Raw genomic sequence first — 277,318 nt, 5'->3', positions numbered from 1 at the left:
ATTAAAACAGCTATTACCCCAGCCAACTGACCTATTGAATTTTTCACACATGAAGGCTTTCTTGGGGCTGCATTTGACTTAATTTTGTTGTGTATGTGAACTGTTGAAACATAAATGTCCTTCCTCCATTCTGTGGTAATTGGTTCCACATTTAGCTAGTGGTCATTTATTTACAGCAGCAAAACCATTAAGTTGGTTCTCCCAGATTTCAATCACATCTCAAAGACCTACAAACTTATTCATGTGCTGTCATGAGTTCCCTTTATGTCAATTCATGCCTCTTTTTAGTTTCCAAAGTTATTAAGACACCCTGGACTTGCCCTAGGCAAAAGAATGTTATGGGAGATTCAAAATACCCTTCCTTGTCAGTGTCCGATATTTGACTACCTATAGGTCAATAGGACCCAAGAGAAATACTGTAGTAACTAATAAGAGTTTCTCAGAGAAAAAAACTGTTCTCAAAGGCCCTGAACTGTCTTTGAAAAGGCCTGAATATCACATAGCAGGATACTTTTACTAGTTCAAAAAACTGCAGGGATACCTGGGTGGCTCAGTGGTTGAGAGTCTGCCTTTGGCTCAGGTCATGATCCTGGGGTCCCGGGATCAGAGTCCCACACTGGGATCCCTGCAGCAAGCCTGCTTCTCCCTCTGTCTCTGCCTCTCATGAATAAATAAATAAAATCTTAAAAAAAAAAAAAAAAAACCTGCAAAAACATCCTTTCAAAATCAGATGAAAATCAGTAACATAAGACACTTGTTCTTTAGAAAAGAAAATCTCAATTCACCTGCTAAAATGACAATCATAGCAGACAATATGGCCTATGCTTAGGGCACATTTCTTGTGCCAGCTAAACCAAGAAACCTTAGGAACCCCCATTCCCAACCCTTCCCAAACAAAAATTCTAGAAGTGAAAATAGGGTGTCGCAAGATCTCATTTAGAAACAGAAATCCTACTTTATTCCATCACAGAGAGTAAAAGATCATTTGCCATCTTTCCACAACCCTGCAGAAAATACTTTTCCTAAAGTTTTTCTCCTAACACTTGTACTGTAACTTCATTATGATTAGGTTCCTTTGCATTCCTATATACTCCCTTTAGTTTATTCCCCCATGGTCTATGGCAGGGTAGATTTCAAAGCAGCTGCAAAGTTTTTAGAAAACACCTACTTTGACCTGCTTGCAATAGATCAAAATAACTTGCAAGGATAATTAAGTCATTTCTCCAGCTACAGATGCAATCTTCAAATCAATTCAATTTTCCTCTAAAAACCTGCAGTTATTTTTAAAGTCTAATAACTCTTAAGTAGCAAGACTGATGATCCTGAAAAAAAGGGGAACATCCACAGCCTCCTGTAACTGGGAGGTGCTTGTTACTTCAGTTCTTCAATCAATAATATATTGGCAATTTTCTCTTAATAAATCTTGCCCATTTTCTCCTGAAGAGAATGTCTTCTCAGATTATTTCACTTGGCATTACACAGCATCCAAAGCCCTTCTCTACTTCAGTCAACACGACTTCCAGAGTTCTACCCAAGATGTGTTGGGAGCAGGGGGGAAGAGGGTGACATGTCAGTCTAATTGTTAAAAACTTCAATTTACTGGATTTTCTTAATACAGTAACTAAATACCACTCAATCTTCAAGGGATACCATTATGAATAAAATATACCTGCTAGTTATGCTTATTTCCTTCCTAGTGACCAATAAACAGGTCCATTCTTCTCATTCACTCTTCAGCTCTTTAGACTCTAGCACTTAAATGAAATCTTGGTAACTATGTACATAAAATCATGCTGAAACAAAATTATCTGTAGTTTTTGGAAAACTTCTTCCTTTACTGGAACAAAGTGTGGAAGCTTCACTGGAAATTCAAGATTTCCAGGGAAAAGACAAACCATCTCTCTCTAAACAGAAAGGTACCTGTGTTTAGTTCAATTCACCAATCACCAAAGCCTAAAAAATGGAAGAGGAGGTACGGTACATGCGTGGGTGGCAAGAACTACCATCTTCTTTGATGTATTTAGTCATCAATTTCCACAACCACCTTTGGTAGTCTGAGCAGTTTGACAGTGTGGTTGCCAAACAAAGCAACATTTCCCTATGGAAATTACATTACACCCAACATGTGAAACAAGGAATTCAAGTTCCCAAAACATTTTGACATTATTCATCAGCTAATAAATTTTAGGCCCAAGGTTACAAAACTCTATGCAGTCAAATGTCAAAAGCCACATTCAGGTGGACCACCTCATACAGAAATCTTCATGATAGGTAGATAAACACCAGTGCCATTTCTTCAAATTAAGACAACTCTTTAATTCCTAAAATCTTTAAGAGAAATAATCAGCTACAACTGCAATTGAGATAATATAATCAATACTGCCCATTTTCCCCCATTCAATTTGAGTATCAAAATCCTGAATATTGACTAGCCCTTTACTCTCCTCTCCACATTTCCATACCAGTAACACTTTAAGAAATAAAAGCCCTATCAAGATCAGGTCAGAGGAACTCTCTCAACACCTGGTATCGGTTATCCAAAATAGGTTTTAAAAATCCATTAATTAATCAGAATTATCACATATTAGTTATCACCAGATATTTTTTGTGTCTTCCAAGCACAAAGCTTAGCATACACATAAGCACACTAGGAACTACTACATCCTACCCAAGCAGGCAGAAAAAGGGACATTGTTACTAGTGTAAAACATGTAAGTACTTACATAATTGACACCTCAAAAGTGTAATTTGGTAATTTCCTAACTTGTATGGTCATTTTTCATCCTTTCTTTCCCTCCATTTAAAATGAACAATTGACTCCTAATTATTTATGAGGTAAACAATGGCACAAAAATCTAAATTCTGCCCAAATGAATATTCTAAGCTGAGAAATGCAGTCAGGAAGCCAGTATTTCACACCCCAGCTCAACCTATGGAGTTTAATTAAAAGACATTTGTTTTCTCACCCATACAAAATGTTCACAACTCTCACCTCATGGGAAAAAAACAATTAGAACAGACTTTAGCACTGACAAAAACTAGTACTAAACATAAAACAGTAAACTAATTGTGGCATTAAGCTTACTCTTAGAGCAAATTTATACTTAAAGTTTTCAGAATATATTTAAGTTACAAGCTATGTAATCTTTTAAAAAATAACAAGACCATCTTTGAGGCTACCAGATTTCATGCCCTTATTCTGAATGTAGAAGAGGTAACTTGCTTTAACATACTTCTAACTTCACAACTTCTCATAGGGTAGGAGGATTTAATTTGTACCTAGAACTAAATTTTCATTTAAAAGAACTTTTATGTTGACCTGGGAATGATAGCTTAGATCAGGAGTCAGCAAATATTTTCTGTAAAGGGACAGATTAGTTTTAAGCTTTGTGGGCTACATGCATCTTTGTATAGTAATAGTTTTTAACCCTTTTAAAATGCAAAAGTATTCTTAGCTCATCAACTGTTCAAGAGCAGGCCATAAGCTGAAGTTTGGGGATCTAGAACTTAAACACTCATTTCCAGTGTTCCCTTCCTGAGGCCAGAATCTCCATACCTTTATTTTTATACTCTAATCATTTTCTGAAATTAAGCTTTTCCTCCTTTGTTACAATTTTTCTTTCCTTATATTGATTTCATGAATTCCTCTCACCCTGAAACAGGCTCACTTCAATCAGTCCTCATACCTCTATTTATCTAACCTAAAAATCAAGTAGGATTTTCAAGGTGAAGAGAACACCTCTCCAAGGTAACCTAGGCTGAGCAAAAAGAAACCACCCAAATTCCTAAAAGCTGTCACTTAATATAATCTTAATGATACAGCTTTGACAACTTTGCAAATCAGGTTGATAAATTAGTACACTATAATTACTAGGTCTGAAAATTTGGTAAGAGATCATTTTACAGCTTGTTACTAGATACCCTGTAAAGTGTACTAGTAATCATTCTGGGCTTTCTCCAATTAATTTGGAGATGTGGCTTCTGTTTAGACTCGCTAAACACAGGTTAATTTCAGAATTACGGATGTATGGGTTGGAAGCTAAGTATTAATTTACTTTCTTTAGGAAGTATAATTTACATGTACCTGAGAAACCTAGAATTTGCATACCAGTTACTTCAAAGTTGGGAAAGATGGACATTAATATACCTGACTTAATCTTACCTTGAAGTCACAATCATTCAGGTTCCAGAAGCTTCACACTTCTGTTTTAACCTTTTAACAGCTGTTGGTTCCTTCCACATGTTAGTGCTCTTAGAGATAGGTTTTAAATAAGCAATACATTATAGACTTTGTATGCAACTACCTAATGGCACAATTTTTCAGTGCAATGACCTCTAGCAACAATTAGAAAAATAATAAAATCAGAGTACTTAATATGCCCCCTCCAAACCCATACCCAGAAATAAGCCCCAAATATATTTACAACCATGGAGATGATGTGTCATGCTTCCAGTTTAAAATACAGTAAAATAACTAGATATATAATACCTACGGCACATTTAAAAATCTTTCCTGATTCCACACAGGTCTCCAAAGACAACTAAATGAGAAACTAGATCCCAATCATTTCAATGCAAGCTGAAAATGTCTTAATGAATATGAACTCTGGCATTATTCCTATGTAAAAGCATCAAAGATAAGTGTTCACTAAAACATTATATCAGCTACCATTATTTAGAGATGTGTATTAAGGGATTTTAGTATTATATTATTTTAAAAAAGAGTGGCATTCAGTATGATTAACCTTAACACTTACGTGAATTACTAAGAAATGCCAATTGCCATGTCAGTCCTTGAAATTCATTTTACAAGTTAAAAATTCAACTTTCTAATTGTAGTAGGTATCATCCCTTCCAAATGTGATCTGATGGCCTGGTTTAACAAAAACCCCACACAGACAAACGCTAAATATAAGGGGCGGGGGGGGGGGGATGAAATATGATTACCTTGGAGTGCACACACAGGTCAGAAAACATGTGACGATATATGGGTTCCTATTTGATTGTTTTCATGATTTTTAAGAAGTGAGCATGAAAATAAAATCTTTATTTTCAGTTATTACCCACCAAATAAGAGAAAGTTAGGTTCACAGTTTTAGCTCTTGACACAAAGTGAACTAGGAGGCAAATTTACATCCATCAGAAACAACTAATGGACCAACTTTTTAAAGTTGAGGCTATCTTGAAAGCTTGCAACATACCAGATATTGCTGTATTCTCTAGTGACAGAATGCCAGCAATGGCTGACACTAAGTAGAACTTGTGAAGTGTTTTTAATAGGTGTTTTCTATATGTTGCTAAAAATCAAGAGGCTTATAAACGCGTTACATGTCCAGAAACAAGTTAAGATACTTGCAAGTCTAACCACAATGATTTAGGAGTGTATGTTGCAATCTCAAGAGGGGTCAATAGTCCATATGGACTAAATTAATACTTGCCTCTGGGTAGCAGGTATGTTTGTAAATATAAAATTATATTAGACATTAGCACCAGTGCAGAACATGCTCAGCATAAGATCCAAAACACCAGCACAAAAGTTTATCCATCATTAAAAACCAATTACCTCCTTCCTAAGATGTCCAACCAGCAGGTAACTAGATTAATAAATCTAATCCAAATGAATTAACTCTTGTACTGTACAATTTCTTTTAGGAGTATATGGGAGAATGAATCAGCTAAATAGCAGACATTTTATGATTTAAGATCTTCAATATTTTAAAACTGGACATTACCATACACAGGTAGAAAATACTGAGTGACAAAAGATCTTTAAAACTGTACATGAAAATTCCTTTCCTGTTTACTAATAAATGTGGCATAAGAGTAAAAAAAAAGATCCTAAAAAATCTGTTGATAATTCTCTCCATGTATGCTTTAGTAAGTGGTGATGCTCCCATTTAAGGAATCCATTAATCTAATTTTCTAATGGAGGAAGAGGTCAAAGATACTTATCACTTTCTGTGGAACAGTCTTCTATCAACTTAAAACCAAAATTAAAAGCAATATAGGAAATTCAGAAACAGTAAAATTTTTGGTATATTTCATGGATGGTGCTGCTGTTCCAACCGTATAAAGTAAAGCTGTCTGCTTTCCAAATTCTAAAAATTAACATACTCCCCCATCTTACCATACAAACCAGTGCCCTTTGGTTTCTTTAGAAAAAGGAAAGGTTTAAGGGTTATTGATTATGGAAGAACAATTTTGATTTGGGACCTTCCACACACACAAATCATACTGAGTGGCCAGACACTTATTTTACACAAGTTTAAATATTATGCAGTAGCCAAATCAACTTGTTCCACCCACCCTTTGGAGGAAAAAAAATCCCAACACCCATAAAACTACTTCACTTGATAGGATGTGTATCAACAATAAGTAGCTTAAATTTTCAACAATAAGGTGTCTAGTCTGGTTTTTAAAATGGGAAAGTCACACATTTTAAAAGTAAATATAGTTGAAATTGTGAGTCAATTATAAATTTGAATCTAATGAACCATGCAAGAGCAAGGGTTAATAAACCAATGTGCTTTGAATTTGTTCAAGTACTGATATTTCTGTATATAAAGATTTAGCATATATAACAGCTATCATGAGAAGTGAAAAAAAGATTTTCCCCAGAAATGAAAATATTAAAACTAAGTTAAAATACATATAGTATTAGTATTCCACACAGCATAAAATTTGACAAATCAAAGTTTACATGACCCAGCTGACCATGTGTGAAAATGCAAAGCAGGTATTAAAACTGATATTATGTCCAATATTTAAAACCAGTTTGTAATTGGGAGAACATCTAAATCCTTAATTAAAAAACACAAATGAAGTGAAAGCTTTAAACTGGTACACACTGTTCACACCTATATTTCAAGTTTGGAAATGCATATTTGCAAGCAGCAATACAAAAGTATTCATGAAGAATGCATAATCTCTGAAAATTATGAAAACATCCCTGCTACCAATACATTTCTAAATACAAAACTAACTACCATATTGTTACTTCTGTGTAGCGAGAGAAGTTCATTTTCAAAACAGATAAAATTCAGTCTTTAGGTGTGAATGGTATGAATGACAGTCTTTTTTTTTTTTTTTTTTTTTTAAATTCTTAAGTCGTTTGGGATCCTTAAGCATGCAAAACCTCAGATGGGATGGGTCCACAAAGGAACCAGGGTTGTCTTATGGCATCCAGTTAAGCCAGAGCTGGGAATGCCTCAGGGTCATCTACATCAGGAGCAGAAGCACTTGACTGAAAAAGAAACAAATCAAAATTAACAATTCTCAAATCTTGGATTACTAGTGTCTACATTTAGGCATATAACTCTAAAAAATCTTGACATTAAGTACTATGTAAAAATGTGTCAAAGCTTTATTGTTAGGGATCAGGACCATAAATATTTGCAATGAGTCTTGTCCTGAATGTCTATCAAAACCTAGGACGGGATGCCTGGGTGGCTCAGCGGTGTAGAGCCTGCTTTCGGCCCAGGGCATGATCCTGGAGTCCCGGGATGGAGTCCCACCTTGGGCTCCCTACATGGAGCCTGCTTCTTCCTCTGCCTAGGTCTCTGCCTCTCTCGAATAAATAAGTAAAATCTTTAAAAAAAAAGGGGGGGGGGGGAACCCCCTGGATGGCTCAGCAGTTTAGCACTGCCTTTGGCTTAGGGCATGGTCCTGGAGTCCCAGGATCAAGTCCCATGGCAGGCTCCCTGCATGGAGCCTGCTTCTCCCTCTGCCTGTGTCTCTGCCTCTATCTCTCTCATGAATAAATAAATAAAATCTTAAAAAAATAAAAAATAGGAAAATTCTTTAATAACATCGTGGGTTTAATTTTCTAATAAATCACACAGGTAGATTCACATGACGGATGTATGTGGATTCTTTTTTAGTATTTTATTCTCCTCACTTGCTAAATAAGAATGGCATCAATTTGAAAGCAGCATAAGAAACCTATTATATATAATGATTCATTCATCAATGTTAGGAAGGGACCCAACTGCTATTTACAATCAAAGAACAAGTAACAACAAAAATGTATTAAAAGATCCATACACACAACACAGACCCTTTAAAAAGCCTAATGTTCAGATGAAGAAAAAGAAATCACTCCATTATTACCGGTGACCATTCTATGATATTAAGCTACCACTATAATACACTGACAGATTCAATCAGGTCCCCAATTTGCATATCATGGGTTGAGAATTCAGGAGGACGTCACTGGTTTCCTAGCCAGACAGAGACCATGAATTAACCTAACGCAAAGGTTACTGCTAATACTTTAATTTCAGTCATTAACAGCATATACTTTGGCATCAAATGATCAGAGTAAAAATTTATCAATCACTAGGTCTTCTATAAAAATATTTAAGAACCTGTCATATACACTGTATGAGGCATTAAATTATAAAGGGAGGACAAAAATGAATCCCAGCTCTCAACACTGCAGTCTAGTTTTTTCTAGATTATTGAAAAAGTGTCAATAATCATCCGGTTAGTGTCACACAATTATGCACACAAATGCTACACTGATACTCAAAAATGTAGCCAAGAGTCAAGGCAAAGGAGATAGTTGGCATTTCAAGTAGACTTTAGCTAAAGCTCAAGTTAACTTGGTTCCCTGTACCTAAATTTCCTCTTCTGTAAAATGGGGATATCAATATAGTAACAAGAATGAAATGCCATAGTACATAAAATACCTAGCACACCACCATGACCAGCACCAAATACTCAAAAAAGTGAAAATTTAACTTTACTAGCAAGCACTCTTCAGTCAATTTAAGTGCTTTTAAGCAAAAATACAGCCTAAAATGTAATTTCTTGAAGGTATATCTAACTACTTCTTCCTTCTAATCCTAGCCCCAAAAGGACCCAGGGCACTGATTTACCAAAAGAGGTCCTCAAATTACTTTAAAAAGAATTCTTAAAATTACCTTGTCAGTTCTGCTGCCACGGTTTGGACGTCCACCACGCCCACGGCCACCTCGTCCTCCCCTGCCACCACGTCCTGGGCGGCCAAGGTCTCCAAAATTGATCTCCAGCTGAGACGTTATATCATTTGCTGGCTTCCGGAAATGATGGTCCATAACCGAATCTTCAGCATGAGCCTAAAAATTTAAGAGTAGGTCATGGGGTGATTAACAGGAAAGCAACACTGCAAATTTCTAATTATTGAGCTTTCTCTTAAAAAGACCAAGAATCGGGATTTCCTGGGTGGCTCAGCGGTTTAGTGTCTGCCTTTGGCCCAGGGAGTGATCCTGGGGTCCTGGGATCGAGTCCCACATCAGGCTCCCTGCAAAGAGCTTGCTTCTCCCTCTGCCTGTGTCTCTGCCTCTCTCTGGGTCTCTCATGGATAAATAAAAGCTTAAAAAAAAAAAAAAAGAGGGATCCCTGGGTGGCGCAGCGGTTTAGCGCCTGCCTTTGGCCCAGAGCGTGATCCTGGAGACCCGGGATCGAATCCCACGTTAGGCTCCCGGTGCATGGAGCCTGCTTCTCCCTCTGCCTGTGTCTCTGCCTCTCCTTCTGCCTGTGTCTCTGCCTCTCTCTCTCTGTGTGACTATCATAAATAAATAAAAATTAAAAAAAAAAAAACATTAAAAAAAAAAAAACCAAAAATCCAATCTGTACTTCGTGAACAAATACAACAAATGATAATTTAAAAATATCAATACCACTAAGGTAATATGTAAACTTGGAGATCAGCTGTGATCTTAAAGGAAGAGTTCCTTTCACTTTTAACTTTATAAACTACATGTGATATTGGCAAGTCTTGATCAGAGGTATGTAATCACAACCACTCAAGTCTCTAGGGCCCATTTGAAACCTACCAAATCATAATCTTTAGTGAAGTTTGGGTAAGTACATTTTAAATATGTCCTTCAGATTAGATTCCAATGTGAACCCCTGATGAAGACTTTTGGATAGATTGCACGGGAGGTCTGTATCAGGGATTAATACTAAATCACTTTGTGAGTTTTAAAGAAAATTCTGGGTCTGCACTCTTCTAAGTCTGACTTGGGAAAATTGCAGAATTACAGACTCAAAAGTGAAATCAGGGAACCTTGAAAAGCTATAAGCACAAATAAATCCAAGCCTTAAATACAGCCAGGTAACCTTAATGTCAACATATTTGTGAAATCCAGGTCCTCCTTTGTATTTATATATAAGGTATACCACCCACTCTGTAAAAAAAACAAAACAAAAGCCGGACAATTTTACACTGCTTAATTCCTAATTTTTTCCTGTATGTTTGGAATGAATAAATTTTCACCTTCTAGTTCCAAACCTTTCTTATAGTACTTTGGAGTGTGTTTTAGTTTTTCTAAATGCAGGTACAATCCTTTTCTGAAGGAATAATGAACATTTTGTTCTTTTTAAATCCTGTAACACCACAACTGTTAATAACTTACCACTCACTCTAAGTACCAATGAATTTTATATCTGCGTCTTCGCCCCTTTGTCTAATATCCAAATTAATTGTCATTCCTTAGTGCTAAGCCAATCTAAAGGCAGTAGACGGTTCTTCTTAAAATATCAACTTTAGGGCAGCCTGGGTGGCTCAGCAGTTTAGCACCGCATTCAGCTCAGGGCCTGATCCTGGAGACCCGGGATTGAGTCCCACATCGGGCTTCCTGCATGGGGCCTGCTTCTCCCTTTGCCTGTGTCTCTGCCTCGCCCTGTGTCTCATGAATAAATAAGCTCTTTATATATATATATATATACACACACACACACACACACACACACACACATATAAAGTCAATTTAAATTAATGTTTAAATGTAAATCCAGAAAACCTGCAAAGTCAATTATACATACTAATTGTTTGCTATTGCAAAACAGTATTATCAATTCATTAATTAGAAGCATTTAAGTTTCTAGGAAACAGAAGCAAAAAAGCCTAATTGATATACTACTGAAACACCTCAAAGGTTTTATTACAATAATATAGAGGAAGTTTAAATGTTGGTGAACATCCCTTTAAGACAGCTAGTAGGATAAATCTGCAAAGTTTTTTTTCTAGAGCAGTGAATGATAATCAGGAAATAAGAGCTTTGGCTTCAGCTCTGTCAATTAATACCCTAATTCAGTTATTCATAATCAATTTCACATTTTAATTTTAAAACTTTCTAATTATATATAACGGTTATTTCTGAGAAGCTCAATGTAAAAATATGATACCTAACCTGATGTCTACAAAATGCATGAAGAGACTTCAGAGTAATTAATGAATCAAGAAAAATGTATCAGTATTTTGTGTATGTGTCTTGTTTTGGAGAAGACCTCAAAAAAGTTACAAATTATGCCAAAGGTACCTTAAGTAAATCTTTTCCATATTAACCTAAGCAGTTTAATCATTTCTACAAATTAACAATCTCCCCAAGATGAATTTTCATTGTTTCTTTAATCAAGAATACTTTAACCCAGATACACAACTCTATCTGCAAGAATTATAAAAAAAATTTTTTTAAATAAGCAAAAGCATTCAAATGAAGCAAAACGTCTTTTCCGACACGACTTCGCACTTTACAACATATCCCTGTTTATATTATTTTATGGAGTCAATGTTGTTAAAAAATAATTTCTAAACCATAAGTGTCTCAACCTTTATTTTACAATGTTCCAAGTTTGTTTCACAGCTATTTGTTTAGAAAATGAAGACGCAATATCTCATTGAATCTTTTAATTACACTGCCTTAGTAACATTTCAATTTAACTTTATGATTAGCATCTCCTACTTGCATAAGCCTTAAATGATGTAGCAGTGGGACTTTCCTCTAATAACGTGCTCCAGGGATTGTTACCCAATCAAAAACCACGAACATACCTTTCTCAAGTATTTTCATTAGTAAATTACTTTGCTGGTTCTTATTAAGACATCAGTCCTCAATAAGTACAGCATCATTTATTAAAGAGTCTTGATCATTATAAATGACAGGCAGAGAGTTTGAAAAACTGAAAACTGAATACTGATGAAGCTACGGTCTTAGGTTAAACCATAAGAAAATGCAAACCTTTCAACAATTCAGTTAGGCAAGATTTTTAAAAATATTATCACAACTTTGAAAAGACCTACCTTATTTCTAAAACACTAGTAACTGTATGATAAACACCTGATTGCTTTCTAGAAAAAAACAACAAAACCACCACATTAAATACATTATTGACTGAAGGACTACCTTTCTTGAAATATATGGTAATGCAGTTTATTTCCTTTTTGAGCATCTTATCTACCCCAAATGATCCTATGTAAAGTTTTTATTCTTTATAAACAGATTAGCTATGTTTTGAAAAAGTATAAATACCATTCAATAAACATCTGCACATTTTCAGACATCACAAAATTTAATTTTTTACCTCTTCACTCTTTGATTTATGAAGAACAAATCCCTTCTTCCACTGCCCATCAGCACCTTCATTTGGTTTTCGGATATTAAATTCTACTTTTGCCCGATCCTTATTTTGAATAGCTTTCCACTCATCCAAAGTCATTTCTTTTGGACCCTCTTCCTTTACTTCTTCAACTTCGTTCTCCCTGCGAAAAAACATGTTTTATAGCGGTAATGGGCTGATAAAATCTTAACTTATGATCAAAAGGAAGAAGTTAATCTTGGCTTGATAATCTTTAAAAGATTATCCAAGAACAAGAGGATACCAGTCTTGTCACCCAATGGTTAACACATAACTTGGTGGAGGCTAGAAATTCAGTGCTTGTTGAATTGTGAAAGCATGGATTACTGAGGAATATACAATTCAACTTCATAAACTATGAAATGATCAACTATCAGTAATAAACAATCTTTGTCTTTATCCAAAATATACATTTCTTAAAATCACACTACTTTAAAACTGTATCCTTATGTGATAACAGATGACCTAACTTCTCCTAAAACACATGTAACAAAAATAAAGGCAATCATCTAGGACACTTGTGAACAACCAAAATCCGTATTTTAGAGTATGAAAGAACTGTTCCTCTAGCTTTTATCAACATTTAACAGCAAACAATTTTAAAAGCCAGGTCCCCACAAATCCAAAATCCTATGTTCTCCAAACTTTCAACCAACCTGTATATGGACAGGAGAGGCTGTGGTTTCACTGGTTTTGGAACCTTCCACAAAACACAGCAGTTTCAGTACTGAATACTAAATTAGTTATTTCCAAATACAAGTCCCAGGATATAACTATTATACACTATCCTTTTCCCTATTTATAAAAACAAAGCATGGGCCTAGGAATTCATTATTTTAGTCTAATCTCAACTTGCAATTGTCACCAAACAAGTTGTTTGCTATTTTGGGAGCTCTGATTCCTTCCAAAGATAGCAGGTGATTCAGTTAGCCTTAGAGCTCAAATATCTGCCTTCCACTCTACTCTTCACCATTTGACAAATTCTATCTTAAAACTTCCTATACCAAGTTTACATTTTACTAATGATATCTTGGGACTCCTGGGTGGCTCAGAGGTTTAGCATCTGCATTTGGCCCAGGGCATGATCCCGGGGTTCCAGGATCAAGTCCCGCATTGGGTTCCCCACAGGGAGCCTGCTTCTCCCTCTGCCTGTGTCTCTGTGTGTGTGTGTGTGTGGGTGTGTGTCTCTCATGAATAAATAAATAAAATCTTAAAAAAAAAAAGATCTTGGCTATCAACATCAAGTCCAACTCTGTCACTTTACAAATGAGAAAACTAAAGATCAAGAAAAGGTCCTACTTACTCCCAAGTCATGACACAGCCAAGAATAGAACTTGGCATACCTTTACCACATCATGAAACCACAACACCTACCTTCAGAGGTTGTAAGGATCAAATGAAATAAAACAGAAGTCCTGGAAACTATATATAAGGGAGTTAATCAAAGTCATTCTGTGCTTCTTAAATCTATGTGCTCACATGCAAGATGCAACTCTATATTTGCATTCTCCCCTACCCTGGAGTAAGACTAGAGACTGCTCTAATATCACCTTGGTCTTTAGCTTAAAAACCCCTATTTCATTCCTGAAATGAATGAAGGATTTGTTTGTAATACACTGTCAATATATATCATTTCTTCTGATAAACAGTTATAATCTTTGCAAATCACTCTTAAGGCCATTAAACATGGGCTTTGTTAAAGGAACAGTTGTGTTGGGCATTGTTAAGTACTTATATTAAGGTTCATTTCAGTCACCTATCACAATTTCATTACCACTAAAAATTATGATTTCATACTGTTTTATATAAATGAATTTATATTACCCCAAGTTCAACATATACTTAATACCATATATTTTTATCTACTCTAATAGTAAATCAACTACTATTCCTTCTTCAACAAACTAACTGAATGGAATATGGAATGGAATATGATACTATTACCAGTAATGGTTCACTGTAGGAGTAATTCTTGGAGAAAAAGCAAAGAATCCCCTAATTTAAATATCCTCCAGTTAAGAGTTACAGGCCCTCAATAACTGGTAATTCAATACTTTAAACCATAATACTGTAAGAAATGACTGGCATAGAATTTCTGCCTGGGTTGATGGAAACTAGAGGAAGGCATTAAATCACTTCTACCAGAATAACTTGTATCATTACAATTCTTCCACCCTTGAATAGAAACTTCAAAACCAAATCTTATACCTAAAAACTCAGAAAATGAAAAGGATTGAGAAAAGAAAAGCCAGTGAATCGATAACATATTCTGGCCTTTTGCTCTCCCCATACATTTTAAAACAAGCCAATAATGCTATGTTCCAAATTCTATGTTGATGGAAAGAAAAAAAATTCCAGAGAAATTTTAAAAAGGTCACATCTTCTGGATTAAACTGTCTCAGAATAGAATTTATATAAAGTTCAAAGGACTTTGAACTATGTGTTCTAAATACTGTAATTTCTCTGGACGCCTGGCTCGTTAAGGGGATGCCTGGGTGGCTCAGCGGTTCGTGTCTGTCTTTGGCTCAGGGTGTGATCCTGGGGTCCTGGGAAAGAGCACTGCATTGGGCTCCAGTGCTGCACTGCATTGGGCTCCCCTGCGGGGAGCCTGCATCTCCCTCTGCCTATGTCTCTGCCCCCCCCCCACTCTCTCACATAAATACATACATACATACATAAATACATAAATAAATAAAACCTTAAAATAAATAAATACTATAATTTCTCTTATGTCAACCATTTGGTCACATTTTTAGAAATCCCTAACTTCAGCTTCTAGTTCCCACTTATTCAGAGTCTGGACAGCCATGGTCACCAGGATTATTCATTACAACTTCTCAACCAAGTAAAGTATATAGCTAAATAAAATGCAGGACAACTTATTCTTACTCCCAATTCTCAGGTTAAATAGTTAATTTTTGTTCTTATGGCAAACAGGTATCACACTTAAATATGTATTCCTTATCTTTTCAGAGATAACAATGGTATTTTCAAATAGAAATAACCATTCTATTTTTCAAACCGTTATATAGCCCAATAAATTGAATATGTAAAGCACTCCTCTAAATAGATACTATTTGAGGAATAGGGGTACAAGTCTCCTGTTAAAAGACAGCAAATAATAGCATTAAATCTATGTTATTTTCTTGGTAAAAACCCAAACTACTTCCAGTGCTATGGAGTAAAACCATACATAAAACCACTACCCATAAAACCACTTACTTATTTTCAGTGTCTGCAACTGGATGTTCTTCACCTTCAGGTGTTTCCTCAGTCACATTTGATTGATCCAAGTCACTGCAATTATAAGATATTTGTTTCTGAATGTATTTTGGGGACTCTCTAAGGAAAAAAGAGAGAGAAAAGCAGCTAGGTCCATTTACATGTAGCTTAAGGATTCTTTTTACATATTTAAAATCCTCACATTCCCTAAGACCCTTTTCTTACTAAACTTACTTCCCAGTAGACCTCTAAGAAAAAATAATTTAAAAATACATTCTGATCCAAACTATAGTTCAAGTATTTGATTTAGAAAGTAGCAGGACAGAGTAGCTTCCTCTAAAACAAAACTTCCCCAGCCTATCAAATTCTTCTAATGACCATAGGGCCAATTGCTACAATAGGAACTACTAAAAGCACACAGAGAATCAGAATACCCAAATAACTTAAATTGTAAGGTTTCAGGAAAAGCTATATAGCCATATGAAAAGAAAAATTCATGTGTATCATAATGTAGAAAAACTTGTCATATGATATATTGTACTCAAACATATCCAACAAGATATTATAAGGAAGTAGCTCTGAGATGAGAGCATTTGTTCTTGTCCCGGGGACAAGTAAAATATAAGAGTTATGGTTAAACTCTAATAAAGCATAGAATCAATCTTATTTAAGTTATTTATTCAGAAAAATCAGAATACCAACGTTAATTCGTCTTTGACAGTTCCCCAGTTGTGAGATCCGCTACCTCCACGTTTGTCCTCATGCTTCAGGCCACTGTAATGTGAAAAAGAACTAACAAAACTGAGTTAACATAATACTCTTTAATTCTAGAAACTCAAATTTTGTTTTATTAAAGAAGTAAATTCCAATGTAAAAACAATAAAAACCAATATAAGACTTACGATCTATCACTTCCACTATGCCTATCAAATTCACGTTTGCCACGAGAATCAAATCCATCTCCTCGGCCCATTCCACGTCCGCGGCCTCCTCGACCTCTTCCAAGACCACCACGGCCTCGAATAGGCCGGTCAATAATTGGTCTATAACAAATAAAAAATATATTTTTTTTATTTGGAAGGAAGGGTGGGGGGGAGAGCAAATGCATCCAAAGGCTCAAATGTAAAAACATATTTACTGGCTAATAATTAATAGTTAAACACATGTTTTAGAAAATTTAAAACAGGGGAGCCTGGGCGGTTCAGTCGGTTGAGCATCTGCCTTCAGCTCATGATCCCTTCAGCTCATGATCCCATGTCCTGGGATGGAACCCTGTGTTGGGTGGGCTCCCTGCTCAGCAGGAATCTGCTTCTCCTTCTCCCTGTGCCTCTCCCCTTGCTCATCTCTCTCAAAAAAGTAAAACTTAAAAGAAAAAGAAAACTCAAAACAATCTACTTCTAAACACATAAAAGAAATCAGGACCAGGAAGCTCCCCCCAAACAAGAACATTTTTGCTTTCTCTGAAACTTCACTACTAGTGCCCATAACTTTCCCATGATTATTCATGTTATAATCCAGTAAAACCACTACACCTCACTAATACACTTCAAAATTAAAATAAACACAACTAACATGCATAATATGAGTAATGTTTTGCTGTAAATAGATCCCCAACAGGAAGGGCTCTCCTGCTAGCATCTGGGGATGACAAGGAAAAGAAATTGTCCATTCATTCAACTGAAGTGTTTCATTACAAGAAATCCAAGACTGAACACAAAAAATCGATACTAAAACGTTCTTAGTAGAACAATGCATCCACTCAGATTATTTCTCTGAAAAACTGATAAATGTAACCAGCCACACTGCTACCTTGCTAATCATGCCCAATTTATAGCTTTGCGTTAAGGTATGACTCTATAAACTGACAAAACATGAAGAGATTAAAAAGATCTTGCCTATCAACTGAAAATTCTCCTCCTTCACCCTTTTCTTCAAGTGGCTTTTCAAATCGTCGTTCACGAGGTGGTCGCCTTTCTGGTCTCCTATCAATTATTTTCCCTTCACTCTGCAGCTGTTGATCAGGTCTTCTTCCAACACGTCTTATTCCTGAAATGATAAATAACCTGCATAAGCAAATTATTTTTGCAAAACAAAAAAACTAGGCAGACTACTAAAAGATGAAAAAACAAAAGCCATTCTTTTAATCCAGTAACGAGCACTTGCTGCTGAAAAAGGCAAAAACTGGGCATCTCTATAAAATATAACAAAGTACCTAAGAAATTCCTATTAAAGACAACAAACTTGTTTCAGACTTGTTTAGTTTGCCAAATCATGCCTCCCCTACCTGTAACTGACTTGAAAGTCATCAGGGTAGCCACTATTCCCCATCACAAGATGCCAGTGTCTTAATTTAAAATTCTGACTTTTAAGGAATTTTAGGTATATGATACATTTTGGCTTTAAAGATATTAAAAAAGATTAACACCACTGGCCATTCATTAGTAATACCCAAGGAAATCAACATACTCATCAGATAAGGACTCTCAGAAAAAGTGAAGGCCACACTATTTACAGGATTTGAAGGAAATAAACTACAGTAAAAAGTGCTAATTCTATGAAATTACAAAACTGAAAGGAAAACAAATAGCACTGAAGGTTAGATCTCCATAGTTTCAAATAACTAATGAACCAGAAACAAGTATTGTTTTCCTCTATTAGTTTTTATATATGTATTCACATGTTTCTACCCATATTCATACACACGCACTAAATAAAACATAATGCTATGCAACCACTAGAAAATAGTTCAGTTGTTTATTAGAGAGCTCTCTCTTTTTTTGCCCTAACAGGTAGGTTTCAAAAGAATCTTTAAAAGCCACACACACATATACACACACACGGACCCCCTTTAAAAACAGTATTTAAGCAATAGAAACTTGTGGCACTAAGTGATAGCTGATGCGTTTACTGATTTCCCCCTGTATCATTTTTTCCTGTTGGTATCTGAGGCCCACAAAGGCAACCAACATGCATTATCGTTGGCCTGAAGTAAATAAGTTCATGACTGTAAAATTTCAGGTATGTTCTAACTCCCAAACCATAATTTCTTACACAGTCAAAAAGCAGCTGAGGAATTGATTTTATAGCAAGATCTTAAGTTGACTCACTCTGATTCCTTCAAAGAAAGTAACCCATCATCAGTATATATCCCATCATACAGTTGCTTGTAACTAAAGTCAAATGGTAAATATCAAACTGTTAAATGAAATTTTAAGGTCCATTCCACATAAACTCTCAGGATAAACCATAAATATTAGATCTTAAGGCATCTTAAACAAATGTTGTCATAGGTATAGTGTATTGGGGTGGAGCTATGGAACCAGTCCTTACAATGATATCCAAGCCAAACACACCCAAATGAACAATGGCTTCCTTCCTCACCCAATTTCACTATTATGCTTACAGAACCTAAAAAATTTACTAAATAATTTCACCCTATGACTGACATTTAAAAATTCAAGCTTCTCTTAACCTACTTGTATGTACTTGCAAACTCACTGGATTTTCAGTCGATTCCAGGCTTCGGAAAAAAAAAAAAAAAAATTTAAAAACGCCTTGGTCTACATTTTTAGCGATGACATTCTGTGGTGTCAGTTCTCAAATTCTTCAAATGGACAAAAGACAAGTGACAAAACTCCTATCATGTTAGATACTGTATCTAAGGTATGTCTAGCATTTGCCAGGACCTATATTCAAAGGCAAAGATCACATAATCAGGTAGCAATTTTTCCCACTGCACGAAGTGGACTTTTTACAAGTCTATCCTTCTCCAATGCCCCTGAACATCAACTGACAGGTAGTAGGGTCTGAAAAAAAATCTTTTTCATTCAACATTTCCCTTTTATTTTTAAGACTATGTTTTATGCAATTTAAGAGCAAGACTGCTATGTATTGCTGATCTAAGGAAGACGTTGATAGCTAATATGGAAGTTTTCCCAAGGAAAGAGTACTAAATGGTGAACTCCATTCTGGTTATAAACTCATATAATAATTCTCCACCTCTGTAATTTAAAATACTAGGTCCCAGGTTAAGCGCTTACCTCCTCCAAGATGGGCTTTATGATCAAAACAACTGAGGGGTTTAAACCAGGTTTCATGCTTTAAACATTCAAAATGGGTGAAACACATCTACCTGGTACACTTAAGATTTAAACATTAGGCTCAACGTTTTCAGGCACTTTTTTGGATTAATGAGATCAAGGAGGTAAACTTGAGCAAAAATAATAATTAACACAGGCCTGTGTCCCTTAACGCAGAAATTAAATAATTATTTAGCTGTGCTACAGGTTGCTTTAAAACTTAAGATGACTGAATAGATATTTGGTCTAAACGAAGTATACCCAGCTTTCCAACACTCCAAATTCTGCTTCTCCCCAACCTGTAATTTTGATACAAGAATTATTTTGTTTTATTCATCATAGGTTCTTCATTCCAAGCATCACAGGAGTTCTGTATTAAAAAAAAAAAAAAAAAAAAAAACCTTGAGCCAAAACCTAACACAATTGGTGATTCTGAAAATTAGTTGTATGCTACAAAATTCAAAACTAATGAGAAACAACTTCTTTCAGGAGCACGTGGCAGTAAAAGGTAATTTCAACTTTTAACATAAAAAGGCAACTTTTAAAGTTCCGGAGCTGATCGGGTACACGTTTTATCCTCCAACTGTTTTTGCTTTATTGTCCACACAGAAGGCAAACCAGCAATAAGAGAATGCAGAAATCAACCTCAAGACAACCCTGTGAAGTTTACAGTGACCTCTGGAAACAACTATTACCCGCCAATGAATCCCGACCATGCTTCACGCACACGTGGAGAAAAAAGCTACAGATTCAAAAGCGCTCTGCTGGGGCTAACGTTGTGACAGCCTCTGCACTCAATTCACCACGAGGCCCCGGCCGGGCCACCACACGAAATATTGAGTGAGGGGGTGGGATGGGGTGTCGGGGAGAGAGGACGAGCTCAGGATTTCCTGCAATAACCAGTCTTCGTTCAGAATTCCCGCCTCTGCTTACCACAGTGTAAGCACATTTGTCTTCTCAAAAGCTTAATTCGCTCCAGCAAGTTAGTTGTTCTTACGAGTTGAAGGGAGGAGAGGGGACTACACGGCACATGGGGCACCTGAAGCCGTAGCTCACTCCACGGAACCCAGAAGTAGGTCAGGTGCACTCGGACCCCCGGCGTCTCGCTGGGGGGTACTCCGCGCCCTCGTGGGACAAGATGGCAGGAGAGGAGCCAAGCGCACCTCAAAGCAGCACGCCGAGGGCGAGCTCCGAGTGGGAAGGGGCCGTGGACCCCACGCCTGCCCGTAACTGCAAATGCTTCAGTCAGTGGCCAGCTCGCCCAGACCTCAGACCTCGGTCGCCGCGCCTGCCCGCCAAGGAATCCGGCGGGAAGGCAACAGCCTCCCAGGACAGCAGCGCGCTCGAGCAGCAGCAGCTTATCTCCGGGGCACGCTCCTCCGCTCAGAAACTGAGGCGGGAAGGGGGTGACTCCAGGAGCCTCGCAGGTGGCTTCAACTTGGGGCTACCACGCTCCCGGCACCTTCGCGGGACCTGGCTTTTGTAGCGCGAGGAGAAACGGGAGGCAATCGGCGGCCAAGCCTCCCGCGGGCCCTCGGAACTCCGAAAGCAAGTGGTAGCCGCAAGTCCCCCTCGCTCCTTCCCTCCATCCCGGTCTCCCCCACCTTCCACCACAGCTTTACCTTCTTTCTTAAGCGCCACGGGCGGCTGCGTCTCCTCTTTCTTGTCAACCACGCCAACGCTGGGGGGCAGCGGGTTCTTGCGGTCTTTCTGGGACTCTTTACGCAGCTGTTTGCCTGCCGCGCTGGAGTTGGTCTGGGCTGCGGCCTGAGCTGCGCTCTTGGCCCCAGGGCCCCCAACGCCGCCCCCGCCGGCTTCTTTTTTCTTGTTCTCTGCTGCCTTCAACACCTCAAAGGGGTCCGATTCGTCGTCAAATAACTGGTCGAATCGGTTGGTGACCACGCAGCCGAAGCCTTCCTGTAAGTGCCCAGGCATGATGGTGGCTCGGCGGCGCGTTCCTCCACGGATTGCAGCGGGCCGCGCCGAGCCAAGAGCGCCTGCTTCAGCTCTTCCCACAAGATGGCCGGGCCGAGAGAGGGGGGCCGGCTTCTCTTCCGGCGCCAGGCACACATCCGGGAGCGGCCAGCGCCGCACGGCACTATGGGGTATGTAGGCCAGAGTCGCTTCTCCTGAGGCGGCCCCCGGCGCCAAGACTACAATTCCCAGGATGCGTGGCGTGACAATTCTTCGCGCGCGCCTAAGAGGCGGGACCTCACGGAGGGAGTGGAGCGTGCTAGCAGAGGGAGTGGAAGCGCGGTGGTGGGCGGAGTCCTGCCACCTGCTCCAGCCACCCTTAAACTCTCTGGGTCTTGAGCTACACCGAAAACAGGAAAACGTGACGGCGTTTTTCGCTCGCGAAAGTTCTCTGTCTCTGGTTTTACTCACCCCGTCTCCAGTCCAGGACTAACTTTCCTCACCTCCGGGGGTGGGTCAAGGTGACTCCAGATTTTACAAACTTCTAGTGCTAGGGTGTTGCTGAGGTACCCCGCGGGCCTCGCGGAGGCAGGTCCCGATCCGTTCCAAGTCCCTAGCTGCCCAGGTGCTGGAGTCGCCCTCTTGCACCGCCAATAATGAATCGAGACTCTTCTGTTCAATGTGAGGAGGAATACGGTTTCTCTCGCGGGGACACGAACTGGGTTAGCGCAATTAATCAGAGACGAGTTGAACTGTCTCACAGGGCGGTGTTGCGCGCCTTTCCTGAGTGTTGCGATGGGTGCATTCATCGCAGCTAACTCCTAACAGTGCGGCACTAACTAGACAGAGGGCAAGCCTCGAAAAGCACTGTTTGTAGGAACACTTTCTGAAGTCAATCCAGTTGTCCATTAGCGTCCGGGAAGCCAAGGATTAGGTGTTAGTAAAATGTGCTCAAGAAACGTTTTAAAGCATCCGAGTGTGTAAGGGTGCCGAGGGATGCGATGAGGGTAGGGAAAATATGTCAGCAAATTAATTGCCATTACTAAAAGTATTGATATTAGTTGGGAATATTAAGGTCCAGTAAGGCAATAGATGATGTCAGTGCATATTCAAACATATTTGGTAAAACTCTTACTAACTTACCCATGTTACCACAAGCTAGGGAGTGGGGTAGGACTATCCTTAGCAATTTTTATCTTATGTATAGATCCCTGGTTTCCTCAAACAGATCTTTATGACTATCAAGTGTTATTACAATAAGAATACTTACAGATAAGCCCCATTTAGAGGAATTGTGTGGCTATGAGTTTCTGAGGTTTACTTGTGCTCCTCAGAGAATTTTACCTATTAATATAAAAATAAGAATGAGTTTTGGGGGAAAAGGGGAGAAATTTCTAAGTATTTTCAACTTCCTTCTCTCCCTTTCTTATCTCCTGGAATTTCGGTTAATCTGGGAAAGTTTTAAAGCCCACTTTTTTTTTTTTTAAGCCCACTTTTAAAGTATACAAATAAAGCTCAAAATGGCAATTCTTTCACATTCACAGTTATTATTTTATAAGTAATTATTTTCACTCATGTTTCCTTCTTCTAAGAAGTTAAAATAGTCCTTAAAAAAAGAAGTTCCTGCTACTCTCCATAGCGAAAAATACCGACTGAGTAAACCTCAAGGGAGGAGGAAAGGAGACTTCTTGGGAGATTTGTTACTCAAAGGCTTGAGTTGTAAAGTGACAAGTGATAAGATACCACTGATTAGAAATGTAGCCTAAAATATCAGGTCTCTGTAGCAAATGCTTGAATCACATATTGTTCTCTGAAAAATATTCATGCAGCTTCACAGCTTTATCTTTAGCAAGCTCTCCAAAGAATTTTCTAGCAGTAAATGTTTAAAACTATTCAAAATCTTGATTAATGTTGAATAGTTACTAATTTTAACAAAACTGAGAGTAAGAATATTATACGTCCTTCCAGTCCTCATTTTTAGAATTGTAATACTCAATTCTCAACCGCATTACAACTTTTTACCCATTTCTTAATAATCTCAATCCCTTTTTGCTATTGCTAAATTAAAAATAATTGCTAACAATTCCTGCAATTTGAGCATTTACTATGTTCTTGACATCTTGTGCTAAGTTCCACATATGCGTTATTTCCTTTAATTCTCAGAACAACATTTTGAAGTAAATAGTATCATTTACAGATAGAGAAACTGAGGTTTGTGCCTCTCCCAAGTTCACCTTGTCTGAAACAATTCAAGCAGTCTGATCTCACAGTCTGAGCATCCAACTGTTATACTTGTGAGGGAAATGGCAGAGGGAACAAAGTCTTTCATCTTTATATTGCTATTACCTTTTAGCAAGGTAAAACTATTATTATAATACTTTGGGGACACTAGATATAGGCACCACATAAGTGTAAATAAAAGACTCTAATATTTAGTGTACTCTAAATACATTATGCATCTTTAAAACAAAAGCAATAGAGGTGATACTTGTGAAGAAAAGGGCAAGTCCTCTGTATCTGAGAATGCAATGCTAAGTATAAAATTGCAAGTCTACGCTCTTGCTAAAGTTAGAATATCAAAGCTAAAAATAGAAATATTACACTATTTTGCCAACTCAAACTTACTTTGAAGTTTGATCCTCTTAATTTTAAACTTCCTTTCCTTTTATTCTCCTGCACTGTACTCTTAAAAAGAGATTTATTGAGATATTATTCATATACCCTATATAACTCATCTATCTAAAGGGTACTATTCAAAGGTTTTTGGTATACTCACTGAGTTATGCAACTATCACCACTCGCTGATTTTAGGACATTTTTATCACCCCCAAAAGAAACCAATACCAATTAACAGTCATTCCCCATTCCCTCCACCCACAGCTCTAGGGAACCACTAATCCACTTTCTGTTTCATAGGTTTAACCTATTCTGGACATCTCATAAATAGAATTATATAACATGGTTTTTTGTGAGTGGCTTCTTTTACTTAGCATGTTTTCTGGATTCACTTATAGTAGTATCAGTACTTTATTTTGAATGAATAATATTCCATTACACAGATAGACTACATTTTAATTATCCATTTGCCAGTTGACAGACATTTGAGCTGTTTCTGCTTCTTGGCTATTATGAGTAATGCTGTTGAGAATATTTGTTTACAGGGCTTGTGTGGGCATGTTTTCATTTCTTTTGTATGTATATCTAGGAACGGAATTGCTGGGTTATATGGTAGCTCTACATTTAACATTTTGAAATTTTGAAGAGCCAAACTGTTTTCCAAAGAGGCTGTACCATGTTACAATCCCACCAACAATTATGAGGGTTCTAATTTATCCACATCCTCACTACTGCTTGCTTTGTCTGTCTTTTTTATTATAGCCATCCTAGTGACTGAAGTGCTATCTACTGGAGCTTTGATTTGTATTTCCCTAATGGCTAGTGATATTGACCATCTTTTTATGTATTCATTGACCATTTTTGTATCTTTTTTGGAGAAAATCTATTCAGGTTCTAATTGGTATATTTATCTTTTTATAATCAAGTTGTAAGAATTCTCCAGATTTCAAGTGCCTTATCAGTTATTTGATTTGTAAATGTTTTATCCTATTTGTGGGCTGACTTTTCACTTTCTTAATAGTAACCTTTACAGCAGAAAAGCTTTTAATTTGTGATGAAGTCCAATTTTTCCATTCTTCTTTTGTCACTTGTATTTTTATTGTCATATCTAACAAGACTTTGCCTAAACCAAGATCACAAAGATTTACATCTATGCCTTCTTTTATCTATTTATTTAATGTCATCCATGCCTTCTTTTTTTTTAAGATTTTATTTATTTATTCATGAGACACACAGAGAGAGAGAGAGAGAGAGAGAGAGGCAGAGACACAGGCAGAGGGAGAAGCAGGCTCCATGCAGGGAACCCGACATGGGACTCGATCCTGGGTCCCCAGGATCAGGCCCTGGGCTGATGGCAGGGCTAAACCACTGAGCCACTCGGGCTGCCCTAATGTCATCTATGTCTTCTTCCAAAACTTTTATATATATTTTTTTTATAATTTTAGCTTTTACACTTAGGCCTATCATCCATGTATTTATTTTTTTAAAAGATTTTATTTATTTATTCATGAGAGACACAGGCAGAGAAAGAAGCAGGATCCCCGTAGGGAGTGTGACAGGGGACACACACGATCCCAGGTCTCCAGGATCACACCCTGGGCTGAAGGCAGGCGCCAAACCGCTGAGCCACCCAGGTGTTCCCTTATCATCCATTTAAAAATTATTTTTGTTTCATATATTTCCTACTTTTTTAATTCTTTTACTTTTCAATTTTTATGTAGGCTCCACACCCACCATGGAGCCCAATGTGGGGCTTTGAACTCACCACTCTAAGATCAAGACCTGAGTCAAGATCAAAAGTTGGACTCTTAACTGACTGAAACACCCAGGCGCCTCCTCCCTTCTTTTTAATTTAAATTAGTTTTGAATATGTCAAACCAAAATAAAGAACTTGAGAAGAAAAAAAAAGATACTGTTATTATTCATATTATTTAAAAATTTTTTTTATTTTGGACATTACAATAAATAGCAAGTTTTTAGGTTTAAACACATCCAATGAAGATCCAAATACATCTGTCTAAACCCCTTTGAAAATAGAAAACATGGTTTACACTTAATACTATCTAGTCATTCTAAGAATAGACATTTAATTCAACAATTATTTATTAAACATCCACCTGTGTGTCGGCACTATTCTGAGCCCTGAGGATTCTCTGGTGAACAAAACAGGCAAGGCTTCCATTTTCATGGGGTTTACACACTGGTGGAAAGAAATAAATTAAAAATAAGTAAATAGGGATGCCTGGGTGGCTCAGCGGTTGGGTATCTGCCTTCAGCTCAGGGCGTGATCCTGGAGTTTCGGGATTGAGTCCCTTATTGGCTTCCCTGCATAGAGCCTGCTTCTCCCTCTGCCTGTGTCTCTGTATCTCTCTTCTGTGTATCTCTCATGAATAATTAATAACATATATTTTTAAAACCAAGTAAATAGATACATCACTAAGATTATTTTCAGAGTGATAAGTCCTGTGCAAGTGTAAGGTGAAGAAGGGACAACTTTCTTGGATTACATGATCAGAAAGCCTTCTGAGCTGAGGTCTGAATCATGAGAAGAAACCAGCTTTGCAATGATTTGGGAAAAAACGAAAAGCAGAAAGAACAGCAAGCAAGAGACCGAGAGATAGGAAGGAGCTTATAGAATCCAAGATGAAAAAAGCAAAACCAAATATCTGAGTGTCTGTAGACAAATGAGCACAAGATTGGGATGGCGATCTGGAAGACAGTTCCTGAAGTGAATACAAACATAATTAAGACTGTGCGTGTTTCCAGTTTCCTATTTAAAGAGGAATCCTCAACTAACATGGTAATACAGTTTAAAATTTAAATGAGGAAAATAGTCTATAATCAAAATTAGCATTTGTTAATCTAAAGAGGCCAGATCAACACATTCTTGAGGAAGTTCTAACCTGATACCTTTGGCATTAAGAGGGCAAAGTCATTCCTACTTGATCCAATGGGAACTTAAGCATTGCTTTTTTTTTTTTCTAAGAGAAAAGTCACCCCCTCCCCATACTCCAATTGTTGTTGGCTTCTGTGAAGTGGATTAGAGGCAACAACACCAAAGATTGTTGGCAGAAGCCTTCTTAGTGATATCATATTATTTATCAGGAGTTACCAAGAGCTGAGACAGAATATGTCCAGGTGTTCTCCCTAAAACTGAAAAATTAGGAGAGATAATTAATTATAAGCACAATGCTCAACCATAATAAGCACATAATAAATGGTAGCTATTATCTCAGTAGCTTTGGCTGATCTTCAATGATACTACTCTTGATTGCTGACAAATCTCTTAGGTTTCTGCTGCTCCCAAAGGAAACAAATGCTAAGGGTGAAGGAGATGGAGCCTCCATGGTTAACATTTCCAGGAGGAGATTATGTGTAGAAACTTTGGAGCAGATTTAGTGTGCAGAGATTTCAGATTAGGTACAGATACAGGTGTGAAAACTACGAGCTCTTGCTGCCCACCACCACCACCACCTCTGGGAGTTTCTTCTTTCTTCCAGTGCCAACTTTGTAGAAATTCTGTTTGAGTTTAGTATGAGTATTCCTTTAAAATTTTAATCTGGAGTCTCTGATTGCCAAGAAATTGCATGCAAAATTTTGCATATTCCCAGGGTAGAAGTTACTTTCATCAGCTCTTCTGAAGCATTTATGAGCAAATCTATAGAAATAGTAAGTAGATTAGTGGCTGCCTAGGGCTGTGGAGGAACCATAGAGAAGAATGGGCAGTGACTATTTAGGGTATGGAGTTTCTTTTAGGGGTGATGAAAATGTTCTAAAATTAGATTGTGATGATGGTTGTAGAAGTCTGTGAATATATGGGAAAACATTGAATCATAAACTTTAAATGGGTGGCTTGATGGTATGTGAATTTTATCTTAAACAATTTTTTTAATAGTAAGCATCTAAGATATTCAAAAGACTAAGAACTACTGCTATCTGGCATGAACCCCTGATCATGTCTTATTTTCTAATCCTACAACACTCACAACTGTCATGTACTGAGTGCTTACTATGTGCAAGGCACTGTACTAGGTGTTTTGCATGTATTATGTTAACATAATATTATCATATAATGAAATTATATAATGAAATTTGAGGTGGGATTATTATCCATACTAAACATGAAACCAACAAATGATAAAACTAGATTTGAATTCAATTCCACCCAGCTCCAAAAACTCATATTCTTTCTGTTATGCCATCAGTATTTCTCAATTTTTTCCAATTAAGTACCCATAAGAAGTAGAAGGATATCATCTTTGAAGGCAACATACAATATTACTGCTTTTCCATTCTGCTTTAATCAGTCATTACATTCTAACACTTTTTCCTGTTTTCTCCCAAACATCTGCACTTCTCCTTCCTCATAACCAGCACTCCAATGTGGAGTATCTAGGAGTATCACTATATCTGGTGACCCTGACTTCAGATTTCATCTGGTCTGGATTGCAGATCATATCATTCCTAGACTTGACAGCTCTTCCCCTATTACATATGGGATAAAGTCCAAAACCCTCAGCAAAGCACTGGAGGCCTTCAGTAATCTAGTACTACCTTCTTTCCAGCCTCCCACCCCATGTACCCTAGCCCTCAAACCCTGTGGGACCTGCTCACTCTGCCCCTTGTACACACACATGCTCCATATCCTTTATATACCTAACAGTTTACATCCTGTTCCAAGAATTCATGTGGCAAATTCCTTCTCAGCCACCAGGTCTTATCTTGGGTTCACTTCCTGTAAGAAGCCTCTTCTAATTCTTAAACATCATGTCTCCTGTCCTACATGTGCTCTAATATTACCCATTTCTACCCCATTGCACACTTACCACACTGCATTGTCATTGTCTATTTACCTCTTCCAGTGGTTTGTAAATCTTTGCAGGGGAGGGAGGTGTTTAGCTGTTATGCCCCCAGTGCTGGTGCTTAGCATATAAATCTCTCTATTGAAGAATATGCCCCCTATCTCCCACTACAATATAAACTCTTATTTCTAGTGCCTAGCATGCTTCTATATCCTAAATATCTCTTCAATGATACTTCATATTTATTGAGCGTTTACTATGTGCCAGGCACAGTTCTAAATATTTCATATGGATGAACTCATTTAAAACTCATAGTAACTGTGTGGGGTCAGTGATACCATTAACCCATTGTACATAAGGAACCAGAGGGACAGAAAGGTTCAATAAGTGGTGTGACCTTGAGTGTGAATAAATGGCAAAACCACAATTTAAACAAAGTACAGTTGACCCTTGAAGAAGACAGTTCTGTGCAAGTCCACTTACATGTGGATTTTTTTCGTTAAACACAATATAGTACTATGAATGTATTTTCTCTTAATGATTTTAATATTTTCTTTTCTCTAGCTTACTTTATTGTTAAGAATGCAGTATGTAATACATATGCAAAATATGTGCTAATCGACTTTTTGTGTTATCAGTAACTTCCTGTTAACAGCAAGCTATTAGTAAAGTTTTGGGGAAGCCAAAAATTATATGCCGATTTTTGACTGTGTGGGGTCTGGCGCCTCTGCTCCCCCCACCCCCACCGAGTTGTTCGAGGGTCACCTGTAGTCTGGTTCCAATATCTGCATTCTGACACTATGCCATGTGGCCTGTGTGTATCTGTCCAGTGAGGGACTGAATAAATAGAATCCTTTCCAACTTCTACAGGAATAAAAGCCCAAGAGTCCTGAGCCTATTTAAGGAGAGATTAAGGGGCCTTTATAAGGAGGCTCTTAATTTCTCATTGATTTCACTGGGAATGGTTGAAGTACTTGTGAGAACTTCAGGTACCTTACAGGCAGGCAATACACAAAACGGTGAGTTAGCAGAAGATCATGCTGGTTGTTGGCAGAGCCTGGGCTTGATCTCCAGGGCGTGTAAATTTGACTCTCACGATGGACTGCTGTGGAATTAAAAGCCCTCGCATCAGACCATCACCCCCACTTCATAGCCTTGTGTGTGGAGCTCAGGTCTTAACCTGTTTAGCATAAATTTCTTACCTGTTAAGTAGAGCTATCATTGTTAGGATCTCCTAGGATTGTGAAGACTCAGTGAGTTAAGATATGCAAAACACTTAGAGCAGAGCACGCAATTAAGTGCTCAAGGAAAGAGAAAGAAGGAGGAAAAAGCGTTTCCCCTTAGGGGGGGTCACTAACACTGAGTGGTCTAGTTAGTGGTTTGTAAATAGCTGCCAGCAACTTTTCTAAGAGTAGAGGTGGAAGAAAAAGGATCCACACTTAGGCAACTCTTCACTGCTTTCCATCTCTTTGAGACTTAAATGTTAGGAGACAGCCATTGTAAACTTTTGATAAAGGGAAATGTTGGGGACAAAACAAATAAATAGTTACCTGGGATTCTCCATTGCTCATCAAGAAGTGCCTGACCAATATATTTATACTTGGAGAGTACCTCTCTTCTAAGGAATTTAAGTGGCTTTTAAAATTAGAACCTTTCTAGCTCAAGGGGATTCTGAATTCTGTTAATCATTTAATGGCTATGTTTCCTCCTTTCCCTCAATCACCTTTTTCTTCCTTCTCCAGCTACACATTTCCCTCACAAACTGCTTTTTAAGATGCATTTCTACTGGTAAAACCCCTGAGTCCTTTTTTGTTTATTTTGAGAGAGAGGAAATGGTTAAGAATGAAAGTAAAAGAAAACAAATACTCAGGCCCCTTGGCTGCCTGCCAGGAAAAATGCCAAAATGTCAGAGGCCTTGCTGAAAGCGACCCAGCCACAAGCACCAGGGATTGGCCCACCACAAGATAATCTTCCAGCGGAATTTATACCAACAGCCTAAAAATTGGACAGCCTGAGGAACTTTTCCCCAAAATGGTCCTACAATCAGACTTGATAGTAAAATATCAGGGCTGTAAGCTCTCAAATCAGTCTCTAAACAAGAGCCTGGGATCTCAGGCTACATGCAAAGGATTTAGATATGTGAATACTTTAATCCATCTGACAGTCCATATAGTACAATGGTGAAGCACAGGCCCTGGTGCCAGAGAGACTTTTGTTTGGATCCTGGCCCACTACTTCCCACCGTGGCGATTTTTGAACAAATTGCTTATTCTCACCTAATTACTATGTCTTCATTTTTAATATTAAGAATAACACAAGATCCATCTGAGAGAGTTGTGGTAAGGATTAAATTAAACATCCTAACATGTTTAAGTACCTTGTTCAGTAAATGTTAATTACCACTACTAGTAGTTTTGCCAGCCCTCAACAATGACAGGAGAAAACTGACACCTCATACCAGGACTTCTAGGACAGAGGCTACGGGACCATGCCACTCTTGGTTGTTTTCATTATGTCTCTACATCAGTAAGTAACCCCAGAGGATTTGAGTGGTTCTAGTAACTGAACCATGAGTTTCCGGGGCAAAGGAAACCTAAAAGGGAGTAACTTGAATCAAGGACAAGTGATAGGCTGTCTTTTGTTTTTCATCTCTGCTACAAAATCTTGAGGCTGAGAGCTTCGAGATTTAGCAATGTAATCTGGAAAAGCTCAATATTTTTACTCAAATGAAGTGTAGCAAAAGCTCAAAAAGTAGTCTCCCAGGGGATCCCTGGGTGGCTCAGTGGTTTTGGTTTTTAGCGCCTGCCTTCGGCTCAGGGAATGATCCTGGAGTCCTGGGATTGAGTCCCGCATCAGGCTCCCTGCATGCAGCCTGCTTCTCCCCCTGTCTCTCTCTCTCTCTCTCTCTCTCTCTCTCTCATAAATAAAATCTTAAAAAAAAAAGTAGTCTCCCAGCAGTCCCTTACCCAACTCAAGATCAGAATCTTCCTTAATGTCATACTTCTTATAGGCACATGCTTAGAAGAGATTCTGAGCAAGACCCACTTTAATGTTAGAAAGACACCAAAAGACAGGGCCAATACCCTTGATAGGCCAATACCTGTCTTGTCCATCCACACTCAGTAATGAATGCCTACCAGCAGGATAGAGCTTGCAGGGAAGCCAGAGAGATGGAGCACCCAAGCAAAGAAATGATATGCTCCAAATAGAATAGCCCTGTGGCAGAATGTTGGGTTTTTTGTTTGTTTGTTGTTTTTTGGATTTTTTGTTTTTGTTTTTGTTTTTAAATAGGCTCCACGCTGAGTGTGGAACCCAACTTGGAGCTCGAACTCATGACCCTGAGATCAAGACCTGAGCTGAAATCAAGAATCCGATGCCTAACTGACCCAGCTACCCAAGTGTCCCAACAGAATGTATTTTTTTAGAGGTGAACACAACAATGTCTCATCACATGTGCTTTCTGCAATGTGATCTTGCAACTCCTTAATGAGAGGTGGAGTTTAAAGCATTTAAAGCCCCTGACTCTGGGCTGGTCTTGATGATTTGCTTGACACAATCTTGTCACTTGTGTTGCAAGTGGCAAAACACAAAAAAAGTCTTCCAAGGCTGTGTCATAAGAAGCATTTCAGCTTTGGCTTGGGTCTCTTGGACCACTCACTCTTAAAATACTCTCTCTGAGAAGCTCAGACCATACAGATAAGTCATGTGTGGGGACTCCAGGTGACAGACCCAGTGGATCTACCAGTCTAGAACCAGCATCAGCTGACAGCCTGTGAGTAAAGCATCTTGAACATCCCACCTAGTCAACTCTACAGATAATTGCAGCCTCAGCCAGGACCAGCACCGTAATTTGTAGGGCTCAATGCAAAATGAAAATCCTGGGCTTCCTGTTCAAAAGATGTTAAGAGATTCAAGACAGCAACAGCAGAGTGATGAACCAAGTGTGAGGCCCTTCTAAGCATGGGGCCCTGCATGACTGTGTAGGTCACATGCTATGAAATCTGCCCTCGCCATGTAGTAGACTCTGATTGCAACCATTTGAGGGACCCTAAGTGAGAACTTCCCAGCTGAACTTAGTCAACCCATATACCTATGAAACATAATGGGAAATTGTATTTTAATTGACTATGTCTTGGGGTGGTTTATTATGCAGCAAGGGAAAATTAGAACATTTTCACAAAACAGATGCAGGTAGTCCTAAACAGAAAAATGCTAAAGGCAGCAAGTCTGCCAAAGGACCCTCTGCTCAAATACAAATAGGTTGATTTTACACAATAAAACACAAATAATCCCAGCTCCAGGAGTAAGGCTTCCATGGGGTCAGAGATTTTTCTTATTTGAGCAGATCTTAGAAGAAGATGGCAGATATTATAGCTGCCTCAGAAATAGCTAAAAGAAGAGGCATTACCATTAAAAATAAAAGTCAAATATAAAGTTGTACTCTTCAATGAGATTTATTGGAGCAATGGAAGGAAATTAAAAGTGAGGAAGCAGAACCACTTTGGTTATCTCTTTAAGGTATGAGAGAGAATGAAAAATTTTCCTGGGGATGCATATAATAGCTTTATTTTCTAAAAAAAAAAAAAAAGTAAAAAAGCTGGATTCTGCAAACTACAGTTGGTTCCTTCATCCTCAGGTAGATTCTAGAATGCCATTTTAAAGGAATACTTTGTGAATTACTAAAAGAGGAAAAATTGAACACTAAAATCCCATACCAATTCTTTAGGAACAAATGATGGTAGACACAGAGCTTGACATATAGTAAGTAGGTAGCCAAAAAATATTTATCCCAGGAACTAATTTTATCTTTTTTGATGAAGTTATCACACACTTTGTAAAGAATTCAAGACATTTAGCAACACATTTCATGAATTCCTGGAAGCATAAAAGAGAGAAATGTGCGTCACAGGGTAGTGGAGTTAGGAGATTGTAATTGATTCAACAATCAATTACAAATGCTTTGTAAAAGTCAGAAGGAATAGACCACCTGGCCAATCTAGCGTAGGGGAAATAAAGCATGGACTTTGATGTCATTGTTCTGCCATTTGCTAGTGATAAGACCTTGGGCGAATTACATAACCTCACTCATTCTCAGTCTCCTTGCCTGACAACCTATGTGGGACAGGCATGAAGCAGTTAAACAGAAAACTCAAGTCAGTTGGCTACGTTCCGACCCCAGAGAACCAGAGCAGGTGGTTCCTCTGCCAGAGAGACAATTACAGTGAGAAGTGGGAAACAACCAAAGAGGAAAAGATTTTTGAGTAAGAGGAAAGTCTTCTGGGAGGTACTTGGCTCAGAAGACCGCCCTTTTATTCCAACAGACTTTAGATAAAGAGGTCCCTAACAGCCTGTCCTTCCACCATAGGTCTGAGAAGAGGCACTGACAGTCTAGCACATTTACAGGGATTTTTGACTTGAGAGAGTCATGGCTCCTGGTATTTGTGTCTGTTCTATAACTATTAGTTACAGAAACAAAACATATGAATAATATAAATTTAGCCACACAAATACATAATTCAGGGAAACACATATTTGAAAGACCCAATTTAGAACAGCTTGAGAGAGTAAAAGTTCTGTGCATATCAGCATTAAAAGATAAAAGCAAACAATCCAGGGATAGTCCAAGGGTCCTGACGCAAGGCCTGGGCCTCATGTTCAAATCTTTCCAGTGTAGACTTTCTATGTTATCTCCAAATAAAGTTATATATGTGGTTGTCCTGGAGATATACTTACATAATTGAAAGAAGGTCATGTTCATTATGCAATTTTGAACTTGTGTTTCATCACTAAACCATACCACCTATAGTGTGTGGTTAACTGACATTTTTAATAATATTAAGACATTTAGTATGACAATCTCCTAGTTTGTGCATGGCAAAAATATATTGTTTTTATCAAATGTTAACAAAACTGTTACTGAAAAACCACATGATGTAAGGATGATCACAATTTTTACAATCTTATTTTAGCATGTTTTATAAAACATGCCAAGATTCTCAAAAACCATGCATGACCTGTGGCTTTTTTCATTCTCATACCTCTACCAAGAGAAGGTAGAGGAAAGCCAGGTTCAGAATCATGACAGTGAAAGTAAATAATTCAGGCAGAACAGCATGGGCAGCACTCCTTGGCTGAATTTCTACAGAATCAGGGAGAGATGTCTTGGCAATGTTGGCCCTAGCTTTATGAGTTACCTACCATTTGTGTGTTTGGAGATGCTTTCTCTATGGATACTAGTTTTTACCCTTTAAAAAGAGGAAGATGGTGAACTTCATGTTCTCTAAGATATTTTCCTTCTTTAGCATCTTAATGCAGCTATTAACACCTGAGTCCAGAATGGTCATCCTCAATTCCTTATCTAAAACATTTGGAGCCAGAAGTTCTCAGAATTCAACATTTCAGATTTAAGAAACATAACATGTGCATATAAAGTATATTATATAACACTCTAGTGGATTACACAGCAGACCTCTAATCGTAATCAAACATTAATTCTGCAGCGAAATGTATGAATATTCATACTAAGTGGGAAATAAAGACTATAAATAGCCATATAACATGTGAGCTCAGTTCAGGTTTGCCACTAAATGAATTCGGGTCAGATTAGGTCTTGCCAGGAATGAGTTACAAAACAAAACAAAACACCAACTTTTGGCTTTTAGAACTTTTCAAAAGCTTTCAGAATTTTGCAGTTTCAAAGGATTTCTGAGTTACACAGTTAGTACCACTCTAGAGGTATGTCTGCATATCAAATGGAATTTATGCATATTTAAATATGTTTCAACAATATTTACCAAACTGCAAATTGTTCATGTAGAATATGCCTTGCCCTTTTCTTTTTCATCACTGCTTTTTTTTTTTTTATAAAATCCCAAGGTAAAAGAAGTCCTTGAAATATGGAAAAGGGAAAAAAAAGAAAAAAAATATGGAAAAGGGAAAGTAGTTGGCAATTGCAAAACTAGCTGGCAGTTGGAAAACTAAATTTCCATTTGCAAGGATACCACATTACTTTTAAATATCAAAACATCAGTGTATTTTTTGGTATATATTTTTTAAACCCGAAATTGAAGCATTTGTTTTTTGGGATAAGTCTAAAGAATTATACACTGCATTAAAATTCTAAGGCAAACAAAGGTGCATATTTTTTAAATGTTCTAATCACATCCCTCCCCTATTTAAAAACTCTTCAAAGGTTTATTAGCTTTGTTTTAAATTTCCATTTCTCAGGTTTTCAGACAGGTTGACACCTTATGTTTATTAGACATTTGTACTCCTCACACCACCAACCACAGCCATTTTTTTTCTTTTTTCTTTCTTTTTTTTTTTTTTCTGAGAGGGTCCTTTTAGAGTGTTGGGTGAGGACAGGGAAGGTGGGTGGTGAGTGGAGAGGGTTGTACAGAAAGTGTGTAGCTTGGGCAGCCCCAGTGGCGCAGCGGTTTAGCACCGCCTGCAGCCTAGGGTGTGATCCTGGAGACCCTGGATCGAGTCCCACGTCAGGCTCTCTGCATGGAGCCTGCTTCTCCCTCTGCCTGTGTCTCTGCCTCTCTTTCTCTCTCTGTGTCTCTATGAATAAATAAATAAATAAATAAATAAATAAATAAATAAATAAATAATCTTTAAAAAAAAAGTGTGTAGCTTAGTGGTCAGGGAGTGGAGGAAGCAGGCATTAGGAGATGTGCTGCAGGAGAAAGTAGAAAGTGCAGGAAGGTGTCAGGTTCAGTTCAGGTCCTTGCCCTAGAGCCTAACCACCTGCCTTTCCTTAGTTCTTTGTTTATTTATTTATTTATTTATTTATTTATTTATTTATTTATTTATTTGAGACACACAGAGAGAAGCAGAGACATAGGCAGAGGGAGAAGCAGGCTCCCGGCAGGGAGCCCTACCCTAGGATCATGACCTGAGCCAAGGCAGATGCTCAACCACTGAACTACCCAGGTACCCCCCTTTCCTTAGCTCTGCCTTCCCTTTTGTCTTCCAGAATAAGATCTATTTTCTCATAGCATGACTCTATAACACTCTTAGGACTTTATTTTAATCAGGCTTTTTTCTCCTACACATAAGCATTTTACCTTGAAAGAGTAAAGGCTGAAGGGTAGAGAATGCCTAGTTCTGGACCCTGGTCTTTCCACATGGAAGAACACCTGGGGACCAAATGTAGAAAGATAGTGAGGACCATATCTCAACCTAGTACAGAGATACCAATCTCATTTTACTCTGGTGTTGCAATCCCCACAATTTTGAATATTCATCATACTCAAGAACTGGAATTCATCATCGATCTCCTAGAAGAACCAGAAGAGATTCTACTAGGAAAATCCCAGTGGACTCCAGTCTCTTCCTGTCTTTACTAATCAACACAGATAAAAGAGCATGAGCTCTGAAATCAGACTAAGACACCTTGCAGTAGATATTTTTAGCCTCTTTGATCCTTAGTATATTTCCTCTATAAAATGCGGATTAAAAATACCTGCTCCCTATAAATTGGTATGTCGTAGAGATTAAGAATTCGCATACCTGATGCAGTAGTTATTCAAATTAAATGCTTAATAAATGCTATTTCCCTTTTTCTCTTTATAGGAACCTGTGGCCCCAGACAACTCATGGACAGGTTAGAGAAGGTAGACAAAGGATGGGAGAGATGTGGGCCCCTAGAATTCCAGGTCTTCTTGACCAGAACAGAAGAGAAAATTGATACATGTTGTTTGTTTGTTTTGTTTTTGTTTTGTTTTGTTTTGTTTTGTTTTGTTTTAGATATGAACAGTGTTGAAAGAGGAGAAACGGACAATTTACTAGCATCTATTTCCCCCAGTTTACCTGGTACTTTACACATATCCCTTGCCTCTGTCTCATTGCTATTCTCTTCACAACTCTTCTGACAGAAACATACCACAGCAATAGTGTCATCTGTGTGATCTTTCCTGAAAGCAGGAGGGTATGACGTCAATGGTTAGCAACCATGTTAGAATCAGATAGACTTCTTCCCAGTCTCAGGTATGCCTTTTTTGTGTGTGTGGCCATGGGCAAATCTCAGTCTCCATTTCATCATTAGTAAAATAGTAGAATCTTACCTAACTCCTTCAGTCTTTAATTTGCTCACAAATATTTTTTTCTGAGCACCCATCATGTGCCAGGTACTGTATTAGATATTGAGCATAGACAGTTAACAAAATAAGATCCTATTCTTATAGACTTCGTATTCTAAGGAGAGACATGGAGAATATACCAAGAACTATAAATACATCAGATGGAGTCTAGTCAGAATGTGGCTATAAAGAAAAATAAAGCCAGGTAAAATGACACGAGAGTGAGGGAGCAGGTTACCCTTTTATACAGAATAGTCTGAAAAGCCTCTGTAAGAAGGCACCCTTTCAATAGAGTCAAGAAAGTGAGAAAATAAAGTGTGTTCTAGGCCATTGTGAGATTTAAATGAGATAATGCTGATAAACTTAGCACATTATCTGAAATCCACTGGGCAATGTATCAATATTAACTGCTTATGTTATTAAAGAAGGTATTTCAATACAGTAAAGGCTACAAGTAGGTGAAAATCTTTCTAGTTTCACCTAACACACTCCTGAGGGACCCTTAACCATTGTGAAAGAGAGGGGTGATGGTTCATGGGACTTAATACACACATTTTATTGCTGGTAGCAAAATGCCAATTTTGCAAACAAAAGTATTTCTCTGGGAGTGTGATACTTTAATCCAGCAAAAAAGAGAGTAGGGTAAGAGAAACTCTTTAGGGTAGTCGTTAGATTCACATTCTCTGTAACAAATATTCCCAACTCTGAAGTTTGCATGTGTGCAAAAGTCTTCCACCTCATCAACAATAATAATGGCAACGATGACATTAATTATGCCATTTATTGGTTTGTAAAAGCTATTCTTTCAAAGACCTTAAGTGTTTTATGTACATGACCTAATTCATCGTCACAGCTTCCCCAAAAACAGGTCTAGGCCCATTTAATAGATGAAGAAACTGAACTATAAAGAAGTTAAGTCACTTCTTCAAGGTTAAACAATTACCTAGGCAACTCTGATCTAGATCCCAGACTTAAATTTCAAGTTAGATCCCTTTCTGCCTGACTCTTCATCTGTCTGGATGTCAGACATGATAAGGTGGGTACAGTGAAAGGAAGCCACAATGTCAGATGTCAAAGTGCCCACTCCCTGCTTATCACATAGTCAGTGATCAGCAAATGCTGGCTTTTTAAGAAAGGGCTTCTTTAGTGCTACCAAAATATTAACTGTCTAGCATACCTCTCTGCTCTCTGATAGCCACTCTTGCTTATATGTCAAGATGGTATCCAAAAATACAAATTTTGGTTGATGAGAGAGGCCTAGTTTAGAAATACTTATACACTTAAACACAGATATTTGGCTTTCCTCTGTGAAAGTCAACAGGAACACAGCAAGAGAACTCATTTTTGTTGATCACCCTGGGCTAGGCCTTTTACGTATGTTATGTGCTGTTTAATCCTCATGACAAACTTTTGCAGGAACTATAATTGATCACACTTGACAAATTAGAAAACAAAGTATCCAAAAAGTTAAGTAATTTATCTAGTGTCACATAGCTTATATATTGCAAAGCTGGGATTCAACCTCACATCTATTTGACATCCGAGTCTTAATATCTTCTATAAAGCCAAACTGCCAATTCGTAATATCTCACTCAAAGTGCCTACAGTCTGATGATCCAGCATGAGTCATTTATGACCCATTTCTCCCTTTACATGAAATATTAGCAAAAGAGTAAAATCAGCAGGTAAAATTTGAATAATATAATTTTGCTATTTTTAAACTTTCCTCTTAAAAGTTTAACAGGTCAGTATATGCAGCTAAAATTTGGAATTTTGAAAGTTCTTCCTGGGGCATCCCCAGTGGCTCAGCAGTTTAGCGCCGCCTTCAGCCCAGGGTGTGATCTTGGAGATTGGGATCTTGGAGATTGGGATGGAGTCCCACGTCAGGTTCCCTGCATGGAGCCTGCTTCTCCCTCTGCCTGTGTCTCTGCCTCTCTCTCTCTCTCTCTCTCTGTATCTCTATGAATGAATAAATAAAATCTTAAAAAAAAAAAGACTGACTGAAAGTTCTTCCTGGATTTTAATTATCTAGTCTATCCCTCTGCTCATAAGCATGAACAATTGGTAGCTTTCTAAACATTTCAGTGCACCTCTTTTTACTATGTCAGAGATACTCTGGATTTCATACATCTCTGGAGTGTATGAGGAAGGACTGATATCTGGACTTCAGTAACATCGAGACCTTTTCAGGTGACAGAGGTGATATCTTGTGGTAAAATGCTACAGACTTGGGAAGGAATTTCACTTATAATCTAATCATCCAAATCATTCAAACAGGTAGAGTGATGGCACCAGCAGATAAATTAGGTATGTACAATCTCTTAAGCAACTGTCAAAAAAGATATACAAAGAAATAAACACTACAGATAAACACAAATGGAATTCTCAAAAATATTCAGGAAGGCATTAAAAATGAAACAGAGAAATAAGACGGAATAAGGAGGATACAAAAATAAAATGGCGGGGATCCCTGGGTAGCTCAGCAGTTTAGCGCCTGCCTTTGGCCCAGGGTGTGATCCTGGAGTCCTGGGATCGAGTCCCTGCATGGAGCCTGCTTCTCCCTCTGCCTGTGTCTCTGCCTCTCTCTCTCTCTCTGTCTCTTTCTCTCTGTCTCTTATGAATAAATAAATAAAATCTTTTTTAAAAATAAAAATAAATAAAATGGCATACTTAAGCCTTCACATACCAATAACTAAATATAAATGGTCTAAATATATCAACTAAATGACAGAAACTGGCAGAGTGAATTAAAAAGTTAATTCAGGGAAGCCTGGGTGGCTTAGTGGTTTAGAGCCTGCTTTCGGCCCAGGGCATGATCCTGGAGTCCCAGGATCAAGTCCCACATTGGGCTCCCTACATGGAGCCTGCTTCTCCCTCTGCCTGTGTCTCTGCCTCTCTCTCTGTCTCTCATGAATAAATAAATAAAATCTTTTTAAAAAAGTTAATTCAGATGTGTTGTCTGTAAGAAACTTATTTCAAATATAATGATATATATATATAATGATATAGGCAAGTTGAAAGTGAAAGAATAGAAGAAGATACATCATACAAACATTGATCAGAAGAAAGCATGATTGGCCATATTAACATCAGAAAAAAAGTAGATTCCAATAAGAGGAAAATTAGCAAAGACAAGGATAATATATAATGATAAAAGGGACACTACACCAAGAGGAAATAGCAATTTTAATTATTCATGCACCAAACAACACAGTTGCAAAATATGTGAAGTAAAAATGGAAAAAAATGAAAGGAAAAATAAATTCACAATTATAGTTGGAAATTTTAATACACTTCTCTCAATAATTGATCAAATACTTAGACAAAAAACTAGCAAGGATATAGGAGAACTAAGTAAGGTTATCAACCAATAGGATGTGATGAATATGTACAGAATATTCCATATCATGACAAAGGAATGCAGATGCTTAAGTGACCATGGATCACATACCAAGATAGACCATATCCTATGATGATTGCCATAAAACAAACCTCCACAAAATTAAAAGAACTGAAATCATACAGAGTGTGTTCTCTAACTACAATGAAATCAAGTTAGAATAACAGACTACAGAAAAATCTCCAAGCACTAGGAAACATAACAAAATCCGTCAAAATAATCTGTAGGTTAAAAAGGAAGACTCAAGAGAAATGAAAAATTACACTGAAATAAATGACAATGCAACATATCAAAATTTGTGGGACACCACTAAAGCAGTTCTTGGAGGTACTCCTGTCCTCTGATTCCCTCAGTACTCTGCATGTTTCTTTAGCAAAACACAAAACTCTCTGATTTAAAACCATTCCTTCTATATCTTTCTTCTTCCTTGGATTGTGAATGGACAATATCTTATATTTCTATGCCAACATCTGACTTAGTGCTAAGTAAAAGTTGCTTGAGCAAATGAATGACTGGACTTCTAGAACTTCTAGCTGAATGGAATTGAGGCCAAACAATCTCTGTATGGGATCAGTCAGAAAGCATATACATGGTTTGTGGGCCCTTACACAGTGCGGGCTGCTGCATCAACACAGTTCTGAGCAACTGCCTAGTTTGTCTACCAGGAAAGCCTCCTTGGATTTATAATTAACAAATGTGGCATTTGCCTATGAACAATGAAAGAAGAAAACATTCAACATACACAATTCCATATTTCTGCCCTCAGTAAAAGTAATTTTTTTATTAACTAAATCAGATTTGGCCCACTCTTTATCCCCCCACACTAACCACCCAACTTTCCTCACCTTTTCCTTTAATCTCTGTGAATAGAAGAACCATAAAGGTCATCTAGTCCAGCTTCCCTTTCCATGACTGAATACCCTGTAGTCAGTACAGGGGTGAGCTGCCAGTTTTTTTCACAATTGACTCAACTCAAATCTCTGAGAAGAACATCAGTGAGAACCAAAATGTAAGGCATAAGCTCTGTAACTGAGGAAATGACCTAAGAGAGAGTCTGTGAGAACCCTCCCCTTTCAAAACAAGTGTTTCAACTAAACACATAAAGACAGACTTATTCTGGAAAACCAGTTAAAGTCAAAAGTTGGGAAAATGTTCCAAAAGGTTGAGTGTACTAAAATCACTCAATAGTCTTACTGGTTCTCTTCCCAGAGAATTAACAATATGATACAATCCCTAACTATACATAGTCTTGATGAAAGAGTTCCAGGATTCTGTAGATAGGTGATGTGTTTAAATCTTTTTTTTTTCTTTGTCTTACAATTGACAATGAAGTCAATTAGTTGACATATCCTATATGTTGTGTGGTTATAGTTCTCAATGAGAAAGAGTAAAGGGCCTTCTAAATTTATATGTCTCTTGTGGAGTTTGGTTAGTCTCAGTGTTTGATCTTATCCTGGTGAACTTGTAATTCAATTTATGAGCCTTTAAATGGGAGAACCCTTCCTGGAAATCTGGTGACTCTACCTAATTAATGCCACCACCTGGTAAACTCTCTAGATAGTCAACTAGCTTACATGCCCACGTCACGTCTTCAACCCAGGCCTTTCCATTCAGATGACAAAATCTTTTTTTTTTTTTCAAATTTAACCTGCATTTTATTTTTTTCTTTTTATTTATTTATTTTTTTAAATAATAAATTTATTTTTATTGGTGTTCAATTTGCCAACATACAGAATAACACCCAGTGCTCATCCCGTCAATTGCCCCCCTCAGTGCCCGTCACCCATTCACCCCCAACTCCTGCCCTCCTCCCCTTCCACCACCCCTAGATGAATGGATAAAGAAGATGTGGTCTATGTATACAATGGAATATTACTCAGCCATTAGAAATGACAAATACCCACCATTTGCTTCAACGTGGATGGAACTGGAGGGTATTATGCTGAGTGAAATAAGTCAATCGGAGAAGGACAAACATTATATGTTCTCATTCATTTGGGAAATATAAATAATAGTGAAACGGAATAGAAGGGAAGGGAGAATAAGTGGGTAGGAAATATCAGAAAGGGAGACAGAACAGATGACAAAATCTTAACAAAAGATCACAACTTGATTTCTGCTAGAGAGACAGGATTCAGTATTTATGGGTTGTTTTTTAATTTTTTTTTTTTTTTTTTTTATGATAGGCACACAGTGAGAGAGAGAGGCAGAGACAGAAGCAGGCTCCACGCACCGGGAGCCTGACATGGGATTCGATTCCGGGTCTCCAGGATCGCGCCCTGGGCCAAAGGCAGGCGCTAAACCGCTGCGCCATCCAGGGATCCCTATGGGTTGTTTTTTAAGCCTTTGCTAGGTGCCTTTAGAAATGCTAAAACTTGCTTTCTTTTCCTTTTCTTCTCCTTGATCCCTGTTCTATCCCTTGAGGCTATGATGAGAAAATTCAAGTTGGTTTAGTTAAACAGACATTAAAAACCTAAAATGGCAAAGTAAAATTAGATAAAATAACCAGATGGCAACAATATTATCTTATTTTTCCTCTTGTGATAATTAAGAAGAAAGAAGTGCAGCAATCATCACCCCCATTGAAAACCTCTCCAGAGGGGCAGTCCCAGGGAATGGAGTAGGAGGAGCCTCCCAGGATGTAGAGCTGCAAGTCAGCAGCAATTAGCCTCCCACTCTGAAGTCAGCAGGGCTGAGAGCTGACTGTGCCCTCACAGGCCTCATTCAAGGTGTCTAAGACTGGCGTTAGCACAGCCTGCTTAATAGCACGTGCTATCGGTCAGGATACTGGATTAAGAAGGGTAAGACCAGTGGGACTTGTTTGTCAAGGTCCTAAAATGGGAATTTTCTTGGTTATACACACAACAATAAGTATGAGCAACATTAATAGTGGCAAGAGTGATGAAGTCAAAAGCTTGAGTCTTCGTGTGCTGTAATTACTAGATGATGTACCCCAGAGTTGGCTGGCAGAGTTCATGTTTTGAACTTAGAAAGAGTCTACACCTCACCTTAGCTTTAAGATGTATGTTTGGCTCAAGTTACATTTTGCTGAAGTTGATATTGCATTAATTACAGAATGTTTATATCCTGAGAAGGTTATGGGTAAATTTATAGAAAATATGGATTCCAGAGCTAATAAATATGTTCCAAGAAGCTGCTTGGAGGTGATGACTGAAAACTTCAGATCCCTCAAATCGATGAGAGTTTTCTACATTTCAATTTTCTCCCTCTCTCCCTCCCAGCCTTTAATTCCTGTTGAAATGCTGAGATAGACTGAGTTTGGAATACTCAACAGCACATCTGGGAGGCTAAGTGTGGCCTCTGAACATTTGTTAACTGTGGCTCCTGGTGTAATAAGTGACACAAGATGACCACCAAGGCTTGGCAGACTAAGCATCTTCCCCAGCTCTCTTCCTCAGCTCTGGTGCCCTCTGTTAATTCCACGAGACACCGTCTTTTCATTCACCTGGCTGAAACACTGGCTAATTTTCTTCACCTTCCTTTTTTCCCACCCTCATAGTGATTTTTTGCTTTGGACTCATTTTGTATCTGTCCCCTCCTCTCCATACCTACTCTCAGCATGCTTTACCTTTCCCGTGAATCATTGCAAGAGCCTCCAAACTAAAGGAGACATCAACTGCTAACAGTCATTATCTCTGGGGTAGAGATTGGGAAGCACTTTTACATTTTTAGCTATATGTTTAGATAGTTTTAAGACTTTTGGCTGGGACAAACTGCTTTTGTAATCAGAAAAAAACCTTTCTTTTCATTATTAAAAAAGGACATGGGGGAAGGAAATAGTCCTCAGAGTCCTCAGAGAGGCCCCTTCAGTGTGATGGTACAAGAGTGGGATAGGAACACTGGAAAACAAAATTTCTGTAAGTTTATTTCATGTAACATAACCCGGAACCAAACTCCAGTTCCTGTAGTAGCTAAAGCAGCACAACTGTCTTCTATAAATAATCAGAAACGCTCAGTCTGGATTCCTATACAATATCATCTGACAGACAAGATGGAAAAGGCATGTTAGTCAGAACTGAGAGAAAGAGAGGGGAGCAAAGGACTGGGGAAAATGAAGTCCTAAACATCTTATAATATAGATTAACTCTTAGATGGACTCTTTAGTGTTAGACTTACGTAATAGGAACTATATTTTTTCCAAGAGTCATTGCTTAGACTCACTGGTTTATGATTCCTGAGGAGAGCCAGCTTGCTTTCCTGACCTACCTCCCCTTTCACATAGCACAGGTGCTATTTATGGAACTGCCTGTCCCAGGAGTGAGCTGCCTATCCCAGAGGTCCAGCCCCAAGGAGGGCCTGCGTAGTTTGTGACACGTTTTCCTGAGGGTGGACAATTTTCAAGACTAGCCAACAGCTGCTACTAGTTTTTACTAAGAAAGGCCATCATTACAATGGAGAGGACAACACAAAAGACTTCTGGGGAACCAGGGTCTTCTGGCTTCCTCACTTCTGGTCCAACCCAGGCTGGACTGTAGCACATCAGCGCCCCATGAACCCAGAGCCTAAAGTCTGTGGTGAGGTGGGACTGGGGGCGGGGGGGGGGGAGGAGTGGAGATGCAGGCTGGCTATGCATCAGTCTCCTCTTGGTACATCTTCCCTGCAATTAGTGCTTATGGGGACTCTGAAACTAGGCCACAAGCTCGTGTTTTTGAGGTATCAAGAAGGTTCTAGACGCCTTTACCATGCCTTCACTAATGAGTACTTGCCTCAGCAAGAGCACATGAATTATATGTACAATGAGCACTGAATTAAGAAAACAAGACAGTCAACAAATGTCTGTTGAATGACTAGTAAAACATGGTAGTCAAAAGCACAGGCTCTGGAGCTGGGCTACCTGGGATTTAAGTTCCACTTATTTCACTGCGGGACCATTGTAAAGTTGAAGCTCTGTAGGTAAGAATGCATGGTTTCTAGTCCAGACTTTAATAACTGAATGTGCTAGGTCAAGTCTTTTCAATTCTCCAGGCCTCAGTTCTGTCATCTAGAAAGTGGGATAATTATACCCGCCTTGTCTACCTTATAGGGTGTCAGTGGGATCAAATGAGATAATGTCATAAAAGCCCTTTGTAAATTAGAATATACTATACAAATGCAAGCTATTATTACATTTAATTCTAGTTACTTGTGAATAATAAACTGGTGGAACCAACAATCCCATTGTCACCAACCTGAATCTTAAAGAGCAATTTCCCAATTCCACCCACTCTACCTGCTAGGCACTTCCACCTACCTCCTCCCATGGCTTTAGTCAAAGAAGAGAAAGAGAGTACCATTGTAATTTCCCTAATTAACTTTCTCAATCAGAACCCTATAAAAACAAATCAAAAAGAAAAAGGGAATGCATAGCAGAGTGTGTACTGTTTCTTTTAGGTCAGTTCTTTATTTATCCAGGGTTTTTGGTTCTCTTTCTCTGTTTCAGTGCTCTGACCCTGAAGTTACTTTCACACTGTTATTTGGGTGTACATCAGCAGGCTAGGTAGGGTTCTGTTCTCCTTTCTGCCACAGTTGGCCAGGTGAACATGTACAAGTTACCTTCCCCTCAATTTCTCCTGTCTGTACATTTAGGAGTTAAAGTAGATGACTCATTGATCCCTTCCAGTCCTGAGGGTCTATAATTCATCAGCTTCCCTGACTCCTCCACCCACTCCAGACAGCTGTCTTCAAACTTTTTGGTATTGGGCATGTGTGATTTATGCTGGCATGAAATTAAGAGCAAAACAAAAGGTCACAAACACAGCTATCACAGGAGGTACTTGCCAAGCTTCTCTTCAAATCCTCTTCCCATCCTCTCTTGCAGCTCTTCGCTGGAATGAGTTTTTTAAAAGGCCCATTTTAAAGAGGTAGGAGCCAGAATGGGAGTGGATTTGGAATGAGAAACTGGGTCAGCTCCTCCATTCCATTTATATTTTCTGCAATTTGGGCAAGTGAATTAGCTCCAGTCTCAATTTCTTCATCTTTAAAATGGGGCTAACACTTGTCTTATTTACTTGATAGGCCTATCGTTAGGAATAAAAGAAACTACTTAAAGTCAAAGTGCTTTGTTGTTATTGTTTACAATACAACAGAGGTTGATTCTGGCATCAGAGGGCATAACAGGGCTCTTAGATACAGGCAGACTGAAAACCAAAAATAGAATCACAATTGTACAGAGCCTAGAATAAAAGCATTACTAGCTGCCTACCCATCTCTCCTTTCTCCACAGCAGATTCTTTCCAGGACCTTTGTGTTGAGTTAGTTGCCACATGTTCCAATTTTCAGATGATTCAGGCTTACTTTCTTTAAAATGTCTCTGATGTCTAACACATAACTACCACTGTATTTAGAAACTTCTAAGCAGAGCCATGGAATTTGGAACTGCTTCCCGCAGCTGAGCTCCATAGGTGAAGACACAACTGACAGCCACTTCTCATTGCAGATCAACTTGATCCAATTGCACTGCCAGGGATGGGCCAAATATAGGCCAACAGCAGGGGCTCACATCAGCTAGGATAAGCCTACTCACACATGTGAGGAGAACTAGCTGGGAAAATTCACGTCACCACTTAGCCTAATTGCCCATAATGGGTTTAGGGCTGTCTACCTGGAGGAAGAGAGCAACTTGCAAAGTTCCGTGGACCTATTTTTCTCTTCTCACTCCACAGTCTCTCCCCTGGGTGATCTCATCCATTCTCATCCTTTTCCAAAGACTTCTAAATTCAACTGAGATATTTTACCTGAAGACTAAGCTACCATCTTTTAGCCAGTCATCTCACTTCGATATCCCACTTGTGCCTTAAACTCAACAGGCTGCAGGTTGACATCCTTGCCCACACATCCACAAACCAGCTTCTCCTCCCCTGGTGCTTCCCCTCCAGTGAGCCCAGTCCCAGAGAATGACATTCCATCCATTCAACTGTCTAAACAAACGGATGGCCCTTGACTTCTCCCTCTCACAGCCCATCTTTGATCAGCCTTAGAAGTTCTACTTCCTAAATATCTCTGGAGTTCATCTGCTTCTCTCCATCCCTGTTGCCACTCACCTAATTTAGGCTGTGATTATCTTTTGCATCATGTATTGCAAGAGCCTCCCAACTGGTTTTTCTTACTTCCATTCCTACCCCCCTTCTAATCCATATTCCACAACACAGATGTTCTAAGGTCGGCAAGTCTGATCATGCCACTTGTTCCTTTAGTTAAATGTTTAAATAGCTTCCCAGTGCTCTGAGAAGAAAACTCAAGTTCCTTGACACAACCTTCCAGGCACTGCGTGATCTGGCCCACTTCACATCCCCAGCCTCACCTCTTACCACTCCCTCTCTTTCATCCCTTGTTCTGGTCCAGTGGTTCTCAACCCAGGCTGCACATTAAAATCACCTTCTTTAAAACATTCTCGAGCTTGTAAAACATAGAGAAGGCTGGGCTCTCTCCAAGATCAATTAAGTCAGAACCTCTGACAGTGGAGTCCTACTTGGCTGTTCCTCAGGTCTGCAGAGCATCATGCCCTCTCTCATTTTTCTTTTTTAAAGATTTATTTATTAATGAGAAACACACAGAGAGAGAACACGAGAGCAGCAGAGGGAGAAGCAGGCTCCGTGCAGGGATCCCGACATGGGACTCGATCCCGGGTCTCCAGGATCAGGCCCTGGGCTAAAGGCGGTGCTAAACCGCTGAGCCACCCGGGATGCCCCCCTCTCTTCATTTTTCATCTTGTGCACATGCTCTTGGCTTTGCCTGGAAACATTCCTTTAACCTTGCTTCCCTTCCTGCCACCTGGATGACTCATTCATCCTCCAAGCCTTACCCGGGGCATCATATTATCTTCCAAGAAGACCGCTCCAAGCCTGGTGCTTTGAGTGAAATGTCCTTACCCGTGTACTTCCAGATAGATCACCTAGTATGTTCCCTCTGGCAGTAGCACCTATCACACTGTATCATTCTCACTTGTACACTCCAACTTTAAGCTCCATAAAAGCGGAGACTAGGCCTGCTTTTCTCACCCTGTATCCCCAGGATCTGGCACAGTATCTGGCACATACCGTGTGCCCAGGGCATTTATGGAAATAATTGGTTCATGTTATAAAGTCACTCTGCTTATTCTAGACTTGCCAATCCCTTGTAGCAGGATGGTCAATTGTCATATCCATTTCTGCATTCCTTTATTTAGTCACTTATAAATTCTTCTAGCAAATATTTGACAATCTGGTATGTGATCAGCATCAGTCATCCTAAAATAAATTGGACTTCCTCAAATAAAAAATTCTCCAAAACTGGGGCCTGAGATCTATCTGTGGAGAAGCTAGGGAAGGGTCTCACAGTTTCAGATTGTCTGGGCCACAGCACCACAGCCAGGAGACCCAGGCAGCTTCCTCTGTTTGCACTCACTCCATCCCTCTTCCGTATAGGACAGGAATTACTCACAATTGTTTCCAAGGATTGCCTCTCTGGATTCCCGAGACCTTGAATGAGAAAGATGAAAACATTGACAGGATTATAGTAAACCCTGAACTGATGACCCCAAAGGATTGAAACTGGCTTTTTAAGCATCTAATAAATAAAAACACCGGTGAACATCAATCTAACCCACCCTGGCCCAGGGGCCTTGTTGCCTTCCTCTAATGGCTCTAGAGGCCCACCTGTGGACACCAGACAGCCAGAGCCTGAATCGCATCAGCTGCTGGTGTGCAAGGTACCCATGGAGCCTGGAAAGCACCCAGCTCTTCTTCAGTTTGCACTGAGCTGTTTCTGTCCAGTCAAAACTCTGCATCACCACCAAGAAGACCAGGCAAAGTCCTCACTTTACCTCATATACATGAACCAAGGAGAGTAAAACTAACCAAATAGGAGTGAAAGGGGGGGAAGAGAAGAAAGGGCAGGAGGCAGAGGCCAAGAAGAAACTTTCATTGTAATAGTGGAAGAAATGAGACAGGCTACTATTGCTTGAACACTTTTTTTTTTTTAAAGATTTTATTTATTTATTCATGAGAGACGCAGGGAGAGAGGCAGAGACACAGGCAGAGAGAGAAGCAGGCTCCATGCAGGGAGCCCGATGTGGGACTCGATCCCAGGACTCCAGGATCATGCCCTGGGCCGAAGGCAGGTGCTAAACTGCTTAGCCACCCAGGAATCCCATGCTTGAGCACTTTTAATGTGCCAGACATTGTGCTCGCCTAATCCTCACAAAAATTCTCAAATTTTGGTCACTAGTGTGACCACAACCTTATCTTCCCAGCCACAGTGACAAAAATCCACAGGGAGTCAAGTGAAGAGGTTGGGGATTTGGGAAGGGTTTGAGTAATTAGAATGCATGCTTTAGGGGAGGGAGGTAAAGGAAGCTTGGAAGATGTGGAGGCTCTCAAGACAACAGTGGTTCCAAGCAGGAAATGCTTGGGTAGGAGCCCTAGAACATGATGATGAAGGGCAGAGTATGGCTCTGCTGGTTTCTGGGTAGTGCAGAGAAGTGAGGAGAAGGAATCAGGTGTCATCCAGGTAGATGATAAAGTCACCAAGGATGGCAGCGAGGAAGAGAGAAGGGAGGTAAACAAACTTCAATTGCCCATTTATGAATAGATTTTGAGCTGAGCTCCGCTATGTGTCAGATAAGACTCTAGACTCTGTGGATACAATGGTGACCACGACAGCTAGGGCCTTGTATCATGGAGCTCATGTCTCTATAGGAGTGACAAACAACAACCAAGGAGCAAGTATACAAGAAAAATACCAGAAAGTGATTAAGTGCTGGCAAGTCATGATGTGGGTACAGATTTGGATTGGAATTGGGTAGTATAGGAAGGTCTCCTTGAGAAGGTGACATTTGAGAGGGATGTGAAAGGTAAGAAGGGGTCAGCCATGCAGAAATTAGGGGAAAGAGCATTTCAAACATGGAGAATAGCTGGCACGATGGCTCTAAGTGGGAATAAGCCTGGAGGAAGAAGAACAAGATCAGGGTAGCTGTTTGTTGTGGAATGAGGTCCCAGAGGTGGGTAAGTGCTGGATCATGTCCACAGTTTGCCATATAGATTTTAATCTAAGAACAGTGGGAAGGTGTGAAGGGTTTTGATTAGAAGGATGATCTAATGTGTGTGTGCGTGTGTATTTTAAAGTTAACTATGGAGCAGCAATGAAGTAGAGAGGGGAAATATGACCCCCAGCAGAAATAAATCATCTTTCACAGGAGGTTATTGGGTTGGATTTGGTTTCGTTTTCTCAGATCTTGAAGTAGAATGCATTTCTAAGGGTCAACTGCCAAGGTCAAGAGTAGTCTGAGAAGTCTGCTCCCTGTGGTTGTTTGTGAGGAAGTCAGAGAGGCACACCCCAAACCTCTTATTATAGAGGAGAGAGAGTGTACATTTTTCTATTCCACTGAAAAGCAGACAACAGAAGAAGAAATGCTATTATCTCTCCCTGCAGAGGATGTGCCACCCCCTGTCCTCTCTTGCAAGGTACCTGGAATCCCTTTCCCATATCTTTATCCTTCCAGTGGTTTAACAAAGTAAGCCCTGCCTAATTTCCTAAACTGATTTCAAGGGCTCTGGCTTGGGGAGTTCTCCTTCCTGTCATAGGAACCAGCTCACTGACTTGGTTTTCCTTTCCTGCCCCCCTGTCACTAAGGCCATGGAGCTAGGTGTCGCCTCCTTGGCAACTCCATGTTGCCCCTCCTTGGACTGCAAATTGTCTCTCTAAGGCTTCCGTTCCTCCTGCTGCTTTGGTGGTCCAAACTCCTCATTTTCACCAGCTGGGATGAAGGAGGGAGCCCCCACATTATCTTCACATCCCTGGAAGCATGCTGCCTTGGCTTCCAAAGCCTGGAGCAGTGGGCAGGCTATGCCTGTTCCCAGCCTGGATTCCATAGCTCACCTACCAAGAGGTTGTGGGCAGAGCCCCTATGAAGCTATGGATGAGTCAGTGAGGGAACTCACTTTTTCTGACTCTTCCAGCAGTTCTGGTTGCCATGACACTGCCCTGAAGGTCACCATACAAAAGTGGCTCATGCTGGGTAAGGACACACTATGTGCCTAGCTCTGCACTAAGATCTATACAGGCCCATCTCAAGAGATCCTCCTAATCTTCTGAAGAGATGTCTTCCTACATCTTTACCTCCATTTTTTTAGAGGAGGCTCTGAGGGGTTAAGGAACCAGCCTGTCAAAAGAAATTGAATGAGAATCTAACCCAGGAGTCAAGCTCCAAAGAAGCCTCAAGGGGCTTAACCATGACATGCTTACCACAGCCTTCACCTTTGATTCTTCCTCACCATTTCAATCTGAAGATACCCATCTGATGCAATTTACTTTCAGGTTCTCAATAACAAAAATCTCCCATCATAGACTCCACTATCCATTCTGAGATTCTTTCTCAACTTGGGCACTGGGAAGGGTGGAAGAGGTTCTAATTACTGATGTCAAATCCCAGGTTCCAAATTTCCCTCTAACAGCCTCATTTTCTTCCTTTTCTGTTTTTTATTTTTATTTTTACATTTTTTAAAATTTAAATTCAATTTGCCAACATATAGTATAACACGCAGTGCTCATCGCATCAAATGCCCTCCTCATTGGCCATCACCCAGTTACCCCATCCCCCACCCCCTCATTTTCTTATTCATTGCACTTTTAAGTGCACACATGAAAGTGTTACCAATGTTTGGAATTACAGATGTAATGTTGTCAGTACTTAATTGCTCTTTCCAGAATTTTTTTTTTGCATCAAACATGTATTTATTTTACTATCAGGAAGGAAGAAAAAAAGGAACGGTGGGAAATAATGATGAAATTGGAAAAAAAGGAAAAAAACTGTTGCAACTTTTGTTGTTTCTGACAATCCAGGCTATTAAATTCCCTGTGCAGAGGATTTCACTATAGGCATATAGACTATCCTTAGACTTGGGTTTTCACCCGGCTAAAGGCCACAACCTCATATCTGTAGTGCAAGGTCAGTGCCCTGGAACAGAGTTGGGGCTCAACAAAGATGGGTGGGTTGAATCAGATGTGGCCCACAATGCACATAGTATCAATACGTGGCTAGTTTGAGGTTAACAGTCCTATAGATTTATTCCCTATTGAGATGTGAGGTCGTTTTTAGTTAGACTCAGATTTTAGAGACTTGGGGAAAAAACTGATATCATAATTCAATGAGTTCCTGAAAAAATGCATAGAATTTTTTGGTCACATAGTCTTAGTTTTTTTGGTTCATTTGACATATTGCTATGCTAAATTTGAAAGCAAATGTCAAGCGTAATTATTATATATGTAGAAATTCACTTCCCAGGAATCTATATTCCTCATCTGGAAAATAAGGGGCTAAACCAGATGCTCCCTAAAGGGCTTTCTACTATTTGTGCTCTCTGGTTTATGTATTTCAGACATTATATATCCCTTTTTGTTTATTATAAACTGAAAAGAGTAAAAAATGATAATATCCAGCTTCCAGGTTCCCAATTATGTTATAGCTGATCTACAAATTAGATGGCTAAAGGATTATGTTACTTTGGACTAAATAAAAAGAATAGATTAACACTCTGAGAAGGTGCTTGGATTGTGGTCTTCTAGATAAATCCCATGTATAGGCATTAGCACAACTTCCCTGTGCTACAGGCAATAGGATTATTCCATGCCTTTTGAGCATATATATGAGAGAGAATTAAAATAAGGTATTAAACTGAAACCTACTATGGAATTCAAGTACTTCTAACTTTGTGTTTTTACCCAGAATGTGTGTGTAATTGTTTGGTTCTTTTTGTGTTTTCTTTTTCCTTTTTTTTTTTTTTTTAATGAGTAATCTATAAATAACAATGACTTAGTCCTCTTTTATTTTTAAAGTCATGCAATATTGCAAATAAACTCTCCAATGCTCAAGTGTGTGTGAGGTGATATTTAGTGACAGAACCATGTAATGGTTAAGAGCAGAAGTTTTCAATCTCTGTTTTGCCACTTAATTAGCTGTACAACCTTGAGCAAGTTACTTAACCGCGTGGACTCCTCATCTATGAAATGAGGATATGAAGAATTCTTTCCTCCCTCCCTCCTTCTTTTCTTTTCTTCCTTTCTTCCTTTCTTCCTTTCTTCCTTCCTTCCTTCCTTCCTTCCTTCCTTCCTTCCTTTCTTTCTTTCTTTCTTTCTTTCTTTCTTCTTTCTTTCTTTCTTTCTTTCTTTCTTTCTTTCTTTCTTTCTTTCTTTCTTTCTTTCTTCTTCCTTTCTTCTTTCTTTCTTTTAACCAACAAATACTTTTTTGAGCACCTGCAATGTGCAACTCAAGGCTCTGGGAATAAATACAGCAGTGAGCAAGGACAAAGTCCCTTTTCTCATGTATGTAAGAGTTTAGTTGAATGAAACAAATAATAAATAAATATGGATGCCAGGTGGCAAATGCAATGAAACAAAGCAGAGTAAAGGATATGAAGGATGGAGGGAAGCTATTTAGAAGGGGTAGTCAAGGAAGGCTCCCCTGAGAAGGTAACACTTGAGCTGAAATATAAACTAAGTGGAGACAGCAGATTCCAGGTAGGGGAAACAGCAGATGTGACTACTCTAAGGAAGGTATGCTTTCAGTGAATGTTTGAGGAGGAGTAAGAAGATCAAGGTGGCTGGAACATGTAAAGCCTTTGGATTTTACTCTAAATGCATTGGGAAGCAGGGGGGTGGGGGCGGGGGGTGGCTTGTATAGAGCAGAAAAGAAATAGCATGATCTGGTCCATGTGGAAAAGGACCAACTTTCCAGATGTTTTAATATGTGGTTTGACTATGTGTCTAAAGATTTACTTCTCAAGCATGTGTTAAGATTGGCATGAGTTTATGAGGCAGCGGATATGAATTGCTTAGCGTCTGGAAGTGGACTGCACTTAAGAAGTAGCTCTTATTATTATGCTATTAGTCAAGTTGATAGACCATCACCAAGGTTCTGCACTGATGATGATAGAGCATCTGTCTGAGAGCCAAGGAAACAGGGAAAGAAAGCCATCATTTCCTAAGTACTTACTCTATGCTAGGCCTGTATGTATTTAGCTCAAGTACAATATAGAGCAAAGCAGCATGCTATAAGGGAGGGAAAAGAATGGCATCTGACCTTAAAACAGTTCCTCTAGTCTTTATGGTGCCCAGAACTAGTCATAACTCTGGGATAAGGTGACTATTAAAGTGTACATTTTAACTCGGAATGGTTACGTGGAGTGTTACCTGGAATGGTAACATTAGGTCCTATTCACCCCATTTTATCTTAATGTGATTTCATGGATCAGATTAACTTGCTAGCCACCCCAATGGCTCTGGAGTCTGAATGCCTGATCAAAATACAGCTCAATCACTTACAAGCTGTGTAACTTTGGGCAAGACACTTAACCCATCTGTGCCTCAGGTTTGCCATCTCAGAGACGATAGTGACAATTATGTCTCGGCATTTATGTGAGCTAAGAGAGATATTACATGCAAAAATGTTTTATCCAGTATAACTGTATTATTTGCACAGTTAAATTAATTAATGAGCCAATCAGAAGAGCTTCAAAGGGTGAACGCAAAGGACCAAAAATATTATGGTGCTGCCCTAAGAAGTTCTGCAGGATGAACATTTCCAGGGGAGGGAACAGCTAGTAAAAAGATGCTAAAACATTTAAGAACTCTGACTTAAATCTTTGTAAGTTCTCACTGTGGAGACAGAAGATTAAAATGATCCAGCAAGTTTTGATCAATAAGCTACAGGATGAAGGATGACAAAGAGCCAAATGATGAGTTGGGTCATATAAGGGGTTTTTTACAAAGCAGTAAGAAAAACAGATAAATATGGGAAAGGAATCAGAAAACTCATAGAGTAAGAAATGCAGCAGTGAGGAAAATGTCTATCAAATCAGCAAGGTTTAAAAAAAATAAAATGAATTCCATCGCAATTGAGGCAATAAAAAAGGGAGGCGCTTCCTCATATACTGCTGAAAGGAATGTAAATCACTAAAACCATTTGAGAAATCAATGTGGTGCATAGATCAAGCACTTTTAAAATGGCTATTCTCTTTGACTTAATTCTATTTCTAGATTGTTATATAACCATTTTTATAGTTTTCTAGGTTTCATTGATTTATTTGAAAAAAATTAATTTTAGAGGTGGGGTCTTCATAGAATTTATTATAGCAGACCCAAATTAGAAAGATGAAAATATCTTCAAAAAACGGCATATTTTTGAAACCATTAAAAAGATATTTATATCCACATGAGGAAGAATGAAGTTGGACTCTTCTCTCAAACCATACACAAAAATTAACTCAAAATGGATCACAGACTGAGATGTTCAAGAACTAAAACTATAAACCTCTTAGAGGAAAACATAGGAGTAACCATGACCTTGGGTTAGGCAAAGCCTTCTTAGATATGATATCAAAAGCACAAACATCAAGAGAAAAAAATAGACAAATTGGACTTTATCAAAATTAAAAACGTTTGTGCTTCAAAGAACACTGTCAAAACAGTCAAAAGACAACCTAAAGGAATGGGAGTAAATATTTGCAAACCATTTATCTGATTAGGGACTTGTATCCTTCTGGAATATATATTTAAAAATTACAACTCCAAAATAAAAAGACAAATAACCTAATTAAAACATGGGCAAAGGTTCTGAATGGATATTTCACCAAAGCAGGTGTAAGAATGTCCAATAAGCATATGAGAACATGCTCAACATCATTAGCCACTAGGGAAATGCAAATCAAAACCATGATGAGATACCATTTTACACCTGCTGTAGTTGGTTATACTAAAAAAGACAGATATTAACAAAAATATGGAGAAATTAGAACCTTCATAATGCTGCTGGTGGGAATGTAAAATGGAGCGGCCATTTTGGAAGACAGTATTGCAGTTCCACAAAAAAGTTCCCATGTGACCAGGAATTTCACATAGAATTCCACTCAGAAATGGAAACATATACTTGTACACAAATGGTTAAAGCAGCCTTATTCATAGTAGTTAAAAAATAGAACTGACACAAATGTCCATCAACTGACAAACAGATAAATAAAATGCCATGTATATAATGGAATATTATTTGGCAATAAAAAAGAATGAAGTATTGATACATGCTCTAACATGGTGAGCCTTGAAAAATTATGCTAAATGAAAGAAGCCAGTCATAAAAGACCTGTATTGTATAATTTGGTTTATATGAGATGTCTGAAATTGGCAAATGTATAGAGATAAGAGTAAATTAGTGGTTGCCTAGGGGTTGAGATAAGGTTGGGAATGGGGATTGACCACTAATGGACACAAGCTTGCTTTCTGGGATAACAAAAATGTTTTCAAGTTGATTATGGTGATGTTTGTACAGCTCTGTACACCAAAACCCATTGGATTGTATACTTTATTTTTTAATTTTTTAAAAATATTTTATGTATTTATTCATAGAGACAGAGAGAGAGAGAGAGAGGCAGAGACAGAGGCAGAGGGAGAAGCAGGCTCTATGCAGGGAGCCCAACATGGGACTCGATCCCGGGTCTCCAGGATCATGCCCTGGTCTGAAGGCAGTGCTAAACCGCTGAGCCACCTGGGCTGCCCAAATTGTATACTTTATTTTTTTAATGGGGAAAAGAAGAAAATTTTACTGAAATATAACATAGAAAAGTTAAGAAATCATGAGTGCATAGTTTGATAAATCTTCACAAACCAAGCATGCCATGTAATCAGCACCTAATCAAGAAACAAGAGTCTCCGTGCCCCCTTCCAATTATAACCTCCCCCAAAGCACAACTTCTAATATTATAGATCAATTTTTTCCTGTTTCTGTACATTGGATACATTGAATTAGAGAATATGTAGTCTTTGGGGGGATGGCTTCCTTTTTTTAATAATAAATTTATTTTTTATTGGTGTTCAATTTGCCAACATACAGAATAACACCCAGTGCTCATCCCGTCAATTGCCCCCCTCAGTACCTCTCACTCATTCACCTCCACCCCCCGCCCTCCTCCCCTTCCACCACCCCTAGTTCGTTTCCCAGAGTTAGGAGTCTTCATGTTCTGTCTCCCTTTCTGATATATCCTACCCATTTCTTCTCCCTTCCCTTCTCTTCCCTTTCACTATTATTTATATTCCCCAAATGAATGAGACCATATAATTTTTGTCCTTCTCCAATTGACTTATTTCACTCAGCATAATACCCTCCAGTTCCATCCACGTTGAAGAAAATGGTGGGTATTTGTCGTTTCTAATGGCTGAGGAATATTCCATTGTATACATAGACCACATCTTCTTTATCCATTCATCTTTCGATGGACACCGAGGCTCCTTCCACAGTTTGGCTATTGTGGACATTGCTGCTAGAAACATCGGGGTGCAGGTGTCCCGGCGTTTCATTGCATCTGTATCTTTGGGGTAAATCCCCAGCAGTGCAATTGCTGGGTTGTAGGACAGGTCTATTTTTAACTCTTTGAGGAACCTCCACACAGTTTTCTAGGGTGGCTGCACCATTTCACATTCCCACCAACAGTTTAAATGGGCAAATTATATGGTATGTGAATTGTGTCTTTATAAAGCTGTTAAAAATACATTTGTGTAAAGTATACACTAAGAGAAGAAATGTTCATAATATTAATGAATGATTTGGAACTGTGCATTGTGAATTATGAATATAATTATTTAGAAAGAAGATTAGAAGCTCTGACAAATTCTGGAAAGAGTGCCACTAAAGTGTTAATGAAGGCTGCTTTGGATGGTGAACTATGGTTGATGATTTTTTTCCCCTCTGATGAGCAGGCCTTTTATAATAGGGGAAGCTTTTTTAATAAAAGAAATGAGGAGGCCTTATTTCCCAGACAGTCCTTGGGTGTAATCCTTACTCATTCTTACTCTCTGCTGAATAGAAAGCAACTGAAGAGAGCTTCAGCTGTCATTCTATAGAAAACAAAAAGTGTGTTTTCCGTGCTCTCTCCTACCTCCTGTTCTTCTACCCCACAGGCCCATAAAAGAAAATAATTCAGAAAATCCTGAACAAGTGAAACCCGGAAATGTCCTGGACTTATATCCGGCAGCCTCATGCCCTGGAGGTGAAGAGCAGACAACTGCTGTCCACGGCTTCTCACAGTGAGAGTGGAATGAGGGAGGCATGTGTTCCAGCTGGGGGCATGAGTTAGGGCCCATGCCAGGTACAAGGAGAAGTTCTGTTTTTCCTTGAGTGTACACTATATGCTTATCTCTACTGAGGAAACCAGCTTTTCCTTCTTACCTCCCAAGAGGAGGAGCCAGTGCTGGCTCACATCCCTGGACAGAGTTACACTTCCCAGCTGGCCCCTCTCCAGGCTAGCCAGTTGTCCATCTCTATCTTGGAGGAACAGCTTTAACAAAGTCCTTGGCCCTGTTTGGAAATCCCCTTCCCCTTGCTCTCCCAAACAAAATTAATTTGAAACGGTTGGGTTAATCTGAAACTTTTCCTCTGAGGAACATGTGTTCCTATGAGGGGGGAGAGTGTCCTGGAGACAGTCCTGGGGCTACTTGAAGTAGGTATCTACCTCCCCAATGCTGCAATCTGCAGTGCATTCAGGGACATGCTCCTGGGTTGGAGAGAGGTCTGGGGGCCAGTTTCTGAGGAGTGGTTGAAGAGCCGGGGGCTGCTTAGCTTGGAAAAGAGAAAACTCAGGGAGATCCTGAGATTGCCTCAATGAGCTGTTAGCATAAGAAAAGCTTATTTTGGAATAATATCTCAGAGAAAAATTGGAACCAATGTGGAGAAGTTGCAAGGAGGCAAATTGCCTTAATATTAGAAAGAACTAAAAAAAAAAAAAAAAAAAAAAAAGGGATCCCTGGGTGGCGCAGCGGTTTGGCGCCTGCCTTTGGCCCAGGGCGCGATCCTGGAGACCCAGGATCGAATCCCACATCAGGCTCCCGGTGCATGGAGCCTGCTTCTCCCTCTGCCTGTGTCTCTGCCTCTCTCTCTCTCTCTCTCTGTGACTATCATAAATAAATAAAAATTAAAAAAAATATTAGAAAGAACTTTTTAATAATGAGAACTTTCCAACGTGCTATGGGCTCTGTAATTGAGGATGTGATTTTTATCTGAGGAAGTCTGTGTAACAACTCTCTTTCAGGCATCATCAACTCGAGAGTGTAAAACTTTTTTCCAGCAGTTATGTGGTACTCATCATGTGCCAAGCACTATTCTAAATACTTTACATATATAATTCTCAGAATACTTACAGCATCTTTCTAAAATAAGTGTATTATTATCTTCAATTTATAGATGAGGAAAAATAAGTCCTAGAGAGTGGTTCAGTAACTTGCCCAGGGCCATTCTGTGACTCAAACCCAAGTACTTTAGGTCAAACACTCATACTCTTAACTCTTATACTGAGGTTACATTTATATTAATACCCCCAAGATATGACCATATGCTCCTATATGTCAAAATATAGGATTTAGGCTCTCTCATCCAGAGGCACCCAGATCATTTCCAGGAGTTCTCATAGAGTGTCTACCTATATCTACAACCTAGTGGATAAGGTACATCACCTGTCATGCACTATGGTTTCCCTCTTGATGATGTCTCAGCTTCCAGTGCTATTCACACAGCCTTGCCAACTATACTAATTGTGAGACCACCAATTTCTATGCCAAGGGGGCTTCCTCACACTGTGCCTCAGTTCATAGGGCTCAAGGCCCATGTACTGCTGGGTTCTGAGAGCTATGGAGAATGGTCTTACATCTGTGCCTCAGTTTGTCATCTGAGTCCCCAAGAAACAATACTTTTGACTGGAGTCCTCTGTCTCGCAAACAAAATGTCCCTCTCAGCTACTGGCACTCATTTCCTTGGGTATAGAGTTTCAGAGACAGCCCAACAGTTGGAGTTGGGCCCTACAACTAACATTCATCTCTGTCACCTTTGCTTCTTTCTCAACTTTCTCCTGTCACCTGGACAGCCACAATAAATAAAACTCTCTTTTCCCCCAGCCGCAAAACACAGAGCCTCCATGCACCAGGTGAAGAAAGAGAACTTTGAAGAGATGTCACCTCACTTCTCTCCAGCCCTTGCTCAGCCAGAAAGGACCTGGGATACCTGAAAGCAGAAGCAGGAAGACTCTTCTCATGGGTGCTGAGGAAAAGGGTGCCAGATGAAGTTGGAGGCTGGAAAGAATGGTAAGATCCCATAAATTCTAAAATGTTACACTCCTAAGCCCCAAATAGTTTGAAAGAAATGGAATTGCTTCAGCTTGTTTCCTCAAATAGCTCCCCTTTGGGTTTGTTTAGGGAAGAATGAGTTGTGTTTCTAGGTAAAATTTTTACCAGTTTCTGGATTCTACTTCATGTAGGGAAGGTATAGAGTGAAGGAATTGGCTATTTAGTGTAGCTCATCTTTAGGCAAGAAAGGAAGCTGGGACATGGAGGTCTGGGGTCGATTTACTGAGGGGGAGCAATTAATGGTTCTGTCTGATAAGGTATCTCCTTGAGGGAGAATTTCAGAGATGAGCTTCCTGTGCTTGTACCCAGTCTCTCTCATGTTCTTCAGGAGAGTAAACATGTCTCCATATTATCCAAGAGGTCTTCTCATTGTCCTTTATGGTCAATGTGAATTATGTGGGATATTTAGATTCTTTGAAGTTTCCATGAGAATATTTGGCTGACAAAGAGAAGTTAATAACAAGAGTAAGGTACATCTTACCGTGGATATGAAGAAAGGGTGTGATAGCCAGCCTCAAAATGGCCTCCTGGCAAGTATTCCTTGCCTCCTGGTGTTTATGTCTTGCATGGTGTCTCTCCCTGCATTGAATCCATGTTTGCCTGTACAACCAATAAAATATGGCAAAAGTGAGTGTGTGAATGTCTAGGCTGGGTCATGGCTTCCAGCTTGGTCTCCTGGATCGTTTGCTCTGGGAGAAGCCAGCTGTCCTTCATGTTGTGAAGGACACTGAAATAGCCAGTGGAGCAGCCTATACGGGAAGGAACTGAGGCCTCCTGCCAAAGCCAGCACCCACTTGTCAGTCAAGTGAGTGAACTACCCTGCAAGATTCTCTAGCCCCAGTAGAGCCCTCAGATAACTGCAGACCCTGTTGACATCTTGACTATAACCTCATAAGAGATCCTGAACCAGAACTGCTCAAACTCCTCCTTACCTATAGAAACTGTGACAGGTATTGATGACTTAAGCCACTAAGTTTTGAGCTAATTTATAACACAGTAATTGATAACCCATGCAAAGAGCAAGTCTGATTATATATGAAGGGCTGTAGCATAAGCCCTGTGGGTTGGGCGTCTTTATGCATCATGTCCTTGGAAGGCTAGGGGATGGTTTCCTGGTCCTGTGGTAGGGGTTGGCAAACTAGGGCCCATGGGTCAAATCCATCCCTTCACAGGCCAAATCTGCCTACATGACTTGTCTACATATCATTTATGGCTGATTTCTTGCTACAGTGACAGAAGTGAATGGTTGTGATACACTGGATGGTTCACAAAGCTGAAAATATTTACTACTTGGCTCTTCTTTAAAAAGATTTTTTATATACTAATTTGAGAGAGAGAGAGAGAGAGAGAGAGAGAGATACTGCACGAGAGCACAAGCAGGGAGGAGGGTCAGAGGGACAGGGAGAGGCAGACTCCCAACGTGGGACTCAATCCCAGGACACTGGGATTGTGACCCAAGCCAAAGGCAGACACTTAACCATTTAACCAACTGAGCCACCCAGGTGCCCCTACTATTTAGCCCTTTATAGAAAAAACTTGCCGACCCCTGTCCTATAGGAACAGTGTGATGGTGAAATGTCTTTCTCACACACATACAGTTACACATACCCTCTCCACACAAGAGCCAGAAGTGCATACATGCTATTTCATCTGCCTGGAAATTAGCCTCTCTAATTTCCTCATCTGGCTAACTTCTACTCATTCTTCAAAACTTGGTTCAGATGCACCTCCTTGAATCCAACCTTGTGAAATGCCTCTCCTTCTTTGAGATTGGCTTATATATCACTTCCTTCTCTCAATCCCCGAAACTAAACAAATTCTAACAGCAGTGTTTCCATATCTCTTTTAGAACTCTAATCATCGCATGATGGGGATTTGTGTAGTGTCTTTCTCCCCCACTGGACTATAAGTTCTTCAAGGGCAAAAACTATTTTTATGAGAAACATACCTTTATTTACATATTCATCACAAATACTTATCAGATGCTTATTATTTGTCAGATAATTTCCCTACATTGGGATACATGGAGAAAAAAGACTGAGTCCTTGTCTTGAGGTTACTCTAGAAGAGAAGTGGAAAAGCAAACTGGCATTAAGATATGAGGTAGTGGAGATGTGTGCAAACTTCATTGTGAGCATATTTGCTGTAGCCATATAAACATCTGCAAAAAGAAATGGGTTTTCAACACTTTCATAGCATTTACCATGTCAGACACTGTACTAAGCACTTACATACATTACAATTTATTTAATCTTTATACAAAATGGCACAAGTACTGTAATTATTTCCATTCTACAGGACATAGAGACCAAGAGAGATCAGGTAACTTACCCAGGGTCATAGAGCTAAAAATGTCATGTGAATTTTGGAGCAATTATTTAGTTGAATAATCAATTCTAAATCTCAGAAACAATACAAGTATAAGAAATTGGGATAATGCTGTTCTTTTCTCCTTGAATACTAAGTGGATGGTTTCTATCAAGGTGGAAATTCCAGATCCAGATGACTCCAACTATGTTTGGCATTTTATTTCCAGGAATTGCCTTCTAGGAGATTCTACGCTTTTAATGATTGTGCAAGCCTGGTTTCCTCATTGAATTGCACCATTTGCCACTTTTTAAAGTCATCCCTAGTTATCAGTTTTACTTTCCTAGGGCTCTGTGGGGGAAGAACACATTCAACAGCCCCCAATAGTGTTCTTTTCTTGCTAAAGTCAGTAAGACTATGAATTGTCTACAGTTGAATGTGAGATAGAGCCCTGGTGCCTTCTCTCTGCCATCACTTGTCTCCAGCTGTGGTCTTAGTTGTGGATTAATTGGTTCAAACCTTGAGTGTCATACAATGGATTGGTTTAGAGATTTTGTGGCTAATGGTGCTGGTTCTAGCTTAAAGAAGATGATCGCCCCCTGTAGTATGAATCATTTAATTGCATTCTATTTTTTCTAGGAATGAAGACTCTGAAGCTTCAAAGCCCATCCCCTTTAAAAATAGATAATTAGGTATTCTGAGCCATTTGTCCACTCCATTCAGGCCAGTCATTTGTACTTGGTTCAGTCTTCCTGCACAAAGAGGTGGAGGCTTTGTGGTAAAGAGTGGAGATGGGGAGTGGGAGAAATTCCACTGAGGGCAGTGACAGGTGCTGAAAATGGCTATGTCCCTTACTCAATTGCTCAGCAATTCCCTTGAAAGAGAAAGGTACAAAGTGAAGTGGTGAGGAATGATGTCAAAGCAGAGGGGAGAGTGAAAGGCCAGTGTGTCCACTCATGGTTTGCAGCATATTCACTCTCTTTCAACAAGTCCTAATGGAACCAATTATGTACCAGACCTTGTTTACAATCCGGTCTTGGATTGTAAATGGCAAATAAGACAGATGTGATTTCTGCCCTTCTGGAGCAGTAAGGAATATCAGAAAGACATTAACAGTAAAATATAGTAATGGCAAATTATGGTAAGTGATGGTAGGAAGAGTGGGCTGTTACAGTGAATAATCGAGAGTAGGGGATGGGACAGGACTATTTATTTTGAATGGAATAATCAATGAAGGCCTCTTTGAGGATGTGAAGGATTGCACTTGAAGGATAATGAACATGAAGCATAAAGAAGCAAGGGGAGAATTCCAGGCAGAGGGAATGGATTGTGCAAAGGCTCTAAAGCCAAGGCCAGAGCAAGAAAACTGAAATAGCCAAGTTGCTCTTGGTGGGGGCCTTCGGTGCTTTCCTTTGTTCCATCCAAACATGTTCCTGGTGATAGCCTGAGAACACACTTTTCCACGATCTACAAGAATCTACACGATCATCTGAGGTCTCAGTCTTCACCTATGGCTCTGAGGCAGAGCAGCATTCATCAAGAAAAGGAGGCTGTTTATGGACATGGAGTCCTTTCTCTTCCATTTTAGAACAAGCAGACCTTGGTAAAGTTTAGTATTACAAATTACTTAGGTCCTCTGGGTTCAAATCTTGGCTCTGCCACTTGGAAACTGTAACAATAGCATGTTACTTAACTGCTCTGTGCCTCAGTGTCCTTATCTGTAAACTAACTGTGAAAAATATATGTACCTCATAGGATTGTTATGAGGATATAATTCGTTCATGTTAGCTAACTGCTTAGATCAGTACCTGGCACATAAACATTCAACAATCATGTTGTTATTATTATTACCATACTTAAACTGTTGTACCCTGCTGACAGTTCAGATGGAAGTGAATGTGTGTTGTATATTCCCCAGAGGCTGGTCTCCCAAAAATCAACTTATAGCCTTCTTATATAATTCAGTTCAGAAATCATTTTTGTACCAGGCACTGTATTGGACAGTTGACTGCATCATTTCCTTTGAGCCTTCCAACAATCTTAAGAAGCAGGTATTACTACCCTTATGTTATAGATGCAGGAACTCATGTTTAAAGAGGTTAACTGGAGGATTCCCTAGATGGCTCAGTGGTTTAATGCCTGCCTTCGGCCCAGGGCGTAATCCTGGAGTTCCGGGATCAAGTCCCACATTGTGCTCCCTGCATGGAGCTTGCTTCTTCCTTTGCCTGTGTCTCTGCCTCTCTCTCTCTCTCTCTCTCCCCCCCTCTCTCTGTGTCTCTCATGAATAAATAAATTAAATCATAAATAAATAAATAAGTTAACTGACTTACCTAATACCACAAGCTAGTAGGGTTCCTAGGTCCACCACTGAGATCTGACTCAGTAGGCCTGGGTAAGTCTTTGGAATTTACATTACAAGTACTTGCCCCAACTTTCCCAGTTCTGATGAGGGTGACCTCTTTACTGTACTTGGGAAAAGTATGGCCTCCATGATCCCTGGCTACAAAGTCCATGAAGATGGGAAAGTCCATACATGCCAAGTACACAGTTTAATGATGGAAGCAGTTTGGTGCTGTTGATGTTTATTATAACAGAATGAACTAAGTTCATGGCACTGGTTCCTTGCTATAGTTATTGTCCAACAGGCACATTGGGGCTTAAAAATGTCCCCATAGTGTTTTGCATCATGTAACTTCAGTTCACAATTTCTCATGTACAGTTCCAAAATAATATCAAATAAAAATGCTCTGAAAACCAAAAGTCTTTAGGGTGGGGAAACTCATTTTGCAGTCTAACATGACTGCAAGTTTATTTGTGGATGTTATTCAAACCACTTGCTGTGAATATTTAGATACTGTGCTGCAAAATTATCAGTATGCTTGATTATGGGGTTGTATCAATGATCTATTGTCTCATAACATATTAACCCAAAACTTAATTGCTTAAAACAACAAACATTCATTTTCTCACAGTTTCTGTGGGTCAGGAATTCAGAAGAGGCTCTGCTGGGTAGTTTTGACTCGTGGTCTTTCATGCAGTTGTGGTTAAGATGTTCTGGGGCTGCAGTCATCTGAAGGCTTTCCCAGGGCTGAGGGTTCCCTTGCAAGACGGCTCATTAATTTGGTTATTGGCAAGAGAAAGCACAATGCTTTTTACAACCCTGTCTTTGAAATATCCCACTGTCACTTCTGTTTTGTCCTGCTTCTTAAAAGAAAATCACCAAGATTAGCCCACACACAGGAAAAGATTTAGATGTCACTTCTTGAAGAAATGAGTATCAAAAAATGTGTGGACATATTTTAAAACCACCAAAGTGTTACCTATATCTTCCTGGAAGTGTTCTGTTATATATAAGATATGAAGCAGTATTATCCTACAAAAGATATAGTAAAGATTACTAAACAATTATGGATTGCATCTGGTACTAGGAGTTTTGGATAAAGGATTATGTTTCTGTAGAATCATGATAAGCTTGCACTATGGTTTTTACCACTTTAAATAAAGAAACAGAATGTTTTGGAATATTTTCAAGCCTCAAGGAACCTGATGGATTATCCAGTAACTAGATTCTAACTTCATCTCCTTCACTCTACAGATGAATAACGTGAGATTCAGGGAGAAAAAAAATAGCTAAGAACATACATACCGTGTTTCAGACACTGCTAAGTACCTTAGATATATCATTTTATTAAATTTTCCCAGGTAGGGGGGTGGGGTTGAATGGGTGACGGGCACTGAGGGGGGCACTTGACGGGATGAGCACTGGATGTTATTCTGTATGTTGGTAAATTGAACACCAATAAAAAATAAATTTATTATAAAAAAATAGATTTTCCCAGCCTTACTGAAGAAGAAAATAAGTATCAGAAAGGTGAGTAGAATGTCTCAGATCAGATAGCTAGTGTATTTTGGAGACAGGCTAAAAATCCATGTCTCCCAGCTGTCAACCAGAGCCCTGAACATGTAACACCCCCTCTTATGACTTGCTGGGTGTGAGAGCAGAGCTTAGAAACCATATCCCTGGAGGATAAAGTTGAAAGCTCTTCTGTCCACACACTCAGGGTTCTCGCTAGTCTGAGGATCTCACCAGCCTTCTGCTTCCCTAGCTAGTGTCCAACCTGAGATTTTTCCCCTGGGAGCCAGACAAGAACCCCAGAAGTTGCAGAAGCAATGGCTTTGCTGCTTGTTGCCTCATCTTCAAGGTGGGATTCTGAACTTCAAGCTAGGTGGGTGCTGCTGAGGTATGACCAGGCCTCATTCCCACTTTGAAATGCCTTCTGAGGGTATACATCTCAACTATACATCATGTTCACACTCTCATCTCTGAGATCTTCCCAAACAAAACCTCCTCCCTAGGGGCTATGGCTGGAGAAAGCCTTTCCTAGGGCTGTCAGCTTTAAACTCTACAAAGGATATGACATCATCAGGCATCTAAGGTCAAAAGTTGTAATGATAATGGGTTGTAGTAAGAAAATCAGTTAGGACTCTTAGTAACAGATGTCAGAGAATCCAACCTGAAATGACATAACCTAAGGGGAAATTAATTGAAAAGTTGAGATATAGCATTGATTTCAGGGGTGGTGTGATGCAGAAAATCAAATGCTCCGGAAGGACTGGTCTCTTTTTCAACCCACCCCACCCCACCCCACTCTGCCTACTCTGTTGTTGACCCCAATTGTCAGACTGTCTTTTGGGTCCTTGAGCCAATCACTATCCTAGGAGGATGACAGAGTTCTCATTGGCCAGACCTGGGTCACACTCCTGGATGGGTGACACTCCTGGATGGGAGAATTGGGAGAGTACAGACCAGCAAGTAAAAAAGTGGAGGCTCCACTGGAGGTAGAACAAAGGGATGTTGCGGGTAAATTTGAAAACACTTGAGCTCTTATGATGTGCCAGACTCTATGCTAAGCATCTCACATGCACAAATCTCATTTAATCTTTTTAAAAGATATTTGAGAAAGAGAGAAAGTGTGAGCAGAGGGAAGGAGCAGAGGTAGAGGGACAAGCAAACTCTCCACTGAGCAGAGGGTTCCATGCGGGGCTCCATCCCAGGACTCTGGGATCATGGCCTGAGCTGAAGGCAGATGCTTAGCTGACTATGCCACCCAGGTGTCCCTCATTTGATCTTTATAAACAACTCTGTAGGATATGTATTAATATTACCTCCATATAATAGTTGAAAAAACTGAGTAAGAAACATGCTTAAGGTCACATAGCCAGTAAGTGATGGGGCCGAGTTTGAACTAGTTCTGATTCAAAAGCCATTCTTGTTCCATTTCCATGAAGCTCCTGTGATATCAGCTTCCTCTAAGTCATTTAGGCAGGGAACAGCATCTCCTCTTTATCATCTGGATCAAATAGTCATAAAATCTAGTTGATCCTACCTCCACCAGCTTTGAGCTATCTGTTCCCATCTTCTATTCCTAGTGCTACTGCCCTAAGGACTTGTTCAGTTCTCTGATAATGGATAATGAGAGTAGCTTATCCTTTTCTTGGAGAACACACATGTGAGGTCTGAGGGCCATTTTAACTTACAAATGCATATTTAAAAGTTAGAATCACATAAAATCTATGTCCTATGGTATTCTTTGAAAAATGGAAAAATTTGGTAACACTGAACCTGCAATCTTCATGGCAATAATGACTGAAATTGAGCAGCACTCTCTGGAGACAATTAGAAGGCATCTGTAGTTCAATTGGCCAAGCTCCTGTTGCTTTTTACCTCCAGACTTCCTCATTCAGGTAAGCTCCTTACCTGCTCTGTGTAAACATCTGAGTTTGCAATCTTAGTCCCTAGTCTCTCCCCATTTTTACCCTTCTTCCTTTGAGCACTAGGTTTATCTTCTTAAACCATGATCTGATTATCCCACTGTCATATTTGAAGACATTTAATAGTTACACACTGCCTACAGGCCCACTACAAACTGGATCCCAAGTTACTTTTTTAGGCCTATGTCCTGTTGAACAAGTCTCCAAACACACACACACACACACACACACACACACACACACACACACAATTTCTGCCACACCCTTCTGGAAGGCTCCACATTCCCTCTCCCACTTGCTCAGGCCTTGTTCTTTGGGTCCTAAGTCCATTCTTAGTTTTCACTGTTCCTCTTCACATCTTCTCTTTGAGTTCTCACACAACTTTTAATGACCAGGTCAATACCTACCTCCTCCCAAAAAGCTTTCATCAACACTAACGTGCTCCTACTCCATACACCATTAGTAAGTTATTTTTGAGCACCTATTGTGAATGACATTTATTAAAATAGTAAGTACTCTTTATAATCAATCAGCTAAGTTCAGATTTATGGAACACTACTATGTTCCAGGCATTTTTCTAAGTGTCTTATGCTCACAACAGCTTTTTGATGTACATGCTGATCTTATTACCATCGTGCACTGAGGAATCTGACACACAGAAAATTCCAGTCATTTGCCCAGTTTCAGACAGATGGGAAGCAGTAGAGTCCAGCAGTAGAGCTGGAATCCAGGTAGTCAGGACCCAGACCCTGGGCACATTATCACCATCTGCGATATGTATTCAGCACATATTTTAAAGAAACTGCCATGTGCTAGGCATTGTAGGAGATGTTGCAAATATATAGATGAATAGCAGCACACTTGCTGCCCTCAAAGAACTCACAAGCTAGTAGAAGGAGACTGAGGTGGCCCAATAGGAGGAATGAGTATCACAGGTGCCCCATAGAAGTGTAGAAGGAGAACAGGGACAACATAGAGTTGTCCATGAGAATTTGGAAATCATGCACAAAAGGGAAGCCATGGCCATCTGAAAAGGTCAGGGAAGACTTTGTAGAGGAACTTTGAGTTGAGTCTTAAGAGGTGAGTTACACAAAAAAAGCCGCATATTGTATTATTCCATTTTTATGAAATATTCAGAATTGACAAAACCACAGAGACAAAAAGCAGATTTCCAGGGCTTGGAGGAATGGGAGACTGATTACTTAATGGGCACAGGATTTCTTTTGATGATAAGAATATTCTGGAATTAGACTGTGGTGATGGTTGTAGAAAATTGTGAATATAATGGGAGTGATTGAGTCATACAGTTTTATTTTATTTTGTTTTAAAGATGTTTCAGAGAGAGAGAGAGAATGCACAAGCAGAGGGAGGAGCAGAGGAAGAAGGAGAAGCACAATCCTCGATGAATAAAGAGCCCTACACAGGCTCAATCCCAGGACCCACGATCATGACCCAAACTGAAGGAACACATTTAACTGATGCAACCAACCAGGCACTCTGAGTCATAGTTTAAAATGATTAAAAAAGTAAAATTTATGTTATGTAATTTTATCTCCAAAAAGAAGAGTTGATATCTATGAGGTACACTTAGTAGACCATGGGGTGGGAGTCAGTAAAGCCTGCATTAGTAGATGCAGAGAAAACATTTGACAAAATACAGCATCCATTCCTGATCAAAACTCTTCAGAGTGTAGGGATGGGAACACATCTCAATATTTTAAAAGCCATCTACAAAAAGCCCACAGCAAATATCATTCTCAATGGGGAAACACTGGGAGCCTTTCCCCTAAGATCAAGAACATGACAGGATGTCCACTTTCACTACTGCTATTCAATATAGTACTAGAAGTCCTAGCCTCAGCAATCAGGCAACAAAAGAAATAAAAGGCATTCAAATTGTCCAAGAAAAAAATCAAACTCTCCCTCTTCGCAGATGACATGATACTGTATATAGAAAACCCAAAAGACTACACCTCAAGATTGCTAGAACTCATACAGCAATTTGGCAGTGTGGCAGGATACAAAATCAATGCACAGAAATCAGTGGCAATTCTATACACTGACAATGAGATTGAAGACAGAGAAATTAAGCAATCAATCCTTTTCCAATTGCACCCAAAACCTTAAGATACCTACGAATAAACCTAACCAAAAAGGCAAAGGATCTATACCCTAAAAACTACAGAACACTTCTGAAAGAAATTGAGGAAAACATAACCTGATGGAAAACTTTCCATGCTCATGGATCTGAAAAATAACTAATGTGAAAATGTCTATCCTACCCAGGGCAATTTACACGTTCAATGCAATCCCTATCAAGATACTATGGACTTTCTTCATAGAGTTGGAACAAATAATCTTAAGATTTGTATGGAATCAAAAAAGACCCCAAATAGCCAGGAGAATATTAAAAAAGAAAACAAATCTCAGGGACATCACAATGCCAGATTTCAAGCCGTATTACAAAGCTGTGATAATCAAAACAGTATGGTACTGGCACAAAAACAGACGCATAGATCAATGGAATGGAATAGAGAACCCAGAAATGACCCCTCAACTCTATGGTCAACTTTCATCAACAAAGCAGGAAAGAATATCCACTGGAGAAAGGACAGTCTATTTAATAAATTGTGCTGGGAAAATTGGACAGCCGTGTGCAGAAGAATGAAACTGCATCATTCTCTTACACCATATACAAAGATAAACTCAAAATGGTTGAAAGATCTAAATGTGATACAAGAATCCAAAGAATCTTAGAGGAAGAGACTTCTTTTAGACCTAAAGTCACTTCCAGCCTGAAAATGAAGGGGTGGAGAACCATTTACCATTCAAATGGTCCTAAATAGAAAGCTGGGGTTGCAATCCTCATGTCAGATCAATTAAAACCTAAATTGTAGTAAGAGATGAAGAGGGACACTCTATCATACTTAAAGTGTCTATCCTACCATAAGATCTAACAATTATGAATATTTGTGCCCCTCATGGGGGAGCCACCAAGTATATCAAGCAATTAGTAACCAAAGTAAAGTCATACTTAGATAATAATACACTAATAGTAGGAGACTTCAACATAGCACTCTCAGCCAATAACAGTACTTCTAAGCAGAACATCACCAAAGAAACAAGGGCCTTGAATGATACATCAGACTAAATATATTTCACAGATATATACAGAACATTCCATTTGAATGCAACTGAATCCACATTCTTCTCAAGTGCATATGGAACTTTCTCCAGAATAGATCACATCCTTGGTCACAACTCAGGTCTCAACTCCTACCAAAAGATTAGGATTACCCCTTGTATATTTTCAGAGTGCAATGCTTTGAAATTACAACTCAATCACAAGAAGAAATTTGGAAGAAACTCAAACACATGAAGGTTAAAGAGCATCCTACTAAAATGATGAATGGATCAACTAGGAAATTATAGAATAATTTAAAGGATTCATGGAAACTAATGAAAATGAAGATACAATCATTCAAAATCTTTGGGATACAGCAAAAACAATCCTAAGAGGGAAATGCATCACATTACAAGCATGCCTCAAAAAATTGGGAAAAACCCAAATACTCGCACCTAAAGGAATGGAGAAAGATAACAAGTAAAACATACACCAGGCAGAAGAAGGGAGACAATAAAGACTAAAGCAGAAGTCAATGAAATAGAGACCAGAAGAACTGTAGAACAGATCAACAAAACCAGGAGTTGGTTCTCTGAAAGAGTTAATAAGATACATAAACCATTAGCCAGCCTTAGTAAAAAGAAAAAAAGAATCAAATTAATAAAATCACAAATGAAAAAGGAGATCACAACCAATACCAAGGAAATACAAACAATTTAAAAAACATATTATGAACAGCTATATGCCAACAAATTAGGCAATCTAGAAGAAATGGATGTATTTCTGGAAAACCACAAACTACCAAAACTGGAACAGGAATAGAAAACCTGAACAGGCCAATAACCAGGGAGGAAATTGAAGCAGTCATCAAAAACCTCCCAAGACACAAAAGTCCAGGGCCAGACAGCTTCCCAGGGGAATCTATCAAATGTTTAAAGAAGAAATAATACCTATCCTACTAAAGCTGTTCCACAGGATAGAAAGGGATGGAATACCCCAAACTCGTTTATAAGGCCAGCATCGCCTTAATTCCAAAACCAAAGACCCCACCAAAAAGGAGAATTATAGACCAATATCCCTGACTCGGATCCAAAAATTCTCAACAAGATACTGGCCAATATGATCCAATGGTACATTAAGAAGATTATTCACCATGACCAAGTGAGATTTATCCCCGGGATGCAAGGGTGGGTCAATACGGGTAAAACAATCAATGTGATAGATAACATGAAGAATAGAAAAAACATGAACCATATGATCCTCTCAATAGACACAGAGAAAGCATTTAACAAAATACAGCATCCATTTCTGATCAAAACTCTTCAGAGTGTAGGGATAGAAGGAACATTCCTAAGCATCTTAAAAGCCATCTATGGAAAGCCCACAGCAAATATCATTCTCAATGGGGAAACACTGGGAACCTTTCCCCTAAGATCAAGAACATGACAGGGATGTCTACTCTCACCACTGCTATTCAACATAGTACTAGAAGTCCTAGCCTCAGCAATCAGGCAACAAAACGAAATAAAATGCATTCAAATTGGCAAAGAAGAAGTCAAACTCTGGGATCCCTGGGTGGCGCAGTGGTTTGGCGCCTGCCTTTGACCCAGGGTGTGATCCTGGAGACCCGGGATCGAATCCCACGTCGGGCTCCCGGTGCATGGAGCCTGCTTCTCCCTCTGCCTGTGTCTCTGCCTCTCCCTCTCTCTGTGTGACTATCATAAATAAAAAAAAAAAAAAAAAAGAAGTCAAACTCTCCCTCTTTGCAGATGACACGATACTGTATATAGAACACCCAAAAGACTCCACCCCAAAATTGCTAGAACTCATACAGGAATTCAGCAGTGTGGCAGGATACAATGTCAATGCCCAGAAATCAGTGGCATTTCTATACACTAACAATGAGACTGAAGAAGAGAAGTGAAGGAGTCAATCCCATTTACAATTGCACTGAAAAGCATAAGATACCCAGGAATAAACCTAACCAAAGAGGTAAAGGCTCTATACCCTAAAAACTACAGAACACTTTTGAAAGAAATTGAGGAAGTCACAAAGACATGGAAAAACAGTCCATGCTCATGGATTAGAAGAATGAATATTGTGAAAATGTCTATGCTACCCAGGGCAATTGACACAGTTAATGTAATCCCTACCAAAATACCATGGCCTTTCTTCAGAGAGTTGGAACAAATAATCTTAAGATTTGCGTGGAATCAGAAAAGACCCCAAATAGCCAGGGGAATATTGAAAAAGAAAACCAGAGCCGGGGGCATCACAATGACGGATTTCAAGTTGTATTACAAAGCTGTGATCATCAAGACAGTGTGGTATTGGCATAAATTAGACACATAGATCAATGAAACAGAATAAAGAACTCAGAAATGGGCCCTCAACTCTATGGTCAACTAATATTTGACAAAGCAGGAAAGAATATCCACTGGAAAAAGGACAGTCTATTTAATAAATGGTGCTGGGAAAATTGGACAGCCACGTGCAGAGGAATGAAACTGCACCATTCTCTTACATCAGACACAAAGATAAACTCAAAATAGATGAAAGATTTAAATGTGAGATAAGAATCCTTCAAAATCCTAGAGGAGAGCACAGGCAACTGTGCTTTTTGAACTTGGCCACAGCAACTTCTTGCAAGATACATCTATGAAGGCAAGAGGAAACAAAAGCAAAAATGAACTATTGGGGCTTCATCAAGATAAAAAGCTTTTGCACAGCAAAAGGAGCAGTCAACAAAACTAAAAGACAACCTACAGAATGGGAGAAGACATTTGCAAATGACATAAAGATAGGGCTAGTATCCAAGATCTATAAAGAACTTATCAAATTCAACAGCAAAGAAACAAACAATCCAATCATGAAATGAGCAAAAGACATGAACAGAAATTTCACCAAAGAAGACATAGAGATGGCCAACAAGCACGTGAGAAAATGCTCCGCAACACTTGCCATCAGGGAGATACAAATCAAAATCACAATGAGATACCGCTCACATCAGTAAGAATGGTGAAAATTAACCAGACAAGAAATAACAAATGGTTGGAGAGGATGTGGAGAAGGGGTTACTCTCTTGCACTGCTGGTGGGAATGTGAACTGGTACAGCCACTCTGGAAAACAGTGTGGAGGTTCCTTAAAGAGTTAAAAATAGAGCTAGCCTATGGCCTAGTATTGCACTACTGGGTACTTACCCCAAGTTACAGATGTAGTGAAAAGCAGAGACACCTGCACCCCAATGTTATAGCAGCAATATCCACAATAGCCAAACTGTGGAAGGAGCCTTGGGGTCCATTGAAAGAAGAATGGATAAAGGAGATATGGTCTATATATACAATGGAATATTTTCAGTCACCAAAAAGGATGAATATCCACCATTTGCTTCAATGTGGATGGAACTGGAGGGTATTATGCTGAGTGAAGTAAGTCAATCAGAGGACAATCATCATATAGTTTCACTCATGGGGAATATAGAAATAGTGAAAGGGATTATAAGGGAAAGGAAGGAAAATAAGTGGAAAAAATTAGGGTGACAAAGCATGAGAGACTCCTAACTCTGGGGAATGAACAAACGGTAGTGGAAGGGGAGTCGGGAGGGGGGATGGAGTAACTGGGTGACAGGCACTGAAGAGGGCACTTGACAAGATGTCCACTATGTGTTCTACCATATGTTGGCAAATCGAACTTCAATTTAAAAAATGAAAATAAATAATTAAATATATAATAAATAAAATTTAATTTTTAAAAGTCATAAATAAATAAATAAAATTTTAAAAGCTTCCCCCACCCTTAAGTCTCATGTAATTGTGGGAAGTGGTTTAGTATCTTCTGCGATGTTTACATTTTATTTTTTTTTTATTTTTTTTTATTTATTTATGACAGTCACACAGAGAGAGAGAGAGAGAGAGAGAGAGGCAGAGACACAGGCAGAGGGAGAAGCAGGCTCCATGCACCGGGAGCCTGACGTGGGATTCGATCCCGGGTCTCCAGGATCGCGCCCTGGGCCAAAGGCAGGCGCCAAACCGCTGCGCCACCCAGGGATCCCTGATGTTTACATTTTAAAGACATGGGAAGACTTACATCTTGAAGAGATAGAGAAAGAATGTATGCTTCCTCTCTAATAGTTTTTTGGTATATTTGTCTATCGGAAATCGAAGGTAATTACTATTTTAAAATTTCCTACATGTTTTTTTTTTTTTTTTAAGTGCAGGACAATTATGTTTTAAATGCACTGATTTTTCACCATATCTGTAAGCATCTTAAGATGTATAATGAAAATTTTGGGCTTGGCAAAAAGATAGATAAACTGTAAAATGTTTCTGGAACCACACCTCAGGTCCTATGATAACTTGATTTGTTAAATAGGGACAGCTGTTGCTAATTTCTCAAATAATTGGGTTGTAGCTTGAATATCAAATGAGTCGCCATCCAACTACATTTTCCTTAATTTTCTTCTTTATTTCAGGAAGAATATTAGCAATGAAAATGGAAATTAAAAGATGTCTACATTCTAGAGTTTAATGCAGAATGCTTTTGCAAAATTTTATACAGTGTTTAACAAAGACCTTCAAACACTATCTTTTCTGAATATACAATCAATCTTGGACCAATTTTTCTCAGGGAGAAAACCTTTATTACCACTTCTCTCAGTCCATGAAACATTAACCTCCGTCTTACCCATTTCCTAATCATTTATAGGAGCTCCTAGAAGAAATTCTGGTCATTTGTTTCCTCTGGAGGGTTTTTTGTTTTGTTTTTTTTTTCTTTTTTACTGCCCCCTGGTGGACATCTGGCTTGTCTGATAACTAATCATGGGAAGGATGGATACTACTTAGCAGCTGTTAAAAGTGACAATAGGCTCCAATTGAAATCTTTTATGCTGAACCCCACAAAATCATACCAAGACTTAATTATAGTTTGGCTGTCTCAGAAAAAAAAATTGGAAACTAGTCAGTCAGGAACCACCTGGTCAGATTACTTAGGTAATCTGCCTGAAGGACCCCTGGTATCCCCTGAAGGAAAGTAACCTTGCAATAACCAACCCACTTTTTAGCCAGCATAACTTCTTTCTTCCTGTTCTCTTCTGTCTATAAAAGTCTTTAATTTTGGACAGCTCCTTTGGAGTTCCTTTCTATCTGCTAGATTGGTTGCTGCTCAATTCAAATTAATTTTTGTTCAAATAAACTCTTAAAATGTTTAATATGCCCCAGTTTATCTCTTAACACAGCCAATCAAGATATTTTTGAGTGGGGTTGTAATTCATTTCTAATTTAATTTCTCTTAAATTTGGTAAGATTTTTGGAAAGTAGAAATAGAAGGGCTTTACAATTTTAAAGATCTGTTGCTATCCAGGAGACAGATAAATTCTTTGTGGTGATGGGTACAGGATATATCCTAAAGGACATTGCATAAGAAGACCTGAAGCTTACAGAGCCTGATTATAGAGTCCTGGAAAATAAGGTAAATTGTAAGGGACAAAATGAGCCTGACTGTCCTTCTCAGGTGATTCTGCTAAATTCAATCCTTGGCTTTGAGCATTTGCATGTCATCTATAGTTTGGCCCTAGAGATCAGACTGTGGTGCTCTCTGTAAATCTTTTAGGGAAAGGGAAATTTAAAAGGTGTCTTGGAAATATTGGCGGTGGGGGGGAGATGGAAGAATTTTTTTTAAATTTTTATTTATTTATGATAGTCACACACATAGAGAGAGAGAGAGAGGCAGAGACACAGGCAGAGGGAGAAGCAGGCTCCATGCACCGGGAGCCCGACGTGGGATTCGATCCCAGGTCTCCAGGATCGCACCCTGGGCCAAAGGTAGGCGCTAAACTGCTGCGCCACCCAGGTATCCCTGAATTTTAGTAACTAAGGGAAGTTGCTGAGGAATTGGGGCCAGATATTAAGAAGGGGAATTTGTGTCGGATATGGATTTCAGTATTTAATATGTTTATTTTCCATTCTTTCACCTTGTTAAGAGCATTCCTAGAGCTAGTGGTTATACTCTTTTGTATATACTTTTAAATTTTCTCTTTCCATAGGTACCAGTCGTTATACTCCTTTGTACATACTTTTAAATTTGGTCTTTCCATAGGTACCAGTCTTTCCATAGGTTTCCATTGTTTAGGATGAGAGCTCTCTATTTTTTTTTCAAATATAGATTTTCCAATTCAAAAGGTCAATCATTTGGCCATTGACAAATAGGATCTTATATTAATCTCAATGTTGACTCAAACCAAAATACCTTTTTTTTTACGGCTTAACCATGGACACAAGAGGCATCCCAAAAGAGGGTGCAAAAGATACAGTCCTCATAAGATACAGAAAGTTCACTCTCAGCCTAAGAAAGTGAAGACTTTTGTTGTCACAGGTGGTAAGAATTGTGTAGGAAGAATAGTGTCTACTGTTTTCTATGAGATCATAAGACACTTGTAGTCACAGACCCACTAATCTGTGATGCCAGGCAGGCATTACTAGAATGGAACATTTTCAGCACTGACAAGACTATGAAGGTTGAGATGGCAAAGACCCCTCATGGCAAATTCCACTGTGAACTGGCACAATTAGACAAAAAAAATGGTGCTTGTGACTCCACGTCTCAAAATCCCAGGCTATTTGAATGACCACCAGATGCACAACAGTGCATGCGCCTCCTGGCTAGTGGAAGTCAGAGAAAATATTCTCACTTGTCACAAAGCTAGGCTGTCAGGATGTAGAACAAGGTAAAAGGAAACCGCATCTGTTTTGTTTTTGTTTTGTTTGGTATACTTTCTTATTGGAGTTCGATTTGTCAATATATAGTATAACTTCCATTGCTCATCCCGTCAAGTGCTCCCCTCAGTGCCCATCACCCAGTCACCCCAAATCCTCACCCACCTCCCCTTCCACTACCCCTTGTTCATTTCCCAGATGTAGGAGTCTCATGTTTTGTCACCCTCTCTGATATTTCTCACTCATTTTCTCTCCTTACCCCTTTATTCCCCTTCACTATTTCTTATATTCCCCATATGAATGAAACCATATAATGTTTGTCCTTCTCTGATTGACTTACTTCACTCAGCATAATACCCTCCAGTTCCATCCACGTTGAAGCAAATGGTGAGTATTCGTTGTTTCTAATGGCGGAGTAATATTCCATTGTATACATAGACCACATCTTATTTATCCACTCATCTTTCATGGACACCGAGGCTCCTTCCACAGTTTGGCTATTGTGGACATTGCTGCTAGAAACATCGGGGTGCAGGTGTCCTGGCGTTTCACTGCTTCTGTATCTTTTGGGTAAATCTCCAGCAGTGCAATTGCTCGGTCGTAGGGCAGATCTATTTTTAACTTTTTGAGGAACCTCCACACAGTTTTCCAGAGTGGCTGCACCAGTTCCCATTTCCACCAACAGTGCAAGAGGGTTCCCCTTTCTCCACAGCCTCTCCAACATTTGTTGTTTCCTGTCTTGTTAATTTTCCCCATTCTCACTGGTGTGAGGTGGTATCTCATTGTGGTTTTGATTTGTATTTCCCTGATGGCAAGTGATGCGGAGCATTTTCTCATGTGCTTGTTGGCCATGTCGATGTCTTCCTCTGTGAGATTTCTGTTCATGTCTTTTGCCCATTTCATGACTGGATTGTTTGCTTCTTTGCTGTTAAGTTTAATAAGTTCTTTATAGATCTTGGATACTAGCCCTATCTCTGACATGTCATTTGCAAATGTCTTCTCCCATTCTGTAGGTTGTCTTTTAGTTTTGTTGACTGCTCCTTTTGCTGTGCAAAAGCTTTTTATCTTGATGAAGCCCCAGTAGTTCATTTTTGCTTTTGTTTCCCTTGCCTTCAGAGATGTATCTTGCAAGAAGTTGCTGTGGCCAAGTTCAAAAAGAATGTTGTCTATGTTCTCCTCGAGGATTTTCATGGATTCTTGTTTCACATTTAGATTTTTCATCCATTTTGAGTTTATCTTTCTCTCTGGTATAAGAAAATGGTGCAGTTTCATTCCTCTGCACGTGGTTGTCCAATTTTCCCAGCACCATTTATTAAATAGACTGTCCTTTTTCCAGTGTATTGTCTTTCCAGCTCTGCCGAATATTAGTTGACCATAGAGTTGAGGGCCCATTTCTGGGTTCTCTATTCTGTTCTATGGATTTCTGTATCTGTTTTAGTGCCAGTACCACACTGTCTTGATGATCACAGCTTTGTAGTACAACTTGGAATCCGGCATTGTGATGCCCCCGGCTCTGTTTTTCTTTTTCAATATTCCCCTGGCTGGCTATTCAGGGTCTTTTTTGATTCCACACAAATCTTAAGATTATTTGTTCTAACTCTCTGAAGAAAGGCCATGGTATTTTGATAAGGATTGCATTAACTGTGTAAATTGCCCTGGGTAACATAGACATTTTCACAATATTCATTCTTCTAATCCATGAGCATGGGCTATTTTTCGTCCTCTATTTCTTTCAAAAGTGTTCTGTAGTTTTTAGGGTATAGAGCCTTTACCTCTTTGGTTAGGTTTATTCCTAAGCCCATCTGGTTTTTACATAGCAGATTCAGAGCTAAGTTTGTCTATATGGACACTGTTTTGGTGACAAGCATGAATTCACCAGCATGTGGCCAGCTCAAACAAAAAGCTTATTATATATAGGAGTTATGCCTTCTAGCCTATAGTTTTCCTTCTTATGACAAAATGACACAAAAGACAGGGACAAAAAAAATTACCATCTTTGGGAGAAAGAAGATCAATAGAAATCAAGGGTATTTATAGTAAATCTTAACCAGAGTTGCTGTATACAAGGAACTAATATCTTCATACAAATATTTTCTCCTTCTAATTAAAATTTAGAAAAAGAAAATGAATTTCACCACTCTTGCTTCCATCAGACTCTTCAGACAGAGATCCAACATACTGACATGGTAAAAAATCTTACCTTTTGCCAGTTTCTGCCAGAGGTCCCAGGATCTTTCAGCTGTAGTGGCCCCATAATAAGCAATATTTATCCAGTGGAGACCCCCACTTTGATTATCAAAATCTTAGGGGCATAAAATTTTTCTTCCTTTCTAGGTTTTTGTGACTAGTCTAATAATTAAATTGACATGACATATTAATAGAAAATAGTTAGTTTGATATGCACAGAAGGCCCATTAAAAGAGAGAGAGAAAGACTCAAAGGAGTAGCCAAAGAAGGCAGCTTTTTGACCTTTTAGACAAGAAAATAATAAATTATGAAAAAATGACAAGGCAAAAAAGTTTGGCCTCGATGTAATAAATTTGTGGTGAAGTAACAAGCTTTGTTTATACAGCCTTCTGGGCCTTAGATTCCTTCTTTCTGGTAATAAGGATGACTTTTACCTTCGTGACACAGGGGAGACAGAGCAGTGCCTGGACTTGGGTCCCTTCAGCCTTACAAACCCAGCATTCCTTGATAACTAAAATCTGTGCCTCTTGAATAGCATTTCCTGCAAGAATGTGGAAGCAGGATGCTTACCCAAAGGAGTTACTCAACTATGTAGACTCGTGAAGACCAACCAAACCAGTGTGTGCCAAGGTGAGCCCCAGTGTTGGCCTTTCATTGACTTTTTCCCTGTTGTAATACTTAAAATCACACTGTGTAGGGAGATTTAACATGCTACTGAGACATGTGATTCATGAAAAATAATATTCTGTGCCTGCATTCCCAATTTCTTGTATCTTTCTGCCCTTACATACTTGGAGGTCACTCCTTTCCCACCTTAGCCTCTTTAAAAACTCTCCCTGACCTTTGTTCAGGCACCCAACCTAAAGGACCTTTTCCGTTGTGCTGTTTCCCTTGTGCTCAAGCATAAGCCTTGCCTGGAACACCCATTTGGCCCCTAAGAAATTTCTACTGCTTGGAGAGCCCAAAGACCTAAGTTAGTAACACAGGGAAGGTACCTTTTACATGGGAGATTTATTTCCTGCTTTCAAGGGGACAAAGGAGAGTCAACATGTATTTATTTCACTGTTTCTTAAGTAACTTTAATTTAAAATAATCAGTTTGCCAAAAAAGGTATATTTTGGGGAGGCATAGTCTGATCCCTCTCAGGATAGAGGTTGCTGCTTACCGTTCTGGTTTTTGTGGCTCACAGAGGGCTAGACTCTGTGAAGCCATCTGGAAACTAAGCTAAGCAGGTCACAGACTCAGATATTATGACTACTCAAGGCAAAGTACTTAGATATTTAGAAATCCCAAATATGCATGGAGGTCTGAAGTGTCCCTTTTTCATACAGACAATGGTATCTATGTTACTATAGTAGATGAACACACTGCCATGAAAAGTCCAGGCTCTGCCTTTGGAAGATACAATTGCATTCCTGCCCCTCTCCCTCATTTCTAACAGAATTGGAAAGATACCTTCTTGTATATTGATAATATCTAAATAATAGTTCAGTAGCTAAGAGTGCCTTGGAGCACATGGTGACTTGCTCTAATACTGACTGACAAAATTCCTGCCTAAGAATGCTCTAGAAGCATCATGCAGGAGAATTTGGAAACGTAGGATTAAAGAAAAGGCAACTAATATTTACTGAAAGCCCTAATGTGTTGGGCACATGACTTATCACTTTAACATAGGTAGTCCATTGTCTCATAACAATGATTTCTGAACAGAGTTAACACACAAAAGACAGATGGTCAGAAAGGCAGAGTCAGTGTGAAAATGTAGGCTGCCTAGCTCCAAACCCTGTATTGGCTGGGACAGTCTGATTGATATTATAACACCACAAACAACATTGAAAACAGCTATGCCATCATTCATTGATTACTTACTTACACATTCATGTGCTTCCCTGAAAAACAATATTAGCAAAAAGAGTTAGGGGTCCCCCCCAAAAAAGATGAAACATAACTTTTGTGACACAAGAGAAGTCACTTCAGGCCCCCAGCTATTTCTTGTGATTTCTTCCCTAGTTGTCCAAGCACACTTCTTGCAGAACTTCCTAGGAGGCATCAGCATTACAAATAAATGCAAAAGCCTCAATAGTTAGATTTTTAAGGGAAAAAGGGAAATGCAAAAACTAACAATCTCTAGCCTCACCATATCAGAGATAAAAAATCAGTGCTTAAAAACTCCCACTGCAGTTTCAAAAGTAAACAAGGCCCTTCATTCCTTACTCAGAATAATGAGCCCAAGATCCCATCCAGTTTATACCAGTGTTCAGAGCATGCCCCTAGTCCCTTCCTTGTTGAACAGTTACCTCTCCTTCATTATAATGTTATAGTCTCTGTCCTAGAAGGAATACATGCTTCATTAACATAACATAGAATGCATCTATAGGCATGTTTTCCAAATGTGTTTGTTCAACCTTAGGCTTGACTTTGCAAGTGATGATAAATCTCTTTCTGAATATTTATCCTAACTCTAAATAAAAGAAACTGGGGGTCCCTGGGTGGCTCAGTGGTTTAGTGCCTGCCTTCAGCCCAGGGTGTGATCCTGGAGTCCCAGGATCGAGTCCCAGGATCGAGTCCCACATTGGGCTCCCTGCATGAAGCCTGCTTCTCCCTCTGCCTGTGTCTCTGCCTCTCTTTCTCTGTGTGTCTCTCATGAATAAATGAATAAAATCTTTAGAAATAACTAACTAACTAACTAACTAAATAAATCGATCTCACTAACCCCTGCACAGGCAGTCATAGCTTTGGAAGTTATTTCCCTCTCTCATGGTTTTTGCCCACCTTCCTAGTCTCATTGATTTCAGAAAGGCATTTTCTACCCTCAGGCACTGACAGGAGTGAACTCAGCTTTCAAGGATGTCTGCTCACAGGGCTAGATGGGCAATTGACCACAGTGACATGTTGGCCAGGGCAAGGAAAAATAAAAGCAGAAAAAAATTAAGATAAATCAATCATAACTGATAGTGACTGAAAAAACATGAACTGCTTCTAAGGAAGGGACATTTCAAAGAGGGATCTGTCAGATACTTTTCAAACATAAAGGAGGTTCCAGAGGAGAGTTCGCTATTCAACTTGCTGATTACTGGCTGGAATCCGAAATGTTACTGGGGCAAGTTTGTCTGTAGGTGAATTAGATGTCCAGAGTAGTCATAGTCATTTAATAGAATGTACTTATGAGTAGAGAGAGTAACATTTGATAACCAGAAAGGTGGTCTCAGGTCCCCTGGCATATTTTTTTTAAGGATTTTATTTATTTATTCATGAGAGACGCACACACACAGAGAGGCAGAGACATAGGCAGAGGGAGAAGCAGGCTCCATGCAGTGAACCCCATGCGGGACTCGATCCTGGGACTCCAGGATCATGCCCTGGGCCAAAGGCAGGCACTAAACCATTGAGCCACCCAGGCATCCCTCCCCGGCATATTCTAAAAACCTAGGAAGAAAGAAATATGCCAATGACTCAGGATGCTACTATAAAAACCACACAGTGCAGGACAACTAAGATTTTGCCTCCAAAAAGCAGTGACTTTCTGCTGAAAATCAACTATGCACCAAGGTCTGTGCAAGAAGGAACATGAAGGAGAGTGGCCACCTGAGCCGTCCCTGGATTTTGACAGCTCTGGGACACTAGCCAGCTGTGTGACTGAGGAAGACACTGGGAAAAATTACATTGCATTATGAAGACATCTGGTAATGCAGAAGGCAGGAGGGTAGATCTTTGTGGCTGCAGCATTCTCCTTACTAAGGAGTGAATAGTCACATCATCTCAGCTCTGTACCTCCATGGTCCAGTCTCCCTTTGTGCAGCACTCATTATACTAAGGACAAGTTTCCCCTGGCTGGACAGTGGCCCATTCAGTCAAGTGAGCAAACTAAAGATGAAGGATAATTTTTTCTTTAAAGGTATTTTACAAAGCAGAGTGAAGGGCATCATCCCAGCCTTTCTAGGGGATATGGGGACCGTCAGCCTTCCTTGGACAGCTTTCCTTCTAGAAGCAACATATTTTTCTAAGCTGCCTTTCTTCTGAAATTCTGTTGGGAGGGAATTACAGTACTGCTGGCTCCTTGATGCTGAACTGAGCTTTATTTCCCTGTTCATCTTAAATTCTTTATAGATTGAAGGCAGAGATTTGATCCTTTTCCCATAAGTTAACTCTCACAAAGAAAGAGTAGATAGGACAGCCCAAAGCCAGCTCATGATTAAATCAATAGGTTAAACAGCATCTCCATTCAAATCCTATCAGGTTTTATGTCATAGGTATATGTATAAGTTGATTCAAAGATAAACTCAAAATGGATGAGAGTTCTAAATGTGAGATAAGAATCCATCAAAATCCTGGAGGAGAACACAGGCAACACCCTTTTTCTTTTTTAAGATTCTATTTATTTATGAGCGACATGGGTGGGGGGGGTGCGGAGACACACAGAGGGAGAAGCAGGCTCCACGCAGGGAGCCTGACATGGGTCTCTATCCTGGGTCTCCAGGATCACACCCTGGGCTGCAGGCGGCGCCAAACCGCTGCGCCACCAGGGCTACCCAGGCAACACCCTTTTTGAACTTGGCCACAGCAACTTCTTGCAAGATACATCTATGAAGGCAAGAGAAACAAAAGCAAACATGAATTATTGGGACTTCATCAGATTAAAAGCTTCTGCACAGCAAAAGAAACAGTCAACAAAACTACAAAGACAACCTACAGAATGGGAGAAGATATTTGCAAATAACATGTCAGAGATAGGGCTAGTATCCAAGATCTATAAAGAACTTATTATTTTTTAAAAAGATTTATTTATTTATGTTAGACAGAGAGAGAGAGAGAGAGAGAGAGAGGCAGAGACACAGGAGGAGGGAGAAGCAGTCTCCATGCCGGGAGCCTGATGTGGGACTCGATCCCGAGACTCCAGGATCACGCCCTGGACCAAAGGCAGACGCTAAACCACTGAGCCACCCAGGGATCCCCTATAAAGAACTTATTAAACTCAACAGCAAAGAAACAAACAATCCAATCATGAAATGGGCAAAGACATGAACATAAATTTCACTAAAGAAGACATCGACATGGCCAACAAGCACATGAGAAAATGCCTCGCATCACTGGCCATCAGGGAAATACAAATCAAAACCACAATGAGATACCACCTCACACCAGTGAGAATGGGGAAAATTAACAAGACAGGAAACAACAAATATGGGAGAAGATGTGGAGAAAGGGGAACCGTCCTGCACTGTTGGTGGGAAATGGGAACTGGTGCAGCCACTCTGGAAAACTGTGTGGAGGTTCCTCAAAGAGTTAAAAGTACATCTGCCCTACGACCCAGCCATTGCACTGCTGGGGATTTACTCCAAAGATATTGATGCAGTGAAACAGCAGGGCACCTGCACCCCGATGTTTATAGTGGCAATGTCCACAATAGCCAAACTATGGAAGGAGCCTTGGTGTCCATCGAAAGATGAATGGATGAAGGAGATGTGGTCTATGTATACACTGGAATATCTCAGCCTTTAGAAACGACGAATACCATTTGCTTCAACGTGGATGGAACTGGAGGGTATTATGCTGAGTGAAATAAGTCAATAGGAGGAGGACAAACATTATGTGGTCTCATTCATTTGGGGAACATAAAACATAGTGAAAGGGATTAAAGGGGAAAGGAGAGAAAATGAGTGGGAAATATCAGTGAGGGCGACAGAACACGAGAGACACCTAACTCTGGGAAATGAACAAGGGGTAGTGGAAAGGGAGGTGGGTGGGGGTTTGGGGTGACTGGGTGACGGGCACTTGACAGGATGAGCACTGGGTGTTATAGTACATGTTGGCAAATCGAACTCCAATAAAAAAATACAAAACAACAACAACAACAGCAACAAAAAGAGAAACAAATAGCACCTCTATGAGGGCAGAAGATTTTGCCCCATAGCAGATGTTCAATAAATAGTTGTTGAATTGAAAAAAATTCTTATGAAAATGCAAAAAGATAAGAATAGCTTTTTTAAAAAGAGAAACATAGCTGAAAGGCTAATATAATCAAATATCAAGACCTATTACAAAGCTACTAATTAAGGTAGTGTGGTATTAAGGCAAAAAAAAAAGAAATAGTTAAGAATAGAGTCCAGAGATGGATCCAAACATATAGGATTTCTGGATCTGCATCTAAAGTGACACTGCAATGTCATATCCCGTGAAGCATGTCCTTTTTAATAAGTGACCCTTGGCCATGTGGACATGCAAATGGAAGAAAATGTGCTTGTGTGGAAGTATAAAGTAAAACAATTTTTTAAAGGGGCTTGCATGCAGACTGTGTAAACCAGCAACTCCTTTCCCAAATATATGATCGAGGGAAATGCAAACACACACTTTCCCACTGATTCTCAACATACTACTGGGTTTGTCTGTAGTCATCTTTCTCTTTGGAGCAATCCTGACAACCTTCGAGATCCCCAACCATATGGCTACCCCTTAAAATCCTTCCAAATTCCTTTATCTGTAACTTTGCCTTTATGTAGGATTCTTATTTTACTGAGCTTCTCCAAAGGCCTTTAGCTTACTCTGCCTTGTGTGGCAGTTACTTGAGATGTATGGATAAAGTACAGTTTTCTCATGGTGAATTTGATGGTGTCAACATTAAAAATGAAATAGCCACTTATTTCACAAGCAAAATGAGGTTATTCTAGAACAGAAGGGGAATTGCAATTTGAGATAAGCAAACTAAAAAAAAAAAAAAAGAGATAAGCAAACTAACAAATTACAGGCAAATGTAAAGAGACAAAAAGGAAGGTCAGTTTTTATGAGGTTTTAGTAGGAAACTGGGAGGGTTGTTTTGAACAAAAGTTCATTGGGGGAAGAACAAGAGTTTGAAGTTGTGATGGTTTCTCATTGGTTTTAAGTGGTGATTAGTGCATTGTTGCTGGGGCATGGAGACATCTTTCTTCTTTTTCTTAAAAGCAGGAGATAGAAATTCTTGTATGAAAAATATCTTCCTTTGTTAAGATAATTCTTATCTTCCTTATTTCTACTGGTTATGCAGGCTGCAACAGTGGTACATGAATGACAGCTCATTTTTCAGAGCTTTTTTACCTCATTCAAATGGAGTGGTGTCACAGTGGGTGTTGGCATGGCTGGCCTGGCCATCCGGTTTATAGACAGGTGTTCATATTCCTTTTCACCTATAAGGTGCAAATGATTCTTCTACTACAACAATTCTTCTACTATAATATGGATGCTATTTCTGTAGTGGTCCTGGCCACCAACTGGACTCCTCAAGGATGGGAACTGTGGTTGACCAGCTTCTCTCCTCAGAGCTCCAAGCCACAGAGTGAGAGCTCACTATATGTTTATTGGGTAGCTATGAAATATGGGTTAGGAAAAAGAAAAGAAATATGGGTCAGAACTCCTATTCCTTTCTACCAATGGAGTATAGAGATTTGCCCCAAAGGACAATTACTAATGATAATTAAAAATTACTGCAGGATCAACTTAATAAGAAATAAAAATGTCACTGTCATGGGCAATTGCATGCATTTATACATTTGTGAGTGGGAAGTGGAAGATATACTAGATAACATTTGGCTAAAGATAAAGGAAGAGAATAACTGAATTGGAATCAAAGGGAGCAGAATTTGCCACTTCAAAATAGGCCTCTTTGGCAATAAGGATTATTTTAGGCCAAATATTTTTAAGGAACAGCAGACATAAGAAAAGCTCTGAGAACTGAGTAGACTTACCCTACTGTAACATGTCTTTAAGAGCCATTTACATTTATAAGGAAAATATCCATTTATAAGAGTATCTCCTTTTCTGTGCCAGAAAGAAAAAGATTAAAACTTTAGAAATTATCAATGGAGAAGGCAATAACGTAAATCTGCATGACAAACTGACCGTTGTTTACTGGATTTTGGTGATAGCCCTCCATGACTGGACTCTTCTCCTCCCCAACATCCTATTTTGTCTTTAGCTAGAGGTGTTATTTAAGATGATGGCTTGGGCCATTTGGGGGAGTAACTCAGTTTTCCTGAGTATCTCCCATGTACATAGGAGGTATACATGATATTAAACTTCTGTTTGTTTTTCTCCTGTGAATGTGCTTTAAATTTTTTAATTTATTTACTTTTAATTTTAATTTCAGTTTAGTTAACAGTTTCAGGTGTAAATATCACTAATCAACAATTCCATACATTACTCAGTGCTCACCAAGATAAGTATATTCTGAATCCCCATCACCTATTTCACCCATACCCCACCCACCCACCACCCTCTAGTGACCATCTAGAATTAAGAGTCAATTTTAGGGCACCTGTGTGGCTTATTCAGTTAAGCAGCTGACTCCTGGTTTGGGCTCAGATTATGATCTCAGGGTCCTGGGATTGAGACCTGTGTTGGGCTCTGCACTCAGTAGAGAGTCTGCTTGTGGATTCTCGCTCTCTACCTATCCCTCTGTCCCTCACCCAGCATGTGATCACTCTCTCTCTCTCATTAAAAGAAGAAAGAAAGAAAGAAAGAAAGAAAGAAAGAAAGAAAGAAAGAAAGAAAGAAAGAAAGAAAGAAAGAAAGAAAGTAAGTTTTGGTTTATTTCTAAAAAAAGAGACAGGATAAAATTGTTTGTTTCCTAAATTCCACATATGAGTGAAATCATATAGTATTTATCTTTCTCTAATTGACTTGTTTCACTTAGCAATATACTCCCTGTATCCACCCATGTTGTTACAGATGACAAGATTTCATTCTTTTTTATGGCTAGATAATAATCCATTGAATATATATATAGCAAATCTTCTTTATCCATTCATCTATTGATGGACACTTAGGCTGCTTATATAATTTGATTATTGTAAATAATGCTGCAATAAACATAAGGGTGCATATATTTTTTCAAATTAATGTTTTCATAATCTTTGGGTAAATACCCAGTAGCTAAATTACTGGATCATAGTGTAGTTCTCTTTTAAATTTTTTGAGGAAATTCTATACTGTTTTGCAGTGGCTGCAGCAGTGTGCATTTCCAACAACAGTTCAAGAGGGTTCCTTTTTTTCCACATCCATACCAACACTTACTGTTTTTATTTTTTATTTTAGCCATTATGAGAGGTGAGGGATGATATCTCGTTGGGGTTTTGATTTGCATTTCTCTGATGATTAGTGATGTTGAACAACCTTTGATGTGTATGTTGGCCACCTATCTGCATATCTTCTTTGAATAAATGGCTGTTAATCTCTTCTGCTCATTTTTTAATTGGATTATTTGGAGTTTTTGTGTTCACATGAATAAGTTCTTTATATATTTTGAATACTAACCCTTTATTGAATATACGATTTACAAATATCTCCTCCTATCCAGTAGGTTATATTTTAGTTTTGTTGATTGTTTCTGTTGCTTTGCAGAGGCTTTCTGTTTTGATGTAGTTTCAATAATTTATTTTTGCTTTTGTTTCCCTTGCTTCAGGAGGCATATCTAGAAAACAATTGCTATGGCTGAAGTCAGAGGAATTACTGTCTGTGCTCTAATCTAGGCTTTGCAAGGATTTAGGTCCTTAATCCATTTGGAGTTCACTTTTGTGAATGCTCTAAGAAAATAGTGCAGTCTTATTCTTGCATGTAGCTATCCAGTTATCCCAACAACATTTGCTGAAGAGACTGTCTTTTTCCCATTATATATTCTAGCCTCCTTTGTCAAAGAATAATTGGCCATATAATCGTCAGTTTTTTTTTCTGGACAGTCTATTCTGTTCCACTGACTGTGTGTCATTTTTGTGTCAGCACATATCATGTTGATTATTATAGCTTTGTAGTAAATCTTCTAATCTAGGACTGTGACACCTCCAGTTTTGTTTTGTTTTGTTTTTCGAGATTGCTTTGGCTTGTCAGCGTCTTTTGTGGTTTCATTCAGGGTCCTTTGTAGTTCCATATAAATTATAGTATTGTTTGTTCTTTAAAAAAAATGCTATTGGTAGGGATTGCATTAAATTGTAGATTACAATCGCATTAAATGTGTAGATTATTTTGCGTAGTATGAAAACTTTAAACGATATTTGTTTTTTCCATGAGCGTGGAATTTCTTTCCATTTGTTTGTGTTGTCTTCAACTTCCTTCATCAGTGGTTTATGGCATTCAGAGTACAAGTGTTTCACCTTCTTAGTTAAATTTATTTCCAGGTAATTTTTTATTGTTATTCCTAAGCTTTTTAATATTTGTGGTGCAATTGTGAATGGGATTGTTTTCTTAATTTCTCTTTCTGCTACTTCATTATTAGTGTATATAAATGTAACGGATTTCTGTATATTGATTCAGAATCCTGCAAACCTACTGAACTCGTTTATCAGTCCTAGTAGTTGGTTTTTATTTTTTTATTTGTGTGTGGGTGTGGAATCTTTAGGGTTTTCTATATATAGTCTCATGTCATCTCCAAATAGTGAAAGTTTTACTTCTCTCTTACCAATTTGGATGTCATTTGTTTCTTTTACTTGTCATATTGTTATAGCTAGGACTTCCAGTGTTATGTTGAATAAGAAAGGTGAATGGACTTCCTTGTCTTCTTTCTGATTCTAGGGGAAAGAAAAGCTTCCAGTTTTTCACCACTGAGTAAAATGTTAGCTATGAGGTTTTCATAGGTGGCCTTTATTATGTTGAGGTACATTCCCTCTAAATCTAATTTGTTGAGTGCTTTTATTATGAATGGATGTTAAACTTTGTCAAATGCTTTTTCTGCATTAACTGAAATGATCATGTAGTTTTTATCCTTTCTTTTTTTGATATCACAAATCAATATCACATTGATTGATCTGTGAATATTTAACTAGGCTTGCAACCCAGGAATAAATTCCACTTGATCATGGTGAATGATTTTTTTTTAAGACAATTTTTTTAAATTTATTTTTTATTGGTGTTCAATTTACCAACATACAGAATAAACCCCAGTGCCCATCACCCATTCACTCCCACTCCCCACCGTCCTCCCCTTCTACCACCCCTAGTTCGTTTCCCAGAGTTAGCAGTCTTTATGTTCTGTCTCCCTTTCTGATATTTCCCACACATTTCTTCTCCCTTCCCTTATATTCTCTTTCACTATTATTTATATTCCCCACATGAATGAGAACATAAAATGTTTGTCCTTCTCCGACTGACTTACTTCACTCAGCATAATACCCTCCAGTTCCATCCACGTTGAAGCAAATGGTGGGTATTTGTCATTTCTAATAGCTGAGTAATATTCCATTGTATACATAAACCACATCTTCTTTATCCACTCATCTTTCGATGGACACCGAGGCTCCTTCCACAGTTTGGCTATTGTGGCCATTGCTGCTAGAAACATCGGGGTGCAGGTGTCCCGGCGTTTCATTACATCTGTATCTTTGGGGTAAATCCCCAACAGTGCAATTGCTGGGTCGTAGGGCAGGTCTATTTTTAACTCTTTGAGGAACCTCCACACAGTTTTCCAGAGTGGCTGCACCACTTCACATTCCCACCAACAGTGTAAGAGGGTTCCCTTTTTTCCGCATCCTCTCTAACATTTGTGGTTTCCTGCCTTGTTAATTTGTCCCATTCTCACTGGTGTGAGGTGGTATCTCATTGTGGTTTTGATTTGTATTTTCCTGATGGCAAGTGATGCAGAGCATTTTCTCATGTGCGTGTTAGCCATGTCGATGTCTTCCTCTGTGAGATTTCTCTTCATGTCTTTTGCCCATTTCATGATTGGATTGTTTGTTTCTTTGCTGTTGAGTTTAATAAGTTCTTTATAGATCTTGGAAACTAGCCCTTTATCTGATATGCTGGGAAAATTGGACATCCACATGTAGAAGAATGAAACTAGACCACTCTCTTTCACCATACACAAAGATAAACTCAAAATGGATGAAAGATCTAAATGTGAGACAAGATTCCATCAAAATCCTAGAGGAGAACACAGGCAACACCCTTTTTGAACTCGGCCACAGTAACTTCTTGCAAGATACATCCACGAAGGCAAAAGAAACAAAAGCAAAAATGAACTATTGGGACTTCATCAAGGTGAGAAGCTTTTGCACAGCAAAGGATACAGTCAACAAAACTAAAAGACAACCTACAGAATGGGAGAAGATATTTGCAAGTGAATGATTTTTTTAACGTATTGTTGAATTCAGGGGCAGCCTGGGTGGCTCAGCGGTTTAGCGCCACCTTCCGCCCAGGGCCTGATCCTGGAGACCTGGGATAGAGTCCCATCCCACAGTTGGGCTCCCTGCGTGGACGTGGAGCCTGCTTCTCCCTCTGCCTGTGTCTCTGCCTCTCTCCACCACCACCCCGCCCCATCTCTCTATCGGTGTCTCTCATGAATAAATAAATAATGTCTTTTAAAAAATGTATTGTTGGATTCAGTTTGTTACATTTTTTTTTTTTAGTTTGTTACTATTTTATTGAGGATTTTTGCATCTATGTTCATCAGAGATATTACCAAGTAGTTCTCTTTTTACTGTCTTTACCTGGTTTTGATATGCTGGCCTCAGATAATGAATTTCAAAGCTTTCCTTCCTCTTCTATTTTTTTTATACTTTGAGTAGAATAGGTAGTAACTCTTCTTTAAACATTTGGTAGAATTTACCTATGAAGCCATTTGGTTCTGGACTTTTGTTTTTTGGGAATTTTTTATTACTGATTCAACTTTATTTCTGATAGTCTGTTCAAATTTTTTTCTTCCTGATTCAGTTTTGTGAGGTCATATTTTCTATGATTTTTTCCATTTCTTCTAGATTGTCCAGTTTGTTGGCATATAATTTTTCATAGTAGTATAATACATTGGATTTCTGTGGTGTGAGTTGTTATCTCTCATCTTTCATTTCTGATTTTATTTAATTCCTTTCTCCTTTTCTTTCTTTTTTTATGGGTCTGGCAAATGCTTTATCAATTTTGTTGATCTTTTCACAGAATCAGCTCCTGGTTTCATTGATCTATTCTATTGCATTTTGGGTTTCGTTGTTGTTATTTTGTTTTTTAGGTTTCTATTTCATTTATTTCTGCTCTAATCTTTACTTTTTTTAAAGATTTTATTTATTCATTTATGAGAGACACACAGAGAGAGGCAGGAAGAGGGAGAAACGGCTCCATGCAGGGAGCCTGACATGGGACTTGATCACCGGTCTCCAGGATCATACCCTGAGCCAGAGGCAGATGCTCAACCACTGAGCCACCCAGGCGTCCCTCTAATCTTTATTATTTCCTTCCTTCTACAGATTTTTTGTTTTGTTTATTTTCTTTCCTTTTTTAAATTAAGATTTTTTCTTTCTTTCTTTCAATTAAAATTGATTAGAGGAGAGAGAGGCAAAATGGCAGAAGAGTTGAGGTCCTTTTTTTGTCAGGTATCCTTAATTTAGCTAGACAACTATCAAACCATTCTGAAAACCTCTGAATTCAAGCTGAGATATAAGGAAAGAAAGGCTGGAACTTGAAAAATAGAAAGGTAACCACTTTCCAGAAGGTGGGAGTATGGAGAGGAGAGACAGAGTGGGTGTATCAGAGCATAAGTGGTGGGGGAGGGAAACTGTGTAAGTTGACTGTGGTGGGGAAAGTGCTACAACGCTGGAACTCAAAAGTGAGACCTTTAGAAATCTGCTCCTGGGAGCGACCTCCCTGCCTGAGAGGTGCTCAGTGGTGAAGCCAGGCAGAAATGGAGATGGGACAGTAAGATCTCGATGTTCCTGAGGCACAGAAAGAACAGGGGTGCATGTCTTCGCAGAATTTCCAAGCACTAAAATCGGGAAATGGGTTTAGGTCAGCAAGGCTGGGAGGAGGTGCTCAGCTTATTTTGCCATAAACCAGTAACCAAGGACCGCTCTCCATGTTGGATCCCTGCAAAGGGCTGGAACACGGCCATTCTCTGCCTTCCCCCAGGAGAGGCAGAACCGGTGCCTACTCGACCAGGTGGACACTCTCCCTGCCATGGCGCTGCAGCGCACAGAACCGGGGCTACCCTCCACTTCCTCCGGGGAGGGCAGAGTGGGTCATGCAGGCGCAGGCAAAGGCTCCCCCTGCTGGGACCTACGAATTGCACAACTCAGAGTTGCTCTGCCTTCCTCCTGGGAGGAGCTGAGTGAGTAGGCAACATGGGAGTCTGCAGTTTGGGACAAACTGTGATCCCTCAGCTTTGGGGCTGGAGATCCTGTAGGGCCATTTTTTTTTTTTTTTTTTTTTTTTGCCCTTTAGACCAATTTATTTTATATCCACTTAAAATATCATCCAACAAAGGACAATGAAGTTTACAGCTGGGACAGGTATACATAACTCGAGGCATTTGCAGTCCATCGTGCCCACTGAATAACAACTTTGCTGCTGAAATTTCTTAAAACTTACCAAACTAAAACAAAAGGCTGAATGATACAAAAGGAGGAGCATTTCGGTGTAGTCTGTTCTGTCAATTGGCTTTTTAAAAAGAGGAGACACATCCTGTTTCCCCCAGACCAGTAAATAAGCAAGAGCTACATGCAGCAGTGTGAGTATTAAGACATTTCTCAAGTCTTCTCAAATGAGTCCAAAGTGGGGATGGGATAGGGGAGAAAATTGATAGAAAAACATTGCTATAGACACCATAACAAACAATAAATTTAGATAATTTAAAATTTAAAAAAAGGCAAGAGGCAGCATTTCAGCAGCAAAGTGCTCAATAAAAAGTATATTGTAGAGGGTAATACACGAAAGTTGGGGTATGAAGAAGGAAGAAAAATGGGTCAGCAGGATGGGCGAGGGCCTCAGAGAAAATACGGCGTCGTCGTTCTGGGAGGAATAACACGTTCTGAATCTGGAAGTGCCCGGACTAACTTTGGTTCTCTTGTATTTACATCTTTGAAGACCATGATCGAAGCGATATTTCCACAACGATAGCAGTAATTAGGAGCAGACCATACTGTTACCAGCTTCTCATCAAACATAAATTTATAGCCTTCGTGCACTTGTTGGTGTGCTCTGCAGATGAGTTTTAAGTTGTTGATATGAACAAACTCATTTGTGACCTTTGCGCCAAAAAGCCAACCTGCTCCTCCGGGACTGATTGCCCAAGTATCCACGTCTTCAGGATCTGACCAAACCAGATCACAAAAGGCTCCTTTATGAGGAATTTCCTGATTCCGTTCAATGGTTCGAATTTGATCCAGTGTTTTGATATCAGGAGATAAACCACCATGAACACACAAAATCTGCTCATCTATTAAAGCTGCTACTGTGAGCATGTCAAAAACTTTGGTACAGTATCTCCAGGCATTAGCATTTCCATATTTGGTTTGGCACTCATCATAAAATCCATACACCTGTGTTATCTGTCTACTTTCATGATTTCCTCGCAAAAGTGTGATACGATCAGGCCATTTAGCCTTTAGTGCAAGAAGGTAAGTGAAGGTCTCCAAACTATAGTAACCTCTGTCTACAAAATCACCCATAAATATGTAGTTTGTGTCAGGAACCTGACCTCCAGTTCTGAATAGTTCGCAAAGGTCATAAAACTGTCCGTGTATGTCTCCACACACTGTTACTGGTGTCGATACTGGCTGGACGTTTGACTCTTCTAAGAGGAGGTCACAAACATAGTCACGTAGCCGCTTCAGGTCGTTCTCCGGTAGGTACTTGCACAACCGCGCTATCTCCACATACTTGTCCAAGTCTAGGGGCGCCATTTTAGAAATAACAAGCCCCGACGGCGGCAGCGGCAGCGGCTGAGGCTCTAGTAGCCTGTAGGGCCATTTTTATTTTCACCTTCTAGAGCTGCGTGGGAAACCTTCAGGGAACAAAGCCTCACACAGAGAACATCTTATACTGAGCATGGCCCCCTGGAAAGGGGCAGTACAACACCACCCAGGCGCAGACACCTGAGAATCAGTGTAACAGGCCCCCTCCCCCAGGAGACCAGCTGGAAGAACAGGCGAACAGCAACTTTACTGATGAAACGGGACTGGAAAACTGGCAAGGGGAAAATAGCATATAGACCTTAAGGTTTTTTTCTTATGAATTATCTTTCAGTTTAAATTTTTCCATTTTTTTTTCCTGTTTCAACTAGTTTCTTATTTTATCAACTCTTTGTTTTTAAATCTTTTCTTTAAATCTCATATTTTACAGTTACATGTCATAGATATATTCTTTATCTTCAGCTTCCTTTCGCTGTTTTCAATTTTATTTTTGTACATATAACATATAAGAGTTTTGCTTTCCTTTCCTTTCTTTTTTTTTTTTTTTTTTGCTTTCTTTATAATTTTGGAATTTAGTGTCTTCTAACACATACACCAAAATTCACTCAAGATCAAGTGGATCACCCTATTTTGTCAGCTTTGTGAGATTATATTCTCTGTCTCCCCAACTCCCCCCTTTTTTTGCTTTTTTTTTCTTTGATTTTCTGATTCCTGTCCTCTTTCGATTTGTCTAGTGTGTATTTTGCTTGGGTTGTGGTTGATATTTTTGACTCTGCTCACTTGTACAGCCATTCTGCACTGGAAAAATGACTAGAAGGAAGAATTCATAACGAAAGAAAGAACCAGAGGTAGGACTCTGCCACAGATGCAATGGATATGGATTTAAGTAAAATATCAGAGATGGAATTCAGGATAACAATTATAAAGTTACTAGATAGTCTTGAAAAAAGCATAAAAGACTCTAGAGAATCTCAGTTCAGAAATGACATCTAATGAGACCAAAATTAAAAATAATTTAACTGAGACCCAGTCTAAACTGGATGCTCTAACAGCTAGGGTAAGTGAAACAGAAGAGGGAATAAGTGACATAGAAGGCAAATTGATGCAAATGAAGGGAAACTGAGGAAAATAGAGAAAAATAACTAATAGCATGTGAGGAGAGGCTCCAAGAGGTAAGTAGTGGTTTGAAAGACACATCAGAATTATTGGAATTCCTGAAGACGACAGAGAGACAGAGACAGAGATAGAGAGACAGAGGGAGAGAGAGAGAAGGTATATTTGAGAACATCATAGGTGACAACTTCCCTAATGTGGGGAAGGAAACAGGCAATTGTATCCAAGAAGCAGAGAGGATATCTTCCAAAATCAATAAAAATAGGTCAAAACCCTAAGATATAATAGTGAAACTTGCAAATTTCAGAGCTAAAGAGAAACCTGAAAGTAGCTTGAGACAAGAGATTCTTCATATACAGAGGGAGAAATATTAGATTAACAGCAGACCTCTCCACAGAGACCTGAAGGCCAGAAAGGGCTGGCAGGATATATTCAGGGTCCTAAGTGAAAAAATATGCAGCCAAGAATACTTTATCCAGGAAGGCTGTCATTCAGAATGGAAAGAGAGATCAGGAGCTTCCAAGATAGGCAGAAACTGAAAGAATATGTGACCACCAAGCCAGCCCTGCAAGATATATTAAGGGAGGTACTGTAGGTAAATAGGGAGCCCATAGAAAGAGACAATCTGCAGAAACGAGGACTTACAGGTAATACAATGACACTAAATTCATATCTTTTAATAGTTATTCTGAACATGAATAGGCTAAATGCTCCAGTCAAAAGACACAGGGCATCAGATTCAATAAGAAAGCAAGTCCCAACTATATTCTGCCTACAAGAGACTCATTTTAGACCTACAAACACCTTTAGGCTGAAAATGAGGGGGTAGAGAACCACTTATCATGCTACTGGACCTCAAAAGAAAGCTGGTGTAGCAATCCTCATATCAGGTAAATTAGGTTTTAAACAAAGACTAGGGCAGCCCTGGTGGCTCAGTGGTTTAGTGCCACCTGCAGCCCAGGCCGTGATCCTGGGGACTCGGGATCAAGTCCCACGATGGGCTCCCTGCATGGAGCCTGCTTCTCCCTTTGCCTGTGTCTCTGCTTCTCCTCTGTGTCTCTCATGAATAAGTAAATAAAATCTTAAAAAAAAAAAAGACTATAGTAAGGGATGTAGAGGGACACTGATTATACTTAAAGGATCTATCCAACAAGAAGATCTAAAATCATAAATATTTATGCTAATTTGAGTAGCTGATTATATCAAGCAATTAGTAACCAAAGTAAAGAAGCACATAGATAATAATACATTAATATTAAGAAACTTCAAAACCCTACTAAACAGCAATGGAAAGATCATCTAATCAGAAGATCAACAAAGAAACAAGGGCTTTGAATGACACACTGGACTGTTGGATTTCACAGATATATATACAGAACATTCCATCCATCCTAATGCAACAGAATACACATTCTTCTCAACTGCACCTGGAAATTTCTCCAGAATAGACCACATATTGGGTTACAAACCAGGTCTCAACTGATAGCAATAATTGGGATTATTGCCTGCATATTTTCAGACCACAATGCTTTGAAATTTGAACTCAATCACAAGCAAAAATTCGGAAGGAATGTAAACACTTGGAAATTAAAGGGCATCATACTAAAGAATGAATGGGTCAACTAGGATATTAGAGAAGAATTGAAAAGATTCATACAAACTAAGGAAAATGAAAGCACAACTGTTCAAAACTTTTTGGAATACAGCAAAGGCAGTCCTAAGAGGGAAATATATTTCAATATACGCCTCTTTCAAAAAATTAGAGAAACCTCAAATACACAAGCTAACCTTATATCTAAACAATCTGGAGAAAGAACAGCAAATAAAGCCTACACCAAGCAGAAGAAGATAAATGACAAAGATTAGAGCAGAACTCAATGAAATAGAGACCAGAAGAACTGTAGAACAGATCAACAAAACCAGGAGCTGGTTCTTTGAAAGATTTAATAAGATAGATAAAACCCCAGCCAGACTTACCAGAAAGAAAAAGACCCAAAATAATAAAATCACGAATGAAAGAGGAGACATCATGACCAACACCAAAGAAATACAAACAATTTTAAGAATGTATTATGAGCAACTATATGTCAACAAATTAGGTGATCTGGAAGAAATGGATGCATTTCTGGAAACTTATAAACTACCAAAACAGAAACAGGAAGAAATAGAAAATCTGAATAGACCAATTACCAGTGAAAAAGTTGAGGCAGTCATCAAAAACCTCCAGAGAAACTAGAGTCCAGGACCAAATGGCTTCCCAGGGGAATTCTACCAGACATTTAAAGAAGAAATAATACCTAGTCTACAGAGGCTATTTCAAAAGATAGAAAGGAATGGAAAACTTTCAAACTCATTTTATGAGGCCAGCATTAATCCCTAAACCAGACAAAGATCCCATCAAAAAGGAGAATTATAGACCAATATCCCTGATGAACATGGATGTCAAAATCCAACTGTGTATTAAAAGGATTATTCACTATGACTAAGTGGGATTTATTCCTGGGATGCAAAGGTGGTTCAATATTTGCAAGTCAATTAATGTGATAGATCACATTAATAAAAGAAAATACAAGAACCATAATATGATCTTTTCACTAGAGGTAGAAAAAGCATTTGAAAGCATACAAATTTGACCAAATATAAATTTGACAAAATACAAAATTCCTTGATTAAAACTCTTCAAAGGGTAGGGATGAGAGAATATACCTCAATATCATAAAAGCCATCTATGAAAAGCTCATAGCAAATATCACTTTCAATGGGGAAACACGGAGAGCCTTTCCCCTAAGATCAGAAACACGACAGGGATGTCCACTCTCACCACTGTTATTCAACATAGTCCTAGAAGTCCTAGCCTCAGCAATCAGACAACAAAAAGAAATAAAGGGCATTCAAATTGGCCAAGAGGGACTTCTGGGTGGCTCAGTAGTTGAGTGTCTGCTTTCAGCTTAGGACCTGATTCCAAGGTCCAGGATTGAGTCCTGCATCAGGGTCCTTGCGGGGAGCCTGCCTCTCTCTCTCTCTCTCTTTCTCTTTCTGTGTCTCTCATGAATAAATTAATAAAATCTTAAAAATAAATAAATAAATAAATTGGCCAAGAAGAAATCAAACCCTCATTCTTTGCATGTGGAAAACCCAAAAGATTCCACCTCAAGATTCCTAGAACTCATACAGCAATTCAGCGATGTGTGGCAGGATACAAAATCAACACACAGAAATAAGTTACATTTCTACACATTAACAAAAAGAAGACATAGAAATTGAGGAGTTGATACCATTTACAATTGCACCAGAAACCATAAGGATAGCTGGGAATAAACCTAACCAAGGAGGTAAAGGATCTGTCTTAAAAACTAGAGTACTTATGAAAGAAATAGAGGGAGCACAAAGAGATGGAAAAACATGCTCATGGATTGGAAGAAGAAATATTATGAAAATATCTCTGCTACCCAGACCAATATGTGCATTCAATGGAATCCCTTTCAAAATTTTTCACAGAGTTGGAACCAATAATTCTAAGATTTGTATGGAACCCGAAAAGTCCCTGAATAGCCCAAAGAATGTTGAGGAAAAAAGCAAAAAACAACCAATGCTGCGGTCATCACAATGTCTGACTTCAAGCTATATTACAACGCTATGATCAACATGACAGCATGTGACTGGAGCAAAAACAGATCAATGGAACAGAATAGAAAACCCAGAAATTGACCTTCAACTCTGTGGTCAACAAATCTTCAACAAAGTAGGAAAGAATATCCAGTGGAAAATAGACAGTCTCTTCAACAAGTGGTGTTGAGAAACTCAGACGGCCACATGCAGAAGAATGAAACTGGACATTCTTTTACACCATACGTAAAAATAAATTCAAAATGGATGAGAGACTTAAATATGAGACAGAAATCCATCAAAATTCTAAAGAAAAACACAACAACATTTTTTAACTTGGCCACAGCAACTTCTTGCAAGGCAAGTCTCTAAAGGCAAGGGAAACAAAAGCAAAAATGACTTATTGGGACTTCATCAAGATTAAAAGCTTCTGCATACAAAGGAAACAGTTAACGAAACTAAGAGACAACCTACAGAATGGGAGAAGATATTTACAAATGACATGTCAGATAAAGGCTAGTATCCAAGATCTATAAAGAACTTAACAAACTCAACAGCAAAGAAACAAACAACCCAGTAAAGAAATGGGCAGAAGACATGAAAGACATTTCTCCAGAGAAGACCTACAAATGGCCAACAAGCAAATGAAAAAATGCTCCATATTTCTTACCATCAGGGAAATACAAATCAAAACCACAATGAGATACCACCTCACACCAGTAAAGAAATGGGCAGAAGACATGAAAGACGTTTCTCCAGAGAAGACCTACAAATGGCCAACAAGCAAATGAAAAAATGCTCCATATTTCTTACCATCAGGGAAATACAAATCAAAACCACAATGAGATACCACCTCACACCAGTTAGAATGGCTAAAATTAACAAGACAGGAAACAACAAATGTTGGTGAAGATGTGGAGAAAAGAGAACCTTCTTTCACTGTTGGAAGGAATACAAGCTGGTACAGCCAATCTGGAAAACAGCATGGTGGTTCCTCAAAAAGTTAAAAATAGATCTGCCCTATGACCCAGCAATTGCACTACTGGATATTTACCCCATAAAAACAGATGTAGTGAAACAAAGGGGCACCTGCACCCCAATGTTCATAGCAGCAATGTCCACAATAGCTCAACTCTGCATGGCTATTAGACTTAGTTCAGCTTTTTTTCAGTATTTCTGTGGACCCCAACATCCAATATCTACCTACTTTTACTTGGAACAATAAACAATATACCTGGATATTCATACTTCATTGGTTCACTGAGGTATTTCTTATTCTCCCTTCATATTTCTCCCAAGTACTCCATCAAGATTTAATTACTCTCCAGTTCCCAGGGAAATTGACCCTTTTACAATATATAGATGATCTGTTGTCATGCTTCAATTACCAAAGAGTTATCCATAAAAGATTTCATTTATTTGCTACAACAGTTAGCTGGAAAAGGGCATAAAGTCTGTAAGGAAAAACTATAAGGCCTTAAAATACATTTTATTGCCTAGGTCATAATCTAAGTACTGAAGGAATTCAGCTATCTCCTAAAAGAATTAAGCTAACCTATGAGTTTTCTAGACTCATAACTAAGCTATAACTTCATGAATTTCTAGGCACGCCTGGTTACAGTAGAGTATGGGTTTCTAATTTTTCTCTATTAGCTTCCTCACTCTATGAATTTATTAAAATGGTAGTCCCTGAAAACTTTCCTTAGAAAGATAAACATAAGAAGGCTTTTATAAATCCTGAAACAAGTGCCCCCAAGAACTGCCTTTCTGAGGGCTCCCTGACTATTTCAAAACTTTTTCTTTATTTGTGCCTGAAAGAGATAACCCAGCCCAGGGAATGATCAAGAACATGCTAAGCATAGTAATATTATATATTATAAGACACAACTTGATTTAGTTGTTCATGCCTATCTGAGTTGTCCTATGGCTTTAAATTAAATGAATGATCAGGGATTTGGGAAATTCAAGATAGCTACTCAATTCTTCCTGTCTCCCTGGTCAAACTCTCGTTTTGGTTTTTACATCCCCTTGCCCACTGAGGTGCATTGATGATGACTAAAATTATAAATAGACACTGGTGAGGAAATACAATTACAAAAGTAGCTTACTACCAATATCTAACTTATCAAGCCCATACTCTTGGAAAACTATTTTTATTCCCAGAGGCCTCGGATTTCCTCCTTCTGAACCCTCTGAACACCTGCCACTTGACTTCAACTGCCACTTAGTATAGGTTATCAATGTGTTATTGTTATTGTATTATGTTTTCCAGATGAGTTGAAGCCTTTCCCACAAGGGTGATGCCCTCAACAGCAAAGAAACTGTTAAAAAATGTGCTTCCCCCTTGAGGCATACTTTGCCAATCTCCAGTGATCACTTTACTGGGCAAATCCTATGAGTCTTAACAAAAGTCTTGCAAACTTCTTGGAATTATCACTTTCCCTCTCATCTTCAATCATTAGGCAAGTTCAAAAGAACTAATGGGTTCCTTACACTTAAAACCTCTAAACTATTGGATTTCTCTGGCCTAAAGCATTGCCTTAGGTCTTGCTAACTGTTCACGGTACTCACTTTGGGAGACATAAACTTACTCCACAGAAGACAGCCACCAATAGACCAATGCCTATTGATATACAACTTTCTGTTGATCCCTTGTTATCCACATTAGTATGACTAGCTACTGTAAGTCTTTAATGACTGGTGCTCAAGCATATAATCAATAGGTTAAAGAAAATTTCCTGGATCCCAATTCAAAGGATCCTCTTGGTCACAGTTAAGAGCTTAGTGATTGTGTATTCTGGAAATATCTTCAAAAGAAAACAGCCCTTGGGATCCCTGGGTGGCGCAGTGGTTTGGTGCCTGCCTTTGGCCCAGGGCATGATCCTGGAGACCCGGGATCAAATCCCACGTCAGGCTCCCAGTGCATGGAGCCTGCTTCTCCCTCTGCCTATGTCTCTGCCTCTCTCTCTCTCTCTGTGTGTGTGACTATCATAAAAAAAATAAAAAAAATAAAATCTTAAAAAAAAAAAAAAAAGAAAACAGCCCTTAAGCTCCATTGGAATGGATTTTACCAAGTGCTCCTGACCATGACACTGATGCAAAACTAGAAGGCATTGAACCTTGGGTACACTTGCACAGCAAAAGAAGGCTCCATCTGGCAGCTGATTCTGTGCAGACACTGGAAACTTTCTAATCAAATAGATGAGGAAGAGAAGCAGCTGACATTAGGTAACTGCTTGTGCACTAGGTAATGTATTAAGATTTAATATTTCAACTAAACATAAATCCCTTTTCCCTTCTTCTCCCCCACTCCTTCCTTCTCTCTTCATCCTCCTTCTCCTCTCCTCCTCCTCCTCCTCCTCTTTCTTCTTCCCCTTATTTCTTTACTCTGGAATTGGCCTGGAAAGACAATGCTGTCATCCATATCTCCCAGGCTAAGGGGATAACCCTTCATATTCATGTTTTTGAATCATCAAAGATTCTAATTTATCTATGATCCTAGAGACATTCTGATCCTCCTTTTGACCAATTTCTCTTCTATTTCTAATATCATCATAAACTACAATTAACCCCCCTTAGAAGTCTCTTATTAAGTTCAGCTTTTATGGTCAGAACATCTAGTGCTTTGTTTTTACAGTTCTCTGATTATAACTCTACATATCTAATTAAAAACAATTATCTACATAATCTTAGTACATTTGCACCCCCACAGTCCCATGATTATCTGTATCAGATTTGGCCTCACTCATCAAGAGATCTCTCCGGCAGCACCCAAATTTGAAAGGCATTTAAAATAATTCTTTATTTCAAGCTTTAATATTCTTTTCCCGTATGCCCTTTACTCTGACTGACCATGACTTGAATGGGTATATACAATTCCTGTGAATGAATTTATTAACAATATCACCCTAATAATGGGAATGGTCTATGCCCTATAGAGTTTATCTTTGTAGCGGTAATTATCATTTTCCTTCATTCTATGAATACCTACATAGCTGGTGCACATATGGACAATACTTCTTAGGCTATTTAACTGTGCCCCTAATTTTCCACAAATGAACTAAGACATCCCATTGGTTGATACTCTCAATTTACATTGTTGAATTAGAAAGGACCTACCACCAGACTTTGCTTTGTTCTTCAAGACAATCAGTCTTTTTTGTCTGCAGAGGATTGTTAAAAGAGAGAAGTATCTGTAGACAGAGGTGGTGACTTCAGGCATATTGGACCTCTAACCTGCCTCTGTCTGGTCTATGTCTTTAAAGCCACAACGGTTAATTTCAGAGATGTAAGTTAATTACTCATCCCATAGAAAAGCAGCCATGGGAAATGAATTAAGGACAATGAGCTCAATGTTGTGTCAGAAACAATTTTTGACACACTATAACAGGCAAGTCCAGTTAGCATCTTCTTTCCAAATACTACAATTACCTACCAAGAGGGAAAAGCCTTGCCACAGAATAAATCGCCTCCTGGAAAACAATTTCACACTAGAATAAACAGAGGATAGATAAAATAATAAATGCTTTGCATTGTTTAGTTTTTAACCCAGAAGGCGATATATTAAAAAATAACAAATTAATTTCAGCAATGACTGAAACATATCCTCTTTAGCAAAATCAGAAGAAAAGGTCTAGAAATGAAAGAAATTCCAAAATGATAAATATCTAATGTCAGGCTTTCATTCAACCACAGGCTTTTGACAAATATTGCCAACTTTGTTACATCTGAGTGAACAGTGGAAAGAGAAAAGATACAGAGGAACACTAGGAAAAAAAAAGGTAGCTACAGTAGGAGATTATAAAACAAAGAAGCAAAATATACAAATGTACAGATATTTTCAATGAATAATTTTTCTGAAAGATTGTTAGGTCCTGGTTTTAACATCAAGGTGTTAAGGTTTCAGTGAGAAATAAAAACAAAAGGCAGGAAGTCATTCTCATTTTGCAAGACAAACCTGGGTTATTTTCCTCATGGTATGCTCAGTGGATGGGCTTACTAAACAATACTGATATTAATGGGTTCAGGTATCTGTAGGGAAAATACTTCCACTCTAAGGAAATTGGACGTTAATGCTTTTAGACCCACATTGCAAAGGGGGAAATACTAAGGTCTTTGACTTCTGAAATTCTGAGACCAAATCTGTATTTGATAGACTTGCTCCTGGGCACTGAGGAGTTGTGACAACAAAATAAGGTATAGTGTGAAGTGCCAAATCATATTCTGGACAATGGAGGTTTCATAATAAACCAGAATGGCTTTGCTCTCTGTTGAAGATAACAGATAAGATGTTTACTGAAGTAGATAGAACACCTGATCTAGGATCCCCCCCCCTTTTTTTTTAAAGATTTAATTTATTTATTCATGAGAGACAGAGAGACAGAGAGGCAGAGACACAGGCAGAGGGAGAAGCAGGCTCCACGCAGGGAGCCGGACACGGACACGGGACCCAATCCAGGGACCCCAGGACCACACTCCAGGCCAAAGGCAGGCGTTAAACTACTGAGCCATCCAGGAATCCCCCTGGGTTGTTTAATGCCTTAAATTCTGTGTTTGCATGGAAAAAAGCAACAAAGGGCCATATTCCACTTAGATGTTGTATAGCAAACCAAATCTAATACTTAATAGCCTCCCTCAAACAACAATCATTTTACTGCTCATATTTTTGTGTCAGGAACTGGAACATGGCACAGCAGAGATAGCATGACTCTCCTCTGTGACGCCTGGGGCAACAGGTAAAATGGTTGAAAAAGCTGGTAATGCCTGGGGCAACTTAACTGGCACCATCTGATCCTAGCTGCTGGCTTGTCTTGTTTCTTGATTAGGAAACAAGTGGGATTGGAATGTGCAAAAAGGCTTCTCCACTCATCTGTTTTTCCAGCTAGCTGAGCTGTTACGGGAGGTAAATACTTTACTCTTCTGTGTACTGTTGGATGATCTATTACTTAAACTGACATGAAACAGATTGACAGGAAAAAATAGTAATTTCATATGTATATGGGAGCCATATATAGACATGGGAGGTTCAAAGTGAGTCATGTAATTGAGGCTCATATGTCATCTTGTGCTAAGGAGAAGGAGGTAGGGAAAAAAGAGAAAAAAGACAATCTATAGAAAGATGGAAAGAGCAAATGTTTGGTAAACAAATGTTTGTCCTGATATACAGAGACAATGGTATAGGGAGGAAGTTGAACAAAAAGATCTTGCCAAGCTCCATCCAGCTTACCATACCATAGGGCAGGCAGCTCCAAGATGGCCAACTTTGACATTAATGTTAATTTAAGTTTAAAGAACTCTGAACCCTGTAGATTTGATGTGGGAAACAAAGGCAGAAGAAAAATTATTGAATTTCCTTACTACTTATGGCCCATTGACAAGTCCTTGAAATGGGCAGAGTGACATTCCTCCAGGAACTCAACTGCCTCAATATTAATACTTTGCTAAGGGCAAAAGGCAATCCTAGCCACCACCACCCATCCGGTGAGTCTACTTTAACATATAAACATTCCTTTAGAAATTTCCTTTATCTCTAAACCCCCCAAGATAAATGTTGGCAATCATCACCCCTGCATATGGCCCACCAGTATGCATCTGAAGGGTCTCATGACTCAGGTTTTATTAGATGGTAATAAATGACCTTTCCCAACAACAGCTGGCCCCCTCAAGGTCCTGGAAACCTTGCTTCCAAAATTCCTTAAAGACTTACATATCCCTAACCCCCTCCCAACTTGAAAGTATATAGTGGGCCACTCCTCACGACTCCAGTGCAGCTCTTTCTGCCCAGGGGTCCTTTCCCCATGCTTTAATAAAACCACATTTTTGCACCAAAGACACGTCGAGAATTCTTCCTTGGCCATTGATTTCAAACCCTAATGTCTTTCCTACATCAGATTCATTTAAAGCACTTTATCTCCCCATCAACAGCCTGATTGTAAGGAAGAGAGCTATTAATAGAATTTCCACTTTACCTAGGAAAGTTATCTACATAATAGGGCAAACTTTGTTTTCCAAGCATCTCCTTTAAGCTTCCTGCTAGTGGTGTTTCTTTCATTTGTATCATCAGAGCCGTTCTCCTTAGTTCAAACAATCATCATGTTGCTTATATCTGGAATTCCTGTGTCTGTATGGTTGTCCATATGTATGTGATTAAGTTTGATTTTCTCCTATTAACTTGTCTTACATCAATTTGATTCCTAGTCTAGCTAAAAGGACCTTGAAAGGTAGAGGAATTCTTCCCCAACAATATACTCCATAATCTGTAGTTATTTCCATTGATAGCTCTCTTTCTAGACCTAGCCTCTATCTAAATTCTTTTAGGCGGTTAAGTGGGAGATAAAAACAAAACAAAAACCCTCTTCCTGAGTCTTTTGGTACTTAATTGCCTTCAGCTCAAAATAATCTGTATGCCAAAGTGGCACAATTTTGGGACACTTGCTCTGAACTCCTTTAGCTGAAACAGATAGGACTTGCCAGGCATCATTCTCTCTCTACAGGTATCCCCATGTACCTATGCTGGGCTTCTTAATAGGTGTGTCAGGGCAGTTCAGCAAGCATTCTAACAGGAAGTAGAAGTTGCCATTCTTTTAAGGCTTATGGCTGGAAACTTGCCCAGAGCAATGTCTACCACATTGTATTGGGCTAACTAGTCAAACAGTCCGCTCAGATTCAAGGGAAGAAGAATAAGATTTCATCTCTTAGTTGGAGAAGTAGCAAAGAATTTGTAGCTATCTTTCATCTGCCACAGGTCACAAGATATTGGTGAGGAAATCAGAGGACTAGGTTGGGCATCTTCCTGATTTTGCCAACAATATAACTGTCCAAACGAGTTTACTGACAATTGTCACAAAACAGCACAGTGCATTTTTCTCAGGTGATAAGTGAAGAGAGAGAGAACGCACTTCCTTGGCTGATTTTCAAGGAGGCAAGAATCAGAGGAACAGCCGCTGTGTTGAGAATCCAGAGCCTCTGAGATGGAGCAGAATATAAGACCAAGTAGCCCAGTCTGTTTTTCTGAAGAAACGCTCACCAGTTACCCTCACCTAATTATTCTCCACCACCATCCTTAGAAAGGAAAATTGTACAAGCAGCTAAATTTAGGACAATTGACAATAAAATTACTTTAAACTTATATACCTTTTATAGTCCTTAAAATAATAAATTCACTTGTATTTATGCAGTTAATGAGGATATTTCACATTTAAGGAAACTGAAACTCCAAGATAATGAAAGTCTTGTTCATATCAGAGACTAAAGTTTGCCCTCCCAGCCAAGATGAGAATTCTGGCTCAGACAGAGAGAGAACCCAGTGTTCTTCTGTGTCAGAGCCCTCTATAAACTCAACGTTCCTATCCTTCTTCTCAACTCTGTCCTAATCTAGGTCTGTGCTAGTTCCAGTGTGTTAGTACAGTGTCCCCTTTGCAGCCTGCAATTTGCCAGTTTCTGAATTAGTTCCAGGGGTTTTGCTTCACTCATATTCTTTCCTCTTTTGAGACAGTCCTTTCTATCAATCTGACCCGGTAGTCACTAAGAGCAGGAGAACCATTTATAATTTTAATTGTCTCTCTTTATGATTTTAAGGTATCTGAGTAAAGTCAGTGTTCTTCAGTTGCCCCTACGTTATCAGTGATTTTGGATAAGAGACTCAAGAAATTATTACTGTCAGGTTTAATCGGATCCGTATTGAAATGGAATAGAGAGGCCAGGCAAAAGCTGGTCGAAACAGGCTTTTAATGGGACGCGCCCTCGGGCGAGGTTCCGCGGCCCGCAGGGGAGGGAGATAGCGGGGAAGTCGCGGGCCAGGGAAGTCGTGCCCAGGCAAACCGCGGGGGGGTCTATAAAGAGTTTTCTGGCGGATCCCTGGGTGGCTCCGCGGTTTAGTGCCTGCTTTTGGCCCAGGGCGTGGTCCTAGAGTCCTGGGATCGAGTCCCACATCGGGCTCCCGGCATGGAGCCTGCTTCTCCCTCTGCCTGTGTCCCTGCCTCTGTGTGTGTGTGTGTGTGTGTGTGTGTGTGTGTGTGTGTGTGTCCCATGAATAAATAAATAAATAATATTAAAAAAAAGTTTTTGGCGGGAAGATGGGGGCAGGGCAGCATTCCGATTAGGGCAAGGATTATAGGTCTTTGTAAGCTAAGTTCGAGTAGGGCAGCAAGGCGGCGTTATTGGGAGGTTGCTGGCCTGGGGTCGGCTCTTTTGAGCTCCCCAGTCCCACCAGCCCAATAATTACTTCCTGCAATTGACTGTGTTCGTGGGACTTATGTACCCATCAACTTGACGATAAGTATTTTATGTTACTTTCTTTAGTATAGCTCTATCTACACCTCTATCCAGAAATCAATAATTTTTTATGGATTTCAAGGTAAATTTTAGACATCAGTAGGCTTTTTTCCCCAAACTTCTATTTATATATCATTAATATTCGTTCAATTTTTTACTTTTTATTTTTACATCTTTAGAACATACAATAAAATATAAAATCTTTAGTGTACAATTAAATAAGTTTTAACAAATGCATGCATCACTGTAATCCAAGTCTTTATCAAGATATAGACTATCCAGGGGCACCTGCGTGGCTCAATGGTTGGGCATCTGCCTTTGGCTCAGGTCATGGTCCCGGGGTTCCAGGATCAAGTCCCGCATCCGGCTCCCAGGAGGGAGCCTGCTTCTCCCTCTGCCTATGAGTCTCTCTGTCTCTCATGAATAAATAAATAAAATTTTGTTTTTTATAGATTTTACTTATTTATTCATGAGAAACACAGAGAGAAGGCAGAGACTCATAGGCAGAGGGAGAAGCAGGCTCCCTGCTGGGAGCCCAATGTGGGACTTGTGTGTGCCTGCACATGCACCTATGTCTCCAAGTTTCTCTCTTCTTATAAGGATACCAGACACCACGCGTTGCATTTGCCACCCCCCCACCCCCGGTATGGAAGAAAACTTGATTAAATCTACAAAGACCCTATTTTCAAATAAGATTACATTCACAGGGCAGCCCTGGTGGCTCAGCGATTTAGTGCTGCCTTCAGCCCAGGGCCTGATCCTGGAGTCCTGGGATCGAGTCCCACGTCGGGCTCCCTGCATGGAGCCTGCTTCTCCCTCTGCCTGTGTCTCTGCCTCTCTCTCTGTCCCTCTGTGTGTGTGTCTTCATTAATTAATAAATAAATAAATCTTAAAAAAAAGACTACATTCACAGTTACCTTATGTTAGGATTTCAACGTGTTTTGGGGAAACACAGTTCAACTCAGTACACCCTAGAAAGGTACTTGGTGTGCCTTTTCAGTCAATTCCCACACCCTTACCTCAGAGGAAATCACTATTTTGATTAATTCGCTATTAATTGTGATTGTTTCTAGAATTTCATGTAAGTGAAATATAATACATTCACTTTTATGTAAAGATTCTTTCAGTCAGATGGTTTTTGAATCTCATTCATTATACTATGTGCCTCATTGGTTCATTCTATTTTTACTGCTAAATATTATTCCATTGTATAGATTTACCACAATGAGTTCATCCATTATTTTTTTTTTTTTTTTGGTGAATACCTAGGTTGTTTCTACTTTAGAGTGTCTTATGAATAAAGCTGCTATGAACTCTGCTCAAGTCTCTTGGTATTTATATATATATATATATATATGTATGTATAATTTCTTTTGAATAAAGGAAAAATTAATGTCAATTATCTCTCCTCCAAATATATTATTTCCTTTATTTTGTCACATTTCTCACTATGTTCTGAAGATATCACATTATTTTTCTCCTACATTCTGTTGATATAATGAATTATAACATTTACTTTTTAATTGTTAAATCAACTTTGTATTGCCACTTGCTAAGTAGAATAAACATTACTTAGCCATAATGTATGATACTTCTGGTGTATTGTTAGATTTGATTTCTTAATATTTTGTTAAGAGTTTTTCATGCATGTTTTTTTTTCATGCATGTTTTAAGAAATGTTAGTAATAACTTTCTTCTTTCCCCTTTTTCCTCTTTCTCCTCCTCTTCATCTCCTCCCCTCTTCCTCCTCTTCTTCCTTCTCCTCCTTTCTTCCCTTCTTGTTTCCCTTTTCTTCTTCCTCCTCCTCCCTCTTCTTTCTCTTTTTTTTCTTTTGGTCTTTGTCAAGTTTTATTATTATGTTTATGATAATCCCCTAAAATGAGTTTAATAGTTTTCTACTTTCTCTATGATTTTAAGGTATTTGGGTAAAGTCAGTGCTATTTGTTTCTTGCACGTGTTGGTCACCATTATATGCATTTAGTTCTTATAGATATGCTGTAATGTAAATGTCTTATAGTGAGGAATCTGAAGCTTTCTTTATTTATTTTAAAAGATTTTCTTTATTTGTTCATGAAAGACACACAGAGAGAGGCAGAGACATAGGCAGAGGGAGAAGCAGACTCCCTGTGGGGAGCCCTACATGGGACTTGATCCCAGGACCCTGGGATCATGCCCTGAGCTGAAGGCAGATGCTTAACTGCTGAGCCACCCTGGTGTCCCAGAATCTGAACCTTTCAAGTCCTGGAAATTGTGTCTAGTGTCCTAAGACACTTGTGTCAGAATGAACTTTGAGGCCTGTATGACTCAAAGCCCTAGTCTTTTTATTTTGTGTCCCCACTAGAACATGGTGGACTCTTCAGTCTCGTTGACTGCCTGAGGCCAAGTCTAGTCAAGTATATCCCTTCCTTGGCTGAGGGTATAAACCACTAGATTCTTTTCTGATAGGCCTAAGTGTTTCTTTATAAATAGGGAAATGATCTCTTGTCAGAACCAAAAGGATCTTATTGTCTAGGGAGAATCTTATAGAAACAAATAGATCTATTTTATTAATAGTGAAATGCATGAAGCCTCTTACATAGGAAGAGCAAATAGTTCTGCTTGTTCATGTACTTCTCCCAGCCTCTAGGTGGGAAACTGTTTTGGTGCCCTCTCTGGTGGGTTCCTCGGGGAAGGAGACTGTTGTTGAGTCTTGGAAAAGGGGCCCCGAGGAGACCAGTTGAAAACATCAGCCTCACAGCTCCACTTGAGGATCTGAGAGGATACATATTTCCTTACATCATGAGCTGGGCTGAGACCACCTAGGCACTATCAGGTGAAGTTTCATCACAGAGGAAAAGTGGTGAAGCATCCTATGCTCTGAGCATCCCACCAGCTTCCATCAGTCAATTATGCCACTTCCACCTCAGTTTTATGTAAGTAATTTTAAACTCAAAACAATAGATTTAGAATATGCTAATTTGTAATTTTTTTAAAAAGATTTTATGTATTTATTCATGAGAGACCGAGAGAGAGAGAGAGAGAGAGGCAAAGACACAGACAGAGGAGAAGCAGGCTCCATGCAGGGAGCCTGACATGGGACTCAATCCCGGGTCTCCAGGATCAAGCCCTGGGCTGAAGGCAGGCTCAAACCACTGAGCTACCCAGGAATCCCCACTAATTTGTAATTTATGTTCTTTTGTATACTATGTTTACCTCTCCACTATGTAGGAGATAAGTATTTTACATTGTAAATGAAGAGAACAAGATTTCAATAGGAATTTTACAATTGTTTACGAGAATAGACGTTTCATCCTGTTACCTAGTCACCTTTAGAAGTATATATGCATCCATTTCAGGATAGATTCAGGTGTCCCTCAGTGTATAGTGGGAAGGAGAGAAATCAGAGCCTGGAGCTCAATGAGGGCACAGTGTCCAAGTACTTATATTTGGCTTTGGAAGGAGCAAGACAACTTCTTCCTAGCAGATTAGCTTTCCTGCAGTGATTTACTAATTCAAATATTAGAAGGAGCATCTACCAACCTTGTGAGGATAGGAAGAAATGGGCTACACCTAGATTATTTAAGAATTCCTCCAAAATAAAAACTTAAAAAAAAACATTCCCTGGAAGTGTAGAAATACATAGATAATTTTCTACAAATAGGAAGTGGCTGAGACTTTTTAGACAAATTTTGGATTTTACTGTTTTCTACCTGCTTCCAAGGATTCAGAATGTAAGATGAGAGATTTCTCCTTTGCCAGAGCCAGAAGAATATTAGCTCCTGAAGAAAGACAAGGGAAATTGGCAATATGTCTCTGGAGAGCCATTCCAACTTAGACTGTGTCAAGTGAGATATACTTATATGGACACCTGTTCTGGGCTTCGCTGGACTCACCATAAACTCTTAAGGCTTACCAGGTCTTGTTCTAATTTGCTTATACAGGAAGTAGGTGGAGACAGAATCTGTGGTATGTGTTTACTCAGGAGGCAAACTGTCAAACCATGTAGTTTTGACTTTTGAATTAAAAAAAACCTGTACTCGGAGGAGGGGCAAGATGGCGGAAGAGTAGGGTCCCCAAATCACCTGTCCCCACCAAATTACCTAGATAACCTTCAAATCATCCTGAAAATCTACGAATTCGGCCTGAGATTTAAAGAGAGAACAGCTGGAATGCTACAGTGAGAAGAGTTCGCGCTTCTATCAAGGTAGGAAGATGGGAAAAAAGAAATAAAGAAACAAAAGGCCTCCAAGGGGGAGGGGCCCCGCGAGGAGCCGGGCTGAGGCCGGGGCGAGTGTCCCCAGGACAGGAGAGCCCCGACCCGGAGAAGCAGGAGCTGCACCGACCTTCCCGGCGGAAAGGGGCTCGCGGGGAGGTGGAGCAGGACCCAGGAGGGCGGGGATGCCCTCGGGCTCCCTGGGACAGTAACAGACACCTGCGCCCCGGGAGAGTGCGCCGAGCTCCCTAAGGGCTGCAGCGCGGGCGGCGGGACCCGGAGCAGCTCGGAGGGGCTCGGGCGGCTCCGTGGAGGGGACTGCGGGGCGGGAGCAGCTCAGCGGCAGCTCTGGCAGAGGAAGAGGCTCCGTGCGGAGGGGGCTGCGCCACCGGGAGCGCAAATCCAACAGCGCAGGCCCGGGAGCACTGGGTGCTGGGGACACAGCCCAGGATCCGGCCTCCACCCAGGACAGGCAGAGGCCGGGAGGGCCCAGGACAGCAAGGACGCTCCTGCTCCAAGCTGAGCAGAACACCGGCCCCGCCCCCCGGAGCATCCAGGCCCTGCAGACGGAGAGCTCTGTAGTTATTGCAGGAGCTGACTCCAGGGCTCCAGAGCTGGCCGCCGCCACTGGGGTTGTTCCTCCTGGGGCCTCACAGGATAAACAACCCCTATTGAGCCTCACAGTGGCCTCACAGGATAAACAGCTTAAATATCTTTCACTGAGCCCTGCACCAGCAGGGAGCTGAGCAGCTCCCCCAAGTGCTAACACCTGAAAATCAGCACAACAGGCCCCTCCCCAGAAGACCAGCTAGACGGACAAGTTCCAGGGGAAGTCAAGGGACTTAAAGTATACAGAATCAGAAGATACTCCCCCGTGTATTCTTTTTTTTCCTTTTTTTTTCTTTTTGATTTCTGTATCCTTCCCCCACCCTTTTTTCCCTTTCTTTCTTTTTCTTTTTCTTTTTCTTTTTCTTCTCCTCTTTTTCTTTTTTTACCCCTTTTTTCTTTTTCTCTTTTCTTTCCTTCTTTCTCTCCTCTCTTTTTCTCCTTTTCCCAATACAAACAAGCATAAAGGACTCAAGAGACTTCATGACAGCAGAATGTAGATCTAATCAGGCAGAAATTAAAAATCAATCGAATGAGATGCAATCCAAACTAGAAGTCCTAACGACGAGGGTTAATGACGTGGAAGAACGAGTGAGTGACATAGAAGACAAGTTGATGGCAAAGAGGGAAACTGAGGAAAAAAGGGACAAAAAATTAAAAGACCATGAAGATACATTAAGGGAAATAAACGACAGTCTGAGGAAGAAAACCTACGTTTAATTGGGGTTCCCAAGGGTGCCGAAAGGGCCAGAGGGCCAGAATATGTATATGAACAAATCATAGCTGAAAACTTTCCTAATCTGGGAAAGGAAACAGGCATTCAGATCCAGGAAATAGAGAGATCCCCCCCCAAAATCAATAAAAACCTTTCAACACCTCGACATCTAATAGTTAAGCTTGCAAATTCCAAAGATAAAGAGAAGATCCTTAAAGCAGCAAGAGACAAGAAATCCCTGACTTTTATGGGGAGGAGTATTAGGGTAACAGCAGACCTCTCCACAGAGACCTGGCAGGCCAGAAAGGGCTGGCAGGATATATTCAGGGTCCTAAATGAGAAGAACATGCAACCAAGAATACTTTATCCAGCAAGGCTCTCATTCAAAATGGAAGGAGAGATAAAGAGCTTCCAAGACAGGCAGGAACGGAAATAATATGTGACCTCCAAACCAGCTCTGCAAGAAATTTTAAGGGGGACTCTTAAAATTCCCCTTTAAGAAGAAGTCCAGTGGGACAATCCACAAAAACAAGGACTGAATAGATATCATGATGACACTAAACTCATATCTTTCAATAGTAACTCTGAACGTGAACGGGCTTAATGACCCCATCAAAAGGCGCAGGGTTTCAGACTGGATAAAAAAGCAGGACCCATCTATTTGCTGTCTACAAGAGACTCATTTTAGACAGAAGGACACCTACAGCCTGAAAATAAAAGGTTGGAGAACCATTTACCATTCAAATGGCCATCAAAAGAAAGCAGGGGTAGCCATCCTTATATCAGATAAACTAAAATTTACCCCGAAGACTGTAGTGAGAGATGAAGAGGGACACAATATCATACTTAAAGGATCTATCCAACAAGAGGACTTAACAATCCTCAATATATATGCCCCGAATGTGGGAGCTGCCAAATATATCAATCAATTAATAACCAAAGTGAAGACATACTTAGATAATAATACACTTATACTTGGTGACTTCAATCTAGCTCTTTCTATACTCAATAGGTCTTCTAAGCACAACATCTCCAAAGAAACAAGAGCTTTAAATGATACACTGGACCAGATGGATTTCACAGATATCTACAGAACTTTACATCCAAACTCAACTGAATACACATTCTTCTCGAGTGCACATGGAACTTTCTCCAGAATAGACCACATACTGGGTCACAAATCGGGTCTGAACCAATACCAAAAGATTGGGATCGTCCCCTGCATATTCTCAGACCATAATGCCTTGAAATTAGAACTAAATCACAACAAGAAGTTTGGAAGTTTTCAAACACGTGGAGGTTAAGGACCATCCTGCTAAAAGATGAAAGGGTCAACCAGGAAATTAAGGAAGAATTAAAAAGATTCATGGAAACTAATGAGAATGAAGATGCAACCGTTCAAAATCTTTGGGATGCAGCAAAAGCAGTCCTAAGGGGAAAATACATCGCCATACAAGCATCCATTCAAAAACTGGAAAGAACTCAAATACAAAAGCTAACCTTACACATAAAGGAGCTAGAGAAAAAACAGCAGATAGATCCTACGCCCAGCAGAAGAAGAGAGTTAATAAAGATTCGAGCAGAACTCAACGAAATCGAGACCAGAAGAACTGTGGAACAAATCAACAAAACCAGGAGTTGATTCTTTGAAAGAATTAATAAGATAGATAAACCATTAGCCAACCTTATTCAAAAGAAGAGAGAGAAGACTGAAATTAATAAAATCATGAATGAGAAAGGAGAGATCACCACCAACACCAAGGAAATACAAACGACTTTAAAAACATATTATGAACAGCTATACGCCAATAAATTAGGCAATCTAGAAGTAATGGATGCATTCTTGGAAAGCCACAAACTACCAAAACTGGAACAGGAAGAAATAGAAAACGTGAACAGGCAATAACCAGGGAGGAAATTGAAGCAGTCATCAAAAACCTCCCAAGACACAAGAGTCCAGGGCCAGATGGCTTCCCAGGGGAATTCTATCAAACGTTTAAAGAAGAAACCATACCTATTCTACTAAAGCTGTTTGGAAAGATAGAAAGAGATGGAGTACTTCCAAATTCGTTCTATGAGGCCAGCATCACCTTAATTCCAAAACCAGACAAAGACCCCACCAAAATGGAGAATTACAGACCAATATCCCTGATGAACATGGATGCAAAAATTCTCAACAAGATAATAGCCAATAGGATCCAACAGTACCTTAAGAAAATTACTCACCATGACCAAGTAGGATTTATCCCCGGGACACAAGGCTGGTTCAACACTTGTAAAACAATCAATGTGATTCATCATATCAGCAAGAGAAAAACCAAGAACCATATCATCCTCTCATTAGATGCAGAGAAAACATTTGACAAAATACAGCATCCATTCCTGATCAAAACTCTTCAGAGCGTAGGGATAGAGGGAACATTCCTCAACATCTTAAAAGCCATCTACGAAAAGCCCACAGCAGATATCGTTCTCAGTGAGGAAGCACTGGGAGCCTTTCCCCTAAGATCAGGAACAAGACAGGGATGTCCACCTCACCACTGCTATTCAACATAGTACTGGAAGACCTAGCCTCAGCAATCAGACAACAAAAAGACATTAAAGGCATTCAATTTGGCAAAGAAGAAGTCAAACTCTCCCTCTTCACCGATGACATGATACTCTACATAGAAAACCCAAAAGCCTCTACCCCAAGATTGCTAGAACTCATACAGCAATTTGGCAGCATGGCAGGATACAAAATCAATGCCCAGAAATCAGTGGCATTTCTATACACTAACAATGAGACTGAAGAAAGAGAAATTTGGAGTCAATCCTATTTACAATTGCACCCAAAAGCATAAGATACCTAGGAATAAACCTAACCAAAGAGGTAAATGATCTATATCCTAAAAATTATAGAACACTTCTGAAAGAAATTGAGGAAGACACAAAGAGATGGAAAAATATTCCATGCTCATGGATTGGCAGAATTAATATTGTGAAAAATCAATGTTACCCAGGGCAATTTACATGTTTAATTCAATCCCTATCAAAATACCATGGACTTTCTTCAGAGAGTTAGAACAAATTATTTTAAGATTTGTGTGGAATCAGAAAAGACCCCGAATAGCCAGGGCAATTTTAAAAAAGAAAACCATATCTGGGGGCATCACAATGCCAGATTTCAGGTTGTACTACAAAGCTGTGGTCATCAAGACAGTGTGGTACTGGCACAAAAACAGACGCATAGATCAGTGGAACAGAATAGAGAATCCAGAAGTGGACCCTGAACTTTATGGTCAACTAATATTCGATAAAGGAGGAAAGACTATCCATTGGAAGGAAGACAGTCTCTTCAATAAATGGTGCTGGGAAAAGTGGACATCCACATGCAGAAGAATGAAACTAGACCATTCTCTTACACCAGACACAAAGATAAACTCAAAATGGATGAAAGATCTAAATGTGAGACAAGATTCCATGAAAATCCTAGAGAAGAACACAGGCAACACCCTTTTTGAACTCAGCCACAGTAACTTCTTGCAAGATACATCCACAAAGGCAAAAGAAACAAAAGCAAAAATGAATTATTGGGACTTCATCAAGATACGAAGCTTTTGCACAGCAAAGGATACAGTCAACAAAACTGAAAGACAACCTACAGAATGGGAGAAGATATTTGCAAATGCCCTATCAGATAAAGGGCTAGTATCCAAGATCTATAAAGAACTTATTAAACTCAACACCAAAGAAACAAACAATCCAATCATGAAATGGGCAAAAGACAAGAACAGAAATCTCCCAGAGGAAGACATCGACATGGCCAACACGCACATGAGAAAATGCTCTGCATCACTTGCCATCAGGGAGATACAAATCAAAACCACAATGAGATACCACCTCACACCAGTGAGAATGGGGAAAATTAACAAGGCAGGAAACCACAAATGTTGGAGAGGATGCGGAAAAAAGGGAACCCTCTTGCACTGTTGGTGGGAATGTGAACTGGTGCAGCCACTCTGGAAAACTGTGTGCAGGTTCCTCAAAGGGTTAAAAATAGACCTGCCCTACGACCCAGCAATTGCACTGCTGGGGATTTACCCCAAAGATACGGATGCAATGAAACGCCGGGACACCTGCACCCCGATGTTTCTAGCAGCAATGTCCACAATAGCCAAACTGTGGAAGGAGCCTCGGTGTCCATCGAAAGATGAATGGATAAAGAAGATGTGGTTTATGTATACAATGGAATATTCCTCAGCCATTAGAACCGATAAATACCCACCATTTGCTTCAACGTGGATGGAACTGGAGGGTATTATGCTGAGTTAAATAAGTCAATCGGAGAAGGACAAACATTATATGGTCTCATTCATTTGGGGAATATAAATAATAGTGAAAGAGAATATAAGGGAAGGGAGAAGAAATGTGTGGGAAATATCAGAAAGGGAGACAGAACATGAAGACTCCTAACTCTGGGAAATGAACTAGGGGTGGTGGAAGGGGAGGAGGGTGGGGGGGTGGTGGGGATGAATGGGTGATGGGCACTGAGGGGGGCACTTGACGGATGAGCACTGGGTGTTATTCTGTATGTTGGCAAATTGAGCACCAATAAAAAATAAATATATTATTAAAAAAATAAAATAAATAAAATAAACCTGTACTCTTGTAGCAGGATTGGAGAAAGCTTGTTTTTGAGAAGGGAGATTTAAGTCATTTCCCTGTTTTCATATAAATGTCTAACCAGAGTCATAGGAGGTGTCCTTGTTTTAGTTTTTTTTTTTTTTTTTAATTTTATACAAAATTCACCATGGGATGTAACTCAGAACAAACACATCATTATCAGGGGGTAGATCTTAAGAAACTTGTGGTGTTTTGTGCTCAATATTCATCCTTTTCTAAACAAATGAGATCTAATTTTGCATCTAAATCAGTCATTATCAGCTTCTCTGGTACTCCTACTACTTGGCTAAATTAAAACACAGCTTTCCTCAGACCTCAGTGTCCTGCAGACTCTCCGGGAAGGTGGGTGAGGGAAGACTTCATTTAGACAGAGTAAAATGCACCCGAGCTCCCTACCAAGACTGCTGGCTGATATTAGTTAAATTAGACTGCATGTTGTAGTCTTGATGTGTGTGCGTGTGTGTGTGTGTGTGTGTGTGAGAGAGAGAGAGAGAGAGAGAGAGAGAGAGAGAGAATATGACATTTCTGTCCTTTGATTCTAGGCTAGAAATGGAAACGTGTTCAGTTTTCACCAAGGTTTGGTGGCCCCCTGTGGAGACCAGGCTTTTGGACTCAGCCCATAGACCTGCCTCCTTCCTTCCATTTTCTGCTTCTTCTTTGGTTATTTATTACCTTCTCTGAGCTTTTCCTGTCAGCTTTTAAGTATGTTTTACCATTTTATATGAGATTATGAGATTCTAAGGCTGAAATTTTTCTCTTTACCTCTCCACAAATAACATATCTTATCCACCTCTGTCTGTACCCAACATTCATTTACATTTTATTCTCCCCATTTTGCACCTTCACCATTGAGTTTGTATGGGCACGGCATAACACCTCAGTATAGAACTGGACTGATGCATCTACAATGTCAGAATTAGAAGGAGGAACTCAGATATAATGGTGCACTCCATGCCATAGATCTCTTTGCCAAAATAATGTCTGTAATACTGTCTTTCCCAAGATCCAAGATTTTATACCTTATTCGGTATAAAATAAGGTGTAAAATTCATATGGTATGTATGTATGTATGGGGACTTACATATATATGTATATATATTTTTTTGTTCCCAGTTCCTGTCACTGACTTCCTGAACACTTGGAATCTCCAAAGTGATAATAATGTATTTTGTGTGCCGATGAGATGGGGGTTTGTAGTTAAGAGGGAGGGAGCAGATAGCTTTTGTTTGGAGGCTATTTGCCAGGAGGGGAGAGAAGCTGGAGACTGGGTCAATCATTAAATGGCCAATGATCTAATAAATCATGCTTATGTAACAAAACATTAATAAAAACCCCAAACATCAGTGTTTGGAGAACCCTGGGCTGGTGAGAGGTTGGAATGCCTGGAGAGGGTGTGGAATTTTGATGGCCCCTTCTCCCACCCCATACCTTACCTTGTGTATTTCTTCCATTTGGCTGTTTCTGAGTCATATCCTTTATAATATACTAGGAAATGTAAGTAAATGTTTCCTTGAGTTCTCCAAATTATTATAACAAATGATTAAACCTGAGAGGGGTAGTAGGAACTCCTAATTTCTTAGCCAAGTCAGACAGAAATGTAGGTGACCTGAACATCCCATTTGTGGCTGGCATCTGAAATGAAGGCAGTCTAATGAGACTTTGCCCTTAAACCTGTAAATGTAGTGCTAACCTTGGTTAGTCTGTGTCAGATAAAGATTGAACTGCGGGACACTCAGTTGGTATCAGAGAACTGATTGGCATGTAAAAATTATACATTTTGTGTAAGAACTGGTATCAGTAAAAAGACCATCACAGTGAGGTAGGGCTAGTGCTAGAACCAGGGTTTCTGGGGTTTTCTCTCCATCTCTTCCCTCTTCAGAAGCACTCCTTTTCAGGTAATAGAGTGGTAGGAGAAAGCAGGAGGACCACACTATCTGTTCAGGATCAGGGCTGATAGGAAGCCTAAGACAGAGAAGAACAGCCATTCCATTGACCAAGTTACTTAAAGGAGACAACAGGGTGGAACTCACAATGGACTCACACATAGATATGCTGCCTTCTTGTACCTCCTCTCACACAAACCTTTACTTTTCTGGATGATAAAATAAAACCCATCTGCTCTGATAGTATCTGAGAAATAATAGAAAAGAAGTTTATCCACCATTGATAGATTAGTCACTTGGAGTACTCAGATTTGAAATGCTCTAATTTCTATTTTATCTAAGAACAGCTTTTAACAAACCTCTCCTTGAGTTTTCTTAAACTGAGTGTACTGAGAGGTTATAGCCAACCTCCCCAGACTCCAGGAGGCCAAGAATAAACACTTTGTACTTTTGCTGATTAAGGGCTTCAGGTCCATCCTTCTGAAGAGCTCTTACTCTGCCCAGGTGCAAAGATTTTACCTCACATTTTTTTCTTTAGCCCATTTCATCCTCTGGATTGCCCCAGTGTAGTGCTCAATATGTTTCCTGCTGGATGGCTTTTTGGCCTGACCGTACTCTCTCTCTTTAGTACCCTTCTGACCTTGTCTCCTTCAAATACTCCAGTCTATGCACATTTGTTTTGCTTCTGTTGTTACTATCTCAGAGAGATGCCAGCCTGCTCCAGTTCTAGCTTGAGAACTCTAAACCTGTGACAGTATCAGGTGCCGGCATCACTCTTTGGTGGCCTTAGCAGCACTAAATCTGGGATGTCTTTATCTTATGGGAAGGAAAAATGGATGGGCCAGAGCCCAGGAGAAAGGACACATCAAAGGCAATGGGAAAAAAATGTGCTGAGACTCTCAAATCATGTTGATGCAGATCCTTCCCTATCTCTTATAGCCTCTTTCATTCAGCCTTCCCAAGCCCTGAAAAAATGATGTACAGCAGAGAAGAACTACTCTCTCAGTTCTCAATTACCCTGGGTTTAATTCCAGGAGTCACCCAGTTCATAAATCCAATCATTTTGCCAGAGCAACAAGTACTATCACATGAGGTCAACATCCCTGCTTACATATCCATTTATTTGCTTTCTATAATTGAATTTAAAAATTTATTAATTCCCTCTCTATCTCCCTAGGATTCACAAGACCAGCTTGAGACGATAGTGGTTGGTTTTCCCATCTATTAGGGTATCTCTGTCTCTTGGGACCCTGACGTGAGAAAGGCATTTGCATCAATGTCTATTGTGAGTCCAGCATCTCCCCAAGGGGCAGAGGTAATGAGGAGAGCATTTGGAGGAGAGAGGCAATGTCCAGACTCAGTGTAAAGAAGTACTGCCAACATGCAACTTCCATTAATTTTAAGGAATGCAGTTATATAATTGCCTCAGCAAATGCTCCCTGGGTTGGAGGTGTTTTAGCATACTATGCTCTCTGCCTGGGCTCATGGACACAGTTCAGTGAGGCTAGAGTCAGAGAAGAGATTTCTCTTTACTTATTTGGTGGCCTCCAGAGAAAGCTGCTGCTGTCCCCAGGAATTCCATTTTCTTTTGTAGCTGCTAAAATCCACTTTAGTCCTAATGATAATTCAATCTTTTTTTTTTTTAAGATTTTATTTATTTATTCATGAGAGACACAGAAAGAGAGAGAGGCAGAGACACAGGCAGAGGGAGAAGCAGGCTCCACGCAGGGAGCCCGATGTGGGACTCAGTCCTGGGACTCCAGAATCAGGCTCTGAGCCAAAGGCAGAGAGGCAGAGGCTTAACTGCTGAGCCACCCAGACGTCCCTCAATCTTGAAAATACACAGGAAGTGTTTTATGATCTGCCAGTGAGTAACTTTTGTTAATACAATGCATTCGTTAAAGAAAACAAATGAATAAAGGAACTAATAAACACACTAGAAACTCTCCATTTATCTCATTTAATCATCATAATATGTCTATGATGTATACATCATAAATCCTCACTTCACACTCTAAAATAGAGGTTTCTGCAGAAATATTCAGAGAGGTTAAATAATTTACTTGCAATCACACAGCTAATGGTAAAACAGTGCTAAGATTTGAACTCATATATTTTTAACTCTGACAGTTATTTTTCTTTCCACACTCTGGCATGTATGATTACTTACATATGCAGCTGAATGGTATATTAATTTTGTATCGTTACCTTCATATGATTATTTCTGCACTCTCACCCCTTATTTGAAGGATAATGAGGCCCTGTCATGTTTATGATCCCATGGCCTGGGATTTGTCTTAAAGTAAAGACCAAAAGCAGTCTAAGGTTAGGAATCATTTCTATCAGTGGTTAGAGCCCATGTCCATCACAGAGAAGATGCTAAATGTTCAGGAGAAGAAATGGGGGGAGGAGTTGGAAGAGTAAAGAGAGAAGAGGAGATATGTGCCAGGACTGAGGCTGGAAAGAGGGATGTGAAGGAGTGATGGCCTCATTCCCGACTTTCTGGCAGTACCCAGCAGTTGACAAGATATGTAAGGAAAGTAAGGAAAGGGCAATCTCGTGTCTTTCTGCATCAGGGTTCCTACCCAGTCTGACAAAGAACCCAGGTTCTTTGTCACATGACAAAGGCACATGAATCACAGACCTGAGGAAGCCACAAGGTCTGAAAAGTCAGCAATCTCTGCAGAGACCTATGAAAACTGATGACTGGCACATGAGCTACTGAATATCCTATGAGCCTAGTGGGAGGAAGCTCATAGTCAAAATTAGGGTGTTTGGTGGAAACAAAGCAATAAAGAAACTCTTGCCCAGCTGAGTACATACTTTATCACTACCATATTGATTCAACACTGGCACTCTGTATTAGCCTAGCATCACACTGCATTGTTCACAGAGCACTTTGACATTACTCTAATTGATCTCCTTTATTAGACCTCAAAGATTAAGGGGCTTGCCTAATTTGGGACTCTGATGTTCTTTTTCCACATCTAGTGCCTTTTATAGTATTCTGGATGAATGGGGACACCACTGTCTGTGTTTTTTCTAATGAGGAGATGTGTCTAGATCAGAGAGGCAGTGTGAGCCAGCAGTAGTATATGGATTTTACACCTTTCAGGATGTGATTATGTGACTGACAGATAATGGATATCTGGCTGTGTTCACTGTTCATCTAAACCCTGCAAAGGGATTTCTGGAAAACTAGAAATCACATTTACTATGGTGTAAATGAAATTGGCATGCCATATGGTTATTTGCAAAGATGAAGCATTGCAATCTCTATACACAGATGTATTTTCCAGAAGCTATAGGAAGCATAAAAATGACTGACTTTGTTCTACAGGGACTATAGTGTCTATTAATTTTTTCAGTGTAAATGAATTAATATATTACAGTGCTTAGCACTGTACCTGACACATTGTAAACACTGAATAAATATTGGTTATGATTTTTACTGTCCTACTCTCCAACCCTGAGTTCTCTCTATGCTTTCTTATCCATGCCTAGCCCCTAGAGCATCCTTCTTAGAGTTCTCTAGCTGACAAAACCTACTTATATAAAAATAAATATAATATCTAGGATTTACAGAATGTCTACCATATCCCAGGTACTATTTAATTGTCTTAGAAAATCAACTTATTATTGCAATTGTTATCCTTAATTTACAGATGAACAAATTGAATAACAACAAGGTAAAATCACTGTCTCTAGTCTATATAGTAGAGAAACACCTAGGAGGTGTTACTTTCTTTCTTTCTTTCTTTCTTTTTTTTTTTAAGATTATTTGAGAGAAAGAGAGTGCATAGACATGCTTGGAAGTGGAGAGAGAGGGAGAAGGAAAAAGAGAATCTCAAGCAGACTCCCCACTGAGTGTGGTGCCTGATGCCAGGGCTCGGTCACACCACTCTGAGATCCTGACCTGAGCTGAAACCAGGAGTCAGATGCTTAACCAACTGAGCCATCCAGGCACCTGAGATGTTACTTTCTACATATTACTTTCCAAACCTATGTTAGTTATTCTTTCTTTAAATTTCTGAGATACAGTAGTTTGAAATTTTTAGTAGTTTTATATTTTACATATTTAACCCAAAGCATCCTCTTTTCTCACTATTATAGCACATGAGTATATAATGCAAATGATTTATTGATTATCTCCTCCCTCCAAGAGGCAAGCACCAATGGCTGCCTTAACAATATCTCCCTTGCACCTGGCATAGTGTTTTTCCTTTAAGAATAAATATATAAAACATTTACAGGGTAAGGTCTCTGGATTTTCAATAAATTTCCCCAGAGGATTTGGATCTACACCAAAAGTTGAGACATTAATAATTTGCCCCCAAGTCACACTTCTTTTGACTGGAAGATATGAAAATTGAACCAGATCTTTCTCTCTCTAAATCTTCTAATATTCTCATTAAAACACAGAGTCTCTCATGGCACCTTCCCAAGGGATTTATAGTTGGTTGAAAGATAAATACAAATCAACCCTTTGCTAGATCTTTAGTCCCAAAGGCTGCAGCTGGCTGTCATTTTGCTTGACAAAAGTTTTAATCTGTAAAGCTTATCTTGGAATACTACACATGAGCTGCACATTAGGTACACCTGTCTTCCTAACCCACAAGTTAGCTTTCCTACAAAGACTTCATTGAGTGATATTAACAAATGATCTTTTGGGCTGCAGTTTTCCCACATGCAAAATGAAATGACTGACCAGGTGATATTGCAGCTCTGATGGGCTATATAATGTTTACTGCAGGACACTCAATTCTTGGAAACTCAAGAAGGTGATGGAATGGCACTGCAGTCTCTGTTATAGAGTTAAGTCTCTGGAAGCTTTGGTTGCTTGTATTTGCCACTCTATGCCCCAGGTTACATCACTTTTGTATTGCTTAATATTTGTGGATTTTTGTTTTCGGCTGAATCAAGGGCATCATTGTTGGAAACATCTTGATTATCATGTATCTGTTATTACTAGTGTTCAAAAATAATTGCAATTGACAATAATTAAGGAAAAATAATAGCCATGAGAAATGTTGAAAATTCAGATTCCTGAAAAGTAGGAAAATTCAATAAAGATATTTAAATTCTGTGGGATAGTATCCTCAGATTAACCATCAAGGATTTTCTAGAGACAAGAACTTTATATCATTGAAGATGCACTCTTTGCACTCTTCTACAAATATAAACAAAGGACACCATCCCTATAAAGACCATATCCAATATCTAAGGCAAGGGTAGGACTTATAAATGCAAAAAACACAAATATCATGAGGAAAAATGATTGGCTGTTGAATTGGGCTTGCCAGTGTATTGGTTGAAGTGGAGTTTATTGCTGATTCAACCTCAGTTCGTTTCTGGTTTTCTAGGAATTGTGTTGACTATCAGGTCCGTTAAGATGACTAAAAATAGCACAGATTGCAAAGTGTTTCAAAATTTTATTCAAGCTGTTATCTTACTAATTTTTGTCACTTTTCTGAAAAGTATTCAAATTCCTTTGTTTGGAGTTCTTACCTCTTATTATCTTAAAAATTCTCATACACTCCAGGTGAGCAAGCATGTATGAATTTTCTAAAAGACCAGGAAAAAATGCTTACATTGACAAGTCAGACATAACTTGTTGTAATAATGATAACAATTGGAAGGGAGCTCAGAAATGACTCATTTGTGGGAGAGGGTTTTCACATATGATGCCTTCAGAGCCCATACTCTCAGTCAACATGTACATTTTAGCCTTCCCTTGATTTCAAGGGTTGCAACTTTCTCCGCTCAAAGTGATGTTGACTGACACAGTATTTGCTTCAATTTCATAGATTGCCTAAAGGCTAGAAGAACAAAATTGAGGATTTTATAGAGAACCCCACTGATTTTTAGCAAGCAAAAACAACAACAACAAAAAACTCATCTTCCTTCTTGCTCCCCTTCCAAGAAGAAGAGGAAAAAAGGGTAATGGCTGCTCCATGTGGGATGCGTTTAGATACCAAAACTTGCCCTCTTTGGGTGCAGGAAAGAAGTCATTGCCAGAGGTGAGATTCTCCATATCCCTTTTAAATTTAAATAAGGGAACATTTTAGCATTTTAAATAGTAAGCATTTTAGGGAAAAAATAAATACATTGCCAAGACTTAGCCCCAGGAGAGATTAGGGATTTGGATCTTCAGGGCCACTCTCATAGTCATTAGAACTCTGTCCTCAGTCACTTCCCAAATAGATTATAAAACATTCAGTAGGCATGGGCTTTATTCTAGTCTCTGCCACTAACTTACCAAATAACTGGGATGTGTTCTTATTTGTGAAATGGAGTGACTGTTATATGGCAGTTTTCATATGTCCTAGAAAGAGATGTGGATTAACTCGCCTCTACTCGAATTTGTGCAGGCTTATGACTACTTTAAGCAACAAAATGTGGTAGAAATGACGCTATTAAAAAAAAGAAAAATGATGCTATATAACTTCTGAGCCTAGGTCAGAAGAGATCATGATGTTTATACCTAATTTTCTTTTTTAAAAAATATTTTGTTTATTCATGAGACAGAGAGAGAGAGAGAGAGGCAGAGACATAGGCAGAGGGAGAAGCAGGCTCCATGCAGGGAGCCTGATGCGGGACTTGATCCCAGGACCTCGGGATCACACACTGGACTGAAGGCAGGAGCTAAACCGCTGAGCCACCCTGGTGTCTCTATACCTAATTTTCTTTAGTTACCAGCTATCATGTAAGAATTTAGACTACAAAAAATTTACAGTGTTGAATAGGTCACATGCAAGTGCTCTGGTTAACAGCTCAAGCCCACCTCCCAGCCAAAAACTTCCATTAACAGCCAGCCATGTGAGGGAGACCTCTTGTAACTACAGCCAAGTTGAATCTTAAAATGATTGTAGCACCAGATGACATTTAATATCAGCTGTATGAGAGACCTAAAACAGTAACAGCTCAGCCGAGCTCTCCAAATTTCTGACCCACAAAACTGTGAGCAGAGTAACATGGTTGTTTTAAACTGATGATGTATAGGGTAATTGTAATGCAACAATATTAACTGGAAAAAAGTTAGTAACGGTAGCAAAAGTGGGTATCTGGAGTTAGAGGGCTGCCATATCTGAAACTGAAGATATGTGGTTTTAGCCCAGGCAGTGGATGAAATGTTAGAAGGATTTAACAGAAGCCTATAGACTTTGACAAAGATGCTGGTGAGGGCTTCAGAAATATAAACTAAATAAAAATGTTATTGAAACTACAGGAAAGGGGAATCTCGTTGTGTAGTAGTGGAAAGTTTAACAAATATGCCTGTGGTAATGTGGAAAGTAAAAATGTACTTAATAAGCTATTGGATCTAGACAAAAAAATTGCCAGGAAGAATTCAAAAATAGTAAATTGATTAGCTATACACGATAAAGCACAGATAGAGAGATATGAGCTATGAAGTACAATATGAAGGAATAATTCATTTAAAACAAAATTTAGAGGAAATCTAGGAACCAGGATTAGTTGAAAATCCTGGTTAGTAGTAGAAATTAGTAGAAAATAAAATATCCCATTCTCAGTTAGTTGCAACAAAAGATTTCAAAGTAAGAAAGGTCCTAAAGGGCAAAGACCTAATCCAGACTGTACTAGGGAAATATCTGGGGGTAAAGATGAAGCTAGGTATTTTACAGAAAATGTAATGGAAGAGGAAAGATGCCTCTGTTCTTTTTACTGCCACAGTGAAGAATTACAGGAGAAATGAAAGTAAGGCAGAGCAGTTTTCATTTTAAAGATTTTATTTATTTATGCATGTGTGTGTCTCACATGCAGACACACACAGAGAGAGACAGAGACACAGGCAGAAGGAGAAGCAGGCTCCATGCAGGGAGCCCAACACGGGACTCGATCCTGAGTCTCCAGGATCACACCCTGGGCTGAAGGCAGCACTAAACTGTTGAGCCACCTGGGCTGCCCAAAACAGAGCAGTTTTATTAAAGTGTACACCAAGGGAGGAGCAGGCCAGTGAAGCGAGACAAAGGCCCTGGAAACTCAAGGTTTATATTAATTTTTTTCTTTTGGGTGGGTCCTAGGGTTACAACATTTGAGTGACAGGCCTGAATTACATAATAATTAGCCAACTGTGCATATCCTTTCCCAAGATGTATCCAAAATACCTGCAGGGGATATGAAACCACAACATTATTTCTGTTCTAGACATACAGGTCAAATAAGAACAAGTTGATGCTTTCTGCGCAAGTGCAACAAGTGCAACAAACTTAACTCTTCCCCTGCCCGGATATATTGTAACTACAGACCTACTGCTAGATAAGAGGGATGGGGTGGTCCCTTGGCAGCCCTAGGTTGGGGTTCACCCTTAGGACTTCTGAGGTCCATCTTCCTGTCAATCACGCCCAGCTTCCCGCCTAATAGGTAAGTGACTGTAAAACCCTTTAAGATTTGACTTATTTTAAGGTGTGGCTTTATAAGCTCCGTCACACAAATGAAAGACCTTTCAGAATCTTAAAAATACTGTCTCATAGCAGCTTCACAAGGGACCCAAGGCAGATAAGGGCTGATCTCAAATATGGTTGAATGTTGATTTTGTTTAATGGAGTATAATATACTTGATACTTAGGAATTCACAAACTTTAAAAAACATTGTATCAGCTTGTCCTGAAAGGAACAAATACAGGAAGTTTTATGCTTGGCTAATATTCAGGCATGATGAAGACGAAAAGAAAGGAAAACTTTAGATAGTCTTAAGCAGCATTTAGGACATTGCAATCAATGTCTTGTGAGACTAAAGAGAAGAGAATAAGGGGTTGTGACTCTGGTTGCAGCTGTCACTCCCTGGGTCCAACCGGGGGTGCTTTTTTCTAAATTATAATTTGTGAACAAACAGACTCTTTTTTTTTTTTTTTAAGAGTTTATTTATTTATTCATGAGAGACACACACAGAGAGAGGCAGAGACATGGGCAGAGGGAGAAGCAGGCTCCATGCAGGGAGCCCGATGTGGGACTCAATCCCAGGACTCCAGGATGATGCCCTGAGCTGAAGGCAGGCATTTTAACTGCTCAGCCACCAGGCGTCCCCAAACAGACTCTTTTAACCCTAGTTTCAGAAGTATGCCAGTTAAGGTTAGCCAGCTATTGCTTTTTCATCAGCACACTGTGTCAATTCTTGAGATGAGTATTCTAATGACCAACTTGAGTATGGATTTGTCAGTTTCTACTTCCAATTTATTTAATTTTTGATTCAGATATTTTAAAACTATCTTATTGGGACAGCCTTGGTGGCTCAGCGGTTTAGCGCCACCGTCAGCCCAGGGCGTGATCTTGGAGACCCGGAATCCAGTCCCAAGTCCGGCTCCCTGCATGGAGCCTGCTTCTCCCTCTGCCTGTGTCTCTGCCTCTCTCTCTCTCTGTGTCTCTCATGAATAAATAAATAAAATCTTTAAAAAAAATAAAACTATCTTATGGGTTTCTACGTATTTTTGATTGCTATTTCTTCCTGATAAATTAATACTTTTATCATTCTGAAGTATCCCTCTGCATTTCTGGTGAAACATTTTATCTTGAAATCTACTTTGCTATCAGTGAAGTTCTAATAATTTATTTATTTTTATGATTGGTGTCTTATTGTATATTTTCCTTTTTTATGTCAGTTTATGTGCTTGTATTTAAAGAGTAGCTAGTATGCTGTTGTTGTTTCTGCTATTAACTCACTCTAACAATCTGTCTTTTGAGTAGAGTGGTTAAGCCCATTTTTTCAATATGATCACAAAAAATGTTGAATGCAACACTAATGCCTTGCTATTTATTTTATATTTGGACGGTTTCTTTTTTTTTATAAATTTATTTTTTATTGGTGCTCAATTTGCCAACATACAGAATAACACCCAGTGCTCATCCTGTCAAGTGCTCCCCTCAGTGCCCATCACCCATTCACCCCCACTCCCCGCCCTCCTCCCCTTCCACCACCCCTAGTTCATTTCCCAGAGTTAGGAGTCTTCATGTCCTGTCTCCCTTTCTGCTATTTCCCACCCATTTCTTCTCCCTTCCCTTCTATTCCCTTTCACTATTATTTATATTCCCCAAATGAATGAGAACTACAATGTTTGTCCTTCTCCGATTGACTTATTTCACTCAGCATAATACCCTCCAGTTCCATCCACGTTGAAGCAAATGGTGGGTATTTGTCATTTCTAATGGCTGAGTAACATTCCATTGTATACATAGACCACATCTTCTTTATCCATTCATCTTTCGATGGACACCGAGGCTCCTACCACAGTTTGGCTATTGTGGACATTGCTGCTAGAAACATCGGGGTGCAGGTGTCCCGGCGTTTCACTGCATCTGTATCTTTGGGGTAAATCCCCAGCAGCGCAATTGCTGGGTCGTAGGGCAGGTCTATTTTTAACTCTTTGAGGAACCTGCACACAGTTTTCCAGAGTGGCTGCACCACTTCACATTCCCACCAACAGTGCAAGAGGGTTCCCTTTTCTCCGCATCCTCTCCAATATTTGTGGTTTCCTGCCTTGTTAATAATTTTCCCCATTCTTACTGGTGTGAGGTGGTATCTCATTGTGGTTTTGATTTGTATTTCCCTGATGGCAAGTGATGCGGAGCATTTTCTCATGTGCTTGTTGGCCATGTCTATGTCTTCCTCTGGGAGATTTCTGTTCATGTCTTTTGCCCATTTCATGATTGGATTGTTTGCTTCTTTGGTGTTGAGTTTAATAAGTTCTTTATAGATCTTGGATACTAGCCCTTTATCTGATACGTCATTTGCAAATATCTTCTCCCATTCTGTAGGTTGTCTTTTAGTTTTGTTGACTGTATCCCTTGCTGTGCAGAAGCTTCTTATCTTGATGAAGTCCCAATAGTTCATTTTTGCTTTTCTTTTGCCTTCGTGGATGTATCTTGCAAGAAGTTACTGTGGCCGAGTTCAAAAAGGGTGTTGCCTGTGTTCTCCTCTAGGATTTTGATGGAATCTTGTCTCACATTTAGATCTTGCATCCATTTTGAGTTTATCTTTGTGTATGGTGCAAGAGAGTGGTCTAGTTTCATTCTGCATGTGGATGATTTGGACGGTTTCTTATTCCCCTTTTCACCTTCTCTGTCTTTTGGATTCATTAATTGCTTTTATTCCCTCTATTTACACTTTAGCTGTATTAGCTCTTTCAGCAGCTATACGAATTTCAATGTATATCATTAACTAGTTACAGTCCACTCCAATTAATGCTACACCAGTTCACATGTATCATAATTGCACTGCAATAGTATAATTTCATTCACCACCTTCTGTGCTTGATGCTATTATTGCCTTATATTTTATTTCCTCGTATACTAAAAATCCTACGTTATAATTGCTTTCAACAAAGATTTTAATTTATAAGATTGATTTTACATTTCTTTACATATTTACTCTTTCTTATGCTTATCAATTCTGTTTAAAATTTGGGGCTTCCATTTGGGATAATTTCCCTTTACTATTTCTTTTAGTGATGGTCCATTGAAATTTGTTCCATTTTTGTTATATGACAATATTTTTATTTTGCCTTTATTTGTAAAGAATTTTTTGAGTATAGAATTCTAGATTAACAAATTTATTTTTTTTTCAGTACTTCGAAGATATTTTATTGTCTTTGGGCATGTGATATTTCTTTCTTTTTTTTTTTTTTTTTGGCATGTGATATTTCTAATTAGAAGTCAGTCATCATTCTTATTGTTATGCTACTTAACAGAAAGTCTTTTTCCCCCAGCTATCAATATATTATCTTCAGCAAATCAGCTATGCTGTGTCTACATGTGACTTTCTTTGCTTGAAGTTTCCTGAGTTTGTTGTATCTTTTCAAACATTTCTTAACTCTATCTCTCCCCTTCTTCTGGGACTTTAATTACACATGATGGGCCCATTTGATGTTTTTCCTTGAGGCATTGTTCTTTTATAATTATTTTTTATTCCTCCAGGCATTTCAATTTAGACAATTTATATTGGAAGGTTTAAGCTTACTGATCCTTTCTTTTGTTTGTCAAGTTTGCTGTTAAGCTCTCCTAGTTAATTACTAATTTTGACACAGTGTTTTTAAGTTTTAGAACTTCAATGAGGAAGAAGTTGTACTTCTGAGTGGTACTTGGAAGATGCAAGGCTCTTTCCACACTCCATTAAAAGTCTATTTCTGCTATCAGAAAGATTGCAGTTTAGCTGACTAGAAAAAAACTTAGAGAAAAATAAAATTAATACTGTTTTAAAAGCCAAAAGCTAGTTAAAAACACAACAAAATGAAACAGAAAACTCAGCAGCTTATTTGAAACAAATGATTCAAAACCATTCAATTCAGCATTTATGTGGAGGTGGCATATAACAAGCCCTGCCCTCACTTACCCTTGAGACTGTAAGTGAAATTTAACTTCAGAAATGAGGATTTCACTGAGATTTGATGTGTCCTAGAGGAGCAGAATCTTAACTTCTGAACATACCCATGCACACAAATGTCTCATTCCTCACTGGTGACAGGAAAAGCCATCCATGATGTAGCTCATGATCTTTACAATCTAACCCCCACCTGCTCCAGACTATTGGCTTTACACACTCCCATATCAGTATGGGTGGGATTTAAAGGCAGAGATAGAAGTATAGAGATGAAAGGACACAAGCTTTGTCTGTCTGCTTTCCATGTTTATGACCTGCCCTTCTCATAGAGTGGAACCATTACCCTTCAAGGCTTCTCTTCAAAGGCCAATTTGGTTAGGAGAGAAGGATCATTTCAAAGCATGGCAAACATAGAGGTCTGCTGCTAGAGCCCATCTTTGCAGAAGGGTTTGCTGCTGTATTGTGTAGGAGTGGAAATCTTCTTTCCTGCTAGGTAGGTTCTTTGGATGGCCTAATAATTAAATGGACAGCAAAGGGAGAAAAAAATTAATTTCATACCAATTAAACATATGAGACTCAAAGAAGTACCCAAAGCAGACAATTTTTATACCTTCTAGACAAGAAATAAATTTTTAAAGAATTGAAAAGCCAAAGGGGCTTGGGCTTGGGGTAATAAATTGGTAAAGAAGCAACAAGCTTTATTTATACAGACTTCTTGGCTCTAAAGTCCCTATCTCTGGTGGCAAGGATACTGGCATAGGAATGGTATCTTTCAGAGTAGAAATTTATTTCCTGATTTCAGGGGGACAAAAGAGGGTACCAATATCTTTCTTGAACCAGACCGTTTTGTAAGCAATTTTAATTCAAAATGATCAACATACCAAAGTGGTATATTTTGGGATGGCATATTTTGTTCTACTTTAACAGCCGTGAGTACTTCCGGCTGCCAGTAACAGCAAACCCAGCCATCTGTGACCGAAACAGCAAAGGCACTTGTGATATCAAATAATAATCAGAATTTTGAAAGCAGAGTAGTTCCTAATTTGATCAGCAACTAAATTTTGACATTTACAGTTTCTTGCAGTGAGTTTAATCAGTAGACAGTCTCCAGATGTTAGCCCCTTCAGTGTCTCCATCATTTTCAGATAGATACCTTGTCTGATGGCAGGACCTTCCCAGACAGCTGTGCCTGGTGACTGAGTGAGGGGAAGGGATAAAAGTTGGGTCATTTTAGATTAATAATGGAAACTCTGATGAACAATACCTACTCCAGAGATCTAGATTTGTTAGGGCTTTGTTGTACATCTATTGCAGTTCAACGTCTTCCTTTTTCTTTTCCTACTTCATGTCCCTTTCCTTCCCTGAAGCTGATTTCCAATAAACACATTGTATCTCAAAATCCATCTCAGAATATGTTTCTATAAATTTCTTTTTTTTTTTTTTATATATCTGGCTCACTCATCATCCTGTTAGCAACAGAGACCCCATACAGCAGATTAACACAACTTTAGGCGTATTTGATTTATGTTTCATTTTTTAATCTTTTTTTTTTAAGATTTTATTTATTCATGATAGAGAGAGAGAGAGAGACAGAGACACAGGCAGAGGGAGAAGCAGGCTCCATGCAGAGAGCCTGACGCGGCACTCGATCCCGGGACTCCAGCATCGCGCCCTGGGCCAAAGGCAGGCGCCAAACCACTGAGCCACCCAGGGATTCCCCCATTTTCTAATCTAATCAGAAGAAAAAAGATAAACACTTTGTATTCACATGAGGTCAACAATGATACACATTTATAGTTTTGTGTCAGGGCTCTCTTGCCTCGTGTGAAAAAATCTGGACGATATAGACATTCTGTATCTGAAGCATGCACTTTATAGGGTGGGAGATAAGCCCTATAGAAATTCGGGAGCATCTGCTATTCCTGTAGGGATCAAGAAATCAGGATCATTCCAGGATACACTCTCTAAAGTAAAAGACAAATTATTGCATTGTGCACATTCTACAAAGAATAAGGAAGCACAACAGCTAGTGTGTCTCTTCTGGAAGTAGCATACTCTGCACCTAACCATATTTTCCTGGCCTATATACAGATGACACAAAAAGCTGACAGCTTCAAGTCTGCACTCAAAGTCTGCCTTCAAGTTCAAGGGCAGAAATAGGCTTTGTTCCAGGTCCAAGCTTTAGTGCAAACTGTCTAACCATTTGCACATAGGTAATCTGGCAGATCCTATGTTATCAGAGATATCACAGGTGAGAAAATATGCTTTATGGAGTCTACAGGAACCTTCAGTGAGAATCTCACAATAAAGTGAGTCTTGGGACTCTGTAACAAGGCCGTGTCATCTGTAGTAGAGAATTAATGCTATTGGAAAACAACTCCCATACTGCTAGATTCTGGTAGATATGGAACTCATAACATGGAACACCCTCATGTCTCCTCTTTATAGGAATTCAGGAAGGAGGGACAGAGGGCAGTGTCAGAGGAGAGGGGCTTTCGTGTGTGTCAAAGACATCCTTCCCCCACCTTACTATGTTGCCACGGGCCAACTTAAGCTTTCAGTGATTTGCCTCTACTGTTCTGACTACCCTCTTCTTTCACCTCTGTGCCCTTTCCCAAGCTTGCAGCTCACGTGTTCTTGGGCACTGCTTGTGAAAAGTGTGTGCTGAGAACAGTTAATGTGTGAATAGTTACAGCAACACTATCCTGTAACTCTTCCACAGGTGGCCCTGGGAAAGAATACCAGGCTGGCTCTTTGGGAACACATCTATGAAGTGATATAACTCCTTCTCCTGGGTGCCTCCTTCCACACTTCCTTCCGTAGCTCAGTTGTCTCAGTTGTCTCTGGGTGGTCTGCCTGAGAACCAGCTCTTGCCATCTCTTTCTCAGTCTCTCTCTCTCTCTGGGGAATCTGAGGTCCATCAGGACCTCAGGATGTGACTTCCTCCCATGGCCATGTTTGCTCTGTCATCACCACTGCATTCATGACAGAAGCTTCCTGCTAAGGCACACTTGCTCCCTTTATGCACACAGTTAATAAGCAGTGTTGGAGAGCAAGGAGCTACCTGAAGAGGTCCTTCTCTGAGAAGGTGTGTTCCAGCAAGGAGAAGGAGTCATCCAAGGCTTTTGTGGATACATGGAGGGCAATGGCTTGTGGAGCTTGCATAATATGTCAGCAGACAAACCAGAGGAAAGCTATCTAGCTTTTTCAGGATCATGTGGTCATAGTAATCATAAACAAATATAAAGTGTTGAAAACTTGCTTTTTTCCAGGCTTTTTGCAAATACTATCTCAGTATTCCTCTAGAAAATCTCCCAGGGACTCCAAATCCAGATAAAGGCCCCTTCTGTGATCCCTAAGCCTTCTGGACTTCCTCTGACACATGTACTGTAGGATTCAAATTATCTGTATACTTGTCTATATCCTCTCTCTGGACTCAAAATTATGAAGGTAGAAGCAGGATCTGTTTTTTGCTTTGTCATGTTTCCAAGCCTCCAGAAAAATGCCTGTTACACAGCACTGCCAGTTAATAATTATTTTATGTTGAATCTCACAACGTTATGACATAGGTGGCATTTAGATCTAGTACATAGATGTATTTGTTTGTGTTGAGGTGAAATTCATACAACATAGGATCAGTAATTTTATTTTATTTTATTCCTTTTATTTGTTATTTTGCTTTTATTGAAGTTTGATTTGCCAACAAATAGTACAACACCCAGTGCACAGCCCATCAAGTGCCCTCTTCAGTGCCCATCATCCAGTTACCCCAACTCTCCAGCCACCTCCCCTTCCGCAACCCTTTGTTCTGTTCCCAAAGTTAGGAGTCTCATGTTTTGTCACCCTCTCTAATTATTCACACTCGTTTTCTCTCCTTTCCCTTATAATCCCTTTCACTATTTCTTCTATTCCTTGATGAATGAAACCATATGATGATTATTGTCCTTCTCTGATTGACTTACTTCATTCAGCATAATACCCCCCATTTCCATCCATGGCAGAGCAAATGGTGGGTATTCGTAATTTCAAATATTCAAATGGAGTAATATTCCATTGTATATATAGACCACCTCTTCTTTATCCATTCATCTGTCAAAGAACATCAAGGCTCCTCCCACAGATTGGCTATTGTGGACATTGCTGCTATAAATATTGGGGTGCAAGTGTCTTGGTCTTTCACTGCATCTGTGTCTTTGGGGTAAATCCCAAGCAGTGCAATTGCTGGATCATAGGGTAGCTCTAATTTTAACTCTTTGAGGAGCCTCCACACAGTTTTCCAGAGTAGCTGCACCAGTTCCCATTCCCACCAACAGTGCAAGACAGTTCCCCTTTTTCCACATCCTCTGCAACATTTGTTGTTTCCTGTCTTGTTAATTTTCACCATTTTCACGGGTCTGAGGTGATATCTCATTGTGGTTTTGATTTGTGTTTCCCTACTTATTTTTTTATTTGCCATTTGTATGGCAAATGATGTGGAGCATTTTCTCCTGTGTTTATTGGTCATATGTATGTCTTCTTTGGTGAAATTTCTGTTCATGTCTTTGCCCATTTCTTTTTTTTTTAAATTTCTTTTTATTGGAGTTCAATTTGCCAACATATAGCATAACACCCAGTGCTCATCCCATCAAGTGCCCCCCTCAGTGCCCGTCACTCAGTCAACCCAACCCCCGCCCACCTCCCTTTCCACCACCTCTTGTTCGTTTCCCAGAGTTAGGAGTCTCATTTTCTGTCACCCTCTCTGATATTTCCCACTCATTTTCTCTCCATTTCTTTTTTTTTTAAGATTTTATTTATTTATTCATGAGAGAGAGGCAGAGACATAGGCAGAGCAAGAAGCAGGCTCCCTGCAGGAAGCCCAATGTGGGACTCGATCCGGGGACTCCAGGATCACGCCCTGAGCCAAAGGCAGACATTCAACTGCTGAGCCACCCAGGCATCCCTCTTTTGCCCATTTCTGATTGGATTGTTCATTTCATTGCTGTTGAGTTTAATAAGTTCTTTATAGATCTTGGATACTAGTCCTTTATCTGATATGTCATTTGCAAATATCCTCTCCCATTCTGTAGGTTGTCTTTTAGTTTTGCTGACTGTTTCTTTTGCTGTGCAGAAGCTTCTTATCTTGATGAAGTTCCAATAGTTAATTTTTGCTTTTGTTTCCCTTGCCTTCATAGATGTATCTTGCAAGAAGTTGCTGTGACCAAGTTCAAAAAGGGTGTTGCCTGTGTTCTCCTCTAGGATTTTGATGGAATCTTGTCTCACATCTGGATCTTTCATCCATTTTGAGTTTCTCTTTGTGTCTGGTGTGAGAGAATGGTCAAGTTTCATTCCTCTGCACGTGTCTGTCCAATTTTCCCAGCACCATTTATTGAAGAGACTGTCCTTTTTCCAGTGGATAGTCTTTCCTGCTTTGTGGAATATTAGTTGACCATACAGTAGAGCCCATTTCTGGGTTCTCTGTTCTGTTCCATTGATCTATGTGTCTGTTTTTGTTCCAGTACCACACTGTCTTGATGATCACAGCTTTGTAGTACAACTTGAAATCCAGGATTGGGGATCCCTGGGTGGCGCAGCGGTTTGGCGCCTGCCTTTGGCCCAGGGCGCGATCCTGGAGACCCGGGATCGAATCCCACATCAGAGTCCCAGTGCATGGAGCCTGCTTCTCCCTTTGCCCGTGTCTCTGCCTCTCTCTCTCTCTCTCTCTCTCTCTGTGACTATCATAAATAAATAAAAGTTAAAAAAAAAAAAAAGAAATCCAGGATTGTGATGCCCCTGACTCTGGTTTTCTTTTTAACATTCCGCTGGCTATTCGAGGTCTTTACTAATTCCATACAAATCTTAAGATAATTTGTTCCAACTCTGTGAAGAAAGTCCATGGTATTTTGATAGGGATTGCACTGAATGTGTAAATTGCCCTGGGTAACATTGACATTTTCACAATATTAATTCTGCCAATCCATGAGCATGGAATACTTTTCCATCTCTTTGTGTCTTCCTCAATTTCTTTCAGAAGTGTTCTGTAGTTTTTAGGGTATAGATCCTTTACCTCTTTGGTTAGGTTTATTCCTAGGTATCTTATGCTTTTGGGTGCAATTGTAAATGGGATTGACTCCTTAATTTCTCTTTCTTCAGTCTCATTGTTAGTGTATAGAAATGCCACTGACTTCTGGGCATTGATTTTGTATCCTGCCACATTGTCGAATTGCTGTATGAGTTCTAGCAATCGGGGTGGAGTCTTTAGGTTTTCTACGTACAGTATCATGTCATCTGCAAAGAGGAAGAGTTTGACTTCTTCTTTGCCAATTTGAATGCCTTTTATTTCTTTTTGTTGTCTGATTACTGAGGCTAGACAACAACCTAGTATTATGTTGAATAGCAGTGGTGAGGTGGACATCCCTGTCCTGTTACTGATCTTAGGGGAGAGGCTCTCAGTGTTTCCCCATTGAGAATGATATTTGCTGTGGGCTTTTCATGGGTGGCTTTTAAGATATTGAGGAAAGTTCCCCTATCCCTACACTCTGAAGAGTTTTGATCAGGAATGGATGCTGTATTTTGTCAAATGTTTTCTCTCCATCTATTGAGAGGATCCTATGGTTCTTGTTTTTTCTCTTGTTGATATGATCTATCACTTTGATTGTTTTATGAGTGTTGAACCAGCCTTGCATCCCCGGGATAAATCTCACTTGGTCATGATGAATAATCTTCGTAATGTCCTGTTGGATCCTATTGGCTAGTATCTTGTTGAGAATTTTTGCATCTGTGTTCATCAGGAATATTGGTCTATAATTCTTTTTGGTGGGGTCTTTGTCTGGTTTTGGAATTAAGGTGGTGCTGGCCCCATAAAACAAGTTTGGAAGTATTCCATCTCTTTCTATCCTTCAGACAGCTGTAGTAGAATAGGTATTACTTCTTCTTTAAACTTTTGATAGAATTCCCCTGGGAACCCACCTGGCCATGGACTTTTGTGTCTTGGGAGGTTTTTGATGACTGCTTCAATTTCTTCCCTGGTTATTGGTCTGTTCAGGTTTCCTATTTCTTCTGGTTCCAGTTTTGGTAGTTTGTGGTTTTCTAGAAATGCATCCATTATGCTGCTCATAATACATTTTTAAAATCGTTTGTATTTCCTTGGTATTGGTTGTGATCTCTCCTCTTTCATTCATGATTTTATTAATTTTAGTCTTTTCTGTTTTCTTTTTAATAAGATGGGCTAATGGTTTATCTATCTTATTAATTCTTTCAAAGAACTAACTCCTGGTTTTGTTTATCTGTTGTACAGTTCTTCTGGTCACTATTTCACTGAGTTCTGCTCGAATCTTTATTATCTCTCTTCTTCTGCTTGGTGTAGGTTTTATTTGCTGGACTTTCTCCAGCTCCTTTAGGTGCAAGGTTAGCTTGTATATTTGAGGGTTTTTTCCCAATTTTTTGAGGGAGTCTTGTATTGCAATGTATTTCCCTCTTAGCACTGCTTTTGCTGTATCCCAAAGACTTTGAACAGTTGTAGCTTCATTTTCATTAGTTTCCATGAATCGTTTTAATTCTTTTCTAATTTCCTGGTTGACCCATTCATCTTTTAGTAGGATGCTCTTTAACCTCCACGTGTTTGAGTTTCTTCCCAATACCTTCTTATGATTGAGTGCTAGTTTCAAAGCATTATGGTCTGAAACTCTGCAGGGGACAATACCAATCTTTTGGCATTGGTTGAGGCCTGCTTTGTGAACCAGTATGTGGTCTATTCTGGAGAAAGTTCCATATGTACTTGAGAAGAATGTGTATTCAGTTGCGTTTGGATGGAAAGTTCTGTAAATATCTGTTAAATCCATCTGGTCCAGTGTATCCTTTAAAACCCTTATTTCTTTGGAGATGTTGTGCTTAGAAGTTTTGTCATTTGTAGAAAGTGCTGTGTAGAGCAGCCCGGGTGGCTCAGTGGTTTAGCACCGCCTTCAGCCCAGGGCCTGATCCTGGAGACCTGGAATGGAGATCCACGTCGGGCTCCTTGCATGGAGCCTGCTTCTCCCTCTGCCTGTGTCTCTGCCTCTCTTTTTCTGTGTCTCTCATGAATAAATAAATAATCTTAAAAAAAAGAGAAAGTGCCGTGTAGAAGTGTCCTACTATTAATGTATTATTATCTAAGTATGATTTTACTTTTGTTATTAATTGATTGATCTACTTGGCACCTCCCACATTAGGTCCATAAATATTCATGATTGTTAGGTCTTCTTATTGGAAACACCCTTTAAGTATGATATAGTGTTCCTCTTCTTCTCTTACTACAGTCTTTGGGATAAACTTTAATTTATCTGATATGAGGATTGCTACCCCAGCTTTCTGTTGAGGACTATTTGAATGGTAAATGGTTCTCCACCCTTTCATTTTCAGGCTGGAAGCGTCCTTAGCTCTAAAATGAGTCTCTTGTAGACAGTATATAGATGGGTCTTGGTTTTTTGTCCAGTCCAAAACCCTGCGTCTTTTGATGGGATCATTTAACCCATTCACATTCAGAGTAAGTTTTGAAATACACCAATTTAGTGTCATCGTAATACCTATTCAATCCCTGTTTTTGTGGATTATTTCTTTGGGCTTCCTCTTTCTTTTACAGGGTCCCTCTTAAAATTTCTTGCAGAGCTGGTTTGGTGGTTACATATTCTTTCATTTTCTGCCTATCTTGAAAGTTCTTTATCTCTCCTTCTATTCTGAATGACAGCCTTGCTGGATAAAGTATTCTTAGCTGCATGTTCTTCTCATTTAGGACCCTGAATATATCCTGCCAGCTCTTCTGGCCTGCCACGTCTCTGTAGAGAAGTCTTCTGTTAATCTAATATTTCTCCCTATAACTTAAGAATCTTGTCTCTCGCTGCTTTAAGAGTTTTCTGTTTATCTTTGGAATTTGCAAGTTTCACTATTAAATGTCAAGGTGTGGAATGGTTTTTATTGATTGGGTGGGGGGACCCTCCCTATCTTCTAGATCTGAATGCCTGTTTCCCTCCTCAAATTAGGGAAGTTCTACAGTTCTACAGAGCTATGATTAGTTCAAATATTTTTTATGGCCCTCTGTCCCTCTCAGGGCTCTCTGGAATCCCAATATCCGTAGATTCTTCCTTCTGAGTCTATCATTTATTTCCCTTAACCTTTCTCACGGTCTTTTGTTCTTTTCTTTTTTCCTCATCTTTCTTCCTTGCCATCAACTTGTCTTCTATGTCACTCACTCTATCTTCCACCTCATTAACTCTTGTCATTAGGACCTCCAGTTTGGATTGCATCTCATTTAATTGATTTTTAATTTTGGCCTTTTTAGATCTAAATTTTGCAGTCATGAAGTCTCTTGAATCTTGTTGATAAGGATTTCTAAAGATTTAGTTATCCATTTCTTCCTGTTACAGAGAGGAAGAAACCCTTACAAATGGTGGTTTACCTCATAAATATAAATATCTTTTACAAAAAAGTAACTTCTACTCAGTTTTCTACTCAGTAGCTTCTTCTGTTTCTGCTCTTTCTTGAAAATAATCAGTTCAGGATAATCCTTATATCAGAGAGACATGGTGCCAGTGGAGCATGTGACTCTTAATGTTGGTTTCCTGAGTTTGATCCTCATGTTGGGTGTGGAGCCTATGAAAGAAAGAAAGAACGAAGTAAAGAGAAGAAAAGAAAAAGAAAAAGAAAAAGAAAAAGAAAAAGAAAAAGAAAAAGAGGCATGTTTTGAGGTGGCATTTTCTGGCTCCCCTTCAATTGTATCAAAGATTCATATCAATCTAACACAAACTCCCAAAAAAATAGCACAGGAAAGAACACTGACCAATATTACCTTGAGACTTATAAAAATAAACACAAATCAAGGAAAGAAAGAACACACTTCAAAAAAGAAATAAGTGAAATTAGAAACTATTTTGAGCTAAAGAAAAATGAAAATCATCAAACTTGTGAGATTGAGCTAAAACAGTATTTACAGAGAAATTGATAGCACTAAAGAACTACATTAGAAAAAAAAGAAAGGACTAAAATCAATGACCTTAATTTTTGATTTAAGAAAATATCTTAAAATATTTTAAAAGAACAAGTTAAACACAAAGTTTAAAAGAAATAACTCAATGTTTCATGATGGTTCACAAAAGACTCAAGTTATTTTAGCCACGTAAAATTATAATAATGAGATCATACTTAAAGTAGACAAGAAAATTTGGAAATCTGAACAATTTTCAAACTCCTTTTGTTTTTAATTGTAAATTCATTCCATTTATTGTTACATGTGACAGCATTTTACTTTCCTATTTGAAAGGATAAGGAATATTTACAAGTAAAATACATAGATTTAATTATTTTAGAAATAATAAATGAATAATCTGTGGTAATCCCATTTGGTTGAACTCACTAGAGTAAAGAGAAAGAAGAAAAACTATAGATGGAATTACCCACAAGGCAGGGTCAGTCTAATATTAGCCTTTCCTTATAGATTAGCCATCTTTAGAGTTATTCATTTGAGGTTTCATCCTCTAGATAATGGTTTATAAATGGAAAATTTGAGTATCTTCATTTTTGTTTTAAAAATTGGTGGGAGGGCATATTTTCCTTCTAGGTATTTATACATAAATATTGAGGCTGGCTAAATTAAAGTTCAATTATCTAATTGGATACAGATGTTAAAAATAAAGAAGTATGTATTTACATGGGAAGTTATCTCTAAGCTATTTTTCCAAGTATAAAAAGAAAGATGCAAATCAATGTCTATAACATGTTTTATTTTTAAACAAGGGGCATATATTTGTATATATAGACTATTTCTGAAAGGGCATATGAGAAATTGGTAACAGTAGTTTGTCAATTTTTTCATTTTCCCTTTCTCTGGTATTTCCACAAGAATGAGTTATTACAATAAAATGTAGTTAAAAATAAACATAGCTGTCTATAGAGAGAGAAAAGGGAAATGTAATGAGATTCTAACATTGGGGAATCTTTATAGGCACAAGTTGCCTTCTATAATTCTTGCAAATTTTCAGTAATTTGAAATTATTTCAAAATAAAAAGATAACAAAAAAACAACTAATTCCATAAATAGTTCTTTTAAATTCCAAATTTGGCCTATACAATTCTATACACCCAGCCTAATTCATGTACATGACCCATGTACTAGCTGGTACAATGACATAATTGCTCTGAGCCTTGGTTTCCTCACTCCAAAAATCAGAATGATTTTTATAGGGTTGTGTTTTATACATACTGAACGTCAGTATATATTATTATATCCTCTCTTCTCTATTTCTTTCAACATGCCCTTATTTAGATAAAATAGTATGAGAAGGCAAAGAAGCCAATGCATTTTGTGGTTCTATAAACAGGGGGCAAGAAATATAGTTGAAGCAGAGGTTGTCATTTTTGGCATTACAAACATAAAGACTATCTCTGTATTCAGTCACTTCCTTCTTCTTGTACTTCAAGACTTTAAAAACATACCTTTTTCTGTCAAGAAGCAGTTTCACATATTATAAAAAAAATTCTTGGCTCTGAAAATTTTAAACCTAGGTTTAGAAATAATAATTCTGAGGTAACTTATCTTCTTTAAATGTATACAAATTTTAATGTCATGAGTTTTGTTTTGTTTTGTTTGTCTTTAACAGGTTGTCCAGCTCTAGTGAGAAGTAAACCAAAGGACAAGAATTTGCCCTGCAGTAGATTCAACTTCAACCACACAAATGTGGACTTTAGGAGTTTGGTAGAGATTAAGTTTAGATTTAAGAATTAACAAATGGGTGAAACAAGTCACCAACTATGGTTAATGTTATGTGTCAACTTGACTGGGTCATGGGGTGTCCAGATATTTAGTTAAACATTATTTTTATGTGAGTTTGTGAAAGTGTTTCTAGATGAGATTAGCATTAGAATCAGTAGACTGAGTAAGGCAGATTTCCTTCCACAATGTGGCTAGGTATCCTCTATTTCATTGAAGTCCTGAATGAAATAAAAGGTATAAGAAGAGAGAATTCAGTCTCTGCCTAATTGGATGAGCTGGAACATCAGTCTTCTCATGTGTTAGGACTGAAACTGAAACGATTGGCCCTCCTGATCCTCAGGCCATAGTGTTCACACTGGAATTACATCACCAGCAATCCTAGGTCTCCAGATGACACATGGCAGATCATGAGACTTCTCAGCCTACACAAATGCATGAGCCAATTGCTTATCAATATTCTCTTTATATCTATCTACCTATCTTTAAGTATCTAAGCATCTGTCTGTCTTATTATTTCTTTTCTCTGGTGAACTCTAATATATCATGTTCTGTCAAATTTTATGGTAAATGATTAATTTTGTCCAATTCACTTTATTGAACACAATCATTTTTTATAAATTTATTTTTTATTGGTGTTCAATTTGCCAACATATAGAATAACACCCAGTGCTCATCCCATCAAGTGCCCCCCTCAGTGCCTATCACCCAGTCACCCCCACCCCCCACCCACCTCCCTTTCTACCACCCCTAGTTTGTTTCCCAGAGTTAGGAGTCTCTCGTGTTCTGTCTCCCTTTATTGAACACGATCTTTTCCAATTTGGACCATTCGTCATTTCTTGCCAGAGTTATTATAACACCCTCTTAGATGTCTCCTGACTTTGGTTTCACCTCCCTCAACTCCTTCTTTCACCACAACTACCATTATAATCTTCATAAAATAAAATTATTTCTCTGATTGAAGAAAACAAAACAATAAAACAAATTACAAAAGCAATTTGATCTATGTATTGAGCTTTTTCTTGGCTCCCCAGTGCCTTGAGAATCACTTTGAAAATTCTGAGAGCATGCAGAGCTTTCAAAACCTAGGCTATTTCTATTCCTTCATCCCTAGGTTTTCCACCCAACATTGCTTCTTTCACTTTTATCACTCTCTTCCTTATTTTACACTTACTCTTCATTTATCTTCAAATCAAAGTCACCTCTCACTTTTTCTTCCCCCTGCCTGAAATGCCTTCCTTCATTCTCCACCAAGTGAATTCCAACTCATCTTGAAGATGAGCTCAACTGTTCCTCTTGCATGAAGCTTTCCCTAACATCCCTGCAGATGTCCCATCCATGTTCCTAAAGAGTAATTTTTATCCCTCTTTCAAATCACTTATTGCAGGGCTGGACAATGTATTGTTTATGGGACTATCTTTCCCACTGAACTTCAAAAGCCTCAGTGACAGGTTGAATTAATCTGTGCTCCTGGCCTACACTACTACATCCTTGGTTTCTTCTTTTCTTTTTCAAAATTTTATTTATTTATTTATTTATTTATTTATTTATTTATTTATTTGAGAGAGAGAGAGAGAGAGCATGAGGAGGGGAGGGGCAGAGGGAAAAGCAGACTCCCCGTTGTGCAGGGAGCCAGATGTGGGACTGGATCCCAGGACCACAAGATCATGAGCTAAGCTGAAAGGAGACAACTGACTGAATCACCCAGGTGCTTTTTCTTTACTGGGTACCTGCCATGTACAGAGTCCTGGGTTCTGGGGACACAGGTTTGACTATGACAGCAAAGATCTTTCCCTCATGGAATTCACTAACTGGAGGAAAGCAATACCATCAAACAACAATGTGTGTGTGTGTGTGGGGGGGGCGGTGACAGAAGGAGAGAGAGAGAGAATTTCAAGGAGTGGTAATTGTAATGTTTATAGCAGCAATCTCCACAACAGCCAAACTGTGGAAGAAGCCTCAATGTCCATCAACAGATGAATGGATAAAGAAGATATGGTCTATATATACACTGGAATATTACTCAGCCATCAGAAAGGATGAATAGCCACCATTTGCTTCAATGTGGATGGAACTGGAGGATATTAGGCTGAGTGAAGTAAGTCAATCGGAGAAGGAGAATCATTATATGGTTTCACTCATACAGGGAATATAAGAAATAGTGAAAGGGATAATAGGGGAAAGGAGGGAAAATGAGTGGGAAAATTAGAGAGGGTGACAAAACATGAGAGACTCCTATATCTGGGAAATGAACAAGGGGTATGGAAGGGAAGAAAAGTGAGGGGATGAGAAGACTGGTGACGGGCACTGAGGGAGGCACTTGACAGGATGAGCACTGGGTGTTATATGTTGGCAAATCGAAATTCAGTAAAAAGATATATATATATATAATAAAATAAAAACAAACTAAAACATTGTGGTGGCATAAAAAACTTGTGTCTGGGGCTATAATCAAGAGGAAACCTCTGAGGATGTGACACTGAGCACAGACATGAGTGAGGCAAAGGAGCCAGCCAGGTGAAGACCTAGGGAAGCAAAACTTTAGGCAGAGTGAACCTCAAGTAAAAAGGCACTGTTTAAGAGAATCACTTTCCTCATAAGGTAAAGGGAAACAATCATACAACGCTATGTCAGCTGTGTTGTTGTTTTTAATCCTAATCCTAGATCAACTGCCATAAAAGTATTCTGAGTAAAAGGCTGACATGATTAAATTAGTTTTTTGAAAAAGATCTCTTTGCCTAAGATGAGGACAGTGAAACCAGCATGTGCCAGTTTCCATCCTGGGCTTCTCAAACACCAAAGTGAGGCCAGCACCAAACTTCCAACTTTAATGAATCACGACTAGATTAGCACAAAATTATCAAAGCACTCAAAGCAAATGCTATTGTGCAATGGAGCTTCTATGGAGATTTGTAAGGACAAGCGAGACTGGCAGCGACTGGGACTCTGCTGAGGAGGGAGCCCTCTAGTGGGTAGAAGTGATAGTGCAGTTTTGCTGAGGCAGCAGGGTGGGGCAGGAGGACTTGGGCTTGTAGCTGCTAGATGATGTGCCTGGGGTCCCACTTTCTCATCTTTGTCATAAAGAGTGTATGCTGAATCAGTGTGATTCCCAAATAGGTGTCCATGGACAGGGGCTGATCCAGGGATATAGAGTCATCTGGGGAGTTACTGGCAAATACAGACTTGCTTACCCTACTCCAGAAGATGAGGATTTAGTAGAGAGGCACTGGTGCAGGAATCTGCATTTACATGAACATTCCTGAAGATTTTCTGTAAGGTTAAATTTTGGGAGCACTGCACTAGGAGACTCTAAGGTCCCTTCATGCTCTAATAGCCTGACATAGAGTTGTCTTCAGAGATAACGTGGGGTGATTTCTGAGTGTGCTTCATCCAAAATGGCAGCCCAACATTAACTTTTAGGATGGAGGGATTGATTCCTGGAGGAGTTCTAGTTTTCAGATGAGGCAAACAGGCCCAGAGAAGAAACATGATTTGCCCAAGATTACACACCAGGAAGTAACAATTCTAGAAATAGTACCAGTTTCCTGACCTCCTGGTATTTAAGACATTGCAGGTAGAATATCCATTCCTGTTCCTGACATCTAGCAAATTCCCACTTCTTGGTCGTCATCTTCCCCCCAATTCCTACTCTGGCCTACTCTTTCTTTCACATGGAGACCCATTAGGTTTTGGACACTATACTTTGTTTTAAGAAGACTCAACTTTGACTCCATTAATATGAAGTTGAGCCATCCCTCCCAGTACATACAGAGAGGAGGGTAAGGTCAGGGGAGGCTGTAGGAAGGACCTCAGTGCTTCTTGAGTGTTGAAGATAAAATAAATGGCAGGCCATGAAGAGTGTGGCTGACTGGCTCATAGCACACTCATATCCATGCCTCAAGGAGAAGCAGAACCCAGAATTCCTCATTCCACACTGTCCCTCCTGCCCCCTCTCCAAATACCCAACTTTCTTACAGGGATGATATCATATTGTCGGAGAAGACCAGGACCTGAAATCATTTTGACTGGGGCAGGGAGTGGGGTGGAGGAAGGAAGGAGTAGATGCACTAATTTAACTAAAAGCCTCAAGGGAGTCTCTGTTTCAGGTTCCTCCCACCTCATCCACCATCCACCTACTGACCTTCTTCCTTCACCATCCACGCTTCTTTGCTCTTCCAGGGCTTTTGGGATCATCTAGTGCATATTTTCTTCAGAGCAGACCTCACTGACATAGTACAAGCCTTGGTCACTTGATCTTTGCTGGGCTCAGCCTCTTAGGGCTGCTTGCCCTACTCTAGGCCTGGGATGAAGTTTGGAGTCTGCCTTGAGGTCTACTCGAAATCCCCACGGCTGCAGCTCAGGACAGTGGCCTCTGGTTCTGGCTTAGGGTGGTAGAAAGCAGCAAGCTCCCCTGCCTGGTCACTGCTTTGATGAATATTTAGTTCAGGGCCTACCCTGGGACCTCAGTCCAACCTCACCATACACCCTGCACCCCAGTCCTGGAAACTCCCAGGCTCTCCCTCTTCCAACCACCAGAGGCCGTTAGGCTAAAAGACTCCACTTTTCTCAACTTCACCACCACTCCAGATCCTCCCTGGACAGCTCAGAGGAAAGATCGCTTCATAAACTCTTAAAAACATTTTGGAAACTAGCAGCTTAATCATTATATTATTCAATCAGAAGTGTTTTGGGAAAGAAAAAATGAAGTATATCTTCATTTTAAGTACATCTGTTGTTTTCAGACGCTATTATTTGTCAGTGAATCATCAATTTTATTTTTTTGTGTGGCTAAGACTATTTGTTCTAACTAAGGATCATGCATGCAGCTAAACTAATGTGCCTTTTGTGTAAAATGGAAATTTCAGTCCTGCTAAGTGTCATGATCCTAAGTGTGGTGGGTGAGTAATCTCCCCAGATGTTATGAGATACATCTGGGGGGAGTAGGATTGTGAGACAGTGGGATCAGAGCTGTCCTTGCAGGAACACTATAGCCCACAAGGGCAACCAAGGCATTATATGCATAAGTCCAGCCATCCCATGTGTAAATCCTCCCGTTCTGCCCAGTGCCACATTGATTGACCACCAGAGCAGACTAACTGCAGACAGAGAACCCTGGCAGCTCATGGTCCTACTGCTCCTGGCTCAGGCTGGCCCAAAGAAAATGTAGGACCACTGTGACAGGTTCGTCAGATGCTGGCCCAGGTGGGAAGCCTGAGTTGTGGGAAACAAGGGCCAGGAAAGAGACAGTTCCTAAAACTGGGATTCCTCCCTGAGGCCTATTTCCCCAGAGAGATCTCTCCTCAATCAGTGGGCTCACCTCCCAGGTTCCAAGGCACAAACAGAGGGGTGGGGTGGGCTTAAGGGGGCAGGAAGGAAAGGGGAGTTACCAGCATTTCTTAAAAGCCACCACTTTGGGAGATAAGTAATGAGACAGAATCACATCAGATGAATTGAGAGAGAAGGTGAGTTGCCAACTGAGGGTTTATGGCTTTGTGGCTACATCAAGTACAAATGGGGAGGAAATAAAAACTGAAATAGATTTGTCCTTTACACAAGGTTACTATGAAACTTAATTTTTCATATAAATGGACTGGCCCTGGTCTGTCCCCTCTCGAACTCAAGGTTTCTTTATGACTTTTACAGTTCCTTTTCCCTAAGTGACTGCCTACTTCTCAGGGCTGTGAGCTGACACCTACCCACCCCATCCCTTTCAAACCCCCTCCAAGCCATTTCCTCCTCTTTGGAATTCATCCTAAGGCCCTTACTCTTTAATCTTAGTGTAAGCAGCCTTGTTAATCAAATATTTTTTTACTTGCTAATTACTCACCCTTTTCAGACAGTCCAGGACATTCACTGGCACAAGAGTTCAGTAAAGTAAGGAACCCGTTAGAGCAAAAGGCAAGTTCTAAAATTTGCAGTGATTTGGCAAAGGTTTATATTTTAGTTCAAAAGAATTTCCACCATTTGCAAAGGTGTGTGTGTGTATGTGTGTGTGTGTGCGTGAGAGAGAGAGAGAGAGAAAGAGAGAGGGAGAGAAAAAGAGAATGAGAGAGAGAGAGAGAGAGAGAGGACAGAAACAGAGATTCTATCCTTGGGTAATAAAAGCCCAAGTGGCATGACCCTGAGCAAATAGCTCATTCATACAGTGGAAATATTGAGAGTAATACTATTCTCATAGGGTTGTTATGAAGATGGCAGTAAACAAGTAAACATTGTGTGTACAATTTCTAACCGAATGCCTTGCACTTAATTTTGCATATTTTTTCTTTTTCTGTTTTTTTTTTTTTTTTTTTTTTTCAGAGCTGGGAGTTGGGGGAACTTGTTAGGGACATAAAATAAGTCTGAGTTAAGATTGTGCAGTTCTAACTGCTTATCTGTAGTCTAGTTGTAAACAAGGTACAGAAGATATGGTAAGTGTCAACCAATAGCTACTCAGTTTTTTATCCATCCTCCAGGTCCAAGGGAAGGGGGTGAGATGAGCTGTCATTATGTGGGGCTAGGCCAACTGGGTGCTGTGTAAGGGAGAGCTGGCATGGACTCTGAAAGCCTGAATATCCAGGAAGGAGAGATAGATAGAACAGGCTCAGCTCCAGGAGGAGCTAGTGCTGCTGAAACAAAACATGTCTGAGAGCAGTGGAGTGTGCTGAAGGTGGAAAGCAAGCTTTTGGTTTCTAGAGGAGGCACTGAAAGCCATGCTGGGGACTTCAGGCAGAAACAAGATTGTGGGCTGTAGGAGCTGAGTGCAGTGTTGAGCCTGGGCATACTCTTCATTAGACACCATCATCTTGCAGTCAGTGCAGACTCCACTCATTCCTTCCATGCTCCCCTCATCAGACAGGACTGGTCTCTCAGAAGTCCTGGACTTATATTGACCCATTCCCCTAGAGGAAAGCTTTAAAAGAAAATTATATTACTACTGTGGTTTCCCTCATTTTTTAGTTAAATGTTTCTGAGCAAAACTCAAGATTAGCAAAGCAAACACCTTTGTCTTCTTGGCATCTTTGGGAAGAAATGCACTTTATTTTGGCTGCTGTTCTAAGTTATTGCTGTATTTTAGGGTTCTTCTGGATCCCTGACCATAGAAGTGACTTAATCTGGGCAGAACAGCCCCTTCCTCACTGGCTGCTGAGAAGCCTCCGTGGCTGGAATTCCAATTAATCCGTGGCTAGGGCTGCAGTTGACAGGGATTCATGTTCATCGTGCTGTGACATAAGCTAAACATGGCCCTCTTAGCCTCCCTGCCAGGCCTGTAATGCCCTGTGTTACCTCTACCCTCCTAATGTCCTCATACTCTCCTGCCCTGAGTGAATCTCTACACCTATGCTTGGAGGGGGCCTTCGTAAATATTTGAGGAATCTGAAAACGCAATTTTGTATGCCCAGAATAGGAGTAAGTGGGTAACTCACTTTCTCTGTTCCTTCAAGGGTCTGGTATGAATGTGTGCATGTTTGTATGTGTACACAGGTATGTTTCTCTGTGTAAATGTATATGCGTGTGTGAATATGTGTCTATGTGCATGCATATGTGTTTATGCATATGTGAATGTGTGTATGTCCATGCATCACTTCTTCTAGACTATTTATTTATTTATTTATTTATCCTCTTTAAATGTCGCCGTGATTTGATCCTATTTGGTCCACCCACCTTCCATCCAGTCCCCACCCCTGAAATGACACAGGGATGAGACTACTGAACCTAAGTTCACATTCTCACAGATTTTTCAGTGTACATGCCCTTGTATCTTATCCAGTTTTTACTCTTGTGTACGGATCTTACCCAAGATTAACCAAGCTTCATTCTGAGTGGACAGTCCCCAGAAGACTACTTATACTTCTGACATGAATTGCAAGTTTTGAGAGGTTCCCAAAACCACCTTTAATTTCGATAATTTGCTAGAAGGACTCATGGAACTCAGTGAAAATGGCTATACTCACAGACTCAGTTTAATATTTTTAAAGATTAATTTTTTAAAAATAGTATTTATTTGTGATAAACAGAGAGAGAGAGAGGCAGAGGGAGAAGCAGGCTCCATGCAGGGAGCCCGATGTGGGACTCAATCCCGGGACTCCAGGATCATGCCCTGGGCCGAAGGCAGGCACTGAACCGCTAAGCCACTCAGGGATCCCCCCATTTTTTTTATTTTAAAGAGGAGGAAAGGGAAAAGGGAGAGGGAGAGAGAAAATCTTAAGCAGACTCCTTGCTGAGTGTGGGGCATGATGCAGGGCTTGTTCTTACAACTCTGAGATCATGACCTTAGCCAAAACCAAGAGTTAGATGCTTAACTGACTGAGCCACTCAGGCATCCCTTTCAGACACAATTTATTGCAGGGTTAGGGTTTAAATTAGACGTAACCAAGGGAAGAGCCATATAAGGTATGTATAGGAGTAGTTCCAGTCTTTTTCTCTCCCTGTGGAATCTTGGCTAGCAAGCCAAGCCTTGTATGGCCAAGATGCATAACAACATGCACAGTATGGTGATGACCAGGAAAATTCACCAGAGCCTTTATGTTCAGGGTTTTGTTGGGGCTCAGCCACATGCTGCCTAAGTGGACGACTTTTAGGCTTTTGTCCTCCCAGAGGTCAGGTTGACACCATTAGTCTTTAGTTCCTCTGAATGGGGACACAAATACCATGTGCCCAAATCATAATCATGCTGTGTGAACAGTCCCATCACAAATCACATTGCTAGACTGTCAGTGGCCAAAGCTCTCAGATAAACACAATGTCCTATCAAGCAGGACAATCCAGGGACCTGAGATCACCTCCCACTGGCTGAGAACAAAGGCCAGACTTCTCTTTGGGTAAAGTTAATTCTCTACACATACCCCTGCCAACAGTCCCTGTCTTTGAAATTTGAGGATTGGGAGGAGTAAACAGCATCTCTTCAAACCGCTGGGTGACTGAATGTTGTCCTTAGGGCTGAGTGGTCCCTCCTAGCCAACCAGGAGGACTCTGGTCCTCTCTGCATGGAATTTATGCTATGACATAACAATCTTGGTTCTAAAAAGAGCCCTGGACATCTCAATACTTGCTTGTTTGGGGACCACAGAATTATCAAGCATGAAGCAGCTTACCCCCTAAGAACCTTCTGCTACCTCCAAGAAATAGATATGCAGGACCAGGGAAGATAGTGGCAGCCTAGGAGGACTGCAGGCTTACCTTGACTCATGTATACAACTAGATAACTATCAAATCATCCTAAATACCTCAGAAATAGACCTGAAGACTAGCAGAACAAACTCCACAACTAAAAGGTAGAGAAGAGGCCACATTGAAGAAGGTATGAAGGGGGGAGACATCATTTAGGAGAGAAAAGGATCATGACTGTTGCAGTGGAGTGGGAGCTGTGGTCACAGAAAGGGTAGAGAGGCAGACTAGCACAGAGGGAGGAAGATGAATCCTCATAGCAATTATCTTGGAAAGCAAGAGGGGCCCAATTTTGAGAGTTCTTGTAACCAGCAGGATTTAAAGCCTAGAGTTTTAAAGGTCAATGGATTTGGCTCCAGGAGACTGCAGAGGCATTGGTGCTAATCTTGGAAAGAAGGCAAGGCAAACTGTTTGCAGACATATAGTGTGGAAATAGCAATCAAAAGAATGCCTAGGGCACACAGTAGGGAGGTTATTTGCTCTTCTTGAAGCATGTCCCAGAGAGGTAGCATTCACAGAGAAACCCTTCCAGGAACAAAGGAACTTACCAGAACCTTTTCCCTCACCTGCCCTTTAGTATTAACACAGAGCCACCTGTGGCAACCAGCACAGTGCCAAAACTACTACCTAATTTTCTTACACTAAGTCCCACCCTACCAGGCTCTGGGGGAATCGTCCTTCCTAGTGACATTCTCCTCAGTCCCAGGACAGTGGGTACCTCTTTCAGAAGACTAGGCCTAACCCTTGACAGCAACACATCTCCAACCTTGGAGTTCTTGTTCATGAAGTTATTTCCCTAAGAATATAAGTAGCTGACTTTCCTAACACACAGAAGCAGGCATAGACTTAGACAAAATGAGAAGAAAGCGGAATTTGTCCCAAATGAAAGAACAGAACAAGTCCATAGCCAGAGAACTAAATGAAACAGATATAAGTACGATGCCTGATAGATAATTTAAAGTAATGATCATAAAGATTCTCACTGGTCTTAAAAGAGTAAAGTACATGAATGAGACTCTTAACAGGGGGATAAGGAATAACATAGCAGAGATACAGAGCTTAACAAACAACAGAAGAAATATGCTTGATGGATTACATAGCAGGCTGGAAGAAGCAGAGGAACAAATTAATGACTTGGAAAACTGAATAATGGAAAGCAATCAAATTGAACAAAAGAAACAAAGAAAATTATGCAAAACAAGGATAGACTTAGGGACTCAGTAATTCCACCAAACATAATAACATTCACATTATAGAAGTTCCAGAAGAAGAGAGAGAAAAGGGAGCAGAAAATTTATTTGAAGAACTAATAGCTAAAAGCTTTCCTTATCTGGAGAAGGAAACAGATATCTAGATCCAAGAAGCACAGAGGACTACCAACAAAATGAATAAAAGCAGATCCACACCAAGACACATTACAATAAAAATGGCAAAATATAGTGATTAAAGAAAAAAATTCAAAAGCGGGAAGACAAGACGGTAACATAAGGCTATCAGGGGATTTTTTTTTTTTTTCAGAAACGTTTCAAGTCAGAAGGAGTGGCATGATATATTTTAAAGTGCTGAATGGGAAAGGTCTGCAGCCAAAATTACTATCCAGCAAAACTACTATTCAGAATAGGAGAGATAAAGTGTTTCCCAGAACAAAAATCAAAGGACTTCATGACTCCTAAACCAGTCATGCAAGAAATATTAAAGAGAACTCTGGGTGGAAAAGAAAGAACAAAAACGACAGTATGAAGATCTGAAACACAGAAGCAGTAAAAATGAATATTTTTGTAAAATATCAGCTGAGGAACTCACAAAATAAAAGGATGTAAAATATGACAAGATATAACTAAAACATGGAGAGGAGTAAAGAATTGGTTGATGACCATCAATTTTTTAAAAAGATTTTATTTATTTATTTATTTATTTATTTGGGACAGAAAGAGAGAGAATGTGCATGAATGGGGAGAGGGGCAGAGAGAGGGAGAAGCAGACTGCCTGATGAGCAGAGAACCTTATGAAGGGCTCAATCCCAGGATCCTGAGATCATGACCTGAGCTGAAGGCAGGCAGACGTTTAACCAACTGAGCCACCCAGGTGCCCCTGATGATCATCAATTTAATATCCACTGCTATATTTAGTTGTTAAATACAAACCTAATGGTAATCATAAATCAAAAGAGAGTAATAGATATGCAAAAAATAATGAGAAAGAAACCCAAGTAAAGAAAGCCAGAAAAATGGAAGTAGATCAAAAGAAGAAAGGATTAGAGAACAATAAAACAATTATGAAACAACTAAGTGGAAATAAATACATTTCTATCAATAATTGCTTTGAATATAAGTGAGTTAGATGCTCCACTCACAAGACATAAGGTGACAGAATGGGTTTAAAAAAAAACAAGATCCATCTATATGCTGCCTACAAGACTCATTTTAGACCAAAAGACACTTGCAGATTGAAAGTGAGGGGATGGAGAAATATCTATCATGCAAATTGGTGTCAAAAGAAAGCCAGAGTACCACTACTTATATTAGACAAAATAGACTTTATAACAAAGTCTATAATAGGAAACAAAGAAGAGCACTATATAATAATAAAGGGGACAATCCAACCAGAAGATATAACAGTTATAAATGTATATGCATCCCAAATGAGAGCACCCAAATACATAAAACAATTCATAACAAACATAAAGAAATAAATTGACAATAATATAGTAATAGGGAATTATATCACCTCATTTACATGGATGGACAGATCATTTAAACAGTAAGTCAACAAACTTACAATGATCTATAGAGACAACTGGAACAAATGGATTTAACTAACTCAGAATATTCCATCCTAAGACAACAGAATACATTCTTTTTAAGAGTACACAGATCAACCTCCAGAATAGATCAGATATTAGGCCACAAAGCCAGCTCTAAGAAATTCAAGAAGCTCAAAGTCACATTATGCATCTTTTCTGACCACAGTGCTATATGAAACTAGAAGTCAACCACATGAAAAATTCTGCACAAGACAACGAATACCTGGAGGTTAAATAAGATGCTACTAAACAGTGAATGGGTCAACCAGAAAATAAAAGAAGAAATTTATAAAGTACTAGAAACAAGTGAAAATGAAAACATTACAGTCCAAAACCTTTGGGATGCAGCAAAAGTGCTCCTAAGAGGGACAAAGATAGCAATACAAGCCTCCATCAGAAAGCAAGAAGAATTTCAAGTGAATAACCTAACCTTTCATTTAAGAGACCTGGGAAAAGAGCAATAAATGAAAACTAAAACAAGCAGAAGGAAGGAAATAATAAAGAGTATAGCAGAAATAAATGGTATAAAAACTAAAACAAAATAACAAAGCCCAAAACAAAGCACACAGAACACACACATACACACAATAGAACAGATCAATGAAACCAGCAGCTTATTCATTGAAAAAATTAATATAATTGATAAACCTCTAGCTGGATTTATCAAGAATAAATAAAGGACTCATATAACTAAAACTACAAATGAGAGAGGAGGAATAACAACTAACACCATAGAAATATAAAGGATTATAAGAGAACATTATGAAAAACTATATGCCAATAGGACAACCAAGAAGAAATGGATAACATGACACTATATATTGAAAACCCAGAAAACTCCAAAAATGAACAAACAAAAAACGTTAGAACTATTAAATGAATTCAGTAAAGTCACAGGATACATAATTGATGCATAGAATTCTGTTGCACTTCTGTACATCAGTAATAAAGCAACAGAAAGAGAAACTAAGAAATTAATAACAAAATTTAGAATTAAACAAAAAATAAGATACTTAATAATAAACCTAAGTAAACAGCTGTAAGACCTGTACTCTGAAAACAATGATGAAAGAAATTGAAGATGACACAAAGAAATGGAAAGATATTCCATGCTCATGGATTGGAAGAATATTAGGTGTCTTTACTAGTCAAAGCAACCTACACATTTAATATAATCCTATCAAAATGCCACCAGCATTTCTCACAAAGCTAAAACAAACAATCCTAAACTTTGTATGGAACCACAAAAGACCCCAAATAGCCAAAGCAACCTTGAAAAAGAAAAGCAAAGTAGGAAGCTTCCCATTTCTAGATTTCAAGTTATATTACAAAACTGTTGTGATGAAAACGCTATGGTACTGGCAGGAAAATAGACACATAGATCAATAGAACAAAATAGACATCCCAGAAATGAACCCACAACTATATGGTCAATCTTTGACAAAGCAGGAAAGAATATCCAGTGGGAAAAAGATAGTCTCTTCAGTAAATGGTGTTGGGAAAACTGGATAGACACATGCCAAAGAATGAAATTTCTAGTTTTTCAATTTACTTTTGTGTATGGATAAATTCCTAGAAACATATAACCTGCCAAAACTGAAGCATAAAGAAATAGAAAATTTGAATAGAACAATTCCCAGCAAAGCTGTTGAGTTAGTAATAAAAAAATTCACAAAAAACAAAAACCCAGGACCAGATGGCTTCATGAGTGAATTCTACCAAACATTTAAAGAAGTGGTAAAGTCTAGAAAGAGTATTATGCTAAGCAAAATAAGTCAAAGAGAGACAAATACCATACGATTTCACTCATTTGTGTTAAGATATGAAAACAATGATCAAAGGGGAAAGAGAGAGAAAGAGTGACAGATGAGCTAAAAGGTGATGGGAATTAATCCTTGCATTAAGGAGTGCACTTGCGGTTGTATGGAAGTATGGAATCACTAAATTGTGCACTTGAAACTAATATTACACTATAAGTTAACTAAAATTAAAGTTAAACATCAAAAATTAAAAAAAAAAAAGGGGGCAAGATACCAGAAGAAGGGTCCTCAACTCATCTGGTCCCGCCAACTTACTTAGATAACTTCCAAACATCCAGAACACCTATGAATTTGACCTGAGATTTAAAGAGACAACAGCTGGAACGCTGCGTAGAGAAGGGTTTTGCTTCTAACGAGGTAGGAAGGCAGAAAAAATTAAATTAAAAAGAATCAAGTCGGGGAGGGGCCCCGCGAGGAGCTGGGCTAAGTCCGGGCGGCGAGAGCCTTGGGGACGGGAAAGCTCGGCCCGGCAGAAGCGGGACCTTTAAAAATCCACACTGGATTCTTCCCAACAGAAAAGTGCTCAGCGGGGAAACCGGCCAGGATCGCCGGAGGGACAGTGAAGCCTTCGGTCTCCTGGGGTCACTCGGAGGGAAGTGGGCCCCGGGCGAGAGTGCCCCTCCCCCACAGGCCGATCTCCGTAAAAGGCTAGAGCGCGGACTCGGCGGGGCCTGGGCGGAGCCGGGCGGATTCCAGCGGCGCAGGCCTGGATCCCAGGGCACCAGGGGACACAGCTCACAAGCCTGAGCTCCCTCCAGGACAGGCGGAGGCGGGGAGGACACAGGACAGCGAGAAATCTCCTGCCGCTGGGCGCCCCGGAGCTGTGCAGGCCAGCCACCAACCCCCCCAAGCCCAGGCGAGTGCGGACTGGGAGCTGCGCAGTTACTGCAGGAGCTGACGCCAGGGCTGGAGTGCTGGCCGACGCCAGTGTTGTTCCTCCTGGTGTCACTGTGAGCCTGGGAGCGGCGGGACCACCAGGGAACACGGGCCTCCAGGGGTAAGCAGCTCCCACTGAGTCGTGCACCTGGCGGGACCAGGGCAGCTCCCCCAGGTACACACACCTGAGAGTGAGCACAGCAGGCCCCTCCCGCAGAAGACCAGCTGGAAGACAGGGGAAGAGCAAGTTCTTGATCGAGCAGCGCTGGAAAGCTCCACGGGAAGTTGAGGGATTTATAGTATACAGAACTAAAGGGTGCCCCTCCTTTTTTTCACCCTTTTCCAGTACAACTTGTTTTTATAATAGACTAAAAATTTCCAATTTTTTTCTCTTTTCCCACCTTAACTACAATATTTTACTACCTCTTCATTTTTAAGTTTCTTCCTTTTTGACTTTCATATTTCTACAATTACATGTCTGAGATATATTTCCCACTTCTAGATTCCCTGCAACATACTAAATTTAATTTTGGGAGATATACGAGATATGTTTTTTTGTTTTGTCTTTTTTGTTTTCTCTGTCTCATTTTGTTCTACAATGGCAGAAGTTAATACCTTCTAAAACATGACCAGTGTGCACCCAGAAGCAAGTGGTATACCGTGCTGGTTCATTCTTTGAGATTATATTCTCTATTCCTTCCCATTCTGCCCCACTCGTTTATCTCATTTATGTTTTGGTGGTCAGTGTTGGGGCTCTCTAAAAGTATTGCTCATTAATGTAAATTTGGGAGTGAGCATCTTTTAACATACAGAACTTAATACACTCAGAACCAAGAGGATCACCCTCTAGGACCCCTCAGGTAGACTACATTCTCCCTCCACAATAGCTTCTTCACCACCACATTCTCCCAGTCCCCCACTTTTTTTCTTCTCTTTTTCTCCTCTTTGTTTTTATCTCTTCTTTTATTTTTTCTTCTTCTTTGGGATTCTTGGCCTTTTATTTTTTACTACTTTTTTTTTAAATTTGTTTTTCAAAAAACAAATTTTGTTTTATTTTCTTCTGATCTTTGTTTTCATTTTCTGGCCTCTGACCTCATCAGAATCATCTAGGGTGAAATTTACTTAGGTCGTGGTTGATATTCTTGACTCAGCCTGCTCATACAGCCACTCTGCACTGAGCAAAATGACTAGAAGGAAGAACTCACCACAATAGAAAGAATCAGAAACAGTACCCTCTGCCACAGAGTCATAGAATATGGATTACAATTCAATGTCAGAAAGCCAATTCAGAAGCACAATTATAAAGCTACTGGTGGCTCTGGAAAAAAAACAAAGGATCAGGAGACTTCCTTACTGCAGAATTTAGATCTAATCAGGCTGAAATTAAAATTCAATTAAATGAGATGCAGTCTAAACTGGATGTCCTAACAATGAGGGTTACTGAGATGGAAGAAAGAATGAGTGACATAGAAGACAAATTGATGGCAAGTAAGGAAGCTGAGGAAAGAAAGAGAAAAACAATGAAATGATCATGAGGAAAGGCTAAAGGAAATAAATGATAGCCTAGAAGGAAAAATCTACGGATAATTGGGGTTGCAGAAAATGCCGAGAGGGACAGAGAGCCATAAAGCATATTTGAACAAATCATAGCTTAGAACTTCCTTAACTGGGCGGGGGGGAGGAACAGGCATTCAGATCCAGGAGATAGAGAGGTCCCCCCTCAAAATCAATAAAAGCCGTTCAACACCTTGACATTTAATAGTGAAACTCACAAATTCCAAAGATAAAGAGAAAATTCTGAAAGCAGCAAGAGACAAGATTCTTAACTTACATGGGGAGAAATATCAGATTAACAGCAGACCTCTCCACAGAGACCTGGCAGGCCAGAAAGGGCTGGCAGGATATATTCAGGGTCTTAAATGAGAAGAACATGCAGCTAAGAATACTTTATCCAGCAAGGCTGCCACTCAGAGTAGAAGGAGAGATAAAGAGCTTCCAAGATAGGCAGAAACTGAAAGACTATATGACCACCAAACCAACTCTGCAAAAATTTTTAAGAGGGACCTTGTGAAAGAAAGAGGAAGCCCAAAGAAATAATCCACAAAAGCAGGGACTGAATAGGTATTACGATGACACTAAATTCATATATTTCTATAGTTACTCTGAATGTGAATGGGTTAAATGATCCCATCAAAAGATGCAGGTTTCAGACAGGATAAAAAAGCAAGACCCATCTATTTGCTGTCTACAAGAGACTCATTTTAGAGCTAAGGACACTTCCAGCCTGAAAATGAAAGGATGAAGAACCATTTACCATTCAAATGGTCCTCAAAAGAAAGCTGGGGTAGCAATCCTCATATCAGATAAATTAAAGTTTATCCCAAAGACTGCAGTAAGGGATGAAGAGGGACACTATATCATACTTAAAGGGCCTATCCAACAAGAAGACCTAACAATCATGAATATTTATGTCCCTAATGTGGGAGCTGCCAAGTATATCCAGAAAGAATAAGATAATATTACGGATTAATAAGAAAATCCGTAGCCTTATTAAAAGGAAAACTCTCAAATGAATAAAATCATGAATGAAAGAGAAGAGATCACAACCAATACCAAGGAAATACAATTTTAAAAATGTATTATGAGCAACGCTAAATAAGCAATAAATTAGGCAATCTAGAAGATATGGATGCATTTCTGGAAAATCACAAATTACTAAAACTGGAACAGGAAGAAATAGAAAATCTGAGTAGGCCAACATCCAGAGAGGAAATTGAAGTAGTCATCAAAAACCTTCCAAGACAAAAAGTCCATGGCCAGATGGCTTCCCAGGGGAATTCTATCAAACGTTTAAAGAAAAAATGACACCGAATCTACTAAAGCTGTTCCTAAAGATGAAAAGAGATGGAATACTTCCAAACTCATTTATGAGGCCAGCATCACCTTGAATCCAAAACCAAAGACCCACCAAAGAGGAGAATTATAGACCAATATCCCTGATGAACACAGATGCAAAAATTCTCACCAAGATACTAGCCATAGGATCCAATAGTATATTAAGAAGATTATTCACCATGACCAAGTGGGATTTTTTTCCCTAGGATGCAAGGGTGGTTCAACACTTGTAAAATAATCAGTGTGATAGATCACATCAAGAAGAGAAAAAAACAAGAACAATATGACCCTCTCAATAGATGGAGAGAAAGCATTTGACAAAATACAGCAGCCATTCCTGATCAAAACTCTTAAGACTGTAGGGATAGAGGGAACATTCCTCAGCATCTTAAAAGCCATCCACAAAAAACCTACAGCAAATATCATTCTCAATCCGGATACACTGAGAGCCTTTCCCCTAAGATCAGTAACACGACAGGATGGCCACTCTCACCACTGTTTTTCAACAAAGTACTAGAAGTCCTAGTCTCAGCACTAAGACAACAAAAAGAAATAAAAGACATTCACATTGATCAAGAAAAACTCAAACTCTCCCTCTTTGCAGATGACATGATACTGTACATAGAAAACCCAATAGACTCCACCCCAGGATTGCTAGAACTCATACAGCAATTTGGCAAGGTGGCAGGATACAAAATCAGTGCCCAGAAATTAGTGACATTTCTATACACTAACAATGAGACTGAAGAAAGAGAAATTCAGGAGTCAGTCCCATTTACTACAGAACACTACAGAACACTTCTGAAAGAAATTGAGGAAGACACAAAGAGATGGAAAAATACTCCATGCTCATGGATTGGCAGAATTAATATTGTGAAAATGTCTATGCTACCCAGGGCAATTTACACATTCAATGCAATCCCTATCAAAATACCATGGACTTTCTTCAGAGACTTGGAACAAATCATCTTAAGATTTGTATGCAATCAGAAAAGGCCCTGAATAGCCAGGGGAATATTGAAAAAGAAAACCAGAGTCAGGGGCATCACAATGCCGGATTTCAAGTTGGACTACAAAGCTGTGATCATCAAGACCGTGTGGTACTGGCACAAAAACAGACACAGAGATCAATGGAACAGAATAGAGAACCCAGAATGGGCCCTAAACTCTATGATCAACTAATATTCAACAAAGCAGAAAAGACTGTCCACTGAAAAAAGGACAGTCTCTGCAATAAATTGTGCTGCAATAAATTGTGCAATAAATTCTGCCGCATGCAGAAGTATGAAACTGGACCATTCTCTTACACCAGACACAAAAATATACTCAAAATGCTTGAAAGATCTAAATGTGAGATGAGAATCAACCAAGATCCTAGAAGAGAACACAGATCACACCCTCTTTGAACTTGGCCACAGGAACTTCTTGCAAGATACATCTATGAAGGCAAGGGAAACAAAAGCAAAAATGAACTATTGGGACTTAATCAAGATAAAAAGCTTGTGCATAGCAAAAGAAACAGTCAAAAAAACTTAAGACAACCTCCAGAATGGGAGAAGATATTTGCTAATGACTTATCAGATAAAGTACTAGTATCCAAGATCTATAAAGAAGTTATTAAACTCAACACCCAAGAAACAAACAATATAATCATTTAATGGGCAGAAGACAGGAACAGAAATTTCTACATAGAAGACATACACATGGCCAAAAAGCACATGAGAATATCCTCCGTATCACTGGCCATCAGGGAAATACAAATCAGAACCACAATGAGATGCTACCTCACACCAGTGAGAATGGTGAAAATTAACAAGACAGGAAATAACAAATGTTGGCAAGGACATGGAGAAAGGGGAACCCTCTTGCATTGTTGGTGGGAATGTGAACTGGTACAGAAACTCTGGATAATAGTGTGGAAGTTCCTCAAAGAGTTAAAAATAGAACTACCCTATGACCCAGCAAATTGCTCTACTGGGGATTTACCCCAAAGATACAGATGCAGTCAAAAGCCGATACACCTGCACCAATGTTTATAGCGGCAATGTCCATAATAGCCAAACTGTGGAAGGAGCCTCAGTGTCCATCGACAGATGAATGGATAAAGAAGATGTGGTCTATGTAGACAATGGAATATTCCTCAGCCATTAGAAACAACAAATACCCACCATTTGCTTTGACGTAGATGGAACTGGAGGGTATTATGCTGAGTGAAGTAAGTCAATCGGAGGAGGACAGTCATCATATGGGGAATTTAAGAAATAGTGAAAGAGATTATAAGGGAAAGGAGGGAAAATGAGTGGGAAAAATTAGAGAGGATGACAGAACACGACAGACTCCTAACTCTGAGAATTGAACAAGGGGTAGTGGAAGGGGAGGTTGTTGGGGGGATGGGGTCACTGGGTGACAGGCACTGAGGGTGGCACTTGACGGGATGAGCACTGGGAGTTATACTATATGTTGACAAATTGAACTTCAATTTAAAAAATGAAAGAAAAAAAATAAATTCAATGCCTCTTCCCTATTTAACAGCAGCCCCAAAACAGATCAGGGAATGCCTAAAGAAACTTCTGACTTTGTTTCCCGATAAAAATCACAAGCTGAAAAATAGACCTCTATTGTTTCTTAGAACAATAATACCCAGTTAATGAAATAAGAACTGCCATTTGACCAATTTCAGTTGGACTTGTTTTATGTTTTCAAATTTTGCTGCTTGTTACTAGCCAGAGAGTATCCATTGCAACTGCCTAGTTCTCACATCTTTGTGTGTATAATATTTATATACACACATATGTATATATAAATATAAGCACACACATTTTCTAACAATTATAGGAATAAGTTTGAGAAAGGTGAATGGAAGGTACACAGATTCTCTAACCCTCAGAATTTTACTGGTCCCCTCCTTTCACACAGTCATGTAGCTCCAGTTTGGCCAATGAAAGTACTCCTTCCCCAAGGACACAGTGAAAGGCTCAGTATGGACATGTGAACCAAGTAAGGAAGTCTCTTATGAGATTGATTATAGGACATAGGAAAACATAAGTCTTTCTTCTACTGACTTGAAATATGAATTTTAAGGGCCCACATGAGCCTGATACTGCTTGCTTTTCTGTCTCAGGAAGAATAAAGTCAAGAGTACAGCAGAACAAAAGATATAGAGCAATAAGGGGGATGATCTTGATTATTCTTTGGACAAAATATGCTTAGTTAACTTTATCTCTGGGATTTTTAGTCTTAAGCCAATAAAAATCCATTTTTTCTTACTTTAAGTAAAGTGGAGTCCTGAAAAATGATCTAGTTTTGTCACACCATTGATAGTACAATTTTCTAGCATTACGCCATGCTATCTGTTAATGTTTGATATTTATCTTTCCAGATTTTTCCTAGAAATATACAAATATAGGCATCAAATTAAATACAGGCATAAAATCAAATATAGATATAGATATAGATATAGATGATATAGATATAGATATAGATATAGATATAGATATAGATATAGATATAGAAACAAATGTAGTCTTTTTTCAGCAGTAAATGTCGTGGGACCGATCCATACTACTTCATTGAGATCCATACCATGAAGTCAGAGATGTGATTAAGAGGGCATACTTTGCCAGCTTGCCTAGATTTATATCTAGTCTACCTTCCGGTAGGACTTTAAGTAAAACATTTACCTTTCTGATCCTCAGTTTCTTCACCTTTAAATGAAAACCATGGTGGTACCTACTTCTCAGGATTGTGTGAGCATCAAATGAGATTATGCAAGAAAAAAATCCCTATCTTCTAGTGAGCATTGCCTATTTTTCCTAGTTATTATAACTATAGGGATTTTTTTTTTATTCACAGAGCAGTATCAAAGGTTAGAGAAATCATTTGACTGAGGCATTACTGGTAGGTTAGAAGTGGCAAGAAATGGAAGCCATTGCTGTTCTCTACTAGGTAAGTACCTGTACCCAGGACCTCTCCTGGGGAGGAGTAGAGGGATCAGTGGAATTGGAACGTGACCATGACCAGGGAATGCAGGTGTCTCATGGTCAGACCAGGTACCACTGAGAAAGGAGTCATGCAAACTACTCTTCAGGAATATGGGAGTATTCTGACGGTGAAGAGAGAAAAGGAAGTTAGCAAATGTTGTCCAGAAGGGAGAGGGCTGTGTGCCATGGGACAAAAGAAGAGTTTCAAGCTAAAATACGGTAGACATAAAGGGACAGAGAAAGCAGATGGTCTTGAAAGGCCCCCTTCCACTGAGGACTTCATTACAATGTGAGATTCACTCAAGTTTGGGGATCGCTTCAGTTATTTCAGGAGGAAACATAGACTTCCTTATCTCCTTTAATAGGGGAATCCATTAACTCCCTGTTCTTTATTTTTTAAGATTTATTTATTTATTTATTTATTTGTTTGTTTGTTTGTTTATTCAGAGAGAGAGAGAGAGGCAGAGACACAGGCAGAGGGAGAAGCAGGCTCCATGCAGGGAGCCCGACGTGGGACTCGATCCCAGGTCTCCAGGATCACACCCCAGGCTGCAGGCGGCACTGAACCACTGCACCACCGGGCTGCCCTCCCTGTTCTAAGCTGAGGTCAGACTTTTTATAAAATTCAGTGCCTGATGCACATTATGTTCTCAGCCAAACCCAATTCTTTTTTATTGCCTTATAAAGGACCAGAATGAAGATACTGATCAAAACAGGACCCCAAAAGATCCTTTCAATATTGGAGGGATCAACTAGATGCAATAAACTGATTCCTTGGAGGCAGTGTAGAGTAAAAAAGTTTGAGAAATAAACTTGTCAGAACTGGGATGGGCTCACTGCTAAGAGATAGACCTGAATCCTCTCTGAATCAAACAAGTCACATGCCTCCGGAAACTGCTTTCTCTTCCCAAGCAGGACTGTCCCTAAGCCAACAGGCCCAGGAAAGGGCACCGCGGGTGTCATTGTGTCTTTATTTTTCTTAAATTCTCTTACAAATCTTTAGTTGGCTTTTTATCACCCTTAAATGTAGACCAGAAAGATGATCAGTTTTCAGCCTTGTAGGGCTAGGCTCCAGCCATAGCTTCTTCATTTTGAAGTCAGACAATTACATACAAATCCTGGTGCTGACACTTTGACTGGCTGTATCTGTGAGCAGATTTGTTAACTTCAGCCTATCTCAATAATCTGTATTTCTAAAGTAAGGACAACTGTAATACCTACCTTAGAAGATTATATTGTAGATTAACTATGAATACAGTTAAATGCTTTAACAATGCCTTTCACAAATAGTCAAATAATTTTTTCTACTATTATAATTACACCTGAGATGCAAAGATTAAAGGGCAGTCACTATCCATTTCCTTCTGGGAGCTTGCAGATTAGTGCTATATAGCGGTGCATAAAAGCAGAATATGGCACTCAAGCAAGAGCTTTAATTGAATGTGGTTGTTTATTTTCAGACTACATATATTATATGACCAGGGGCTAGTCCACAATATATTTTCAGACTATATATATTAGACCATGACCAGGAGCTAGTGAGATAGTGCCAATGTAGCTGTAAAACAGCGATCATGAGAATTGTACGTGGGTTTCTAAAAACTTTTGCAGCTGGAACACATTTTCCTTGACTGACTTTGCAAACTGCACACTTGAACTCATGTGTTATAAGGAACACCAGGGTCTTTAAAATATCACCACCATTTCTTCTACTTTAAAAGAATTTTGAGGCTAAACTCTGGAGGGGAGGGGCAAGATGGTGGAAGAGTAGGGTCCCCAAATCACCTGTCCCCACCAAATTACCTAGATAGCCTTCAAATCATCCTGAAAATCTACGAATTCGGCCTGAGATTTAAAGAGAGAACAGCTGGAATGCTACAGTGAGAAGAGTTCGCGCTTCTATCAAGGTAGGAAGACGGGGAAAAAGAAGTAAAGAAACAAAGGCCTCCAAGGGGGAGGGGCCCCGCGAGGAGCCGGGCTGAGGCCGGGGCGAGTGTCCCCAGGACAGGAGAGCCCCGACCCGGAGGAGCAGGAGCTGCACCGACCTTCCCGGCGGAAAGGGGCTCGCGGGAGGTGGAGCAGGACCCAGGAGGGCGGGGATGCCCTCGGGCTCCCGGGGACACTAACAGACACCTGCGCCCCGGGAGAGTGCGCCGAGCTCCCTAAGGGCTGCAGCGCGGGCGGCGGGACCCGGAGCAGCTCGGAGGGGCTCGGGGGCGGCTCCGCGGAGGGGGCTGCGGGGCGGGAGCGGCTCGGAGGGGCTCGGGCAGAGGAAGAGGCTCTTCAGAGCGTAGGGATAGAGGGAACATTCCTCAACATCTTAAAAGCCATCTACGAAAAGCCCACAGCAGATATCGTTCTCAGTGCGGAAGCACTGGGAGCCTTTCCCCTAAGATCAGGAACAAGACAGGGATGTCCACTCTCACCACTGCTATTCAACATAGTACTGGAAGACCTAGCATCAGCAATCAGACAACAAAAAGACATTAAAGGCATTCAATTTGGCAAAGAAGAAGTCAAACTCTCCCTCTTCGCGGATGACATGATACTCTACATAGAAAACCCAAAAGTCTCCACCCCAAGATTGCTAGAACTCATACAGCAATTCGGTAGCGTGGCAGGATACAAAATCAATGCCCAGAAATCAGTGGCATTTCTATACACTAACAATGAGACTGAAGAAAGAGAAATTTGGAGTCAATCCTATTTACAATTGCACCCAAAAGCATAAGATACCTAGGAATAAACCTAACCAAAGAGGTAAATGATCTATATCCTAAAAATTATAGAACACTTCTGAAAGAAATTGAGGAAGACACAAAGAGATGGAAAAATATTCCATGCTCATGGATTGGCAGAATTAATATTGTGAAAAATCAATGTTACCCAGGGCAATTTACATGTTTAATTCAATCCCTATCAAAATACCATGGACTTTCTTCAGAGAGTTAGAACAAATTATTTTAAGATTTGTGTGGAATCAGAAAAGACCCCGAATAGCCAGGGCAATTTTAAAAAAGAAAACCATATCTGGGGGCATCACAATGCCAGACTTCAGGTTGTACTACAAAGCTGTGGTCATCAAGACAGTGTGGTACTGGCTCAAAAACAGACACATAGATCAATGGAACAGAATAGAGAACCCGGAAGTGGACCCTGAACTTTATGGTCAACTAATATTCGATAAAGGAGGAAAGACTATCCATTGGAAGGAAGACAGTCTCTTCAATAAATGGTGCTGGGAAAAGTGGACATCCACATGCAGAAGAATGAAACTAGACCACTCTCTTTCACCATACACAAAGATAAACTCAAAATAGATGAAAGATCTAAATGTGAAACAAGATTCCATCAAAATCCTAGAGGAGAACACAGGCAACACCCGTTTTGAACTCGGCCACAGTAACTTCTTGCAAAATACATCCATGAAGGCAAAAGAAACTAAAGCAAAAATGAACTACTGGGACTTCATCCAGATAAGAAGCTTTTGCACAGCAAAGGATACAGTCAACAAAACCAAAAGACAACCTACAGAATGGGAGAAGATATTTGCAAATGACGTATCAGATAAAGGGCTAGTTTCCAAGATCTATAAAGAACTTATTAAACTCAACACCAAAGAAACAGACAATCCAATCATGAAATGGGCAAAAGACATGAAGAGAAATCTCACAGAGGAAGACATCGACATGGCCAACACGCACATGAGAAAATGCTCTGCATCACTTGCCATCAGGGAAATACAAATCAAAACCACAATGAGATACCACCTCACACCAGTGAGAATGGGGAAAATTAACAAGGCAGGAAACCACAAATGTTGGAGAGGATGTGGAGAAAAGGGAACCCTCTTACACTGTTGGTGGGAATGTGAACTGGTGCAGCCACTCTGGATAACTGTGTGGAGGTTCTTCAAAGAGTTAAAAATAGACCTGCCCTATGACCCAGCAATTGCACTGTTGTGGATTTACCCCAAAGATACAGATGCATTGAAACGCCGGGACACCTGCACCCCAAAGTTTCTAGCAGCAATGTCCACAATAGCCAAACCGTGGAAGGAGCCTCGGTGTCCATCGAAAGATGAATGGATAAAGAAGATGTGATTTATGTATACAATGGAATATTCCTCAGCCATTAGAAATGACAAATACCCACCATTTGCTTCAACGTGGATGGAACTGGAGGGTATTATGCTGAGTTAAATATGTCAGTCGGAGAAGGACAATCATTATATGGTTTCATTCATTTGGGGAATATAAATAATAGTGAAAGGGAATAGAAGGGAAGGGAGAAGAAATGTGTGGGAAATATCAGAAAGGGAGACATAACATATAGAGTCCTAACTCTGGGAAACGACCTAGGGGTGGTGGAAGGGGAGGAGGGCGGGGGGTGTGGGTGAATGGGTGACGAGCACTGAGGGGGGCACTTGACGGTATGAGCACTGGGTGTTATTCTGTATGTTGGTAGTTGAACACCAATAAAAAATAAATTTATTATAAAAAAAAGTTTTGAGCTGGAAAAATTCTGATCCTTTGCTAATTGGGTTTGCTTCCAAACAATAAAAATAAAGTTATAAAGTTCAAGTCTATTCAGCATATTAGTTGGTTATGCCTAGAAAAGTTAACAAGGAGTATTTGAGATAGTAATACCTTTTTAACTTTGTAAAAATAGGGGTGCCTGGGTGGCTCAGCGGTTGAGTGGCTGCCTTTGGCTCAGGGTGTGAGCCCAGGATCCGGGATTGAGTCCCACATCCAGCTCCCTGTGAAGAGCCTGCTTCTCCTTCTGCCTGTGTCTCTGCTTCTCTCTCTGCGTCTCTCATGAATAAATAAATAAAACCTTTAAAAAAAACTTTGTAAAAATATAAAACAAAGTAAAGATCAGTAGGAAATGTATTGGTAAATGAGACAAGATGTATACGTTTTCATTTTATTAATAGAAATTGCTTCCTGAAATTACTTTGAAACTTGAATATTAAGTGCAATAATCATGTAGTCAAAATAGCAGCTATCTAAGAAAGGCAGTGGCTAGAAGAGAGGGGATGGTTGTAATTGTTTTTTAATGGGATAATTGTTTCCCTTCTATCCAGTATTAATTTCAGTCTGGGTGCAAGCCAACTGAGCTGGTCTGTACCAGGTACAGTATTTAGGCTTAAATTCAGTGCATAAGAGAGAACTGTTTAAGTAGAAATAAAGACCTCTAACATATCCATAGATTGCTTTTATTCTAGTCTGTTTGATGATGTGTAGAAATGTATGTATTCTTAATTCAGTTTTTTTCAATAGACATCATTACTCCATATCTAACACTTCCACTCTCATCTCTTAGCGTTATTCTTCAGGGTTCACTGTCCATATGACCAGTCAACATCTGGATTCACAGAGCCTTAACTCCCACATGACTAATATCTTTTCCTTTGTTGAACAGTGGTCAGTATTTACCCACCTCCAGGCAAATGACGTATAAATCAGATAAAGGACTAGTATCCAAGATCTATAAAGAACTTATTAAACTCAACACCCAAGAAACAAACAATCCAATCATGAAATGGGCAAAAGACATGAACAGAAATCTCACAGAGGAAGACATCGACATGGCCAACAAGCACATGAGAAAATGCTCCGCATCACTTGCCATCAGGGAAATACAAATCAAAACCACAATGAGATACCAACTCACACCAGTGAGAATGGGGAAAATTAACAAGACAGGAAACAACAAATGTTGGAGAGGATGCGGAGAAAGGGGAACCCTCTTGCACTGTTGGTGGGAATGTGAACTGGTGCAGCCACTCTGGAAAACTGTGTGGAAGTTCCTCAAAGAGTTAAAAATAAATCTGTCCTCCGACCCAGCAATTGCACTGTTGGGGATCTACCCCAAAGATACAGATGCAATGAAACGCTGGGACACCTGCACCCCGATGTTTCTAGCAGCAATGGCCACAATAGCCAAACTGTGGAAGGAGCCTCGGTGTCCATCGAAAGATGAATGGATAAAGAAGATGTGGTTTTTGTATACAATGGAATATTCCTCAGCCATTAGAAACGACAAATATCTTCCATTTGCTTCGATGTGGAGGGACCTGGAGGGTATTATGCTGAGTGAAATAAGTCAATCGGAGACGGACCAACATTATATGGTCTCATTCATTTGGGGAATATAAAAAAATAGTGAAAGGGAATAAAGGGGAAAGGGGAAAGGAGAAAAAAATGAGTGGGAAATATCTGAAAGGGAGACAGAACATGAGAGACTCCTAACTCTGGGAAACGAACAAGGGATGGTGGAAAGGGAGGTGGACTGGGGGTGGGGGTGACTGGGTGAGGGGCACTGAGGGGGGCACTTGATAGGATGAGCACTGGGTGTTATGCTATTTGTTGGCAAATTGAACTCCAATTAAAAAAAAAAGAAAGAAAAGAAAAAAGAAATAGGCCCATAAATACAGAGAACAAACTGATGGTAACCAGAGAGGAGGGGGCAGAGGGATGGGCAAAATGGATGAAGGTGATAGGAGATACAGGCTTCCGGTTAAGGAATAAGTTAAGTCCACAGGGATAAAAGTTATAGCCTAGAAATATAGTCGATAATATTATAATAGCATTGTATGGTGATAGATGGTAGCTACACTTGTGGTGAGCACAGCATAATTTTGTCAAATCACTACGTTGTACACCTGAAACTAATTTAACATTGTCAACTATACTTCAATAAAAAAGAAAATGCCGTAAAAATAAAATAAAATAAAAATAAAATAAATTTTAGATTTACTTTTAATGACTTGATGTATATCTTCCTCACTGGACTGAAATCCCTACAAGGACAGTGTCCAGATTACTTACAAACAACAAACATTTATTTCTCACAGTTTTGAAGGCTGGAAATCTGAGATAAGAGTTCCAACATGGGGCAGCCCCGGTGGCGCAGTGGTTTAGCGCCGCCTGCAGCCCAGGGCATGATCCTGGAGTCCTGGGATCGAGTCCCACGCCAGGCTCTCTGCATGGAGCCTGCTTCTCCCTCTGCCTGTGTCTCTGCCTCACTCTCTCTCTCTCTGCATCTCTATGAATGAATAAATAAATAAAATCCTTTAAAAAATTAAAAAAAAAAGAGTTCCAACATGGTCAGATGAGGGTCACATACTTCTCGTTATATCCTCACATGGTAGAAAAGGCAAGGGAGCTCTCAGGCTTCTTTTGAAAGGACATTAAACTCATTCATGAGGGCTTCATTTTCATGACTCCATCGCCTGCTAGAGAACACATCTCTTCATATCATCTGTTGGGCATTAGGATCATAATATACACATTTTGAGGATACACAAACATTCAGACCACAGCAGGCAGGATCAAATCTGTTTTGCATTTGTTTTTTGTTTGTTTTTGTTTTGTTTTGTTTAATTTTCCATTACATATCTAGCCCTTAGCATGATGTTTGGCACATAGCAAATACCTGTGGAACAAATAAAGACCTCAATAAATATCTGTAGAAAAATAAGATAAAAATGAGAGAGGAAAGAACAAAGAATGTGAGAAAATCCATTAGAGAAGAAAAGAGAACATCCCCTTTTTACATGTCCAATGACCCTGCAAACTCTATTAAACATTCCCTGGTCAGTAATCTTGTCTTTGACCAATCAGATCAGCATCTCTTCCTCTTAGAAAAGTTCAAGGAGAATAAAAGGGCAGAGAAATTATTTTCACCTTCAAACAGATCAGACAGCAGGATGGAGACTTAGTCAGAACCAGGTTTAGTTATAACAGTGTAGTTGTAACAGTGTAAGAACAAGAAGGCAGGAGAGGACAGCATCATGACGTCAGCCGCAAGATACAGTCTCAGGCAAAGAACAGAACAGGGAAACAAGGAGAGAATTAGGACCTAGAATATGAAGTGTCAGCAGTAATGATGTTAACATGCATTAACATTCCTTTTTCACTTATTCTTCATTTTTAAATTAAGAATTTTATTTTTGTTTTGTACCAGATAGGCAGTGGGAGATAGAATGATCAAGAAGTCATCAAGAACAACTTTATGCTAAACTAAAGCAACTGATCTAAGGCAAGATGTAACTTCAGGATACTGGTGCCCTGATACATATACTCCCCATGGTATTCTTTTTTAAAAAAAAATTTTGTATGTTTTTTATTAGAGTTCAATTTGCCAACATATACAATGCTCATCCTGTCAAGTGCTCCCCTCAGTGCCTGTCACCCAGTCACCCCATCTCCCCATCCACCTCCCCTTCCAGTATCCCTTGTTCGTTTCCCAGAGTTAGGAGTCTCTCATGTTCTGTCACCCTCTCTGATATTTCCCACTCATTTTCTCTCCATGGTTTTCTTGCCTAAATTACCTAGTGTCCCCAGGCTTGATATTGCCAGCTTTGCATCCTCATTCAGAAGAGACTTATCCTATAGGCTGAATTTTCTGACCCCTATTTGTTCTAGCTATCACTGCTATACCTGCACACCTACCTGATTTCTCACTTGATATTTCCCCTCGATCTGTTGATCCAATGCATGCTTAATTTACTGCCTACCTGCCAGGATGAGTGCCACTTCACCTAACACCCCTAATTTGGGTTCACTCAACTCTTCAGGGCCCAGTTGACTCATACATCTTTATATTCCACCAGAAACAGACCAAACTTTACTATGCTGTTGTCAGAAGGAAAAGAAGACTACACTGCTTTCTTCCACATTCAGTGAATATTATTAAATTCTCAACTAAAAATAATTTAGGAAAGCCCCTATTTAGTCAGTAGCTCCAAAAATGGGTCTCCCATTCCCATCTAGCTCTCTCATTTTGTTACAAAGATAATTGAGGAGGAAAGTGCTAAGGACAGCACAAATCCATCTGTAGTTCAGAAACACAAGATTAAAAAAGTATTACTTAGGGAAAAACTCTTTGTGGTCACACAAGTTCCCTCAAAAACTTGGGGCATAGAAATAAGAGTGATAAGAAAGAAATATTTCATTTCACCATATCTGTTCAGTGAAAAGAATTATTATTTCTTTGTTCACAGGGGTTTCCACAACCTTTCAAAGCCTAAAAGATACAAAGATTATATTTTAAATAGTCCATTAAGAATAAAAGACTTAGAATAATGGGTATTCATTGAAAATCCCAAGCCTCCTCATAATCTACAAATCCAGCCCTTCTCCCTGAGCCTGAGGTCACAATCATTCTAGGAGCCAAGAGAGGAATTAAATGTCCCCCCTTGTCTTGCCCATCCACCTTCTAAACTGCTACTGATCAAAGTGGTGATCAGAGCAGTTCAGGGATATTAGAGGAAGAAAAACAGGGAGCTTCAATGACTGATGGACTAAAATTAGAAACACCCCCAGAGGTCAGAAATTCTGTCCCTTCATTTCAACATCAAGGAAACAAGTCCACAGGATTGCCTGTGGTTCCAGCCGTGGTCCTTGTTATCTTCATCAGGCTCCCTGATGTGCCTTTAATTCAATTTTTTTCTGAAATAAGCTGTGCTTCCTAGAGTATGAAACCAGACTTGTTACATATGAAGGGAGATGCTTATTTGTGAACTCCTGTTTTTTGTTGTAACTGTCGTTGCTATATACAGAAAAATTAGTTTCCTCTGATTAAGGTTAATAACCTATTTCAAAGACTGGGACATTTGTCTTCCACCCACTCTGAATACAGTCTGCATTACCTGATGGAGACACTGAAACCCTAAGAAGGATTTAGGCCCTTCTATAGTCGTTAGGATCCATTTTCACAGAGTCAGAGAGAATACTTTTGCTCAGAATCTTTATTGAAACTGGAAAACCTAGTTCACCTCCCATCCCTACCAGGAGAGATCAGGTGTTGAAGGCAAAGGGATAAATTCACCAAATCCTGAAAGCCATTTCATATCTGGTATCTGAAGGGATAGCCACTGAAGAAAGCTAGAGGTTCTGCTCTGGGAAATGCAGCAGTGTGTTGATACTCATCTCTGCAGCTGCACACAGATGTCTCTCTCCTTTTTCCCTCTGATCTCCACCCTCAGCACCTGCCAATCACACGTCTCCAGAGACCAGGTGATCACAAAGCAGAAATTGATTTCCAATGAAAGGTTTATGGTCTTGTTTAGCCAGCTGCTCTCTGACCATGTGCATTATTTCTTCCTAGACCTGTGATAAGGGCATCTAATTATTCTCGTTCCCTCTGCCCTGATGTCAGGCCACAAATCTGGGTGGGCTCATTAAAGTGTCTACACATTGAGAAGCATTTTGTTAGGGGGATTCATTGGTAGTCAGGCCTCTCTGCTGTCCCCACTGGGGAGGTGACTAACACAGTAGACGAGTTATTGTCTCCAGCCCACTTAGTTGCCATCCTCAGAAAATTCTAGAGGCAGAGCATGTCAGGGACTTGATCTGGCTCTGACAGTTTGAAGGGTGGGAGAGGCAGAGGGGAAAGAGAGGGAGAGAGGAATGCAAGGACATTCCAAACCAAGATCCTGTCTGTGTTTTTTCACACATACCACTCTTGGGCTGCTGTTCAAGCCCAAACCAAGCTCTTAGAAATGTTGCGGTAGCTAAGGACATTCTTCTGTTGACTACACATGGATCTGAATATGATTGTATTGGACCGGAGGAAGAGACATTGTTTATTTGCCCTGAGAACTGGGATGTTCAGAGGGGAAAACAGGGGTAACTAAGGAGTAACTAAGGTTGGATTTTTTTGCCATGACCTTTAGCCTTTCTGAGCCTAGGTTTCTTTATAACTAAAACAACAAAAATGTATATATTTACTTGCTTCTCAAGGCTGCTGTGATATGAAGTGAAAAATGTACAAGGAAGCTTTAGAAAAGATCTTTAAATTTTTCATCTGTGCACAAGAAATATTAATGCCTGGAAAAACTTTAGCATTGACATTCTCTTTTTTTTCCATTAAAGTTTGCCAACATATACTATAACACCCAGTGCCCATCCCATCAAGTGCCGTCCTCAGTGCCCATCACCCAGTTACCCCAACCTCCTGCCTGCCTCCCCTTCCACTACCCTTTGTTCATTTCCCAGAGTTAGGAGTCTCTCATGTTTTGATACCCTCTCTAATTTTTCCCATTCATTTTCCCTCCTTTCCCCTATAACCCTTTCACTATTTCTTACATTCCCTGTATGAGTGAAACTGTATGACGACTGTCCTTCTCGATGGACTTATTTCACTGAGCATAATACCATCCAGTTCCATCCACGTTGAAGCAAATGGTGGGTATTCATCCTTTCTGATGGCTGAGTAATATTCTATTGTATATATAGACCACATCTTCTCTCTCTCTCTCTTTACATATATATCTTAACTGTTTTATTTTTTATATTTTTTGTATATTTTTTATTGATGTTTGACTTGTCAACACATAGTATAACACCCAATGCTCATCCCATCAAATGCCCCCCTCAGTGCTCATCACCCAGTGCCCCCATCCATCAGCCCACCTCCCCTTCCACTATCCCTTGTTCAATTCTCAGAGTTAGGAGGGTCTCATGTTCTGTCACCTTCTCTGATTTTTCCCACTCATTTTCTCTACTTTCCCCTATAATCCTTTTCATATTTTTAATATTCCCCATATGAGTGACCCCATGTAATGATTGTCCTTCTCCAATTGACTTACTTCACTCACCATAATACCCTCTAGTTCCATCAACATTGAAGCAAATGGTGAGTATTTGTCATTTCTAATGGCGGAGTAATATTCCATTGTATACATAGACCACATCTTCTTTATCCATTTTTCTGTCAATGGACACCAAGGCCCTTCCACAGTTTGGCTATTGTGGACATTGCCGCTATAAGCATTGGGGTGCAGATGTATCGGTCTTTCACTGCATCTGTATATTTGGGGTAAATCCCGAGTACTACAATTGCTGGGTCTTAGGGTAATTCTATTTTTATTTTATTTTATTTTTTTAAAGATTTTATTTATTTATTCATGATAGTCACAGAGAGAGAGAGAGGCTCAGAGACACAGGCAGAGGGAGAAGCAGGCTCCGTGCACCGGGAGCCCGACGTGGGATTCGATCCCGGGTCTCCAGGATCGCGCCCTGGGCCAAAGGCAGGCGCCAAACCGCTGCGCCACCCAGGGATCCCGTAATTCTATTTTTAACTCTTTGAGAAAGGTCCACACAGTTTTCTAGAGTGGCTGTACCAGTTCACATTCCCACCAACAGTGCAAGAGGGTAAGTAACCCCTTCTCTACATTGATTCCAACATTTGTTGTTTCCTGTCTTGTTAATTTTCACCATTCTCACTGGTGTGAGGTGGTATCTCATTGTGGTTTTGATTTGTATTTCCTTGATGGCAAGGGATGAGTATTTTCTCAAGTGCTTTTGACCATGTGTATGTCTTCTTTGGTGAAATTTCTGTTCATGTCTTTTTCCCACTTCATGATTGGATTGTTTGTTCCATGGGTGTTGAGCTTCATAAGTTCTTTATAGATCTTGGATACTAGCCCTCTATCTGACATATCATTTGGAAATATCTTCTCCCATTCTGTAGGTTGTCTTTTAGTTTTGTTGACTGTTTCTTTGCTGTGCAAAAGCTTGTCTTGATGAAGTCCCAATAGTTCATTTTTGCTTTTGTTTCCCTTGCCTTCAGAGATGTATCTTGCAAGAAGTTGCTGTGGCCAAGTTCAAAAAGGGTGTTGCCTGTGTTCTCCTCTAGGATTTTGATGGACTCTTGTCTCACATTTAGATCTTTCATCCATTTTGAGTTTATCTTTGTGTCTGGTGTAAGAGAATGGTCTAGTTTCATTCTTCTGCACATAGCTGTCCAATTTTCCCAGCACCATTTATTGAAGTAACTATCATTTTTCCAGTGGATAGTCTTTCCTGCTTTGTCCAATATTAGTTGACCATAGAGCTGAGGGCCCTTTTCTGGGTTCTCTGTTCTGTTCCATTGATCTATGTGTCTATTTTTGTGCCAGTACCACACTGTCTTGTTGATCATAGCTTTGTAGTACAACTTGAAATCTGGCATTGTGATGCCCCTGACTCTGGTTTTCTTTTTCAATATTCCTCTGGCTATTTGAGATCTTTTCTGATTCCACACAAATCTTAAGATGATTTGTTCCAACTCTGTGAAGAAAGACCATGGTATTTTGATAGGGATTGCACTGAATGTGTAAATTGCCCTGGGTAGCATAGACATTTTCACAATATTAATTCTTCCAATCCATGAGCATGGAATATTTTTCCATCTCTTTGTGTCTTCCTCAATTTCTTTCAGAAGTGTTCTGTAGTGTTTAGGGTATAGATCCTTTACCTCTTTGGTTAGGTTTATTCCTAGGTACCTTATGCTTTGGAGTGCAATTGTAAATGGGATTGGCTCCTTAATTTCTCTTTCTTCATTCTCATTGTTAGTGTATAGAAATGCTACTGATTTCTGGACATTGATTATGTATCCTGTCACATGGCTGAATTGCTGTATGAGTTCTAGCAATCCTGGGGTGGAGTCTTTTGAGTGTTCTATATACAGTATCATGTCCTCTGCGAAGAGGGAGAGTTTGAGTTTTTCTTGGTCAATGTGAATGCATTTTATTTCTTTTTGTTGCCTGATTGCTGAGGCTAGGACTTCTAGTACTATATTGAATAGCAATGGTAAGAGTGGACATCCCTGTCTTGTTCCTGATCTTAGGGGAAAGGCTCTCAGGTTTCCCTGTTGAGAATGATGTTTTCTGTGGGCTTTTTGTAGATTGCTTTGACGATGCTGAGGAATGTTCCCTCTATCCCTACATTCTGAAGAGTTTTGATCAGGAATGGATGCTGTATTTTGTCAAATTTTTCTCTGCATCTATTGAGAGGATCATGTGGTTTTGTTTTTTCTTTTCTTCATGTGATCTATCACATTGATTGTTTTATGAGTGTTGAACCAACCTTGCATCCTGGGGAAAAATCCCAGGATGGGATTGGTCATGGTGAATAATTTTCTTAATGTATTGTTGCATCCTATTGGCTAGTATCTTGTTGAGAATTTTCACATCCCAATTCATCAGGGATATTGGTCTATAATTCTCCTTGTTTGGTGGGTCTTTGGTTTTGGATTCAAGGTGATGCTGGCCTCATAAAATGAGTTTGGAAGTATTCCATCTCTTTCTATCCTGCAGAACAGCTTTAGTAGAATAGGTGTTATTTCTTCTTTAAATGTTTGATAAATTCTCCTGAGAAGCCATCTGGCCTTGGGCTTTGTGTCTTGGGAGGTTTTTGATGACTGCCTCAATTTCCTCCCTGGGTATTGGCCTGTTCATGGTTTCTGTTTTGTCCTATTCCATTTTTGATAATTTGTTGTACTTCAGAAATGCATCCATTTCTTCTAAATTGCCTAATTTGTTGGCATATGGATGCTCATAATACTTTTCTAAAATCAGTTGTATTTCCTTGGTATACATTGTGATCTCTTCTCTTTCATTTGTGATTTTATTCGAGTCTTTTTCTTTTTCTTTTTTATTTTATGATAGTCACAGAGAGAGAGAGAGAGAGAGAGAGAGAGGCAGAGACATAGGCAAAGGGAGAAGCAGGCTCCATGCACCGGGAGCCCGACGTGGGACTCGATCCTGGGTCTCCAGGATCGCGCCCTGGGCCAAAGGCAGGCGCTAAACTGCTGCGCCACCCAGGGATCCCTCTTTTTCTTTTTAATAAGATTGGCTAATGGTTTATCTGTGTTATTAATTCTTTTTTAAAAAATATTTTATTTATTTATTATGAGAGAGAGAGAGAGAGAGAGAGAGGCAGAGACACAGGCAGAGGGAGATGTAGGCTCCACACAGGGAGCCCGTATGTTATTAATTTTTTCAAAGAACCAACTCCTGGTTTTGTTGATCTGTCTACAGTTCTTCTGATCTCTATTTCATTGAGTTATGTTCTAATATTTATTATCTCCCTCTTCTGCCTGGTGTAGGTTTTACTTGCTGCTCTTTCTCCAATACCTTTAGGTGTGAGGTTAGCTTGTATTTTGAGTTTTTCCAGTTTCTTTTGAGGGAGGCTTATACTGAGAAGTATTCCTTCTTAACACCACTTTTGCTGTATCCCAAAGATTTTGAACCGATGTATCTTCATGTTCATTAGTTTCCATAAATCTTTTTAATTCTTCTCTAATTTCCTGGTTGACCCATTCATCTTTTAGTAGGATGTTCTTTAACCTCCTTGTGTTTGAGTTTCTTCCAACTTTCTTCTTGTTATTGAGTTCTACTTTCAAAGAACTGTGGTCTAAAAATATGCAGGGGACAATCTCAATCTTTTGGTATCAGTTGAGACCTGATTTGTGACCCAGTATGTGGTCTATTCTGGAGAAAGTTTCATGTGCACTTTGTGTACACATGAAGAATGTGTATTCACTTGCGTTCAGATGGAAAGTTCTGTAAATATCTGTGAAGTCCATCTGGTCCAGTGTGTCATTTAAGGCCCTTGTTTCTTTGGTGATGTTCTTAGCAGATCTGTCATTTGCAGAAAGTGCCATGTTGAAGTCTCCTACTATTAGTGTATTTTTATTGAAGTATGTCTTTGGTTGTTAATTGATTGATATACTTGCAGCTCCCACATTAGGGGCATAAATATTCATGATTGTTAGGTCTTATTGTTGGATAGGCCCTTTAAGTATGATATACTTGATGAAGTGTCCCTCTTCATCTCTTACTGCAGTCTTTGGGATAAACTTTAATTTATCTGATATGAGGATTGCTACCGCACCCAGCTTTCTTTTGAGGACCATTTGAATGATAAATTGTCCTTCACCCTTTCATTTTCAGGCTGCAAGTGTCCTTAGCTCTAAAATAAGTCTCTTGTAGACAGTACATAGATGGATCTTGCTTTTTTTTTAATCCAGTCGAAACCTGCATCTTTTGATGGGATCATTTAGCCCATTCACATTCAGAGTAACTATTGAAAGATATGGATTTAGTGTCATCGTAAAATCTATTCAGTCCCAGTTTTTGTGGATTATTTCCTGGGGCTTCCTCTTTCTTTTACAGGGTCCCCCTTAATATTTCTTGGAGAGTTGGTTTGGTGGTCACATATTCTTTCAGTTTCTGCCTATCTTGGAAGCTCTTTATCTCTCCTCCTATTCTGAATGAGAGCCTTGCTGGATATAGTATTCTTGGCTGAATGTTGTTCTCTTTAGTACCCTGAATATGTTCTGCCAGCCCTTTCTGGCCTGCCAGGTCTCTGTGGAGAGGTCTGCTGTTAGTCTGATATTTCTCCCCATATAAGTGAAGAATCTCTTGTCTCTTGCTGCTTTAAGGATTTTCTCTTTATGTTTGGAATTTGCAAGTGTCACCTTTAAATATCAAGGTATTAAATGGTGTTTATTAATTTTGGGGTGGGGGAGGACCTTTTTAACACCTGGATCTGAATGTCTGTTTTTATCCCCAAATTAGGGAAATTCTTCACTATGATTGGTTCAAATATACTTTGTGTCTCCCTCTCTCCCTCTCAGCCTCTTCTGCAACCCCAGTTATACAAAGATTCTTCCTTCTCTGGCTATCATTTATTTCCCTTTGCCTTTCCCCATGGTCTCTTAATTGTTTTCCTCAGCTTCCTTACTTACAATTAACTTGTCTTCTATGTCACTCACACACTTTTCCACCTTATTAACCCTAGCAGTTACGACATCCAGTTTGGATTGCATCTCATTTAATTTATTTTTGTTTTCAACCTGATATGATCTCAATTCTGCAGTAACGAAGTCTCTAGAGTCCTTTATGCTTTTTCCCAGAGTCACCAGTAGCTTTATAACTGTGCTTCTGAATTGGCTTTCTGACATCAAATTAAAAATCATATTCTGTAACTGTGGCAGAATACTCTTTCCAGTTCTTTCTTTTGTGGTGAGTTATTCCTTTTAGTCATTTTGTTCAGTGCAGAGTGGCTATAGGAGCGAGCAGAGTCAAAAACATGAACCACGACCCAAGTAAAATCCACCCCTAGATGTTTCTGATGAGGTCTGAGACCAGAAAATGAAACAAAGGTCAGAACAAAATAAAACAAAAGGACCAGTAAAGTGAAAAACAAGTTTTAAAACCAAGTAGTAAATGATAAAAGGCTTAAAGCCCCAAACAAGAAGAAAAAAGAAAAAAAGTAGAGGAAAAAGAGAAAAAAATGAAAAAAAAAAAAAGGGTGGCTTGGGGATGGTGTTGGTAAAGACATGGTAGTGGAGAGAGAATATAGTCTACCTCAGGGGTCCTGAAGGGTGATCCTCTTGGTTCTGAGTATATTTTGTTATGTATATTAGAAGATGCTCAATCTCAAATTTATATAAACCAGCAATATTTATTTATTTATTTTTAAAGATTTAATTTATTTATTCATTAGAGACACACACACAGAGAGACAGACAGAGGCACAGACACAGGCAGAGGGAGAAGCAGGCTCCATTCCATGATCCACAGGCAGAGGGAGAGCCTGATATGGGACTCAATCCCTGGCCCCCAGGACCACCCCCTGGGCTGAAGGCAGCGCTAAACCACTGAGCCACCCAGGCTGCCCTAAACCAGCAATATTTAGAGAAAGCCCCAAAACTGACAATCAAAACATGAAAAATATAAACGAGGGGGACAGAATGGGAAGGAAGAGAGAATATATTCTCACAGATGAACCAGCACAGTATTCCACTTGGTTCTGGATGTATGCTGGCCATTTTTTAGAAGGTATTAACTTCTGCCATTGTAGACCAAAATGAGGCAGAGAAAACAAAAGAAGAAGAAGGAAGAAGAAGAAGAAGAAGAAGAAGAAGAAGAAGAAGAAGAAGAAGAAGAAGAACCCATATCTCATATATCTTCCAAAATTAAATTGAAAACGTTGAAGGGAATCAAGAAGTGAAAAATATATCTAAGATATATAATTGTAAAAATATAAAAGTCAAAAAGGAAGAAACTTAAAAATGAAGAGCTGGTAATATATTGTAGTTAAAGTAGGAAAAGAGAAAAAATTGGAAATTTTTAGTCTGATATAAAAAATGAGTTGTAATGGAAAAAGGAAAAAATAAAAAGGGGGAACCTTTTCCCTTGATACTATTTTCCCTCAATTTTCCCTCTGTCCTGGAGCCTTCCAGCGCTGCTTGGTCAATAAACTTGCTCTTTCATTGTACTTCCAGCAGTTCTTCCCAGGAGAGGGGTTTGCTGTCCTGATTCTCAGGAGTCTGTTCCTGGGAAGATATGCTCCACCCTCTGCTGGCTACCCGGCTTTGTGTGAGCTGTTTACCCTGTGAAGCTTTTGTTTTCTGGCAACACTTCCCTTCCCAGGCACAAGGTGAAACAAGGAGGAAAAACAACAAAATGGTGGTGGCCAGATTTCCAACTCTGGAGTTGAGCTCCCCATGAGTAACTAACCACAGCTCCCAGTCCACATTGGCCTAGATGCTCCTGGGGCAAGTGTGGGTGGACTGATCTGCACAGCTTGGGGGTGCCCAGTGGCAGGAGAGTTCTTGCCGTCCTGTGCCCTCCCTGCTTCTGCCTGTCCCAGGGGGAAGGCAGCATCATTGGCTTTGTCCAATTGGGTGCCCTGGTATCTGAGGAGCTGTGCTGCTGGACCCATGCTTTGGGGGCTGTGTGTCCTGCAGGGAACAGGGTACAGCCACCTGTCCAGAGCTGGCCCACCTAACTGATTGGCTTCTCCCAAATGCCTGGAAGGCTGCAGTGCTCCAGCCCTTTACCTATATTGGCCTGAGGTTTGCGGTGAGCTTTCCCCCCGGGTGTACTTCCTCTATTAGTGACTCTGGGAATCTTGAGGCTTCACTGTGGCTCTTGAGATGTTCCTCGGTTTACCTCCTAAACACTTTTCTGTTGGGAAAAATCCAGGGTGCATTTTTAAAGTTCCCACTTCTGCAGGGCTGGGCTTTCCTTCTGTTCTGCCCTGCTACTCGTGGTGCCCCTCCCCTATTATTTATTTATTTATTTATTTATTTATTTATTTATTTATTTATTTTTCTGCCTTCCTATCTTGTGAGAAGTGAAATTATTTTTTCTCTGTAGCATTCCAGCTTTTCTCTCTTTAAATGTCAGGTTGAATTCATAGGTGTTCAGGATGTTTTGAAAGTTATCTAGGTAAGTTGGTGGGGCCAGGTAAGTTGAGGACCCCTACTCTTCTGCCATCTTGCCCCTCCTCCCCTAGCACTGACATTCTCTTATTTTATTTGCTTTGACAGCATGAAGGTTGGATGAGTCAATGCAGAGCAGACACTGGAAAAAGGAGTCAGAACCAGTGGTGAGCCAGAATATTCTCCAATCTACAGATGGTTTAGCATCCATCACTTCCTACTCATAAGAAAGGTGTCTGTAAAATTCAGGGACAGCAGACTGATGAAGGAGGGGGGAAAACAGGAGGAGCAGGAAATGGAGGAGGAGGAGAAGAGAGAGGATTTTTTCTACATTCTAAGTCCTAACATCAGCAATTCTCAAGTCTTCATAATACAGCTAGTCTGACATTTGTACTGAGGGGATAAAATCAAAGCTGGAGACAACCCTTGGTCCCATGCTCTGGATCAAGATAGTGGTCCCACAGTATAGTCATGGTACTCGTCAGTGCCACATATGCACAATAACAACAAAACAGAACCCAGAATATAAAACAAGCTAATTGGGCAGCCTGAGTAGCTCAGTGGTTTAGTGCCGCCTTCAGCCCTGGGTCTGATCCTGGAGACCCCAGATCGAGTCCCACGTCGGGCTTGTGCATGGAGCCTGCTTCTCCCTCTGCCTGTGCCTCTGCCTCTCTCTCTGTCTCTCATGAATAAATAAATAAAATCTTTTAAAAAATAAAATATAATAAAATAAGCCAGTTATCCTCTAAGATGTCCTTGATGAAGCAGTAAAAATTATAAATTATAAATGTTACTAAATTTCATTCCTTGAGTGATTATCTTTCCATGTTCTGTAAAGTAAAATGGGGAATATACCTTAAACACTTCTGATGTGTGTCGAAGCATAATAGTTATATTGAGGAAAACCACACACACAATTACTTGGTTGGCAAGCTGGCCAAGTGATTTTTTTTTTTCATGGGATAGGATATTTTCTAAACATTAATGAAACTTCAAGGAAAGCAGCTGATGTTGTGTATTGTTGATAAATCTAAGCTTTTAAGTGAAAATTTAAAATTTGGAAAACTTGGATCTCCCAACAGAGCTTGCTGTCAAGTTTTTCTGTACTTAATCTACAAAGCTTTTTTCTTATCCTTTATATGTCTAACTCCTACTCATCTTCCAAACTCAGCTCCTTCCTTTTGTTCTCTCAGAATGATTTCCCCAATCTGTCCTTCTTTCCCCAGGTTTGTGTGTGTGCATTTGTGTTTCTATATATGTCTATATATCTACATCTGTATCTGTCTTTCTCTATTACCTATCTATCATTTATCATTTATAGGCCTATCTATCTGTATTTAAATGTTCATTCTACTGAGAGGGATGATTTTTTTTATTCACTCTTCAGTATGACACTGACATTGACCAGAAACACAAAAACTATGTGTTTTCCCATATAAGTTCATTATTTCTTTTTTTATTTATAAAAATAGTTCAGGAATGTGAGTTTTTAACTACTTCTCAGTCAGTCTTCCCTATTTTACACTTAATTGAGGACCAAAATAACCTTTGAATTTATTTGAATTAATTTTATGGAAAATACTGAAATACTGAAGGCAAGAAGGAAAACACACTAAGCACTTAGTATATCCCGAATACTTAATAAAAACTCTTATTATATTTATGACCATCCCCTATTAATTTACTTTTGTAGATTACTATCAAATGGCCCTCCATACTACCATCAGATTAAAAGTCTGATGTAACTCTCTTAAAAAATATTTTATTTACTTGAAAGACAGAGAGAAAGCAGGAGAGGAAGAGGGAGAGGGAGAGAGAATCTTAAGCAGGCTCTCCACTCAGCATGGAGCCTGACACAAGACTTGATATTGTGATCTTGACATCATGACCTGGCCAAAACCAAGAGTTGGATGCTCAACCAACTAAGGTACCCAGGTGCCCCATGATATAACTCTTTTTTTTTATCACATTATCTCCAGAATACCAAAATTCCTATGATTTTTCATGATCTAGACTAAAAAATAAAATTTTTGCTTCTGGTAACAATAAATAAGTATCAGCAGAACATTCTATCAAAGATGACTAGAAAAGCTTGTCAAAATGTGTGTGTGGGGGGGAATTGAAAGCATTAGAGAGCTCAAAATAAGGAAAGAATTGAGGGATCAAGATCTTAAAAAGAGATTCAGAGACAACATTTAGTACTGATTTTATCTGAACATTTGCCACTCCCTAAATGGTTACTGAATGCCCATAAAAATAAGCAGACACATGGAAAATAAGAAGCTTAGAAGACAAGTAGAGATTCTGGAAGTCTAATGGAGATAGGGAAACAAAATGGGAGTTCAAAGCTTACTAAGGACAAAAGGCCACCAAGCAGCCCATATGTTACACTGGGACCCACAGAGGGTTATGCACTCAGAGTTAAGATGAAGTAGAGACAAAAAAAACCCTTAAAATGTCTGAAGTTCTGTTTGAAATGACCCTACTTTCTGACTAAATTAAGGTTATTTTTTTATCCTAATTATCTGTCAGAGGCAGGTATAATCTCATTCTGGAGAAAGATACTATCAGCCAGAATTTGAATGATCTTTACAATTTTTCATACACACACTTGATAGTCAATGAATGCTTGCCTGCTTGCCAGTAATACTAGGAGAAAAGATTATGTGACTGAAAAAGAAGTAAACAGAAAGCCCACCAACATGGGAAGTAGACCCATAAGATGAATAGATGCTAGTGGGTATCAGACATGGAGTTTATTTATTTATTTTATTTATTTATTTTTATTTTTATTTTTTTAATTTTTTTATTGGAGTTCAATTTGCCAACATATAGCATAACACCCAGTGCTCATCCCGCCAAGTGCCCCCCTCATTGCCCATCAACCAGTCACCCCAACCCCCTGCCCACTTCCCCTTCAGACATGGAGTTTAAAACAAATATAATGAATATATTTTAAAAATTAGATAACAAGGTACAGATTTTTACCTGAGAAGTAGAATTTATAAAAGAGACAAATTATAAAGGTAAAGACAATAAATAGAATTAAGAAATTCAAACTAAATTAGTTTCATAGCAGATTAAGCATAATTGAAGAAGGTATTAATGATATATCTTGATTTAAACATAGATAAAACATATAAATATAGAAACTAGCTTAGGAGATATATGGGAAATGGTGAATGTATATGCCTACATATATATGCATATGTGTACAACATGCATGTATGTATATGCATGTATGTGTACCTGTATGTGTACAAAAAAAGACAGAATGGGGTAAAATATTATACGAGGAAATAATCGTTCGAAATTGAAGTTTGAATTGCCAACATATAGTATAACACCCAGTGCTCATCCTGTCAGGTGCCCCCCTCAGTGCCCGTCACCCTGTCACCCCATCCCCCCACCCGCCTTCCCCTTCCACTACCCCTTGTTCATTTCCCAGAGTTAGGAGTCTCTCATGTTCTGTCACCCTCTCTGATAATTCCCACTCTGAGACACCTGCACCCCAATGTTTATAGCAGCAATGTCCACAATAGCCAAACTGTGGAAGGAGCCTCGGTGTCCATCGACAAATGAATGGATAAAGAAGATGTGGTCTACATATACAATGGAATATTACTCAGTCATCAGAAAAGATGAATACCCACCATTTGCTTCAACATGGATAGAACTGGAGGGTATTATGCTGAGTGAAGTAAGTCAATTGGAGAAGGACAAACATTATATGGTTTCATTCATTTGGAGAATATAAAGAATAGTGAAAGAACTTCAAGAATTAAAAGACACAAAGATACATCAAACCTGAATTGCTAAAAACTAAAATAAAATATTTTTTAAAGAATCTATTTATTTTGAGAGAGAATGAGTGAGTGGGGAGTAGGGCAGAGGGAAAGAGAGAATCTCAAGCAGACCCCAAGCTGAGTGTGGAGCCTAACATGGGACTTGATCTCATGACCCTGAGATTATGACCTGAGCCAAAATCAAGGGTCAGGTGCTTAACCAACTGAGCCACCCAAATGCCCCTAAAGGAAAACATACTTATAAGCAGGAGAAAAGGGAAATTTTCCTCCAGAAGGAATGAACAAAAATAACACTATCAGCTAATGTTTCAATAGAAACAATAGCAACTGGAAGACACTAGGATGGCAACTTTGAAATATTAAGAGAAAACCACTTCTAATGCTTCAGATATGAAGATGAAAGTAAAACATTTTAGATATAGATAAATGTAAGTATTTATTACTAGAAGATCCATGGATACTTAAGGAGATTTTCAGCAGAAAGAAAATGCCCCCAACTAGAAACACAAAGGTTCCAGAAGAAATGAAGAACAATGGAAAGAATGTATCTGCATAATATATATTAGAATAAAAGCCTTGATGTAGCCAAATAGATTGAAAATTTTCAGAGGTCTCCTTATGTAGGAGATGGTAAAAGTTCTAGTTTTTCTTTCCTTTTATTTTTTTAAGATTTTATTTATTTATTTATTTATTTATTTATTTATTTATTTATTTAAGAGAGAGTGAGAACACAAGTAGAGGGGAGGAGCAGAGGGAGAGGGAGAAGGAGAAGCCGACTCCCTGCTAAACAAGAAACCCAATGTGGGGCTTGATCCCAAGACCCTGAGATCAGGATCTGAGCTAAAGGCAGACATTTAACTGACTGAGACATCCAGAAGCCCCAAAGTTCTAGTTTCTAATAAACCCTAATAACACACACCCTGAGCTGAGTCTCTAGTACTAGTCTTTACATTAATAAAACTAACATTTATTGAGTGGTTACTATGTGCCTGGTACAGTCCTAAGTGTTTAAATGCAAACCTTAGGAAATATTAAATGTAAAAGCAGAAATTGGTGAAAGAGAAGCAAATGTTTAGTAAATCTGGTCAAGAAAGTCAAAAGTTGTTTTTTAAAAAAACAGATTCATAAAGTAAATAAGTCCTACAGAGACTGATTTTAAAAAAAGAATAAAGAATTTCATACTACCAGGATTGAAAAAGATGACATTAGTAGAGACAATAAAACTCTAATAAAATAATATTTGAATAATGCTATGCTAGTAAATTTGAATAATTAGATGGTATGGACAGATTCCTAGAAAAATATAACTTGAAACACACACAAAATAATGAGAAAAGTCAGATTACTTCTAATAAGTATTAAAGAAGTTAAATACATGATTTAAAACCTATACACATACACGTTTAGGACTACATGTCTTTACCAGTGAGCCCTTCCAGTCACTGAAGGAAAATGTAACATGAAATTTACACAAATGCTCCCAAAAATAGACCAGAGGAAAAAAGTGAAAATTATGCCCTAAATACTGAAGCAGAAATCATGATCCAGCTCTCGAAGGCCTTACGTTGAGGTGCCACTATCATACACATGCACACCTCAGTTACAGAACATTAAAATGCAGTCTGTAGTTAAATTCCAAGTTGTTGGTCATGGAAAAGTGTGTTGGGGTGGGCTAAACTGTGAACACTAGCAGACTCTAATGAAATGGCTGAACAGAAATTCATTTCTAGCTTAGGTAAGAGTGAAAAGCAGGCATTCCAGGTAGTGAGAAGTTTTCTTTCCAAACCCTGGAAAGCTGCCCATGGTTCAGCTACATTAGTAGTCTAAATTCAAAGGAGCAGTAAGAACAATCAGATCTTCACTGTGGGAAACAGGTACCTCAATTACTCTTCTAAACCATCCCAACACCTTTTGAGCAGACCAACACAGTTTCATGAATATATTTCCACTTGTTTATATGCAACACTTTTCAGAGAAGGTGTCTGGTCCTCAGGGAACTCCATTTCAAATCTAATTGAGAACAATCTTTCTGAATTTGTTTAGGTGTCACCTTCCCCAAGGAAGTGACTGTGCAAAAATTAGTGTACTTTCCTATTACAGCATCCTGACATAATGCTGCATTACTGATGAGCACACAATTTCTTATTAGCATGTGCTCAAAATGTTTCCAGTAAAAGGCTATATGTGAATTTGGATAACTATGGCACCCTTACATTTCTATAACTCTTCCAAAAAACTTGCCTTACTAAAATCCAGTGTCACAGTGATACAAACACAGTCATTAAGATCTATTTGGTTTTAATTCTGAACAGAAAAAAAGCCTCTTCTTCCTTCTTACACTTACAGTGGCATATAGTTTGGCTACCAGTGCAGACGGGAACTCAGGGGGAAAAGAGTGTATTTGTCCTCATAGGAAGGAGAGAGAGGTGAGGTAAACTTCATGGAAGATGTGGAAAACTAACCCCAGCCTTGAAGAATGGTGATATAGAAGAGTTATTGAGGCAAAAAGTGAAGGAGCAAAGAGCCTTTCCACTGGAGAAAAGTATTCTTTTCCTCTATAAACATACCCTATGCATCCACTATGGGTCTTCAGGCTTGGTACTAGGGATGAAATGTCAATAAGACATGGTCCATGACTGAGGAAGTCACTATATCCCAGGAAGATAAATACACAAATAATGGCTGTAAGCTATGGGAATGTTAGGATGGAAGGAGCACAAAACACACAGAATGAAAACCAGAGTAGGAGTCAGGGAAGATTTCTATGAGGAAGTGACAGCTGAATGGACACTATGTGTCTGAGAAGTTGATCTGGTAAACAATTCACAGACTAAGCAGCACAAGGCTAAGACATGGGAGCAAAGAATTTGGGAATGTTGTCAAAAGTGCAACTGTTCAGCCTGAACAAGGAAAAGGGTGCACAAGTGAGAATGGCCCGAAATGAGGAATTTCTTATGAATAGGAGTAGAAAGTAATAGAAGGTATTTAAAGAAGATAAGCCACTGCCTGAGTTTCACTCTTATTTAGAAAATAACAGCTAGCGGCTGTTGAGCCTTTGTTTTGTGTAAGGCTTGAGACCAAGTGCTTTGATATCTATCTGTCTCCAGGGTAAAGAATCCACTGGAAGGGCAGGAGAGAATCTGAGAGACAGTGGAGAGGCAAGGAGGGAAGTGGCATGAATGGGACCTTACCATCAGTGCTGTGAATCCCTGCCACCTCATTTTCCATGAGTGCCAATTTATAGACCTTCCCCTGATAGATCCCAGAAGACTTTATTCCTGCGTGGCAGTCTTTCTTTTTCTTTAAGAGTATTTATTTATTTATTTATTTATTTATTTATTTATTTATTTATTTAAGACACACACACAGAGAGGCAAAGACATAGGCAGAGGGACAAGCAGGCTCCATGCAGGGAGCCCGATGTGGGACTCGATCCCAAGACCTCAGGATCATGACCTAAGCTGAAGGCAGATGCTCAACCACTGAGCCACTCAGGCGTCCCTGTATGGCAGTTTTTATCATACTTCTCTGCCATGGAGCAAAATGAAGACTAAGACTTGAGTTGTGGTTTATTCTCTGTGACATTCACTTACATATCCCACACTCTCTCAGTTGTAGCTTAGGAATCTTATATGGCATCTCTCAGCCTTATTTCCTCATCTATAAAAATGGAAATAACAATACTGACTTATACTTATATGAATATTAAAGTACTTGCAAAGCATATTAGAAATCTAATAAATAACTTTTCCCTCCTCCTATCCATGAGATCATAAGAGATAAGCTCTTCTGATCATCGTCTCTTCCCCTATTGTTGTCAGCCTCCTTCCTGATCTGAAGGAGACTAACACATGTTGATGAGTTCTAGGGCAGGGACTTGACTCAAGCAGAAGAGAGGCCCATCTTTCCATAGCAGAACAGGTCATCCCGGATCCTCAAGCATCATCCCAGAAGACAAAAATGGTCTCTGCTAGAGCTGAAAGTTGAGTTAAAATAGGTAAAAACCATCATGGAGTTGGGGAGATGTGTCAGGTTGGGATGGTCAGGATGTCACCTGATCTGGACAAAGGTCAACACTCAATGCTCAGTTCAACACCTGGTAGCTACCTGGCAGGGCACACACAGTCCTTGACTGACTCATACTGACCCCCACTCTTCCCCTAGTGAGCACATACACTGTGATTTCAAATAATTCTTGGACACTCACTGATCCTGCCATCCTGTTTCAAGATCTATGCATTCATACACAATTTTCTCTCTATGTAGAATACCCTTTCTATGTGAGCCTTAGGGGGATAATGACAGCAACAAAAATAACAACAGCACTGACATTTGTGTGGATGTGTTACAGTTTACAAAACAGTTTTCACAGCCAGTCTTTCATTTTACCTTTCAATTGTGCAAGCAAATGTTTATGCCTACCCTACAGATGAGGAAACTGAGGCATAGAAGCCTTTAGATGAATTTGAGTGGGTCTCACAATCTATAAATCCAAGCACGATCATCTTTCTACTGTCTTTAATGCCTAATGCATTGTGCCTCCAAGGGGATAAGTTATACTAAGAAAACAGATATTTGTCTGCTAGGGCTATGTGGGATATGTAAGTGAATGTCACAGAGAATAAACCATTAAAGAGGTTTAATCTTTATAAACATACATATATATACATATATATGTATGTATATTTAAGTAAAGGGGTAAATACTCTTCTATCTGAGGAAAAATAGTTTCTTTAAACTAGGCTGGGTAATATGTCCTCCCAAACTTTCTTTGTCTTGGAATTACTATGACAATTGTGGGTTTGGCTATGGATCTAGTTTGTCTACCAGCCATGTCTAGAGTAGCCATCAGCAGAGAGGGAAGGGATACTGAACTGAATCATCTCAGCATGCCCTGATACCCTCGCATCCTGGAGATTTATACTAGAAAGCCATTATCAATTTTATGAGGTTCTTTTTCTCTCTGAGTCTTTTAATTCTTTATGTTTATGTCTGTGCAATTAACACAAATATATTTCATCCTGAAGGAGACAGCCTCCCTTTCTCTAACATGGTATTACTCAGTTTAGAAACTATCAAAGCAATCAACTTAGCCACCTGCATTAGGCTTTTATAGCTACATAAACTGATTTTCCCAGTGCTCAGTTCAAAGTTTGGACCGATAATTTTCTAAAGTGATTCCCAGCTGAGCAGTTTAAGTACCTCTTCCAACTCGAGTTATTACCTCTCCCTCCCAAATGCTGCTTCTTGGATCTTCATTCTAAGAGCTAGGGATCCTCCTCCTAGCTCTTCATTCCTTTTTGTGGTTTACTGAGCCTATCCACAGGATAATGCTAGATCAGTCTTTCTGGAGCACAGCTCTGGCATAATCGCATTCCATTCAGAAACCTCTTGTAATTACCCATTGCCTATAGGATAGGTCCTGTCATTCAAGACACTCCACAATATAACCCAGGTCTATCCCCAGAGTATGGCAGAGGCTAAGGAGCAGACTCTGGAGCAAAACTACCAAAAGTTGAATCTCAGATCTACCAAATCTATTGCTTATCAGGCATTCATCTTTGTGCATGATATTTATTGCTCCATTGCTTAATTTCCCCATCCATATTACAGAAGTAATTATAGTACCTATCTCACAGAGTCATAAGAATTGAGGTATCTGGTGCTTATTATATAACAAGTACAAAATGAATGCTATTTATCTATTATCAGTATTATTATTATTCTATTCTTCTCAGGCTTCCTTATAGCTGAGGCTTTGCTGCTTGACCCTCCACTCTTGTTCCCTCCACCTGAAATGCCTTTTAGCCACATCTAACTAAAAGGAGGTAAATTAGTTTAGTTTTATCTCCCAGTACCAATTGGCTGGTGGTGGTCAGCTGGGGATTGAGTGGAGAAACATTCAGTGTTTCTGTTTCAACTCAGGGTAGATGGGTGGGGTAGAGTGGGAAAGAGACTATAGTCAGTTGTTAATAGGGAAGAAGAAGCATGAGAGTTTTTGCTATTCCAGATCTAAAAGCTCTCATTGTCAAAGTATCCTTCAAATACAGTACCTCATGTTTTCTCAACTCAAGTCCCTTAATCATAATCATAGATGTAAAGTCTCCTCACCATAAGTAAGATAGTCATGGATCCAGGGATTAGAACATGGAATGCCCTTAAATTACATAAATTAATTAATCTTCTGAATATATCCAATAAAGTAGATACTATTATCATCACTCCTCTCATAATTGATAACAATAAGGCACAAGTAGTTTAAGTAACTTGCCCAGAGTGCAGCAGTAAATGCAAGAGCCAGGTTTGGAGGTAGGTATTCCTGAGCCCATGTTTTTACCTACTATGTTAAATGGCTTATTAAACAACTTAATATTTGCTGATCTGAAACTTTGACAGCAAAATTATTTCTAGGGGACTTGAAATTCACATGAGCTCCTTGCTATCTTTGATATCTCTCCTCAATATTCACATGCATCTACACAACCTCCACACATACAGTTATATATTGCATCAGAGCCTGGTTTATTTTAGGTCTCTGAGCTATGTTTTATTTATGTCTGGGAATCTTTCTGATTTTTATGATTGGAGTCTTTTCATGTATGTCAGTTTTTAAGGATCCATTTCTACAATTAAGCAGAAACCATGCTTTACATACTTTATGTAGTACTGCTTAAAGGGTCAGATGCCCAAGATCAAAAACCTCTGATATCCTTTGAGTATAGGCCAATTAAGATAAGAGTCCTATGTCCCAAATGTTTTCTATTGGCCTTCATGCTGAAATTGTCATTGAGGGTCATGCAGGACTCAATGCATTTGAATCTGTATGGGGCTCCAACTTTACTTCTACCTGCTTCACATGGAAACATGAAATATTTTTTGCTTTATCCTCAGGTTAATGTAAGCATTGAAGAATTTTTAACAATGTAAGCAAAGTCCTTTTATTTAGTTTTGAACTGGTCACTTTTGCTGCAGGTGGGAATGTTGGACATTAGACCAAATAGAGGCCATTTTAGCAATTCAAGCAGAAAGTAATTATAGCTTGTACTAAAACTGTATTTGATACATAGAGGAATGGATATTTTGAAGAAGTGTTTAATTAGTAAATGTCTTGGTAATGAATTAGGTATAGGGGCTAAAGGAGAAGAAGGCTTCAGGTTCATGACACCGGATGAAAAATATTTGTATTTAATCTGTTAGGTCACAGTGGATGATGACTAGTTGAGAGAATTTGGTGAAGGTCATGAATATAGTTTTTACATGATAAATTTGGTGTGCTTTAGAAACATTCAAGGAGAGAAATCAGGAAGGCATTTGACTATATATGTCTAGAGCTCAGAGATAAATTGTGTCCTGAAAAAAAAAATGTCTCTGTGTCACTTACATATATTTATAATGGTATATAATGACTTGAATGATATCCTCAATAAAAGTGATATCCTCAATAAAAAGTGAGAAAAAAAAGGAGCCTAGTGTTCAGCTTTGAAGATCTCAATCATTAAAGTTTAAGTAGGAAAGAATGAGTTTGCAAAGTCAGAGTGACCCTATCTTCAGTTGGTGAGTTACTTAGTGTCCCATTTCTTCCAGTTCATCCAACATCAACACTGTGAACACAAAAAAACTAAGCTTCTGTGATTGCAATGGAGAAATGGGCAAACAAAGCAGAAAATCCCATTTAGGGTGGCCTGACATTAAAAGCAACTATCTTCATTAGATTTGTCTCTGAAAAATCCTTACACTATCATAATAGATTTTTTTTGGCTTGGTCTTAGAGTTTCCAAGAAAGTACACCTTACCTTCTCCTCTCCTACTGGGAATAGGTCCCTCTTTCATCACTCCAACACTGTGGTTTCCAAAAGAGATGCCATATTTTTATTGATCCAGCTTCCCTGGACGTAGTCATGGCTCTAAAAGTAGACCCAGACCCTTGACCTAAGCTAGATAGGTTAGAGATTTTTTTTAAAAAAATTATTATTATTATTATTATTATTATTATTATTATTATTGATACTTTAGCTTGAAGCATAAGAGAACAAGCCTCAGTACCTCACTGGTGATAAAGTTTTTGTCACACCTAATGGCACATATCCAGGGGCCAGGTTGAATTCAGCCATGTAGAAGATGTCTATCTGAGGGACAGAAGCCAATCTGCAAGGAGCATACATGAAAGATTAAATAGTCCTGGTGCCTGGCAATATCTGAGATTTAGTTACTCATGAGGCACAGCTGCATCCTAGCCCTTATTGTAGTTTGCATCCCTAAGACAATAAATTACATTTTTTGCAAAGGTAATATATAATTATTGGATAGGCACTTGACATGCAGCTATGCACTGAGTTCTCCCTCACATGCTATGGCTGAAAGAGCAGTCATCCCTGCTGATGATTAAGAAAGGAGAAGGTAGAGGGCTGAGAAGGGAGGCTCACTGCACCCCTGAGCTGAAAGGCTCTCTCTGAAGCACTGCAGAAAGGTGGCAGAAAATCAGCTCAGGAAGGGGGTGGATGTATTTGGTTTATTCATGAATGATGTGCTATAGTTTTGTAATTGCCCTCTGGGATCTGGAGTTGCCATTATCTCTTACAAGGTAATGAAGTTGTGGGATGACATTACTTTTCTTAATCTGTTGAATTCTATTAATTCAATTTTAGTCACGCAAGTGGAGGGGGAGTGGGAGAATGAACGCTTCTACCATTACAGGGGAAGCAGCCTTATGACCAAGGGCCTCTTCTTGACCACAAAGTTTACTTAGGATCTGCCTGGGGAATGTTGGGATACAGAGTATGAGGAAATACCCGGGCGGGGGGGTGGGGTGGGCAGAGGGAAGGGTACATATAAATTCAGCATAATCCAAAACAGCACTTATGAAAGAATTGTTTCTTCCTCATTGAGCTAACTGAAATGTGGTTTTCATGAATTTTTGTTTAGATCATCAGATTCTTTTTTTTTAATTTTTTTAAATTTTTATTTATTTATGATAGTTACAGAGAGAGAGAGAGAGGCAGAGACACAGGCAGAGGGAGAAGCATGCTCCATGCACCGGGAGCCCGATGTGGGATTCGATCCCGGGTCTCCAGGATCGCGCCCTGGGCCAAAGGCAGGCGCCAAACCGCTGCGCCACCCAGGGATCCCTCATCAGATTCTTTAAAGACAGTAATGATAAAGCTTTTATATATTGTCACCAATTATATACTGGAAGGGTGTTGACATTGGCCCTGTGTTGCCCTTAATTTCCACAATGCATCATCATGCCACTTTACAGGTGAAAAAACTGAGGCTCAGAGAGATTGAGGTTTTTTTTTTTTTTTATTCATGATAGACATAGAGAGAGGCAGAGACACAGGCAGAGGGAGATGCAGGCTCCACGCAGGGAGCCCCATGCGGGACTCGATCCCTGGACCCCAGGACCGCGCCCTGGGCCAAAGGCAGGCGCTAAACCGCTGAGCCACCCAGGGAACCCTAAAGATTGAGTTTTTAATAAAAGATATCCCACTGGTTAAAGGAAGGACTTTAACTCAAATGTTGGTTTTCTAATGACAAATCCAGAGAGGACTGACTTCTAAGTTTCCCCTAATATTCAGATCTCTGTAGTTATAACCAAGATTATTTCATTGGACAAAAGGGCTTGGTGAGCATGCAATAGAGTGGGATGGTAGCTCCAGCCTTCCCACTTCATCTCCCTGAGTTGTGTTTGCCTGTCCTTCCCAGTCCACGGGTGTGGGGTCCAGTTGGAGGCAGTTGACTGGATCTGATGACCTTTGGAAACCCTGACCCCAGCCTGAGGATCTCCTTTTTCAGAGAGGGGCTGGTCCTTATCACTTTGTATTATCAGACTGTAGTTCTCTTCAAGAAGCACAATACCAATGAGATGATACTGTGGTGAGTTTTCAAGCAGGAATTTTCATGCCTGTCTGAGTTGATAATCAGGACCATGCCTTCTTATTCATGAGCTTTTCTGCTAATACACCATGATTAATGCTGAGTTCCATGGCTTTGTAGATCTGGACCTGCTAGTGTGCAGGAGTTCAGAATACATTGTCTTATAAGCATCATGGTCCCTCCAGATCCTCTCCTAAGACTTCTGTCCCTACCATGGGCCCTGGCTCTAAGAACAACATTAATGTTGCAGCCAACTTTTTCCTACAATGCTAAGCACTTAGCCCCAAAAGGCAGGCTAGGAGAGGAAACCAAAGTGAACCTCCTCTTGGAAGAGGTTTACTTCTAACCCTGCATGCCCAGGCTCAGAGCCTCAGCCCCCAAAGAGGGCACTGTCATCTAAACAAGGTAGTCACAATTCAATTTCATGAAGGGATTAACTTTTTTTTAATAAAAAAAAAATTTAAGCATATGCTAGATATGCATCAAAGTTGGAAAAACAATCTCTCGAATTGTTAATCACACTGCAGTCTGGCCACCAGCATGAAGTAGAGGCATTTCCATTATTTTCACCTCACCATCTAACTCATCAGCTTGGGGTTGTAACATGGGATAAACGTCCAGGACATCAGAGGAAAGAGAAGACCCCAGTTTTCTCTGGACCAGCCAACATCCCTCCATCCCTGCCCATGGAGAGCTTTCTCTTGTGCTAGCTGTTTTTCTTCTACTTAGCTCTCAGGTATGACTCCCTTCCTCTTTGTCTTTATAATCACTTCTCCCCCGCCCCCCCCCCCCCTTTTTAAAAGATTTTATTTATTTATGAGAGACACACACAGAGAAAGAGGCAGAGACAAAGGCAGAGGGAGAAGCAGGCTCCATGCAGGGATCTGACATGGGACTCGATCCCGGGACTCCAGGATCAGGCCCTGGGGTGAAGGCGGCGCTAAACCGCTGAGCCACCTGGGCTGCCCAACTTCTCTCCCTTTTGAAGGCTTTCACTTGCACTCTGTTTTCTCCCTCTCGCTTCTCTCACTGGAACACACTTTGTATCACCTTTCTCTCCCTAATTCCCTTCCAATCCCTCTATACATATATGCTTTTTAATTTTTTCCTTTTATTTTCACTTCTACTTATTGCCTCCCCCTTTCTCAGCTTCATCTTTTATTTCACCGTCTTCATCACCTCATATCCTGTCTTTATCTCATATCCTCCTGATTTCATCCTTGTCTGTCTGCCTCTCTCCTTCCTCTCCTCCTCCTCTCACATCAGCCCATGCCTGTAACTTCCAATCAGGTGTCCATCTTGAATAGCAGGTTCCTCAGAAAGTCTTAAAAAAAAGACAGAAAAGCAAAAACACAAACAAAAACTGTGCTGGGATGGAAATTCATTCACATTCCAAATATCAGCTATTTTATTCACTCAAATCCTTGCCCTCACCCATTCCACTCGGTTTCTTAGAAGAGACTTAGTTTCTTGCCATGAATAAAATCAACAGGGTTGGAACCCATTGAACAAATGCTCCCTGAGTCATAAGTTTAGGGCAGCCCTGGTGGCTCAGCAGTTTAGCGCCACCTCTCTCTCTTTCTCTCTGTCTCTCATAAATAAATAAATAAAATCTTAAAAAAAAAAAACCCACCCAGAATTTTAGCAGTGTATGAAAGTGCTCCAGTAATTGTATAGCAAAGGTCACTGCTAGGATGTCTGTAAACAGAGAAAACATTTTCCCCCTCAATAGAGATTCCTGCTGGAGGCCTTGCGGACTCACAGATTTATTTAATCTTTACTTAAAGCTATCACAAAATCATCTTTTGCCCACTCTTGGAAACGAGTATGTGTCTTAAATCCTGTAGGAAACGTGGCCAGCTTTTCCTCATTAGCTTATTTTGCTGGGTAGATGCCTAAGGAGTAGTGTGAAAATAGAAGACTTTTCATTTCAAGACCTAGTGATTCACAGATATTCTGGCACTTAAAAAAAATCTCAGCACTTAATGTTGAAGATTTGGGGGTGGAGTGAAAGTCTATAGGAATAATTCTTTTCCCCAGGTCTGGTTTAAGAATGTAGCCACAGTTAGAAGATGGTGATGACACTATCTCAGCCATCTTTCCCAGAGTTCTTTTTGGACCTGGAACTTTCAGCACCATGTTTTCATCACTATTTGTGCTGCTTCAAGATAGATGTCTACTTTTTTAAGACACTCTGTGAGTTGTTAGGAGTCCAATAAAATGAAGTGTTTCAAATAGGGAGCTATTTCATCCCAAAGGCACAGTTCCGTATCAGGAATGTTATTGCTAGATCCAGAATTAAAATAGTAAATGACATAAAGTCTTACAAAAATGAAAGTCCTGCCCAAGCTGCTTTCACAGGGAACTAAGCCTTTTTCTGTGTGGACTTGGTTAAACTGTGGTATCCCAGAACCCCCATCCTACATGTGTGAGGCAATATCTCATTGTGGGTTTGACTTGTGTTCTTCTAACAATTAGTGATATTGAGCATTCTGTGTCTGTTGATCACCTCTCTGTCTTCTTTGAAAAAAAGTACATTCAAGTCCTCAGCCCAGTTTTTAATCAGATTATTTGTTTTCTTGTTTTTGGTATTAAGCTGTACGAGTTCTTTGTATATTTTAGATATTAGTTCCTTATCAGATATATTATTTGCAAACACCCTCTCCCATCCAGTAGGTTGCCTTTTTTGTTTTGTTGACAGTTTCCTTTGCTGTGCAAAAACCTATTCAGTTTGATATAGTTCCAACAGTTTATTTTTGCCTTTTTTTTTTTTTTTTTTTTTTTGTCCCTTACCTGAGGAGTCATATTCAGAAAAAGGTTGCTAAGGCCAATGTCCAAGAGATTACTGGCTAGGTTTTCTTTTAGGAATTTTATGGTTTCAGATCTTATATTTAGGTCTTTAAATATATTCAGTTTTTACATGTCCCTCTGCCACATAGTTTATAAGAGTCTCTAGGGCCAAGACTTGATAAAAAGAACCTCATCAGAACTTTGCACATAGCACAGGTGAAAAATCTTCCTGATTTTTATACTGCAAAATATCAGAAATAATAATTCTGTTCTCTTTACTCTAGGATCCATAAACTACCAGCTTTGCCAAAGATGAAAGAACAGACCACACTGTAGCCAGTTTATGTGTCCCCTATATCCTGAGGCTTCTCTCTACTATTCTCTCAAGAAGCAGGAACCAGCCATCCTGGGCCTTGCAATCACCACTGTTTTATAGCTGGTCTCAGTACTCTCTGTCACATCAGAGGTAATGACTATGAGTTATGGGTGTCTAGAGTAAAAATGTAGTAACAGGAGTCATAGAGAAGAGCTGGAAAGATATTTATCGTGTGCTCAGATCTGACGGGTGGATACCAGGTCTTCCCTATTGTTTTGTAACTTCTATGACTGGGACTCTGGCCTTGTTTCCATGAGGAACATAAACTGCACCTCCTATGGCTGAATAAAAGAAACAGAGAGCCCTGTACATCTGAATTGGACAAGACTATGTCCTGTCTGGGTGGTAAGTCTGTTTGATGTCCTCAGGCATGGCAATTTCATCAAAAGACCACGGATAGAAAAAAATCAATGCTTACCAACACCTAGACAAAGCAGAGATGACTTTTTTTAATATCCTCTTCTCCCAGGAAGAAATCATAGTTCTTGAAAATTTCACACCCCATTAGTCCCTCTGGTGTGGTATTCGAAAGCCCACTTAGCACTTCTGTTATCTGGAAGCCACAGCTCCTAAACTACTCTACATCTTCAGAAATATCTTCCATCTGGCTAGGGCTGAGCCAGAGCCAGAAAAAAAGGCTGAGTTAGATCAGGGCCAGTGACTGAGAATCCAGAGCCCTTACATGGAGCTTCTGGCTGGGGGAAACTATGCCTCCATGCACTTCTGAATTTAGGTTGAGTGGTTCAGCTTTAGCTGACCTAAGTGAATTGTTCTCCCAGGGGCTATCAATCAATGTATTAGGTAGGTGCTGGAGAGATTTGCTTAAGCAATTTATTTAGCGAGGCTTTCACCAGCATGAGTATATGATAGATCTATGGTATGAACCCCACAACCTGCCCCCAGCCTTGAGTAGACTCTTGACAGTTAACAAGACTTTAATCAACATCTTCCTATCCTCACTCATTTATTCCTAGATCCATTCATTCATCTGAACATCTACCAGAAGAATGGATTGTGCAATGCCCAGAGTCAATAAAGTATAGTTTATTGACTTGGGTTCTACTCTTAACTATTGTATTGATTGTGAAAGACTTTGGTTAAATTGCACAATCAATCTGAACAGAAGCTTCTTTATAAGAAAGGGCCTAATAACACTACTCTCATACTTAAGGTTCCTATGAGAATTAGATGAGCTAATTATCTAGAATGGTTATACAGTGCATGCTATGCACACAAAAAAATGACAGCTATCATGACTCTTAAGGTACAGTGTCTAGATCCAGAGAGCTCACATCCTCTGGGGTCTCTGGTGAAAAGGAACAAATAAATGATAGGAACCGAGTCCCAGATTCCCAGGAATGCATATCTCTTGGCTCTTCCACAGAACTTGTATGGAATAGAGCTTATTTCCTAAATTCGTGCTCCTATCCAAACCATGACTCAGATGCTCATAGGCTAAATTAGCAGTGGGGAGAGGTCACATGGGATTCAAGGTACTATTTCATTTTTTTCTCAGTTCAGAACAAGCTATTTTTGCAAAGCATGATAAATCATTTCTATGGAGACCATTTCATCATGTGGGACTCATCTCACTGATAACACAGTGGAACTTTGTTATTGATGTGTCTTCTGAAAAAAAAACCTGATAATTGGGTGTGCATAGACACTTGTGTTCAGCCTGAACACACATACACACAATCTTTCCAATGCCTTTTTTTTTTCCTTAGAACTTTTGCACTTGATGGGATGAGCACTGGGTGTTATGCTATATGTTGGCAAATTGAACTCCAATAAAAAATAAATAAATATTTTTTAAAAAAGAACTTTTACAAAGCAGATTCATTTTTACTCCAGAAATCATGGCATTGCTGGGCATCAGCAAAGCTTCTATTGTATTGAAGGGTTGGTTTGCATGCAAGCAGGTGATAAGAAAAGAGGTGGATCCAGTAGTGAGTTAAAGATAGAAATGGCAGACAGGGTGACAAAACATGAGAGAATCCTATATCTGGGAAAGGAACAAGGGGCAGTGGAAGGGGAGGTGGGTGGGGGGATGGGGGGACTGGTGACTGGCACTGAGGAGGGCATTTGATGGGATGAGCACTGGGTGTTATACTATATGTTGGCAAATCAAACTCCAATAAAAAATATACAAAATAAATAAATAAAAATAAAAAATAAAGATAGAAATGGCCAGAGGGTGGCAGATAGTCACCATCAATGAGGAAATTCAAGATATTTTTGTTTTTGTACTTTTTAAAACAAGTTTAGGGGAACCAGCTATGCCAGTTTCAACTGTCAATGCCCAATTTGGGGAAAATAATGACACTGTGTTATCTGAAACATCTCTAAGCTTACAAGCCCCGCCCCCTCCGATCACCCCAGGTTGCTGTAGATGTTTTTCCCTGTTCACCCTACACACACACACACACACACACACACACACACGCACATTCTACTTAGCATAAACTTTATTCAAATCTTGAGTGTTCGTTGATCTTCTACTATGATCCAAGCACTGTGAGAAGTCCTGTGGATTGTAAAAAAAATGGGAAAGGTAAGGCACATGCTCATAAAACCAATAGTAAAGGAAGAGTTTGGTATACAAATACTGGGTATGCAAGCCCAAGTAAAATTTCATAGAAAGGTGGTTTGTTAAGATGATAACCATACAGCCTTAGTCAACTCACTTAGCCTTCAATATTTTAATTTCTTCATTTGTAAATTGGTGGTAAGAATATATAAAATGGCTTCAAGGAGTGAATAAAATTTTTCTCTAATGGGCTATGTAAATATTAGGGAAAAGTAGAAATACACTCTGTAGGAGTAATTAGAAAAGCCTAATTGTTGAAGGATGTAGATGAGACAGCTTCTGGATTCTAACAGTCATATTTCAGTAAACAAAGCATTGAGAGAATATTTCAAGCAAAAAGGATGACATAAGCAGAATCAGATGACAAAGTGCTGCCTACTTGGAGGAATAGTCAACAGCAGAGTTCAACAGGAATATTGGAGGATACATAGAAGCAGAGGGAAGAAAAAACTGGGAAGGTAGGCTGGGGTCAACCATTGAAGACATTGTGTGCCCAGATTCCAGATAAATATGGGTACTTCCATAAAGCTAGGTAGAAGATATTCCAGACATTTGAACACAGTCATGATATAAAACAGTAGGAGCACAAAATCACAGACCTCAGGATGAGCAGATGTTTTGCTCAAGAAAGTGTTTTATTATCATTTAAAAATTAACTTATTCTCTGTAGGTAGGGCATGCTCATCATAAGTTTGCTATAGGAATTACCCACCCTATTGTTTTATGACCACAAATTTATACATTTATGTTACTTCTCTTTCCCAGGAAACACATGGAGTTTTAATATCTGATTATGTGAAGCTCTGAGAAAAATTAATCTGGTGCCAGGATAAAGGATGGAATACAGACCAGAAGTGGAGGAACAAGTTAGGAGGGACAGATTTCATACACTTATACATAGATTTCCCGGCACCATTCTTCTAGATCGAACATGTGCTATGGTGTTACAGCCCTGAGGCTAGAAGATTCCAGTGTGAGAGGTTCAAAGCCTGAAATACTGGTACACCAACCATTCATTTGTCTAACAAACCCCAGTTTCTTGGCTTCTTTAAAATGAATGCCAAACACTGGCAGACAAGTATCCAGATATTTTGACTACTAAAGGCAAAAACATCGAGCTATTTGGAAATATCCATGTAGCTGTTGAAAGTCTTACTTTTTGAACTAGACTTTGTCACTCTATCAATCTCAGGTCAGGTTCCTAGAGCTTGAGATAGGAATTCTTGTGGAAGTAACTCATTGAGAGACTACCCTGAGGAAATACCTGTGAGGGAGTAAGGGAAACAGGGTAAGAGAGAGAAAATAAGTGAGGTATACACACACAAAAAAGGTACTTTTGAAAGTCTGACCTAATGAGATACTGCTACACACCTATTAGAAAAGTCAAAATCGGACACAAATTATATGGTCTCATTCATTTGGGGAATATAAAAAATAGTGAAAGGGAATAAAATGGAAAGGAGAAAAAATAAGTGGGAAATATCAGAAAGGGAGACAGAACATGAAAGACTCCTAACTCTGGGAAACGAACTAGGGGTGATGGAAGGGGAGGTGGGCGGGGTGGGGGTGACTGGGTGGCAGGCACTGAGGTGGGCACTTGACGGGATGAGCACTGGGTATTATTCTGTATGTTGACAAATTGAACACCAATAAAAAATAAATTTATTTAAAAAAAGAAAAGTCAAAATCTGGAACACTGACAAGATGAAATGCTGGCAAAGGTGTGGAACTTTCATGCATCACTAATGGGAATGCAAAATGGTACAGCTACTTTGGAAAACAGTCTCGTGGTTCATTACCAAACTAAACACATTTTTGCCATATGATCCTGTACTTGCGTTCCTTGGTATTTACCCAAAAGAATTGAAAAATAATCCACAAAGATCCTGCACCCAAATGCAACCTTATTTTTATAGCAGCTTTATTTTATAGGAGCTTTATTCATAGGTGCTAGAAACCTGAAAGCAACTAAGATGTTCTTCAGTACTCAATTGGATAAACAAATTGTCATACATCTAGAGAATGGACTATTTCCCAGAACTAAAAAGAAACTAGACATCAAGAAATTAGTCATTACTAAGCAAAAGAAGCCAATCAGGAAAGGTTACTGTATGATTGTATACATATGTATATAATATTGTATTATTCCAACTATATGATATTTGGAAAAGGCAAAACTATGGAGACAATTAAAAAGATCAGTGGTTGTCAGGGGTTGGCTGGTGGGGAAGGGATGAATAAACGGAACACATGATTTTTAGGGTAGTGAAAATATTTTATATGACACTGTGATGATAAACACATATCTTTTTACATTTGTCCAAAGGCACAGAATGTATAACACCAAGAATGAGCCCCAAGGTGAACTATGGACTTTGAGTGATTATAATGTATTAATATAGGTTTATTATTGGTTTAAAAAATGTACCACTTTGATGAGTGATATTGATAATGAGGGGGAGTTCTTTGCATGTGTAGAGACAGGGCTATATGAGAAATCTTAGTACCTTCCTCTCGATTGTGTTGTTAAACTAAAACTGCTCTAAAAAATAAGTTCTTAGAAAAAAGTCTAACCTCAGTCCAATCCCAAAATGAGCTAGAGTATAATTGTATCATGAAGCCTGTCCATCTGAAGACAGGTGGTGGAAGTTTATGCTTTAGCACTAGTTAGTGGCTTCAAATAGCATCACACAGCATCTCCTGGTGTTTGTTAAAGTTACTTCACCTGCTGTTTTGGCTCTTTCAGAAACCCATATGTGCCATCATGAAAGACCAGGCCTTTGTTTGTGAGGAGGTATGAATGCATCCCTCTCATCATTGCTTCCAGAATCAGAAGTACATTTCAGGAACAGAGAGAGGCATAGGACACACTGGTTTCTCCTGACACTGATTACTAACAGGTATATACTTATACCCCCTGACAATGCTACAAAAGAAAAATGGATGGGTTGTTTCCAAGGGGATTTTGGAAGGCTAATATTTATTAACTGACTATAATGTATCAGAGGCCTTGCTAGTCACTTAGTATAAGTTAATTTGTTAAGTCAAATGCTGATCTGGAGAAATAGTTACTTCTGAAGCCAGTTTTTAGATTAAAAAAAAAACAGGTTTATAGCATCAAAACTTGGATTGTAACCTGATTGTCTAATTCCCACCTCTGGTTGGCATGTTCGATGTGTGGACAATGACATGTTTATCATCATTATCACATGCAGCCTTGTTGGTCACTGTCCTTGTGCTTTCCTACTAGGTACAAGGGACCTTTTGTGGGTTGTGCTGACTCTCTGGCCACCTCTGTATCCTCTTCAGTACTATGGAGGCCTCCAATAATCTTAAAAGTGATGGTGTCTGACCAGGAGCTTCCTACTTTTCTATGCTGGCTGGGACAGAGATCGCCAAATGAGTACCATCACAATGTCACCACAATAAGACAAAAACAGTAAAGAAAAACTGAAGAGGAATCAATACTATATTGTTGCAAAGTACCCAAAAGATGCAGGCAGATTTCCTTCAAAGGGAAGCAAACATTGCTTTTCTTTAAAATTGACTGGAGATTACACAGTTCTCTTTAATAAGAGTCTCTGGAGAAGAAACCCAGCTATTATAAATAGCTCTATTTACTTTGCTATTTCTGGTAGTCTCACATTAACAACACCCCTTTTAGGTTACTCTTTATTTCTTTTCATTATTGTGAATAATATTTAGTGTTTTTTCATGCATAGTATTTTTTCATTGGATTGCAGACATTGTGAATTTTATATTTGAGAGTGTTAGTTTTCTATTCCAAACATATTTTTGAGCTTTGTTCTGGATCACAATTAAGTTACTTGAAAATATTTTTTTAAGATTTTATTTATTTATTCATGAGAGACACAGAGACAGAGAGACAGAGAAAGAGAGAGAGAGGCAGAGACATAGGCAGAGGGAGAAGCAGGCTCCATGCAGGGAGCATGACTTGGGACTCGATCCCAGGTCTCCAGGATCAGGCCCTGGGCTGAAGGTGGCGCTAAACCGCTGAGCCACCTGGCCTGCCCACTTGAAAATATTTTATTATTTCTGGGCCTTGCTTTATAAAGTTTGCTGGGTGAGAGAACACAATTTCTGGGCATAGGACGGAGTATTCCCAACCATAGAGGCAAGACCCTTCTGTGTACCCAATGCCGTATGAATGAATAGTGAGGTTTTCTAGTAGGACTGGTAAGACTAGTTCATATTCCTCACTTTTTGTGAGTTCTGGGCACTTTTAACTTTAAGGTGTTTTGTTTTGCTTAATGAGGGGGGGATCTTTTTGTGATCTTGAATAGTTTTCTCACCTGTATATACTGAGTAGTATTCAGCCAAGTCCCCAAGGGGAACCCTTTGCAGATCTGTGGGAGTTTCATCTCTGGACATCTGTCTCCTTTCTAGCACTCAATTCTGTGAACTCTGTTTGGATCTCTCCAGACTGTCAGCTCCATCTCTGCAATGCAGAGTCTTAGCCAGTCTCAGTCTGGTTTCTGTCATTTTGCATTGCAGCCTGGAAACATCCTTGGGTTAGTAACCTAGGTCTACTGTAGGGCTCATCTCCTTGTTTTATATATCCTAGAGATCATTATTCCATGCTGCCTTCCAGAGTGCCTTAAAAATATTTCATGTTTGGGGATCCCTGGGTGGCTCAGCGACTGAGCGCCTGCCTTTGGGCCAAGGTGTGATCCTGAAGACCTGGGATCAAGCCCCACATCAGGCTCCCTGCATGGAGCCTGCTTCTCCCTCTGCCTGTGTCTCTGCCTCTCTCCCTCTCTCTCTGTGCCTCTTGTGAATAAATAAATAAAATCATTAAAAATATTTCATGTTTGTCCACTTTTTCATTGTTTTAGTCAATCCCTGCTACTTTATTTTGCCAGAAAGGCGTTTCCTTAATGTCTATTATTAGTTTTGTAAAGCAACAACAGGCTAATTTGATAGGTGGGTAGAATGTGAAGATAGATGGATAGATATGTGGTACAACATAGAATGTTAATGATAGAATCTGAGTTTATGTGATAACTCATTATGCAAGTATTTCAACTTCTAATGCTTGAAAAAAATTTAAAGTTGGAGGTAAAATATTATGCCCTACATTCAGATAGATCTTGCCCACGCACTGTGTACCCTGCAGAGATTACTTGTGCAAATCATTTTTCATTGTGAGGATGTTCTGCAGGCAGGAAGAGTGGAGGGCAAATGTGATTGCTGAAGCATTTTGCTGCCTCTCTTTCAAGGGCAAAGACCTTAGGGGTAAAAGTGTGTAACTACTGGGTCCTCCTCCATCTCCATTCCCATTAACTCCTGTTTGTTTGGCCTGCGTGATGTTCCAAATGCATTTTTGTGGCCAGGCAATCTGCCAGTCTAGCAAGGGAAAAGTAACAATCTGGGAAAGTATAGAGCATAGCTCAGAAGATCATTTGCAAGGAAGGGTATGTATGCTCTGTTAAGTTTCTTTCTGCTACCTCTCTTAAAGATAACTGTAATATGTCTTGCTCCTTGATGCTTGGGCTGACCTTTTTTTCTGTTTTTACCATGAACTGCTTTTAAATGGTTTGAAGGCAACGGCAACAATGAAATATTTCCAATAGGGATTCTGAAATGGCTTTGGGGGGCCTGCTCTGGGGTTCAAATTCAGAGTTCTCATTGAAGCAATACAATCTCCAAATCCCCCTAATGGTTTGGCAAATGAAGAAAATAAAAGAACAAAAGTAAAAAGCCAGCAGGCAGGGTCTTGGACAGCCATGTACAGTCAGCACAAGCTGTTTATAAAGCCACATGGTTTTTTTGTCTGCTTATCTTAATGAGCTCACAGTCCTGGTGTACTAATGGGCCTATAAACAAATATGTGCAGTGCCTCTGCTTTAAACTGTCTTTTCTAAAGGTTTGTTTATATGAAACAGGGCAGCACGAAAGCAGGGCCATCATTCCATATTAATCTACAGATTCAAAACAATACCAATCAAACTCCCGGAAGGTTGTAAAACTGACAAGTCTAAAATTCATATAGAAATATAAAGGACAAAGAATAATCAAGGTAATTTTGAAGAGCAAAACCAAATAATTCTTGTAGATATCAAGGTCTATTGTAAAGCAATACTTGTTTAGCAGTAAATTGGTGGTATGAGGATAGATATTCTGACCAACGGAACAAAATAGAACCAAGAATTAGATATGTGAGTATATTATCACTTAATTTATGATATAAGCATCACTCAGTACAGTGGGAAAATTAATATTCTTTTAATATATGTTGCTGAGACAGTCAGACATCTATGTGGAGACTTTGGACCTGCAAGTCAGAGACATTTCCATACTGTCAGGCAAGTCTGATCCTTACCTTCACCATAAACCATAACAAAAAAATGGCCATACTGGGTGGATTGCAGACTCAATCTTAAAACCAGTGAATAAAGCACTTAAGAGGCATACACAGAAGAACATTTTCATGATCTTAAAATAGAGAAAGATTTCCCAAAGACTTATGCAAGATTTTTAAAAAGGAAAACAAGCAAAAAAGATGTTAAATTATAATTAAGAACTTCTGTGTGTTTATCAAAAAATACTCCATTAAGAGTGAAATATAACCCAGATGTGCAATACACATATCTAAAAAGAGCTTATATCTAGAATGCTAATTAGAGGAAACACAGATGACCCTTAAAAATGGGCAAAAATCATGAAGAGATTCTTCATAAGAGAATACTATTGCTGATAGACATAAGAACATATCATACTCATTAGCCATCAGAGAAAACTATATGAAATACCACCACACACCTACCGTAATGGTTGAGATGGGGAAAAAAAGCTCCACATGAGTAAGAAAGTAATTTTATCTGGGACAGACTTGTTCCAGTGGCTTGACTAATTTTCCCCAGAAGGACGCCCTCTCTCATCAGTCTGGTGAGTGGTCACAATGGACAATCAGTCATTCAACCTAGCATAACTCAACATGTACACACCAAACACTGCCTAATCATAATCACTCTGCTAAGAGGTATGTGTATGGGAAGAGGAAGGATTGCTGAAGGATAGCATATCCTACCTGCCCTAAAGAACTGGTAGTCTAGAGAATGAAACTAAATTAATTAATCCCTGAAATATCTAAATAATCTAAATCAGACTATAATTTATATAAAAATAAACTGTTTATAGAAAAAAACAATATAGGAATTCAAAGAAAGATGGAATCAATGAATAGCCATGACTAACTTCCTGAGCTCAGCCTTGAAGCGTGGGTAAGATTTCAACAGTGAAAATCTGGTCAGTGTTGGGGTTACAGCATCTTAATCTCTGGAGAACCTTTTTCCAACATATTCTTGCTCAGAAGTAACTGTGCTTCTTTACTAATAAAGGAAAATGCTGAGTGGTGAATAATGGACCACAGCATTGTTCTACAGGAACCTACCTGCGCATTCCAAAAGAATGTTGTATTCAATTACACCCTGCCTCCACTGGTCCTGTGCAGGGTTGCAGTGGGTAAGCCTTTGCTAGAATTTGCTGGCAGCATGGCAGGGTAGATTCGTCAGTCCTACCTCATTTGTTCTGAGATCCTGTCTGGTTTAGTGTGAACAGCTAATGCAGTGAAGAAAGAGGACCAGGACACACTCATCCAGTATCTCTATCATCCTTGACTTTGTCCTAGGTCTAAGTTCTCAGGAGAACAATGCCACTTAGCATGCAGATCCCATGGAATGTCCTGCTGATGGGGAGATCTCACAGTGGAAGCAGACCTTGGTACCCATCAGGTTTTAATGCTCTTTTTAAAGACAGTTAAAATCATATTCCACATCCATAATAGAGCTAGAACTACAATTCAAGACTGGATTCTTATAAAACAGACTTCATTCCTAAAATGCAACTAAATTTTTCCTAGTGAAAAGAAAGAACAAATTTGAGATCAGCCTGGATTTGTGGCCAAAGAAAAGGCGTTCACCAACTGAAATACCTAGGCACTAGATATACATCTCTAAGAACTTAGGATTCAAGGTAATTACACTTTCCTGTGCATACAAATGTGGAAGAAATGACCTCGAAAGTATATCCAGAGGGGTTGGATATGAGTTAGTTGCAAATTAGGAGAAGTATAAAAATGTGTTTGGGAGAATTATGGTGCAGGAAAATGGGTTTGGAGCAATGCCTGTTCCTTTGTCAGAGGCTTGCAGGGGTTCCATGTCTTGACTTGAGGTAAGGTCAGGAAGGGAGATGACCTGCATGGTAGCAGGCCCATCAGAGATACTGAGCAGTGATTTATTGCAAGAAGCATTGGGTAGTATCAAGCCTCTGGAACCAAGTACTAGTTGGCTTACCTTTCTGGCGATGGCTTTGGAACAATCTTGTGCAAGCAACTAATGCCTAAGAGCTGGGGCCAAGAGGAAGCAGCAGAGAGGACAGTGGGTGATGCTTGTTAGGCTAATTGCAATTAGCCCCTCTGACAGATCAGATCTTTATTTCCACATATCATGTAGGGATATAGGATGTTAATAGGAACTAATACTGAGGAGGATAAAACAGGACATCGATAAGTAGAAAAACTGTATATAGGCTCAGAGAGACAGCATTTATTTTCTTTTTTTTTAAATAACTGAACTGAGATATGAGTAATTAGAAGAAAAATACACCAGTACTTTTCTACTTTGCTATTACCAAAGAGCCTCTTTTAAACTCCCAATTATATGGAATCTCCTCAGAATTACTGATAAATGATAATTTCTCATGTAGTTTACAATGTCCCTTAGTCTCCTGTAGTTGGCAGGAGATAGCTCAGACATCTACTAAGAGAATGTGGAATTGGTGGCAAGATTGCCAGGATTAGATTTTTTATGGACTTTTAATCTCAACACCACGAATATAGAAACATAAATAACACTTCCCATTTTGGAGACAGTGAAGGGTTTGTGCAAGGCATGACCTAGTAACCTAGATGTCTTCACGAGGTCACCAAGTACTTTTAATAATCAAGTAAAAATCCTTCCATCCTCTATCTTAATTATTGTGCAAAGTCCAATGCTCAGCTCTCAACATTTTGGTGAATTCTCATGATTTCCCCCCCTTCTGGTTTCTGTTCTTTCAGAATACTTCCTCTGCAGTTTATCTATCGTTTTAATTTCTTTGCCTCCCTCTGCCCTCTGACATACCGACCATGGAATTTAATATCCTTAAGTGACATTTAACATGCTTTTTCCAAAACACTAATACATACGCCAATTAAATGTAGAGACATTTACTGAGGATTTGAGAGTCACAGAGGAGGTTACAACTTAGTCAATCTAACAAACTAAATTAATTATTTAATAAATAATGTATTAGACATTCTTGTACTTAATAGTCCTGTAGTCATTTCTTCCACCAAGAATTTCACATCAGAAACAAACTTGTTTCCTTCCACATTCTTGAACCTTCTAAAATTCTTCATTTTAAGTAAAAGATGGAACATGAATAACTTACCTTTCTAATTAAAAATATAGGAAAATAACAAAAAAGTAATTCTTACGTAAGTAAAAGGGAAGAGGGGATCCCTGAGTGGCTCAGCAGTTTGGCGCCTATCTTTGGCCCAGGGTGCGATCCTGGAGTCCCAGGATCGAGTCCCACATCGGGCTCCCTGCATGGAGCCTGCTTCTCTCTCTGCCTGTGTCTCTGCCATTCTCTCTCTCTATGTCTATCATAAATAAATAAATAAATCTTTAAAAAAAAAAGTAAAAGGGAAGAGGTTTGAACACACAATCAGAAACTAATTATGTTTTTAAAGGAGAAAGAAATCACCTCTAATTAATACATTAACAAATAAATAAACCATTAACATTGAGAAAGAATAGAAGCATGTGTGTATAAAACAACTGACAGAGGAAATCTTAAAATTGACTACCATTACTAAAGAAAAAGTGAAATAGATAATTTATCAGGAAATTAAAGTTTAAATAGATTAATTTTTAAAAAGATTTCATTTATTTATTTGAGAGAGAGCAGAAGTGTTTCCCTTTATTTGAGGGAAAGGGAGAAGCAGACTCCCCCGAACCAGGAACACAGCACAGGATCATGACCTGAGCCAAAGGCAGACACTCAACCAACTGAGCCACCCAGGTGCCCAAAATAGATTAATTTTAATAAAACAAATATAGAAAATCATCCAGATTCTACACCCCAACACACACACACACACACACACACACACACACAAAGCTTCAGGCCTCAATGCTTTCATAGGTGAGTTCCACCAAATCTTCAAAGAACAGATAATTCTAACGCTAAATAAATTGTTCTAACCTATGAACACAAATATTTAAATTATTTATGAAGCAAATATAACATTGATATAAATCTGATAACCATAGAAAAGGAGTATTACAGACTAATTATAGGCTAATATCACAAATACTGATTCAAAAATCTGAAATAAAATATTAAAGAATCCAAAACAAGCACTTGCTTCAAGATCCAAAGTAAAAGATTCATTTGCTATAGGATTAGATTAAGTATATGAATTTTATTATTTTTAAAATAAACTTTGTTAATGTATGTATCCATAAATGATTTCGACTATAACATATATCTAAAGATGGCATGATATAGACAGATTTTTTTGCCCAGTTCTCTTGTTTTTCTTTTATATATATATATATTATTTAAATTGAATTTGCAAATATATAGTATAACACCCAGTGCTCGTCTCATCATGTGCCCTCCTTAATGCCTGTTAACATGTCCCCCAATCCACCTCCCCTTCTGCAACCCTTTGTTTCCCAGAGTTAAAGATCTCTCGTGGTTTTTCTTCCTCTCTAATTTTTCCCCACTCAGCTTCCCTCCTTTCTCTTATGGTCTTTTTCACTATTTCTTATTATATTCCACATATGAGTGAAGCTGTATGATAATTGTCTTTCTCTGATTAACTTATTTCACTCAGCATAATACCCTCCAGTTCCATTCATGTCAAAGTAAATGGTAGGTATCCATCCTGATAGCTGAATAATAATCCATTGTGTATAGAGATCACATCTTCTTTATCCATTCATCGGTTGAAGTACATCATGGCTCCTTCCACAGTTTAGCTATTGTGGACATTGCTGCTATAGACATTGGGATGCAGGTGTCCCAGTGTTTCACTGCAACTGTATCTTTGGGGTAAATACCCAGTAGTGCAATTGCTGGGTCAATAGTTATATTTTTAACTCTTTGAGGAACTTCCACACTGTTTTCAAGATTTGCTGTACCAGTTCACATTCCCACCAACAGTGCAAGATGGTTCCCTGTTCTCCACATCCTCTCCAACACTTGTTGTTTCCCGTCAATTTTCCCCATTCTCACTGGTGTGAGGTGGTATCTCATTGTGGTTTTGATTTGTATTTCCCTGATGGCAAGCGATGCGAAGCATTTTCTCATGTGCTTGTTAGCCATGTCTATGTCTTCCTCTGTGAGATTTCTGTTCATGTCTTTTGCCCATTTCATGATTGGACTGTTTGTTTCTTGGGTGTTTGATAAGTTTCTTATAGCTCTTGGATATTAGCCCTTTATCTGATATATCATTTGCAAATATCTTCTCCCATTTTGTAGGTTGCCTTTTAGTTTTGTTAACTGTTTCCTTTGCTATGCAGAAGGTTTTTATCTTGATGAAGTCCCAATAGTTCATTTTTGCTTTTGTTTTCCTTGCCTTCATAGGTGTATCTTGCAAGAAGTTACTAGGGCCAAGTTCAAGAAGGTTGTTGCCTGTGCTCTCCTCTAGGATTTTGACGGATTCTCATCTCCCATTAGATCTTCCAAGCATTTTGAGATTATCTTTCTGTATGATAAAAGAAAATGATCTAGTTTCACTTTTCTACATTTGGCTGTCCAATTTTCCCAACACCACTTATTGATGAGAGTGTCTTTTCTTCCAGGGGATATTCTTTCCTGCTTTATTGAATATTAGTTGACCATAGAGTTGAGGGTCCATTTCTGGATTCTCTATTCTGTTCCATTTATCTATGTGTCTGTTTGTGCCAGTACCATACTGTTTTGATGATCACAGCTTTGTAATATAGCTTGAAGTCAGGCATTGTGATGTCCCTAGCTTTAGTTTTCTTTTTCAACATTCCTCTGGCTATTCAGGATCTTTTCTGATTCCATACAAATCTTAGGATTATTTGTTCCAGCTCTGTGAAGGAAGTTCACGGTATTTTCATAGGATTGCATTGAATGTGTAAATTGCTCTGGGTAGAGTAGACATTTTCACAATATTTATTCTTTCAATCCATGAGCATGGAATCTTTGCCCATCTCTTTGTGTCTTCTTTGATTTTTTTTCATAAGTGTTCTATAGTTTTTAAGAGTACAGATCCTTTACCTCTTTGGTTAGGTTTATTCCAAGGTACCTTATGCTTTTGGGTGCAATTGTAAATGGGATTGACTCCTTAATTTCTCTTTCTTCAGTCTCATTGTCAGTGTATAGAAAAGCCTCTGATTTCTGTGCATTGATTTTGTATCCTGCCACATTGCTGAACTGCTGTAGAGTTCTAGCAATCTTGAGGTGGAGCCTTTTGTGAAGCAGGAGGATTTGACTTCTTCTTTGCCAATTTGAATGCCTTTTATTTCTTTTTGTTTTCTGATTGCTGAGGCTAGGACTTTTAGTACTATGCTGAACAAAAGTGGTGGGAGTGGGCATCCCTGTTGTGTTCCTGACCTTAGGGAAAGCTCTCAGTTTTACCTTCGTGATAATGATGTTCATTGTGGGCTTTTCATAAGTGGTTTTTATGATACTGAGGAATGTTCCCTCTATCCCTACACTTTGAAGAGTTTTAATCAGGAATGGATGCTGTATTTTGTCAAATGCTTTCTCTGCATCTATTCACAGGATCATATGGTTCTTGTCTTTTCATTTATTGACGTGATCTATCACATTGATTGTTTTACGAGTGTTGAACCACCCTTGCATCCCAGGGATAAATCCCACTTGGTTGTGGTGATTAATCCTCTTAATGTACTGTTGGATCCCATTGGCTAGTATCTTGGTGAGAATTTTTACATCTGCCTTCATGAGGGATACTGTTCCGTAATTCTATTTGATTGGGTCTTTGTTGGTTTTGGGGTTAAGGTAATGCTGGCCTCATCAAATGAGTTTGGAAGTATTCCCTCCCTTTCTATCCTTCAAAACAGCTTTAGTAGAATAGGTATTATTTCTTCTTAAGTGTTTCGTATAATTACCTTTGGAAGCCATCTGGCCCTGGACTTGTGAATCTTGGGAGTTTTTGTGATGACTGCTTCGATTTCCTCATTGGTTATTGATCAGTTCAGGTTTCCTATTTCTTCCTCTTTCAGTTTTGGTAATTTGTAGGTTTGGAGGAATGCATCCATTTCTTCTAGATTGCCTAGTTTGTTGGCATATAGTTGCTCATAGCACTTTTTTAAGGTCATTTGTATTTCATTAGTATCGATTGTAATCTCCCCTCTTTCTTTCATGATTTTATTAATTTGAGTCTTTTCTCTTTTCTTCTTAATAAATCTGGCTGAGGGTTTAACTATCTTATTAATTCTTTCAAGGAACCAGATCCTGGTTTTGTTGATCTGTCCTATGGTTCTTCTGGTCTGTATTTCATTGAGTTCTGCTTTAATCTTTATTATTTCTCTTCTGCTTGCTTTAGGCTTTATTTGCTCTTTTTTCTCAAGTTCCTTTGGGTGCAAGGTTAGCTTGTGTATTTGAGATTTTTCCAATTTTTTTGAGGGAGGCTTGTATTGAGATGTATTTCCCTTTTATGACCACCTTTGCTGTATCCCAAAGATTTTGAACAGTTGTGCTTTCATTTTCGTTAGTTTCCATGAATCTTTTTAATTCTTCTTTAATTTCCTGGTTGACTCATTCATCTTTTAGTAGTATGCTCTTAACCCCCAAGTGTTTGAGTTCCTCCCAAATTTTTTCTTGTGATTGAGTTCTAGTTTGAAATCATTGCAGTCTGAAAATATGCAGGGAATAATCCCACTCTTTTAGTATCAGTTGAGACCTGATTTGTGATCCTGTAAGTGGTCTATTTTGGAGAAAGTTCCATGTACACTTGAGATGAATGTGTATTCTGTTGTATTAAGTTGGAATGTTCTATATATATCTGTGAAATCCATTTGGTCCAGTGTGTCTTTCAAAGTCCTTGTTTCTTTGGTGATCTTCTGCTTAGGTGATATGTCCTTTGCTGAGAGTGTTGTGTTGAAGTTTCCTACTCATAATTATATTATCACCAAATGTCTCTCTATTTTGGTTATTAATTGGTTGATATAATTGGCTGCTCCCACATTAGGAGCATAAATATTTATAATTGTTAGATCTTCTTGTTGGATAGACCCTTTAAGTATGATATAGTATCCCTCTTCATTTCTTACTACAGTTTTTGGTTTAAAATCTAATTTATCTGATATGAAGATTATTACTTCAGCTTTCTTTTTGAGGAAAGAAAAGAGTTTTACCATTGCATGGTAAATGGGTCTCTACCCCTTTATTTTAAGTCCATGAGTGTCCTTAAGTCTAAAATTAGTCTTCTGTACACAGTATATAGATGGGTCTTGCTTTTTTATACAGTCTGATACCCTGTGTCTTTTTACTGGATAATTTAGCCCATTCACGTTCAGAGTAACTTTGAAAGATATGGATTTAGTGTCATAGTATTACCTATACAGTCCCTGTTTCTGCATATTGTTTCTTTGGGCTCCCTCCTTCTCTTACAGGGTCCCTCTTAATATTTCTTGCAGAGCTGCTTTGGGGGATACATATTATTTCAGTTTCTGTCTATCCTGGAAGATCTTTATGTCTCTTTGTATTCTGAACTACAGCTTTGTTGGATAAAATATTCTTGGCTGCATGTTTTTCTTGTTTACTACCCTAAATATATCATGCCAGCTCGTTCTGGCCTGCCAGGTTTCTATGGAGAGGTTGTGTCTGATATTCTCTCCATGTAAGCTAGGAATCTCTTGTCTCAAGCTGTTTTAGGATTTTCTTTTTTATCTCCGAAATTTGCAAGCTTCACTCTTACATGTCAGAGTGTTGATTGCTTTTTGTAGATGGGGGGAGGGGGTCCTCTCTATCTCTTGGATCTGTGTGCCTATTTCCTTCCCCAGATTAGGGAACTTCTCAGCTATGATTTGTTCAAACATACCTTCTGGTCCTCTGTATCCACACCCTCTGCATCCCAATAAGACGAACATTATTCTTTCTCAAATTACCTCTTAATTCCCAGAGCCTCTCCTAATGGGCTCTTAGATGTTTTTCTGTCTTTTCCTCAGCTTCCTTCCCCATCAATTTGTCTTCTATGTCACTCTCTCTTCTGCCTCATTAACCCTAGCTGTTAGAGCATCCAGTTTAGACTACATCTCAGTTAAAGTATTTTTTACTTTAGGCCGGATTAGATCTCATTTCTACAGTAAGAGAATCTCTAAGAGTCCTTTATGGTTTTTTCTAGAGCCACCAGTAATTTTATAACTGTACTTCTAAATTGTATCTCTGACATGGTACTTAAATCCATATCCATTAGGTCTGTGGCAGAGAGTATTGCTTCTGGTTCTTTCTTTTGTGGTGAATTCTTCCTTCTAGTCATTTTTGTCCAGTGCAGAATGGCTTGAGAAAGGACCACTTTTTCTCTCCATAGCATTCCAATTATTTTTTGTACATCTCAGGTTGAATTCATAGGTGTTCAGGGTGGTTTGAAAGTCATCTAGCTAAATTTGGGGGACCAGATGAAATAAGGACTCATACTCTTCCTCCATCTTGCCTCCTCCTTCAAGATAGACTTAAATATAACAAATCAAATGTATCCTCTCCTGTTCTCTAAGTTTTTGTCATGGAAGACAGCTTATCACTGTGGTTAACAATATGGCCTCTGGGTTCCTAATCTCAGTCCTACTATTTACTATCTCTGTGGACCTAGAAATTTTACTTGCCCTCCATAAGACTTAATTTTCTCATCTGCTAAAATGGTGCCAATTATAGATAAACCTCCTGGAGTAGTTGTGATAAGCCAATGGATAATGGATATAAAGAACACAGAACAGAGCTTGCCAGGTAATAAGAACTCAATAAACTCTTGTTATTAGTCTGTCAGTCATCACTTAATATATTCCAAAGCTTTAAGATCAGGCTTTGGCTACCGTGCTCCCCTGTCCAATCTTCCTTCCTCCACATTTTTCTTAAAATTTGTCATAAAGTCTATCAAGGTAGTAAATGCCTCCTGCAACTTCAGTTCCATGGTTTCAGAAGAACTTGGCTTAGAAACTTTAAATTTCCAGGCTCCGAGCAGTGTTGCTTGAGGAATTTCTTCTTGTTGCTGTGACTGCCTGTCAGACCCTGCTCTCTCCAAGCTTTGATTCTTATAAGTTCTAATGACTTTTCTTCCACATGATGAAGGAGAAAAAAATCTATGTACGGCATACTTAAACTGATAATTAAATCTTTATTATTAAAGAAGAGAGAAATTGATATCCTCAAAAAGAGTGTATTGAATATTTAAATACAATCTGCCTCTCCCTTCAGCAATGGCTGGAACTTCCCAATTTGTCTCTGCCTAAATATTTTTTTTAAAAAACCAAGCCTTAATGAAACAGAGCATTTTGCATAACAATATTCAATATGATATTCTAGTGTGAATTTAAGTTTATTTCATAATTTATTGTTAGGAATCCAAAGGTCTTTATTTTTAGAACCAAAACAAAGGAAGGGATTTCTTGCCTCTCATTTTTCTACTATTAACCTTGCTTTCTGGTTCTTTCTTCCCTGGCCTTTGAAATTGTCTCCCTTTTTTGCACATTTCTTATCTTTGAAGTTCTCTGGACCTAATGTGCATCAGATCATCCCCCATAATCTCTCTGATGTGTTGTAAAACCTAAAAGGAAAGAATGATCTCTATCCCAAGGACAGGGTGTATACCACTGGCTTAGTATACAAAATACTGGCACCCCAGAGCATCTGTTTGCACATCTGTGGCTCCTGCAGTGCTTCATCTTTTCCACTGTCCTTCCAGGAGCCAGGAGTCCTAGGGAGAAGAACTGCCTTGTTATCTCTATCTTTCTCTTTTCCTCAGTACCTCCCCTACCAAGGCTTTCAACCTGAAGAGCTTGAGTCTTTTCTGTGATGTCCACAGAGCTCACAACCACACACACCTACACACATGCGCATGTACACACACACACACACACACACACACACACACACCCTCTTCCTCCTTTCAATTGCTCTAATACCAAGAATGAGTGATGTCCCCAAATGGGCTCTTATCTTTGACAACAGTATGCACTTCATGGGGAATTTTAACCCGCTTTGTTTTATTTGACTCAGAAAAACACTGAGTGGGTAGACAGGAAAGATTACCCCCATTTAACAGATGAGCAAAGTGATACTTAGGAAAGTTAATGTGAATGGCTTCAGGCTATTAGACTATTGAACTGAAACCAAGACACTAGGTCTTTCTTCTAACTTAAAATATAAATAATATCATTCTGGATCTTAACACTCAAAAGTCTGAGATGTCTTTTAGGCTTCCTGAACTTGCAAAAGAAATGGAGGTGATTCCCACACACACAATTTGCAGAAGCCTGAAGTGGGCACTGGATATTGCCCTCTTCTGGGAAAGGAGAGAATACTGTTTGAGGTGCTAGATGGTCTTCTTCTAGCATGCTGGTGTCCTGACCAGCACAACATACACAGATTTGCCTGGAACTATTATCTCAGGCAAAAATTTCATAGGTCCCCCTCTGATTCTTAGAATTTACCCAGTTTGAACATGGATACTTGACTGATGACCAATATCATATGAATATTTTTAAACCAGTCTATGAGACCTCTTGGCTAAAGCTTCCTTTGGACCAAATACAACTGGAAATAGTCCTAGAACTTATCTTCTTGCTTCTGACCCACTTCTTGATGGAATCTGTATTTGAGAATCCAGTCTTGTCCATGTTCTACCAAACAAATGACTTGTGCCCCAGAGTCACATTCAGAAGCTCTGGCTATGGAGTCTCTGGTGCTGACTCCCTGAGCAGCTGGCTGCCAACTTGTTCCAACAGAACTGACAGAGATGTGGAAACATCCTAATCATCACCTGTGTTCATGCTTACTATAAGTGAATTTAAAAATGTCGGGTATACGTGGATGGAACTGGAGGGTATATGCTGAGTGAAATGAGTCAATAGGAGAAGGAAAATCATTATATGGTTTCATTCATATGGGGAATATAAAAAATATAAAAAATAGTGAAAATTAGAAAATATAGTTTGGGCTAGCAGAAATGAAAGACAACATTAAACTCAAACTCAAAATAAGTTGAAAACAGAACTTGATGCTCTGATTTCAGAGGGAGAGAACACGGAAGCTCTGTATTCAAGACCTTCTTACTCTGTATCTTTTTATTTGACTAGTCCTAATCTACATGCTTTATAGTAAAGCAGTACTCATAATAGCAGTTTTCCTGAATTGTATGTGTCATTCTCATGAATTACTGAACTTGAGGAAGGTTGTGGGGACCTTCTGGATTTGTAGCCAGTTGGTCTAAGTGCAGGTGGCCTAAAGACCCCAAAGTTTGGCTGGCATCTTAAGTGAGGGCAGCCTTGTGGAGGACATAGCCATTAACTTAGTAGTGATTAGTGTAAGATTACATTAGAAAATCAATCAATGTAACTCATCATATTAACAATCTAAAATAGAGAAACCATGTGATCATCTCAGCTGATAAAAAAAAGTTGACAAAAATCTAACATCCATTCATAATGACAACTCTTAAGCTATCACCCTGGTAAAAGGAATCAATGGAAAACCTCTAGTTAAACATCATACTTAAAAGTGAAGATTAAATACTTTCCTAAAACTTTCCTCAGTAATAAAAAGACATATCCTTATTTACAACATATTTTAGAACCTCTAAGACTTAAAGAAGAAAGAAAATTAAATAAAAGACATCCAGATTGAAGAGAAATAAGTAAAACTATCTTTCTTCACAGATAATACACTTAGGTTAAAAAAGAAAGTATAGGCAGCCCAGGTGGCTCAGCGGTTTAGGGCTGCCTTCAGCCCACGGCCTGATCCTGGAGACCCAGGATCGAGTCCCACGTGGGGCTCCCTGCATGGAGCCTGCTTCTCTCGCTGCCTGTCTCTCTCTCTCTCTCTCTCTCTGTGTGTGTGTGTGTCTGTCACGAATAAATAAATAAAATCTTTTTTAAAAAAATAAGAATAAAAATCAATTATACCGAGACCCAGCTGAGTTGGCCATGCCCGAGAACGTGGCTCCACTGGAGGGGAGCCCCACTGCAGCCACTGGCGGCCACAGCAAAACCACCTACCAGGACCATGACAAGCCGGCCCAGATCCGCTTCAGCAACATTCCGCAGCCAAAGCTGTTGCTATTAGAACAAGCCTTGGACCAAAAGGAATGGATAAAATGATTCAAGATGGAAAAGGCGATGTGACCATTCATTACAAATGATGGTGCCACCATTCTTAAACAAATGCAAGTGTCACATCCAGCAGCCAGAATGCTGGTGGAGCTGTCTAAGGCACAAGATATAGAAGCAGGAGATGACACCACATCAGTGGTCATCATTGCTGGCTCTTAGATTCCTGTACCAAGCTTCTTCAGAAAGGGATTCATCCAACCATCATTTCTGAGTCATTCCAGAAGGCTTTAGAAAAGGGTATAGAAATCTTTTTTTTAATTTTTTTATTTTTTAAGATTTATTTATTTTAGGGAGAGTGTGCATGCACACACATGTGAGCAGGGAGGGGGCAGAGGGAGAGAGAATCTTCAAGTAGACTCTCCATCGGGTGCGGATCCTGACTCAGGGCTCGATCCCACAACCCTGAGATCATGATCTGAGCTCAAACCAAGAGCTCAACACTCAACCGACTGAGCCACCCAGAGGCCCCTCTATACTAGGAAATTTTAAATAAGCTACGAACATGGCGCCTGGCTGGCTCAGTTGGTGGAGTATACAATATTTTTAAGATTTTCTTTATTTTAATTATTTATTCATGAGAGACACAGAGAAAGGCAGAGACACAGGCAGAGGGAGAAGCAGGATCCTTGCAGGGAGCCCGATGCGGGACTAGATCCCAGGACCCCAAGATCATGCCCTGAGCCGAAGGCAGATGCTCAACCACTGAGCCACCCAGGCATCCTGGAATATACAACTCTTGATCTCAGGGTCATGAGTTCAAGCCCCACCTTGGGCGTAGAGATTACTTAAAATAATAACAGCAGATTGAAAACAAAAGCCTTTACAATATATATACATATTTCAAGTATAGGATTGGAAAAAAAGACTCTGATAATAAACAGATTCCAGGTGAATACAGGCATCTTAAATCTATGAATATTTAATTCCAAGTATTAACGCCCTGAGCTACTCTTCTACATAAAGGAGAAACTCGAAATCCCGTTCTTTTGGAAGACATGGAAAGTAAGCAACACCGTAGGAGCAGCTACTGATATTCTGCTCTTTTTCTGGGTGATATAACACTTCCATGGATTAATTTCAGAAGAAAATATTAGATTCCACTAAATCCAAGTATGAGGCAGCTAAAATTTCGCACTGTGGGTACTAAATATTTGATGCGTAGGAGTATGAATAAGTAAGTTAAAAATATTAGGGACAAGGCAAAACTAAAGTATGGGAGGAAAATGACATAAATACCTAGTGGTCAGTTCAGATACTTTGCTCCCGGCTGTTCTAGGCTTGCCCCTCCACTCCAGTCACACTTGCCTCTTCTGTGTCCATGGTCTTCCCAACCAGGCTCCCACAGAGCAAACAGCTCCACATCTCCAACACCATGATCACAGAAAGCATTTATTTTAGGAACGAAAACAACTTCTCTCCTCTTTACTAAGGATCACACGGGTGGTGTTTCTCTATTTGCTTCTTCCTATCGGTTAACTTGTTGTGTAAGGCAATTCGTGGACGAGAGCAGGCCACGGGTGGTGCCAGCACCCATCCGGCCATGCAGTCGCTGGTTCCTAACGAAGCCGCCCACTTAACCTTTTTCTCATTTGATCGCATCCAAAGAATAAGTTAGAAGGATCAAGGTTACAAGGAGCCCCTGATCAAGGGACTGCTTTTACAGATCTCTCTGACCAGCCCAGGAGGGCTCTGCTGCTGCAGTCCTGGTGCCCGGTGACATGCTGCTGGACCAGGAACCCTTTCCCACCTGTGAGAGGTCTCTAGGGAACATGGGCTCAAAGGATTAGTTCAGGGTAGTGTAGATGCCCTAGCAGAGTGTGGCCAGACAGAGGGAAGTGCGGAGTACAAGAAAGAGCCAATAAATGAAATCCCGTAAGAAAATTCAGTTCACCAGAATATCATTCACATCAATCCCTTCCTATTCTACTTTCTGACGGGTTCCTGTCACTACTTAGAAATTACAGTATTTTCATTCTCTTGCCTTCCCGTTCCATAGTGTCCCTAATAGTCTGTAGTTTTCTGGAGTTCTGGACCAGGAACACCAGGCTTTCCCTGAAATCACTAGTCCCGTGATCTTGGCCAGCATTTTCGAGTTCATCAAACAAAACCAGAGTCTGCTTAAGTTGGGCCTGCATAATTTTTTGTTCCTCTAATTCTGCGAGAAGGGCCTGCTTAGCGCCTAATTCGGTCTTATACTTCTCCTGTAACTGTTCAATTTCCTCCTGGAGGAGCCGGAACTCTTCCTCACTACAAGGATGCAGCTCCTGGGGTTTGTCTTCTGGAAGCAAAATGTTTGGGGGAATGCACAGAATCAACTGTAAAAACAGCTGCTCCATTTTGCCAAAAAGGTTATCAAAACGTCCCTTCATGAAGCCGAGGAACTTCTCTGTGCATTTACGAACCTGGACAGGGTTGATCTCACAGCCTGGGAGGTCACCTAGCTTTTTCAGAATGACCTGTTCGACGGCCTGCATCACTTCAAATAGGTAGTCTTGAAATGCAATGTAGATTCTCAGCATGCAAGTTTGCACTGTGAAGCGGAAGAACTGGGCCTCATAGGTCATCAGGTCCACGGACATCTTGGCTTATTTTGTTTGGTTAATTCTGACTATGAAAAATCCGAGCGGGCGCGAGGGCGACGACACCAACCGCGCACGGGCTTCCTGCCACCGCCTTTAAACCAGCGCCTGCAGCTGCGGAGAGGCGGGGCCGCTGGCTTCCCGGATGCCGACCAGGGTATAGAAATCTTGACTGACATGTCTCGACCTGTGGAACTGAGTGACAGAGAAACTTTATTAAATAGTGCTACCACTTCCTTGAACTCAAAGGTTGTGTCTCAGTATTCAGTCTGCTTTCTCCAATGAGTGTAAATGCAGTGATGAAAGTGATTGACCCAGCCACCGCCACTAGTGTAGATCTTAGAGACATTAAAATAGTTAAGAAACTTGGTGGGACAATTGATGACTGTGAGCTGGTGGAAGGGCTGGTACTTACTCAGAAGGTGGCAAATTCTGGCATAACCAGAGTTGAAAAGGCTAAGATTGGGCTTATTCAGTTTTGCTTATCTGCTCCCAAAACGGATATGGATAATCAAATTGTAGTTTCTGACTACGTCCAGATGGATCAAGTGCTTCGGGAGGAGAGAGCTTATATTCTCAATTTAGTGAAGCAAATTAAAAAACAGGTTGTAATGTCCTCCTCATACAGAAATCTATCCTGAGAGATGCTCTTAGTGATCTTGCATTACATTTCCTGAACAAGATGAAGATTATGGTGGTTAAGGATATTGAAAGATAAGACACTGAATTCATTTTTATGACAATTGGAACCAAGCCAGTTGCTCTCATATTGACCAATTCACTGCTGACATGCTGGGATCAGCTGAGTTAGCTGAGGAGGTCAATTTAAATGATTCTGGCAAACTGCTTAAGATTACAGGCTGTACAAGCCCAGGGAAAAACAGAATTGTTGTTGGTGGATCTAACAAATTGGTGATTAAAGAAGCTGAGCACTCTATTCATGATGCCCTATGTGTTATTCGCTGTTTAGTGAAGAAGAGAGCTCTTATTGCAGGAGGTGGTACTCCAGGGATAGAATTGGCCCTGCGGTTAACTGAATATTCACGAACATTGAGTAGGATGGAATCCTACTGCGTTCGTGCTTTTGGAGATTCTATGGAAGTCATTCCATCTACACTAGCTGAAAATGCTGGTCTGAATCCCATTTCTACAGTAACAGAACTAAGAAACTGACATGCCCAAGGAGAAAAAATGCCCGGCATTAATGTCCGAAAGGGTGGTATTTCCAACATTTTGGAGGAACTGGTTGTCCAGCTTTTGTTGGTTTCAGTCAGTGCACTGACTCTAGCAACTGAAACCGTCTGGAGCATTCTGAAAATTGATGATGTGGTAAACACTCAGTAATCGGATTAACACTGGTCAACTGGTGCTGCTGTGGCCACTAACAATGAGTCTGGAGTAGAAGATCACCTTGGTGTTCTTGCTCTTTGGAAGATTTGTTTCCTTTACGAATCCCTAGGCCTGGTCTTCCAGTTGGCACTTGCTTGAAAAATTGTATTGATACAACTTGATTAAAATATTAAATGTTTGATTTCAAAAGAAAATCAATTATACCTATTGTTCATATTTTGGCTTCTAATATCATTCTCCAGTAAAAGGAACCAGGACTCCCTGGAGAAATGGTTAATTCTAAGACTGGACAAGAAATAGACCAGAGATTCCTGGAGCACCTTATAAATACCAGAAAGTAAGAAAGTGCTAACAAGAGCAACAAATCCACATTGATGAAGGCATGTCAAAGAGATGTGTGTACCCAATGGCTAAAACTAAAAGTTGAGCAATAAAATAAATAAAATAGTATGGATTATAACCCAGTTAAGCATAAAATAAATATTCATGAGTGTACATTGATATAAATAAATGATTGAATAAACAAATACACTGGGAAGATGAGACAACTCGTCATGCAAAAGAATCCAAAAACTTATGTAGATACTCTTCCTTCAAGTAGGGATAGCATAACTCTCTAGTCCTTAAGGGTGGGCTGCACACTGTGATTTCCTTCTAAAAAGTCCAATATGGGGAAGGGGGTGGGGGAAGAGTAACTTTGCAGTGGAGAAACTTGATAAAGTTTGCCCTAGCCAGGTGATGAAGGGAACAATAATAATGATAGCTCATGTTGATAGGCTCAACCCTTGGTATGACGTGATGAGAATGGCACTTTACTCTGTGATTGTCTATCTTCCAAAAACTCAGTAAACTCAGTCTCATCATGAGAAAAACATCAGGGAAAATCCAACTGAATTCCAAGAACATTCTACGAAATATTTGACCAATATTCTTCAAAACTGTTGAATTCATCTGAAACAAGGAAAGTCTGGGAAACTGTTAGAACCAGGAAAAGATAAAAAAGACATGACAAAATGCGATGTGGTTTTCTGGATGGAACCCTTGAACAGGAAAAGGACATTGGGGAAAAACAAACAAAACTAAGGAAATTTGAATAAACTATGGACTACAGTATATAATAATGCCTCAGTATAGATCCATTAATTGTGACAAATGTACCATACTAACACAAGTTATTTGCAGTGATGGAAATTGGGTGCAGATATATGTGAATTCTCTGTGCTCTCTTCTCAACTTTCTTGTAAATCTAAAGCTGTTCTAAAAAATAAAATCTACTTAGAAATATATATTCATGACAAAAAATGAATTGCATTTTGTAATAATAACAAAGAATATTTTAGGGTTTTAAAATACTATTTGGAATAAGATAAAAAATATGAAATATTTAGCACTAAATCAGGCAAGAGATGTGTGACACTGAAAAGTACAAAACATTGTCAAGAGAAAAAGACCTGCATAAAGGAGGAACTATGCCTGGCTAGAGGTCATGAGTCAACATCTCACCAATTTTCCCCAAATTGATCTATATATTCAATGCCCTTACAAAGTCCAAGCAATATTGTCTTAAAATTAACAAAATAATTTAAAAATGCATAAGGATATGCAATGGCCAAATCTGAAGGCTTAGCACTACCTGATTCAAGACAGAGTGTGAGCAAAGCAGTCATTTTCTTGTTCTCTGAAAATAACACCTACGGTTGAAGGAGGTGGTTCATGTCCTTTCACTGTTTTAAATAGTTGCCAAGAGTGAATAGCTCAGGGTGAATGCACTGTTAGCAGGGAGCACAGCTGCAGAATCTTTGATGTGTTTATGCTTCAGGCTTGTTCCTTCCTAAGCAATAATAATTCTTTTATAGATCTTATTTATTTGAGAGAGAAAGAGTTAGTGCAAATGAGCAGGGGGAGTAGCAGAGGCAGAGGGAGACAGAGAATCTCAAGCAGACTCCACACTGGGTAGCTGAGCGCCCCAGCTGAGGCTCAATCTCACAACCCCAAGATCATGACCTGAGCCAAAATCAAGAGTTCGACATTTAACTGACTGAGGGAGATGTAACAAGATGGAAAAACATTCCATGCTCATAGATTGGAAGAATAAACCTGTGAAAATGTCTATGCTTCCCAGGGCAATTTACACATTCAATGCAATCTGTATCAAAAGACCTTGGACTTTCTTCACAGAATTGGAACAAATCATTTTAAGATTTGTATGGTATCATAAAAGACCCTGAATAGCCAGAGGAACATTGGAAAAGAAAACCAATGCTGGGGTCAACATAATGCTGGATTACAAGCTGTATTACAAAGCTGTGATCATCAAGACAGTATGGTACTGCCCCAAAACAGATCAATGGGACAGAATAGAGAACCCAGAAATGGGCCCTCAACTCTATGATCAACTAATATTCAACAAAGCAGGAAAGACTATCCACTGGAAAAAGGACAGTCTCTTCAATAAATGTTGCTGAGAAAATTGGACAGCCACATGCAGAAGAATGAAACTAGACCACTCTCTTACACCAGACACAAAGATAAACTCAAAATGGATGAAAGACTTAAGAACAAACATTATATGGTCTCATTCATTTGGGGAATATAAAAAATAGTGAAAGGGAATAAAGGGGAAAGGAGAAAAAAATAAGTGGGAAATATCAGAAAAGGAGACAGAACATGAAAGACTCCTAACTCTGGGAAACGAACTAGGGGTGGTGGAAGGGGAGGTGGGCGAGGGGTGGGGGTGAGTAGGTGATGGGCACTGAGGTGGGCACTTGACAGGATGAGCACTGGGTGTTATTCTATTCTATATGTTGACAAATTGAACACCAATAAAAATTAAATTTATTTTAAAGATGGATGAAAGATTTAAATGTGAGACAAGAATGCATCAAAATCCTAGAGGAGAACACAGGCAACAACCTTTATGAACTTGGCCATAGCAACTTCTTGTAAGATACATCTATGAAGGCAAGGGAAACAAAAGCAAAACTGAACTATTGGGACTTCATCGAAATAAAAAGCTTCTGCACAGCTAAAGAAACAGCCAACAAAACTAAAAGACAACCTACAGAATGGGATAAGATATTTGCAAATGACATATCAGATAAAGGGCTAGTATCCAAGATGTATAAAGAACTTATCAAACTCAACACACAAGAAACAAACAATCCAATCATGAAATGGGCAAAAGACATGAACAGAAATTTCACAGAGGAAGACATAGACATGGCCAAGAAACACTTGAGAAAATGCTCTGCATCACTTGCCATCAGGGAAATACAAATCAAAACCACAGTGAGATACCATCTCTCACCAGTGAGAGTGGTGAAAATTAACAAGACGGGAAATATGAAATGTTGGAGAGGATGTGGAGAAAGGGGAACCCTTTTGCACTGTTGGTGGGAATGTGAACTGGTACAGCCACTCTGGAATATAGTGTGGAGGTTCTTCAAGAAGTTAAAAATAGAGCTACCCTACAACCCAGCAATTGCATTACTGGGTATTTACCACATAGACACTGATGTAGTGAAATGCTGGGACACCTGCACCCCAGTGTTCATAGCAGCAATGTCCACAATAGCCAAATTGTGGAAGGAGCCACGATGTCCTTCACCAGGAATGGATAAAGATGTGGTCTACATATAAAATGGAATATTACTCAACCATCAGAAAAGAATACCCACCATTTGCTTCAATGTTGATGGAACTGGGATTATTATGCTGAGTGAAATAAGTCAATTGGAGAAGGATAATAATCATATAAGTTCACTCATACGTGTAATATAAGATATAGAGAAAGGGACCAAAAGGGAAAGGAGCATAACTGAGTGGGAAAAATTAGAGAGGAAGACAAACCATGAGAGACTCCTAACTCTGGGAAACAAACAAAGGGCTGAGGAAAGAAAGGTGAGTAGGGGGATGGGGTAACTGGGTGATGTTCATTGAGGAGGGCACTTGATGGGATGGATGAGCACTGGGTGTTATACTATATGTTGGCAAACTGAATTTAAAAAAAGAAATGTAATCAAAATAATAAATAATAATAAAGACTGCTGATAAGCTCAGTATTAGAGCTGACCCTTGAACTACATGAATCTGAACTGCAAAGGTCTACTTACACACAGATTTTTCTTTTTCATATAGTATTATTTTCTCTCCCTCATGATTTTAACTTCTTCTCTCTAGCTTACCCTACTGTAAGAATATAATATATAATACATGTAGCATACAAAATCAGTGTTAATTGACTGTTTACCAGAAGCCTTAAGCAATAACATAAACAATAAACTGTCAGTTAACATTTTGGGGAGTCAAAAGTTACAACATATTTTGAAATACACAGGGAGTATCCCTTAACCCCCCACACTGTTCAAGGTTCAAATGTATACTCCAAAAGTGATTTGGTGTGGCTAGCCAATATATACAGAGTCATCTCATAATACCATCAAAAGCAACGAAAAATGGCACAACAGTGTGGTTATCAATACACTTATAAACAGATATGAATTCTTCATTCATCTTGTTAGCTACAGACATATTTAAAACTTGCTCTGTATTAAAAAATGTGTAATATGCCAAGTCAGTGACCCATCTGTCCTCTTCATTTTGATAGACCACACTCGGTGATGGAGCCATTTCTAAAAAATTCCAAAAATATCCAATGACACATGAAACAAAATTATATAATAGTCTTAAATAATTTTACTTAGTTGACTTATCTTAGATATCAGCAGAACTAAAATCTGCCCAAAACTAATTAGAAAAAAGAAAATCCATTCCCACAAAAGAAAAGTTCCCTCATGGTGGGGAAGCCAGCCATAACCCAGTAAAAAATCCATTATAGAGAACCAGGGAAAAATGGAAAAGAAAACTAAGATTTAGAGTAGTACATTTCCACTAGATCTGTGAATAAAGATACAATTTCTAATCCATAAAACATTTACTGTTTTAATACAAAAGATTAGGCATGTTCCACTTGAAAATATATTCTATCCAAAATGTATACACATTTTATACATTTTCTTACTTTTATTTTTTTAAAAAAACCTACTTACGTTCTTCACTTTTATCAGTGGACTTGTAACATTCATATGTTTTTGCCTTTTAATAGTTGGTGACCAAAGACTATCAGAGGAATTAATTCCATTGCCACCAACAGGCTTCAAAGATGCTTTGTCCACATATTTTTGAATGGATCACTTTAGGAGTTTCAGTGTCTAAACGTTTATCCATAGGCAAAACTGTTTCTGAATTAGATGCCAAATGCTTATCTTGATGAAGAGACTCAGCATCCACTTCAAAAGGCCCAGTAAGTCAAAATGACCTTTATTGGCATTTGTGTCATGAACATAAACAGGGTTAAGTTTTGCATTAGCAGCCTGGATAGTCTTCACAGGAATTTCTTCTCTTCAGATTTCCTTTAAAAATGAGTAACAGAGGAGCCATAAGTTTTGCCTTTCATAACTTATTCCAAAACTTTATGGGAAATAATTATGTAGTAGATATAAATGATTATATGAACCATCAGACTATAAAGTACTCACTGTACTCTTTTAAACTATATATGAACCAATTTTAAGCAATATACCAAAACCAAAATTTATACTGTGCTCATTACAGACATTTATCAACAGATTCAGATACCAAAAGGGGTCCAACATGAGGTAAATGATTTGTACTCTGAAAACTACAGAACACTTATGAAAGAAATTGAAGAGGACACAATGAAACGGAATGGCATTCCATGCTCCTGGGCTGGAAGAACAAACATTGTTAAAATGTCTACATTACTCAATGCAATCCCTATCAAAATATCCCCAGCATTTTTCACAGAGCTAGAACAATCAATCCTAAAATTTATATGGAATCACAAAAGACCCAAATAGCCAAAGCACTCCTGAAAAAGAAAAGCAAATCTGGAAGCATCACAGTAGCAAACTTCAAGCTCTATTACAAAGCTGGAGTCATCAAGTATAATACTGGCACAAAAACAGACACATAGATCAATACTTAACAGAAAACCCAGAAATTGACCCACAACCATCTGCTCGACTCATCTTTGACAAAGCAGGAAAGAAGATCCAATGGAAAAAAGATGGTCTCTTCAACAAATGATACTGGGAAAAATGGGGCAGCCACATGCAAAAGAATGGAACCAGACCACTTTTTTTACACCATTCCTAAAAATACATTCAAGATGGATGAAACACCTAAATGTGAGACAGGAATCCATCAAAATCCTAGAAGAGAACACAGGCAGCAACATATCTGACCCCAGCTGTAGCAACTACTCACTAGACACATCATCAGAAGCAAGAGAACAGCAAAAATGAACTATTGGACTTCATCCAGGTAAGCAGCTTCTGCACAGGGAAGGAAACAACAGAACTCAAAGCAACCTACAGAATAGGCTTCGGTTGTCCACAAATGAAGGCAGCCTCTTGATCATTCAACCAATTACTGAGTACCAACTATGTGCCAGGCACTCAGGATACAATAAATGAAACAAAGAGAAACACTTTCCCTCCTGGAGCTATTGTTCTAGAGGCAGCCAGCAAGGGGTGAAGTAGGGCAAAGGTGAAGTCCTGATGACACATGAAGCCCTGGACTGGGACTACTCACATCCTGGTTACTTGAAGCAGTTAACTTGGATTTCTGCTTTTAAAGTATAAGACTTCTAATATTACTACAGTTTAACACTTGCACATGTGAAATAGAAACTTGCACTCTCTCAATAACACTCCAGAAATTGATAACATATGAAAGATTACCTTGTTCTCATTATTTATCCAGGATTGTAAACAAACATCAATAGGTGAGTCTGCTTGAGAAAACAAAAATCATTGAGACCAAACTATTTTATCAACTAAATACCCAAGAATCCCTAAAAATAGCAAATAAATGAACTAACCATATTTTTCCATTAAGTAGAATACAGCATTTCTAAATAATGGTATAGGAACTTATCACTGGTCAGTTAAAAAAAAAAAACTGTCAGGGTCGGGAAGTATGAGAAATTACACACATGCCCAAAAACCCTTGACTATTAATCTAATCAAGGCTTTAAAACCTACTTTATTTATTTTTTAAAGATTTTATTTTTTTTAAATTTATTCATGAGAGACACAGAGAGAGAAGTAGAGACACAGGCAGAGGGAGAGGCAGGCTCCATGCAGGAAGCCTGATGCAGGACTCGATCCCGTATATGTCTCTGATGTCTAAAGATGTTGAACATCATTTCGTATTTATTGGTCATTTTACAACTTCTTTAGACAAATGTTTATTGAAATTCTTTGCCCATTTTACAGTATTGATTTTTTGTTTTATTGAATTGTAACACATGTATTCTGGATGCCAGTCCCTTATCATAAATGTGGTTTGCAAATATTCTCTTCCATCTTTGTGTTGCCTCTTCACTGTCTTTATAAGTCTTTCAAGGCACAAATGCTTTCAATTTCAAGAAGTCCAATTTACCATTTTTTTCCTTTATTGCTTCTAAGTGTGGGGAGTTAATACCATTCTCACTATTTTCATACATATTTGACACTTTTCATCAAGAGAAATACAAACATCCATTAAGATTTTTTAACATAAACATACAAAAGTACTTTCACTCTTCAATTCTATAACATGGGCTTAAGTATTGAACCACATAGTTTGGAATGACATGCTATCTTCACTACAGAAAAATACAATATATAGTTTAAAATACCTAGCTTTAATTTCTCTGACAAAGAGAACATAGAGTACTTAGAAGCAATCAGAAAGCACAAGTGTAAGTTATTTATTTTTTATAATTTCCCCTCATTTTTGTAGCACGCTGAACCGCATCGTCGTCGTGTCCCAGGACATGGGCATCGGCAGGAACGGGGACCTGCCCTGGGCCCCACTCAGGAATGAATTCAAGTATTTCCAAAGAATGACCACGAACTCCTCTGTGGAAGGTAAACAGAATTTGGCGATTATGGGTTGGAAGACATGGTTCTCTATTCCTGAGAAGAATCGACTTTTAAAGGACAGAATTAATATAGTTCTCAGCAGAGACCTCAAGGAACCTCCACAAGGAGCTCATTTTCTTGCCAAAATCTGGATGATGCTTTAAAACTTACTGAGCAACCAGAATTAGCAAATAAAGTGGACATGGATTGGATAGTGGGAGGCAGTTCTGTTTATAAGGAAGCCATGAACAAACCAGGCCATCTTAGACTATTTGTGACAAGGATTATGCATGAATTTGAAAGTGACACATTTTTCCCAGAAATTGATTTGGAGAAATATAAACTTCCGCCAGAATACCCAGGTGTTCTTTCTGATGTCCAGGAGGAGAAAGGCATTAAGTACAAATTTGAAGTATATGAGAAGAAAGATTAATGTGAAGATATTTTTTGATTTATTTCAAGTTAGTCCCCCCCGCCCGCCAAACAATTCTATCTGTATTTTAATATTAGAAAAAAAAAACTTTTGTTGAATCTAAGTCAATGGATAATTCTAAGCAGTGTGAATTTATTAATCTTAACTAGACCATATCAGACATCATTTGTGAAACATTTCTTGCTATAACTGTGTGTTGCCCATCAAGGACCAGCACCTGCCAAGGGTAACATATCTACCAAGAGCCAAAGAGAGACAATCCCTGATAGCATGAGTTGAAACCAGGACTTAAAAAGATAGGACTAGACAGATTTGTTCAAAACTCAGAAATGGGTTAAAAACAGAAAAGCTAGGGCTCAAATATTAAAAGAAAATTAGATCAAAATAGGAACTTTGATTTCTCTATATCACACTTCTGAAAAAGTTCTGATTTCCTGAGTAGGAAATCAGTAAGTTGAGAACTCTAATAATTCCATAGGGACAGTAAAGAGGCAGGTAGGACACTACCTTTTTAAAGGTTAAAAAGAAATGTCTGAGACCTCTAAAAACTATTTTAGATCTTCAGTGAGATTCCATGGGATGTTATGATGTAAGAAGAATAGGCAGTTCCTTATAAAAAAGAGTAATAACAGCACATGGCTAAATTAAGAAGGTGGGCAGCCCGAGTGGCACAGCGGTTTAGCGCCGCCTGCAGCCCAGGGTGTGATCCTGGAGATCGGGATCAAGTCCCACATCGGGCTCCCTGCATGGAGCCTGCTTCTCCCTCTGCCTGTGTCTCTGCCTCTCTCTCTCCTGCTCTGTATCTCTCATGATTAAATAAAATAAAATATTAAAAAAAAGAAATTAAGAAGGTAATGAATTGAAAATAGATAATGCTAGAAACCAAAATTATGAAGATGGAAACTAAATTAAACTTCGCTGAATTAAAAAATGAAAATTAAAACACATTTTACCCATCATGTTAGCAAAGATGTGGATTGTTAGGTATCCAAAGAAATAGCATTTTTTTTTTGCCTTGTAAATTAACATAACCTTTTTAGAGTTTAAGTTAGCAATATCAATTAAAATTCACAATATTCTGGGTTTGGACCCAGGGCTTCCACTTCTAGAAATTAATCCTAAATAAAGAGATGGACCCAGGGCACCTTGGTGGCTCAGTGGCTGAACACCTGCCTTCGGCCCAGGGCATGATCCTGGAGTCCTGGGATCGAGTCCCTACATGGAGCCTGGTTCTCCCTCTGCCTATGTCTCTGCCTCTCTCTCTGTGTCTCTCATGAATAAATAAATAAAATCTTTAAAAAATAAATAAGTAAATAAATAAATAAATAAATAAAAGCTGGTGGGGAGGCAAGATGGTGACATGAAATAAACAAGTCATGACATTTAGGTTTATATTATATTTAAAGCACCCCCATTCCAAGAAGAGCATGTGCACCTGACCCCTGAACAAGATGGGGGTTAGGGACACTGACCTCCTGCATAATTAGAAATCCATGTCTAACTTCTGACTCCCCCAAAACTTAACTACTGAATTCAACTGCTGTTACCTGGAAGCCTTACATGTAACATATACGGTCAAGTAACGCACACTTTGTGTATGTATTATATACCATATTCTTACAATAAACTAAAGGAAAGAAAATGTATTAAGAAAATCATAAGGAAGAGAAAATGCATTTACAGTACTATATATTTATTGAAACAGATCGGCATATAAGTGGACCCATGCAGTTCAAGGGTCAACTGTAGTTCTGACCATTAGAACATTATGATGAACAGAGCCAGTTAAATTAACCACTTCCCCCTAAATCCAATTCCTCAAAACTGTACATAGCTATCACTTACTTTTATTAGCCCATCGAAGTTCTTCAAATTAAGTCATATGTTAAGTAAAATAAGCTTCAAGTAAAAGTGGCAAGAGTAACTTCTAGGAGTGCATGAAAATGACAGGACATCTAACAAAGCGAAGCAATCTGGATGCGAGCCACCAGTCCTAGCTCAAGCTTACCTCAGATTCTAGAATCTGAAAAGCAGATGGGGTATGTAGAAGAAATGAAAGCTGTGGCCCAAAACAAGAACAAAAGGGCCTGGAAGCAGAAAACCAATTTGCCAGGAAGAACTGCAGAAATGTTTCCTGACTACAGTAGGAAGGCAAGGCAGGAGGGAGTCCAGAGGGAGGGGTTGAGTGAAAGTCTGTCAGATGCCCATGCCGGGCAGTACTCCACTCCTGCTCCCCAACCCTTACAAACAAAACAGCAGAGTCAACATGATGCTGCACACCTAGGAAGGCTCTTCTCCAGAAAAGGCATATGAAATGGCCATGCAGAGTGGAGCTATGGTGGTGACACCAGCGTTAAACACCTGGCATGAATGTAAGGCTCCTCAGCCTGCTTGCCCTTTTGAATGAAGCCATCCAGAAGAACCGCCCAGCTCACATGAGGACCTAACAGAAATGAGACCTGGATACCCACGAGCCCACACAAGCAACCTAAAAGACAGCCATAAATCAAATGCAGGAGAAGGAGCAGCTTGAGAGATAAAAATAAAGATGAACAAAGTAAACAACACTCGAGACAAGGATAATTTCTAGAACTTCGAAAAATATCTCAATTAGAATTCTCAGAAAACATTGAAGTAGCTATTACATCCACAAAAAGGAGCCATTATAAAAGAAATGAAAGACCAGAAAAAAAGAGCTCTGAAAATTATGACTGCCAAATGATTTAATAGAAGAGTAGGAAAAAACTTGGAAACTTTATCTAGAACATTGTCTGTTTGCACTGAAACAAAAGAAAAACAAACAAACAAAAAAAGGAAAAATACTGGAAATAGACCAACCCAGGCAATCCAAAACAGTAGTCTCAGAAAGAAAAATAGAAAATTACCAAAGTAATAATCATCACCTAGAATGAAAGCACACAAATCTCTGGATTGATGCCAATTAGAATTTAGTTCGGGGGAGGGGGGACACTCACCACAGACTCAGGAAAGATTCTAAGAGTTTCCAGGGAGAAAAAAGTTCAGTTACAAATGGTCAGGTACCAAAATGACATCAGGGTTCTCACACTATGTAATAATGCCTTCAAAATTTTGTGAAAGTTATTTTCATCTTTAAATCCTATCTTCAGATAAAATATTCATTAATTCCAAAGTTAGAATAAGGATATTTTTAAAACATAAATTCTACCCTCTCCCCGAAGGAGCCACAGAAGCCATCCTTCACATATGGACTAAGAACATGCCTCTGCAGGCTGTGCACCCACCATCACAGCAGCCACAGGAAGTCTTGGCTCTCAGGCTAACAATCTCCATCTTCAGACTACTCAGTGGAGGCAAGGAACAGCCCCAAAGCACTCACCTCTACCCAATGAAATTCTAGAGCGAGACCAGTACAGCGCATCTAGGACACCACCTTAGTGGGTCTCCTATCTTCCATTAACAGTGAGAGACAAGACCGAGTCCCAGACCTCCTGGCCCACGTCAAAGAGTCAAGAGGTTACTTCCAATATTCTCTTCCCCGCACCCCCGCCCCCATGTCTCCTGTCTCATTGCCAACATCAGTTGTTCACTGGGACCAACTTCACGATGCCCTTCACCAAGCCCAGGACTCCTTACTGCTGACATTTGAAGATCCACCAGCACAGCCCCCCTACCCAGCCCAACAAACTCTGGATCAGCACCATTTTGCTCTTTGTGAGGCCCCCAGTGAACATACCATTCACCTCAGCACTCCAGGGAAAACTGGGATGTCCTATGAGGACGCTGCCCCCCTTAAACACTGTCAAATGGGGACTGTCTGTCTCTCCCACAGCCTTGGAATCACTTGACGTGGAGATGGAATGTGTGTCTCCATCAGCATGTCCCCTCAGTGCAACTTCCAGATCACCTTTACTAAAGCCTCCTAGCTTGGAGTCACCTATGACCCCTCATGTCATCTGCCTTCATACCTCAACTCTGTGATCCTTTGATGCAACCCAAGCCCCCAATCCACTCCTACCACCACATCTCACACTCTCTTGCCCTTCTGCTATCCTTGCCTCTTCCTCAACCTAAATCCCACAGCCAATCACACACCCTCAACTTCCTCATCCCTCACTGCTCACATCAAACCACAAGCCTACTTAAAGCCAACTCTTCCCTGGTACCTTGCCAGCACCCCTACAGCTGAATGGGTCTGGAGAAAACATCACAATCACACTAGATCCACGACACAACCCGAAGACCCCTGATGCTGTCTGACATGCCACTATTTCCCTCTCCGTTCACTCTCCCACACCCCAAGACTGTCTACACCCCCCTACTCCTCCTCTACCCTGAGTGGATGTCACGGCTCCTACTGCACTGAGAGACCCTGAGCCCTAAAAGACAAGTTCCCCAGCTTTTTACCACCACATGTACCCACACATTCTGCCTTCCTACCTGCTAACAAAGAGGAATTATCCACGGTCCTCCCTCTCCAGTCATTTCCTTCCACAGCACATTGGGTCCCGGCTTCTCCTATTTTTGTAAAGGCATTGCTCCGCCAATTCCCTTCTTTTACAGAATCAGATTTTCCTTTTCCAGATCATTCCTATGACCACGTAAATATGCAGTAACTTCTCCCACCACCAAAGCCCCACTACATTCCGCAGCAAACTCACCATCTCGAATACTCACCCCTCATTCACTCCTGAACCCGCTCTCCTAGGCTACTGTGCCTCCTCCTTCTTTCACCAAAACCACTTGTCAGGGTTCCCAACGACCTAGCCTGTGCTAATTCCAATGGTCACTTCTAGACCTCATTTCATTGGACACATTGGATCCCTCTCTCTTCTTTTACAGAAGTTCTTTCTGTGGCTTCTGAGACTCTGTTTTCTTCCTGGCCGCAGCCGCAGCGAATCCTTAGTCTCCACTCCCATCCCTGCTCTCCCAAGCAAACATGGAAGTGCCCCCAACATGAGGCCCTGGTGCTCCTCTCCACCTATCCCACCCCTTTGATAATCCAGCCTCCTAAATCGTCTTCCTGCTTCCAGACTTGCCTCCCGTCAGTCTATTCACTCCACCGTAACCAGAGTGAACCTTTGAAGACATAACTCTCTAACGGTTTCCACCTCCCAAAGTCCTTGCTCACCCCGCGGCGGCCTCCTTCCTGCTGTTTGAACACAGGTATGCGCCTACCTTAGCGCAGCCTGCACCTAAAATCCTCTTCCTACTAACGTCTATGTGGTTAGCCGCCTCCTTCAAGTGCTTCCTTTTTAAGATTGTATTCATTTGAGAGAGAGGGAGAGAGGAAGCGAGGGAGCCTACAAGCGAAGCAGGTGGAACAGCAGGGATAGGCGCCCCCGCCCACGGTGCGCCTCTCGCTGCGCTCGCCCCCTGCGCCCGGCCCAGGGCCCAGCGCCTCCCGCCCACGCCCGCGCCTCCTGCACCCCCCCCCGGGCGCGCGCCACCCCGCCGCGCTGGCCTCAGCCTCCCACCCTCTACCTCCCGCCCGGCGCCCCGGGCCATCCCACGAGGAGGGGTGCGTGGCTGGGGAGACCCTACCCTCCGCGCCGAAGAGCGGGGCTCTGCAGAGCTGGCCCCTGCCGCAGCGCCTCCGGGGGCGGCGTTGCGCTGCGGCCGCACCAGACCCCGAGCGAACTCTCCGGCGGCTTCGGCCTGGGGGTGGCTGCGGCGGCGGGCGCCGGACCCCAGCCCATTCCTCGTCCGGGGGCTGGTGCCTTCGGGCCGGGAGCGGCCGAGCCCCAGCGGGGAGCGGGTGAGGAGCCCGGGAGGGGCCGGGGAGGGCCTGGGCTTGAGGAGCCGCGCCTCGGGCTCAGCGCCGAAGAGGGGGCGGCGGATGGCGGGCGCGGACCTGGCTCCAAGTCGCGCCCCGGGGCAGCCCGGGTGGCTCAGCGGGTCAGCGCCGCCTGCAGCCCAGGGCCTGCTCCTGGAGACCCGGGATCGAGTCCCGCGTCGGGCTCCCTGCATGGAGCCTGCTTCTCCCTCTGCCTGTGTCTCTGCCTCTCTCTCTCTCTCTCTCTCTCTCTCATGAATAAATAAATAAAATCTTAAAAAACAATCGCGCCCCGCTCCAGGCGTCCTTCCTGGGTGTTGCCCGGGATGGGGTGGATGTGTGGCTGAGCCCTGTTGCTGGGAGCTTTGGTCTCATTGATTTGCAGTTCTTTCCGGTAACGGTCCTGTCGTTAGAAGGACACAGATTAAACCGGCCGGGGTCCAGAGCGGCTCCGGAGGGCACGACTGGAGTGCAGGGGGGGGGAGGAGGGACTGTCTTTTTCTCTTCGGAGAGCCACTTACTGACGCTGTGTGACCAGCATTAACCCAGCCCTGGGCTGCCCACCCTGAAACCTTGGCATCCCCGAGCCTCTCCGCTTAAGGAAAGGGAGGGTGGGCTTTTCTCCACGCAAATGGGTGGAAATGGACCTGTCTACCCCTCCCAGACCCGGATCGTCGTCAGTAACCGCGGTCACCTCCTGAAATAACTCAAATGTTCTGTAATCTTTTATTTTGATTTTTCAATCTTTGCCGTTCTTGTGTCTCATTTCATCTGCTCTAATATGACCTCAAAAAGTTTCGACGTTTACGCTACATTTTGAAGAGATTCAACTGTTTAGTGACTCTACGTTGGGCATGGATTTTGAATTTAAACTTAACTTTGCAAATCCTTGGTGTCACTCGTTGTCTCATCTATTTAGAGTGGATTGTCAGTCACATTAAGCACTGACTCAGGAAAATGCGACAATAAATATAGATGCTAGGTCTTTCTGGTTTTAAAACCCTCATTACTCTCAAAACGTTGGGCACAAAGCAGACCCCAACAAATTATAACTGTTTACGTACAAACAATGGTGTGTTCTACAGCTGCCATGGGTGATAACCAATTAATGTCCACAAAACTTCCTGCTTATACACCTGGTTGCCTGAAGTTTAGCCTGGGAAATCCTTTTTTTAAAAAAAAATATTTTATTTATTTGAGAATAAGGGAGAGAGCCAGCAAAAATACATGCAAAGCAGGGGGAGCAGCAGGGGAAGAGGGAGAAGCAGGCCCCCGGTGGAGCAGGGAGCCGTGCAGGATTCATCCCAGGACACTGGGATCATGACCAAAGCCAAAGGCAGAGGCTTAACCAACTAAGCCACCCAGGTGCCCTATGCCTCCTTCAAGTCTTTGCTCATATTTTACACTCCTTGATGAGGCCCACGCTGACGACTCCCTCAGCTCATCCAATTATCCTCCTTATGTTCTATTTTGTCCTAGCACTTTTCCCTTCAAATATACTATAATACTGGTACATTTTAAAAAAACTGGTACATTTTTAATGTCTTTTTGTTTAATGTCTGTTTGGCATTTCCCAATACTTAGAGAAGTACCCGGCACACAGACACTCGGTGCAAAATACACATGGGAAAAAAATACACATGGAATGAGTGAGTATTCAAAGAGTTAACATCTTTAGTGTATAGAAAGCACTTATATCCGCATATTAGCAAGAAGCAAATTCGCAACAAAAATATAAGTAGTGAATAATTCTGTAAATACTCCATTAATTCAAGCACAGGAAGCTTTAAGAATGCTGTAATACCACTATCAAGAGGTAACTACCATATACCTTTTGGTTTATAGCCTTCCAGATTTTCTTCTAGGCATGTATGCATGTGTACAAATTTTTTTACTTCTAAACTCAAAGATTAAAAATACCACCAAATGTTAGAGACGGCTCAGAGAAGTAGGTGTTCTCATGTACATCTTCTAGTGGGACTGTAAAGTGGTACAAATATTCTAAAGAGCAACGGGGTGATATGTCACAGTCTTTAAATATTAGCTCAGCAATTTAATCCTAGGAATTTATCTGACTAGAGTAATCTGCTAGGTGTCCAAATGTATAAATAAAATTCAGTAAATTTATAATAGCAAAATTCCAATAATCTAAAGTGCCTAATGTAGTTCAGCCATTAACATGACATATACCTACATTATTATAATTGAAAAATGAACATAATATACTAATTTTTAAAAGCTAGAAATAGTATATACAATTCAATCCCATATTTGCAAAAAATTAATATATACATGTATAGGTGTTTAGAAAGCAGTCTGAAGTGGTGCCTGGGTGGTTCAGTCGGTTAAGGTCTAACTTTGCCTCAGGTCATGATCCCAGGGACCTGAGATCGAGCCCTACGTCAGGCTTGGCACTGAGCAGAGAGTCTGCTTCTTGTCCCTCTGCCCCTCCCCTGCTTCTGTTCGTGTTCTCTCTCTCTCAAATAAAATCTAAAAAAGAAAAGAAAAAAGAGAGCAATCTGGAAAACTATAAATAGATCATCAATGACTATTCTCTTATCTTTTTAAAGATCTCATATCTAAGTACTCTCTACACCCAACCTGGGGCTCAAAACCCTGAGATTGAGAGTTGCATGCTCTATGGACTAAGCCAGCCAGGTGCCCGAAAACTCTTCTCTAGTTAGTAAGATTACAGGCTTATGTTCTTCCTTATAATTCTAGGTATATTCTACTTTTTTAAAAGAGGCTTTTTATCTTGATGATAGTTGACTTTTGCCTTTGTTTCCCTTGCCTTTCGAGATATATCTAGGAAAAAGTTGCAGTGGCCAAGATCATAGAATTGCTGCCTGCATTTTCTAGTGTTTTGGTGGATTCCATCTCTCATCGATTTTGAGTCTATTTTTGTGTACCATGGAAGAAAGTGGCCAGTGTCATTCTTCTGCATGTGGCCTCCCAATTTTGCCAACACCATTTGTTGAAGAGACCATCTTTTTTTCCATTAGATATTTTTTGCTGCTTTGCCGAAGATGAATTGACCATAGAGTTGAGGGTCCATTTCTGGGTTCTCTGTTCTGTTCCATTAATCCTTGTGTCTGTTGTGCCAGTGCCATACTGTCTCGATGATCACAGCTTTGTAATACAGCTTGAAGTCTGGAATTGTGATACCCCCAGCATTGGTTTTCTTTTGCAATGTTACTTTGACTATTTGGGGTCTTTTCTATTGCCATACTAATTTTAGGATTGTTTGTTCCAGCTTTGTGAAAAAAGTTGATGGTAATTGTAGGGATTGCATTGAATCTATAGATTGCTCTAAGTAGCATAGACATTTTAACAATCTTTGTTCTCCATTCCATGAGCACAGAATGTTTCTGCCATTTCTTTGTGTCTTCCTCAATGTCTTTCATGAGTGTTCTGTAGTTTCCTGTGTACAGGTGCTTTGCTTCTTTGGTTAGGTTTATTCCTAGGTATCTTATGGTTTTGGGTGCAATTGTAAATGGGATCAACTCTTTAATTTCTCTTTCTTCTGTCTCATTGTTAGTGTATAGAAATGCAACTGATTTCTGTGCATTGATTTGCTATCCTGCCACTGTGCTGAATTCCTGTATGAATTCGAGTAATTTGGGGGTGGAGTCTTTTGGGTTTTCATGCAAAAGAATATTTTGTCATCTGCAAAGAGTGAGAGTTTGACTTCTTTGCCAATTCAGGTGCCTTTTATTTCTTTTTGTTGTCTGATTGCTGAGGCTAGGATGACCAGTACTGTGTTGAACAACAGTGGTGAGAGTGGACATCTCTGTCATGTTCCTGATCTTAGGGGAAAGGCTGCATTGAGAATGATACTCGCTGTGGGCTTTTTGAATATGGCCTTTATGATGTGGAGGTATGTTCCCTCAATCGCTACGCTGTGGAGTTTTAATCAGGAAAGGATGTTGTACTCTGTCACATGCTTTTTCTGCATTTGTGAGAGGATGACATGGTTCTTGTCCTTTCTTTTATTAAGGTGACGTATCACATTGATTTGTGGATGTTGGACCATTGCTGCGGCCCAGGGATAAATCCCACTTGGCTGTGGTGATTAATCCTCTCACTGTACTGTTGGATCCTATTGGCTAGTATCTTGATGAGAATTTTTGCATCCATGTTCATCAGGGATAGTGGTCTGTAATTCTCCTTTTTAGGGGGTCTTTGTCTGGTTTTGGGATCAAGGTAATGCTGGCCTCATAGAAAGAGTTCGGAACTTTTCCTTCCATTTCTGTTTTTTGAAACAGATTCAGAAGAATTGGTATTATTTCTTTTTTAGATGTTTGGTAGAATTCCCCATGGGAAGCCATCTGGCCCTGGACTCTAGTCTGTTGGTTGATTTTTGATGACTGCTTCAATTTCTTTGCTGGTTATGGGTCTGTTCAGGTGTTCTCTTTCTTTCTGTTTCAGTTTTGGTAGCTTAGGTTTCTAGAAATGCATCCATAACCTCCAGATTGCCTACTTTGCTTGCATATAGTTGCTCATAGTGTGTTCTGAGAATTGTTTGTATATCTTTTTTTTAAAGATTTATTTATTTATTTATTTATTTATTTATTTATTTATTTATTTATGAGAGAGAGAGAAGAGAGAGAGAGAGAGGCAGAGACACAGGAGGAGGGAGAAGCAGGCTCCATGCCGGGAGCCTGACGTGGGACTCGATCCCGGGGCTCCAGGATCGCGCCCTGGGCCAAAGGCAGAGGCTAAACTGCTGAGCCACCCAGGGATCCCCTGTTTGTATATCTTTGTTGTATGTGACTTTTCCTCTCCTTCGTAATTTTACTTATTTGGGTCTTTTTTCTTTGTGATAAGTCTGGCCAGGGAGTTATCAATCTTATCTTATCAATCAATCTTATTAATTTTTTTCAAGCTCCCAGTCTTGCGATCTCTTTTGCCATTCTTTTGCTTTCTGTTTCATTGATTTCTGCTCTAATCTTTATTACTTTCTACTGCTGGGTTTAGGCTTTATTTGCTGTTCTTTCTCCACCTCCCTTAAGTGTAAGATTAGGTTGTGTATTTGAGACCTTTCTTGTTTCTTGAGAAAGGCTTGTATTGCTGTATACTTCCTTCTTAGGGCTGTCTTTGCTGCATCCCAAAGGTATTGAACGGTTGTGTTGTCATTTTCATTTGCTTCCATGAATTCTTTAAATTCTTTAATTTCCTGGTTGACACATTTGCTCTTTAGCTTCCAGGTATTTCAGTTCTTTCCAAATCTCCTCTTCTGATTGAGTTGTTTCAAACATTGTGGTCTGAAAATATGCAGGGATTGATCCCAATCTTTTGGCACTGATTGAGACCTGATTTTGACCCAGTATGTGATCTATTCTGGAGAATGTTCTATGTGCACTTACAAAGAATGTGTATTCTGTTACTTTATGATAGAATGCTCTGACTATATCTGTGAAGTCCATCTGGTCCAGTGTGTCATTCAAAGCCCTTGTTTATCTTCTTAGGTGATCTGTCCATTAAAGTCAGTGGGGTGTTAAAGTCCCCTACTCTTGTATTATTATCAATGTGTTTAATTTTGTTATTAATTGGTTTATGTAATTGACTGCTCCCATGTTAGGGGCATAAATATTTACAATTGTTGGATCTTCTTGTTGGATCTTCTTGTTAGATCTTCTTGTTTAATCAGATATTTTGTTGATTGTTCTTTTGCTGTTCAGAAGCTTTTTATTTTGATGTAGTCCCAATAGTTTATTTTTGCTTTTGTTTCCCTTGCCTCAGGAGACATTCCTACAAAAATGTTACAGCCGATATCAGAGAAATTACTGCCTTTGTTCTCTTCTAGGATTTTTATGATTTCAGGTCTCCCATTTAGGTCTTTAATCTATTTTGAGTTTATTTTTGTGTTTGGTGTAAGAAAGTGGTTCAGTTTCATTCTTTTGCATGTTGCTATCCAGTTTTCACAACACCATTTGGTGAAGAGATCTTTTCCATTGCATATTCTTAGCTCGTATGTTGAAGATTATTTGACCATATAATTGTGGGTTTGTTTCTGAGCTTTCTATTCTGTTCTCTTGGTCTGTGTGTTTATTTTTGTGCCAGTATCATATAATTTTGATTACTACAGCTTTGTTGAATCCTTGAATCCTGTATATATATCCTGTATATCTTGAATCCTGGTTGTGATACCTCTGGTTTTGTTATTCTTTTTCAAGATTGCTTTGGCCATTGGGGGGCTTTTGTGGTTCCTTACAAATTTTAGGATTGTTTGTCCTTACCTCTGTGACAAACACTGTTGGTATATTGATTTTAGTAGGGACTGCATTAAATCTACATGTTGCTTTTGCTCATATGCACATGTTAAGAATGTTCTTCCAGTCAATGAGCATGAATATTTTTCCATTTGCTTGTTTTGTCTTCAGTTTCCTTCATCATGTCTTACAGTTGTCAGAGTACAAGTCATTTACCTCCTTGGCTGAGTTATTCCCTGGTATTTTATTATTTTTGGTGCAATTATAAATGCGTTTTTTAATTTTTCTTTCTGCTACTTCATTATTAGTGTATAGATATGCAGTGGATTTCTGTATATCGATTTTGTATTCTGTAGCCTTACCGAATTTATTGATCAATTCTAATACTTTGTGTGTTTCTTTTTTTTTTTTTTTTTTTTGTAGAGTCGGATAGTCTACATAAGGTATCATGTCATCTTCAAATAGTAAAAGTTTTACTTCTTCCTTACCAATTTGGGTTCCTTTTTTTTCTTTTGTTTTCTGATTGCAGTGACTAGGACGTTTAGTACTATGTTGAATAGAAGTGGTGAGAGTAGACGTTTTGTCTTGTTCCTGACCTTGGGGGAGAGCTTTTATTAGTTTTCCCCCATTGAGTGTGATGCTTGCTATGGGCTTTTCATATACGCCCTTTGTTATGTTAACATAGGTTCTCTCTAAACCTACTTTGTGGAGGGTTTTTACCGTTAATGGATGCTGTACTTTGTCAAGTGCTTTTTCTGTATCCATTGAAGTGTTTATATGGTTTTTATCCTTTTACTTGTTAACGTGATGTTTCATGTTGTTTGACTTGTGAATTTCAACCCATTCTTGCATCCCAGGAATAAACCCCACTTGATTCTGATGAGTAATTTTTAAAAACTGTATTGTTGGATTGAGTCTGCTCATATTTTGTGGAGGATGTTTGCATCTCTGTTCATCAGACATATTGGCCTGTAGTTCTTTTTTTGTAGTGTTTTTATCTGATTTTGGTGTCAGGGTTATGTTTGAATGAATTTGGATGCTTTCTTTCCTATTTTAGTTTTTTAAATAGTTTGAGAAGAACAGATACTAACTTTTCTTTAAGTGTTTGGTAGAATGCGCCTGTGAATCTGTCAGGTCCTAGATTTCATTGGGTGTTTTTTGATTACAGATTCAATTTCTTTTTCTTTTTTTTTAAGATTTTATTTATTTTTCATGAGAGACACAGAGAGAGACAGAGAGAAGCAGAGAGGAGGCAGAGACACAGGCAGAGGGAGAAGCAGGCTCCATGCAGGGAGCCTGACGTGGGACTCAGTCCCGGGTCTCCAGGATCACGCCCTGGGCTGAAGGTGGCGCTAAACCCCTGAGCCACCCAGGCTGCCCCAGATTCAGTTTCTTTGCTGGTAATCAGCTCTTTTCAGTTTTCCTGTTCTTTTCTGATTCACTTTTGGGAGGTTTTATGTTTCTAAGTATTTGTACATTTCTTCTGGGTTGTCCCAGTTGGTTGGCATGTAATTTTTCATGATAGTCTCTTATAATCCTTTGTATTTCTTTGGTGTCACTTTTTTTCTCTCTGTTTTATTCCTGATTTTGAGTCCCCCACCCCCCTCTCTTTTAAATGAGTACTGCTAGGGATGCCTGGGTGGCTAATGGGTTGAGCCTCTGCCTTTGGTTCAGGGATCAAGTCCCACATCAAGCTCCCTGCATGGAGCCTGGCTTCTCCTCCCTCTATGTTTTTGCCTATGTGTGTGTATGTGTCTTTCATGAATAAATACATAAAATCATAAAAGTAAATAAATAAATTAGTACTGCTAAAGATTTATCAATTTTGCTGATCTTTTCAAAGAACCAGCTTCTGGTTTCATTTATCTGCTCTGTTGTTTTTTTAGTTTCTATTTCATTTATTCCTACTCTAGTATTCCCTTCCTTGTACTGGTCTTGGGTTTTGTTTGTTCTTCTTTATCTAGATCCTTAATTTGTAAGGTTAGGTTATTTATTTGAGATTTTTCTCACTTCTTGAGGTAGGTCTGTGTTGTTATCAAGTTCTTCCTTAGAACAGCTTTTGCTTCATCCCAAAGATTTTGGAGTGTTGTATTTTCATTTTCAATTGTTCATGTATTTTTTAATATGCTCTTCGATTACTTGGTTGATTCATTTATTGCTTAGTATCATGTCAGTTAACTTCCGTGTATTTGTGTTCTTTGCAAATAGTTTCTTGTGTTTGAGTTCTAGTTTCACAGCATTGTGGTCAGAAAAAATGTATTGTGTGGCATCAGTCTTTTTTTTCCCTTAAATTCAATTTGCCAACATATGGTATAACACCGAGTGCTCATCCCATCAAGTGCCCTCCTTAGTGCCCATCACTCAGCTGTCCCATTCCCCCACCTACCTCCTCTTCCGCAACCCTTTGTTTGTTTCTCAGAATTAGGAGTCTCTCATGGTTTGTCTCCCTCTCTAATTTTTCCCACTCAGTTCCCTCCTTTCCCTTATAATCCCTTTCAATATTTCTTATATTTCAGGTATGAGTGACTTCAGTCTTTTTGAATTTGTTAAGACATGTTTTGTGGTCTAATATGTAACGTATTCTGGAGAATATTTCTTGTGCGCTTGCAAAGTATTCCGTTGTTTGAAGCTGAAATGTTCTAAATATATCTGTAGGTCCATCTGGTCCAGTGTGTCATTCAAAGTAACTGCTGATTTTCTGTTTGGATGATCTGCCCATTGCTGTAAGTGGGGTGTTCAAATCCCTCATTATTATTGTGTTAGTGTTGATTACATTTTGCATATTTATCAGGTGCTTAATATACTTGGGTCCTCCTATTGTGGGTGCATATATTTTTATAATTGGTATATCTTCTTGTTGGATTATCCCCTTTATGTTTGTATAGTGTCCTTCTTTGTGTCTGGTTACAGTCTTTGTTTTATTGTCTATTTTGTCCGATATAAGTATTGCTGCCCTGGCTTTCTTTTCACTTCCAAAGAAGCATTGATAAATTCATTTTCAATCTGTTTCTTTACAACATTAGACATTCAGACCATGTTTCTTTAAGTCTGAAATAAGTCTTTGATTGGGCAGCATATAGATGGCTCTTGCTTTTTCATCCACTCTATCCACATGTGTCTTTTGATCAGAGTGTTTAGTCCATTTACGTTCAAAGTCATTATTGAGAAGTATGTATTTCCATTTTGTTACTTGTTTTATGCCTGTTTATGTACTTTTTCTCTGTTACTTTCTTCTTTTGCTCTCTCATGGTTTGCTGACATTCTTTAGTGATGTACTTGGATTCCTTTTTTCTTTATTATTTCCATATCTATTACTGATTTTTGATTTGTGATTATCATTAGGTTTGTATGACATCTTCTGGATATAGCAGTCCATTAATTGGATGGTCCCTTACGTTTCAACACATTCTTTCCTTCTCTCCCTTCTCTGTTTTAGGTATATCTGTGTTTTAGGTAAGTATCATGTTTAACATCCTTTTATTTTGTGGATATCTTGACTATTCTTATAGATACACTTATTTATGCTGCTTTGTGCTTCCTACTTTTCTTACTCCTACTTATGATCTTTCCTCTTGAAGAATTGCCTTTTAATGATTCTTTATAGTTTAATGGTCTTGAAGTCCTTTAATTTTTGTTTGTCTGGAAAAATTTATCTCTTTCTATTCTGAATGATAGTCTTGCTGGATAGAGTATTATTGCCTGCATGTTTTTTTCCCTTTCAGCACATTGAATATATTTTCATGCCAGTTAATTTGGCCTGCAAAATTCTGCTGAAAAATCTGCTAATACCTTTATGGGGTTTCTCATGTATGTAACTGTTTTCTTTTTTCTTGATGCCTTTATTTTTTTAATTTTTAATTTATCTTATTTTTTATCTATTTAAGGCATGGAGCCCAACAGGAGGCTTAAACTCCTGACCCTGAAATTGAGACCTAAGCTGAGATATGAGATCAGGAGTCACATGCTTACATGACTGAGTGACTCAGACACCCCAACACTCTTGCTGCTTTTAGAATTCTCTCTTTATCACTTTTTTTTTTTTTTTTTTGCCATTTTAATTGCTGTGTGTCCTGGTGTGGACCTCCTTGGGTTGATTTTGGTGGGGGCTGTCTGTGCCTTCTGGATCTGGATTTCTGTTTCCTTCCCCAGATTTGGGATGTTTTCAGCTATCATGTCTTCAGATAAATTTTCTGCCCCCTTTTCTCTCTTTTTCACTTTTGGGATTACTATAATGTGAATGTTAATGCATTTGATGGTATCGCTGAGTTCTCTAAGTCTATTTTCACTATTTCTTTAAGATTTTATTTATTTATTTGGGAGAGAGAGAGAGAGTGCGCATGAGCGGATGTGGGGGGGGGTAACAGATGGAGGGGGGAAGCAGGGGCTGGATCCTGGGACTCTGGGATCATGAGATGAGCTGAAGACAGACGTTTAACCAAATGAGCCACCCAGCCATCCCTATTTTCCCATTTGTATTATTATTTTTTCATTCTTATGTTCATCTTGATTGTTTTCTATTACTCTGTCTTCCAGGTTGCTAATCCATTCCTCTGCTTTATCTCATCTGTTTATTCCATCCATTCATTCTATGTATTTTCAATTTTAGTCCTTAAATTGTTTATCTTTGGTTCTTTTATGTTTTCTATATCCTTGTTAAGTGTTTTGCTGGTGTCCTCTGCTCTTTTCTCTAGTCTAGTGCATATGTTTATAACCATTACTTTAAATTGTCCATAAGAATATGACTTAGGTCTATTCTTTGAGTTTGTTCTATTCTTTCATTTGGGTCATATTCCTCTGTCTCCTAATTTTGTCTGACTCTGTCTGTTTCTAAGTGGTTCTACAATCAGCGACATGTCCTGCTTTTAAAGTAGTGGCCTTATTAAGAAGAGGTTTTGAACTGCCTTCAGTGCAGTTTCCCTGTTTTCCAGACCCTGGTGCTTAAGTGGTATCTCTTGTGTGTGTTGTGTGTGGCTGAGCTGCTTTTGCCTCCACTGCAGCCATCTGAAGTTTCTCTTTTTCTGTTGTGGACAGGATGTGTTCCCTGTAATGTGGCAGTCTGGGGATGCTTTGGGCTTAAGTTGATTCACACCACATGTTTGCCAGAGTGATGGTAGGCACTTTCCCCATGTTGTCCCCTTAGCTTTCACTGATGGGTGGGATCTGCAGTCAAATCAGCTCTCTGTCCTCAGCCTACTGCTGGAACCACAGTGTTGATATGTGTGTGGTGATCTTTCTTCCTCTGTGGAGCAGAGGTCACTTTGGAGTAGTGGTGGACCTTGTCAGGACAGTTTGCATAGTGCTAAGCTTGTGGCACTACTTTGGATTGGCTCTGGCCAGGAGCATATCAGAAAGAGTGTGTCTGCAGAAGAACGTGTGGCAGTGTGCACTGTTAGCAGGTTACATACTGAGTGTCTTTGCCCCACTGGTTCCCAGAAGTGTTTGTGTATTTAGGATGGGGAGTAGGAAAGGGAAGTAGTGCCTGCCAGCTCCTTTGTTCCTGATGCCTCCCAGAGATTCCTGCTTCTCTAGCACATGCCCCCAAATTAGTCAACAAATCTCCCTCCCACATACCTTAGGTGGTTTTCAAATTGTTGCTTCTATATTGTATCTCTGCAGGGTTGTTTGTTGTGTTGTCTCTTTAAAGGCAAGGACTCCTTTTCCTCTTGCCCTTTCAGCTCTGCCAGAGCCAAGCCCACTGATTTTTTTTAATGGAGTTTGATTTGCCAACATATAGCATAAAACCCAGTGCTCATTCCGTCAACTGCTCCCCTCAGTGCCTGTCACCCAGTCACCCCATCCCCCAGCCCACCTCCCTTTCCACTACCCCTTGTTCATTTCCCAGAGTTAGGTGTCTCTCATGTTTTGTCACCCTCTCTGATATTTCCCACTCATTTTCTCTCATTTCCCCTTTATTCCCTTTCACTAATTTTTATATTCCCCAATGAATGAGACCATATAATGTTTGCCCTTCTCTGACTTTTTTCACTCAGCATAATACCCCCCAGTTCCATCCACGTTGAAGCAAATGGTGGGTATGTATACAATGGAATATTACTCAGCCATTAGAAATTACAAAGCCCACTGATTTTGAAAGCTACAGGTGTTATGGCCCAGTGATTGTAAGAACTTGTGAAATTTGGCCCCTCTGGTTTTCAAAGCCAAATGTCATGGGGGGGGGGGTTGTCTTCCTTGTGCCTGGGATGCCTGGTATGAGGGTCTGTTTCTCTCCCCCCTTGTCATCCTTGGAGTCCCTCCCTTTTGCATACCTATAGGTTCATTTAGTGATCCATGTCAGGTATGTCCCAATTTTATGGTTTTTCAGAAAATGTCAAAGTAGCTGGATGAAATATCAAAATACCTGCAAATTCCTCTTAAATGATACAGGAAAAAAGTATTCATGGAGGAACAAAGAAAACATAAAAATGGTCTGATGTTAACAACTGGTTAGTCTGGATGAGGGGCATACACATGTTCACTGTGATATTCAATTTTTCTGCAGAGGAAGGAAAAGTAAGTAAAAATAATATTTCGATTATTAGGAATACTGTAGTGTGTATTGCTTGCATTCCTTATTACAAATGGCTGTGTTTTATTCAGACATTTGAGAATTAAAAATTAATTCTCTGTGTGGTCGAAGTTTGTCACATTTACTGTTGCCTGTTACTGTTACTTTTTCTTATATGCAAATTGCTGTATTTGCCATATGATTGCTAAGTACTAGGTTTTCATAAAAACTGAGTGGCAAGAAGCAGTTATTATATTACTGAGACTTTGGCATTCCTCTATTACTTGTTTTCTTGTTCAGGTAATTTCATAGATACTGGAGATAGTAGAAGGCACATAAGTGGTGTATTATCATTTTCTTCTAGTACTCTGGGAATTGACCAAGAGAAGGAAGAGAGTTTGTAGGGTATTGTCCCACATCATGGCAGAATAAGTTTATATGTATTTTCTTCAAATTTTCTATGAAAACGATAAAAAGTCTTTTGTATCGTATCAGTTTTTTTCAAAGCAACAATTGCTGATTTCTGGAAAATGTATAAATAGTATTAGCTATTAGCTATAGGGAAACATTGTTCTAAGTGTGTGTATGTATCTTTGAGATCACTAAGATTATATTAAATATACAATGATATACAGTTTCTTAAATTTAAATGTTTATGGACTTGCATTTATGTCATTCATTTGAAAAGTTCTTCAGCTTGGCATCAGAACATTAAGTAAAAAGGCCAACTGTTGGGAAGCCCAGGTGGCTCAGCAGTTGAGCATCTACCTTTGGCTCAGGGCATGATCGTGGGGTCCTGGAATTGAGTCCCACATCAAGCTCCCTGCATGGAGCCTGCTTCTCCCTCTGCCTGTGTCTTGGTACAGTGGCTTTTACTGTATACAATACATATAAATATTCTCTATGCCTCAGTGTTTCAAGTTAATAATCCTTAAAATGCTTTATAATTTGGCCCCATATTAATCTGTTTTTCTCTTGTATGTTGCTTCTACAAGTCCCTGTTCCTATTTTGTTTTCTTTTTTCCCCAATCCAGATTTTGATCATCTTTCCAATTTTTCATGAAGTCCTTGATTACTTTTCAGGAACTTTGGACTACATTTGTTTTTCTGAATTCTTATTATGCAGATTGTGTCCTACAGCATAGTACTTTATTATATATAGGAATATATTACTTATCCTGAAGTTGCCTAGGCATCACTTTCAAAAATTTCTTACTAATCCAAAGAACCAGTTATGTGCAAATACAGTACAAAGCCTCTTGCCTCAGGTAACTGGAACAAGTGTTTTGAGTCAATGGATTATTTTTTTTCTTCTAGGACAGTGCTATGGGTGCTTGGTCATATGTATAGTCATCTGACAGTATGGAGTCATAATTCTAATATACCTAGTTAATAGTCCAGCCCTCAGCTGATTAGAGGTAGACAATGAGAATGATTTGTTAATCTTGATTTTGTCAAAACTGTGATATTTGGTAAATTTTATAAATCTGTCTATCCATGGTCATTTAACTTTAGGCTAAGGACCTTGTTCTGTTATAATTATTTTTCTAGTTAGCAATTATTTCTCATTAAAAACAATATTTTAGTTGAATACTCACAAATTGCTTAGCATCTTGGTCAGGCCATTTTAACAAAAAGAATCATTGGTACCTTCTTGGTGAAAGGTATGGAACTCGGTATTGTCGGTCATACAAAGATAATCTTCCTTCATGAAACATAGTAGGGAAATAAAGGAAATACTTGGATGAGTATAAAGTAAGGCGGAATTCTGGTTGGTGAATCTCCTTATACCTACTGAGGGAAGTCCCCAAATTCTGACTGAGTTACATTCTAAAAGTTTCTTGAAGTTTTGAAGTCTAAGTAAAAACAGTTTCTGGTGATTCATTTCTGGTCCACCTTCTAAAAGAGGATTTAATCATAAGATAGCCAGATTCTGGAGGAGCATTCAGGCCCCACAAACACAAATCCCTGAAGCCTTCAGCTGTGCTTGAAGGAGGGCATCGAGCATGGAGGGATGGTGAGAGCTGGCCTCTGTCTGCTGAGGCTCCAGACAGTGTGCAATGAGCACTTCCATTAAAGCTTTGCTGCTTGGATGGGGGGAAATTCCTACCTGTGGGTCAGCCGTACAGTATGTTCCATTATTTCATTAGTGGTCTAATTTTTCCCATTTCATAAGATCATGCAGTTTGTGTTACCATGAGGTGACAACATTCTGTCCTCTTTTTGGCAAGACTATCCTTAATGATATCTAAGGAACTCAGAAATTATAATCCCCTACTTCTGAGTTCCAGGAATTTAACTACTAATAGCCTACTATTTTTTAAAGATTTATTTATTTATTCATAGACACACACACACACACACACACACATTCACACACACCCGGGGGGGAGGGGGGAGAGACACAGGCAGAGGGAGAAGCAGGCTCCATGAAGGGAGCCTGATGTGGGACTGGATCCCGGGTCTCCCGGATCAAGCCCCGGGCTGCCCCTTAATAGCCTACACTATTGACTGGAAGCCTAACTGATAAAATGAGGAGGGATAAAAAAAATTATATGTTATATATGTCATATACTGTATTTTTACAATAAATAAAGCTTAAAATGTTAAGAGAATCATAAGAGAAATACACTTACAACTCTGTATTGTATCAAAACAAAGATCCACATGTAAGTGGAAAATATACCTCCCTAGGTTTTGTTTATCTAGGAAAATCTTAATTCCCCCCCCCCCTTTTTTTTAGAGAGAGAGATTGTACACATGTGCATGTGCCAGTGAAGGAGAGGGAGAGAGAGAATTTGAAGGAGGCTTCATGCCCAAACCAACATGGAGCCCAACACAGGGCTCGATCTCACAACCCTGAGATCATGACCTGAGCCAAAATCAAGAGTCAGATGCTGTACCAACTGAGCCACCTGGGTGCCCCCTTTCTCTCATTGTTTAAAAAAAAAAAAGTTTAACCAAATATAAGATTCTTGATTGCTAAGTATTTTTCCCCTCTCAGCACTCTGAATGTACCAGTCCATTGCTGTATCTTTATCCTGCTTGTGCATGTCTGTTTTTGAACCCCTCTTGTGCATTTTTCACTTCAGTTATTTTACCTTTCAGCTCCAGAATTTCTTTTTGGCTCTTTTAAAAAATTATCTCTTTATTGTTACACATTCCATGTATTGTTCATTTTCTTGCTCGTCCACATTATCTGTTAGCTCTTTGAGCATCTTTAACACTGTTGTTTTCAAAGTCTTTATTTCATAAGTCTGATATACAGGTTTCCTCATGTATGTTCTCTGTTGATTTATTTTTTTTTTCCTTTGAATGGAGGATGTTTTCTTGTTTCTTTGTGTGCCTTGTGATTTTTTGTTGTTGTTGCAAACTGGACATTCCAATCTCCTGTGATAACTCTGGAAATCACTATCTCCCTTTTCTCTAGGGTTTGCTCTGTAATTTTTACAGAGTATGTCTATGCAGGGATGAGCATATGGTGAAAGTTAAGGTTTTACAGGTCTTTTCTTAGCCTATATATTTTCCTGGGCATGTGCAGCAGTTCTCTTAACTTCCTCTATACATGGTTATTCTTGAATGTTTAAAGAAATAGGTGTGACCCTTTAAATATGGTAGAGGGCACTTTAGCTGATGGGGCTTGAATCCCTGTTGACCAGGCTCCGTGCCTGAAGCTCTGCAATCAGAAGCAGCAGTCTGTAGTCAAGTCAGAAACTTGGTAATTGGAGACATAAATCCTTTCTGCTTCTCTGGCTCCAGCAAACCATACTAAAAACAGGTGTTGTCCTCCACACAGTCATCTCCTTGGGGTTCAGGTAGCCGTGATCCTTCTGAATCCTAAGTGACGGACATTATTTGCAATTTGCAAATAATTTGCAATTTGCAAGTTGTAAATATTTGCAATTTGAAAAGCCAAGCTTTTCTCTGGTAGCTGTAATTGTTCAAATAGATTCCAGAGTTCCAAAATAGTTACTTCAGAAATTTTTGCCAGGGCATTACAGTGCTTGTCTAGGTGGAAAGAGAAATTCTTGGTGCTTTCTCCTCTGTCATCTTTTCTGACGTTACTTCTTTTTAATGTCTAACCTTATAGGCTTATCATCGTGTTTGGTATGAAAAATCCAACCCTTCTAAACATTTTGGGTAAAAGTATATTTATGTGTGTTTCAGGGACATAAAAATGAACACAAAATGTGCTCTTTGGAGGAATGTTTAGTTTTAAGAAGCTATTAGGATATGTAGTACTTTATTCAATACTTCTATGATCACTTTTATTTATTTTTTCAAGATTTTATTTACTCAACACAGAGAGAGATTACACAAGCAGGGGAAGAGGTAGAGGGAAAGGGAGAAGCAAGGACTCCACTGAGTAGGGAGCCTGACACAGGGCTCAATCTGGGGGTCATGACCTGATCCAAACCCAAGCCTTGGCTGCTTGATCAACTGAGCCACCCAGGTATCTCATATGATCTCTTTTATTTTTCTGTACTAGGTGTATCAATTGCAGGAAAGATAAGCCAAAGTTTCCAACTTTTTAAAGATTTTTTTTAAACTTAATTATTCATGATAGACACAGAGGGAGAGGCAGGCTCCGTGTGGGGAGCCTGATGTGGGACTTGATCGAGGTCCCTGGAATCATGACCTGAGCCAAAGGCAGGTGCTCAACGACTGAGACACTCAGGTAGCCCTCAAAGTCTCCAGTTTTAATTGAATTTTTACCAAGTTATCTTTGCACTTCTGATGTTTCTCTTTAGGTACATCTCTGCTCTATTTACTGCATATAAGTTTATAAAAGTATAACCTCATTAATGAGAGTACTTTATTAGTAATACTGCCTTTTTAAAATCCTGTTTAGCAGCTTCTAACCTTAAATACTTCTTTGTATGTTAGTATTGATACCCTTGGTCTTTTGTATTTTGTGTACACTTGTTACCTTCTTTTCCATCCCATTTACATTTTTCTTTATCATTTGCTTAGAGGGTTTCTAATAAATAGTATGTAGCTAGGTTTTACTTTTTGAAAGATTTTATCAATTTGAAGGAGAGTGTGTGCCAGCCCACACAAGTGGTGGTGGTGGTGGTGGAGGTTGGGGAGGAGCAGAGGGGGAGGGAGAGGGACAAGCTGACTCCATTCTGAGCTCGGATCCTGATGTGGGGCTTGATCTCATGACTGAGTTCATGACCTGAGCCAAAATCAAGAGTTGGGACACTCAATGCACTAAGCCACTCAGGGGTGGGTAGATTTTACTTTTTAATGTAATCTGGTAATCTGCCATTTGGATGAACTAGTTAATCCTTTAACACTTAACGTAATGGCTAATATTCTTGGTTTCTAAAATATTTACTTCATTTAATATTTACATAGTTTTTATCATTTTCAAAAATTGCTTAAAAGATTTTATTTCTTTGAAAGAGAGGGAGATGATAGTGCCAGAGAGAGCACACAAGTGGAGAGGAGGGCTAGAGGCTGAAGCAGGCTCCCAACTAAGCAAGCAACCTCATGCTGGCCTTGATCCCAAGACCCTGGGATTGTGACCTGAACCGAAAGCAGATTCTTAACCGACTAAGCCACCCAGGCACCCCTTCAACATTGTTATTGTACTATTTATCCCTGCTCTTCCCTTCTCCCTTCCATCTTCCCTCCTTAAGCATTTGGAATTTCTTTGATTTAAAAAAAATTTATTATAAGATGCACATTTTTCATATTTTAACACTTCTGAAGTCAATATGTGTCATATAGTTACTATATGTCATAGTTTAATGTTCTCTTTCTTCGTGGCACATACAATAATGGCATTTTAAAATCAGTGTTTAGATTCTATGAGGGATGCCAGTTTTCTGTTATTTGGAGGGCATTTTTTCTCTTCCTTAATTCATTCTCAGATGTTTTTCAGCCATTATTTGAGATGACATCAGCATGTTCCCACCAGGGCACTTTGTTGCCTTTTTGTTTCTCTTAGGTGCCAATAAGATGGGGCTTTCAAATGATTCTTTAAATTTTCAAATATTTATTAAGAGAGCACATGATAGGGAGAGAGAGAGAGAGAAAGCATGAGAGAGAAATAGCACAGAGGAGAGCTGCAGAGGGAGGAGGAGAAGCAGTCTCTCTGCTGACCAGGAAGCTTGATATGGGGCTCAGTTCCAGGACCCCGGGATCATGACCTAAGCCAAAGGTGGATGCTTAACCGAGCCACCCAGGTCTCCTCAAATAATTTCATTATCTCCTTTCGAAACCCCCTCCTAAGAGAACTTTGGGTTGCTTTTCCTTTTTCTTTCTCCTCCCATTTTCTAACTCAAGTGTTGCTGGGAGAGTTACACTGTCAGAATATAAACAAAAACCTATTTTGTATTTAGGTTAAAAAACTCTCAAACAGTTGCATTTGTCTTTGTATTATTGATTATGATTGATTGGATCAAAATCAGGAAGGTCCTCTGCTGTGGAGGGAACCCCAGCTCAGAAGCGGGTCAGCTATCTAAGGGTTTAGTACCAGGTTTCCCAGCAACAGTGCATGTGTGTGGCTTTGGTGGGCTGGCTGTTGAGGCTTCATGTCACCACGTTATCATTCAGCCTGGGTGGGATTCTGACATAGATGCTTGCAGTCATAATCCCACAGATGCTAGCTTGGTCCCATTGCATCCTCAGCCAAGCACATAAATGGTTCATGTGCATTCCATCAGTAAACGCAGGGATTCTGGAGACTATCACCAGGCTGCATTGTTAACTCAAGACTGTTTTAAGTAGCTTTACTGTGGAGATAGCTAGCTGGCAACATTCTGACAATTTTTATTTTTAAATTGAAATAGACATACAAGATTATATGGATTTCAGGGGTACGATGTAGTGATTAAACAATTATATGTCATGATATGCTCACCTTGATAAGTGTAGTTACCCTCTGTCGCTGTACAAAGCTAGTACGATAGTACTGTATACTCTGTATAGTACTTTTTATCCCTGTGACTTACCCATTTTATACCTGGAAGTCTGAACCTCTTAAACCTCTTCATCTGCTTTACCCAACATCCCTTTACCCTCTTCCCATCTCTTGATTACCAGTTTGTTCTCTGTATTTATGAGTCTGTTTCTATTTTATTCATTTGTTTTGTTTTTTAGATTCCACAAAGAAGTGAAATCATATGGTATTTGTCTTTTTCTGTCTGACTTATTTTACTTAGAACAGTGCCCTCTGGGTCCAACCATATTGTCACAAATGGCAAAATCTTTCTTCTCTACTGCTGAGTGATAATCTTCTATATGTAAGTGTGTACACCACATCTTCATTATCCTTTCGTCTATTGATGGACACTTGAGTTGGTCCCATACCTTGGCTATTGTGAATAATTCTGCGGTAAACATGGAGGGTGCATATATCTTTTTTGAATTAGTATTTTCTTTTTCTTTGGATAAATACCCAGCATTGGAATGGCTGAATCATATGGTATTTCTAGTTTTAGTTTTTTGAAAAACTTTCATACTATTTTCCATAGGGCCTGCACCACTGTACATTCCAAGCAGTGCACAAGGGTTTCCTTTTCTCCACGTCCTCACCAACACTTGTGTATTGTGTTTTTTATTTTAGCCATTCTTAGTATGAGGTGATGCCTCATTGTGGTTTTGATTTGTATTTCCCTAATGATGATTGATGTTGAGCATCTTTTCATGTGTCTGTTGGCCATCTGGATGTCGTCTTTGGAGAAATGTCTGTTCATTGCCTTCTTCCCTGTTTTTAATTGTTTGAGATTTTTTTCACTGTTGAGTTTTATGAGTTCTTTTTATATTTTAGATATTAACACCTTTAGGATATATGACTTATTTCTATCTTCACTTGTTTAGTAACGAATAAGTGTTGATGTTTTCCTTCACTGTGCAAAATCCATTTAGTTTCATGTACTCCCAACTGTTTACCTTTGCTTTGGTTTTCTTTGCCTTAGGAGACAGATCCAGAAGAATACTGCTAAGGTTGAAGTCTAAGAGATTATTACTTATATTTCCTTCTAGGAGTTTTATGCTTTCAGGACTTATATTTAGGTCTTTGTTTTGAGTTCATTTTTGTATATGGTGAAAGCAAGTTGTTCAGTTTCATTCTTCTGCATGCAGCCATCCAGTTTTTTCTAACACTGTTTACTGAAGAAATTGTTTTTTCCCATTGTATATTCTTGCCTCTTTTGTCATAGATTAATTGACCATATAAGTGCGGGTTTGTTTCTGGACTTTATATCCTGTTCCATTGATCTCCATGTCTATTTTTGGGCCAGTGTCATAACCATTCTTTTTTTTTTTTTAAGATTTCCTTTTTAAATATTCTTGACACATAATGTGGGGCTTGAACTCACGACCCAGAGATCCAAGCTCTCATGCTCTACTTGAGCTAGCTGGGTGGTTACTATGCTTTGTAGCATAGTTTGAAATCTGGTATGGTGATACTTCCAGCATTGTTCTTTTTATTTACTTTTTAAATTTAAATTAATTAACATATAATGTATTATTCATTTCAGAGGTAGAGTTCAGTGACTTATCGTCTTTTTTTTTTGTCTTATCAGTCTTATACCCTGTGCTCGTTACATCATGCACCCTCCTTAATGTCCAGTGATATATGATAATTATGTCTCTACTTATTTCACTCAGCATGATACCCTCTAGTTCCATCCACGTCTTTGCAAATGACAACATTTTCTTTCTTTTTTTTTGGGGGGGATGGCTGAGTAGGATTCCATTGTGTATATACACATATATTCCTTATCCACCTTATGGATAACTTATGTCATCTGTTAATGGACATCTGGGCTCTTTCCATAGTTTAGCATTTGTGGACATTGCTGTTATAAACATTGGGATACAGGCCCCTTCGGATGATTTATCTTTGGGTAAATACCTAATAGTGCCATAGTGGGGTCATAGGGTAGCTCTTTCCAACTTCTTGAGGAACCTCAACACTGCTTTCCAGAGTGGCTCCACTAGTTTGTGTTCCCACCAACAGTGTAAGAGGGTTCCCCTTTCTCACATCCCTGCTAACCTCTGTCATTTCCTGACTTGATCATTTTAACCATTCTGACTGGTCTATGAGGTGGTATCTCATTGGGGTTTTGATTTGCATTTGATATGATTGTATTTGATATGATACAAATATCATATCAATATCATATACATATCAAATATAATGATATTGATACTGAGTGATGTTGACCATTTTTTCATGTTGTCTGTTGGCCATATGTCATTCTGCTTTGGAGAAATGTCTGTTCATGTCTTCTACCCATTCTCATTGGATTATTTATTCTTTGGGTGTTGAGTTTGGTAAGTTTTTTATAGGTTTTGGAAACTAGTCCTTTATCTGATAAGACATTTGCAAGTATCTTCTTCCATTCTGCTGGTTGTCTTTTGGTTTTGTTGACTGTTTCTTAATAGTGAAACTTGCAAGTTCCAAAGATAAAAAGAAAATCCTTAAAGCAACAAGACACAAGAGGTCCCTAACTTATATGGGGAGAAAATATTAGATTAACAGCAGACCTCTCCACAGAGACCTGGCAGGCCAGAAAGGGCTGGCAGGATATATTCAGGGTCCAAAATTAGAAGAACATGCAGCCATGTTCTTCTAGAGGGGGCAAGACCCCTCTATTTGCTGTCTACAAGAGACTCATTATAGACCTAAGAACACCTCCAGCCTGAAAAGAAAAGGTGAAGAATAATTTACCATTCAAATGGTCCTCAAAAGAAAGCTGGGGTAGCAATCCTCATATCAGATAAATTAAAGTATATCCCAAAGACTGTAGTAAGAGAAGAAGAGGGGACACTATATCATAATTAAAAGGTCTATGCAACAAGAAGACCTAAAAATTATGAATATTTATGGCCCTAATGTGGGAGCTGCCAAGTATATCAATCAATAAACAAAGTTAAGACATGCTTAGATAATAATACACATATACTGGGAGACTTGAACATGGCACTTCCTGCAATTGGTAGATATTTAAGCACAACACCTCCAAAGAAACAAGAGCTTTAAATGATATACTGGACCACATGGATTTCACAGATACAGAACGTGACATCCAAACACAACTGAATACACATTCTTCTCAAGTGCACATGGAACTTTCTCCAGAATAGACCACATACTGGGGTCACAAATCAGATCTCAACCGACACCAAAAGATTCGTATTGTCCCCTGCATATTTTCAGACCACAATGCTTTGAAACTGGAACTCAATCACAAGAAGAAATTTGGAAGAAACTCAAGCACATGGGGGCTAAAGAGCATCCTGCTGAAAGATGAAAGGGTCAACCAGTAAATAAGGAAGTATTTAAAAGATTCATGGAAACTAATGAAAATGAGGATACAACTATTCAAAATCTTTGGGATAAACAAAAGCTGTCCTAAGAGGGAAATACATTGCAATGCAAACCTCCCTCAAAAAAAGCTGGAAAAACTCAAATACACAAGGTAACATCACACCTAAAGAAACTGGAGAAAGAACAGCAAATAAAACCTACACCAAGGGCAGTCTGGGTGCCTCAGCAGTTAGTGCCGCCTTCAGCCAAGGGTGAGAGCCTGGAGACCTGGGATCGAGTCCCACATCAGGCTCCCTGCATGAAGCCTGCTTCTCCCTCTGCTTGTGTCTCTGCCTCTCTCTGTGTGTCTCTCATGAATAAGTAAATAAAATCCTTAAAAAAGAAAAACCTACACCAGGGAGAAGATAGAGTTAATAAAGATTCAAGCAGAACTCAATGAAATAGAGACCAGAAGAACTGTAGAACAGACCAACAAAACCAGGCATTGGTTCCTTGAAAGAATTCATAAGATAGAAAAAACCATTAGCCAGCCCTATTAAAAACAAAAAGAGAAAGTACTCAAATTAATAAATCATGAATAAAAAGGAGAAATGACAACAAATACCAAGGAAATATAAACAATTTTAAAAAACATATGATGGGGGGATCCCTGGGTGGCTCAGTGGTTTGGCCCTGCCTTTGGCCCAGGACGTGAGCCTGGAGTCCTGGGATCGACTCCCACATCAGGCATCCTGCATGAAGCCTGATTCTCCTCTGTATGTGTCTCTGCCTCTCTCTCTCTCTCTCTCTCTCATCTTTCTCTCGCTCTCTCATTCTCTCTGTGTGTCTCTCATGAATAAATAAAATCTTAAAAAAACATATGATGAGAAAACTATACGCCAATAAATTAGGCAATCCAGAAGAAATGACGCATTTCTGGAAAACCAAACTACCAAAACTGGAACAGGAAGAAATAGAAAACCTGAACTTGCCAATAAACAGGGAGGAAATTGAAGCAGTCATCAAAAACCTCCCAAGACACAAAATTCCAGGGCCACATGTTTTTCCCAGGGGAATTCTATCAATTTTTTTTTCTTTCTTTCTTTCTAACAAACATTTTAAAAAGAACAATAGGGATCCCTGGGTGGCGCAGCAGTTTAGCGCCTGCCTTTGGCCCAGCGCAACGATCCTGGAGACCCGGGATCGAATCCCATGTCGGGCTCCCGGTGCATGGAGTCTGCTTCTCCTCTCTGCCTATGTCTCTGCCTCTCTCTCTCTCTCTCTCTCTCTGTGGCTATCATAAAGAAAGAAGAAAGAATACCTAGTCTACTAAAGCTGTTCTGAAAGATAGAAATGGATGGAATATTTCAAACTCATTTTATGAGGCCAGCATCACCTTAATTCCAAACCAGGACCCCACCAAAAAAGGAGAATTATACACCAATATCCCTGATGAACACAGATGCAAAAATTCTCAATAAGATACTAGCCAATAGGATCCACACGTGAAGTAAAAAGATTATTCACCATAACCAAATGGGTTTTATCCCCCATGAAGCAGGCTGGTTCAATATGGGTAAAGCAATCAACATGATAATCATATCAACAGAGGAAAATCATAAATCCTATCAAGAGGAAAAGCAAGGAAAATCTTATCAAAAGATACAGACAAAGCATTTGACAAAATACAGCATCCATTCCTGATCAAATCTTCAGAGTGTAGGGATACAGGCACATTCCTCAGCAATGTAAAAGCCATCTATGAAGAAGCCCACAGCAAATAGCATTGCCAATGGGAAACACTGGAGCCGTTCCCCTAGGATCAGGACAAGACAGGGATGTCCACTCTCACCACTGCTATTCAACATAGTACTAGAAGTCCTAGCCTCAGCAATCAGGCAACAAAAAGGAATAAAAGGCATTCAAATTGGCAAGAAGTCAACAAACTCTCCTTCTTTGCAGATGACATGATACATAGAAAACCCAAAAGACTCCGCCCCAAGCTTGCTACAACTCATACAGCAATTCGACAGTGTGGCAGGATACAAAATCAATGCTCAAAAATCAGGGGCATTTCTATACACTAACAATGAGACTGAAGAAAGAGAAATTCAGGAGTCAGTCCTATTTACAACTGCACCCAAAAGCAGAAGACACCTAGGAATAAAACCTAACCAAAAGAGGTAAAGGATCTATACCCTGAACACTACAGAACACTTCTTTTTTTTTTTAAAGATTTATTTATTTATTCATTCATTTCAGAGAGGCGAGAGAGAGGCAGAGACACAGGCAGAGGGAGAAGCAGGCCCATGCAGGAAGCCCGATGTGGGACTCAATCCCGGGTCTCCAGGATCACACCCCAGGCTGCAATGCGGCACTAAACCGCTGCGCCACTGGGGCTGCCCTACAGAACACGGAACTCAGTTTCTGAAAGAAACTGAGCAAGACACATAAAGGCACGGAAAAATATCCATGCTCATCGATTGCAAGAATTAATATTGTGAAAATGTCAATGCTGCCCAGGGCAAATTTCACTTTCAGGGAAATCCCTATCAAAAGCCCATGGACGTCCTTCAGAGAGTTGGAACAATCACCTTAGATTTGTGTGGAATCAGAAAAGACCCGAATAGCCAGGGGAATATTGGAAAAGAAAACCAGAGTTGGGGGGCATCACAATGCCGGATTTCAGGTTGTACTGCAAGCTGTGGCCCTCTAGACGGTGTGGTACTGGCACAAAAACAGACACAGATATCAACGGAACAGAATAGAGAGAACCCAGAAACGGGCCCTCACTCTATGGTCCCTAGATTCGACAAAGCAGAAAGACTACCCACTTGGGAAAAGGACGTCTCTTCAATAAACGGGTGCTGGAACATTGGACAGCCACGTGCAGAAGAATGAAACTAGACCACTCTCTGACTCCAGACACAAAGAGAAACTCAAAATTGAAGAAGATCTAGATGTGAGACAGAATCCACCAAAATCCTAGAGGGAGAGCAACAGGCACTGTGCTTTTGAACTTGGCCACAGCAACTTCTTGCAAGACACATCTCTGAAGGCAAGGGAAGCAAAAGCAAAAATGAACTCTTGGGACTTCACTCAAGATAGAAAGCTTCCGTATAGCCAAAGAAACCATCAACAGCACTAAAAGACAACCTACAGAATGGGAGAAGACATTTGCAAATGACCTATCAGATCAAGGGGCTGGTATCCAAGACCTATAAAGAACTGATTAAACTCAACAGCAAAGAAACAAACAATCCAATCATGAAATTGGCAAAAGACAGGAATAGAAATTTCCAAAAGGAGACACAGACGTGGCCAACAAGCACATGAGAAAATGCTCCGCATCACTTGCCACCAGGAAGATACAAATCCAACCACAGGAGATACACCTCACACCATTGAGGATGTTGGAAATGAACAAGAGAGGAAACAACACATGTTGGAGAAAGCTGTGGAGAAAGGGGAACCCTCTTGCACACTGTTGGTGGGAATGGGAACTCGTATGGCCACTCTGGAAAACTATGTGGACGTTCCTCAAAGAGTTAAAAAAAAAAAAAAAAAAAAAAAACTACCCTACGACCCAGCAATTGCACTGCCTGGGACTTACCCCAAAGATACTGATGCAGTGAAACGGCAGGACACCTGCACCCCGATGTTTCTAGCGGCAATGTCCACAAGACCAAACTGTGGAAGGAGCCTCGGTTCCATCGAAAGATGAATGGGTACAGATGTGGTCTAATATACACTGGAATATTACTCCGCCATTTCACTCGACGAATACCCACCATTTGCTTCAACATGGATAGAATTGGAGCGAATTATGCTGAGTGAGTAAGTCAACTGGAGAAAGACAGACATATGGTCTCATTCCTTTGGGGAACATAAAAAAAAAAGAAAAACAGTGAAAGGGAATAAGGGAAAGGAGAGAAAATGAATTGGAAATATCAGTGAGGGTGAACAAACATGAAAGTCTCCTAATTCTTGGCAATGATCAAGGGTAGCAAAAAGGGAAGTGTGCTGGGGGTTGGGGTGACTGGTCGATGGGCCCTGTGGGGAGCAGTTGATGGGATGACCACTGGGTGTTTATGCTATATGTTGGCAAATCGAACTCTAATAAAAAATGTAGCAAAAAATCAATCAAATAAAGCTTTGAAAATATACAAAAGTGTCCAGAGAGTCAGGAGAAACAATAACTATCAAAGATATACACCTGGGAGAATTAAGCAGTCATAGGACAACATAAACAGCAGTGGCAGATGGTAGGACCCTGGAGGTGACAAAGCTGTATCCTGTCTAGGTGCTACAGCACTTTAATGCTTTCTGGGACATGTAGGATCTTTCTTAAACTTCACCCTTTGATCCAGACAGGAGAGGGCAGGACCGCTCCAGCAAGAATTCTTCTGATGAAAGGGAACTCTTATCACGTGAGAGGTACCAATTGACCATGGTTTTTAAGGGCTTCATTTCGAGCCTCTCATTTGGCCTTCTTCTCACCTCTATGAATCCCTGATCCCACTTCACAATATCCACCTGCCCTGGGATGAAAACTGTTACCTGTACATCCACAACCTGAGAACTATGAACGCTACTGATGATACACCCAGAAGAGAGAAATCAAGGAAGTCATGTGACTCAGAAGGCTGGACAGACGTCTGGTGGTGGAAAGCATTGACCGAACGTCAGACTCTTGAAAAGACAGGTTTTCTTTCCAGGGAATCCTTCCTCAGCTCGCTAAACTACGTGCATCACTGGTATTTCCTCCACTTGGAGGGCAGCTGAGCAGAAGGCCGCTCCAGGAGGAAGGTCACAGGTGAAGCCCTCACATTTGTTTTTCAAGGACACGTATTTTAGGGAACCTGGCTTTGGCTGGTTGGAGGAGCATGTGCCTCTACCCAGGATCGGCAGGTCCGGAGGGCCAGCACCACGTCGGATGGGTGTGGAGATGAACTCCACAAGCCAGACAGGCAAAAGATTCTGAGACGCAATGGCCCTCTGCTCTCCCCTCCTCTGGGTCCCCCGGGACTGATCCCCGGGAGTGGGATTGCTGGGTCCTCCAGTAAGAGCCTGTGAAGCTCACAAAGGCATCGCCCTATCCAGGGTATTTCCTGAGATGGTGGCTGAAAGCTACTTTTTAAAAGCGTCTATAGTTCAAAACAGTGTTCTGGTTTCCTTTATTTTTTTTTAATTTTTATTTATTTATGATAGTCACAGAGAGAGAGAGAGAGAGAGAGAGGCAGAGACATAGGCAGAGGGAGAAGGCTCCATGCACCGGGAGCCTGATGTGGGATTCGATCCCGGGTCTCCAGGATCGCGCCCTGGGCCAGGCAGCGCAGCACGCCAACCGCTGCGCCACCCATCCCTGGTTTCCTTTATATCCAAGTCTTATCTCAGACTTGACTTTTGACAGGAGGAGGGAGGGCGGGCCATGTTTTCTTCTGCCACGGTGTGAAGGATAAGACAGGTGCAGACGTGTGCATATTCTTTTCTGTCGTGGAGGTGAGCCGAGGATTCGGATTCAGCTCTTGCGCAATGGGATCTAATTTCTCCGTGAACAATCGGGCAAAATAACAGGTGCACAGAGGGTGAGTGAAGGTTAGAAAAACAGATTGACTATAGATGCTGCAGTTTCCAGAGCAATGATTTCATCAGAGGCATGTGAATGTCAAAGACTTCTGGGGACCATGTTTACGGACGCCTTGGAGTGTAGGTACTTCCAAATTGACAGTGCTACAATCCGGTCACTTTAGCATATTGTCTCCAGCTCCCAGGAGCAGTGTGGTCCTGCAATGATAATATGGGCCTAATGGGGGATGGAATTGTGCCAGAGAAAGGGACACAGCATCAAGTCATTCAGCCTAAGGCATGTCTAAGACAGTGACTCTCTAAAGTAGATTGAGGCAGAAGGAGGCCAGCTGGATTTTGTTTTGTGGCCATGGGTGAGTGTGGGTGGCTATTGTTTGTTTTCTGGATGAGGTGAAAGAACTCTTGGAATGGAAGAATTTGTACAAGGGGTCTGGCTGGATGGGAGGGTGTGGGTCAGTCCATTCACCGAGAAAACAGGAGAATCAGGCTTTTAAAGAACTAGACAGGGATCCCTGGGTGGCGCAGCGGTTTAGCGCCTGCCTTTAGCCCAGGGCGCAATCCTGGAGACCCAGGATCGAATCCCACGTCGGGCTCCTGGTGCATGGAGCCTGCTTCTTCCTCTGCCTGTGTCTCTGCCTCTCTTTCTCTCTCTCTCTGTGACTATCATAAATAAAAAAAATAAAAATAAAAAATAAAGAACAGGACAACTAGAAGAGTTTAGCTTGGCTAAACATGGCAGCACCTGGCAACTCAGCAGAAACAACACAACATTCCCAGACTGAACTGAGTTGCAAGAGCCAGCCTAAGCATGCCCTACCCACCCTCAGCTGGGGAGTATCTGAAAACGCAGGCACACACCTGCCTTCCTTTCCCAAATCCACCAGAGGACTCGGGGTGAGGGTGGGTGGGGATGGAGGGTGGCCTAAGGCTGAAGGGAGGTTCAGAGTCATCCATTCCAATAGGCCTCATTCAATCATGTCATTCAAAAGCACTAGACCCTCTGTTAAAGTCAGAGCCTGGGACTTCTCTCCATTGAATGGCTTTCTTCACCTCCAAACTGGGGAGGAGAGAGAAGGAGAGGGGAGGGGAGAGTTAAGGTTAGAGAAGGGGAAGGGGAAAGGGAAGGGGAAAGAGGATGTCTGAAGAACTCACCCCATTTTGGCAGCCTAAAGTCCCCTCCTGGTTTCCTAACCCAGAAACCCCATTACACCCTTTGGGAATCAATCCTGGATGTGGAGGTTGGCATCTCACTCTAATGCCTTCCAGGGGTGGGGTCCATCTGGGAGAGTCTGCTGAGTCTGAGGGGGACTTAAACACATGATTGTGATATCTTAGGGTTCAGAGACCAAACTAAGGCATGGAGTGATAAGGGTGAAGGACTAAGGGAGGCCTGGCCCGGGATAGTTCTGACTCATCCACCCTGGGTGAGGGCCCAGCAAGCACACTCTTTCCTCTAAAGCAACACCAACACGTTCCTGGTTCTCCCTTGACCTGTCCTCCCTCTCGCACCCACTTCCCAAGGGAAATCCTCAGTCTCATTTGATACAGTCACCAGCTGTTTCACAAGACACCTTCTGTCTAGTAAAAGGAGGAAGGAAGATGGACAAACATGAACTAGCCCGACAGATGGCACCTCCACATGGAGGGGTGGGGGCGGACAAATGGTGACTCTGAGCCACCTTCCTAGGGTTCTTGAAAAAATGAAATGGCAGGAGCACCTGGCCGGCTCAATCAGAACAGCACTCAACTCTTGATCTCACTCAGGGTCGTGAGTTCAAGCCCTACGTTGGGTCTAGAGATAATGAAAAAATGAATGAACTTTTAAAAAATTAAGAATGTATGGGACACCTGGGTGGCTCAGGGGTTCTGTGTCTTCTTTTGGCTCCAGGCATCATCCCAGGGTCCTGGGATCGAGTCCCGAATCCGGTTCCCTGCGGGGAGCCTGCTTCTCCCTCTGCCGGTGTCTCTGCCTCTCTGTCTCTCATGAATAAATACATTTTTAAATGTATTTAAAATTTAAAAGTTTTAAATTTAAAAAATGGAATGGAAGTTAATGTGGCGAGGAGGATGTGAACGTACCTAATACTGCTGAACTCTAGGCTTAGAAACGGCTAAAATGCTCCATTGTAGGTCTGTCTATTTTTCACCACAACTTAAAACAACAAGACCCCCTGGCCTTGGCTCAGAGTAAGGGAGTTCCTGGGTCAGGTTGGAGGGTATGTCCTGTCATCTGCAGTGTGAAAACCAGGCTTCAGCAATCTGGAATATTTTCTTCCTCTCCAGGTAGACAGACGTGGTCACTGATGTCATCCCTGTAAAGGCAAGGCAAGAAGGAAGAACTTCAGCATTTCAAAGCACCTTTTAGGGGCACCTGGGAGGCTCAGTCCGGGTAAGCAGCTGACTCTTGGTTTCACCTGCCAGGAGGTGGCACTCTTGACTCACCTGGTAAGGCTGTGGGGACCTCTGTAAGGAAGGTGTCAGGCCAACAGTTTCCAAGGGGCTTGACTGGCTCCAGAGAGTTGATCTGAGTTTCTCAAAGCTGTCTGATCCTATCTGAGTCTATGCCTGTGTCTTAAGGGATGACATTCCAGGGGCACCTGGCCTGCTCAGTTAGTAGAGAGCATGACTCTTGACCTCAAGGTTGTGAGTTCGAGCCCCATATTGGGAGTAGAGATTACTTTGAAAAACAAAATGGGGGTGGGGGGGAGAGGGGTGGGGAAGGAAGAAAAAGAAAAACAGATGCCATCCTACTCAAGGAAGGCCTTGGTAACACAACCAATCCTTCTAACGGTGTCTGGTTACAATGAGAGCAGATTCCCATGGAACTTACACAGATGATTTACAATTGCCATAAGAGAAAGAATACTCACTGAGTTTCTGAACTCTGGAGGGTCACAGGGAGGGAGGAAAGATAACTATCTTAATTTGTTCACAAAACATTTTCCTAAAATTTCTGTAAGTTATAGATACCTCTAGAGACAACGTTTCCTTCAAACTGGAAGAGCACAAGAGGGGATCAACAATATTTGGAACAAGAGTCATTAAAAACCGGTCATCATTGTCCTTTGCTCATTCAGTTCCATGTTGTTCCTTTCTGTTCTGTTTAAATGCAGCTTCTTCATTAGTTCTGGCAATTCATACTGGAGTTTTAATGATCTCAGGGTGACCAGAAACCGGTATTTGTCAAAAGTCCTTTCCGTGAATCCTCTGGAGGTGGACCATATTTTTTTTTTTGTTGTTGTTGCTTTTTTTTTTCTTTTAATAATATTTATTTTTATTGGTGTCAATTTGCCAACATACAGAATAACCCCAGTGCATCCTGTCACCCATTCCTCCACCCAGTCACCCCCCCCCCTCCCTCTCCCCTTCCACCCCTTTCGTTCCCAGAGTTAGGAGTCTTCATTTCTGTCTCCCTTTCTGATATTTCCCACCATTTCTTCTCCCTTCCCTTATTCCCTTTCACTATATTTATATTCCCCAAATGAATGAGAACATATAATGTTTTGTCCTTCTCCGATGACTTACTTCACTCAGCATAATACCCTCCAGTTCCATCCACGTTGAAGCAAATGGTGGGTATTTGTCATTTCTAATGGCTGAGTAATATTCCATTGTATACATAAACCACATCTTCTTTATCCATTCATCTTTCGATGGACACCGAGGCTCCTTCCACAGTTTGGCTATTGTGGCCATTGCTGCTAGAAACATCGGGGTGCAGGTGTCCCGGCGTTTCATTGCATCTGTATCTTTGGGGTAAATCCCCAACAGTGCAATTGCTGGGTCGTAGGGCAGGTCTATTTTTAACCTTTGAGGAACCTCCACACAGTTTTCCAGAGTGGCTGCACCAGTTCACATTCC

At 39.6% G+C, this 277,318-nt stretch overlaps 2 protein-coding genes, 4 long non-coding RNA genes and 3 pseudogenes across 10 annotated transcripts; 3 read left to right on the top strand and 6 right to left on the bottom strand.

Annotated features, from left to right (window-relative positions):
• Window positions 1-5,026: 5,026 nt before the first annotated feature.
• Window positions 5,027-21,760, bottom strand: SERBP1 (SERPINE1 mRNA binding protein 1). 5 transcript variants are annotated; one of them, XM_038537154.1, is made up of 8 exons: window positions 21,326-21,760; window positions 17,520-17,670; window positions 16,527-16,667; window positions 16,327-16,416; window positions 15,625-15,744; window positions 12,349-12,526; window positions 8,925-9,098; window positions 5,027-7,243 (listed from the first exon to the last, which is right to left on the bottom strand). In XM_038537154.1, exons 1-8 carry the CDS (start codon window positions 21,636-21,638, stop codon window positions 7,187-7,189), a joined length of 1,224 nt encoding a protein of 407 aa, XP_038393082.1. In that variant the 5' UTR covers window positions 21,639-21,760; the 3' UTR covers window positions 5,027-7,186. The 5 variants fall into 5 exon arrangements, with proteins under 5 accessions (XP_038393082.1, XP_038393083.1, XP_038393084.1 ...); XM_038537155.1 differs by having other exon boundaries at window positions 16,327-16,398; XM_038537156.1 differs by having other exon boundaries at window positions 15,625-15,699; window positions 21,326-21,759.
• Window positions 21,761-61,413: 39,653 nt separating this feature from the next.
• On the top strand, window positions 61,414-71,276 carry LOC119872017. The gene is made up of 2 exons (XR_005358885.1): window positions 61,414-61,609; window positions 71,061-71,276. It is a non-coding gene; the product is annotated as an uncharacterized LOC119872017 (long non-coding RNA).
• LOC479534 (protein phosphatase 6, catalytic subunit pseudogene) lies at window positions 95,905-97,421 on the bottom strand (annotated as a pseudogene).
• On the bottom strand, window positions 153,385-156,436 carry LOC102154367. Its single transcript, XR_005358884.1, has 2 exons — window positions 156,304-156,436; window positions 153,385-154,370 (listed from the first exon to the last, which is right to left on the bottom strand). It is a non-coding gene; the product is annotated as an uncharacterized LOC102154367 (long non-coding RNA).
• A 51-nt stretch (window positions 156,437-156,487) lies between these two features.
• Window positions 156,488-239,235, top strand: LOC119871868 (annotated as a pseudogene).
• On the bottom strand, window positions 207,305-215,037 carry LOC119871869. The gene is made up of 4 exons (XR_005359620.1): window positions 214,661-215,037; window positions 214,230-214,348; window positions 208,599-208,706; window positions 207,305-207,379 (listed from the first exon to the last, which is right to left on the bottom strand). It is a non-coding gene; the product is annotated as an uncharacterized LOC119871869 (long non-coding RNA).
• On the top strand, window positions 226,636-230,801 carry LOC100684765 (annotated as a pseudogene).
• LOC102154136 (protein MIS12 homolog) lies at window positions 227,740-230,543 on the bottom strand. The gene has a single exon (XM_038537153.1). The coding sequence runs from the start codon at window positions 229,413-229,415 to the stop codon at window positions 228,795-228,797; it is 621 nt and encodes a 206-aa protein (XP_038393081.1). The 5' UTR covers window positions 229,416-230,543; the 3' UTR covers window positions 227,740-228,794.
• Window positions 237,530-244,841, bottom strand: LOC119876298. The gene is made up of 3 exons (XR_005359621.1): window positions 244,653-244,841; window positions 237,670-238,693; window positions 237,530-237,579 (listed from the first exon to the last, which is right to left on the bottom strand). It is a non-coding gene; the product is annotated as an uncharacterized LOC119876298 (long non-coding RNA).
• Between the last annotated feature and the right edge of the window lie 32,477 nt (window positions 244,842-277,318).

This window comes from Canis lupus, chromosome 5 (assembly GCF_011100685.1).
Source record: "Canis lupus familiaris isolate Mischka breed German Shepherd chromosome 5, alternate assembly UU_Cfam_GSD_1.0, whole genome shotgun sequence".
Classification (NCBI taxonomy): domain Eukaryota; kingdom Metazoa; phylum Chordata; class Mammalia; order Carnivora; family Canidae; genus Canis; species Canis lupus.
The sequence above is the reverse complement of the archived record's forward strand: the minus strand, read 5'-3'. Positions and strand labels throughout refer to the sequence as shown.

Coding starts and splice junctions, on each gene's coding strand:
- SERBP1 (XM_038537154.1), bottom strand. CDS start 21,638: ATGCCTGGGCACTTACAGGAAGGCTTCGGCTGCGTGGTCACCAACCGA. Junction 9,099..12,348: donor ATAAATCAAAGAGTGAAGAG/GTAAAAAATTAA, acceptor TTAAATTTTTAG/GCTCATGCTGAAGATTCGGT. Junction 7,244..8,924: donor GTGGCAGCAGAACTGACAAG/GTAATTTTAAGA, acceptor TTTCTTTTTCAG/TCAAGTGCTTCTGCTCCTGA.
- LOC102154136 (XM_038537153.1), bottom strand. CDS start 229,415: ATGTCCGTGGACCTGATGACCTATGAGGCCCAGTTCTTCCGCTTCACA.